This window comes from Lutjanus erythropterus, chromosome 3 (genome assembly GCF_056507025.1).
Source record: "Lutjanus erythropterus isolate fLutEry1 chromosome 3, fLutEry1.hap2, whole genome shotgun sequence".
NCBI classification, from domain to species: domain Eukaryota; kingdom Metazoa; phylum Chordata; class Actinopteri; order Lutjaniformes; family Lutjanidae; genus Lutjanus; species Lutjanus erythropterus.
In genome coordinates, this window is record NC_139319.1 from 48,068,491 (window position 1) to 48,354,489 (window position 285,999).

The following is a 285,999-nucleotide window of genomic DNA, read 5'->3' on the forward strand; positions in this document are numbered from 1 at the left end:
TATAAGTAGCTATGCCTAGCTTGTCCTCTGTTTTGGTAGCCAATCATGGCAACTAGCTACAGTGGCATTACCACTAATGATATGCATAGCCCTCGATTCATGGGATTGGTTCCTTAGGTTTATGACATCATATATTCAGCCTGACTAAATCCATTTTTTTTAGACTGCCCTTGCTCATTGCAGTTTCAAAGAGAGAAATACTCAGACAGAGTGTTTATTGCTTATTTTTGCTCCTGATACATCTTATAACACATGAAAGACATCACATGGACATTTTAAGAAGGTTAAAAATGCGATTTGCACAGGAGGTGGAAATAACCCTCACCGTTTCATGTAAGCGGAGTTAAGCCTATTTGTCACATATTTTATGGCAGCTTGTCTCCTCACTGGCACGTCTCTTAAATTCGTGCAAGAAAATCTGCAGCTGTACTGCAGGTGACCCTGGGCTCCACAGGCAAGAAGTTAATTTCCACAGCGGGTCAATAAAATATCACATCAACCATAAATACCACATCGACAACACCAGGATGACACAAGCACAAACGCACACCACACGGCGTGAACACACCTGTGCATACATAATGCTGCGCACATAAATATGTATCTGAGCTGTGTATAATGTGTTTGTTGAGCTGAGGGGCCGTGTTCAGAGGTTTTCAGGCACAATGTTAACAGACTTATCAGTGCAGCGTTATCAACTCAAACAAACAGGCCTCTCTCGTAAGCCCTCGAACGCAAGCACACACACACACGCCACGCACATGCCATGTACACACACATGCACGCACACAACCTTAAGTGATGCATTGGGGGTTACTGGCTTTTATTGGCTCCAAAGTTAAAACATTATTGCTTCTTCAAAGAAGGACACACACTAGCTGAAAAAGCGCTATAACTTTGTGTTACTTTGTTTATCTTCTTGCTATTCACCTGCTGTTCACAATCTCATCACTGCACGATTTCCATCTGAAACTATTTCCATCTGAAACTACTGTGTGGTCACTAGAAACACCATAATAATGTCCGTATGTGCCAAATGAAGCACATACCACTTGAATGTCTGAGAGCCCACATGCTTTAGACTTAAATCATACAATACATACAATCAATACTTTTTTATTGCTTGTTTCCTCTGCATGATTTGTGCTGGATAATTCTTGTTGTGTAATAGGTTACTGTTCAGTAAACCATTCTCCTTTCTCCCTCTTCAATATACATGACCTTGAACTTTAGACTGAAAAGATCCTCTCACACCTCTTTATTTTCTACATTCTGTGGTTGAGTTGCTGGTTCTACTTTTAGTTACAGTGTTAAAAATATTAAACATCCTATATGTCTTCCCCATGAAGCAGATTAGCACAATTAACACTCTGATGGTGTCACCTCCTCCAAGAGATGGGAAGTAACTAAGTACAAATGCTTTGCTACTGTACTTAAGTAGATTTTTCAGGTATCTGTACTTTACTTTATTTATTTTTCTGACTATCTTATACTTTTGCTCCCTACATTTTAACACAAATATCTGTACTTTCTACACCTTTTCACCACATTTTCAAAACAGGCTTGTTACTTTAGATTTAATGCAAGATGAAAACAACGTAAAAAGACGTAACCAAACTAAAACAGTGGAAGGCTAAAATGCCGTATCAAGATGAAAACAATGTAAAAGGTGTAAAAAGCTATAACAAGATGCAACAAGACGAAAACAGCATAATAAGACGAAAATGATGCAGCATAACAAGTGGAAAATCACATAAAAGGCATAACAAGATGAAAATGATGTAAGAGACAAGACAAAAACAAGATGAAAACAAGATAAAAGATGTAACAAGATGAAACAGACAGACAGACAGGGAGACTTGATGACAGAGAAAAGGTGAGGTTATGTTAGTTATGTGCAGAAACAGCCAGTAAAAATGTCCTTCAGAGGGCAACTTTTGTACTTTGAGTACATTTCAGAACCTGCACTTTTTCACTTTTACTTGAATAAAGAAATTGAATCAGTACTTGCACTTCTTTTACACAAGTATCTGTACTTCTACTTGAGTAAAAGGTTTGTGTACTTTTGCTGCAGTTCAAGACACAGAACATGGACTTCCGTTTGTTGATTTTTGGAGAAAGGAGGCAAAGAGGCACACCCCCATCTGAATCAGTGGAGCTGAGGTGGAGCAGGTGAGCAATTTTAGGTTCCCTGGGAATCAACATCTGAGACGTCACACATCTCCACCGTAGTAAAGAAGGCTCAGAAATAGCTTTTGTCAAGGAAACTTGAGCAATTCCTGTGTCATGTTCTTGTCAGGTTCTTCAGAGGAGCAATAGAAAGCATCTTAACTGGAAACAGCTGGCCTGGATGCACACAGCCCAGGACAGGAAAACGCTACAGCAGGTCAATAAAACCGGCCAAAACATCACTGGTTCACTTCAACTGAGCATCAGTGACATTGGGGAGGTGACGTGCCTACACAAAGCCCAGATGATAATAAAAGACAACAACCACCCAAGTCACAGTCTGTTCACTGTGTAGCAATACAGACGTATGCACCGTCATACCACCAGGCTACAGAGCAGCATCTCCCCTCAGCTTTCCAACATGGAAAAGAGTTTTACATTATGACTTATTATTTATTCATCCATTTATTGTATATATTTTTTGTTTTTGTGATAGCATGAAGGAGACTCTGTTGTAAAATGCTAAATAAATGAATGACAAATAAATGAGTCTTGCTAGGGGAAGATAATGAAATAGGAACATATTTTTAAAACTGATTTGTAATACTACAATAAATTAATAAGTAAAAAAGAATGGTCAGGAAATTTCACATGCTCTATCTGACTGCAGATTAGTTTTTATCAATATAAAGACTGTATTCCGAGAAAACCTTTTGGACAAAAACATGACTGCTGCTTGACATTTGTTCCCTGTTTGGAGGTGGGTTTTCCATCTGTCTTTTACTGCAAGATAAAGAATTACAACCGATTTTCCACCACCCCAAATACTATCAGAGCTCTTTTACAGGCAATACATTTTTTTTTTAAATAGTCTCAATTTAAACTGTGAAACAACAAGTAGAGTCATCTCTCTGGCATTTGTATTTTGGAAATGGTAAAGAACAACTGGCTTTTTTGAGTAATTAAAGTTTTACTTCCTTATTTCATGTGTCTACATGGCAACATATTAATACTATAATAGTGTGATGTCATATTGCACTACTTCACTGCTCTAGGCCAAACTAAAATGATTAAAGACAGTTATATCAAATTAACTGGTTAAAATAGTTTAAAAGGTAGTCAATAGACCAGAGTTCAGCTGATGATCACACACCCACTGATTGTCTGTGATGAGACATTAAATTAAATGGGAAATACTAGAATCTAAATCTAAAGTTCAGTAAACTTCAGTAAATGTCATGGCAGGACACCTCTGCGTCTAGCCTGTTGGTTGGCAGTGAAATTAATAATGTTCACAAGCCCAATTGGTTGACTCAGTGGTGCTGGTTGAGTGTGAAGGGGGTGATTGTAATTTACGGACAGTAAACATCAGTAGTGAAGGTTAAACAAGCGAAAGGACTGTTGCGACGGTTGTTCACATGTGACATGAACGCAGCAGAGCTCCACTCTGGATGCTCACTCACCAACATCTGTCGAGTTAGACGCACACAACCAGGGAGGTACCCGCAGCTCACAGTCTGCCTTCAAATTAAAGGCGCCAAATTCTTTGTATTTTACTTGACACCAGTTTGTTGTAGCTCACCTTTGGACTCAACGTTAATTTGGAAAAGGTACAACGTATCGTGCTAGTAAAATTAAGCTGGTAATTACTGAACGTTAGCTGAGCTTAAAATTACTGAAAATAGCTATCTTAGCAAAATAATGGTCTGGCTGGGTGGACACCTTTCCTCAGTAAAAACTACACACTAAACAGCTATTTGGTTATAAAAAGGGTTTTCTACCAGCTAGTCAGCTAACTAAGTACACAGCTGTCTTACCATCATCCCAGAAATACACAGCTAATAGCCATTAGCTAGTATCATTGTTTAACTAACTTAGTTTAGCCTCAACTTACACAACTAAGCATTAAATCATTCTGAAATCTGATGTAAATAAAATTAAAAATGTCCAACTGTAGTTAGTTAGCTATTAATATATGTGTAATGTTAAACTAATAAAATTCAATTAATTTGAATAACACTGTGAACAGCATGTCTCAACTCTGCTATAGGTCTAAAGGATACACTTTTTTCACGGCAGTCATTTTGACAAGAAATAGTTATAGTAGGGTAAACACACACAGGTGTTACTAATAACACAAATTAATCAAATAAAGTCAGTGCCATACATACATACAAACACACACACATACATTTATGCTGCACATTTAGTTGTATCTTTGCATTTAATGGTGCTTCCTTAACCCACCAAATATATTAATAGCTCATTCTTAATACTCCTATCAAAACTGTCCTGTGACGTCGTGTCACCAATTACCGTCCCACTGTCTTGCTAAAGCCAATGTAAGTAGATTTCTATTATTAATGTTCCACAGTCTTATTTGGCCGTCTTGAAATGCGAGACCGGAAACGGTGTTTTTTAAAACTGTGGTATGCTTGACAGGCTGGTCCCACCAACCCGCACCGCCACAACAGCTGGGGGAGGATTTCCGACCCAGTCACAGCGAAGATGGTGGCAGCTACAGGAGTGGAGATATTACGTTCGCCCGGATAAGACGGAAAACCAGCCGCAAACCTGTAGCGGTAGCTCTGTTTTTATTTACCCCCCCCCCCCCCCCCCCCTCACACACACACACACACACACACACACACACACACACACACACACACACACACACACCCAACTCCAGCAGAGAGCTATATCGGGGGGGAAAGGGAGGCAACCAGCGGCGGACGGAAGAGGACGCACCACAGCCAGAGCGCACAGTGTTGTGTTTGTTGGACACATGCATGCCAGCGAAAACTAGTGCTATCCAGACCTAAGGAATTAGTTTAGATAAAGTGAGAGAGAGCCGTTTGTGGGGTGGTTTTTGATAATCCCACCGAAGAGTCATCCAAGGGGTTTCCTTTATTGCTCTGGGGATTTTCTACTTCTTTGCTCTGAGGGGAATGCGAGGGGAGGAAATCCAGCCTCAGCTCCAAATAACCAGAGACTCCTAACTGGGTCTTCTCTCCAAACGCAGGAAATACGGCCTGGGAAAAAAAGTTTGGAAGCTTTTGGAAACGAGAGGGGGCCTATCGCTGACGTTTTGCACGCGCTTTACGACGTGATTTTTAAGTACTGCGTTTTTTTGTATTTAGTGCTCTTGTTATTCCACAGAATAAGTTGAAGAAAAGTATTCAAATGTTACACGCCGTTGGTGTTGTTATTGCAAGAGTTTTGATCATCACTATTTATAGACCAGCCTGTTCCGACCGAGGCTGTTCCTCATAGCTGTATATTTTGCCAACTGCGCGCAACAAGTTGCAGACACTCCCAGTAGAGGCAAACCTACACTAATTCGGGCCAGTGGATGGTATTTTCTGCGCTTCTCTTTTCGGATTACGCGTCTTTGAATAGCACATACCCCTCCCCGACCCCCTCTTTGAAAGGCGGAGGGGGAATAAACGGTGGAGATCCGGAGAGGGAGTTCAGGAAAGGACGGGGCTGGATCCGTGGGAACAGGCCTGCCTGTCAGGCCTCTTATGATCTGGATCTTGGACTGGACAGGACTCCAAAATAACTCAGTCTGGAATATTTTCAAGGGCCCGCTGGAATAAAGATGGAAGGAGAGTGTATGGGAATAAGGAATGCAGATCCTTAGCAAACTGAGCCATGCATGAGAAAGGATGTAGAGGAAAAAAAACCGCCTTAATTACAGATCACCTACTCTTTTAATTAGCGGAATTAACAATTTGTTCACATTTTAGGCCGATATTCATTTTTATGTAAATCATTCAACCTTATGTAAAACGAGAAAAAATATATTTTAAGTGAGGAGTGATAAATTATTGCTTATTGGAAATATTTTTGTTATAGTTTTGATGCTTTATGATTGAATTCCCTAAATCCAGACATTTTTATTTCAGCCCTACTAGCTGTTCATGAAGTCAATATTTTTTTGTCGCGCATGTTGTGGAGATAAGAGGGACAGTGTAACTTTTGTAGCCACTTGCTGTGCACAACGCCAACTGTTGACAGCCTCTGTGTCTGCTCATGTAATGAAGCCCTGGACCTGATCGCTGTTTTTTCCACGCAAACCACGTTATTTCGGATTCGACGCTGTCTGACTTTGTAATGTCAGCAGTATCGAAATATTGCGCACATCCAGAGGAGGTAATTTCCAGTCATGTAACGTCAGGACTGACTTGATGAAGGCATAAAAAACCGTTGCATCACTAACCAGTCCTTTTCCGAGAAGGATGTTCAATTCAGGAGGCAGAAAGAGTGATGACAGTGTTTTTACCGCAGCTGGAGAGAAAGCCGGGCTCAAACCCAGAGCCTCTTTGGAGAAGGATACATGTAATGTGAGTACTGACGCAAACCCGGGGTCGGATAATGAACTGCTCAAGGAACTGGAACGGCGCGTCTTGTGTGAGTGAGTGTGCAGGCTGCCGTGTACGTAGCAAAGACGTCTGTGCCGTGCTCACCATTCATGCAGTGTGATTATTCCAACAAACACCTTTGCTCTCTCTCTCCCTCTCTGTCTGCCTGCCACTCTCTCGCCTCCTCCTCTTCCCTCCTCCTCTCCGTGCCACATGTGCACACACGGCGCCCACGCACCGCGTCTAATTGCTTGGGCGCCATCAGAAGATATTATTAATATTTAACACCTCTCCCGCACCCCCCTTCCTCTGTTTCCTCGTCACACTAGTCAATATGGCCACTCTGCATCACCACCGGCAGCTTCTCATGCATGGCACGGAAGTGAGCTGCGACTCTAGCGGGGATGGCGCCGTGACCGTGCGGATTACCAACAGCGCGCCACACGTGCATCAACATGAGCCACAGAGAGCTGCCAACAGTGGAGCAGGAGGAGCTGTGGGCTATGGGGCTGTGAGTAAAATGAACCCTAACCTCCACAAATACAGCATCTCCTCCAGCTGCAGCTCAGCAGACTCAAGACCGGCTGCGACCTCCACGGTTAGGGTGCAAAGGAAGGCACCACCGCTGTTTGAACGCTCTGCCGCTCAGTGCTGGGACCCCAAGTTTGACTCCCCCATCCTGGAAGAGGCGTGCCAAGAGAGGTGCTTTCCTCAGACACAGCGCCGCTTCCGTTATGTTCTCTTCTACCTGGCAGTGGCAGCAGTGCTGTGGGGGGTGTACTTTGGGGTCAACAGTGACCGCTGCAACCCCATGACCTTCCTAGCCCCCACAGCCTCCTTTTTAGTCGTCCTAGTGCTCCTCTTTTTGTTCACTTTAACTCAGCCCTACACGTGGCTGTACAATCAAACCTCCTTGCTCCTGATCGCGGTCACCTTCGCCATCACCTTAGCTCCACAGATACAGACTGCTGGCTACATTGAGCTGGAGTGGGCTGGTGGGGGGAATGCCTCATATCTCTCACCAGACAAAGTAGCACCACCTCCAACCCCTTGCATCTCCCCTGTAGGCACCTTTTCCTTGTGCATGGAGGTTCTGTTATTGTTATACAGTGTCCTCCATGTCCGTCTATATGCCTCGGTGATGCTGGGCCTCCTGTATTCTATATTATTTGAGGCATTAGAATGGCTACCATTACTTCAAAGGAGTTATGACACTACTCGGTGGGGGACTGGGTTGGTGGGTTCAGGTTCAGATTGGGAAGGAGACACCCTCCGCTGGCTGGGCCCAGCCAAAGCTCTGCTCCACTTGTGCGCCCATGTCATTGGCATCCACCTATTCATCATGTCGGAGGTGCGTTCACGCAGCACGTTCCTTAAGGTAGGCCAGGCTATTATGCATGGCAAAGACTTAGAAGTGGAGAAAGCCTTGAAGGAGCGTATGATCCACTCAGTCATGCCACGGCGAGTCGCAGATGAGCTGATGAAGCAAGGTGATGATGAGGGCAGCGGTGAGAACTCTGGCAAGCGTTATTCTTCTGGTGCCTGCTCTGCTTCCGCCATCTCAGTGGGTGGCGGAGGAGGCGGAGGAGCTTCACAAGCCCAAAGTGCCACAAACCCCAAGAACCACCCTCACAACAATCACAAACGCAAGAAGACCTCCATCCCCCGTGGACAGATAATCTTCCGGCCCTTCAATATGAAACGGATGGAGCCTGTCAGCATCCTGTTTGCGGACATTGTGGGTTTCACCAAAATGTCTGCCAATAAATCAGCACCAGCCTTGGTGGGCCTTCTCAATGATCTGTTTGGACGTTTTGACCGGCTCTGTGAACTAACCTGTTGTGAGAAGATCAGCACTCTGGGAGATTGCTACTACTGCGTAGCTGGCTGCCCCGAGCCTAGACCGGATCACGCCTACTGCTGTGTAGAGATGGGCCTGGGCATGATACAGGCCATTGAGCAGTTCTGCCAGGAGACAAATGAGACTGTCAGCATGCGCGTCGGCGTCCATACGGGCACCGTCCTGTGTGGGATCCTGGGAATGAAGCGCTTCAAGTTCGATGTATGGTCAAATGATGTCAATCTGGCAAACTTGATGGAGCAACTGGGCGTGGCGGGAAAGGTCCACCTGTCAGAAGCTACAGCCTGTTTCCTGGATGACCATTACCAGCGGGAAGATGGGCGGGTAGCGGAGAGAGCCGGGCAGAGTGTAGTGGAGAAACTAAAGGGTAAGTGGATGTTCCCCTCTGACTTCTTCTGACTTCTCTATATAAACAGTGTGCAGAAGTTGAATATTTAGTCATAGAAATTCAACACAATCCTAAAGAGAAAGAATCACTGATCTTGAACACAGACTCTACTGATTAATGGTTATTACTTTAAAATATACATTTGCAATATAAAACATGCCTATGTTAATCCAAAATGGCCATTGAACTTGTGGCAAAGAACTTAACAATGCAGCAGTCTAAAAATACAGAAAATGATAACAAGAACCGGAGGGCATTGCATTTGAGTGAAGTCACACATGTAGAGGATAAAGGTTGAAAGCCTACATTGTCTGAACATGTGCACGTTAGCACATGGTCATCAGGGTTGAGTGGGGTCACTGCATGCCTAGACAGCACTAAAATATGTTATCTGACCAGTTAGTCCTGTTGAAACAGCCTGCTGACAGAAGCAGGAGATCAGGCTACAAGATTAAGAGATTAGAGCACCAGGAAGAGATGCATGTTTTGGTTCATATCAAGAGGATATCATTCAAGATCCAGTAACAGTTAATTAATACCAAATGCCACTGTCAGTACCTGCAGAATTGTTTTCAGAAATCAACCAATTTTAAGTAATTGAAAAGCATCAAGTCGATACATTTAATACCATTTTGCTGCTCAAGGACATACTGTATCACATTTTCTGTGATGACCTCAATTACCTTATGCTATCAGTGGTTTTGTACAAATTTGTATTAATGATAAATTTGTTAGTTGAAAGCAGCACTCTGCAGATTTATTTTGGAGCTGCATATTTGAATGACTGAGGCTTGTGTCATTGAGATTAGAATGTTTAATCTCTGTATAAAACAAATGGATTTAAAATCCTTGCTACAGACAAATGTTTCCAACTTGCACAGTGACACTATTAATGGATACTTACAACACAAGGATGATAGGACAAGTATACATTTGGTATACAACAGAGAATATATGAGACCGTGACTCACACATTAGGCTGATATGTTTGTTAAATAGAGCAGGCTTTCTCTTGGATTGAATACAGTTTTTAACCATACAAAAATCAGTGTCTAACCTCCATGGGATGCTCCTCTGTTTGAGCTAACGATCAGTACAACATCATCAGTAAAGTTTTTTATGCAGATATGCTCCTGGCTTTCTATTGGATTAAACAGGTGTTCATTGGGTTATATTTTGACCACCACATATCGGATGGGACCAGACAGACATCAGACAGAGAGTAAAAGATATGGAAAGAAATTTGACTGCTGATTTGCTGAAACTTGTCCAGCATCCACACACACACACACACACACACACACACACACACACACACGTGTGCACACACACACACACAAACACAGTCTGTCTCAATATTCTGTGGAAAGCAGCATCGATGGAACTAATCTCTCCAGCAGGGAATTCCTCTTGGGCCATCTAATCTTAGGTCTCTTGCAAACAGAGACTGTCTGTTCTATTGTCAGGCCTTATGTCAGAGTGTATTCACACTTGGCTCTACATGGTGCCATCACTCTCTGTTTCCAGACTGGCGAACAGTGACAGAGTGAGATGTTGACATGCAGCTTTTGTTGAGGGAGAGGAAAGGAGAGAATGGCATCTACTTTTCCCGCTGAAACAGTGTCCCACAGTTTCCTGCTCAGAGAATAAGAAGACCTTAACAGTTTGCTTCTTTAGCAGAGAGATGGTTTTATTTTTGCGGAGTAATTGACATAGCCTTATTTAGAGCGAAATCGTCATGCCTCTAGTTGAGAGAGATAAATAGTCAGAATGGCATACTGAGTGATGTAATTCTGTGTATGCGAGTTTGGGAGAATGGTCAGACTCAGTGAATAATCATTTTTCGTAGGTGCTGATGATGTTAGTTTGCTCATCTTGAATTTTCCATTTGGCTGAGCTGGGTAATATGGCTTATGAATAATGTCTCAATATTTTAGGCTATGTCATGATATGAGATATATCTCAACATACACATTTTCACTAAAATAACAGACAGCAATATGGACAAATCAAATAACACAACATTTTTGACCAAATACCTTGAAATTACAACAATATTGTAGAGTTAACTATTGATAGTTTCCACTCACTCACACTTTTGCGGACTTGAGACTTGCTTGACCTGAGCAAAAATAAAAGACTCAGTTTGACTTTGACTTGGTATTCATGACTTGAGACTTGACATAGACTTGAGACAGAGGACTCCAAAAGACATGATTTTTTTAATGAAATGTTTGCATTTGTCTTGGCAGGCATCGCAATTCATATGACTAAACTTGTGACTTGCTTGACCTGAGGAATGACTTGACATAATTTGACTTGTATCATTCTTGCCACAGTAACTTGGGACTTGCTTGATGAGATTTTTGATGAATAATCATCAGTAACGTGGATAAAACGACTAGATGTGTAAAGGCAAATAATAGACCAGCTAGAACAGTCTGGTAAATTCAGAAAATTACAGTACTTTACTGTAATTCAGCCACAAACAGACAAAACTTATGATGTATCATGATATAATGATTTCCAAAACCTGAGACGATATCTAGTCTCATATCAGGATATCTAAATAATATCGATATTTTGCCTACCTCTACATCAGACCAACAAAATACCTAGTTTTTTAAGACATCAAAACACACAAACAGTTAATACCTAGTTAGTTGGGTTGAAAACAGGTTATTCAGTGGTCGAAATCTCCAGGACAATAAAGTAACATTTGTGATGTGGAGGTTTTATAAATCACAGTGATTCTTTCTGTTGTCTGGCTCATTTAGTATCTTCCTACCTTTTTCATTATTTACAGCTAGGGATGCACTGAAATCCCTGGACTAAGACTGATATTTAAAATGTAAATTTAGCTGATGCACATGTTTTTTTTTGATTGTTTATTTTCTTTTTGTTGTTATTATTTCCCCTTGGGTGTCAGGGAGACAGAGAAAGTTATGTCCAACCAGTGGTTTCTGCTCAGAAACAGCAGCTGGGTATGCTAGCTACTGTTGTACCAGTCCGACAGCAAATAACCAACACAACATTTAGTGAGCGCAAAATTGATGTGACTTGACAGGTGAATGTCGGCCGCTGCCACGTGTGAATAGGCTGATCTTAGTCAACTGATCCTGATAAATCCCTGATAAATCGATGTGTCCCTATTTGCAGCCTCTTTTGTGCTTATATCTTATCAAGTTAGTCTGTTCGCTCCTCTATCATTCTGTCCTTTGCTTCACCCTCTTTTATGTCTCCTTCCCTTTCACAATCCACATCTCTCCCAGTGCTTTTCCTTATCCTTGTTGTGTTATCACATTCATCGCCTCAGTCTCTCACCTGTCACCCGGGCCTGTACATGGTCTGTTGTGTAACACTGCTTTAGTGCTGTCTGCCTGTCTTTAGTCAAGGCTTTGCCATAGATCCCCCAGCAGGCTGAATGATAGCGTGCTTTCAACCATTCTCTCTCTGTTAGTTCCTACCCATCACCCCCGCTCTCCTTTAAACAGCAACAACTAAGCAAACCACACTTTGTTTGACCATGAAAGCAGCCAGTTGGTAAGACACTGTAGTTTGTCAGTAGATGTACCAGAAATGGACTATATCTAAGTGGTCTGTGTAATGGATTGTGAGGGATGATGCAGAGACAAACAATCTCTCATCACAGCGCTGTACATGGACCTTGTCAACACTATTTTAATGCACACATCTGCTTTTTGTATTTGTGAAAGATGCAGGGCTGAGTCATACCTCTACTGACAAATGCATTAACTTTGCAGGTATGCAGCGAAGGATTTAAATACTCGACAAAATAAGCAATATTTTCATGCTTCACAGTACTTCAAAGGAAGATAAGAAATTTAGGCTAGTTAAAGTTTGAACTGTGCAAACTTACGAAAAGTACAAAAGTACACTGACTATATTTGTATATTATATCCACTTTAATAGTGCAAAGCCTGCAATTGCTAGTGTAAAAATGGAAAATAAAAATGGAAAATTACAGTGGATCATTAAAAAATAAAAATTAAAACTGAACTCTTTAGGCTGTACTCATGCTCTCAAACAAGCACAGTTTCATCATCTGCAAAAATGTCTTCATCATAACACATTCACAATACATGTTTGGTCAGCATTGAATGAATGAATTCTTGACTTATTAGTAAAACCAGCAGCCATGGAGCCAGTAGAGGCGATATATATACCGTAGGTGGCAGCAGCTAGGAAGGATATCACGAGGAAGCCATGGCAGATATTCTGTATTTCACAGATGATGTATGGGGCTGGACAGTATAAACAGTATAGAAAGTACAATGGTATAAATTTACCCTGAGATATGAATTTTGATTGTATCATTACTGACCATACTGACCAGTAGAGCCCTCACTTTGCCGGAGGAAAAAAACCTGTCAACAAGACCACAAGTAGAAAATTAAAAATCCCCACATTATGTCAGACGAAAGTGGTTATAAGGGGTGGTAATACTTGATATACTTGACAAAGTGTTTTGTATTTTTATTTTTTGTCTTACAATTTATTATTCCAGTTTTGCACAATAAATGTAATTGAAATATATCTGAAATGTTTCCTAGCAATAGGAGTACAGTAATAACTGCCATACCAGTTTTTTTATTGAAATTTTAATAAAAACATATATTCCATGTTATGTGCCAGTGGCTCAAACATGTCTGAATGTTTCCAGTAAAGCTGCTAGACAGAACATCCATGTTTCTGGTTGTTTTCAGGTTGTAGTGGTGTTTGACACTGAGACAGCAGAGTGGAAATACTCCCAGCATTTCAGAGCAGAGAAATCTGCTCATTTTTTCATGATTTTGAAACCTAATTATATTTACTTAGCATTTTTTTTAATCACTCAAATTTGGCTGGGTGGTAAAAAACATGTTTCTGTGATGGACAAACCCAGAACACACACACTTGTTGTTGCTTTTACAGTATCTTTATATATATACTTGATGTAATTTTTTTTTTTTATTTCATAAAAGGACTCCTACTGACTGATTGATTGTTTTTGTTTTGCTACCATACATAATTCAAACATTTATTACCAAGCATAATTTGTGCTATTTTTTTTTCTACATGCTTAGGTCATGGCTGGCTACTTTTATTTTATCATATTTCAAAAAGTTAAAAAGTACAAATTAATTTTATACAAACGAAAATGCTGTACACATCAGATTTTTAATTTTAAAATGTTTTTTAAATAATTTTGTGTTTAATTTAAATTTTTTTTATTTCAGAATTTTTTCAAGTTGTAATCTTTCTTTCGTCTTTAATACTATGCTAAAATAATATAATGGGCTTTTTTTGTGGTATTATCGTATCTTGACTTTTAGGTATTGCCACATTCCTAGTTATCACCAGTCGTTCTGGAACTTTAAATAAAGACCTTTGAGTAATACGTTTCACTTTCGATTATTAAATTAATCACCAGCTGTTTTGACAATCAATTAATCGTTCTGAGTAGTTTTTAAAGAAAAAAATTGTTGGGTAGTGGGCTTACTTTTGTCATCAGTCCTGCTCGACTTTTCAAATCACTGTCTGTTTCTAACACACTAAAACCCTTGTATTTCACTGCAGCTGGTGAGGACTGCAGTTTTTCTGGCCTGGGTTTTTGTTTAGCTGGATTTTATTATCCTGACTGTATCTGCTGTGTTAATGTCTTTTTAGGCTCCCCTTGCTGAGGGCTGTGGCCTGGGAGAAATGAGGTTGTTGGGAGTTTTCGGGCGTGTTTCTGTGTGTGCGTGTGCATTAGACCGTGTAGAATTTTAGTTTACCGTGCAGTATAGCAGCATGTTATATATCTGCAGACTCAAAGTTTGGACCTTGAACTGTTGCAGAGGTATCATAGGGTGACACCTTGTCAGTTTCAATCTGTGTGAGTCTGGAGGTACTGTCCATCTGTGCATGTGCATATTTTTGCATTTGCAAATCGGTGCTTGCTTGCATGTGTCCTTTTCTTTTTGTGTGTGCACATATACACTCAAGCACACAAAAAAGCCCATCCTCCCAGTGCAGCGTGTTGCAGTGGGAAGTCCATGCCCTCAGGCTGGTTAGTCTGTGCTAAATCAAACGTGTCACCTAAATATGCACCGGCAAATGGCAGATCCTTAACCATAACCAGGCCAGCCCCAGTGGGTCACGGGCTTTGCTTTTCCACACTCTATGTTTGGCTTTATCCACTTTTTCCAGTAAAGGTAACATTTGAGCCATCTCACAGGGAAGTGTCACTTCCATACTATCTCTAGTTGAATATATTTGTTGTGAAATGTGTTTCTTTCCATTACAAGTGACTATATGCTTTTTCATGAACTTGTCATAAGTTCTTTTGAATGACAATTTCTTTTCTGCAGATTTAGGTTGGTGAAATCCCCTTTTTCCTCTTGTTTTCTCCTGTGGAGTCATGGATAGATCACCATAATACACCATGAGTAGTTCATTGACCCAAAGCTGATACTAAGTGCCAAAGTGCATGGAAATACATTCATGAGTTTGTGTGAAATTCAGAGGTTGCGCTAGACTTTTTCATTGTCTGTCATTTTGACTGACAGGGTCATAAAAATCCCGACATAATCTATTTTTACCCGTCACTTTAATTTTTAAAATGATAATAATTACATATTCAATAGCATTTAATTTTGATTCATTTTTTATTAATATTCAGTCCAAACAAGCTGAACAGAGAATCCACACCGTACCTCTTTTATCAACACCATCATCGTTATTGGGCTTTTTGAAGAAACTTCAGCTGCTGACACTCAGCTGCCGTGACACTAGGTGCGTTCGAGATGAGCCAGGCCTGCGCAGAATTGATCAGCGGTGATCGCCGCATAGTGCATGCCGGTTAGATTTGTGTCCCGACTTGATCCCGACTTGCACATGTGGGCAACAATAACCTCGAGATCAAGGCGGCCGCAGTTTGTAGAGCCAGATGCTGCAGCTGCTCTCCACCGACTGCAAACGCCTGGCTGTCACCTGATTGACAAGCTGACAGGCTCTGATTGTCTCATAATTTTGACAACAAACACCACGTGTTGTATAAAATACTAATTTTCTGTGTAATTGTAATATTTAATGCTGGACATATCAGTCTTCTGTTGTGCAATGAAGTTTTAATCTGTCAGCAAGCAGATATTTTGTGTCTGATAATAATAAAGGTTATATATATGATTTATCAAAAGAACAGTTTAGTGCTTTACAAGGCAGATAAAAGAACAGATGTTACATGCGTCAAAAGGAGGATCTCTTCTATTTTAACTTCAATCAACGATCAAGAACACACTTTATTTCTTCAGCTATGATCATGATCTGCAGACTACAGGTAACCTACAGGTGATCTAACAGGATGTTCGTGTCTCTTCCTCTACTCTCTCGTAAGTCTGTTGAAAACTGTCCGACTTGACTGCAGCTTTTTGTCTCCACCTCCTGCTGCGGCCGCCTGATCTCGTCTACTCTCCAGGCAAGGCACAGTTCATCTCGAACGAACCTAATAGCTAATTAATATGCTCACTCGCCACCAAGTGGTCAGGAGTGTGAATTGCAACCTGTCAAAATGACAGATGACCTTCAGCTTTTTCCGTCACCGTTTTAAAAAACCGGTCAACGACGGAAAATATTTGGTTAACGCGACCCCTGGTGAAATTCTACTGAGACTGGAACTTTCAAACTAATAGGTGAAGACAAACAGTAACTTCTGTGGTGGTTTCCTGACTCACTGATGTCATGTAATGTTTAGGGTTTTTATTCAGGCTGTCTAGGGAAGGTTTGCTTTGTAGATTTTCGTCAGCACTGCCCCACTTTGCTCATACCAAGTCTTTTTCACAGAGGTAATTTTATTTGTAGTACCTTTACACAATGAAGAATTTTAAGTGCTTTACACCAGACATAAAAGCAGACAACATATAAAAGAAACACAGGTCCATACTAAAAATCAGCAAAAGTGCAGGTGTAAATAATTATGTATTATAGCTGAATTCCATTTAGCAGCTTTAGCTTCAGCATCCTGGAATTGTTCATGCTGAGTCACTGTCACACTGCCATGGCTTGCTGGGATACTTGAATAAACCAGAGCCATTGTTAATGTTATTAATGACAACTGTGCTTTTCCTGCTATAATAAGTCAAAATGTTAGCAGCGCAATCTACATGCTAAAAAACACACTGTGTTAAAAATTCACTCAGTGTGGGTGACACAACATAACACTGACACCAAACTGTGTTAACTTTACCCATTACCAGTGGGATGTTTTGACCCAGTGTCACTGTTCTTGTTATATTACTGTTGGGTTACTGGATCAGAAACACTCTCACAGATCTCACAACAAACATGGGCAGCTGCTGTCAGAACTCGCAGGAGCTCTGACAGTTATCATCAAGCACATTTGTGGCCCTTTTTATAAACGTTTCTGTGTTATGCCTGCCTTGTAGCTAGCTGAGCTAAAGCTAGTGACTCAGAGAGGCTGAGAGACTGTGGTGTTTGTGTCTGCAGGGGAGTGTCAATACTGTACATAACCTTAGACCATAGAAGTAGAGGGTTTTCAAAAAATATTGTGACCTCCTCCCAATTCTGAATAGAGGGCATTCATTTTCCTTTTTGTTTAAATATAAATTTCAAAACGTAGGCTAGTCTCAAACAGTTGACTCTACGTCAGCATTGGCCTTGCAAGATTCAGGATGATTTAAAACAGTGGGTGGTGTTTCGAGCCATTTTCAACCCACAAAATTCTGATTTATATAAATTTAAGAAATGTCAATATTCACACCAGCATTGATGTGTTTTGTCATTGAAATTTTTGAAATTTTTAGACTATGCTGGAATAACTGTTTTTTCTTTCTTTTGCCTGTTTCACAGTAATTAGTGTTCAAATTCTTGCCAATAGTTCACAGAATGAGCAAGTGTCTGTTTATGAGTTGTAAGGAATCATTAATAACCTTGCAGAAGGAGTAGTTGTTTATAACAGTTAAATGAAGCAATTTATTAATGGTGTTTGGCAGGCAGTGAGACAGACAATCACTGAACTCCAACTTCAAGTTGCGTATTTTCAGAGCAGTGGGCTTTTGTTTTCACGATAACAGGCTTAACTTTACACTGACAGACAATTTACAGTTATAAACAGCCAGTCAACTTACAGTGTAGGACCATCACTTGTTATTGTCAAATTACAATGTTGCGTGTGTCTTGCATTCCCCAGGCCTGGGATGGCGTGGGTGGGGGGTCTCTCTTTAACCATAGATTGTATATTTAACAGGGATACAACCTAACAAATATTGGCTGGTTCCACTTTCCTTTTTGCAAATATTCTATAAATAAAAACAATGATAAATAACTTTGTGATAATGATAAAATACTAAATGTGTGAATCACATAATACATTACCATAATCTGACAGATTTCTTTACCTCTGAAAATCTCCTTTGATAGAGTTTGAAAGAGCACCTTGACAGCAGTAAAGGAGAAAGAAAGAAGTTTTTCGTGTTTACTTTCTGCAGCCAAAGTTTCTCAGCCATTTGCAGTAGAATCAAATTTTATTACGGTGCATGGGAAGAAGAAGAAGAAGAGGTGAGCAGTACAAAGTTGCAGCAGAGACAGACAGCAGTAAGTTTGATCTCTCTGCTCCATCATAGTTGCCTTTTCCTCCTCAGATCTTTGGCTTTTGATGATCCCAAAACAGAACAAACAGAGTGTGTGTGTGTTTTATAATAAAGATAAGACATCCAGGGCAAAATGACTGATCAGAGTCTTTGTACCTTAGATACACAGACACACATGTATGTATACTGAGATTTATCAGTTCACAGAGGATAGAAACTAATTTAGCAGTGCCCCCCTCCTCCAACCATCAGTATGAACTCTCTGCTTCATCTTTCCTGCCCCGTGTCTGTGTTATATGTGTGTTTGTATCAGAGCAATGCTCTGTATAAAGCTGAGAGGAGACAGTTGCCCTGAGGCCTGTGACCCAACATGGTGTTGTTTCATGTGGTTACACTATTCGTACCTCACTGGTTTTCAGCAATGTTGTCACTGCAAGGTTTTAAGATCATCTGTAATCTGTAATTTTTTTTTTCAAAAAATACTATTTTTAATGCTATTTTTCTTAGCTTCCTCTCTCCTCCTGTCTCTTCAAAACAAATGAAAACTAGCAAATGTGAATCATTTTGATATTTTAGATTTTGTTTTGGATTTGGATTTGATTCAGATTTATATTTTTTAGTCATCCAAACAATTATACATATTACAGCATTGATTAACTAGTGTTTATTGTTCTAAAGAGAACACACATAACTGCCAACTATTTTCTAATCTCATATCATATGCATTGGCCTGCTTGGAAATATCTTGATTTTACTTTCCAGCAGGATGCAACTTCTTTTGTTCACCAGCCAAATGTTTAATGCATCTTCAAAATTCATCACCCACTCATTAGATTACCATTATGTATTTCAATCAGGAGAAACTAAGAGTAAAAGAAAATGGTTTATTGGCACATGCATGAGATATGAAACATGAAAAGTCTTTGGCGGTTAGACCCCATTGACCCCATCTTGTGGCTCCGGACTCCTGCTGCCTGGACCTGAAGACTGGAGGAGAGGGCGTCGAGGAGGATCGAGGTGAACATCTTGTGGCTCCGGACTCCTGCCTGGGTCCGATGACTGGAGGAGAGAGGGGTGGAGGAGGGTCGTGTGACTGGCTGAATGACAACTGATGGAGCAAAGACAGAGGCAATTTAAAGTTTGGCAGCAGCAAATTGACTGGCTACTGCGACCGTGGCAAAATCTGATTGGATAGTAGAGAGGAAGGTGAATGCCCACAAACAGCTGATTAGAGTGAATAGGAGAAGACAGACGGAGTAAAGGAAAGTTGTGAATGAAGGCAGCGTAATAGAAAGTCTTCCTGATTGAACTTACACTGAGCTTCATTTTGACTGGTGAGTGAGGCAAAACTACTAGCTTCCTGCAGATTTTACCAGCATTTTGTTGGTGGCTCTTCTTCATTTTCCAAGCTTTCAAGGCTGGGTATTTTTCTGTCAATAATGATTCCATTAACATACACAAAATATTCTGCTTTTTGCTTTTATTTTGAAAAGACAGTATTCCTACTAAGCTGTTTACATGGATAAAGAAATGAATATTCCTGTTTACATACAGCTGTGCATACAAAATTGCGTTTCTCAGGATTTCATTATAATGACCTGCTCACTGTACATTATCGTGCCAGTTACTTACAAGCTAATATTAATAATAATGATAATAATTTGACACAAAATTTTAATTTGAAGTTGTTTTTATAGCTTTTTTTCCACAACAGTGACCTGTTCACTGTACATTATCCTGCTTGTTAGATGGTGATGTGCCAAAAATGATTTTTTAATAATTTTTAAATAATTATTAATTATTTTAGTGACTGAACAATGATTTTATTGCTCCTCCAGAGTCTGTTCTTCATAACAGCAGTCTGTCACACATAGCAACGGTCTGCTAAACAAAAATAACAGCGCTTAGAATGCTATCAGTGACCAACAAAAAATATTATATTAGGTACATCCTTATTCCATTATCATTAATGCAGTGTGTGTGTTCCAGGAGATCTGACACTAAATCATAATTTAACAGTGACAGCCAGCAGCTAATGAACCAGCAGACTACAAGCAGAGGCCAGATGCACTGATATCAGGAGCTTTCTACAGATAGCCTTCTTCCTTTATCTCTCACATTCTGTCCTAATAGACGTGTAATAACCCTCTCTCCACATCTCTCTCTCTCTCCTAATGGATCTGCTGTGTCACTCACTCATTCCCTCTCCCACACGGTTGTCTAATCTACTTTCTTTTATTCATCCACCCAATATATTTCACTAGAAGTTTGTCATTCCTGTTGCTCAAGAATGTGTTGAGTCAAATGTTTTTGTGTGTGTGTGTGTGTGTGTGTGTGTGTGTGTGTGTGTGTGTGTGTGTGTGTTCAGTGTTGATAAGCGTGCCCAACCCTGTCCTAGCCCAATTGCATGTGTAGTGTGCAGACGCGCACAGAAACACACACACACACCTTATCTTTCTCTAGTCTTTCCTGGCAGTTTGCTGTTCATGTAATCCACCTTTCTATTTTTGGTTTACAAGTCTGAGTTAATTTCTGCAATTAAATAAATCCCAAGCAGATGAGTCACCAGCACTTATTGTATTTCATCTTTTTGACAGGTCCATCCAGTCTTTCCAGCATGTGTCTGTATGTGTGTTTGTGTGATAGACACCAGCGATAGAACATGTCCATGTTTGTATGTGAGTTGTCATTCAAAGAATTACATCACAGTGTCGACATAACAATGTCTTTGCACGTGTGTATTTTACTGTCGGGCACTAAAGTATTATCTCACAGGAGTGGGCACTATAGGCCCTAAAATAATATCACAATGTTTCAGCATTATTTATGCAATAACAATACTCTTGACAAAATGCTGAAAAATATTTTTGAATTAGAACTCACAACAGCTGTTGAGCTCTCCTTGTAGGATTTTTAGCTGTCCTGGCACTCAATCGGTTGCTTCTGCTTGAAGTGGTGAAATTAGTTTGTTGTATTGCCCTTTGTTGTTACACTTTTCTTGAACTTCTTGCATGTTACCGTGATTTATTATATTGCCAATAATACACACAAGGTGACTTTTATTGTCTCTACTGGCATTAGTCCACCATCTGTTTTGCCCTGGCAGAGAAAAGTGTTGCTTAAAATACCCAGCAAATATTTCAACATTTGGTAGATATTGATAAAGCTGGCTTACATGAACACACACGTCATGTTAATATACAATAAAAATCCAGTCCTCTATCAGAGTTGGATATTGGACTCTGCCTTGTCATGCACATTGCTGGATAGTCCTGATAATTCTCTTCCTGTGGCCCCAAGGCCAGTCTGACACGTCTGTCGAACTGTTACTAATTGACCAGCTCATACAGATTGTATGACTGTTAGAATAACAGGGATCAACAACTGTGTGTGTGCGTGTCTGTGTGTCAAGGCTAAGTCAGGGGTTTCTGAAAAACTTCATTTTGGGTTTGCACACATGGGGCCACGTGTTCCTGTAGCTAGATTAAACGATACAAAAATTTCATATCAGTATTATAGTAACCAAAACTATCATGGTTTTGTTCAAATTTGAAAAAAAGTACTGACACACAAAAAATAATTTTATCAACTTTTATATTAAAACATGTCAATAATTTGAATTTACATTGTGTGTTTTGCGATGTCAGTGTTTTGTTAATGCTGCGTCTGGAGACTTTTTAACTTTTGTTAATGCTGGACAGTATTTACTGTGGGTTTTTCAAATGGTAATCAAACACAGTCTTAATGATCAGATTTTTTTGTGGTTTAGTAAATCCTGGAATTTTTTTCATCCCTGTCTGTAGCACATTAATATCCTCCATTTACCTGTTAATTATTCTGTATTTCCTGTGTAATATGACAACTGTTTAAAATTCCACTTTTGAGACAGCTGTATGTGTGCCAGTGTGGCAACAGCAGCTGGTTGTTGTGTGTGTGTGTGTTTGTGTGTGTGTGTGTCTGCCAACCACAGTACTCTGGAGTGGTGCTGTGTTAAACGGCTGTTCTGAATAATAGATGCAGAGCATGGCCTCAAGCCTGTTAAAAAATCTATGAGCTTCCTTTGCACTGGTTTATATAGCTGAAGTGCTTATAAGAGAGGGAAAGAGAGTTTATAGTCTATGTGTGGAAATTAGGGACGAGATTTGGGCAATCACAAACCTGATATGTCAAGGCGTACGTGGAGAAAGCAAGACAAATGACACTGCAATGAATTACTTTGCTCAAATCTTTGACTGGCTCATGACAAGACAGGGTATCAGACAAATGTGTATTTTTTGTGTTGATATTGTCCCTATTTTAAGTTACAATGAAGTAAAAAAAAATTTGCACAGATTACATTGTGTATTTGTTTACTTACTCAGTTGTGTCCGAATCGATTGTCGCTTTAAGGGACAAGTTACCCCAAAATCAAAGATACATATTTTTCCTTTGGCCTGTAGTGCTATTTATCCATCTATACTGTGTTGGTGTGAGTTGCTTTTGGACATATTGGCTGTAGCGATTTTTGCCTTCTGTCTAATATAATGGAGCTAGACAGCACAAGTCCTGGAAAAAAAGAAAGAAAGTCCTGGAAATTTTTTGAAACAGACACAGCGGAGTGCCATTTAGTTCCATTATATTGGACAGAAGGCCAACATCTCTATGGCTAATATCTCCAAAACTGTACAATTCACACAAAAAATCAAAACAGGAAAAAAAATTTTTTTTTTTGGGGGGGGGGGGTCAACTGTCCCTTTAAAACAGGGGAGTCCCTAACAGACGGGCCGCGGTCGAAGTCCGGACCCACACGCCGTCCTATACGGACCCGGACCTATAACCAGTACATTTTGATTTTAAATTTTGACGGGACGCTTCTATTTTAACTGGCACAACTTTTCTAGTCTTTCCGCCGCTGGTTTATCTGATCAGGAGACGCACAGACCAACTGCAGACAAGCTGCGTGTGGAGGAGACTGTTGTTAATGACGGAGTTTATTACAACAGAAACTAACGTGATGGTTAATGACATCATCACCAACCAGATGCACTTATAAAATTAAACAACTGTATAAGGAGGCCTGTATGTAAAACAGGAGAGTCTGTGTTTCTCTGTGAGAAACTTTCAGATCTTCTCACAGCAGAGTGAACAGGTGAGGAAGGAGAGGAGGACAGACTGATCACTAATCAATCACTGATACCGTCGTCCTCTCGGACTGATTAAAAAATAAAAATGACAAAATTGGTGACAAACCAAACCTGGGTGTTCACACAAATAAAGTCTGTGTGTGAAACACTGCAGAGTTTAACATCGTGCGCAGCTCCAAAAATAGAAAATCATATCGTGGTGTCGATGTTTTTAATGTGGCGGGCCGCCATAAATAAAACACTATTCACTGATCCACAGAGAGTCACTGAAACACTGATCACTGACCTGCTGTGATGGAAAAAATACTCACATTCTTTACTTAGATATTTCTACATTGTGGTATTAGTGTTTTTGCTTAATTATAATTTAAAAAAAATTGCATGTTATTGTTTCCTTTTTTGAAAAATCAACATTTTTATTGCTGTTGTTGTAACTTTAATGGTATTCTTGTCGTTATTTTTGATGACTAAATACAGACCTGCAAACTCATAAGAGGAGAAAAAGGTGACATGTTGGTAAACTAGTCCCCTGTCCTCTGGGGGTCTGGGAGCGTCTGTCCTGCTCCAGAAGAAAAATGTTGTGATTTTAACATGTGAACAAAACATTCTGGTGACTGTTTCAGTTAAAAGAGTTAGTTCCATCTTCTGTTTATGGTTTCTGCAGACATTACTACCTTTACTTTGACCTTTGTACTTGAAAAAAAAGTAGAAAGTAAAGTAAAAGTAAATCTACAGTAAAAATAAAGTTACTTTACTGAGAATTTTTACTTTAGTAATTTATAGTTGTTCATTTGATAGACCTGTCTTATCTTCTCTTTTGTATATTACCATTGTTCTTAAATAAAGCAAAAGTAATGTAATAGAAAAAATTTTACTGGTTCGGCCCACTTGAGATCAAATTGGTCTGTATGTGGCTCCTGAACCAAAATGAGTTTGACACCCCTGATGTAGACGTTGATACAACTACGACACTACTTCAGTATATATCACTCTAAATCATAACACAAATTAGACATTCTGATGTTCTGGACCTTTGCTTTAGGAAATTTTCTCTAACTGGACCTCAGTTGTTTAGTTGAATACCCCTGCTTTAAAGTGCCCCACAAAAATCAGGTTGTTGAATGTTTGATTAATTTTTATGTAAAAAGTGGGTTTGGTGATAGTCGAGTGCTTCTTATGGCGACAGTACCAGTTTTCTCTCATCACTTCATTAGAAGTCGCACTCAGCAAGTTGTGCTAACTTGCCCTCACCCAGCCTTCTTCAGTCAATAATTTCCCAGTTAGTTTCCCAGCATGCCCTTTGGTCTCACTGTACTAACATGACGCTGTTTTCTTTAGTATTTGTAGGCGGAGAATGATTGCAGGGGAATAGTCAGGACTAGACAGTTGCACACCAAACTTGCATCACTACTCACAGCATTTTGTGGGATTTCATTGCTTGCTGGTTAATCGAGGCTACTCTCAGTGGATAAATCAACATCTCTTTTCTTTACTGTGTATTTATCCTTGAATAAGTGTTGAATGTTGATGCAAAGTAGTGAAACTAAAAATAATCTTGAAGGTCTTAATATTTTGTTGTTTGCTATTCAGATGCTACATTTTGGCACAAAATATCTGAGATATCTGTCAAAATGTAACTACTGGTCTTTAAAAACCTGTATCAGTCAAGTCTTACCATAAACAGCATGTAAAGCTCAGTTCCCTGGTGGTCTGTGGGTGGAGAGAGTTGTGTGACTTTAGAGGGAAGAACAGAAGAGAGAGGGAGAGAGAGAAAAAGAAGAAGGCAGAAGGAGCATATTTTCTGGTCATGACCCTTTCCCAAGGATTTCCCACAGTCTAGTTTAGGGCAGCGGAGGAGGTGTGTGTGTGTGTGTGTGTGTGTGTGTGTGTGTGTGTGTGTGTGTGTGTGTGTGTGTGTGTGTGTGGGTGGTTGATGAGGGGCATTGTGAATCCATGGCATACACTGGAATGAATCACCCCATACAATGACTATATGACCCAAATGAGACCATGCAATTCAAGTGCATTTATGCACCCATAAAAATATGTTCTGTGAAGAGAAGGCCTTATAAGGATGTCTGTCATCTGTCACCCTGCTGCATTTTAATACCATACACTGTTAGCCTGCAATGGATGTATAACTGGAAATGTTGGAGGAGGGGCTCTGTTCTTTGGTATGGAAAGTCAAAAAAGCCAAAATTACCTGGACAAAATGCTCTTTTGGTTGCAGCAGCTCACAGTGCAGGGGTTCTTAACATTTTGTCTACTTCTGATTGTTAAAAAAAAGTTCAAAAAGGACCACCTTCCCAAATAAACTAGAAAAACAATATAATATGACAAAAATTATAAATTCAAATTTAATGTATTCACAGTCATATTTCCTCACCTCACGCTTTGGAGTTTTTATTGGCACATCACTATTAAATTTCAAAAACTGATCCATTTTCTGTCAATGCATCCATGGGAATGTTAGCTAGCTAACCATGGCAAAACACATTGTGTCTAACTAACGATGTGTCACGATTGCCATGGTGATATTCAAATGTAACTGACTGATACTATGCATTTCAATATGACCTTTTTTATTTAATTGAATTCTTGAGCACATTTAGATCTAAAAATATCTAGCTTTATTTAAAAAAATAAATAAATAAATAACAATTTGGCAGTACCAGTCTCCACTGGTTGAGAATGGCTGCCATAAGCATGTTGACGAGAGACTTCCACTGGCTGACTTCCAGTTAGCTCTTTGCTATGGAGGCCCGTATCTGCCACTGAAAAAAAAATATCCACAAGGTAAGTCAAATGATGAGATAAAAAGTCAAAATTATGAGATAAAAGTCGAAATTGTGACATAAATAAAGTTGAAATTATGAGATTAAAGTCGTAATTATGATATTTAAAAAAAGTTGAAATTATGAGATAAAAAGTAATGATTATGAGATAAAAAGTCATAATTATGAGATAAAAAAAAGTAGAAATTATGAGATAAAAAAGTAAATTAATCAAGAAAATGATTGACCGTTTAATTGACTGTAAATAATTATTTGCCTCCCTACTTGAGTCAGACACACCTAATTGTACCATAAAATATTAATGCAAGCCACATCAAATAAACAATATATGGTTCTTTCACAGTCAAAAGATATGATCACAACTACAAAGAAGTGTTGATTAAAAGACTTATATAATTATACCAAACGCCTAACATTTACAAAAGTCACCTGTAATAGTTCCCTTATTTAGTGCATTTAACATATCACTAGCACGCCATGCATGCCATGGATGTGCCTGAAAGGTGATGGAGGCTCCTTTGAAGACAGCACCACTGCAGCATGTGCACAGTTTGTATCTCATAATTTCGATTTTTTTATCTCATAATCTTGACTTTTTATCTCATAATTATGACTTGGGGATATTTTTTTCTTTCAGTAAGAAATGGAAGAAATGGAGAAACTAAGCGTATGGGAAAAAGTCGCTGTGTGCATCACATGATTTGTAATGATCAAATTGAGCTCTATGTCAAATAGGGGTTTCAAAAACCTCCAAATTCAAGATTTGATGGGTTTTTTTAGTACTAATGTCCATGCTGTTATTAAATTAGTGAGTCTTGATTTGTAAAGATGAACAGGACCCTTGGTTTTATACTCTGAAAACTGCCATTTACATTTTCAAACTAAGCGGGGGTGGAGAAAAAAAATACTCTGAGTGATTCCTAATTTCTACTCGTATTTTCAATTGATTTTTGATTTAATATTGAAATAGTGGTGCCCTTAATGTCAAACTGGGTTCAAAGCCAGGAAGGAGCAGTCCCCTGGGGGCTTTGAGTCTACCTGCATGGTTAGAGTTAATCATTGGCCAAGTGTGTGCACAAGCATGAAACAAAGTGACACCCCAGTCGTTACTGGCGTTCCCTTTGCAGGTTGGTCATTTCTTGCTCAAGGACTGTCGTCTGCCGCTGAGCGACAGCCTCCCTGAGAGAAACTGTGAGCCTTTGTGAAGTGAGACACTGAAATGTCTTTTAACAGCTGTGTGTGTGTGCGTGTGTGTTTATCAGAGTGACGCAGTGACAGTTGGAGTGCGTCACTGTTCCTGTCAGCCCAGTGTACTACATGGCACACACGCAAAGACACACACATTTTGGATGTTCAGAGGGAAGTAGCCATTGATAAACAGATGGTGATGAAAAAGGGATATACATACTCTGAACCATTTTGTCTTGATTAGACAGATGAAATGTTGGAACAGTGGAAAACAACAAGAAGAGAGGGGAGGGGGGTGACTAGGGTTTGGGTATCACTTGGATTTTGTCAATTCTGATTCCAATTATGTTGTTTTTCAATCCTCATTCCAGTTCATGTCATGTTATTTGAGTGCAAAAGGGAAAAAAACACCTTTACTTTCACCAGATTTTTGGCAGCATAAATCTGCACATGGTATTCTTTCTCATTGCGTTCTAGGCTCAAAACTTTCGTATCTGGTTCCAGTTAGAACCAGTTCTCGATACCCTACCCTACCCTGGGGATGCTGTGATAAAGGTCATGTGTTTGACTCAAACCTAAGAAGTCATAGCCATGCAGACTGTGATCCATGCCGCTTATAGATGCTTTATTAAATCCCAAGAGTCTGATTCTAAAAAAGAGATAAAGGAGGAGGAGAGAAAAAAAGGAACTCCCTGGACCAAAATGATGGCACAAAAGAGGGAAGGGAGGGAGGGATGGATGGACGGGAGGGAGGAATGGGAGGGTATTTGAAGGAGGATCGTGTGAGAGCCTCATCCCTTAGTTCCATCAGCGTGTCCAAATATGGAGGCATCTGCTATTGCATGAGGCCTGTTCTCAAGACCCGCCACTGACCAGGGAGAAAACTGGAGGGTAGGGAAGGGAGGGGGTAAAAAAAAAAAGAAAGAAAGACCGGTGAGAGAAAGTTTAAGTGAAAGGAAGATGGCTAAAAAATGAGAGAACGAGACAGCTGAGACAAGACAGTGTAGCTAGATAGAAAGATAGGTAGCGAGAGGCGGCGAGAGATGTAAGGTTTGGCAGGACAAAAGAGAAAAAGTTGAAGGCGATGGTTAGCGTGATAGTTGAGTAGAAGTTGGACAGTCGGAAGGTCAAGTCTGCGAAAAGGGAAAACAAGTTGAAGTCTATTTTTAGTGTTTGGAGTTGTTTATTTTCTGACTGTTCCAAGCAGCAAGATGAAAGTGAAGAATGAGAGAAAAGGTTAGATGAAGCTCAAGGAGAGAAGGGGACATAAAGTCATGGCCTGCCTTCATTTGTCTCTTTCTGCTTCAGTTTTTAGGTCAATTCTAAGTTGTTTTGGTGCTTAATTGGCTTGAGTAAATGTTGTGTGTCTTCCTTTGTCTCCCTCTGTCTTTCACATTCATACACATGCTCATTTTTCTGTGTGTGGGACCGGACGGGGAGCCGGCGACCTTTGGGTCAGTGGGGATGGTTTTGATCATGTGGTTGGAAGCTGCCATAAGGTCAAAGGTCATTCTTCAGGAAGTGCAGAGTCCACATTGGGACAGCCCTCTGGGGATTGTCTAAAACGTCAGTTTTAGTCTAAAAGGTTCACCCAGACACTCTCACAGGAGGGCCTGTGTGTGTGTGTTTGTGTGTGTGTGTGTGTGTGTGCGCGCGTTTTTACACATTTTTGAGAGGGTATGTGTGTTAATTCATGTGTGAGTTTGCACACAAGCCTTTCAGATGAATTATCTGTCTGGAGTTTGTGTGTGTGTGTGTTTTCATTTACCTGAACGTGTGTGTATGTGAACAGCTATGTTTGTAAGCACAGATGTGCAATGTAGGGCTGCAATTAGTGATATTTTCATCATTAGTGTTGATTATTTAATCGATTAATCGATCAGCTGTTTGATCTATGAAAAGTCAGAAAATAAATATAAAATATTGACATTTAGGAAGGAGGAATCAGAGACTTTTGACTCTTTTTGTTTTTAAAAAAATGCTCAAATGGATTAATGAATTCATTATTAAAATAGTTGGCCATTAATTTAATAATTGATTATAAATTGATTATTCAATTATTTTCATTAGGGGTGCAACAGATCACAAAACTCAGTTTCAGGTCATGGATTGGATCACTTTTCGGATCAGCAAAAGGGAAAAAAATTGCATTATGGTCTAATAATACACTTGGCTTTGATGTAGCAGTCATAGTTATGGTAAATACTATTACCATTACTAATAATATACTATACAATAATGATAATAATGATTCTGATATTGTACTGTGTTATAGTATACTATCATACATAATAGATAATTATACACTGTACAATGTAATCTTACTACACTGACTGTAGTCTCTTTCAGTGCTTCATCCACAGCACTATCTGGTTGGTTAAAAGTCATAAGTAATAGCCAATCAACATAGACGCACTGTAGCACAGACAGGCAGAGAAACAGAGCTGCTGAGCAGAGCTCTGTGTCAGAGCCAAGCAGCAGATATCACTGAAGTTTCAGTAAACACCACAATCTTATGATCTATTTTTATGATGACAGCATGCCCAGTTTCCCAGTCACTCTGGTGAAAATGGCAGAAGTCATGGTCAGACTTTCACTTGTGGAGGTGAGGTGAGGTCCTCCTGTTTTTCAGACTCCAATGCCACACAGAGCGCTTCAGAGTAAAATGTCTTTTCACAGCAACTCTGCGTTGGGATTTAGAGAATTATGATTTTAAAAAGTAACAGTGACAGTAAAACTGTATTTCTGACTCTGATGGCTTCGTTTAGATCACAGATTACATGCAGGCCAGGTGATCCATACGGACCAATGACGATCTGCGCCCCAACAAATGTAACTAATGTGTTTGTATCAGTATGCATGGCTGTGTTGGTGAGTTGGGCTGTGTTCCTAGGAAAATCTTTTACTGTGTGTGTCAGTGTGTGTGTGTGTGTGTGTGTGTGTGTGTGTGTGTGTCTATGGTGTGTATGGTCTTAGGGTGTACATGTGGAATGTGACGACTCAGCTACGCTTCCTCTCCATTCATTCTTCTGTTCATTCATTCATTCATGCATTCATGTGTATACACCTACTGTGCATGTGGTGTGTGTGTGTGTGTGTGTGTGTGTGTGTGTGTGTGTGTGTGTGTGTGTGTATGTGTGTGCGTGTGTGTGTGTGTGTGTGTGTGTGTGTGTGTGTGTGTGTGTGTGTGTGTCGTCTATCCAGTATGTCTCAGACAGACAGATGCTGCATATTTCCTGGAAAGGGTGTCTTGTGTGTAAAGAACTTTGCCTTCATGGGGGATTTGGTTTGTGTGGTGTTTCTACATACCTGCTCACACACAACCAAATGAAACATTTATATGAGCTGTTTGGTGCAGAGTTTTTGCAGGGCGATACATGGCATAGATGTGTCTATTTTTAGAAGCGGAGGCAACTTTAGATGCATAGAAATTTTGTTTGGCGTATTTTGTATTTACTTTGATTTTGTTGGTCTGTCCTGTGCACACTATATCTATTGCATTTCTATCTGTTGCATGTCTCTACCTGAGGTCTCTTTTTTTATCTGTTAGAGGATTTGTTGCAGGAGTTTTATCTTATCTAAACAGGACAGAGGAGGGCATACATTGTACAGATTGTAAAACTTCTGAGACAAATTGTGATTTGTGATTTTGAGCTGTATAAATAAAATTTGACTGGTCTTTACAAATAAATTAGTAAAGAGAGAATACGAATAGAAACATTGTTTGTTATACTACAGATTACTGTAGTTGTTACCCAGTGAATTTATTGAAAGAGGGACAAATTAAAGGAAAAACCTGTTAAAACTAGATCTAAATCCAGTACTCAATTATTAATTGACTGTTAAATTAATCACCGGCTAATCTGATAATTGATTAATTGTTTTGGCTACACTTGTTGATAAAAATGTCTTCTTTAGACTGTCAGTATTTTCTGTTTTTTTAGTCCTGTATGACAGGAAAACTTAATATCTTTGAGTTGTGAACAAAAGAAGATATTTGAGGAAGTTATCTTTGGCTTTAGGAAACACTGATAGACATTTTTCACCATTTTCTGACATTTAATGGACATTAATCGAGAAAATAAACAACAGTCACTTTTATGTTCTTGTTATGTTCATGGTGTGGGGGTATTTCTGTCTTTGTGTGTGTTTTTGTGTCTCATTGTAGTGGCAGTAGCTGTCCTCAGCTGAACTGTATCTGCTCCAGCCAGCTGGTCTGAATAAATCAATAAAAACCATTGAGCTGCATTGAGACTTTAGAGTGCCGGTTTCTTTCCCAGAGTGCTGCATTAACAGAGCCTGGAAAAAGATCGATACACAAGACACACACACACATGCAGGATACACAAACAAAAACAGCTCTACAGTGTGTTTCAGTGACTTTGGCAGCACAAACTGAGTAGCAAAGGATAAGCTTTGTTATGCCTTAGAGCTCATATAAATGCACAGAAGATACAGTACATGTGGCACTTTGCTGTATATCTGAAAATTAGTCGACACTCAAGCACACACACATTAACCTACTGTGCACTTGATGGTCGGAAAACTACAATTTTTCAGTGTCTGTTATGCCAAGCCTTTAAATGCCCTCACAACTCAAGGCCTGTTTTAGAGTTTAGAGCAGACTGTTGATAAAGTTATGAAGCTGAAATGGAAGTAGACAAGGAATGTGGGTTATGTGAGGCATGCTAAACTCAGTGACCTTCAAAGTACTCTCGCCCCTTTCCTCCCCCTCACCATTTCTTCGGCGTTCGGAGGCTATCTCCTCTGAATCTCTAATTCATCAATTTCAAATCATTTGTGGTTCTTCTGTCACCTCAGTGGCTAATCAGACAGCTACAAACTGGAAGTAAGTAACTGTAACTGTTTGTAAATGTCTTTTAAACTTGACAGGTCACAGAGAGAGATTTTATGCACTATGACTATGAAAGCTCTTGTTGTCAGTGGACTATGCTTGATAAATTTTGTACTTTAACATCTACAGGAGCCGTTACTTTTATGTAAGTTCTAAAGCAGCAATAGGTAGCACTTTTGCGTGCAAAAATTAGTACTTCAGTTCAAATTGCAACTTGGAGCCATAAATAGACATATTAAATAAGTTAAATTGTTCATGTCAATGTAAAGCATAGCCTGTTATACTTATTTTTAGCTCCGTGCCACATTATACAGGCCCACATGAATGTGTTTTACCAGTTAAAACGTGTATTTTAAAGCCTTGCTTAAGCATCTGACATGAAAACATCAGATTTCCACAAGTTTCTGTTCAGGTAGGCCTGTAAAATCCAAGCAGGCAACGGAGCATCTCTCCTGCCAGCCTGCTGCAGTGTGCCACCTGCCCTGCACACTCCACAGTGTGCTGGGGTGGCTTATCGTATGTTCACATTACTGGCGACGCAGCCACAAAACGACCGAATGTGAACAGCTACACTGTCGCCGAGTCGCCAGTGAAGTGCTGCTTAGCGCTTGTTGATGTCAATGATTACTTGTGTGCAGAGTCAGCGAACATGAATCGTCAAGCTGCATTTTATTAAGGTAAGAGCAAGGGGGTTAAATAAAAATGGAGACTATACAAATCAAGAATATGTTTCTTCCATTGTTTACACGATGCGGGAATTGTGAGGAGACGGGATATGGAAGTGGTGAAACAGAGACGTGACTGGTTCATGCGTCACTGATGCATCATGATTAGAGCGCTGAAAAAAGTTAAGGCCAGCTCAACATGCTGTGCATGTCTGGCCTGTAGTGACAAGTGTAGGACATCAGTTTCTGGCTTCACATCACTGGCTTTCAGTGAAAATGACTTGTAACCTGATGCTTTGTCGCTGGTAGTCTGTACGTACCATTAGGGTTTGTCACCTATGCTCAGTTTCTGTCACCTCTCTTCACTTTCATCACACTTAGTTTTGTGGTTTGTGGTGATTTTTAGGCTCAGATTTTGAAGGTTTTTGGTTTTTTTTGCTAGCTTCCATTTTTATTGGAATTATCAGTTAAACAACGTGTAACTAGCAGATAGTTACATGTCTGGGTTCAGGCTTTTACTGGAACAGAATGATGAGAAGAACAAAAATGACATTGTTATATGTGTATCTTTATGTTTTAATATATCTTTCTGTCAGAAGGCAAACACTGTATTCTGTGTATTAAAAGAACTGATAGCAATATAAAAGAGCAACTTTCTTTACCTGTGAACCTTTCTCTCTAGAAAAGGTCCGCTCTTACACGAGCCCACATTAACTTGCTCAAACTGTTTCTCACAACACGTTGACCTTCTGTCTGTGACGGTGACCTGCTCTATGTGTGTGTGTGTGTGTGTGTGTGTGTGTGACAGACAGCGAGTGATTGGAGATCAAGAGCAAAATAGAAAGATTCACATGAGACATCATTAGGCGGGGTTTGGAGGGTTACTTAAAAAATGTAATCCAGTACGTCTACTAATAACATGTTAAAAAATGTAGTCATTCATGTAATGTAAGTATCAAAATATTACAGAAATGTAACTTGATTACTTTGTTACTGTTACCAAAATATAAAATATGGTGAAAATGTTTAGCCTAATATAGTGTTTTGGGGCTGTAACAACAATTATTTTTATCATTTATCATCATCATCATCGTCATCGTCATCATCATAATCATCATCATCATCATCATCATCATCATCATGGATTAAGCAATTAAAGTTTTGGTCCATAAAATGTCAGAAAAATTGTGAAAATGTTATTCACTGTTTCCCAAAGCGACATCCTCGAATGTCTTGTTTTGTCCAGAACTTAAAAATATTAATTTTACTGTCATAGAGGAGTAAAGAAAATCAGAAAATATTGTAAGTAGCTAGAATTATAGAATCTGGCCTCTTTTTTTTTTTATTAAAAAGTGATCCAAAATAATTAATCGATTATCAAAGTAGATGGAGATTTAATTTAATAGTTGATCGATTTCAAGAAAAAAATGGAGAAATTTCCACCCAGTGAAGCATTTTTCACTCGAGGCCATGATGATGAAGAATCAACTGTGTGTGCACTGTGCATGATAGGATATAGTTCATTATTTTAAAATTGTAATCCTATCAGTAATCCCCATTTTTACTAAATGTATCTGATTATGGGGCAATTAACAGCTGTATGCTTTGCTTGCTGCACAGGAGACCCCTGTTAACATCCATTAAAAAGGCTGATAGAGTGCGCAAGTCTTGCCAAAGAGCTAATGGACAGCAGAGAAGAGCGGTGAACCTTTGGAGGACAGTGTATGTGCGTGTGTGTCTGTTTGAATGCGTCGAGGTCCCATGAATGGCCTTTGTCGCCTGCTTGGCAAAGGACTCAAACCCCTAAGTAAGGGCTGTTGTTGGTCTAAAGGCCGAGGATGCATGCCAGGTCTACACTGTCCCAGGACCCGGAACAAGACACACAGTGCTCCCAGACTCCAAAGACTCCCAAGTTCTAGTTAGTTACACATTCATAACTAATTTTTTTACGCAGACAGGGAAGCAGGACAAAATTACTGTGGTGAAACTCAGTCATGCACATTGATTCCAAAATGGCCAACTTGAACTCTGGTGCATCTTATGGCAGATCAACCCTTTATCAAATTATAGAAATTGAATTTAATTAAAGTGAAAACCAGGGGGGCAGCAGTAGTGCCACTGCAGCTATGACGAAGTATTGAAGTAGTAACTCTGTAATTACATTAGATTTCCTCTACACTGACTCACTAAAAAGTGTCAAAGGTGGAGAGTAGAATTAAAGGAGTAACTTGTACAGAAAGGGAGTATGAGAAGAGATGGAGAGATTAAAACTTTAGATGAGGGGAGTCAGGGCTATGTGTGTGTGTGTGTGTGTGTGTGTGTGTGTGTGTGTGTGTGTGTGTGTGTGTGTGTGTGTGTGGTTGATAGACTCGCTAGAAATGTTGCAAATATACTGCAGCACACAAACCAGATCATGAACACACCCACTCAGCATCAGACTGACGCACATGCCTTCACATATGGGTCGGATGCTCATCAGTCACACTTACACAGACTGACACATCGTCACATATCTTTCCCTTTTTCTGTTGAATAAAAAAACTACATGTCGGTTGACCAGCATATCGTCGGGTCATGAGGAGTCTCACTGGATGGATCATTCTCAGAATAGTCAATACGTTTTCCAACTGTTTTGCCTCGAAGAGAGAGCAGTCCAATAAAGCCATGACAGGTCCTGTCAGTATAAATAAATATGTATTTAAAAATGTTGCTGAAGTTTAATGCTATTGTGTGTGAGAGGGCCAGCATCAACTTTTTTTAAAGAATAGTTCCAGTGAATTTATCTTATTTTGTGTTCTTACCTTTCCCTGTCTTGGGCTCATTCACTCCACAGATGAATTACAAACTAAACGGAAAACACCCCAAACGTGTTTGTTTGGTATGGATCACAACAAATGTCACATAATCACAAGTTTAATAGTTTTTATTTTTAATAAAAAATGAAAATTGTGATGCAACTTTCTTCTATACTATGAGTAACACATTATATTTACAGCAGGGCTGTCCAGAATACCTTGTCTTGGGCTTTGAAGCTTTGCCTGCAATTATTCAATTGTTTTCAAAGCTTTGCTACAATCTGCTGGCCACCTTGGTGTCACTTGTGCTGCTTGGTCTGTTTCCAGCTTGCGCCAAAGTTGCTGTCTCTCTGTTAGATGTCTGAGAGATGACAGAGGCAGTGGGGGCGAAATAAGTCCACTGCATGTGTTACTGTGTGACTTCAGATTTTTAAAAGGATAATTTGGATTCACTGAAATCACACCAACAAAGTAACAGATCAAAGCAGCGGTAGACCAGCAACTCCCATATTTTGCGAGGTAAAATTCTTGTCAAAAATCTTCAAAAATCTTAGCCATAGCTGAGCTAGGCAGGCATTATTACAGTACATTGTCCGGGAATCTCTTATCTCGCATGCTTGAAAAGTCGCTGATGAAGGAATGGGATTCCAAAACTTAGAAGCATTGAAAATTGGCTTCAGTCTGTGTTGTTGGGACAACTCGTGCCAGTGGAGCAGGAATGCCAAATGAGGGGTTCCTTCTTAGAGTAAATACTGCACATACCAATGAAATGTAACATCAGCAATCAGTTAGTGGCAGGGAGCCTGTAAAGACTCCTGGACCAGGTCCCTGCATGGCCTGCACTTGCTCCTCCAGTCATCACCACGTTAACAAGGTTAGCACCTTTTGCTGTTTGAACAAAGAGGCCAGCTAGTCAGGTTACTGTGTGTTTGGACAGACTGATAGCGGGCTGGCTCCAGGCCACCACTCTAATCCACTGTTTGTATATTTCCTTGTTGGCACTACACCAGTGTGAACATGGCCAGAGCTCTGGGCTGATGTGCAAACATAGTTGGTGAAACTCCCAGTATTGCATTACCACCTGTTTGTCAGTGTGTGTGCATCAACAGAGAGAGGCTGGTGATTGGCTGATGAAGGCATGTCTGCACTCAGCCACTGTTTTCACAAGTGAAAGGTTTGTTCGCAAAGTGTCAAAGAATTTTGACAGCTCATTGCTCAGTTGTTACGACATCCAGAAGGATTGAGATTTCATATCAGATTTTGTCTGATCATCATCCAAGAAAAGCAAGCTTATTGTAACATCTTTGAGACTATAAACAGCAAATGTCTGCTCTCTTGACAATCAGTTATCAAAGTAATGATGACTAATTGTCCTGTCAAATATTTCAGCACTAGATTAGAGTCTGCAGATGTCCTCACATTGGAGGATTTGTTGCTCAGTGACGGTTTGGCATAAACAAGTTGCTCATGACTTTGTGGTGTTCCAGCCTCTTGTGTTGTTAAAAAGATTGTGCTGTCAGCATCACCATCAACAGTGGTAGTGACTCCATAATTCCACTGGGCACATCGTGTCTGCACTGCGGTTTTGATCCGTCCTCCACTGGGCCTCCTGACCCACCAGCAGTGAGTTTTGCCCGCCTACTTATGTTGACTTGCTTAGATTTTTGTTGATTTTGTCAGTCTTCATTGCCTTTTGTGCCTCTACCATGGATAGATAAGCTAAGTAGTTGGAATTTTTTTTTTCTGTTTTTATGATCACGAGTCTACATGGGGTCTTTTATTTTGAAAACTGACCAGACCAGAGAGACATCTGAGATGGACTGCTAAAGGGCCAGTGTGTAGGATTAAGTGGCATCTAGTGGGGTTTGTCTGTTGGGCTACTGTAAAAACATGTCAGTTCAATATGGCAGCCTCCATGGAGGATCAACCACATCCTCTGTAGATACAAACAGCTCATGAACGAAAACTCAATGTTTCTGATTTTCAGGTGATTATACACTAGTAATGCCTTACTGACTATTTTTAGATATAAAAATATACCATTGTTATTACTGTCATTAGTAGTTTTATTGGTGTAGATTCATTGATTGGTTATTGTAGTTTTTCTTGTTGTTTTGTCTCCTTTTGTCTTGGATTTTTTAGTTGTTTTTACAGTTTGAATGTTTTACGTTTACTTGTGTGGACTCCAGGAAGAGTAGTCGCTATGGTAGTGACTAATGTGGATCCAGAAAAACAATTTTGATTACTGTGAATGACAACAAAACACTTGAGTGCTGAAGTGGGACCCCTCTTTTGGAAATAATTTCTCTTTTGTGTGCTGTCCTCTTTTAAATTCTTAAAAACATGCTTAAAAACTTTTAAGTCAAAGCAAGAAAATTATGAAAGTCGTGATTTTCTGTTTGTGTTCCTTCTTAGGGCTGAAGACCTACCTGATCTCGGGAAGGAAGTTTGAGCACGATGTGCAGTGTGGCTGTTCTCAGGTGGGACTGTCAGGGGTCGGGGTCAACCTGTCCTGTCCTCAGCCCCGCACGCCGGACCTCATTCCTGGGGGGGCTCAGGCTGCTGAGTCCCTGCTGTCCCGCCAGCCACCAGACAGAATCGGGGTAAGTCAGAGGAAACTAAAAGCTGAGGGTGGATACCTATGCTACATTATTTTACATTTAACATGTGACTGAAATCTGTTGTGATGTTGTAACAACAGTATTTAAATAATATCTCAACATTTTTAGGCTATTCTGCAATTTCCGATACATATCTTGATATACACATTTTCTCTAATAGATATTGAGTAAATTCTCAAATAGTACAAACATATGATCTTCTAGAATATGATGCAGAATTTGTTGTAGATTAAACTTCTAAACAGTATATAAAGTAGCTAAAATGAGTACAACCTTCAACATCTATAGCAGTGAAATGCATCGTACGCATTAATGCAGCAGTAATATTAAACCAAATACATCTGTAAATTTTGCTGTAATAATGACATACTTTTACCTCAGTAAAGTTTAGAGAGCAGAACTTTTACTTGTAGTGAAGTATTTTCAACGTGGCGTATTAGTAGTTTTGTTTAAGTAATGGACTTGAATTACATACCCACTGCACCTGTGCTACAGGCTGAGCAGGTGGGCATGTGGGTAACCTGTGTGATGGAGATCTAGAGGGTTTTGTTGTGAAAATGAGCTAGCTCATTAGCTGCTATCAGTCAGGCTAAAGACAACTAAAATGTCCTAAAACTGAAGGTTTCAGGTACTTTTTAGAGAAGCAAATGCGATCAGATGATCAATTGTGTTTTCTCATGAGATTTTTTTTCCTGCCACAGCATAAAGAATTCACAATTACTCATACCTGTATTTAGCTAAGTTAGCTTTTCATGGCCCAGCTCTGCTGTGAAGAGCACAGGAAGATGCTGTACTAACATTACATAAACAGGGACTTCTTATTTCTCTTCTATGGCAGCAAACACAGTACATAGCCTGTCAGTAACTATTATACTGTGTTCTGCCCCTCAGCAATGGCCAGTGGAAACAGTGAAAATGTGCATGTGGCGATATGACCATCTGCTATATTGCTATATACATCCATATACGTAAATATAATGAATATAATTGATATATTGCCCAACCCTGTTTGTTCCATCAAACAGCTTCTATGTGTCATGTTTGTCAGTATCTCTCTCCACTTTGCTTTTGTCTTCCTCTAGCCTCCCTGTGTGTCCCGTAGCGTGGTCCTGTCTACGGGGACAGAACAGGGTGATGATGTGGCTGTGCTGAATGGCTGCCAGGAGGAGCACAAGACCAGCAGTGCCAAGGTACAACACATGCATAAACAGTGCCAGCACTGGCGCTTGTGTCAAGCAGCCCTTCAGGCATTTGTCGCTTAAGCTACTCAACAAGCATCCTCCTCCAACTTCTGAATCTTCTCCCTCTCCTCTTCTTCGTCCTCTTCATCCCCTCCTCACCATCCAGTTCATCCCAGGTCACAGCCCCAGGGCAGCCAACGGTCTCCTGAGTCCTCCGCTGGAGGACCCGGTGCGAGCCAGTCAGAGCTCCCTGTGCGACATGCTCCAGGAGAAAGAAAAGAAGACGAGCACCAGCACGGGGACTGGCACCAGTCTAGGCACGGCTGGAGGCACAGGGGCAGCGGGCACAGGCATGGATCACTCTGCCCTGATCCAACTGCGTGCCAAGAACTTCAGAGAAAAGAGCGACGCCCATTTTGTGGATGTTATCAGGGAGGACAGGTGAGCAAAGAGGTTAAAGGTAGAATTTATGAACTGATAACACCACTCAAGTGTGACTGATTATGTCTGATTAGGGTGATGGACTAAGTCACCCTTGGAGGGTTTGTATCCCAACTATCCCAACCTGTTCTGTTGTTCCGTTTTTTGTCACTGCCCTTTGGTGTCTCATACTTAAGTACAAGGTACACTTTGTTTCTGTCAGACACTGCCAGAAAGCTGTTTATAACATGTGGTTTGTTCAGTTCAGTTCAGTTTTATTTGTACAGACTGTGACGTGGAAAAACCTCTTTTTAATAGGCAGAAATGTAGAGCTGATCTGGGCTCTTTATTAAGGATGGGACCATCAGCCAGAAATGTTGTGAAATGGTCACAGTTTGGATAGGTGTAGACACAAAAATTCAGTTTCATTAAGACCATGTTTAAAGTTTGAATAAAAATGTTACACGCATCACAACGCCATGTGATATCATTGAAGCGTCACACAAGATTAAAATCACATACCTTAAAACATCACATGGACCACTAACCTCGGTCTTTGGGGCGAAAGTCCCATGTTTGTTTGAGCCATCCACCCCCTCACCTCCTCCACATACTGACGTTCTCCCTGTTTATACTATGTCAAAAGCCCAGTGCGTATCATACAGCAGCTAACCGGTACCATGCTCCTCTATATGAGTCACAGAGGGATGGTGGCAAAATGATGAAATCGGGCTGCCTGTGTACATCAGATGTCAGATGTCAAACTTCACATAAAAAGGCCTCATGGTGATCTAAAGGACTGAATACAAATATTGGTCACACTGATTTTCATATGACAATGATGGCAATAGAATTGAAAAATCTAAGAGCAAGTGATGATAACGATAAATTGATGATCAATCGGCCCTGCCAAAGAATATGCAACATGTTGCTGTGAAAATAAAGCTTTCATTGAGGGGGGAACAACACATTTGGTATTGTTTGGTATAAGCAAAATTATCATGTTTAAGTTTAATCGATTGACTTATTAATAATGTTACCAATGATCAATTAAGGTAAGCGATTACAATTTGCAATGAGCGGTTTCAAACCTACAGTACAGCTTATTTGCTGTGGTCTAAATTTTTGCATGAGTTGCTAAACTTTTCCCTTGGTTCAGTTTCTTTTCACACAGAAGACATATTTTGTTGCTTGTCCACATCAGGCCTTAATTCATTCTCCTGCTAGCTGCTAGCAACCCTTTGAATATGCTCATCTGCATCCCAGCATGCAAAATGCACCTAACTAAGACAAATAGACAACAAACAGTTATGAAGAATACACAGTTCAGGATTAAAAACACACTAAAGACAAGTCTAGGTTGAAAAAGGTTGAAAAATCCCTGATGTAGAGGATCCGGGTTACAAAATGTTAACATCCAAGAATCAAGAGTAAATACATATCAAGCGTAGTTTCGCTATTTTGCTAGTGAAAAGTTTAATTTTCAGTAATATTTGATTTCCAAAGGAAAATCATGTCACCTTCAATTTGTTCTTGTTTCTCTGTGTTTCAGTCTGATGAAGGACTACTTTTTCAAGCCACCCATCAACAAGATCAGCCTCAATTTCCTAGAGAGACCTCTGGAAAAGGCCTATCGCAGCAGCTACAAGGAAGAGGTACATACATACACACACACACACACACACACACACAGACACGGTACATGGTACCTGGATGGGAAAATACCATCAACACAAAAACATTTCTCTTGTAAAAAAAAACAACAAAAAGACTGCAGACAAACATTTAGCTTATAATCAATCTAGGGGTCTTGGATAACTTATTTTGTGTCTGCATTTTTGTTTGTGCATGTGTTTGTGACTGAAGAGGACAAGGGTTGTTGTTGCGACGTTTTCCTTGTGTCCCCCATTTCCCAAATTCTATGCCACATTAGTGCTGACACACACTCTCACACACCTAGGACCAGTTCCAGTTGGCCTGCACTGACCCCACAGCCTTGCAGCCCCCTGCTGTTGCGCCAGTGTTACTACAACGCTAAAAACATATTTCATGCAAATTCATAGTGATACACAGTGATGGTCAGTTTCTGTGTTCAGCTGTGACTCTTGAGTCACTTTTTTTAAACATTCAAGTTTAGATAAAGATAGCTTTATAGTGTGTTTACTTATGGATGTTTTTAATTTTATATTTGATAATGAGTTTGTTTTACTTAAGGTTTTAATTACAGTTTTAGTAGTTGTGTTAAAATATATTTAATTTATTTTAAAGAACTAATGATGAAGGTAAAATGTAAGGGGTAAGGTAAAAAATTGCAGAGGAGTGAAAGAGTGAAAACAATGGGCCCCATCCAAGTTGTGCATACGAGTGATTTGAGAGAACTTGTTGCATTCTCCAATTTTCCTGTATTTTGAATTTTTTTCAGATATGAACACAATTTCCAAGTGGTCAAGACCTGTACATTCTTTACCAGACTCAGTAGAATAGATACTTACAGACTTACTTACTCAATGATTTGTAAGGCAGGGGATAAGTTCTCATACAGTTCTCAGTTCTCATTACTTCAGGGGTGTGACTGTATAGGTAAGTAGAAGAATTTCTTTATGTACTAGTTGTTTGAATCATAAAGAAGTAAAACAATTTATTAATGATCAGTTTTAAAATACATAACTTTCTGTGCATTTGTAGATCCATTGTAATGTGTGTATTGTAATACACATGACAGTAGATGGACTGAATCTGGAAAAACACATACATAAGTAACACATATACACATACATTAGACATCTCAAACTGTTCATGATCTACTCTGTTAATCTGCTCATTAATTGTGAAAGGCAAACAAACAAAAATCATTTAAAAAGCATTTAAAATATTAATGTTTTTCTTTAAATTTTAGTTTGACCAGCTGACCAGCTTAGCTTTGACCACCTGATACCTACTGGGTCTTTTCCAGCGTCACTTGGCCTCGCTGATTTGCATTTCAATAACCACTTACCTTGGTATTAATGACTTGAGACCTGACTTCACTTCAGTTAAGTGTTTGCATTTTTCTAGGCAGACCAGCAGAGGCCAATGCACAGGGCATTTGTCATAAAGTGGGCTACTCCAAAAATAATAATATGTGGATGCAAGTATTATGTTGTCGATTGTCAATGTGTTAATAAGCCAAAGAGAGATGGTGGGATCCTCCTGCAGGGGAGTCAGGGCAGAAGGATTAACATGATGGTAATTTTTTATTGTACTTTTGTTTTCATTTTAGAGCCCTTCAGAGCTGTAATGCTATATTCTAATTTCAGAGCTTCACTCTCATATTGTTATTCATTTAGGAGGCTTGTTATTGAGGCTGCAAAATGTCAAATGAAATGAATGAACATGACATCCCTCCCTCTTCCCCTCTAGGTGAAGAATCAGGTTCAGGTGCAGACATTTGCGAGCTCCACCTTCAGCTCCTTCCTGGATGTTCTCCTCAGCTGTTTTGTCTTCCTGGCCCTGACGCTGGCCTGCTTCCTTCCACCTCTGGTGAGCCCAGCCACCGTGGGCCCTCCAGCTCCCGCTGCTCTGGCCCTGGCTCCCCTGGCCGGCCTGTTGGAGCTGGCCTCCCTGGTGCTGTCCATACGGTAAGGAGGCTTCTGTAGAGGACATGTGCAAACTTCATATCAAACAGGTTGTCTGATGTGAGTTTTTTTTTTCTTTTGACCGTTTTTGTGAAACAAAATGACAAGAGCTCCATGTTTTCCCAAGACTGTATTTTTTCCTGGATCTAAAAGCCCAGGACCCAAGAATATGGAAGTGTTTCCAGCATTTCCAAGCTGACTGCTGCAGTGCCTGGTTGGTATAAAAGCCTGTATCTCTTGGGCCTCAATGGTACAGGATTGAAAACCACTGATAGACCATCATGTAGCACTACAACTCTCCACTGAAACCAAAAATAATTACTTTATGTGGTGGTTGGCTCCCACACCACAATGAATTAACTTCTCTGGTCAGATACGACTGGCTCATGTTCAGTGTTTTTTGTGAAAGACCAGTATTGGCTCAGAAATTGGCGAAATGATCTGGTCCTGGTACCAGGTAGAGTTCCAAACATTTAAAAAAAACTTCCTAATTGGAGTTTCCAGTACTCAAAATGCTTGAGATGTGCTTTATTTTGTGGTTTTATGGATGTGCATGCAGCTCAGTGAAGAGTGCTTAGAAATGAATTAATTTCCACTTGTTGCCATGTGAAAATGGACAATAAATCCTTATTTCCTAACTGGATTTGGACAGCGTAGTTCTCTTTTAATAATGTGTCTTAATTAAAGACCAATGAGAATCTGCTGCAGTTTTCCCTGCTTGAGCAGGAAGAGGGCTGATGTTTTCTGTGTGATTTTGAATTTTTTCAGTCATTATGCAAGTTTTTGTTTCTGATGTTGGTCTCATTTAGGGCTGCAACTAACTATTTTTCTGATCAGTTAATCTGTCAATTATTTTCTCCATTAACTGATTAGTTGCTTGGTCTATGAAATGTCAGAAAGTAGTGAAAATGTCAATAAGTGTTTCCAAAAGCTGCAAAGTGACATCTTCAAATCTATTGTTTTGCCCACAACCCAGAGATATTTGCTTTATGGTCATAAATTAGTAAAGAAACCAGAAAATATTCACATTCAAGAAGCTGGAACAAAAAAAATACCTTTTTTTCTTAAAATGTTACTCAAACCGATTATCAGAATAGTTGTCAATTAATTTAATAATAGATTCATAATTGATTAATCATTACAGCTGTAGTCTCATTCAGACAAAACTGATAATGCTTGGGAAACTCATCCTGGATCGTCCTCTTCTAACACTTTGTCCTCTTCTCCTCTGCTCTCCTGCAGTATGGCCTTCTACCTGGAGGAGGTGATGAACTGTACCCGCTCCCTGCTCCTGGTGGTCTCTGGATGGGTCCCCCGTCACGTTGTTGGGGCTGTGCTGGTCTCCCTCCCTGCCATCTCTGTCCTGTCCCACCTCACCTGCAGTGTCCACTTGCCGCTACAGGTGAGTGAAAGGGAAGACACTGTGCTCTAAGTGGGAGATTCAATGTGTCCAGTGTAGGGTTGAAAAGATTCCTCAAGAAACTTGATTTACAAAAAATGCTAATTCTGCGCATCAAGACTTTGTTTAATCCATATAACTATAAATGGTGCAGTAGTGGTGCGAAGGAGCATAGTTGGCTGCCACAGTGCGGCACCAAGGACTAAATTAAACCATCATAGTGGGACACTGCTGCTGTTACTTTTTAAAGTCATTAGTGAAAAGACGAGACAGATGTGTGATGTGTTTTACTTTGTACCACAACACTGTTTGGCACTAGAGTCTTAAAAAAAGAGAAATAACAAAGAGAAAAAAGGAAAAAAGGCAGAGCGACCAATTTAAAAGCTGTCGCTGTGACTTTGCTGTGGCTGATTTCCCGTGGTGAAATGGGGCCTGCTTGTCCTCAGAAATAGATCATAACACTGTGATATTTATTGTAACTTCAGCAATATATACAGCAGAGATACTCAGCTTGCTTTGCCCGGGGGCCATTGCTGCAAACTGACAGGAGGCCAGGGGCCAGTTGATAATAATATTATTTATCAGATAAAATCAATAAACATTAAAAGGCCCAAAGCTCATCTTTTTTTGAAATTATTTTATAATAAGATATTTTACTGCATTTAATAACTTAATGTAATAATAACTTCATTTTAGTTGTAAATGCTTTTGAAATAGTTCATACAACATTAAACAGCTGGAAACGCTTCCATCATGCAATCAAATCAAATCTTTGAGTGATTCATAAACATGAGCCATAAACATAAACTGCTCCTAAATGATGAGCATATTTAAGCTCTTTTAATATGAAATACACATTTATGGGATTAGAATTATCCTCATTTCTGTGTAACTTTTGCTTCTTCGGCTAGTAGTCGGCTTCCTCTCCATTTGAAAACTAAGTAAGCTCTTTCAGGAAATTATGATTCAGCTACTCAAAATAATCCACAGGCCTTGTTGTGAGCAGTTTTATGGAGGAACTCCTTTCTTTCTACAATAGAATCTACTAATGGATCTAAGTTAGAATCTACCGGAGAAATCATCCTCTGGACTAACAGGCTTCCTTTCGCACTGTTTCCAGCTTGGTTGAAGACCACTTTAGTCCCTTTTGTAGTCCTGAAACAGTGAGCTGAATTATGGATGACTCAATTAAGAAATTTAACAATAATTATTTAACGTTGCTGCTGCAGCCACTGTAAGGCTGCCATCACAGTCACCGTTAGCACTAGTACCACAGCGACCCCTGTAACAGCAGACACAGGGGTCGCTGCTAATTGTGGCAGTGGTACTATGTGTGATTTCCAAGCTATAATGGCTTGCCCAAACTGATATCTCTATGCCAAAGTAAGCAGAGAGGAGTCGGGCAGTTTGAAACCTTGCCTGTGGTGGTCTGAAGCCAGAGATCCTTGGAGACCAGCAGAGCTGTTAGCTGGCATTAGCAGTGATAGGAACTGTAGAAGGAAAACAGCTAGCTTCAGGAGGCTTCGCATGTGGACCTTGGCACCAGTGTTGACATTTCTTCTTCTCTGAGTCCTGCATGTGAGAAGATTGAGAGCAACCGTACTTTGCAGTGTTTTTGTGCTGTTTTGAGTCAAGGCCACATCCAGCTTTGAGCCAGTGGCTGCATGCAAGATGTTTGGTGTTTTGATATCTTGTTTTTCAAGGATTTTCAACACCACATTTCTCTATCCATTCCTCTCCCACCCTGCCCTGTCTCCCTCCTTCCACTCTTTTCCATCTCTTCGGGGCTTGCAGATCAAAGCGGATTGTTAATTAGACATGCAGTTTTCTGGACTTTAATGTCTTTGAAGATATAAAACCCAATAACAGTGCTAGAGGGAGGGCATGACTGGGAGAGAGGTAGGACGTGTGTAGGGATGAGAGGAGAGATGTTATCCTGTCAATATAACCATTTCCAACCTGTGAATGTCCCCAAAGTACAACCACTGTCTTCACATATGTTTCCCTGAATAGATCCATGCGTATCTATGTATCCATCAAATACATCATAAAAAACAGATACTTCTGACCTTGAAAGGCCTTTCCTTGAATTTGATTTAAACTGTGGTTTATATGGCATTTGACATCTAAATTTTAGTTACCAGTTAAATTACATGACAATTCAAAATACACTGGGTTAGAAAGAACTAATACCAGATATTTATCTCACTTGTAACTAGCGTTAATATCATTAAGGTGTAAACACACCCCAGGTTTGAGCCCAACTCCACCCACTGCATTGTTTTAAAAAATGCTAAAAAAAGAGGGCAGGACACTGAAGAGGGGTGCAGGTTGGGGTGCACAGGACGACAGAGAGATAGACTGAACACCAAGGCCCAGTCTCAATGTAAACCCTCGTAGACATTGTTCCTGGTAAGTCTGCGAGGGTTTAGGGCTGTCCCACTGTCAAATCAATGAGGGCTCTCTCATAGACCTTTGAGCCCTTAATGCACACTTTCAAGTCCGCACTTCTGCCTGTGGTAATTTCCCACAGTTCAAAGCGTAACGTTAAACATGAAGAAGTGTTAAAAAACATGGTAAACAAATGTGGGAGGAGCAACTATTGTATGATATATTATGATATATTATTATATTAAATTGATTATTTGAGTGTTTTGCATGGTTGACTGGGATCAAAACATTTCAGGTCTGAGGCAAATAAATCAGACAATTAAAATAATACAGACATAAAATGAAAGAAAACTTCAAACAATAAGTATAAATACTAAAAATAAAACAGATGCTGAAACATGTTGACATGACATGGCTTCCTTGAGATATGTTTTCAGAAGTGTTTTACAATATGTTTCTGGTCTGTAGAAAAGGGCTGTCCCATTCCTATACTTATACTTTCTTTCTGCAGTAGAATTTACCAGAACAAATTCCTTACAACTAGAAAGTAGTTCCTACATGAAACTGCCCACAACAGTGCCTGTGGATTATTTTGACTTACGGTGTCTTGATATCTGGAAAGAGACATTGCTGTTGAGTTTTCAAATGTATTTTTGGTACTATCACAGGATGGGTGCTATTTAGTATACACTGTATATAATATGTATTTTTGTTTGAAGGGTGAACTGTATTTTTAAATATTGTCGCACTGCAGAGATGTCCTGGCCTACACATCATATGTTTTAGACAGCAAATTTTGTGTTCATGCTGCCTAAAGTTTTAAAAATGTACCACTGTTACTTTACTCACACTATATGGTGTTTTTGATTCCTGCAGTTGGATAGCAAATACAACAAAGAAGCTCTGCTTTTTTCTTTAATTCAGGTGAAAAACACACAGAACTGAGTTTAACTTTAATCACCTTTCCTACTCAACACACACATACACAACTCAGTTGAGTCTCACAAGCAGAACTGCTTTTTTTTCTGTTCTGCTCACACAGCAAAGTCCTTAGTTGCTTTGTTAAGTCACTTTAATGATTCTCATCTTTTCTCCAGGTGACCATGTTCTTGTGCTGTGCCACCATCCTGGCCATCATCCAGTATTGTAACTTCTGTCAGCTCAGTTTTTGGATGCGCTCAGTCCTGGCCACTGCTACAGGGGTCGCCCTGCTGCTGCTGCTTTACAGTCCCTTGCACAGGTACAGGTGAGCACTTTTCACACACACAAATACCAAATGCAAAATAATGACACACACATAAGTGAACTGATACACATGAAGAAGCGCCTGTAGTTGTTCCTGCAACAAGTTACCTTTAGTTGGAGAAACAGCAAAATCAGGAGTAAAACAAATGATCATCTGCATAAATTAAAAGCGGCTGGACTTAAGGACAGGAATCAGGTTTCCTGAAATTTATATGGACCTGATTTGATGAGTGGACGCTTGTTTGTAACATTGCTTCAAGGCTGAATCTTTTGAAAGTGACAAGGACCTCAAAGGACATTCTGGCTGTATGTAGACAGCCTGTCAGAATTTTTTATTTTTTGCCACTTGCAGCAGCGTTGAGGATGCATGATGGATTGTGGAATTGTTGTAGAGAATATGAATGAAAGATGATAAATATTGAATTTCTAAGTAACTTTAGTCAAAATATAACTTAAGGTATGATTTTACCTAAAAATCCAACATACCAGTCAAAATTGCAACTGCAGATGCGATTTCATCGCCTGAATTCCAGTTGTTTCTGTGCGTTGCAGCACTCCATTTGCCTCTCTTTTCTTTAGCTTGTGGAAGTCTGTAAAAAGATTGCTTCGATTTCTCGTTGAATCTCTTTGTTGAGTCAGTCACACAACAGCTCTTTCTCATTTTGGATGTGTTTTTGTAATTTCATGACACTGAAGCTGAGACCTAATGCTGCCACTCACATATCTTTCTGCATCTCAGTGGGTGTAACCATAGAGACTCCACCTACTGTGACATCACGCACTCATCACCAACATCCTCCAGTGCTTTTCTTTGAAATGTCTGTCTCATAAATGTATTTTTGCCCTTAAACTGTGTAACTCTCTCTGTATATTTAAATAACTCTTTTTTTGTTATAACCTTAGATTTTAGATTCAGTCAATGGTTTTTCCATTAATTTTTTTTCTCTGGTGTGTCTTTTACTTCATTCTACTTTTATTTATTGATTTTTTTTAAATGTGTTTTATTACTATATTTTTAAATGAACTTTTTTGTTGCTGTTTCTTGTCTGTGTTGTTTTAATTTTGCTCTGTCAAGCACTTTGGGCTGCATGTGAGCATGAAAGGTGCTATAGAAAAAAAGCTGAGTTGAGTTGCAGTACTAGAAAATCCTCAGGTGGAGGCCAAAGTAGTTATTTATAAGCAGTGTTTAGAAATTAAGAACACAATGTGAAAACAAAAAATTACAGCTTTGTGTTCAGCATGTAGGATTTAGCTTTGATAGCCATAAGTTTAGGCTTCAAAAATCAATTTATCAGTACATTACATGGGATTATTTTCATTATTGATTAATCTGCCTGTTACTTTCCAGATTGATGATTAGTTATTTGGTCTAAAAAATGTCGGTCAGAGTTTCTGAAAGCTCAAGATGACGTACTCAAACGTCTTGTTTTGTCCACACAACCTAAAGATATTCAGTTTACTGTTGTAAAAGAGTAAAGAAACCAGAAAATATTTGCATTTATGAACCTAGGCCATAAAGATTTTTTCATATAAAATTAACTGAATAATTATCAAACTAGTTTGCGATTAATTTAATTAAAAATTCATAATCAATTAATTAAACAATCAATTCATCACTGCACTCTACATTTATACATTCACTCATTATTGTCAGACCCAGTTGGTTTGGTACTGCATACCTCTGTCTACCTGTTTTTCAGCCAGTAAAGAGGATTTAATCTTTAATCTGTCTTATATATATGTTCCTTCATGTGTGTGTGCCTGTGCATGTGTGACCCTTCCTTTGTCCTGACTGACACCACTCCCGTCGTCTTTCAGCTCCGGTAATAACAGCTTACCAGTTCATCGGTGAGTGTCTCCGTGGAAACAGAGGGGTTTGATGGATGAGTGACATTTGAAGGGTCAACAGGAGCAACAGCTCTCTTTTATATTTCCTCATAACTACAGCTCTCTCCGGCTTTTACTCATCCTCATGCTTTCCTGCTCTTTACTCCCCTATCCTTCTCTCTGTCTCCTCGTCTGTGTGCACCAGCAGTAATGGCTGCTAAATGTCACTAGCGGTGGAAATGACTCATACAGCCCATGCTGCCTTGAATTTTGTATCAGAGTCAAGAGTTAACGAACTGCACCACTGAGGAGGAGAGAGGGCTGGGAAAGACTTCTCTACTTTATCACCTTGCATTTTGATTGGCAGCCACTTCTCAAAACATACAGGATACAAAATCAACTTGAATCATACTCACTTCTAACTGAGTCATTGTTTCATTCAGAGGGCTTTCCAGTGTTCCTAAGTTTTCATTAGTTTCTAAATCAACAGGGAAAATGAAGTTTCTGTGATGAGTCTTGAAAAACTCATATTAAACTCTCAAACATTCTCTTTTATTGTGTTTCTTATACTGTACGTGCATCTCTGTTGATTGCAAGTGTTGAAGTAATTGGCTTAAAGGGACAGTTCACCTCAGAATCAAAAATACATATTTTTTCTCTAGTCTGTAGTGCTGTTTATCTATCTATACTGTTTGGTGTGAGTTCCCTAGTTTTGGAGAGACTGGCTGCAGAAATTTCTGCCTTCTCTCCAATATAATGAAATTAGAATGTACTAGTGCTTTGGTGTGAAAAGCACCAAAAAATACTTTTGAATCAGTCAACAACAAAGTCTCTTTCCAGAAACTTTTGTTTCTATTAGAAATAACTTTTTTAAAATTTAGTTAGTGTTAGTTTTTTAATTGTTTTTTAAGTTGTAGTTTTATTTGTGCTATTAGAAGCTTAGCTAGATTACAAATATGGTTAGAATGGATGTCTGTGGGACATAAGAGACATGGTTAGTTAGGGCTGGCCGATGCAGACAAAATCAAAGATCACAATATTTTTTACCTCAATATGGATATTATGACAATACTGTAGGGATGACTGTTGGTGCTTTCTTAAAATATGCCATAATGTAGAGCTGCAACTATTAAGCAACTATTAATCTATTATTAAATTAATTGAATAAACTATTTGGATGATTGATTAATCCATTTGAGTAATTTACATAAATAAATTGTTTGATTCCAGATTCTTCAATATGAATATTTTCTGGTTTCTATAGAAACTGAATATCTTTGGGTTGTAGGCAAAGCAAGATATTTTAGGATGTCATCTCTGGGTTTTGGAAACAGTGATCGACATTTTTCACCATTTTCTGACATTTTATAGACAAAAGAACTAATCGATTAATCAAGAAAATAATTGACAGATTAATGGACAATGAAAAAAATCATTAGTTGCAACCCTAATACCAAGAAATCTCAGGAAGGCATGGAGGTAGGAAAAAGAAGATGCCGTCCAAGCCTCACTCACTGTAAGGTAACAAAAACACAATGACTCTTACTTTCAGGTGATTATGACGCATGAAAACATATTTATTGAATATTAGATTTCTCTTCTGACATATTCGCCAAATAAATTCCTTTAAAGTTATCATACTGGGTCTTCCAGACATTATTGTGGTTAAGTACCTTGTCTTTTGTGCTCTTTTGAGTTAAGATTGAATTAGTTTTCTGCGTTCCAAGATTTTTTCCTGGATGGAATATCAGGATTTTATCCCTCATCTGCATCAGTTAATGATTCCCCACAACCCCAGAATAGCAGGATAAACATGATGTTTTAAGTCCCAGATGGACATACGAGCGTCTAAGTGTAGCAAGGTAGGCAGCTAGTTGTGAGCTTTGGGTGTGACTTTTTGAGGTCAGTGGAAAAATAAGTATATGTTCCTCCTCTAGGATGCATTTGAACACTGGTGTAAAGCTGTGAGTCTACAATTACACAGAAGCAAATCGATTTTGAGGGACTGACTCCAAAAAACTTTAACAAACTTTATTAAAGCTGCACTGGAAATATGATTTCATGTCATCTACGTGTAGCTCACACAAACACCATGCAACAAATTGGAGGCAGGATATGTAAGGTAACTGAAAAGATTGGTTACGTGGTGGAATCTCGGCCTCCCTTTCCTCTCTCCTCTTTATCCTCTTAATCTTTTTCCTATTCTGTAGCGTCTTTGTCCTCATGTCCAGCTTTACCTACTCTCACTTCTCGTCTGTTCTCTCCATCTTCTCGTGCAGACTGAACATCTCCACGTCTGGTGATGGTGGTTCAGCATTAGTCACTCCTGGTCCTGATCCTCCTCCAAGACCTCTTGACCTTCTGGTCCCCGAGGCTGTCCTCGCCTTCTTCCTGCTTCTTCTCCTGGTCTGGTTCCTCAACCGTGAGTTCGAGGTCAGCTACCGTCTCCATTACCATGGCAACGTAGAGGCTGACAAACATCGCTTCAAGATCCAGACACTGCGAGACCAGGCGGAGTGGTTACTGGGCAACATCATCCCCATCCATGTCGCTGAGCAACTCAAGGTTTTTGTAGTTGTTGAAACAAAACTATGTTAATTATGAAGGTTATCAGAGCAATGGTTAATTCTTATTTTGTGATGCAGAACAAACAATTTATTTAATCCAATTTTTTTTCATCAAGGGGATGAAAGATTATAATCTTGACCACTGCTTCATTAATTTTTTCATGAATATAAATACATTTTAGTGTTCAGAATATTTGAAAGCATTTCTCTCTTAAAGGGGTTGTTCAGATTATTTGAAATTGGGTTGTATGAAGTACTTATCCATAGTCAGTGTATTACCTACTGTGGATGCTTGTCTACAGGACCCCTAGTTGGGAAAAGCAGAGAGGAATATCAGTGACATGCTGTGGACATGGTCTGCAGCAAAAAAGTATTTTAGCCACCTAATAATGTTCTACCTTAAAATATTCAGTCCACTTAAAAAAATGAATCCACCTTAAAAAAAAGTCTAAACTTATGCTGTATTTGGAATATTTTCACCATTTTATTTTACTGTTGGACAACCCTTTCAGACAGAAAAGACTGTCTGACAGCTGTTGTATAAGCTAAATATCGCTCTCGCCAAACCAGCCAAACTCCAAAGGTGAACCTCACAGAATAAAGTAGTTGCTGGTCTATCACTGTCTCCATCTGTTAGTTTGTGTGTGTTATTATGTGACTTCAGTGATTAAAAACATTTTAAAACACCAAAGACACACAAGAATATAAACTCTGGCAGTTTGGAGAGAGCGACATTTGTCTTGAAGAAAAGGCTTTTTAAATTCTAAATACAGCATACATGTACAACCCTACATCAAATAAACTACCCCTTTAATATGAGCTCATTGTAATGCAGCCATTCTTAATTTTATTCCTCAGGTGACACAGAGCTACTCCAAGAACCACGACAGTGTGGGTGTGATCTTCGCCAGTATCGTAAACTTCAGTGAGTTTTATGAAGAGAGTTATGAGGGTGGAAAAGAGTGCTACCGTGTCCTCAATGAGCTGATAGGAGACTTCGACGAGCTCCTTCGCAAACCCGAATTCAAAAGTGTGGAGAAAATCAAGACAATCGGCGCCACCTACATGGCTGCGTCCGGACTGAATGTCCGGCAGTTGGCTGAGAATGAAGACGACTCTCCACATGCTCACCTGAGGGCGCTTTTCAACTTCGCCCTGGAGATGATGGGCGTCCTGGACGACTTCAACAAGAACATGCTGGGTTTTGGCTTCAAGCTCCGTATTGGATTTAACCACGGACCGCTGACGGCGGGGGTCATCGGCACCACTAAACTGCTCTATGACATCTGGGGAGACACGGTCAACATTGCCAGCCGCATGGACTCCACTGGTGTGGAGTGTCGGGTGCAGGTGAGCGAGGAGAGCCATGCTGTGCTCAGCGCCATGGGCTTAGAGTTTGACTATAGAGGTACAGTGAATGTTAAGGGCAAAGGTCAAATGAGGACCTTTCTGTATCCCAGAAGTGGGGAAAGTATATATCAAGACCGAATGGAGCTGGGCGCCAGCGTCGGACCCTTTGCCGTGGCACAGACAGCCAATAAGACTTCAGGATCTGTTGCCCAGGCAGCAGCTCTTCCCCCATCTTCTTCCTTTTCTCCCACACCTCATCCTCCTTCCTCCTCCTCTTTTTCCACACTCCTTCCTCAGCTGCAAAGCGCTGTGAGGTGGCCTGAGCCTGTCCAAGTGAAGTCCACAGAGGTGAGGGAGGAAGGATACAGGGACGCTCCACACCTCCCAGGGCAGCCCCCTGCCACAGACCCTCACCTCCCTCTCCACTCTGAACTAGGCCCAGCGCCTTGCGCTGCGCAAGTGCCCTCCCAGGTGCAGCCTGCTCCCCTCGCACTTCAGGAGGAGGGGGATGAAGAGGAGGAGGCCGACGAGCTAACGAAACTCAACGAGGAGTTTTACGCTCGTCTCTGATCCCTCCTCTCCTCTTCCCTTGTCTTCTGCCCCTCTGCCACGCCACCCCCACCCCCACCCTCACCCTCACCCTTCCCACCCAGCCTCTGTCTCTCCAGGACTAATCGCGGGTGTAGGCAGAATGTCCCTTCCTTTCAGTGTTGGGCGAAGTGTCAGCACAGATGAAGAAGAGGGAGGTTTTCACTCCGACACGAGTGGGGGGGGGGGTTAGCCCTGTGTTGAGCACAGACAGCAGTGTAAAGGGGAGAAGGCTTCAGAGAAAAGGAAGTGTTGTTGGTGTTCATGATGTTTTTTCTTATTCGTTTTTGTTATCAAGTGCCTTCAGGACTAGAACAGTGAACGAACAAATATGAATACTGAACAAAGTTTTAACAATCTTAGACTACAGAACATGCTGTGGTTTCTTACTCCATGCTTTTATTTTCAATGCAAGTATTTCTTTTAAAAAAATCATTATTGTTGTGCCATATCATTTGTTTTAACTTGATCAAAGTCTTGACCTTACTTAAGGGAAAATCATTTTAGATTCTATCTAAGTGCCAGTGCAGCATGATGGGCTGAGCAGGGAACTAACCTATGGGAAGAATGAGGGAATCACATGAAGCAGTGTTAATTTATGTATTCTGCTTTGACATGAGGGCTTAATACAGTATTCATTTGTGCTAGAGTCCCAGTAAAAGGGGACATGCTACAAATCAGGCTGCATAGATTTTAGTTTGTGTAGCAGCTAAATGCACATTTTAAGCACAGGTCTTGCACAGTGTTTTCTCAACCACTTGTATTTGGTAGTAATTACCTTGATATAGTTTTTAAGAAAGTTTAAGCAGAGCTCTTGTCTGTCACAGCAAGTACAATCAAAAGCACAAATCAAACCAGATAAGGGAATATAGATTTGGAAGAAAAGTGAGATAATCAAAAAAGCAGGAAGCACATTAAATGCACTTAAAGTGATACTCCACCCAAGGTGGTACTGCTAAATATGAAACACTCCCTGTAGAACTGAAAGACGGGGTGTAAAAGAGCTTGTAGTCTGGTCCTGAGTGGAGGACAGGGAAATGGATCAGACTGAACCGATGCTGGATTCCACAGAAATTTCTCAACCAATCCACTAGCACAGTCAACTTCTCTGCTGTCCATCTGTATGCTCAGTGGACTCCAGTCTTATTTCCACAGTATGACTGATCTGCATTTTCATTGGTCAGAACCACTCCATTAAAAGAGCAAACTACAAACTTACACTATATTATAATTGCTAATGAATCCTGTGAAAAGACCAAAAACCTACAGTTTGTTAGTGTGTTTTTATGTGTTTTTCATTATAGAAGACAGAAGCGTAATGACAGCAGGTTCAGCATTAATGCTTTTTTCAGTTGCCCGGTTGGGCAAAGGGGTGAGGAATCAATTTGCCCAAAGTCAGTTTTTACTTGCCCCTGCACAAGGTCTTTTATTATCGGTTATTCAATAATAGGACTGAACAATTGCGATTATTTTGACTGATATTGCAACTGTGATATTTTTGTGATATTAGAGGTAATGATAGTTTTTACATCATTATGTTGATTGAAAACCATGGGGAAATGACTATGGTGTTTTTGCAGGAATCTGTACCAAATGAAGATGTTTTGTAAGTCAGTAGAATCTTATTTGTAGGACAGTACATGTCGGCCTCACGATATTCATTAATTTAAATTAATTAATTTTCTTAATTAATGTTCTTTAACAAATATTGTACCTCCTGCAACTTGGAAATTGCAGAAAGCATATTGTGTTTTCAATAAAATTCATTTTAATTGTGCAGCCCTGTTCAGTAACAGCACAGACTAAAGTTAATTGTCATGTTCAATCTAGAGCTGCAATATCTATAAAATGTCAGAAAATAGTGAAAACTGTCTATCCCCGTTTTTTGAAGTCCAAGGTGATGTCTTTAAATGTCTTGTTTGGTCAGTCTAAACGCAAAATTATTCAGTTTAATATGATATTATTTAAAAGAAAAGCAGGTCATCTACGTATTTGAGAGCCTGAAAACAGCATTTTTTGCCATTTTGTATGAAAAATCATTTTAATGATTGGTTGATTATCAAAATAGTTTAATTCTTGTTTTAACACTTGTGATTTACTTGCCCAGCAAGGTATTTTACTTGCCCCAACAAGCAGGCGATTGTTATAACTGAGTGCTGGACAGGAAACAAGGGTTGAGAGAGATGGGTAATGACAAGGGCTGTGACCATTCCAGTATTTAATCGAAGATCGATCGAAATGAGCCATCGGTTACAACAATCAAAATGAAAGGCAGAACCTGAAATTTCATTTTTCGCTCTACTCCCGCCCACTTGTGGTGCCCATTGCATGGCCAAAGAAAAAAAAAAAACCTCTTCAAAGAGCGCACTGTAGCTAACCTAATCGTTTTGAACAAGGATTAGAATAACAATCAAAGGTGGCATTACCATCCGTGCAAAACAAACAAACAAACAAAAAGTCTAAATAGAAAAATTCAATTGAATTGTGACCTAAAAAGTCAATATTCACACTGAATCGTGACACCCCTATTCTTTACAAATTAGGACTCCATAGTCTAACAATGGCACAGCTGTCAAAAAAAAAACAAAAAACTGAAAAATCTGATGGCTGATTTAGTGCACTTGTGAGTAATTCCAGCATCAGGACAGCGTACATGGGATTGGGTCAAAATAAAACTACAGATCCCATGTTCATTATAATGATAGCCAGTACAACAACTAGTCCTCGTTGGTTTTGGTCTTTTTAATGGATTTGTTAACAATAAAAAGATACAACAGACTTTCAAGCGTGCAGCGAGTTAAGTAAGAATGTGTGACTAAAGATTTTGAGTGGTGTATTACTTGAAGTGGGACTGTGAGGGACAATCACTGAGGAGTTCTTGACAGGGTGGTCCACAATGCTGTTGGTTGAAAGCGCCAAAGCACAAATCAACTACACTTTCTACAGTGCTGTGTGTCAAACCTCAGACTCTAATTTTGTGACTTTCCATCTGTTGCCTTCATTGTCAGGAGAAAAAAAAACAAAAACAAACATTGGTCAGTCCATCACTATAGATTTATTCATTAGTCAAGTATTGTCTGCCTTTAAGCTGTGTGATTTGCTGTTGAAGGGGTGGGATTTTTAACTTTATCCTGTCACAGTCTTTATACGGAGGGGGCCCTCTACTGTATCAATATACTTAAATTGTGCCACTTTAATTGAGTGATCTATAGGTGCAGTGCAACCTAAACTAGCTGATTGTTTTGTTGTGCCTAAAAAGTATGACTGTATGTTTTGAGTATTTTGTTTTTCAGAAAGTTTTTTTATCATGCTGTTTCCATAATGAGGATAGATTATGATTGTATGTTTGAGGAAATTATGTTAGTTGTGCAGGTTTTGCTGCGATTGTTTGTGACAAATTCCATCTATTTTTGCTCCTTTTTTTCCCCAGTTCTTTCATTCTGTCATTAACCTGGGACGGTATGGTGGTGTTCCCATCGAATAGCTGGCACCTCCATAGTTGTCTTTGCTCTTTGCTCACTTCATGCTTTGTCTTCACTTCCTGAAAGCACTTGTTTCCCCCTTGTACTCTGCGCGCATGTGTGTATGTGTGTGAGAAAGATATTTAATTTTTACTCCAAGTCTATAACATGGAAAAGATCACTGTAACATGATGCAAAAGGAAATCAGTCAACTACATGGCCACTGTTTGAGCTGTTGCTGCCTCAGCTGTAGAGGAATTGCACGCACAAAGCTACATCCTGGAAACAAATTCTTGGAGGAAAAAAGTCCCAAAGTTTAGGGCTGTAACTAACAATTATTTTCATTATCAATTAATCTGCTGATTATTTTCATGATTAATTGTTTAGCCTATAAAGTGTCAAAAAATGTGAAATATGGTCATCACAACTGTCCAAAGTGACGTCTTCAGGTTGCTTGTTTTGTCCAACAAACAGCCCAAAGCCTCATTTACAATCATAGTGACAAAGAAAAGCAGCAAATCCTCACATTTAAGAAGCTCAAACCAGCAAATGCTAGAGATGCACGATAAATATCGGGGCCAATAAATTATCGACTGATATTGCCCTATCAAGCTATATTGGTTTATAGTGGTATTGACATATATTAGCCAATAAATATCAGCTATACTCATATCTGTCAAAGTATTTAAAGGAGCAATATGTAGCATGGTGGAAAAATGAGTACAGCAGAGAGTTGGAGCCATAAATGCTATATTAGATAGATTGAGATCCTATTTAATATACAGTCTATGGTTGAAGTGGGTTATTTCCTCTTGCCCCCTCCTCCCCTGACTCGAGGAAGCTCAGGCAGGCTGCAGGAACACTGCAGTAAATCAGCGTTGATAGTGCTGTAAGTTGATTAGTTGTCTGTCAATGTAAAGTTAAGCTTATTATCCTGAAAACAAAAGCCCCCTGCTCTCAAAATAAAATACACACTTTGGACTTAGAGTTAAGCGGCTGCCTGTCTCACAATTTAACCATTATAAACAACTACTCCTTCTAATAGATTGCTAATGATTTCTTACAACTCATAAACAGAAACTAACTCATTTGACAAACATTTGGCCTTAATTTGAACCCATATTAATGTGAAACGGGCAAAGAAAAGTTATTCTGGCCCAGAATGGAAATTTTAAAGAGGGACATTGCAGCTGTAGCGTTGTAGTCAGAGTAGCGATTATGTCACCGTAACATGTTTCCTTGATCTCTGATCATCACGGTCCTTTTACTAGTTATTATAGTAAATACTTTACATATTTCTCCTTTAATTTAAATTCTTGGGCAAACTGTTCTATTAAAGCAAAAGTATATGTCTTTACTAGAAGAGTCAGAACTATTCTTTGTGATGTCAGTTAGATTTGGTTCAATCAGAGCTGGAATATTAAAATCATCCATCTTTGCTCACTACATCTGAACCTTCCTAAAATGTGAAAATATCAGTATCGGCCACGCAAAGCACATCATTATCGATTATTGGTATTGTTTGGAAAAATCCATATGTGCATCCCTAATTTTTGTTTGAAAAATGACTGAAACAATTAATCAATTATCAAAACAGTTGGCAGCTAATTTTCTTTTGATCGACTAATCAATTAATTGATTAATTGTTGTAGCTCTGCTGAAGTTTGAAATCTGTGCAATGATCCTGAAAACAAACATCACTGTTAGATCTTTAAGAGATATAAAAAAAAGGAGGAACAGTCTCTGTTTATGTCTGTTACTGCCTGTAACATAAAGAGCATCTTTGTTTACCTCTGATGAACAAACACAAGCAGTGCCTTTTGAATTAGGAATATGTTTAATAATCAGCCTGTGTGATTATTTGCATCAAATAATCATCATAATGCCTGAAAATCCAAAGATGTTTCTCATTGAGACAAAAGTAGCAACATGAGGTCTGCTTTGTTGGTAAAAAGTTCTTCTAAAAGTCACATCTCTCATGCTGTACTCTTGTAACTCATATGTGCCTGTAGCACATTAAGTTATGAAGACAGATTAGTGTATCAGGTACCAATTTTTAAAGAAAATTCTCCTTCCACCCCCCCAGATTCTAGAGTATCCTCATGTTGTCATATAATCTTCTGTGATTTCCAGGTGGTGCCGCTGTAGCCCCAGCATGCACAGCAGCGAAAGAAACTAGCCAAAGCAAATTTGAGGTGTGAGACTCCACAGGTTGATGGGCACACCACCTCTCCAGCAGCACACATCTGTACACAAACGTAAATAAAATATGAAAGTGAACTCTGCTGGCTCTGTGATCTGTGAGAAGTGTGTGTGATCTTGTTTGCATGGGATCGAATGAGCAACCTTCTTCTTCATTCATCTTTTTTTTTTAAGTTAAGACTCTGCACCATACTACCATCCTTGTATTTCATTTCAATACCATTCTTTCTGCAGTTATGCTGAAAATGAAGCATGAGTTTTGCCAACACGCAGGATTCTTCAAATCACCAGGTTTTGCTCATTTAAGGTCACTTGGATTTTGTTGTCTGACAGTGTATTGATGGATGATGTGTGTGTGAGAAGACTTGTCTTTGATTTGGCTGAGCGTCCAGAGAAGTCAGCGCTCCCATTAAACTATGCTATCAAGTTGAGGTGAAGTTTGAGGCTGAAGAAGTGTGATTCTGCTTTGTGATAGAAAAATAAGGGAGAGTCATGAAAGTGTGGAGTTTTTTTTATTAGCACTTGTTAAAATCATCACAGCAAAACAGCATCACCTATTCACACATTTAAATGGTGACAGCTCCACATCTTTTCATCATAAAGTTTCTAGTAAATTCAACCCGGATGTGTTTTTTTTTTTTTTTTTTTTTTATTACACTGGGACAAAAATTAGACAGAGCTGTTTGATTTAAAATCTTTGTGTATTCGTTTTATGTTCATGAATGAGATGTATTATGTACGTTTTGTGCACATTACCCATGTATCATTTATCAACACATGATCGTAATCTGTACACATTTGCACAAAGCACTCAGTGTTTGTACATATGCAGTTATTTTATGTCACATATGATTTTTTTATACATGTGCATGTGTCAGATTTTGCCAGAAAACAATGAAAAATTGACACGTATTATCAAATTGATTCAATGTGTGTCTATTTGAGTAAGCGTGAGTGTTATGATTTCATTACTTCTTTTTTTTTTTTTCAGTGAGAGAAATAAATCTCCAAGCAGAAAACAGGTTGAGTGCACTGTGACATATGAAGTGAAGATGGGTTCATGGCAAATCATATACATATACATATTAGAGCGATTTAAATGGCTGAATAAATCAGATGCGATTTGGAACCAGGCTATTTGCACATTGCAGGGTGGCCAGGTTTTAGGAAGGCATCTAGATAGTCTCAGTATTTTAAATAAAGTGGAGGTCTAAAATGCAGTGTATACAGTGGGTATTTCCAGAATATTCTACCGAATATTCACTGCCACAATTTATGTAACATAATGACTGCAGATGTATTTGTACAGCTGCAGTTATTCACTTTCAGCAGCAAAGCAAAAAGAAAGCAAGAGTAGACATCTAAAATCCAGCCATGAAGAGGGAAAACAGAGAAGATTTAATCAAAAGAAACTATTTTAACTATTTTTGTTGTGGCTGTGCTCCTCTGCAGGGAGAACTGAAATGCACAAACCTCTGCTGTATTTGTGTGATGCTGAAAATCATATCATTATCTAAATAATAATTAAATAAAAAATCAGATCCTGTTAAACGTGTACCTCAGACTGTATGGTATAGAATATGAGTATACATTATACTATAAATTTCTTATTATCATCATTATCATTATTACCACTACTACTAGGACTAGTAATAATCATTATAACTATAGCACAGCATAACAATAGAACATAATCATCATGAATTTAACATCTAACTGATGTTCTGAAGAATTACAATTTTAGGTTGTTTATGTAATAAAATATCAAAACACAGCTATAATTGATGTGCAAAATTATTGTTAAATATTTTATTCAACATTTAATATTGACAGCATTTTCATACATTATTTAACAATAATGTACTAGTAAAAATGAGTGGCTGAACTGACTTGTAAATTGCTTGGATGTATCTCCTGCGGTGCTGTAGCGCCCCCAGCGGTTGCCAGGAGCGGTGTTTTCACGTAGGGCGTGATTGCGCGGCCCCTCCCCCTCCACAGCCGATCTGGAAAAGAAAAAAAAACTTTTTTTGTATCGAAGGAATCAACAGCCGCCATCTTGTCGTGGCTCGAAATTAGGATTTCGGTCCAACACTGGTTTTTACGTAGAAATCGAGTATCCTTACCGCGATATGACAGCGTTCTCCTCCCGAAAACGACATCTTAACATCGCCTCGGAGATATTTTGTGCGAAAAAACGGGAATTGGATCAGCCGTCGTCGGGCAAAAAGGCTCCGCATATCTGATTTCCCCTTCAAGAGTGCGGCGATTCAGCCCTTGTCGCCGTTCGGGAGCAGCACTGTTAACCGTGGGCAAGCGGAGACCAGAGCGTGACTTTCGAAGTGATTTGCAAAAATACGACATTTTTATGCAATTGTGCATTTTTGTGGAGCTTCGCGCGATTTTTGCATGAAGAAATTTGACGTCACGCAAAATGGGTACTTGGACCATCTAGAAATTACGACCTCTCCCCAGGATTGCAGCAGTCCACCTGATTTTACTGGATTGTCATTCCGAAGATCGATTTTTACATGGGGAATATTTTATTTGGGGTTATTTAACGATAATAATGTGGGTGTTGGGTGTTGGATTATCATGGGGTGAATGGCGGTGGCGAAGCGGGGCGCTGTTGCATCTCTTTTGAAAGACACTGACTCTCACAGCGAGGAGTAGCTAACGCTAACAGTTAACTTAGCTGGTAGCAGGCAATTAGCTAGCTATTAGCCAGTTAGCTAACGTTAGCAGGCTTCCAGCTTGCTAATGCGCTAACCGGGAAGGTTCTGGTTCATAGAACAACTTCCCTGTCATAAGGTAATCATAGTTATCAACTTAAAGTAACCTGCCGGACAAGACTACAACTATGGCTGAAAACCTGCTGGACGTCGGACCTCCCAACTCTAAGCGGCCGAAGCTGAATTCACCTGCCCTGTCAGCGTCTGATGGACCAGGTAAAGGCCTCACAATGTCTGCACATGTAAACACCAACATCATAGAGGTTTTCACTTAACATTCTCGTCTGATATTGTTGATTTAGATTTACTAACCCATGCAGCACAATTTAAAGCCGTCAGATCAGCCAGGTGTGCTGAGATATTTGCTGATAGTAGTTGCCGTGGTTGTACTGCAGTGTTGTGGTTTCGTTCTGTGGTGACTGTGTAATTGTCCAACTCAAATTCCTGTTTATTAGGCACATTTGCCTTGTGTTGATGCAGTCGCAATTGAAGTCGTGGGATAGATCCTGTTTCTGTGAGATATAACGCAACAGAGTTCAACAGCACTGCTCATTGCAATCTCCAAAATGATCACGCCACGGTTGCAAAATGTAAGGACTTTCCTCAATTGATCATTGGTAAAATCACGAATCATTTAATTGATTACTCATTAATACAAAAGAACATAAAAAATTGCTTATACCAAACAATATCAAATCGTTTTATCCTCCTCAATTACAGTTTTTTTCCACAGCAACATATTGCATATTCTTAGCATTGCATAGCCTATGAAACACAAATAGAGCTAAAGACCTACATATTAAACTTAAATACTTGTACCAGGTAACATGCGTAACACCCTTATAAAAATAATGTCTGTTGTATGGCAGATCTGTATTTGATAAGAGATCGATCAAATTCTTAATGACTGATTAATCAATCGTAGGTTAATCATTATCATCCCTAGATCATTCAGTTAAAGCAATACCTCCAAATACCATTTCAAGCAAAACTGAACATTGTTGCACATTATAAAGTGTCGCATTAGACTGCTCAAGTTGCAACTAAGCATATGTATTTGGTAGGAAAGAGCATTTCTCAAATATGCTTGCTTGACTCCAAACAGTTGTGTGTAAGAAGATTTAATGATAGAGAGATCAGAGATCTAATGGCATGGAGACTAGGGCTGTCACAATGTCAGACTTTAATCAAGTAATTATCATGATCAGAAGAATTCATAATGATATTATTGCAATGTTCATAGAAAATTAGACAAAAGAAATAGTATCAGTCATATTAATCTTTAACTTTGTTTATTGTGCATGTTGCATGGCAAATATGTTCTTCAAGAAATATGAGTGCAGGGAGGTGGAGAGTTTGTAACCATTACTGTAACTGATTTAGTAACATACTGTGTGTTTAAGAGGCAGTGGATCATTTACACCATACTATCATGTTATTCACATGATCTTACTGTTTCATTTTTTTTAAAGATCATGGTTATTGTCAATACCAGTATGTCACAACAACCTTAATGGAGAACCAGTGATATTGTTGATTGTTTATTGTGATTAGGATCCCCATTAGCTGCAACCAGGGTAGCAACTGTTCTTCCTGGGGTTCACATACAGACCATGACAAAGACATTAGGGCTGCAAAATTAGTTGAAATCAAACTGCGTAATTTGGCAGAGCCAATTCTCAATTTTTTGAAGAAGGAAAAGTGTGTGGGTGAAAACAGCGTCATAATGAAGTACCGTAGAGCTGCTGTGCTAGGTACAGACCCCAACACATCATCATTATTTTAATAGCTTTTTTTCAGTAAAAATGAAAATTGTGGTGCAAAAATTATCATTCCCACTAATAATATCACAATTTCAGTAAAACGATCACAGTTTCACTTTTTTTTTAACCATATCATGCAGCCAAAAAAGACATACAGCATAATGTAAACCTCCTACCACTACCCAAATCCCCCCCCAATTCTCACCCTATCACATCACCACCTCATACAATGTCATAAGAGAAGAGTCTAGTCATGTATTAGTAAGCTGCATAACAAAAAAGAAAGATGCCCATTCAATTTACGGAAAATATACCAACAATAATGATAATGATTTAAAACAAGCAACAAAATAACAAACAAACACAATATAATAAAATAATAATAATAATAATAATAATAATAATAATAATAATAATTCAAGAAAATAAAACGACCAACTCCTTTTCAGTGGTGATGTTTCACTCAATAGAAGGTGGGGAAAAAATGGCAGCATAACATTACAGGATCTCTGGGAAGGTTCACATAACAATGAACACAGCATTGACGTACATTTAGAGATGCATTAATTAATCGACTACTGAAAGAATAGCCAATTATTTTGACAATCAATCAGCTTCTCAAATCCCATCACTATGTTTTCCCAACTTCTCGTGTACTCTTGATTGTGATTACATACTCAATGCAAAGTCTGCTAAAGAAACAAAAAAAACAATCACGCCTGTTCTAAAATTAGATGCACTTCAATTTTGGGCATACTGTGTACAAGAAATCAGTGTCTAATATAGCCAGTCAAATTTCCGTGACTGGCATTTGAACAGTGATTTCACTTTATTACATTCAGTGTTCAGGTCTGTATAGAGAGATCGTCAGGTGTACCAACAAGAGGAAGAAAAACAGGTGAGTGACATTGTGACATTGGTGCTCAATTCGGCATTGAGTGCAAAATTAATCAAAATATTACCAAAGTTGCCAAAATATAATATCAAAATTGTAGAAGCTGCAAATTTTTGATGAAGGTAAAGTGTTCAACAGACAGCATTATAATGGAAGTGCTGTAGTGCTGCAGAGAAGCCGTGGCCCACAAATCTTGTTCTCTAGATGTAAGAAAACCTGTTTGTTCGGAACACGCTGCAATTAATGGCACTTTGTCATCACTTGAATTTCTTTTCTGAAGTAAAAATAAAACTTGTGATGCAAAAAGGATCATTTTCCACTAATCATCTGCATGTATGCTGTGTGAAAGTATTTTGGGTTTAGGAATGTGTTTCTGTTTGGTTTCTCGTGTGCAATAGTTTTAGATTGAAGAGATATTGGGGTGAGGGGGAAAAAATGAAAAAGTGTTTAATTGCAATTATTTTGACTGATATTGCTCTTGCAGTGTGATCTGTGATATTAGTGGGAATGATAATTTTTATATCATTATTTTAATTTTCATTGAAACTCATATTAAGATAATTATGCTGTGTAGGGCTTCCCAAAGATAAAGCCTTTCCTAGTTGGCTAGTAGTGGTTACTTCATGCCATTGGTCAAGTAGTCATTGCACATTTATGATATTATTTTAATTATTCAAATATATATTTATGAGGCACAAATTGAGCTGTCTGTTAAATGCGAACAGAAAAAGTGGTAATGATGCTGAATGTGTTGGAACAACCAGCAAGGAGACTGAACATTCAATTGATATAGCTCAACACAATATAAATTGTAGTGCAAAAACATGAACTGACTTCAAGTTTCGCAAAAACAAATAATCACCAACCTATCAACATATGATGGATTATCTATAACTATAAATTAACTTGCTTCAAACTCACTCCTCAACCACTTCTTGCTTCTGAACCTGCCGTGTCTTCATCATCAATAGAGTTAAGAGTCCTGGTCAGGGCAGCTGTAAATCACATTGGGACTCTGTTATTCCCAGACACCAGACTGATCTCTGTTGGTCTCAGAGGCTGGATTCTAGTCTAATAGACTGCTTACTTGGCTAACTAGGTAATGGTAGTCACAGCATGGTTAGCAGCAGTGCGCTGGTGACTTCAGCGTCACAAGAGAAATGTCCTTGTTGTGACAATTCCCTGGCCGTAATGGTGAGGCGTCGTTCCAGTGAGGAGTTCTAGGTAGACTTGCACCGATTTCAACTTTCTTAGCCGATTCCGATTTCCGATTTTTGAGGGGTCTGACCTACCGATTCCGATTTTGGCCGGTTCCGAGCATTCACATTTCACATAACATTTTTGCAACTTTTCTTGTAAATATGTTCATAATAAGACACTTACTATTAAATATTCATCTAATACTTTCTCCAAAATCATCCAGGTTACAACCAGGCCTTATTATAATTTTATATTAAAATTATGAATTGGGTGAACGTGATCTCGCGAGATCATCTCGTGGGATTTCGTGGGACGCGATTTCACGTGATCTTTTGTGGAAGCGGATGTAAACAAACCGGAGACTAACGCGGTGCAACAGTTTGAAGTAAAACTTTGCCGTGAGAAAAACAAACACAGAAGTTAAAGGTGTCTGGATGAGAAAATGTTTGAGGAGACACATCAACACAGGTTGTTTATTCCTCAGCCAGAACAGGAGGTGAGATTTTAACTGTCCCTCTGTGAACAGCAGTCTGCTGCTAGCTTGCTAGCATTAGCCTGAAGTGCGAGAGAGTTTACGGCTGTTTTGCGACATTGTCAGCTGCTCTGTCTCGTTGTAGACTGTCTGTCTCCTTGGAATCTGTCGCTGACACCATTTTCAAGCAGATGTGTCAGAGTGTGTAGCTGTTATCAGCGCTGTGTTGACGTCAAGGTCAGTTTGTCTGATGCGCGCATGACGTGACCATCGTGCAGAACATGTGTTTGACAATGACGGGCACAGAACCGGATTTGTGACGCTGACCGGCCGGTCACCGGTCAAGGCCAGTCACGTGAAAACCGGCCCAATTCCGAGCATTGCCGATTAATCGGTGCAAGTCTAGTTCTAGGTGGTTTTTTTTGTCTGCGACTAACAAATAAATAATGTGGTCAACTAGGACTCTTCTCACTGATACCAGTGGTTTAGGGACAGCCCTAATGCTGTGATTTTTTTCACTGTTTTCTTAAGTTATTGAATTTCTTAATTTAAATGAGTATTTTGACTAGGGATGTTCCTGGCAAGTAATTTCTCTGTCAATTAATCGCTAATTTTAATTTAGACTAGTCTAATAGTAAGAAAACACTCAGAAAGCAGTTAAAATTTATTAATTGATAATGTTAAGCATTGTCTGAAAAAAATCCATGTGTATTAAGAGCCATTTGAAGCTGTTAATCACAGTCTACAAAATTGTATTTTCAAGGCTGCTGAAATGTGTGGCACTTGTGCAATAGGACCTTTGCATGTTTACCAACAGAACATTTTAACAAGTTACTAAATAAATTCTTTACTTTTTTGGAATGAAATGGATCACACAGTCTGTGGGTAAACAGCATTGTTTACCTGGAGCTTACGTTAGCTGCCAGCCTCCCACACAGTGAGGCTAATGTTAGCAGAATTAGCAGCAGCAGCCTGCTCTGCTTGCAGGTTAGTGTCCGTGTCTGTGCTGAATGTGGTCACACAGTGTTCTAGTTGAGTGGTTATATATCAGTTCAGGGCTGTACGCTTACTTTTTTAGGTGGTAGCACTGGTGCTAGCAAGTTAAAAATTTTAGTAGCACAAAGAAAAATTTAGTAGCACACACAGTTGGACAGTTAGTTAACGTGTTTATTGGCTAAATTCGATACTGATCAGAAATTCTAACAATGTTAACCCCCTGGCTTCGTCTTAATTTCCATCCTAATTGGTTGTTAAGGACAAAAATGTCCACCTCCATAAAAACTACATTAAAAAAGTACAGATTCATATTTTTTCTACTTTTTTCTGCATTAATCTCTCAAACAACTTCAGTCCTGCCCCCAAAACTAAACATTCAATCATTTTGAGAAGTTTAACCCTTTAAATGCCTGTTTGATTACTCGATATCGCTGTTATTATTTATGAAAAAAAGCAAAGAAATTTAGATATTTTCCATACAACAAATGTTGGGTGGCTGGGGCATTTTTTTTATCAGTCTTGGATATGTCAAGGATTAACCAAAATATTGACTTTGATGCATTATTAGTTTTTGTGTAGCATCAGATTTAGACGTTAAGTACAATTAACTCCCATTCAAACCACATTTTTTTTATCTCAAAGTTGCTGATTATAATCATGCATTCTGTAATGTTAGGGTTTCATCTTTGAGAAAAATAGTAAAATTAGTCATTTTTACTGTTCAACACTAAAATCTGCCATTTACTCATCATAGGCCTATGCATACAAATCTTGTTATTTCTTAGTGATAAAATACTGCAGTAACACTATTTCCACTTTTTTTCCACATTTCCACTGAAATTATTTTTAAATCAGCAGCAGATCTTTCAATTCTTATTTATTTTACGTACTTGAACATTCAAATTGAACACTCAAAACAGAACAATATGTTACAAAAAAACTTGACTTGAGGCGAGGTGAGCATCTCTACAGGCGATGTGTCGCTTTGTAATTAGGGGTGGGGATCGAGACCCGGTTCTATATAGAACCGGTTCCCAATTTCTCAAAACCCGAAAATCAATAACATCTGAGCTTATCGATACTCCTATCGATTACAATGCCTGGAGAGAATTCGCCAGGCGCCAACGCTGCCAAACAATTAAATGTGCTGTCGCGTAACTCAGGCGCTCATTCTCAAAGCAAACATGGCAGAGCAAGTCAAACGGTCCGCTGTGTGGTTACATTTCACGAAAGTGAAAGACAAAGAACACGCAAAATGCAACATCTGCTCGAAAATCATCTTGTGCAAGGGTGGAAACACAACCTCGATGCATAAGCATCTTGTTGTTATCCACCAGTTGAAGCCCAAATGCAGCACATTTGGTCGTCTTAAAACACGCTCACCTGTAACTGCAGGACCTGGCCAGTCCTCCACGCAGGGTAACTTGTCCATGCTGCCGGATGCACCCCAAACCTAGTAGCAAGTCCCGCTTGTAATAATCCAAGTGATAATCCAACAAGCACAACTAGTCCACATTATCCACCGTGTCAGCCTTCTAGCTAGAATAAGATAGTTGGCTCGTTCATGGAAGTTCTCATGTTGTGTGTCATGTCCAGTGAAACATCCTCTCGTCTTAGTTGCCAGTTTAGCGCTAGCTTATTTAGCTTAACCTGGCTCTATCCCGTTTTTTTAATCAACGAAGTAGTGCGAACAAACGAAAACTTTGCGGGGTAGTTTCTTTAAATTCAAAGCATTCAGCCATGCCCGTGAGTCCAAATCCGTATTCGGCTTGCGGAAAAAGTTAACATAGGAGGGTATGGACATTAACGGCACCTCTTCGTGGCTGTTTTGTGGTCGTAGCACTCTCAATCTAACCATTCGTTTGGGTGCTTTCTTGAATTCCTTCCACCAATTAACGTTACAGCACAAGTAGTTCCCGAACGAAATAATAGCCTAAGTATCGATAGTGGTATCGATAAGGACCTGAATCGTTAAGCAGACTCGAAAATGGTATCGACATCAATAAAAATTAACGATCCCCATCCCTATTTGTAATACTGTGTTTATAAACGTTGTCACGTTTAAAGATTGTACTCCCTGTGATGTATGGCGTATTCCCTGCCATCAGTTCACCTGCCGCCACACAATATTTACAAAACAGTGCTTTTTTGGTTTGTTTACCCGGAAATGTAGTTCTTTTGTATTCGGATTGAGAAGGACAGTACACACTTAGAACTACAACTCCCGTGAAGCATTGCTACAACAACTGACGTATAGGACAAGAGACAGCCTATAGCAGGGGTGTCAAACTCAAACACAGAAAGGGCCAAAATTTAAAACACAGTCTAAGTCGCGGGCCAAAATTAAGGATTAACATTTATTAAACTGTCTAAAACTGACTATGTTTTATTCAGAAATATGAATTTGAACAGCCAGACTGCAACAACTTTTTCCTCAATAAAATAAATAAGATTTAAAATATTTTTTTTCTTCAACAATAACAAAAGAAAACGAGAATATTTCAGCTCAGAATATTTCAGCTCACATATCCAGGTGGGGGTTACATTTGAAAATGCTTGCTTTTTGTCTGCACACAAGATATCGCACATTTTAATCATGCAAACCCTCAATGGCACTGCATTTGGCATAAAAATCTGCTCATATAATAATAGTACAAACCTATCAGCCCATCAGGTACAGATGAACATATTGACCTGCTCAATTTAACATTAAGGCCAAAATGCACTGAGAACTTCAACAGAAAAGTCAACTGTAGCTTCTATGGTGCACTGCAGGCTTCAGATTTAAAATGTAACACCACAGAACCAGCAGTATTTTAGGAAAAGGTTAAACTGCACACTGACACACACTGAGGAGATGAAGAGGAGAGACGGAGTCTGGACTCTTCATCATGACTTACAATAACGTAACAATTAAGTATTTAAAAGTACACAAATCAGACTTGGAGTAAAAAAAAAATCGTGCACCACATAAGTGTACATTAATATTATGATTCATGATCATAAAAAGTTTTTATATCAAGTCGACACATCTGTCCATATTCTCTCTCTCTCTCTCTCTCTCTGCTGTGGGTCAGTCTTATTTTTATTTTTACCTGGTTTCAGGTGGAGCTGCAGTTCATCTCCCTCCTCATATACTTGTGTTTCTTTGCACTGAGTCAGTTGCCTAAACAGACAAACCTGTTTACATTGTCGTTTGACAGAAGCTCGCGTCTTCGCGACTGCGAGCTGATTTATTTCTCGAGTTGCGCGGCAGCTGACGCAGTGCATTGTGGGACTTGTAGTATGAGTGGTGGGAGTGCCATTTACCGACGGGCCATTCATAACAGACACGTGAAATTACCCGCGGGCTTTAAGTTTGACACGTGGCCTATAGCCTTGTTTTCCCTACTATTTTTTTTAGACATGATACCGGCGCAACTCCTTCGCACTTGTGCGAGTGGACACGTATTTCTCTTCGCACAGAATGATTTTTAGTAGCAAATGCGACGAAAATTGTCGCACTGTACAGCCCTGCAGTTTTCTCTGAGACAGCCTGCATTCAACCTTTTTTCCATTTTTTATGTCTGAACACTGCCAAACAGCGCTGGATTTACGAGCTGCTGCCTGTCTGACTTTGCTGATAAAAACATTAGAGATGCACCGATTGCAATTTTCTTAGCCAATTCTGTTTTCCGGTTTTTATAAGGGTCTGACCTGCCGATTCCGATTTTCAGTCTTTCTAAGAACTGGAATTGACAGCATTCACAAACATTTTTGCAACTTTTCTTGTAAAAATTAAATTAGATGTTCATATTATGACACTGACTATTAAATATTCATTAAATACTATTTAAATCTTCTCCAAAACCCTCCAGGTTACAGCCAGGGCTTATTATAGGTTTACATTAAGATTATGAATCAGCTGAATGTGAGCTCGTGAGACCATGGAATCTCGCGAGATTTTGTGGGACGCGATTTCACGTGATCGCCTGTGGAAGCAGATGTAAACAAACCGGAGACGGACGCGATGCAACAGTTTGCAAACTTTGCCGTGAGAAAAACAGAAGCAGAAGTTAAACGAGTCTGGATGAGAAAATGTTTGAGGAGACACATCAACACAGGTTGTTTATTCTTCATCCAGAACAGGAGGTGAGATTTTAACTGTCCCTCTGTGAACAGCAGTCTGCTGCTGGCTTACATTAGCATGAAGAGCTATATAGTTTACGGCTGTTTTGCGACATTGTCAGCTGCTCTGTCTCGTTGTAGACTGTCTGTCTTCTCTTTATCTTGTTCTTGGAATCTGTCACTGACACCAGCTTCAAGTGGACATGTGTCAGAGTGTGTAGCTGTTATCAGCGCTATGTTGACGTCACGGTCAGTTTGTCTGCTGCGCGCATGACGCGACCATCATGCAGAACACGTGTGTGACAATGACGGGCACAGAATCGGATATGTGACGCTGACCGGCCGGTCACTGGTCAGGGCCGGTCACGCTGAAAACCTGGCGGTTCCGGTCTCTGGCCAGTCGATCGGTGCATCTCTAAAAAACATCCAGGGATGAGTGGGCCATTGGGGCATGTGTTGTGGGTGAGCGGGCCTACTGTCTGACGGTGCCACTGCCCCAAAAGTGACAGGCAGCTGCATAACACCTTAGAGACAACTGTTAAGTGGCACTGAGAATGAATAAAATATTGATAAATAGTTTAACTGACCAGTATTTCTGCTGCCGACTAGTGATGGTGTAGGGGTGTCACGGTTACCGGTGTAGCGGTAAACCCCGGTAAAAATGTTGACTATAACAATTACCGTTTTAATTTTAAAAATATATATTATCTCGCTGGATTACCGTGCCCGCGGTGTAGGCACCATGAGCCTTTCCAGCGTCTCATCTGAGTCTGCTGAAGTTGCTGCGCAGGCGCACTTTGTAGCCTACATCCCCTAACAACCTTCAGATGAGGCAGTGAAATGAAGACATGGCGTTATTTAGCGCTAGTTGAAGGCACAATGTCATACACTTCGTTTGTTTTAACCATTTTAGTTGACAGTCACTACGTGTGTATTACTATATAACAGGGGTCCCTAACTGGTGGACCGTGGTCCGAGTCCGGACCCACACGCTGTCCTATACGGAGCCGGACCTATAACCAATAAATTATTAAGAGATTTAAATTTTGACGGGACGCTTCTATTTTAACTGGCGCAACTTTTCTAGTCTTTCCGCCGCTGGTTTATCTGATCAGGAAACACACAGACCAACTGCAGAGAAGCTGCGTGTGAAGGAGACTGTTGTTAATGACGGAGTTTATTATAACGTGATGGTTAGTGACATCGACACCAACCAGATGCACTTATAAAATTAAACAACTGTATAAGGAGGCCTATACGTAAAACAGGAGAGTGATCTGTGAGAAACTTTCAGACCTTCTGACAGCAGAGTGAACAGGTGAGGGAGGAAAGGAGGGCAGACTGATCACTAATCAATCACGGATGCCGTCGTCCTCTCAGAGTAATTAAAAAAATAAAAATGCTAAAATTGGTGACAAACCAAACCTGGGTGTCCACACAAATAAAGTCTTTTATTTGTGTGGCCAAGTCTTTTTATTGCAGGACTATCAATTCCTTCTGAACATATTCAAGGATTTATTTGTCACATGCTTGTAATACTAATGCAAGACATGTAGTGAAATGCAGTTGATCGCTCAGCTTATAGTGTGCAGGGATGTATGTGTGAATAAATGAGGTGTGTGTGGCCGGGGGGGGATATATGGAATATGTGTAAGGAGAAGGGAAGGGTGCATGATAGGGCTCGAATGGACGAAGGGGGCCTGTCTTCAGATAGGCCTGTTAATTGTTGTTGCTGATCAGGCCTAACACAACTGTGTCATCAACAAACTTGACAATGGAAGTATTGCTGTTGTTTGCTGAACAGTCATGTATTCAATACACTTTTTAAAAAATACCGCAGTAATACCAAAAACCGTGATAATTTTGGTCACAATAACCGTGAGGTTAAAATTTCATACCGTGACACCCCTATGAGGGTGGCAAAGTTAATTGTGTAGTTGACTAATAGTGCACAAATTTCACACGCATCTGGTCAGTACACCTACTCCCCAGTGCAACTGTATATTATCGCTGAACCTTCCCTTCCACGAAGGTAGGCTTCTGGGTTATCTATGTGTGTGAAATAGTTTAGAGGGGTTTCTTGTGAAAGTGAACTAGTTTAGTTAGCAGCTACCATTCAGGTTAAAAACTATTACAGTAGCCTTGAACTGGAGGTCTTCCAGATTCGTTTCAGAGCTGGAAGCAGCAGGTAGAGTAATAAGCACATTCAAATGACTCATGACATTTTTTCATGATTTTTCCCCCACTGCAGTGAAAAAAATCAGTGACTTGTATGTAATAACTAGCTAGCTTTTCAGTCTGCATCGTCTGCTGTGGAGACAACAAAGAGACGCCGTACTAGAAACCAGTGACTAGAACAAGGGACACTGTTACACTGTACTGAATACATGTTACACCTTTGTTCCATTTAGAGTGTAAACAAAAACACTTAAACATACTCACACACAGTATTGACATGCTCTTGGAAGCGGTTGGTTTTAATATGATTTATATGTGACAGTGTGTCTTTTGGCTGCCTGACAGATGAATTTCTGATTGGTTGTGAAGTTAAGAGGTTGTTTGGAATGTATTTCCTCAGCAGCAGCAAAACATGTACCACTAACTGGTAAACAACTCCTGCTGGCTGAACTGTGTTTACTATACATCCTTAGGGACTGACTTATAAGAGCAGACATGGGTATTTGACAGATGCTACCCAAGCAAAATTGAGGCATAAACAACCCACAAGACAGCACTCTGTTGAACCATGAATCAATGCTTTGGACTTCAGAATGGATTGAAATAATAATCATCATCATAATCATGTAAACTTAACTTTTAGCCTCTTGTAGCTCATTGTTTTTGTTTTTATTTCTTACACACACTTACTTTATGGTTGAGTGTGAGTTAGTCTCTATCAATCCCAGTAGGCAGCTGTCTCCACCAAAAAGCTGGAAATTCTAAGGCTGACTTCTTAAAGCTGAGTTGGATCATCACTTAGAAACTCCTCAAGCTGCGCTTACATGGGGCCTTATATACCACAAATAATCAGAATATAACTGCCTCATGGAAAAGTGCCTTAATCGGAACAGACTGACCTGATCCAGCCACATTGGAATGAATTTTTAATCGGGTTGAAGCTTTAGTGTGAACCTTTTGACAGCACAATCAATAGGGAAATAATAACCATACAAGTGTTTATTCCAATTGTTACTCTCTGGTTGGAATAAATAGTTTTTGTACATTTCTCCCCCAGGTGTGAGTTAGGTGAGGTGTCATGAACAAGTTTTTGGGAGGGACACAAATATGATGGTAACTAAACAGAACTGGTAAATAGCAGATAGGGATTGCCACAATTTCAACACAATTTCAAATTGAAAATTGATCTAAATGAGCTAAAATGCAGTAATTTTTTTCTCTCTACCCCATGCCTTGCGACTTTAAAATTGAAAGTTAAATCAAATCGTGGATTTGGATAATCTTAATGTGGGTGGTGCCAGTTTCTGTATGTCTGAAAAGTTCTGATTAATGCTTTGGGTCATGTAAACACATTTTATCAGATCACTTTATTAAGCATCCATGAAAACAGTTTATTTGTAATTTCTCATCAGAAAAATTTCAATCATATTGATAGGGGTGGTTAATCTGTCTGATTTCCCGATCCTATTCGATTACGATTATTGAGGTCCCGATTCGATTATCAACCGATTTTCAATTATTAACGATTCTTGGTTCTCGATTAGCGATTATTGATTTTCCATTTGACAACAGTAATCCAAAATACACCACAAAGTTATTGCACGTAGTACAGGGTTCGTACGTTTTGAAAAAACCTGGAAAAGTCATGGGATTTGAAAATGTCATTTTCCAGGCCTGGAAAGGTTTTGGAAACACAAGTTCACCCCAAAAGTTTTGGAAAAGTCATGGATTTTTTCTCATTTAATGATAACATTTAGTAATAACAGTCTGTAAGGTTGATTTTTAAAATTGATCAATAAATATTTCCTATCGAAAAGTCTCGGCATAAATTAGGAAGGCTGCACTCAGAGAAGTATAAATCATGGCTGGAGAAGACGGAGGACAAAGGCAAGGCTAAATGTGTCATATGCAATAAGATGTTTGATATCTCTAATATGGGGGAAGCAGCATTGACTAGCTATGCTAAAGGAGCAAAGCACCACGCTGCTGTGACTGCCCGCGAAGCTAGCGCCCTCACAAGCTTTTTCCGACCACAGACAACCCCCAAGAGGGCCACTGTGACACCGGCTGTTTGCAGCAGCAGTACTGCCACCTCCTCATTGAAACAAGGGACTCTCTCAAATGTCACCAGAAATGAAGTGCTAACTTCAGAAGTTTTATGGGCGCTTAAGGTAGCTAATGCTCACTTTTCATACAAGTCATGTGAAGACATAAGCCAGCTTTTCCAGGCTGTTTCCAGATAGCCAAATAGCAACAAAATTTGCTTGTGGCTAACGCAAATGCGCATATCTGTGTACATTTGGATTGGCGCCCTACTTTAAAGGACTCACTTTACGTTGAGTGTCAAAGCAAAGATATGTCATGTTATTTGACGAAAGCCTGAATCACTACTTGCAGTCTAAACAGGTAGACATGCACGTGAGAAAAAAAGGTTGTCTGTTACCTCCAGTGTTTACTGGATAATGTTTTATTATTAAAGTATTATTGGGTACCTTCATTTGCTTATTCATTTTTCAGACCCTGTTACCTCCGAAACATGTATGCCTCGTGAAATTATTCCAGAACACAATAACACATACCTTATGTAAACTGGTGTATCAGTGTTAGTTTAAACAAATATTTATTTTGTATAAAACTACAATTGTCATTAGATCTATTTTTTGACATTTCCACTGTGATAATTTTTTTTTTGCATAGTTTTATTCCTATATTTCATGCATACATTGATGTTTTAGAGGTCATGTATTGTCATGGAAATTTGCTACGAAGTCATGGGAAAGTCATGGAAAAGTCATGGAAATTTGTTGGTTAAAATGTGTATGAACCCTGGTAGTATGACACCAGACAGCAGCTGACGGTGCTGCAACAAGCCAGGGGAGACACTCAGTGGTGTGTTGCAATTTATACCTGAACTATGAGCAGGAGGATGCATGTGTTTACTTTCTGACTATGGAAATGTGATGTTTTCACCTCACAGATGATGAAGAAAAGAATTAAAACCTGAATAAAACATTCTCATGGTGTGTAGGAGTCAAGTCTAGGGCTGAATTGGAAAAAAGGAACCATTGAATCTTTGTATTGAATGTTCATATCTGATTGGACAAAATTTTGAGGTGAGTGCAGCCCTGTTCACACTTTCTCAAGCCCTAAACCAGGGGTCCCCAAATGGCGGACCGCGGTCCGAGTCCGGACCCACACGCCGTCCTATACGGACCCGGACCTATAACCAATAAATTATTAAGAGATTTAAATTTTGACGGGACGCTTCTATTGTAACTGGTGCAACTTTTCTAGTCTTTCCACCGCTGGTTTATCTGATCAGGAAACACACAGACCAACTGCAGAGAAGCTGCGTGTGGAGGAGACTGTTGTTAATGACGGAGTTTATTATAACGTGATGGTTAATGACATCGACACCAACCAGATGCACTTATAAAATTAAACAACTGTATAAGGAGGCCTGTAAGTAAAACAGGAGAGTCTGTGTTTCTCTGTGAGAAACTTTCAGATCTTCTCACAGCAGAGTGAACAGGTGAGGGAGGAGAGGAGGGCAGACTGATCACTAATCAATCACTGATACCGTCGTCCTCTCGGACTGATTAAAAAATAGAAATGACAAAATTGGTGACAAACCAAACCTGGATGTCCACACAAATAAAGTCTTTGTGTAAAACACTGCAGAGTTTAACATCATGCTGTTTACAGACAGTCTGCTGTCTGTAGTTTGACAGAGAGACAGAGAGGGTCGTGTCTAGAAGGGAACCCTAGACCCGCGAAAGATCGCGTGAGTTTGATTATTTTAGTAGAAATGACGAACACAAATCTCGCGAGAGTTGTGCAAATAAAGCGTTACCTTCTAGACACGACTGAAAAAGGTGCGCAGCTCCAAAAATAGAAAATCATGTCGTGGTGTCGATGTTTTTAATGTGGCGGGCCGCCATAAATAAAACACTATTCACTGATCCACAGAGAGTCACTGAAACACTGATCACTGACCTGCTGTGATGAAAAAATACTCAGATTCTTTATTTAGGTATTTTTACATTGTGGTATTAGTGTTTTTACTTAATTACAATTTAAAAATTGTGCATGTTATTGTTTCCTTTTTTGAAAAATCAACATTTTTATTGCTGTTGTTGTACTTAAATGGTATTCTTGTCGTTATTTTTTGATTACTAAATACAGACGTGCAAACTCATAAGAGGAGAAAAAGATGACATGTTGGTAAACTAGTCCCCTGTCCCCTGTCCTCTGGGGGTCTGGGAGCGTCTGTCTTGCTCAGAAGAAAAATGTTGTGATTTTAACATGTGAACAAAACATTCTGGTGACTGTTTCAGTTAAAAGAGTTAGTTCACTCTTCTGTTTGTGGTTTCTGCAGACATTACTACCTTTACTTTTACCTTTGTGCTAAAATAAAGTAAATACAGTAAAAGTAAATCTACATTAAAAGTAAAGTTACTTTGCTGAGTATTTTTACCTTAGCAATTTATAGTTGTTCATTTAATAGACCTGTCTTTTCTTTTGTATATTACCATTGTTCTTAAAGCAAAAGTAATGTAATAGAAAAAAATGCAGAACAATATTTCTTGTTTGATTACTCGATTAACTGGCAGAATAATCGGTAGATTATACTTAAATTTTACTGGTTCGGCCCACTCGAGAAAGTTAGACATTATGATGTTCCGGACATTTGCTTTAGGAAATTTTCTCTAACTGGACCTCTTTGAATTTTAATTGAATACCCCTGCCCTAAACAAAGTTACCAAATGCCTGGCAAGGAAAGCCATACATCTATGAAAGTAAGGTTTTTCAGGAGCTGGTAAAAAACTAAGAGAGCTGTGAGGCCAACATGAGTACAAATAATGGATGTTTAAGTTGTCAGTTGTTTGCTAATCATAAAAAGTGCTGCATGAGATAAGGTAAAGAAAATCATATTGCATATCATCAGGATTAGTGGGAATGATCATTTTTGGCAACACAACTTTTATTTCTGCTGAAAAAATGTACTCCATAGTAAGGCTGTTTTGTGACACATTTTTCCTTCATTAAAGAATTGCAACTTCTGTGTTTTGGATGTTACACTTGGCCATATTGCAGCTTTGATAAAGAAGTTTCTATTAATTGTGTAGAACAAAGCATAAAAATGTATTATACCAGTAATATGTAATGGCCGTCTATTGTTCAACTTGGTTTGACCCCATAGTGGTCAAATGTTGATGAATGCTTAATTTGTACTTAATCAGTGTGCTATTGTGAATTCCTGACGTTATTTTATGCAAATGAAACAGGAACCTCACTGTTCAGACATGGTTTTTCATTGGAAAAGTTCTTAGATTTGGGCCAATAAAAAGTCATATGTATGTGAAGTTGTAGGAAATTTGATGGCCTTGAACAACCATGTCTATCAAATGGCACGTGTTCTTCATTGAGTTTGATTTTTGTCTAGCCTGCAAGAAAAGTAAGTTTGACAGCCTTTCAACAAAAGCAGCTGTCACAACAACAATGAATTACAATGGCCATCACACAGGGCAGAGGCACCACATGTCTGCAGTGATCAATCATTAAACTGGCCCCACCTATTCTTTATAGGTTTTGCCAGTTACAATTGGGACCCTACGGACCCCTTGGACAGCACTAGGAAAATCAGCTGGAAATTATTGCGGATAAAGAGTCAGCTTTCACTCTTGAATGACTGTCGTGCCTGGAGCTTTGTGAGGACCCTTCTGCCCTGACATTTAGCATTTGCCATTTACAGTAGAGCCTTGTTTGAGTTACACATCCCATTATGGGGTGCAGTGTAGACCATGGAAACTATTTGCATAATTACATGTGTGGTTAAGGGTATATGCTTGCAGCGTATGTGTACTTGTGTTGTTTTTATACAGTCAAATTTTGTGTGCGTTTGGGGAGGTTCTGATTTATTGTGGTGGCAGAGTCTCTCTATTCAGGCCATATGTTGCTTAACAGAGTCCCTGGGTTCCCCCTGCCCCTCTGTTCACAAAAAATCCATTTGTAGCGCATGTTGGTTTTATTAAGATGTCTTAGTGACATATTTCAATTTGGGACAGTGGCTGTTTAAAACAACTTGTTAAGGCACGTCCACAGCTGCTGTTTTTTGATGAATTGCATTTTAATCAGAGCCTGTAAATAGCTGATGGTCTTTAGCTAATAGTCCTCTTTTCTTAAGTTAACATGTGTATGAGTTAGGGCTGAACGATATGGACAAAATTTCATATCTCGATATTCATGCCAGATATCTAGATATCTATATGATACGATATGACTACGGGTTCGGTGAAAACCAAGCATTTTTCAGAAAAATAAAAGCGTAATACAAAAGAATGTGGAAAGTGCAGTTTTATTTATAAGAACTCACTGCCAGTCATCAACATTAACATAAAGTACGAAAAAATAAATTACAAATCAAACATTTTACTGCAGCGCTGCTTTAACAATAAATAACAAATATATGCAGCAGCTGGTGGAAGGTGAAACATTGAAAGTACATTGAAGTGCAACATCTTATATTCTTCTAAAGACAACATAACTGTATGCAGAAAATGCATTTACTACTCACAGAACAGAGTTAGTTACAGCACAACTTCTACAGATTCTTTGCCAGGAACACTAGCTTGTTAACCATGTCTGGCTTCAGACAGGACCTCTCACAACTCACAATGTTGCCTGATGCACTAAAGATTCTCTCTGAGGGAGAGCTGGTGGCCTGCATGCACAAGTATTTTCTTGCCATGTTGCTGTTGCATGAGCAGGGGAAAGCTGACTTTGTGAGTTATCCACCACAGAAGGGGGTCCTCTTCGTTGTCAGTTGTGGAGGACTGCATGTAGGCGCTCAGCTCAGCTTCTATGGCAGCAGTGGGATCGATTGGTACTGTGGCATCTGCAGTGGATCTTTTGAAGAAGCTTGACAACGACTTCTTAGCCTTTTTGGTGGGTTGGGGTGAAACCTCTTCCACTCTGGTGCACTCAACAGAATGCTAGAAAATAGTTAAAAAAAAAAATAAAATAATTAGTTTTATATTATAATACAGTATCATAATGAATCATCATCACTGTATGAATAACACAATTCAGCTAAATTTAAACTTAAACATTTACTAAAATGTAAGATAATGCATTTAAATGGAAGGAACTGTTCTCATTTAATCCATTCTAACCATTAGGCGCGTCCAGCCATTGACCAGCAGAGCCTTGATCATGTTTGATGCGTTATCAGTCGTCACGCAAACCTGCTGGTCCTCCCTCAGGTCCCACTCTGCTAACGCACCTCTCATCTCCTGTGCTATATTGTCCCCTGTATGCTCCCCGGGGAAGAACGACGTCTGAAGACAGCGGGTCTTCAGGTCGAAGTTTTTTGTAATAAAATGGACAGTTAAACTGATATAGGGTTCAGTTGTCCGGCTCGACCACAGGTCCGTGGTTGTGGCGAAATGATCGATTTCACGTAGCTCGGATTCAACATTCATTTTACACTCATTATAGAGTTTTGGAATGGCCACTTGATTAAAATATGTTCGGGATGGTATTTTATAACGCTTGTGCAGCATCTGAACCATTTTTTTAAAGCCCTCTTTCGAGACTGTGTACACGGGTACCATGTCTTTTGCAGTGTGGTATGTTATAGTTTCTGTAATGTCCTTATGTCTAGCGGACGTCGACTCGTACAGTGTAACGCTACTGAACGCATCAGCAATCAAACTTTGCTTTGGCTTCTTTTGGGATGACTGAGAAGTCCCCGGTGTTTCTCTCATTGCCATACACTCTTCGTGCAGCACGTGATGGTGTTGTTTCAGGTGGTGAAGCATGTTTGTTGTGCTACCTTGCTTTGTTGCAATTTTCGCCGAGCACGACTTGCACAACACCTGGCTCTGGTTCACATAATCCTTTTAAAATCCAAAATACCTCCAAATAATGAAGGATGATTTATGTTTTGGCACCAAATCAGATTCTGCACTGCCACCGGCCGCATTGTCTTCCGCACTCATGTCACTTTTCTTTCTTACTCTTTAATTTCCCCGCTGTGGATGTAGTGCGTGTGTGTGCGTCAGTCTCCGTCTCCCTCACTCCCGCCCTCATATGTTTGTCATTTGATGGCTTCAGCTGTCGATCCACAGCAAGCATCAAATAAGGTTTGTGGTTGGCTGGCCTTAGCGGTGCATTCAATGGCAATTGTAAAAATGAAATTTGTTATGACTTCCAGAGCTGTACATGCAGGGCGAGCGCGGGGGAAATCTATATCATTTATATTGTTGCTTTTTCGATATTAATATCTTGAATGTTCATATCTAGATATAGATACAATAACGATATATCGTTCAGCCCTAGTATGAGTAGGATGAGTCTCAGGATACTCTGACTTCTTGTGGATCAGAGCCACAAGTGTGCTGAAACCCAACTAGTGAGTATTTAATACATGCCTTACTGAGATCTTATTTTAGCTCCATGTGCCAGTCATGGCCATGTCAGTGAACCCATCCTGAAACACCCCAGTGTTGACTTGCCACTGAGCAAATGGCACCTTTAATGCTCAGCAGGCAGACAGTAAGCTCATGACGCAGCCGCTAATGGAGCCATTTATGCATCTGCCTGCAGGCAACCAGAAAAACCCTGAGAAAAAGAAGGGGGTTAGTGGAGCGAAAAAGGGGAGATGGAGGGTGGTGTGTCACCACCTACTTACTCCTTTCACATAAAGCAGTTATGACAATGTCATATTTTTTTAAGTTTATGCCAGCTTAGCTGGTTTGCAGCATAGGCTAATTGATAATTTTAGAAATAATGCTGCTGCTTGTCACTTCTCTTTGCATTTGTTTAAGCATGTTTCCCTTGTTATCATGCATTATGTTTCCTTTAGCCATTATTGGTAGTTTTGCTGATTCTGCTTGCAGCTGTTTGTATCTGTCTGTGGGGCAGAGAAAAGTGGGAGCAATGCTGGAAAAAGTGCATTTTGTGTTTGTAGGAAAACTAGAAAATTGTGATGCTTGTTTGTGCAAACAGTTACATGAAAAAAACCTCTAAAAACAAACAAACAAACAAAAACTGATCTCCTTCTCTGGGTGTGACACAGTGTTTTTCCTGCCTGCCTTTATGAGGTGTAATGCTAGATAGTCAATCACCAGCATTATCAGAGCTTGGTACAAGCACGCTGTGTGCTTAATGGTTCACTGATGTTGATGAGATTTTCTCCCTAGGTATCAAAATTTGGTACTAACTGACTTTTTCAAGGCTCCATAGTAGGCTTGGGTTGTATCTATTTTTTACATGCTTTCCTGACATTTTATCAGTGTATATGGTATTTTTTGGCATTTTTTGTTAAACTTGTGTAAAGTGGCACATAGCGATTCATAGTGATGCTTTTCCGGACATCACTAGTGTTGTAGTCACAACAAAAACAAGAAAAGTTATGACTAAAAAAAAAACATTTATTATTGCTTTACTCAGCTGCATCAGTCAATAAAAAAGATTTTACAGAACAAAAACAAGTACAATAAAGTACATGACTGTCCATAGAAAAGATCTACAGAATGAAAACTGCAAAAATAAAGTGCATCCTGTCCATACAAAAATAAAGGCTTCTAACAAAAGCCTTGTGTTCCTTGAGAACAAAACAAAATCATTTTTCATTTAACCCAAATAAAGAAGGTTTCCCTAATCCCCAACAAGCCTGATTGGGTCTGCATTCCCTCATAGAAGAACCTTTACAAAGTACATTTTCAAATAGTTTTTCTCTTAACTTTAGATTAGTTCCTACACAAGGATCTATCCTAGGCCCGTGTGGTATACCGGTTCGTACTGAAAACCTGTCTTTATTATCGTTATGATATCAATTTTTCATATACTGCCATACCGGTGAATAGCCCAAACAACGTCCGGAACGTGCGCAGCGGGAAAGTGTTTCAGCAGGGACCCATTTCACTGCTGCACACCAACACCACAGGAGTGTTTGCTTGAGCGTGTGTACTAGGGATGTTCCTGGCAACTACTTTCTCTGTTGATTAGACGCAAAATTTAATTTAGAATGCAAGGCAGAATTTATTTATTTATAATGTTAAACACTGTCCGAAAAAAAAATACTGTGTGTATTAAGAGCCATTTGAAGACGTTAATCACAGTCTACAATCGCCAAATCGTATTGAAATGCCACTGAAATGCGCGCTACTTCGCGCTGTGCAATACAAACCTTACATGCTTATGCTTCACCTTTTCAGACTGAAGAGGGTCACAGTGTCTGCAGGTAAATGACCCAGAGCTAACATTAGCTGCCAGCCTGACACACTGTGTGGCTAACGTTAGCAGCTAGTAGTAGCAGCAGCATCTCCGCCTACAGGTTTATGTCTGTGTATGTGCTTAATGTGGTCACATTTCTTCAGTCGAGTGAATATATATCTGCTTATTCTGTCACAGTCTACATTCATCTGTCCGACTTTGCTGATGTAAACATCCGGTGTTGCCACGACAATCGATTCATACGCGCTGGGTGAGATGGGCTGCCGTCTGACAGAGCCGCAGCCCTGACTAGTGCCGTGTGCAACAGATAACTGGCATCATGCATGAATGAAATATTAACAAATATTTCATTTTTAAATATTTTAAACGACTAGTATTTCTGGTGCCGACTAGCGTGGGTGGGAACGTTTTGTATAGACATCCATGTGATGGTAACCATACTGTGAAGGGGTCATGCTTCTGCCTGTGTCTGGACATGAAAAAACATGATACAATCCTTATGACAGTAAAATTGGCTATTTAAAGCCAATCAACTGCAGTAATTCTGTTCTCAGTAGAAGAAAATGTGGGTAAGACCACTGTTGCATGAAAAAATGAAAATGCCGTCAATTACCGTGAAACCGATATGATTTTTAAAAATACCGTGATATGGAAATTTTGTCATACCGCCCAGCCCTAATCTATCCCTCTACTGTCTTTTCTTTCTTAATTGTGGGCGGAGCAAGGGAGATTTTTCTTGACAAAAAGCAGCATCTCTGCCTTATCACATCCAATTCGGTTTCTTTTATCATCAATTATGTGTGCAGCTGCAGAAAACAAACGCTCACTGTCAATGCTAGTGCAAGGGGCTGACAGGTATTTACGTGCAAGTTGGGCCAGGCTTGGGAAACGGGACTTGTTAGTTCTCCAGTATTCCAATGGTGTCTTGGGGGAATTCTCTGGCTTCCTGGGAAGTGTGGGCTCTGACAGATATCCTCGTATCTAACAGAAGAACAAAATAACATTATTAAGATGTTCTGTGCTATTTTTTATTTTTATCAGAAATTGAAAGCTTGTTCATCCAACATTTTAAAAAATAACTTCCCTCCACTTCCACTTGGCTGATTCCGTTGTTCACTGTCAGCAGTGTTTTCTTCAAGGATTTCAGCATACATGTCTAGGGCTGGGTATCGTTTAAAAATTTTCGATACCGATACCTTCACTTCGATACTGGTTCCTGAACGATACTTTTTTCGATACCGATTTTATAAAATCCATTGTAACAAAAAGAAATTACATTTCACATTACGGTACAAATGTTGAATTTTATTTTTCAGCTTTGGCATTTTCCACTCAAAGCAGTTTTCTAACATAAAAAATAAATAATTTTCAGTGCAAAAGAACAGTTACAAATAAGTGACAAGTCGGTGTCTAGTGCTCACTGCTGCATACTAAGGACCTTTAAATCTTACGGTGGCTTCACTTAGCAGTTCTTCTTCAGAAAAATCAACATGTCTGCTTTCTCAGGTAACAGACAAGCCCGCTCTTGGCTGATGGTGTCCTCAGCAGTAGAAAATGTACGCTCTGAGGGTGTGGATGATGCTTGCACACAGAGATACCTGGTTGCCAAGTTTGATAGCATTGGCAGAGTGTCCCTCACATTCCACCACCAGGTTACTGGATTCACTGAGGTTAGGGTAGATGGCAGACCTCTGTACCGCTGTATCTCTCCCTGAACCTTCTCTGCAGTGCTGAGAGTGTTCTCTTGTCTTATTTCAACTGCCATGTCCTCATCCGCAAATAGCTCCTCAAGGGCGGAGAGCTTTGGCTTCTTCTGAAACATAAAAGACAAGGAAAAAAGAGAAGGGAAAAAAGACAATCAGGGTCGGTTCCAACAAGTTAATTTTCTTCTGAAAATGAAATAGGGGGAAAAAACAGGATGTCTATATATATTTTTTTTTACCAGTGTTGCTACTGCAGCTGTACAGTCTTCGTCAGACGAGTTGTCACGGTCACCAGCTCTCTCTTCAAGGTCCTGCTCCATCTGCTGGGCCTGGGTCATTACACCTTTATTCTGTATTCAATAGATTATGGGAGTCATATACACTGATCTACAGTGGAAGAGGAATAAAATATTACCAATAATAATAAACACCTGTTGTGAGGTCCTACTCATCAGCTCCTCCTCTAGTCTGGTCCACACTCCATCTGCTACTTTCGTCTTGAATCTTGGGTCTAAGGCTGTGCCCTCCTCCAAGAACTGCCTGATGCTCTCATCCTGCAAGACAAAAACATAAAAACATAGCATAGTAGTCATGTCTCTGAGTGTACCTAACAAAAACAACTGAGAAATCAGGATTATGCTACACACTTGGTATCGTTTTGAGAGGTCATCCCAGATCTTCTCCTTTATGGTCTGTGTAAAGGAGAAGTCCTCATCAGTAACTGAGAAGTGGTGCTGGAGTTTCCCCAAGATGGGTAGAATCTGGCCCAGAGTTGGACTCCTTTCAGCAGAGATACAGACAGTTGAAGTATAGAGGATCTTCAGAACTTTGACAAACTGCTCTGCTTTTCTGTAATCCTCATCAGAAAGCCTCCCCAGTCTGAAAAAATATACAAATTGTTTTATTAGCTAGACTACAGCCTTTTGAGCACATTAGTTCACATTGATAATGGAATATGGTAATATCAATGTCCATCCTTAGCTACAATACCTGTCCTTCTCCATTGATTTTTTTAACCGAGGGTCCATTGAGGCTGCCTGGATGACAGGGAACTGCTCCAGAAATCGCTCCACCATCAGGAACAGACTGTTCCACCTGTTCTTCACATCCAGAATGACAGCATGTTCTGGAAGACCTAGAGAGAGACAGTGGTGTGTGGTTGTCAAACTGGTTGTCTGTTTGTAGTAGTAGTTCAATAACTGATTTAGCCATGGAATTTTGCTCTAAGTTTAGTCTATTTTGATTTCTACTTACCGAGAAGACGCTGCTTCTCTTTTAGGACAGGTTTAGCCAAGCTACACCTCTTTAACCACACCACCATAGCTCTGATTCTTCCTGCCAACCTTGAGACTGCAGGTATAGTGTACAGCTTTTGAGCAGCAATGTTTAGAGTATGAGCAAAGCAGCTAATTTTTCTAATGCTCATCTTTTTCACTGCTACATCTATATTAGCTGCATTGCGTACAGTGATGGCAACAACTTTATCCTTTATATTGAATTCATCAAGGATATCCCCTATCTCCTCAGCTATTACAGGCCCTGTCTGTGATGTGTAGACTGCCCTGGTATGCAGGATGTTCTCCTTCATGGCACCCTCTCTCACAAAGTGGACTGAAACAGTCAAGTAGTGGTCCTGTGCCACACTGGTCCAGCCATCCGCAGTCACAGCCACATCCCTGACGTCTTGCAATTCTCTCTTGACATTTCCCTTCTCTATTGCATACCATGCAGGTATGAGTGTATTTGACAGCATGTCTCTACTGGGGGACTGATATCTGGGGTTTAGGGCTCTTATCATCTCCCTAATTGACAATGGAACAGAAAACATCAACAATAGCATGGTTGTATTATTATTGCTTACTGTGAAAGAGATAACTTTGGCTAAACTGGTTAACAATACCGTTTTACAGCTTGCTTACCTCCACCATGGAGCCTCCACTGTAGAAAAAGGCAGCAAACCTTTGACAACAAAGTTTGTGACTGCCCTGTGGCACTCATCTTGTTTCTCCTTTGGCATTTTTTCTTTTTCTGCCAGTGTGAACAGATTCACACTGACTGGTCTTGTCATCCTCACATCAGGATGGACAGGATCAGAGGCTACTGTGAGAAGATAAACATAACAGTGAACATTAGGTTGCAGTAATGTTAACTTAAGTAAACAAACGTATAAAGTTGGCTGGACTTTGCTAAACGTAAACTTACCTGTTGAAATCCCAGACACAGCGCCGTCCTCTGTACTCTCGGATGAAGCAGAGTCCGGCGGTGGAGATTTTGAAGAAGGCCGCTCTGGCTCTGTAACGTCCACAGGCGGACTTGAATGCTGAGAGGAAGATGGCTATTCTTGCAGTCAAACACGGAGCAACTTTCTGCTCTTAAATTGATGCCGTGCATGTTCAGGTGCTTCATCAAATTGGTCGTGTTGCTGGCCTTAGCAACGATGTCCTTTTTGCAAATATTGCATCGCGCACTATTGGCATTAATCTTCCTAAAATGGAGCCACACTTTTGACCTTGGTGGCATTTTTTAACTGCTTCGACGACGCATACACACACTGTAGTTCACAACAAAGATACACGTGAACCCCGTCTGTGGCTGTAACCACATAAGTGTTTTTCTTGCATGTCTCACACACGTGTAACGTTACAGCCAATCAACGGCAGCTTTATCATATTTTGATCTTGTGATTGACTCCAGGGTACCGAAACTTGGCCCCGAAAGACAAGGCATCTTTTGATACTGGGTAGTATCGAAGCATTTCGGTCGGTGCCATAAAAGAACCGAAGTTCAGTACCCAGCCCTATACATGTCCAGCAGAGAATTGTTCTGCCCATCTGCCCTGGACCTCTTTGCCTGTGGCTCATCTGTAGCACCAGACCAGTGTCAGAAATTAGCACGGTGAAAGGTTTTTAAATGCCACAACAAATCAATATCAGAATGTCCATAACAACTGTGATAAACTGTAAGTAAATCTTTCTACCAAGATTTAATTATTTTATTTTCATTCAGTTTATTTATCCAATTAATTTCCATTTTCCATCGCTAACACACATTTCACATTATTAACAGAAACGTAATGCATTAATTACATTTACATTCTTTTTTACCATCCTCAAAATTTAATAAATGGCCTAACTTTTTAGACTACCATTTTAGATTATTTAAAATCTCTTACCCTGTGCGTCATGGTCATCCCATCCTGGATGCTCTCCATCCATCTCCCGTAGCCGTTCCCTTGCTTCTTGTTTGGATGCAGGGGTGAAGTAATGGTCCTTATATCTCGGATCCAAGATTGTTGCAAGATAATACAGGAGCTCTTCATCGATGTGGCCAAAACGATTTTCAACTCCCTCTAACTGGGTGCTCTTTGAAGTTTTCACTCCGTGGTCTGTTGGAGCAGTCTTGTTTAACAGCCGCTTTAACGCTTGGATAGCGGGGATCACGTCTGCAGCTGTGGCTGTCGCTTTGCTTATATCTTTGGTCAGCTGTTACACGGATCGAGAATGGACAACACGTTTTCAATTAGGGTCCACTGGTTTGTGCTCAGACTTGCAAGCAATTCATATTCTGCTCCTTAAGCTGCAAGTGCTTGCTTTTGCTGCAGCAGACACGCCAGCATATAAAATGTACTATTCCATAGTGTTGGCACGTCATTGGAGCCGTGCAGGTTTCATACTTAGTCTTGTCTGTAACTCCGCCAGATGGGAGGTAGCTAGCTGAGACTGCTTGAAATGACGTACTATTCTACGCCCAATTGAAATACAGTCACTTACACTCCTTTGGCTTATCACAGCCTCGTGTACGGCGGGCTGTAATGTGTGCGCCATAGTCCACAATCATCCATAGCCTTGATAATGTTACATCTATTGTCCCTCAGGACAACGTGCACCATCTTCTTGGATATATTCCATTGTCGGTTCCATTGTCCAGACCCAGAAAACTCCTGCGAATGCAGTGTTTTTATCACGTCATAATCTCCGTCCAGCCACTGCGCTGTCAAACTTAACATGCTGACTGGACTTACGTCACTCGTCCAAATGTCGGTGGTTAGACTTATGTCCTGTACGTTGTTATGGATGAGCATTTGAATGTGTGTTGCGAGTACATTATATAGTTCTGGCAAGCATGTTTCTGAAAAGTAGCAGTGACTTGGAAGTTTGTAGCGCGGCTCCAAATGATTGAGAAGCTGGCAAAATCCTGGGTCTTCAACTACAGAGAATGGCTGGTCATCCAGCGCCATAAATTCAGTGATTTTCCCGTTAATTGCCTTGGCCCTTGGGTCGTCTCTCTCAAGTGGTTTTGTTTTTTCGAATGCCACATCAATAGGCAGAAAACCAGACGCTCCAGACTCCTTCTTGCTGGCTGGCGGTGCAGCACTAGCCGCAGCAGTCTTTCCATCCACATACTCTCTCCATATACTATTGTTTCGATGGTGAAACTTGAAGTGGCTAATAAGGTTGGATGTGTTGAAACTGGTAGACTTTTTACCCCCTCTCGACACTTCGGCTGAACATTTTTTGCAAACTGCAATCGTGTTGTCTTTTTCAGAAAAATGCCCACACTGGTGATGGAGGCACCATGTTTATGTTTGAGGTGGCGCATCAATATGACGACTAGCACGACAACAGCAGGTGGCAGCAGCAGCACAGGGCAAACAAACAGACTGAAAATGAGTTAAATCAAGGCAATGTTGGCTATTTATAATTTCGTACTGAAAACAAGTTTTAACATTAAATTTAACCTTGCAGTAGCTACTGGATTTAATGATATGATCTGTCATGATTACCCTGCAATGCACAGTACTGTTATTTCTCGTATAAAGTGCTCATCTGTGCTATATCACAACTTTGAGGCAACAAATATAAAAAAGTATCTAGTTTTGTGTCACTTTGTCAATATGATACTCATATATCTCTCCTTTGTAGCTCTAGGTGATTTCACTCACTAGGCAGGTGTTGTAACAGAGGAGGAGGAGAGACCTAGTTTTTTGTTTTTGTTGTTGGAATGGCCAACCGTTTGCAGGCTCTGGCTGGCATTTGTTTTTCCCAAATCTGTTATTTTTGTCAGGCTATTGTAATATTAGGTGCCCCTAACAGGTGAAGTCAGTGGGTGATACTGTGTTCCATATTGAATTGAAAATTATTTGAAATGTGCTTTAAATGTCAACAATTGAACTCAAAGTCACAATCGCCATTTATCCCTTCAGTTTTTTCTCTCCGCCTTTGCCTACTTGTGGAGTTTGGTGCATATCTGAAGAAAGAAACAGCGGTTCAAAAATGACACAGCATAGTTTACCGGCCATTATATTACACTTGATATCATATAGACTATTGTTCTAAAGAATGATGTGATATCCTCCCCTACAATATCATCCCAATATGGATATTAAGATATTTAGCCGAAAATCCAGTGATATTTGATGTCCATTTTGACCAGCCCTAACACTCCTACAGTTACCATAGTAACGTGCACAGTTGGCATAGTAACATGACATGTGGTGTGTCTAACCTATGTTGGTGATGATCAGCTCATGGGAATTTGATCATTAGTTTTTAGACAAAAGTGTAAACTCCAGCTCCCTTGTGGCACTAGCTAAAAGTCAATGCAGAGTCATCAGGATTGATCCCGTTAGTTGGCAATAGAGATGCACTGATTGCAATTTTCTTAGCTGATTCCGATTTCCGATTTTTATAAGGGTCTGACCTGCGGGTTTTTGCAACTTTTCTTGTAAAAATGAAATTAGATGTTCATAATAAGACACTGGCTATTAAATATTTATTAAATACGATTTAAATTTTCTCTAAAGTCCTCCAGGTACAGCCAGGGCTTATTATAGTTTTACATTAAGATTATGAATCAGCTGAATGTGATATCGCGAGATAATGGAATCTTCGTGAGATGCGATTTCATGTGATCTTTTGTGGAAACAGACTGATATGGTGCAACAGTTTGCTGCAGTAAATCTTTGCCGTGAGAAAAACAGAAGCAGAAGTTAAAGGAGTCTGGATGAGAAAATGTTCGAGGAGACACATTAACACAGGTTGTTTATTCTTCAGCCAGAACAGGAGGTTAGATTTTAACTGTCCCCAGCCTGCTGCTGCTGGCTAACATTAGCCTGAAGAGCTACAAAATTTACGGCTGTTTTGCAACATTATCAGCTGCCCTGTCTCGTTGTAGACTGTCTGTCTTCTCTTTATTCTGTTCTTGGAATCTGTCGCTGACACCATCTTCAAGCAAGCATGTGTCTAAGTGTGTGTAGCTGTCATCAGCCCTGTGTTGATATCACGGTCAGTTTGTCTGCTGCGCACGTGATGTGACCATCGTGCAGAACATATGTGTGACAATGACGGGCACAGAATCGGATATGTGATGCTGACCGGCTGGTTACCAGTCAGGGCCGATCGATTGGTGCATTTCTAGTTGGCAATCAAATTGAGATATGTCACTCTGCTCCAAAATGGTTGACCAGCCACTGAAAAGCATTTCCACTACTAGACCATGCTACTAGCATGACAAAACTCAAGAAAACAAACAAACCCAGCTAAATCTGCCCTCTCAGTTGTTGCCATTGGCAGCTGGTTTTCCGTTGGATATATTGCTGTTCAGGGAAAATTATCCCTAGAGTGATCATTTTGTTTTTTAAAAAGCCATAATACCTTAAGTATGAAGACAGATGCTACACACTGTCTGGATGTCAGAAACTTCCACTGTGCATAATTACTCTGTAACAGCAACACCCACTGCCATTTTTTTTTTTTTACAGAATTCTCAATTATATGTCTTTATAGTCAGCCACACAAGCACAAAAAAGAAATTAAGATTTATAACACAGCTTTAAAAAAAAATTGTTGATTAGTCCATAAAGCAAATAATCGACTAACAAGCCTTGTGGGTATTTGAGAACAAATTTCAGTCATTCAGGCACTTATGATTTGTTTTTTAACCTCTCTCTTTCATGAGACTTCTGTTCACGTGTCAGCATGTCGTACAGAATATTGTGATTCATAATTGCCATTGAGTTACTGCTTAGCTCTAAACTCAGCTGACACTGATTAATTTTTCATGTCTAGTGGTTTTGACTTGGCGAAGGCTTGCCAACTGGAACGTAAACAAAGCTGTTCTGGTTTTTGTGTTGCCTAACTGATATACTTAGGCTACCCACGGATGCATCGTCAAGCCCTGCATGAGGTACTGAAGCCTGATTTGTGTTAGATGCTTAAAGCTGAAGATTGATAACATGTAAGTAAAATTGAATAATTCATACTAACTCAATTTATTCAGTGAAATCCACCATGGCTCTGCCCAGAATGAATCCATAATGCCATACCTGAATAACCTTTAATCAGATCCTACCTGCTTCTAACTTCAGATATTATTACCCACTCCAAGGACCCTTTAAGTATTGTTGAAAAAACTGAGGATAGATTAGCTCCCCAGCGCCAAGTAGCTTTCTTGTTCTTCCTGCTGTGATACTAAACAGCAAGTGAAAGACCAGGCAGTCATGCTGCACCTGTCCCTCTAAGGCCAGACGCTCAGCCCTAGGGCAAGATGACAGACATCCCAGTCTGGACTGCTGCTAGGGCTGCTTTTGTGGGTATTTATAGCCACCAACTCGCAGACGGGAGCCACAGGGGACATAACATGAAAAAAAAAAGGAGAGAGCAGTGTGGCGATTAGTCAGTAAAAAAAAGGGGGAATAATTGAGTGAAAGAGCATAAGCAGGAAAGAGTAATGGGAAACAAACAAGCCACGAAAGTGAAAAAAGAAGGCAGCAAGAAGAGAAGAGTAGTGCTCTAAATCTGACTCCCCTCCTCCCGTGGTTGGGGCTCCCCTGCCACCATGTGGTGCTACCTAACCAAAACATTGCTTTGCATTTTTGGTCCCCAGCCAAGAAGCCTGGGGGTGAGGTCACACAGAGTGTGTGTGTGTGTGTGTGTGTGTGTGTGTGTGTGTGTGTGTGTGTGTGTGTGTGTGTGTGTGTGTGTCCATTCAGAAATGAATGCAGGGCCAGGCCTGAGCGCATGTGGTTGAATTGAATGCTGCTGCTCTGAGAGCATCCATGTGGCCGCTGGTTAGAGAGGAGGAGGGGCTGAGAGGAGCGAGGGAGAGAAAGACGGATGGTTCCTTCAGCCTTAAACAAGCTTCTTCCACATGGAGCACCTGCTTGCCTGATGTCAGGGACAGACAGCGGGCTAGCGTGGCAGATCTGGAAGGCTGTGTTTACTCAGGGAAGTACGTAGGCCAAGTGCCCTCAGTAATGGCTGTATTCTGACTGAATCTCAATTAAGACATCAGCAGATGGGAGGGTGACTGCCTCACTGTGTCTGTTCTGTTCTGTCCTCTAAGCCCTGTTCATCATATGTTAATCATGACTGATAATCTGGCTTTGATTTGGATGTATCTGAGGTAAAGTCACATTCCTCAGCTCTCAGTAGTTTAAGCTGTGGAGCTGCAGTAAAATGTTGTCTCTGTGAGCCATGCTAATATGGCTTCTTCTCTTTACTTGTTTTGCCTTTATTTCAAAGTAACAGTGTGCTGTTTTGCATGATACATTTGTCAATGATGAAATCACTTATTAAAAAACTGAGACTTCTGGATGAGAATTAAAATGAGCATTTTAGCACACTAAAATCCTGTAGGCTCAGTTTATTATTCAACTTAATGTCACTTAGCTGGCATTCAGACTGAAAATAGCTCTGCATTAAAACTGTGCAATAGGCAAGTTTAAGTTCACATGGTACTAATTAAACAAAAAAATATTTAAGTAGTTTTCCTGTTAAAAATGATGTAGAAGATTTGCTTAATGTCGGGGATGGGTATCATTTAACACAGTGCTCCCCAACCCTGGTCCTCAGGGCCCACTGTCCTGCATGTTTCCCTGCTTCAACACACCTGATTTAAATGATCAGGTTGTTGTCAGGCTTCTGCAGAGGCTTGATGACAAGCTGATCCCTGAGGACCAGGGTTGGGGAACACTGATTTAACAGATTGAAATACAGTACCAGCAGTAGCACTATTCTTTAGGGATGCACTGATCGACCGGCCAGAGACCGGAACCGCCAGGTTTTCAGCGTGACCAGCCCTGACCAGCGACCGACCGGTCAGCATCACATATCCGATTCTGTGCCCATCATTGTCACACACGCCTTCTGCACAATGGTCATGTCATGCACACAGCAGACAAACTGACTGTGATATCACACCCACCACAGCACTGATAACAGCTACACACACTCAGACACATGCTTACATGAAGTTGGTGTCAGTGACAGATTCCAAGAACAGGATGAAGAGAAGACAGTCAGTCTACAATGAGACAGAGCAGCTGACAGTGTCGCAGAACAGCCATAAACTTTGTAGCTCTTTAGGCTAATGTTAGCCAGCAGCAGACTGCTGTTCACAGAGGGACAGTTAAAATCTCACCTCCTGTTCTGGCTGAAGAATAAACAACCTGTGTTGATGTGTCTCCTCAGACATTTTCTCATCCAGACTCGTTTAACTTCTGCGTCTGTTTTTGTCATGGCAAAGTTTTACTGCAGCAAACTGTTGTACTGCGTCTGTCTCCAGTTTGTTTACATCTGCTTCCACGGGAGATCATGTGAAATCACGTCCTGTGAAATCCTGTGAGATTCCATGACCTCATGAGATCATGTTCCCCTTATTCATAATCTTAATTAAAACTATAATAAGGCCTTGCTGTAACCTGGAGGACTTTGGAGAAAATTTGAATAGTATTTAATGAATATTTAATAGTCAGTGTTTTATTATTAACATCCAATTTAATCTTTACAAGAAAAGTTGTGAAAATGTTTGTTAATGCTGTCAATTATAGTTCTTAGTGAGGCTGAAAATTGGAATTGGACAAAATTGGAATCAGCAGGTCATACCCATAAAAAAATGGAATCAGCCAAGGAAAATGAAATTGGTGCATTTCTAGTATTCTTAAAGTGATTTCAATACCAAAAGAGTGCTTCATGTGATACCTTTTATTACTGCTTCATTTGATGCCCATCATGTGAATGGAGCATTTCTCAAATTATCACATTTATCACATTGCACATTAACCTACAAATAGGGGTGTGCGATATGACGATATTAGATCGTGAAGGATTAGAACGTGTAGACGATCTGCCAAAGTGAGGAGATCGTATGGATCGTTCAGGGGTCCCTAACAGGCGGACCCACACGCCGTCCTATACGGACCCGGACCTATAACCGATAAACTATTAAGAGATTTAAATTTTGACGGGACGCTTCTATTTTAAATGGCGCAACTTTTCTAGTCTTTCCGGCGCTGGTTTATCTGATCAGGAAACGCACAGACCAACTGCAGAGAAGCTGCGTGTGGAGGAGACTGTTGTTAATGACAGAGTTTATTACAACAGAAACTAACGTGATGGTTAATGACATCGACACCAACCAGATGCTCTTATAAAATTAAACAACTGTCTATACGTAAAACAGGAGAGTCTGTGTTTCTCTGTGAGAAACTTTCAGATCTTCTCACAGCAGAGTGAACAGGTGAGGGAGGAGAGGAGGGCAGACTGATCACTAATCAATCGCGGATGCCGTCGTCCTCTCGGACTGATTAAAAAACATAAAAATGTCAAAGTTGGTGACAAACCAAACCTGGGTGTCCACACAAATAAAGTCTTTGTGTGAAACACTGCAGAGTGTAACACCGTGCTGTTTAAAGACAGTCTGCTGTCATTAGTTTGACAGAGACAGAGGGTTGTGTCTAGAAGGGAACCCTAGACCTGCGAAAGATCACGCGAGTTTGATCATTTTAGTAGAAATAACGGACACAAATCTCGCGAGAGTTGCGCAAATAAAGAGTTACCTTCTAGACATGAGCGAAAAAGGTGCGCAGCTCCAAAAATAGAAAATCATGTCATGGTGCAGATGTTTTTAATGTGGCGGCCGCCATAAATAAAACTATTCACTGATCCACAGAGAGTCACTGAAACACTGATCACTGACCTGCTGTGATGAAAAAAATACTCACATTCTTTACTTAGGTATTTTTACATTGTGGTATTAGTGTTTTTACTTAATTACAATTTAAAAACCTTGCATGTTATTGTTTCCTTTTTTGAAAAATCAACATTTTTATTGCTGTTGTTGTACTTTAATGGTATTCTTGTTGGGTTTTTTTGATGACTAAATACAGACTTGCAAACTCATAAGAGGAGAAAAAGGTGTCATGTTGGTAAACCAGTCCCCTGTTGGGGGTCTGGGTGTGTCTGTCCTGCTCCAGAAGAAAAATGTTATGAAAACATTCTGGTGACTGTTACAGTTAAAAGAGTTAGTAACATCTTCTGTTTGTGGTTTTTGCAGACATTACTACCTTTACTTTTACCTTTGTGCTTGAAAAAAAAGTAGAAAGTAAAGTAAAAACAGTAAATGTAAATCTAAATACATAGTATAATACATAAAATAAATACATGTAAGATCGTGATAAAATTGAAATCGTAATTTTCTGATAAAAAAATCGTGATATGATATTTTTGCCATATCGCCCACCCCTACACTACTGTTCAAAAGTTTGGGGTCACCCAGACAATTTTGTGTTTTCCATGAAAAGTCACACTTTTATTTACCACCATGAGTTGTAAAATGAATAGAAAATATAGTCAAGACATTGACAAGGTTAGAAATAATGATTTGTTTTTTAAATAATTTTTTCCTTCAAACTTTGCTTTCGTCAAAGAATCCTCCATTTGCAGCAATTACAGCATTGCAGACCTTAGGCATTCTAGCTGTTAATTTGTTGAGGTAATCTGGAGAAATTTCACCCCACGCTTCTAGAAGCCTCTCCCACAAGTTGGATTGGCTGGATGGGCACTTCTTGCGTACCATACGGTCAAGCTGCTCCCACAACAGCTCAATGGGGTTTAGATCTGGTGACTGCGCTGGCCACTCCATTACAGATAGAATACCAGCTGCCTGCTTCTTCTCTAAATAGTTCTTGCACAATTTGGAGGTGTGCTTTGGGTCATTGTCCTTTTGTAGGATGAAATTGGCTCCAATCAAGCACTGTCCACAGGGTATGGCATGGCGTTGCAAAATGGAGTGATAGCCTTCCTTATTCAAAATCCCTTTTACCCTGAACAAATCTCCCACCTTACCAGCACCAAAGCAACCCCAGACCATCACGTTACCCCCACCATGCTTGACAGATGGCGTCAGGCACTCTTCCAGCATCTTTTCAGTTGTTCTGTGTCTCACAAATGTTCTTCTGTGTGATCCAAACACCTCAAACTTCAATTCGTCCATCCATAACACTTTTTTCAATCTTCCTCTGTCCAATGTCTGTGTTCTTTTGCCCATATTAATCTTTTTCTTTTATTGGCCAGTCTCAGATATGGCTTTTTCTTTGCCACTCTGCCCTGAAGGCCAGCATCCCGGAGTCGCCTCTTCACTGTAGATGTTGACACTGGCGTTTTGCGGGTACTATTTAATGAAGCTGCCAGTTGAGGACCTGTGAGCCGTCTATTTCTCAAACTAGAGACTCTCATGTACTTATCTTCTTGCTCAGTTGTGCAGCGGAGCTTCCCACTTCTTTTTCTAGTCTGGTTAGAGCCTGTTTGTGCTGTTCTCTGAAGGGAGTAGTACACACCGTTGTAGGAAATCTTCAGGTTCTTGGCAATTTCTCGCATGGAATAGCCTTCATTTCTAAGAACAAGAATAGACTGTCGAGTTTCACATGAAAGTTCTCTTTTTCTGGCCATTTTGAGCTTTTAATCGACCCCACAAATGTGATTCTCCAGATACTCACTCACCCTGCTCAAAGGAAGGTCAGTTTTATAGCTTCTCTAACCGGCTAAACTGTTTTCAGCTATGCTAACATGATTGCACAAGGGTTTTCTAATCATCCATTAGCCTTCTGACGCAATGAGCAAACACATTGTACCATTAGAACACTGGAGTGATAGTTGCTGGAAATGGGCCTCTATACACCTATGTAGGTATTGCACCAAAAACCAGACATTTGCAGCTAGAATAGTCATTTACCACATTAGCAATGTATACAGTATATTTCTGATTAGTTTAAAGTTATCTTCATTGAAAAAAACAGTGCTTTTCTTTCAAAAATAAGGAAATTTCTAAGTGACCCCAAACTTTTGAACGGTAGTGTACCTACAAAACATGACAGCATGCTTCATGTTTTCAAACTGAATAGGATCACAGTGACTGGATGTAAACGAGTTTACCCAAAGCTGATGTTAGCTGCCACACAGTGTGGCTAACGTTAGCAGGGTTAGCAGCAGCCTTCTCTGCTTGCAGGTTGATGCCTGTGTCTGCTGTCACTATGGTTACACACGGCTCCAGTTGAGTGGTTATATGCCAGTTTACTCTGACACAGCCTATATTCAACCTTATTTTCAAGCTGTCATCTGTCTGACTTTGCTGGTAACAACATCTGGGGTTAGATGGGCCATTGGGGCATACAGCTGGGTGAGATGGACTGCCATCTGATGGGGCCGCAGCACAGCTAGTGGCAGGTGGCTGCATAACACTATAGAGGCAACAGTTAATTGGCATTGTACATGACTGAAATATTGACAAAAAGTTTAACCGACTAGTATTAGTGGGACTGACTTACGAGTATGGCAACTTTTAATCGTATAATTGACTAATCGCACACATCCCTACTGGCCACCCCATTTTGGTGGCATCTCAGCATGCTGAACTACCAGCTCGCCACACCACTGCAGTAGTGGACAATCACACATAACCATTTTTTCTGTGGTTATGAAAAATGCAGGTATTGTTTGACTAGGGAAGTGTCAGCATTACTTCATATTAGGTTATTTCATTCGATACCTTCAAAGTATTTGGTTACCAGTATTCAGCCGCAGGTGTGTTCCCAAATCTCTGACACGTCATGAAGGAAAGCCCTGACAGCATCTTTTCTATTGTGATTTCTTTATTATATTGAAAACCACTTGTGCCTCACTTGCTTCACAGTTTGTGATCACAGGTGCCTGCAGTACACACATTGCTGTTCAGTTTTGAAAGTAGCACTGGCACTCCAGAGAAATGCATTAGGTTATGCTCAGCAGCCGTAACATACTTCATACACAGAGTACACCACTAAGATGGTAATGTGGAACCAGCAGTCGGGGCAGTGTGGAGGACATTAAATCATTTTCCACACCAAACACAAACAATGACTTTCTTTGTCTCACTAATTGATTAGTTGGAGCTGTCATCAACCAAGGAAACCACCTTCCTGACACACACACACCTCCCATCTTTACTCGCTGTCTCAGCATTATGCTCACACCTCTGGATGGTGTGACACAAATATTCCTCCATTGCCAAGCAGGAACCCTGAGTGCTGCTGGATTCCCTCTCTTGTCACGCTGTGTTTGTCAGCCAGTAGCGATGCTCTTATTATCACGCTACGTCTTGTTCTGTGGGGACATGGCCATAGTGCAGCATCAATTAGCAAGCTGGCTCATTACTATCCCATAACTGGGAATGTTTGTGAACATTTTGAACTGAGAGGGTCAGCAGGGAGTAAGAGGTGATTTTTGACACCTGCTGTTTTATGTGTCGAATTGTGGGTTGAGGGGTTTTGATTAATTCTGTATACTGTATTTTCAATATCAAATTCTACTAAACTTTGTAATTAGAAACCTCCCAGTGAGTTCATTTTTATGAAATAGCATTTTTGTTGCAACTGAGGACTTGGATTTTGTTGTTAGATACACAAAAAGTCAAAGCATTATAATCTAAAGCACATAGGAAATATTTCATGTTGTACTTTGAAATTTCATGTTGACGTAAACTCATCTTATAAATCTCTATGGACACGTATGTAATGGATATAACAGAAAAAAAGGTCTCTTTAACTTCTGAATGACTGAGTTGACAACCAACTGATGGAGATGACATTATATACAGGGGTGTGTTTTGACTGGGTGGCCCAAGTGGGGCACTGACTTATTTTTCATGTATTTATTTAGATGTGATTCAATTATTAAAGAGAACCAGTGTTTCCCTTAGCCTTTTTGCTTTGGGAGGCGGGGCGTCCGGACTGGAATGAGCGTGGTCTGTCATTGGGGTCCTTGAAGGACCCTCTCACCAAAGGACCCCATTACCATGATTACAGAGCATTTGGACCTGAATAAACAGTTAACACTGATTTGTGTTCACATTAGGGGTGGGCGATAGGGCAAAAATATCATATCACGATTTTTTTATTAGAAAATCACGATTTCGATTTTATCACAATCTTACATGTATTTATATAATGTATTATGCTATGTATTTAGATTTACATTTACTGTTTTTACTTTACTTTCTACTTTTTTTTTCAAGTAATGTCTGCAAAAACCACAAACAGAAGATGTTACTAACTCTTTTAACTGAAACAGTCACCAGAATGTTTTGTTAACATGTTAAAATCACAACATTTTTCTTCTGGAGCAGGACAGATGCTCCCAGACCCCCAACAGGGGACTGGTTTACCAACATGCCACCTTTTTCTCCTCTTATGAGTTCTGGTCTGTATTTAGTAATCAAAAAATACCAACAAGAATACCGTTAAAGTACAACAACAGCAATAGAAATGTTGATTTTTCTTAAAAGGAAATAATAACATGCAAGGTTTTTAAATTGTAATTAAGTAAAAACACTAATACCGCAATGTAAAAATACCTAAGTAAAGAATGTGAGTATTTTTTTCATCACAGCAGGTCAGTGATCAGTGTTTCAGTGACTCTCTGTGGATCAGTGAATAGTGTTTTATTTATGGCGGCCCGCCACATTAAAAACATCTGCACCATGACATGATTTTCTATTTTTGGAGCTGCGCACCTTTTTCACTCGTGTCTAGAAGGTAACTCTTTATTTGCGCAACTCCCACGAGATTTGTGTCCGTTATTTCTACTAAAATATCAAACTCGCGCGATCTTTCGCAGGTCTAGGGTTCCCTTCTAGACACGACCCTCTGTCTCTGTCAAACTAATGACAGCAGACTGTCTTTAAACAGCACGATGTTACACTCTGCAGTGTTTCACACAAAGACTTTATTTGTGTGGACATCCAGGATTGGTTTGTCACCAACTTTGACATTTTTATGTTTTTTAATCAGTCCGAGAGGACGACGGTATCAGTGATTGATTAGTGATCAGTCTGCCCTCCTCTCCTCCCTCACCTGTTCACTCTGCTGTGAGAAGATCTGAAAGTTTCTCACAGAGAAACACAGACTCTCCTGTTTTACGTATAGACAATTGTTTAATTTTATAAGAGCACCTGGTTGATGTTGAGGTCATTAACCATCATGTTATTTTCTGTTGTAATAAACTCCGTCATTAACAACAGTTAACGCAACTGCTCTGCAGTTGGTCATAATAGGAATAAAATGACAGTTTTCTTAATGAATTGATGTACTGATCTACTGGTTTCATAGAGAAAACATAGATAAGGAGATATTCTGTGCCATTTGAAATAAATATAAACTGCAGATTGAAACTGCTAAAAAGATTTTAAAAGTGTCAGAATCAACTGGAAGTGCTGGTCGCCATCCACAGTATGATACCAGTGATTTTTGTTAAAGTGAGATTACCAGTTGGAAACAGTGTTAACTTTTGTAATTAACAGGCCCACCTGAAGTTACTGTGGCCCACCCAGAATTAAAATCCTGGCGCCGTGCCATCCATCCATCCATATCTTCATCTTCATCAGTTCACTCACCAAGTTCGCTCTTGTATAGCCATGCAGAGTATCTACAGTCTGACAGCCATGCTGGATCAAAGCCAGACTGATGGTGGTGACTCTGCAGCTTTTTACTGTGTGCTTCAGTGGGAGGGCTGGAACAGGTGTGTTTGGGTCTAGTTGTGGCGATGTTAACAGGGGCAGGAGATCGGCAAGCGCTGTGGTCGGGGCTGAGAGAGATGCTCTCATTTTGGCTAACACTGGCCGCTGAGCTACCTGTGCTTTCCACCTCGCCACATATAGTTCGTTTAAAAAACGCTGATAATTTTGCTTGGCGGGGCGAACAGCTGGGGAGCCTCCATTTACAATTTTTCTTTGTTTGTTGTTGTTTTTTACCATAACAGTCTGAAACTCTCTCTCCTCCGCTCTCTGAGTGTGGGTGGGGGTGTCTGTACCGGTGCATGGGTGTGTGCTTTGAGAGAGGAGCGAGGGGGGAGACCTGCCCATCACAGAGGAGAGGAGAAATGCATTGTAATGAATGTAATGAAACAATACCAACGCATCCGACTCTTAAATCGCACAAATTAGAGTTAGCTTTTTTTATTTGATAAAAAGAACATGTTAAAGGCCCTTTTACACCAAATACACTGAGAACTGAGAGTTGCTAAGCGTTCTAATGTTCAACAAAACACACATTTGAAATCATCATTCTTCTTTAGCTTTGATTTGGAAGGACTACAGAGTTATGGTTGGATGGTTAGTTTGGTTAGTTAACCAGTGCTTGAGCAGTATGCCTTTTTTTTTTTTTTTTACTTTAAAGGGCAAACATTTTCATAAAAAATAGTTAAAAAAAAAAAATTTTAATAGCACATTTTAACACATGTTTTTTTGTTTATTTATCTTTATTTAACCAGGCAAGTCATTTTTATTTGTGGCCTGGCAACATAACACGTTATCAGTATGTTTTGTTTTTCTTTTTTTTCTGGCACAGGGCAAAGTTTAGAAATTAAAACATTTAAATCAGACCAAAACATTTTAATTACTTCATACGTATAAATACTTAGATATATTTTCACCAAAAAAGCTATTATTGTATTAGCAGTAATAATTTTCAAAGTTTGTTTTGGGTAGTACTTGGTTTGTCCTACTTCTGAAGAAAGGATGAAATGATGATGAACCTCAAAAGCTTCAGAAAGTAAATATTTCTTACTGCCTTCTTGTTATCTGCATGCATTGTTGAAATGACTATACGCAACATGTTTAAGCCAATGCACCACACTTGAAAATGTTAAACTTTCCAAAATCTGATCAAATTAGTCTTATTTTTTCTTTCTCTCTCCCTCCTAGATCTGGGGTCACTATCCTGGGATGATTTGGAGAATGACCTTCCAGATGAGTTAATCCCTAATGGTGGAGATCTGAGCCTGATGGGTGGGATGCCATCAAACGGCGGAGCAGCACCTGGGGCTGGTGGGCCAGGTGGCAACCCTGCGGGCCTTGGCGGTGGCGGCGGTGTCCCGGATGCAGCTGCCAAGCACAAGCAGCTCTCAGAGCTTCTGCGAGCAGGTAGCACTTCAAGTATCACAGGCACAGGGCTGAACTCAGCTAGCCCTCAACCTGGCGGTATGGGGCCTCAGCTGGGCACACCGTTGGGAAAGAGCCCCCTTGGCCAGGGCTCTCCCAACAACCACCCATCCCCCCAGGCCCAAAAAGCTGGAACACCAACTGGGGTAGCGGGACAGAACAACAACAATAATTCTGCAACAATGGGCTTGAACACAACAGGCTTCAACCAGGCCATGATTAACAACAACCAGGGCCATGCTGGGCTTCTGGCCCAGGGAGGGCAGCCCCAACCCGGACAGGTGATGAATGGTGGTCTCGGACCAGACGCAGGGAGAGGACGAGGAGCTGGCGTGGCAGGAATGCAATACCAAGGACCGTCAATGCAGGGAGCTGCACCAGGACCAGGAGGGACAGGGAGTGCGTTGGCAGAGACACTCACCCAGGGAGGGCAGCAGATGGGGGCACACGCCACCCTCAGTGCAGCCCAGCAAGCAGGCAACATGAACAAGGTGAGTCATACATCCATTCTCCATCGCCGCTGTTTTAGTCAAGTCATTTTGAAAATGGATTTAACCATTCCTGGGACATGTCACCCATTCTGCTTCATTATTTGCACAGAAATATTTATTTGTCATTCATGGCACGTGGGTTGGCGGCTTAGGGGGAATCATTTAAACGTCATCCACCGATGAATGTGATCACCTCAGAGTTGCAGACTACTGACTGATAAACTTAATAAGCTTGATGAAGTGTGTTTCTGTGTTGGTGCTCTGTGCCCCTGATCCAGACTAACGTGTTAGACAGTGAAAATGAGCATTTTCTATCTCGTGCAACAACTTTAAACTCAAGTGGAGCATAAATATGTCAATCCTGGATGGCATGCTCTTATTTTGGAATGAAAACAACAGCAGTGGACAATGGAACACCATGATCTGCTCTTATGTAATAGAGTGTCAAAGTCACACCGCAGTATTTCCCCTATAGTGCATTTGGGAAGGTGCCCTGCCCCCCCAACAGACGCCCCTGCCCTGCCCACAGGACCTCCACCCAGAAATTCAAGTTGTAGATTTTTTTTTATTCTATTATTTAATTTAAATTAAAATTTTATTTTAATCAATAGGGCCTATAACGTGTTCTTTTTATCAAATAAAAAAGCTAACTCTAATTTGTGCAATTTCAGAGTTGGATGTGTTGCTATCGTTTCATTACATTCATTACAATGCATTTCTCCTCTCCTTTGTGACGGGCGGGTTTCCCCCCTCGCTCCTCTCTCACCCATGAACCGGTACAGACACCCCCACCCACACTCAGAGAGCGGAGGAGAGAGAGTTTCAGACTGTTATGGTAAAAAATAACAACAAACAAAGAAAAATTGTAAATGGACGACCAGAGGTTTCCCAACTGTTCGCCCCGCCAAGCAAAAATATCTGCGTTTTTATAAACAAACCGCATGTGGCGAGGCGGGAAGCACAGGTAGCTCAGTGGCCAGTGTTAGCCTAAATGAGAGCATCTCTCTCAGGCCCAACCACAGCGCTTACCAATCTCCTGCCCCTGTTAAAGTCGCCACAACTAGACCCCAAACACACCTGTTCCAGCCCTCCCACCGAAGCACGCAGTAAAAAGCTGCAGATGGGTCACCACCATCAGTCCGGCTTTGATCCAGCATGGCTGTACAAGACCCAACTTGGTGAGTGAATTGATTAATGAAGATGGATGGATGGATGGATGGCAGGCACAGCGCCAGGATTTTAATTTTGGGTGGGCCATGGTAACTTCGGTTGGGCCTTTTAATAACAAAAGTTAACACTGTTTCCAACTGGTAATCTCACTTAAACAAAAATCACTGGTATCATACTGTGGATGGCGACCAGCACTTCCAGTTGATTCTGACACTTTTAAAATCTTTTGAACAGTTTCAGCCTGCAGTTTACCGTATTTTCCGGACTATAAGTCGCACTTTTTTTCATAGTTTGGCTGGTCCTGTGACTTATACTCAGGTGTGACTTGTATAAATTAAAATATATAATTTCACATGTTCTTAAATGTTATTTCACACTGACCGACATGACCAAGGAGTAAACATTACCTACAGCAGCAAGAGGGGACTCTAGGCTTGTGACAACTTGGTCCAAAGATCAGTTCTGACCCTTCAAATATTCCTTTAGTTTCTTCTTTGCTGTAGAAAATAACGGTACTTGGAGACGTAATGCAGTGACCAGCAGCAACGGCTTCATTTTATTTTCTCTCAGATATGTTTAGGGCTGCATCTAACAATTCTTTTCATAGTTGATCAAACGGTTGATTATTTTCTCGGTTAATAGTTTGGAAAATGGTAAAAAAAAAATGTCACTTGGACTAAAATAACTTCCTCAAATTTCTTGTTTTAATTGCAACCCAAAAATATTCAGATTACTGTCAGAGAGGACTAAAGAAAGTGAAAATCACATTTAAGAAACTGAAATGAGAGAATTTTGACTTTTTTTCCTAAAAAAAAAATTCACAACAATTAATCAATTATCAGAATAGTTTGCAATGAATTTGATCATTTATTAATTGTAGCAGCTCTAGACATGTTAAAAACAGAACTTGAGCAACAACTGCTGCCTTGTCTGTAAAATTGCGATGTAACAGTGGTAGCGGCCTCAGTGGTCAGTGACTGTCAGCCATCAGCGATGGATGACTGGCCAACTGTAATTGTCCTGCCTCTGACAAACAGCTTCAGTTATATGGCAAACTAACGAATCCAGGCTCATGCAGATTCATCAACAATCAATCAAGCGAGCAACATCACTTACCCTCGTATTAAATGTGAGGCCATGGTCTGCATACAGTGGCTCATTTTTGAAACGTATTTGTGAGTATGTTATAATTTCTAGTACTCAGCTTTATGTACCTCTTAATTGGCTGCTTAATGATGGTGGAGGGATTCCATTGCTGACCATAACAGCACTTACGCATTATCTGAAATGGCTTAGTACACTCACTAAAGCCTTTGAGATAATTGATGAACTTCATTGAAACCTCCCACGCTCCACATTGCTCCTTTTTTTATGTGTGCTGTATGCATCTGTAAATATACACTCTTCTGGGCACTCTGTTGGTTCATCTGCACAGTCTTTTCTCCCCTTCAGCTCATTTTCAGTGCTCTGATTGTTCAGAAATGAAATGTACACTCCACACTTGGCAGCTCTACTCTCATTTTTGGCAAGGAGCAAATATTGATACTGCTGTCAACTGCTCAGTCATTGTTAAGATCAGTCTTGGGACTCTTAAGTGTTTGTGTGTGAGTTCATTGTCTGCTTATATGTAAGCTTGCGACCAAGAGTGGTTTCACAGCAAATCAGTAGGAAGCCATCTATTTTACTGGCTGTGTGTCAGAACCAATACGCTGAAGCGGCACATAATCACAACACACTGCTACTGAAAGAGACTTGGAGAGATGGTGTATGTGTGTGTTGAGATTCCATACACATACACATGCTTTCACCACATGATCACACAAGATTAAAAGCTGATGTAGAACTATCTGTGAGGGAACTGTCAGCATTTGCAGGAAAAGGCGCGTGTGTATGTGTGTTGTAAGCCTAGCCAGGCTCCAGTGATTATCATGTCACCAACACCTCTAGAGAAAAAAACCCCACTAGAATCAGTCTTTGTGTGGGGCTTCCACTATTGTGCTTTAATCGCTGGGTGTAAAGCACATTCTGGGCATTTGTGTTGGTTAGAGACTGCTGTCACTCCTTCCCGCCCCATGCTCCTTTGTTATTGTGTACGCATGAACACTCCCCTCGCTTTCTCTGGCTTATTGGATGGTTGCTTGCCCTGTCAGTCATGCAGGGAAAGATGGGTATTGTAAACCACTTAATAAGTTACAATGACAGAGGGCAAGTGCAATGAGGAAGAGGGAGGAAGGGTAACTCAGCTGAATAGTCTGTCCTGGCAGCAGAGTGGTGAGATGATCATTGGCAACTGTCCTGCCTGCCGATGTGTGGAGCGTGTCACAGAGGAGGGGACTGAATGGGAAGAGTGAAGCGGAGGGGGTGTGTGTTTGTGTGTGCGCAACTATGTGTGTCCGCCCGCTCAGCTGTGTTGAAAGACTGCCAGTGTCTGGTCGTCTCAGCTGGGTCTTTTTTATCTGGTCTGTTGGAGCGGTGTCAACAGCCTGAGGGGATACAGCCTGGCCTGGCATGGTGGAGTCTGCTCTGGTCTACCAGCAGCTCTGTGGATGAGGGAGCTGCCGCAAGTTGATCAGTGTGTAAAGCATGGCACTAACACAGATTTTATTCACGCTGGTGCTTCACATCTTGATGTATGCAGTCATGGTTCATGTTGGAGGTGGCTGATGTGGGTCAACTCTTCTATCACTGTATGTGAAACTTATATTGTGACGCAAAATTTTATGTAAATTCAACTGAGAAACCATAGATATAGATGAAATAAATAGGGCTGTTACAAGAGAAAAGGTTTGTGTTGCAATCATCCTTTTACTTATTTTTGTCTGGGCCGAATGACACGGCAAAATTTTTGAATGGAGTTTGAGGTACTAAATTGAGGTGATAAATGAAAACTTGGTCAATGAATACTGTTTTCAGCAAGTACCTTCTACACTGTTATGGTTATTACCTGTCAAGATGGCAAATAAGAAGAAACACTTTGCCAAGATAGAACAGCATTTACCTGGCGTTTCCCCAGCCCACCCACTGCAGTGTTTTTAACTGTGTTGTCTCTAGTGGTTCTACTGGTTGCCATCTCTACAATTAATTAACTTGAGAAGAGAGAGGGGGGTTGTTTGGAGGAGGAGTCCAGTTCAGAAATGTTTCAAATGGTGAAGGGCTGGAAAAGTCCTTCCTGCCAATAGCCGGTGTCATGCTGAGCTGTCATGTTGCCAGAACATGGGCTGGCTTAGACTGAACCAGGCGCAGTCATCCTGGCACAGCTATCATAAGGCCTGCATTGGCAGAGGGGGTCGTGTAATGACAAATTGGCATTGAAAAGAAGACAGAACCTTTGTTGGCATGTCGGTGCTGTTTTGACAAATATAGTTGAATAATTAACACCAAGTGAATCATAATCCATCATAACATGTACACTTCTAACTGTTGATGAGCAGTGTAGGGTTCTTACGGGTACTGGAAATCCTTGAAAATGCTTGACTTTTAATGCAATGTTTTAAGGTTTGAAAAGTGCTTGGGTTGTGCATAATTAAATTTTTCATGATAGATTTATTTGTTGGTCATTTTCCTGGTTAATTGATTAGTTGTTTGTAGGGATGCACTGATCGACCAGCCAGAGACCAGAACCGGCCGGTCTTCGGCATGACCGGCCCTGACTGGTGATTGGCCGGTCAGTGTCACATATCCAATTCTGTGCCTGTCATTGTCACACACGAGTTCTGCACGATGGTCACATCATGTACGCAGCAGACAAACTGACCTGGATATCACACCCACCACAGCGCTGATAATTAGCTACACACATGCTAGCATGAAGATGGTGTCAGCGACAGATTTCAAGAACAGGATAAAGAGAACACAAGATGGTCTACAACGAGACAGAGCAGCTGACAGTGTTGCAGAACAGCTGTAAACTCTCTAGTTCTTCAGGCTAATGTTAGCCAGCAGCAGGCTGCTGTTCATAGAGGGACAGTTAAAATTTCACCTCCTGTTCTGGCTGAAGAATAAACAACCTGTGTTGATGTGACTCCTCAAACATTTTCTCATCCAGACTTTTTTAACTTCGGCATCTGTTTTTCTCACAGCAAAGTTTTACTGCAGCAAACTGTTGCACTGTGTCTGTCTCCAGTTTGTTTACATCTGCTTTCACAGATCACATGAAATCGCGTCTCACAAAATCCCACGAGATCACATTCAGCTGATTCATAATCTTAATATAAAACTATAATAAGGCCTGGCTGTAACCTGGAGGACTTTGGAGAAATTTTAAATAGTATTTAATGAATATTTTATAGTCAGTGTCTTATTATGAACATCCAATTTAATTTTTGAAAAAAAAAGTTGCTAAAATGTTTGTGAATGCTGTCAATTACAGTTCTTAGACTGAAAATCGGAATTGGCCAAAATCGGCAGGTCAGACCCTTCAAAAAATCGGAAATCTCAGTCAGCCAAGAAAATTGAAATTGGTGCAACTCTAGTTGTTTGATCCTTAAAATGTTTTTTTTTAAAAAAAGGGGGCGTTTTCCCAAAGCCCAAGGTAACATCCTCAAATGTCTTGTTTTGTCCACAACCCGAAGATATTGAGTTTACTGTCACAAAGGACTAAAGAAAACAGAAAATATTCATATTTGAGGAACTGAATTCATAAATTTTGGGCATTTTACCTTTAAAAGATGACTCAAAATTACTAATCAACAATCAGAGTACTTGGCAATTAATGTAATAATTGATACCTGATTGATCAGACAACTCAAAGTCCACTTACAAACAGATGACACATTTTGAAACAAGGAACTTTGTTGTGTTTTCCATTCATTTGTAACCCTTCTGTCTATCATGAAACGTAATTTTGGTTGTTTATAGCCCAATAAAATCTGATTTAACGTGATGAGGATGTGAATTGATCTTTTTGAGTATATTTATATAAATCTGTAACTTACCACAACTATAAATTAGGGGTGGTTAATCTGTCTGATTTCCCGATCCGATTATTGAGGTCCCAATTCGATTACCAACCGATTATTGATTTTCCATTTGACAACAGTAACCCAAAATACACCAGAAAGTTAGTGCACCATAAAAAAAAACAGTCAGTTGCTGAATTACTTAACTCTTTTATTGAGTAACAACTCAAAGCGCTTCCTGTGTAGTGCAAAAAAGAAAAAAGTGGTGGGATGAGCGTTAAATTATTTTAAAAATGCACTTGTCTTTGATCTTTGTCTGTCTGTAATTATCACCATAGTTATGTAATGTAATAATAATGATAATAGTAATGATAATGGTAATAATATTAAAAACTTCAAACTTATACAGTGCTGTACTATGTATATACTATACATATATTAGATCATTATACACTGTACAGTATAATACACAACTACGCTCTATAGTCTGGCTCAATGTCCCACCTACAGCATCACATCTGATTGGTTAGAAGTCATGATCAATCAGCAGACACACTGTGTCACAGACGGGGCGAGACAGAGCTGCACCGGTGAGCAGAGGAGCTGTGTAGAAGTTAAGACAGCTGATATCACCAAAGTTTCAATAAACATCACAGTTTTATGATTCGTTTCTTTGGTGATAGCATAGTTATATCAGTGAAAAAAGTTATGGTCTGGATTTCACTCAAGGCGATGTGACATTTGAATCAGTCGCTCTTCACAGAGATGCGCTGCACACAGCAGCATCTGTTTGCATTGAGATTTCAGGTATTATAACTTATACAAAACTAACAGTGACAGTAAAACTATGATGATCACATGTGGTCCGCGGATCACATGCGTGCCAAACCGTAGAGGGTGATCCGTACGGGACACGGATCAACTGCGATCCGTTGCAGCCCTAGTTGGTTGCTCATTGCTGGTTGTTCCTCGTCCATTTTACACACCTGCTTGTACAGCTCACTCGCTCTTGCCGCTGCATGCACTTGCGAATTGGAACTGGGCACACTCGCGTGACATTCAACTTCTGTTGACCACAGGATAACATTTTTGCAAAATAAATTAATGCAAAAAAATAATCGATTTTTGAAAATTTTATATTCTGTTCATACTTGTCCGTAACATAAAAATCGTTTTTCACCACCCCTTCTATAAATTGCCTGAAAAGCTTAAAAATGCACCTTGAAAATCTTTAAAAAGTGCTCTTAGGAAAAGGTGTAGGAACCCTGACAGTGCTGTTTAGAATCAATATGCCTAATGGTGCCACATCATGTTCAGACAGATGTTAGCTGCTAGTTGGGTGTAGTAGTAGGATGCAAATTGGTAGGACAGTTACAAACATATCCCATTAATATTTTGAACTGAACTCTTCAACCAAGCTCTTAATCAGGCCTTACAGGGCTTTAAAGCCAACTGTACTGTCATTCTGTGAAACTACGGCTGCTGAATTTATTGTATTAACTTTTCTGTCATCTGTCTGTCTTTCCAGATGGGCCTGGGCAGCACTGGGGGTCCATTTGGTGCCCAGCCGTACGGTCAGGGTGCCACAGGGCCCGGCCAGCAGCTCAACCCTCAGCAGCAGCTCCAGAACAAGGCCGCTCTTGCCAACAGCCTGCCACCCTTCCCCAGTGAGCTCAAAGGGGCCGCTGTCACTAGCGTGCCAAACATGGTTAGTGCTTGTTACACATATTCTGACATTACCATACAGATAATAACAGGAATGTTATTAGACACACATTCACACACGAATGTCACTCAATAAGGCAGTGTCACTCATGGAGCTATGACTAATATATTGTACTTTTTGACTATCATATTTCAAAGTTATCTGTTTTTTATTTATCCCCTGCTCTGTGTTGAGCCAGCTCCTGCACACACACACACACACACACACACACACACACACACACACACACACACACACACACACACACACACACACACACAGACAGACACACAGACACACACACACACACACACACACACACAGTGAAGTCAGCAAAGACTGCTGTGCAGACAGTGAACCAACTCAAGGATAAAAGAAAGCTAAGGAAATATTTAAATCTGCTCTGTCTGCAGCCACTCATCCACTGCTGCTATGTTTTACACAAGCACAGCACACTAGCTTGACTGTGCAGCACTTCATTTCAAAACAGAGCAGCATGAGTTCTTGTGATTTTCAGACATTTAGCTGGCACAGGCTGATGACGACAAATCACTGGAGGAATTTAAGGTGACTGTTTTTTTGTTTTTTATTTGGTTGTTTTGGTAGCTTTGATTGATGATAACCGATTTGTGATAATTGCTTATGGACAGACAATTGCCAAGAACTTCAAAAAACCCTTTTAAATCCTATTGAAATTAAACTGCCAGCTACGGAAGATAATGCATCTGCTCAGCAAATGACTTGTATGACCTATATTCTCATTTGCAAAAAAAAGACAGAAACCATGGGGGAGAAATTTAAATGTTATATTTTTTGGTTTTGTGATGGTACCCCCTAGTTTTGTGTTCATTCAAAAGAGCAGTGTTAGATTAATGTCCATGTAGATGGAGACCTTACTTCAATACAGACAAGCAAATCTTGCATTAAGCAGTGATGTCAGTGTCTTTTTGTAGGCAGAGCAGATGGTTACACTGAGCCAGACAGTTGCTTTAAATGCCTTTCAAACAATGTGACAATGGCACCGCTGGGCCCTGAAACCCATGATTTTCAATGGCTTGCAACTAGAAATGGGTACCGAGCAGTGTTGGGGGTAACGAGTTACAAAGTAACGGATTACAGTAACAATATTACTTTTTTGGGTAACGAAGTAAAGTAACGCATTACACTTAAAATATCGGTAACGAAACTACTTTACTAAGCTATAGGAAGGCGCTTTCCTGCGTTTCCCAAGCCGTGTTTGCCTGTGTGTAAAGTTCTGATCTGTTAAGTGGTGTGTGCATGCCTGCTGCCTGTGTGTGTGCTTGCCTGGGCACATTGCCATAGAGATCGAATTGAGTGACGTAGCTGCTCGTGTGAAGGAAGGAGAGAGGGAAATGGAGATGGCGACGGAGACGGGGGGTTTCAGTCAGTTGCAATATTCTTATTACTTTCAGTTTATTGCTTGAAAGGACAAAAATATTCGTATGAAATGTGCTCTATGCGCAGGCGACAGGTGTCTTTCAACTAGTGCCAAGTCAATGAGCAACCTGTCTAAGCATTTGTCAGCACAGCATGGCAATACCAAACTTATATGATACGGCTATGATGTTTGTCCATGTATCTACATAGTAAATTAAGAAACGGGAAAGTAAAGTAATGAGTAGTGAAGTTACTTTTCAAATGCAGTAACTAGTAAAGTAATCTCATTACAATTTACAGAAGTAACAAGTAACTAGTAACTAATTAGTTTTTTTGAGTAACTACCCCAACACTGGTACTGAGGAGCAGTACTAAATTGGTAAATCGGTTTCTGATTCGTCTGTACTGAAATATTGATTAGGGGTGTCCAGATCCGATACTGATATCGGATATCAGTCTGATATCAGCCAAAAAACGAATATCGGATTTTATCGGACTGCATCTAAAATCTCAGATATAAGTGCTCCGATAAGCAGTCCATTTTCCACTCCAGCACTTCTATCCATAGGTGACTCTGGTTGCTGACTATTGTTCTCTGTTTGAGTAACATCATTTGATCAAGCCTTTTCTAACATTCCACACTACAAAATAAGTAATAAAAATATGCATGATTCGTGCTGACATCGGATCGATATCGGTATTGGCCAGTACTCAAAGCTACAATATCGGTATCGTATCGGAAGTGAAAAAGTTGTATCGGGACATCCCTAATATTGATAAGCTCCTGGACAAACAGTACTGCTATCAGTATATGTTATGTTAATTCACTCCAAAGACCACATGCAGACAGAATCAGTCACAGGCCTGTGGGGAGTGTGGTTGTGCTTAGAACATACCTCTGAAACTGTCAGAAAATAACATTTTATTTCTCTGATTTTGCAGACTCCCCATTTAGTCTGTGCTCTGCATGACTCTGCATACACAAGTTTCTGTTCCTTTGCTTAGGAGAAGACCAAAGGCCTTAGCCACAATTACCAGTTACACCAGCTTAGCTTTTCCTCACATATTTGTATAACATGTCTTTATTTTTTCATCAAATTATGGAAAGTTGTAGCGATAAGCATATCGATAAGTACTGGCATCGATAAAATCCCAATGATACTCATCCCTACTACCGATGCACTGCGGTGGTTTGCTGCTGCACCAAGCAAAGCAGTTTGCTGTTTGGCATGCTAGCATGCATTGAAGTCAGCAGCGAGTGTAGCTTAAATTGCATAGTGTCTGAAAGGGCTTCTGAGCTCTGAACAACAAATTTCTAATCTAACTTGAACACACATCATGTCCTGCACCTGAGCTTGTTCAAATGAACAGTTACTACACCATGCTGCCTGCCCGTGATTTCAAGGCTACAGCACAAGATAACTTTGTCTCTTGTTTCCTGTACTATTCATTGGCAGCCTGCCAGCTATTGTCAATCAAGCAGACACGCCCCTTCAGTGGCCTAAGATGAAAAGGAGCATTTCTGATGTTTCCCCAAAGACTTTTCTTTATTTGCCCTCAATTATTTAAAAAAAAAAAGGTAACAATACATTTAAGAAACAAATAACTATTATTTCTGATAAAAAGGGATGACTAAATGTGAATTCACTTTGACAGTGGCAGGAGCAGCCTTAAAGGCCACTGAACAAATACAAAGACTGATGAGCCACATCTTATAAAGAAAAGGTGGCTAGAATTAATACAGGCATAGCTCATGTCTCACTTCAGATAAAATGATAGTTAGTGCGGCTCCTGATGTTAAACACGTTAGTAATGGCATTTTTTGGGGGGTTGGGGAAAGTGTTTGCTTTGCTTTGTTTTGTACTTTTCCATAAAGGTCAAACCTATTTTGTACTGAATGACTTTCTTAATATTTGTTTCTGATTAACAAAAAAAGTGAAATCCTTAAGTTCCAGAGGCTGTAACAGCAAATGTTTGATCTATTATTAGCATATATTTTATGCTGCTAATGGACTAATTGTTTTAGCGCCACCTCTACATATAGAGAATCATCTCACCTTAAGTGACTTAGAATTTGTATCTCTACCACTGTGCAAAAAGAGATTGAACACATTATTTTAACCCTTTTTTACCTTTGACATTTATTTGCCTTTTTCTTTGTCAACCATGCAGCAGCCTCAGCAGCAGGCGGCGATGCTCCCACTTGCCAGTGGCGGAGGCGTGGCAGTCCCTTCGGCAGGCCCCACAGCTGACCCAGAGAAGCGCAAGCTGATCCAGCAGCAGCTGGTCCTGCTGCTTCACGCACACAAGTGCCAGCGACGGGAGCAGGCCAATGGGGAGGTGAGGGCCTGCGCCCTGCCTCACTGCCGCACCATGAAGAACGTCCTCAACCACATGACCCACTGTCAGGCCGGCAAATCCTGCCAGGGTGAGTTAAAACATATGAAAAAAATTGGATAATTAAGTCAAATTGATAATTTCCTGGTGTTTAACAGTGATTGATTGAGACTTTGCTACATTATTAAAGGGTTTGGACACCATCAACATCGTTAATTTACTAAACTATTTGATTTTCTTGTGTAAAATCCCCAGTATTGTTACAAACTAGTTGTTGAAGATTCATGAAGACATTTTGGAATGTAGCATAAATCACTCAACCATCTCTCCTGGATTTGTGAAAATGAACACAGAGTACACAAGCTACTGATTAAAATGTTGCTGCTTCATGCTTGGGGCAGAAGATGCAGAAAAAAAATCCTTTCCCTGTGATATCAGATATGGCAATATTTTGCTTTCCTGACTACATATGATTCCCCAGAAGTATATAGCTCTGATGAAGAATGTGGTGGTTTGCAGTGTTGTAGAACAGTCGCCTCCAGCTGCAGCACGGCCCCTGGAGCTGATTGTGGTGCTTCTTGATGCTTGCACTTCTATCAGAAGTGTCCCAGTGGCAGCTCTTCACCTTATTTCTCAAATGCACCTTTTTGTGGAAGCTGCAACATGCTGCACAGAGCAGACTGAGCCAGACAGGAAGTCAGACAGTGGGACGACATAGAGTATTCAGTCAGTTTTCAAAATAAAACACCTTGTGCAGCCATCAGAGCATAAAAACAAACAAAAAAGAAACTGTTTGACTAGCTTACCTACCCATGGCAGAAGGACATAAATTAAGGAAGAAGGACCAAACCGTTAATTAAATTGGGCAGACAAAAATGCTACCCCTCTGCCTCTTGGTGGGGCATGAAGCCAAGTGGAGGACACAAAAGAAAATGTGCTGCAGATGCAGCATCATAGAGCCGTGCTTGATGGAATCAAGGCAAAATGTTCATAGATCTCTTAGTCTGGATGGGTTTACACCGACCACATTTAAAAACAATTTGTGAAAATAATGTTACATAAAATAGCAGGTAATGAAAAACTCATATCTTTAGGGAAGATGGTACTTGAAAATGGCATCAAAGGTAGATGGGGAAATTTGAAATATATTCTGTGTTTAGATTGGGCAGTTGGATTAAAATTTTATAAACTGATAACAATGTAACAGAATTATTATTTTTTTAATCTTAAATCAACATAGACATTATTACCAGTAGATGGGGAAGATTTGTTTGATAACACTACATAATAATGCATTTTGCGTCATAATGTGACCAAGATTTGTATTCTCACGTTTGTGCATTAACACTTTTTAAGGATGACATTTCTTTGGAGATCATTTTAGTGAGATGACAGAAAAAGAGAAACTCTCCTGCTCCCACCAATGATCTGCTTAAATCAATTAAATTATTTTTATGTCCTGACTTCTTTTTTAAGCGTTGTTTATTTCAGGTGTGTTTTTTCTGGCCACTTTTCCAACTTGAAGTAATAAAAATACAACGAGGGACTGCATACAAAGTTTATTTTTGTGATACTCAGTTTGACCCCGTTATTTGTGTAGCCAGCTCTTTTTTTTTTTTTTTTTTTTTTTTTTTTTTACATCCACTCCTTGTCTCCATGGGGGAGGTCAGCAGTCCAGCCATGAGCAGGCAAGTATTTCCCTTGACTCCTTGTAGGTCAAACCTCATGTCATCAATTTGGTAACAAAGCATTGATTCTTGTGACATCCCTAGCGATATTGTCCACTGCCATCTGCTCTGGAACCTCCTGTGTCGGCACCAACATTGCTGCAATGAAAAAATCCTCTCAAGCCCCCCTCATATAAATTTGGCTCTGCGTCTGTGCTCTGCCCTTGGACTTGAATGCTTAAGTTAAATTTCAAGCCAAACATACTCAGAGGCCAAGGTGTGTTAAGTGTGAAGGGGTCTGTGTCTCCACTCCCTGCATGCCAGCTCATTTCCTCTCACTCAGGATCGCTGCTGCTCGGTGCCACTGAAATAACTGTTGAGAGAGATTTAGTTCTCCAACACGCAGTTATCATCTCTAAGATTTTAGTTTTATCTGATGTCTGTTGGCTTAGTTCATTTTCACCTGAGGGCCTCTGAAGTCTGTGGTATGACTAATGTTTGGATTGGCTTCAGACCTCAATATAAGGCTTTTTTCTTTGTTCATCACTGCATACAGAATCTACAAAAAAACCACTGACATCATAGCCCTGCTTTGTTTGAGTCTTTGCCAGTAGTACTGGTTACAAAGATAATAAAGTTTGTGTTTATTTGTGCATAGCCGTGGGTGCTTTAAGCCCTGTTGTAAATGTATACGGGGCAGTACTTACAAGTGGCAGTCAGCAAGCAAGGCTGATTTTAGTCTGCTTGTGATTTCTTGTGAGATTAGTTGCTAGCACATTAGCCTGGCCACAGATGAAATGAAGTGCCTCAATTTGTTCGGCCACGGAGCAGGAAATACGGTTTAGGTTCCTTTTGCCTCTGGTCCAAACCAACCACCTTCCAAGAGTGGAAATTAGTGCAGTGCACTGAAACTGAGATCTTTGAATTTTGGGCAGACACACTCCTTTTTCTAGTTTCTTGTATTGGCTCTGACTAGCTCTCCATTAGAATCAATTCCTATACATTTTGTTTTTTAAAAAAGGGATGGACCCTAGTCATGTTTTTCTTTCTTAGTTTTGAACTTAAAGCAAATTGACATTTTGAGTGTTTTGTATGCAGCTGTAATGTGACGCAACCATGCCTGGTGTACGGTGGCCGACAAGTGCAAACGCGCTGCATATACAGACAGGTGCTGCAAATACAGAAACGCGCTGCATATAAGAAAACAGATGCAAAAGGAAAACGCTGCAAATACAGAAACGCGCTGCATAAACAGAAACATGCTGCAAATACAGAAACGCGCTGCATATAGGAAAACAGATGCAAAACGAAATCGCTGCAAATACAGAAACGCGCTGCATTAACAGAAACGTGCTGCAAATACAGAAACGCGCTGCATAAACAGAAATGTGCTGCAAATACAGAAACGCGCTGCATATAGGAAAACAGATGCAAAACGAAAACGCTGCAAATACAGAAACGCGCTGCAAATGAGAAAACAAATGCAAAAAGAAAACACCGCATATACAGAAACGCGCTGCAAATGAGGAAACAAATGCAAAACGAAAACGCCGCATATACAGTCACACAACGGAAGTGCTCCAGGCCTCTAGGGGCAGTGCTGAGCTTTCCCCCGAGAGACAGACAACGGACGAATCAACCTGCGGAGGAGAGGAATAGGCCTACGTGAGAAGTAGAAAGTTATTGGTGAGAGGAAAATTGGAGGCGGGAGAGGCAAAAAATCAGAAAATGTAAATCCGACAAACAAACAAAAATGTAAAAATGTAAATCAGCTGCACTTTCATAATACAGTAAAAGATGAGGGCCACATGTGGAAAAAAGAAAGAAAGAAAGAAAAAGAAAAAAGAATACATACTTTTTCATGTAGCCTCTCCCGCCTCCAATTTTCCTCTCACCAATAACTTTCTACTTCTCACATAGGCCTATTCCTTTTTTTTTTTTTTTTTGTTTAAAAAACAGTTACGGCATGTTTATTCTTCATAATTACGTTTCCCCTTTCGGGATTTATTTTATTTTATTTATTTATTTTTTTAAACAAACTTTATTGTCATGTTGAAGACATACAAGGAAACATGACATTATATAAGCAACATGACAACACTCATACATAAAACAACAGTAAAGTACAGGGAGTGCATAATACATAACAGACAGTAAGGATTTTATCTAGTAATATGTGCCATAATATTTTCACGTAGGCCTATTCCTCTCCTCCGCAGGTTGATTCGTCTGTTGTCTGTCTCTCGGGGGAAAGCTCAGCACTGCCCCTAGAGGCCTGGAGCACTTCCGTTGTGTGACTGTATATGCGGCGTTTTCGTTTTGCATTTGTTTTCTCATTTGCAGCGCGTTTCTGTATATGCGGCGTTTTCTTTTTGCATTTGTTTTCTCATTTGCAGCGCGTTTCTGTATTTGCAGTGTTTTCGTTTTGCATCTGTTTTCCTATATGCAGCGCGTTTCTGTATTTGCAGCACGTTTCTGTTTATGCAGCGCGTTTCTGTATTTGCAGCGATTTCGTTTTGCATCTGTTTTCCTATATGCAGCGCGTTTCTGTATTTGCAGCACGTTTCTGTTTATGCAGCGCGTTTCTGTATTTGCAGCGTTTTCCTTTTGCATCTGTTTTCTTATATGCAGCGCATTTCTGTATTTGCAGCACCTGTCTGTATATGCAGCGCGTTTGCACTTGTCGGCCACCATACTGGTGGAATCCAGCTGTAATTCACAGTAACAGCTCACTGCCCATCAGCATCATCCTTTTTGTGAGTTCTTGAGAAATTAGTGTCTAAATGTATCAACCTGACAGTTTAAAGTATATTCATTAAAATATTATCAAAGTTGGTTAGGGTTAGGGTTAGTCCCACACGTCATATTACACAGACTTATACAGATATATATGTATATGTATATATATATATATGTGTGTGTATATGTATATACTTATATATATGTGTGTGTGTGTGTCCATGGTCTTATCAAGGTTTTTGATTTTTGTGTGACAGATTTACACACAGCTTGTATCTTGTCCAATTCGTTCTTCCCAGCAAATTTGTAAAATCTGAAATATGCCCAGAGGTCTGCTTTTAAAATAATAGGTGTGTTTTTTTAGCACTTGCTCTTGAGTTTCACCTCTCTCCGCCATATTGTGCTTGCTATGGCATTGGTTACTACCAGGAAGTTATTTTGAATTTCAGAACTTAATTGTCCAGCTGCGGCCAGAAAATCAAAACGGAACCTCTCTATGCTATAATCGATTATGGTCTGCATTGATGCAGAATCCACGTCCGCATCGCAGTGCATCTTAAAAACGATTAATTTCGACACCCCTACTTATGCATATGTTTATAAAGTCTGATAACTTGCCTCAAGTGATGTCACTTGAGTCAGCATCAGTTGGAACAGCAAGTCTGAAAATGAAAAAATTAGTTACCAGACCTCTGTAACCCCTTCTTCATCTCTGCTTGAGGCTAATGGCTCAAGTCTAGCCTCATAGCCTTAACCCTAAAAAAAAACATTTTAAGAAGAAGAAGGTAAATTCAGCATATTCCCTTCCGTTAGTATCTAAATATTTTCTTTTTGTTGTGAATTCTTTATGTTGAGATATTCATGTTGCAAGAGACCTTTGAAATTTAATTTCATCTAACCCTCTCTTAGGTGTTCATGATGTTGCCCTGTGTCTAATCAATTTTGTGTGTTCACTGTACTGCTGTATTGTCTGTAAAGACTTGTTTGATTATCCTCACTAAGAGTCTAGCTAGCTTGCCCTGTATTATTGTGAACACAGTTATCAGGGTTTCACTGTGATGTTATTGCAGTAGTAGTTACTGTGACTGTTGATGTTGAGTATTCACACAGTCATGGAGAGTATGCCGATCTCATTTTACAGTCCTTAGTTTAAATGGTTTTAGTTAACCCTGTTATCAACTGGCTCTCCAACACGCCACCCTCCCCCTCACAGCCCCTCACAATCCACTTGAAACATCTTCTCGAGAAGAGACAGCACAGCTCAGCTACTCCTGGTCTACTGATATTACAGAAAATGACTATTGAAAGTGTTTCAAATATTTAGAGTTCATGATCTAATATGTATTGAACCGGACCCAAATGTCAGAGTGACTGCAGCTGGGATTGTTGGTACAGATGAAGAGCTGGTACAGAAAAAAGTCATGTTGGTCAGTGAACACAATACAACAGTACAAGAATGTAAACATAAAACTTTTCAGAAAATGGCTGTTTCAACTCTCATTAACAGAATAAATGTGATATTGCCCACTGCTGGTGTTGAGTACTTTGTGGTGACCGATCAGGACAAACTGTGAGCTTCGAGAATCTAAACCCTGTTGCTCTCTCCCCATCTTTCCATCTCTTTTCCTCCGCAGTGGCTCATTGTGCGTCGTCCAGACAGATCATCTCCCACTGGAAAAATTGCACACGACACGACTGTCCCGTCTGCCTGCCGCTGAAGAATGCCAGCGACAAGCGCACCCAGCAGCGTAAGTACAAGTAGTAGGATTCGGTCTGTTATCGCTTAACCAGAGACACCAAACACAAGGCTGAATTCCTTCTATTTTAATGCTCTGAACAACCAGGACATCTAGACATGGAAAGCTCTTGGTATGGGAGATTATATTTTTTTTTATTGAGCTCTAATAGTCCACAGTGATGGTCTTAGAAAGAATCAGACCTGCTTGTGGCTTTTCCTGAAACCAGCCAGTGATGTTTGTGTGTAGAATGTGTGCATGTTTTACCATTCATCAACGTGAGGCAGATTATTTTGAGGTTTGTGCTCCCGTACAATGACTAAAAGCACTCGCTGAGTAAGAGTGTGGTCCTGCTGGGCTTGTAATCTGACACACAGGAGTAATAGGAGTGTGATGGAGGGAGAACGGGAGGAAGCTGAGAGCGTGTGCGAGAGGTGTCCCGCTGAGCCATTGGCTGTTGGGCTGTTTACCGCCACTCCCCACCAGAACAGAGCTACATACTAAAACTGCTTTTCTTTCTGTTTTTGTTTTTCGTTCTCTCCATGTAAATGTTGTCAGAGGTTCACAGTCTGTTTTCTTCTTGTTGATCCTTGAATTTGTTTCTGTTATCTCTCTGGATGACTTACATTAGTCACTTTTAAATGTTCTCTCCCATTTTTGCTCCCCGTCAGTTGTTTTTCTTCACTTCACCTCTCCGCTCAGCATTTTTAATCACTTGCAGCATTCCAGTGTTGGTCTGTCCCTGTTTGGCTTGCATGTTAAAGAACATGATGCTGGGGCTTGTGTCTCTCCTGCCAACACAAACAGAGCGCAGTATTTCTTTGTTCTGCCTTCTCTGATTTTTGTCTAAGAGCTTTTTTAGTTCGACCAAAGCCTGAACCCAGAAAAATATGCTAATGCTCTGTCCCCTGAAGGAATTTATGCATTTATTCAGTGCACTGTTGTTTAGAACGTTTAGCCTTAAATTAATGTTCTCACTGTATTGTGCTGCTATGTGACTGCATCTTGCCAGAGGTCAAAGTGTGTCTGCATGTGTATTTGGTACTACCTGTTTTTTATGTATTCTGCGACTCTACTGCGTTTTCACCAAAATAGACTCTCTTAGTGTTTATTTGGCACACAGTGTAAACATTTGCATTTCTGTCTGGTGCAGCAGTAGAGTAAGCAAGACAGTCAACATTGCAGACTGCTAGCGGTATATTTAGCATGATTGTATTTGAGTGGTTTGGAATGATTGCTCCGTCTCTCTCCCCAGCCAAGCTGAGCTCCCCCAATACGGGCCTCCAGAACCCCATGTCCTCGGTTGGTGTGGGCCAGCCCAGTGCTCCCACCATCAATACCTCAACACCCATAGACCCCAGCTCCATGCAGAGAGCCTATGCGGCACTTGGGCTGCCCTACAGCAGCCAGGCCACTGGACAGGCCCAGACCCAGCAGGCCCCAGGCCCAGGACAGCCAGCAGGCGCACAGAACGCACAGTCCCAGCAACAACAGCAGCTTCCGCAGCAGATGAGATCCATCAATACACTTGGTAAAGCAGGCTGATATTATTCCTCTGTTTTCCATGAGCACATTTAGAAACAAAGATAGACAGTTCACCACAAAATCAAAAATACATGTTGTTCCCCTGGCCTGTAGTGCTATTTATCCATCTAGAATTTTTTTTGCCGTGAATTGCAGAGTTTTAAAGATTTCAGCCGTAGAGCTGTCTGCCTTCTATCTGCTATAATGGGGCTAATTGGCACTCGGCTTGTGGTGCTCAAAGCACCAGAAAAATACATTTGAATTCAAAACCAGTGTCTCCTTCCAAACATCATGACCTCGTTACTCAAGATAATCCACAGACCTTGTTGTGAGCAGTTACTCGCAGTAACTCGCTTTTTCTTAACATTCTTTTTACTAGAAAGGAAGTAGTTCCAGTAGATTATGAAGTAGTCCTGGTAGATTCTCTGGCAGAAAGAAAGGAGTTCCTAAATGAAACATCTCTTGAGTAACCTGGTCATGCCTTTGGAAAGAGACACTGGTTTTGAATTTTTGAAAAGTATTATTTATGGTGCTTTGAACAGCACGAGCCGAGTGCCATTTAGTCCCATTACATTGGAGAAAAGTCAGCCATCGATATGGCCGATATTTCCATATGATATGTAGCATTCTAGGGGGGAAATATGTGTTTTTGATCTTGGGGTGAACTGTCCCTTGAAGTTACTGTAAATGCACAGCACTCTCAACTGGCTCTCAATGATGTTGATAGCAGACAATTGGACTCGAGTCATAGTCATAGGCAAATTTGACGACTTGCAACTCGACTCGGACTTGGAGGGTCAGAGACTCGAGACTTGACTCGACTTGAGACAAGATGACTGCTGCCCCCAACCCCCGCTCCGCAACGGGGAAACGACAAACGAGCCCCTCCAGCATCACTCTTTCACCTGACTGCTCCTCTCCTCCTCTCTCTGCCTCCTCTCTGACAGTCAGTCAGCTGTTCCTGTCAAAAACATGATGTGTCGTGGCTTTTATACCTGTGGATGTTAACATTAGAGCTGGACAGTATTACGTTACAAGGCTGGTAAACATATAGCTTCGCTGTTTGTTTTTGTTTTTTAGTTTTTTTTTACCCTGCGCTACGTTGACTTTGCTCGTCTCAGCCATAGACTGTAAAGGTCTCAGCTTTATGGTCATCACCATTTTAAAAAATATTTAATAAATCTCTAAAGCCTCTATTTTCTTCTTCTCTTCTTCTCTTTAATTTTCTTCTCTGTGCATCGGACTTCTACCGACCGCACATAGAGCATACTGAACAAAAAAAAGACAACGTCAAAGTTTGATGGGCAAATAATTTGTGTGTGTTTTGGGGGGGGCAGGGTTCTTCACTATATTATCACTATATTATCACTTCACTATATTAAGGACAACTAGGGGGGGGGGCAAGCTATTATGATAACTCAAATATTAGATTTTTTTCCACAAATAGGCCTGTTTTGAAATATTTTAAATAATTACTCCATAATTTAATGAGGTCCCACCCATAGATATAGAAATAGAAGTATGTAGTTTCTTTATCTATGGTCCTGGCACCCCCTGCACCCTCCAACCTGGGCCAGGAATGTAGCCTTTCCCCATCTACCTTGGTCTAAATGATCAAACATGTAATGTAAGAATAGATCAAATTAACAGCTTTATGCTTTTATCCATGCAGACTAGACTGCATGCTCTTTTTTGGATGAGGAACAATAGTGAGAGACTTGACTTGACATAATCTGCGACTTGACTTGACTCGACAACCTTGTGACTTGACTCGACTTGACTCGACATAACCTTGTGACTTGACTTGACTCGACATAACCTTGTGACTTGATTTGACTTGACTTGCCCATGACAAAAAAACTTGGGACTTGGTTGAGACTTGGACCGAATTACTTGATACTTGCTTGGGACTCGGATTGGAGGGACTTGTGCAATTGTCTGGTTGATAGACTTTCAGGGACCCATGGGTGGTCATTTGAGTGGGTTCCTGATAAAATTTGTACTTTTTATTTTACATATTGTAGTGCTAAACTCATATTTGATGGTATATGGTTATAATACTTTACTTTCTACTACAATACTTTTATGTTTGTAAGGTGTAGAGCACAACACTTTGACTTGTCGTAAGTAATTTTCTCAGTGGGGGGTTGGTATTAGTACTATTGCTTCAGTGATGGACCTGAATATCCACAGCTGATGTGCACCTGAACTGCACATTTGTGTGGCTGCTCCTCCCCTTCAGGGAGGTAGCTTTGTCGGTAACCTGTGTGTGTGACGGAGTCTATTGGGTTTGCTGTGAAAAAGTGAGCTTGCTAGCAGCTGTGAGTCAGTCATCACAAGAGAAGTCAGTGGTTGAGAAGCAAAACGCAATCTGATGATTGATCCAGTTGTTTCAGGATCCGTGGCCTCCAGCTCCGAATCATATATTGGAAAGGCTATTAGGCTATTTTAAATGTGTTTAGCCTGGCTTGTGGCAGCTAAGTAGCTAGCTATTCACACTTAATCATGACAAACTCTGCTGCAAAGAGTAGAAGCAGATTCAATAGTAACATTATACAACAGGGACTTTTTAATTTATTTTCTGGCAGCAGACACATAACCTTTATATTGCAACCTGAACTTTACTACACCCTTTATGGCTGACTGAAGTAACGTAACTACTTCTCAGCATTGACCAGCATAAATACAGAAAACTCAGATATGACAATATAGTCATCTGCTGTATCACATGTTAAGTAATTTTTTGAACATGAATGAATTCATTTATATTCTGTTTTGATTTTAATTCATCAGAGATGCAGGACACGTACCTAGCAACATTTGTTTGCTCTTAAATGGTTCTAAGAATGTATGTAAAACAAATCTGAGTTTAACTAACTGAGTTTTTAAATTATAAAGGAATAAACTATCTGGAAAAATAATAGAAAAATTATGATTGAGAGAGATTATTTTTGTATGAGTCTATCCATTGTTCTTTGGGAAAATCACATAATTTTCCTTTAAGTACTTAGTGAAGCTGCTATTTTAGTCTGTTCTTCGTTGTATAGAGTACTCATCAGTTTCAGACATGGTGGCCATTCAGACCTTGATTTTGAAATCGAGGCGGTGCTGTTTGCTCACAGCTTTCTGTATTTGCAGGTAACCAGATGGCTCTTGGAGGTGCGACAATGGGCGTGACCACTTCAGACCAGACAAACCTGCACACAGACTCCCTTCCTAACGCACTCAACACTAACAAGTCAGTCCCCACCAGTGACAACATTGCATTTTTTGACCCTAAATATTTTTTGAATTGCAAGGAACTACTTAAACAAGTTTACTAGATCTGATGCTATTATGACAGTGCTATTTTTAAAAAAAAAAGCAGTGTATAAAAACATGGAAATCAAAGCTGTAATTTCTAACCTTCATCCTGTTCCACCTCCAGTCAGCTGCTGTCAGATGGGTCAGCTGTGGGCTCAATGGGCAACTTACCCACAGCAGCACCCATCTCTGCCACAGGCACCAGGAAAGCGTGGCATGAGCATGTCACTCAGGACCTGCGCAATCACCTTGTACACAAATTGTAAGTGCATACCACTACTGGAGACATGTAACACCGACAATTTTTCAAGGTCTTATTTAAAAGCAAAGTTTTGAAGCTCACTAGTAGGAATTTCCAGAGATATTCATTGGTGCAAATTCTTTTTTTTCTGTGGCAGAGTACAAGCCATATTCCCTACCCCTGACCCAGCAGCTTTGAAGGACAGACGGATGGAGAACCTGGTGGCCTATGCCAGAAAGGTGGAGGGGGACATGTACGAGTCAGCTAACAGTAGGGTAGGTTTTCTGAAATGGCCCTCTGTGAGGACATAACTTGGAGTTGCTCACCTTATCAAGGCCACACGCAAAGTCTTCTAGCATAGCCACAAAATAAACAATCTGCTTCAGCGAATTTAGTCTCTGCTCTTCCCTGTCTCTCCAGGATGAGTACTACCACTTCCTGGCTGAGAAAATCTATAAAATCCAAAAGGAACTGGAGGAGAAGAGGCGATCAAGGCTACAGAAGCAAATCCTCAATCAGGCACCTTTGGCTGCCCAGGGGACCCAACAACCCAGCCTGGCACAGCCCAATACATTTGGCCCAAGGCCTCAGAGTGAGTACAGTGTTTAAAAGACTTACAGTAGCACAGGTAAATAATTTACACTGTGTCTTTGAAATTGTTTTGGATACCATTTATATCCTCGATGTGCACAGTTTCAAAGAGTTCTCCTTTGATGTAAAGCTAATCGGCCAAGTTGATATATGGGTCATACTGATTCTGGTATATGTAAATTATGACAGATATGTCAGCCTGAAGATATCTCAAAACTGTGATAGATGGACCTTTTAATATCTCTAGTTATATTAGATGCCGATTAGACAGTGCTTTTTGCAGGTCACAAATCATGAGGTGAACTGCACTGCCTTTTTTGTTTTTTCAAAGAGCAGTGCTATGCTATGCCACAGAATCAGCGGTCCGTAGTTAAATTAATGAAAGCAGCTTATCCAAAATCTCAAGTACCTGCCTTCAGGCTGTCATTTTCTATTCAGACCCTGGTAACCACAGCTGGTAAAATCACATAGCGCTGGGTATCCAGCAACAGCCACCAGTAATTTGTCCTCTGTGACTGTTATGTCTAAGCACCTGTAAACTTACCACCACAGAAGGCTTGTCTCTCAATTAATATTCTGATTGGACAATAGGGGAAAAATGCCGTTGGTTGCTTTTTAACTTGAGATGTTCATAAAAAACGAGGTGCTCTGATCATCCAAAATGTATGGTGCCTGGAGCGTATTAGCAGCGCACAAAACACTGTGCAAAATGTCACATATCATTGTAAACAAGTTTCTTGATTTGTTAGATACTTGACAAAATGACAATGACAAAAAACATATATATATATATACATATATATATATATATATATATACATATATATATATATATATATATATATATATATATATATATATATATATATATATATATCATATAAAGATGATGTATATGTTTTTTAATTGAATTTCCAGAAAGCAATTACAATAGCAAATTACTTGTATAAAGAAGACTTTTAAATCAACTTTTTTAAAATCAAGTTGCAGTGGGGGTCATGGGTGACCATATGGCTTTTTTCATTACAGCTGGTTATGTCATTCCATGTTCTTTGTTTTTGCCTTACAGATGGACCTGTTCCTCTGCCCAACATGCCAAATCAGATCATGAATCGCATGCAGGTTTCACAAGGTACATCTTGCATGTTGTCATTTTCAGATTGAGATTACATAGTCAATCAAAAAAACTGAAAGAATGCTGAGCAAAAACTGCATATTATAGTAGATAAAATGTTTCTAAGAAAGACACAGCAAAGAAAGACACCCAATGACTCGCAAATCTTTAAAGAAACAAGAAAAAGAATAAAGGAGATTGTTGAGAACAATAATACCTATAAAGAGGAACAGAAAATATAATTAAACTAAAAAGAAGAAATACTAAGTTAAATTAAAGCTGCAAGCAGCTGTGAATGGGCCCTCGCACCCCCACGCCACTCGGGGGGGTGGCCACCACCGCCCGCTGGCCAGACCCGCCCCGGGCAGAGAGGCTCCGCGTCGTCGTGACCGTCAGACGGCGCCTCGAAGCCACAGTCCGCCCCGAAAACCAAATGGTGCTCGACACCCACTTACCCCCGCACTGATGCGAGGACGGGTGAGGACCTCAAGTGCTCAATACACTACCAAAGCTTTGGGAAAAACCAAGTGCACAGCCAAATCCAGTACATGTAAAAAAAAAAAAAAGAACCCAAATAACCCACAAAATGTCTCCCTACCGCTCGTGTCTGTAAGAGGTGACAGTAAAATGTAACCTCGAAAGACACCATTTACACCATGTTTTCAGCCTAATTGTCAACTGTAACCTCTCAGACTGGAAGCACGTGCAGCACAGTTGAAGTGGGTACACAAGCTGTAGCCCAAATGGCACAGCAAAGAAATGATGTTCCTCTTCTATGTCGAAGTCCTCTGACATTTCTTTTTGTAGTTTTTCTTAATGTAGTTTCCTGCTCCCGGTATTATGTAGGTGTGTTCAGGGCATGCCTATTATCACACATGTTAAGTTTGATGCAGATTGGACAATTTACACTAAAGTTATAGCAATTTCCTGTTTCATGGCGAAACGCCATAATTCGCTGCCACGCTACAGCCACAGCGTTTAACTCTGACCAAATCTTTTAATAAGTTTTAATCACACACTTGTCTAGATGCTCCACGCCAGTGTTGAAGTCAATTGAAACATTTTTGTCGGAGGAATTAGTTAAAATAGGTCATGTGGAAAATGCCAAAATTGAGCACACAATTCAAAATGGCCGACTTCCTGTTGACTTTAGCCTATGGGTCCAAGAGACTTTTTTGTTCATCTCCATGTGATACATATGTGTACCAATTTTTGTAAACATCGGCGAAACTCACTATTTGCGGCACCACACGTCAAAGGGTGTGGTCAAGCCATTTGACCACGCCCATGGACAAAACTCATATCACATGTTCAGACTGAGGCTGTTAATGAACGTGTAAAGTTTCAGGCAGTTTTGACCAAGTACAGGGAGGTTAAAGCCACTTCCTGTGTTTTGGCAAAACGTGTTAATGGGTGTGACCAAGCCATTTGGCCATGGACGTCAACGAAACTCATACCATATGTTCAGACCGGGACTGTTAATAAACTGAAGTTTCAGGCAGATCCAACCACGTATAGTCCAGGTATAGCAACTTCCTGTGTGTTGGCGAAACATGGACCTTCGCCACGCCGCCAGGGCAATGCCATTTAACAAGACGTCCTGATCTTCATGATATAGCATCATCAAGGTCTTAAGGCTTTTCAGACCAGATTGGAGTTTGATATGGTCAACGTGGTGGGAGCAGGACCTCAAACTGTAAAACATGAAATTTCCTGTCGCCAACAGGGGGCGCTATGAGAATTATGGAATATTTTCATATAGGTGTGTTCAGGGCCAGACTTTTATCAGACATGTGAAGTTTGGTACAAATTGGACCATTTATACAGAAGTTGTAGCAATTTAAAATTCCATGGCGAAACATCAAAATTCGCCGCCAGACTATGGCCACACCCTTCAAAGTGAGCGAAACATTTCAATAACTTTTGATGAGAGTGTAGTCCAGAAGGTAGCCAGCGAATTTGAAGCTGTTCTGATTCTTCCTCCAGGAGGAGTTCGTTAAAATGCAAGACAAGTGAAACACCAAAAAGGACCAGGAAATTCAAAATGGCGGACTTCCTGTGGGGTTTGGCCTATGGGTCCAGGAGACTTTTTTGTGTGTCTGGGTGTGATACACGTGTGTACCAAGTTTCGTGCATGTCGGCGAAACATGGCGGGGGGGGCTGCTGTTTAAAGGATGTGGTCAAGCCGTTTGGCCACGCCCATAGACGAAATTAATATCATACGTTCAGGCCGGGACCTGTCACGCACATGTGAAATTTCATGCTGATGCCAACTTGTACACAAAAGTTAATGTTAAATATGTCGTTTTTTCGGGCCGTACTCCTTCGCCGGACTCTAGCGTCGAGACCCTTCGCCAGACCGTCACAACCTTCAAAATGTAGCATCACCCACTTGTTAAGGTCTTCTTGGCCAAATTTGAGCTAGAAATAATCAACGCAGTTGGAGCAGCAGGTCAAAACCTAAAAAAAGTCATTTCCTGTCACCAGCAGGGGGCGCTATGGTTGCCGTGATAGCTTGTCACATAGACACGTTCAAACCAGTACACTGATCATACACATGAAGTTTAGAGCAGATCTGACCATGTACCCCAAAATTAGAGCAATTTCCTGTTTCATGGTGAAACATTAAAATTCGCCGCCACCTTACGTGCACGCCCTTTAACATACAGACAATCTTTCAATAACTTTTGATCATAAAGTTGTCTAGATGGTACACAGCGATTTTGAAGTCGTTACAACGAATCGTGTTGGACGAGTTCGTTCAAATAAGACGTGCGAAACACCAAAATCGGCTGCGAAATCCAAAATGGCCGACTTCCTGTAGGGTTTAGCCCATGGCTCCAAGAGGATTTTTTGTACGTCCTGGTGTGTTCTATCTGCGTACCAAGTTTCATGCATGTCAAAGAAACATGCCGTCGGGGCTCGTCTTTAGATGGCGCTATTGAGCCATTTCGCCCCGCCCATTTCCGAGACCCTTAAAATGTCCTCACACCGGTCGTTGCTCGGGCCCTAATTATCTGGAAGTCTGAATAAAGAGGCATGTCAGTGAAGCAGAACATGTTCACATGAAGACACTTAAGATGACATGAAAGGCAAACAAGAAAGAGAGAACTTTTTGCCCCGCTAAGAGATGCCATCTACTGCATCTTGGCTGTTTAAGTACTTAAAAATGAACAGGTACAGAGGATGAACTTAAACTTTAAGTGAGTCAACCCATGTGTTTCTTGTGTCAGTATTCATTCAAAGAACAAAAACATTTCAGCGCTATCTTGACATTGTTCACTCCACTCCATGACTTCTGCACTCCATGTTGAAGTGTGTGTGTGTGTGTGTTTGTCTGTCCATCCATGTCCATTGCTGAGCATTGTGGTCTGCTCTCCTTCACAGGAATCAACCAGTTCAACCACATGGCTCTGCCCAATGCCCAGATATCCCAGGCACCAATAGGAGCCCGAGCTGCCTCACCCATGAACCACCCACAGCAAATGAACATGAGCTCCGTCCCACCGGTGAGGAGGGCAGAGAGGAACTTAAATCACAGTGCACACACAGACATACAGGCATATACGTAACATGAGCTAACACCCAGTTGCTGGTAAATTCACACTCACACGCTGGTTCCTCAAGCTCCTGCAGGATTATTAAACATGGTGTCAACTTGTCAGGTCATGAGTTGCTGGTGAACTTTTGAGATGTTAACAAAAAAGCAGAAGACTTACTTTTAGTTAAAGCAGGTGACTTGAAAAGAACAGACTGTGCCAAGCAGAGCTTAGTGTGGAATAGAGGCATTGACCTTTTAGTACAAACTAAGGTGCCCCATTTTCACAGGTCTTGTTAAAGAACAGAACAGCAGTGAATACAAGATGTGTGTGATAGCCACATTTGATTAATATTTGATAAAAAACCTGTGCTGATGTATCAGTTGCCCTCGAGTGGGGGATGCATATGTATTTAATCATTCATCACACCCCTATTATAATGTATTACTTACTAAAAGACTATGAAATGCAAATTTTCCAACAAGTGACACTGTCAATGGAATTGTATATGAAATAAAACAAAAAACTTGTCAGTCAGGATTTTACAGTTTTTCTGAAGGAGATGAAGTAAATTAGATGTGATGCAGGCCACTTATAGAAAGCACTAATGTTCTTGTTTCACAACAGAAACAATAATCGAGTAGTCTAATATTTATTTCAGTACTATAGAGTGTTTGTACCTGCGTAATGGATTGGTCAATAACCTGGATGGCCACTTTGGGGATAATATAGACTGGTATGTGAACAACACACTGAATATTGAATTTAAGCCAATATTAGGATGTCTAAACCACAGTTAAGTTCAGGGAAGCATGTGGAAGCTGCTAAAACTTACAAAGAAAGGTCAATTTGGTCAGTTGGAAAAATCCAAAACTAAAGTTAATAGATGGTGAAGATCTGTATGAGCTGGTTCCTTCGTCTTGGGATGACCTGACATAGTAAATTGCCTTGTTTTGTTTTTTTCGCCAAGCTCACACACAGCTGAAGACCTTATATGTTGCAAAGGTTTGGAAGCCTACAACCAAATGGTGTGGGGAGGAGTGACATGGTTATTGTGAAAACCATGGTAGGTGATCAACTGTTCTTTGCGTTTTGGGAAGACTTTTAGGATTTCAAATCTCAGTAGTCTACTAGCACAACTTTTTGCATCAAAATTTGCATCTGTCATAAACATAAAAACAATTAATATGTCCCTCTTTAACCTAAGCAATTTATCAGGAGTTTGGTTGTGTTGTTTACAACAGCCTCCAAAATGATAGATGATGAACAGGTAATGCATCATGAAAACACTCTATAGACAATATAACAACATCAGCAGGAAGACTGTGAAAGAAAGGGGAAATCTAGAACTGATCCAGCCCTTTATTCACAGTAACACTCACAAACACACTTGTAGAGCCTTATTGTAGATGCCAAGAAATTCATCGGATCCCATCGCTGTTTCATCACTGAGCTGGAATGCCGGTTATGTGATTGATCTTTGCCATGGCTTTGCGCTTCTGGTCTGGACAGTGGAAACTCCTGTCACTCTGCTCATAACATCCTCTTTTCCTGCCTTGTAGATGGGCTTGTCTCCTTCCAGGATGCCCCAGGCCCAGGGCATGATGGCCGGACATGGTGGTGGTAACATGGTAGGCCAGACGGCCAGCCAGGGACAGTTTCTGCCTCAGACCCAGTTTCCCCCAGGATCTGCTGCAGTCGCTGCAACAGGTGCAATGAATGTCACCGTGGGGCCGGGCATGGGCCAGCCACCTGCACAGGCTCCCGTCACCCAGGTGAGACATGAAGATATAGACATTAGGAGCTGTGGAATGACTGATTTCAGTAATGTTATTGCTACAAAGTTGTGCTAATTCCAACTAGCTCCCTGGGAACTAAATCCAAACTACTTTCACCAATCATACTACACACTAATTGCTCTTAAATTGTTTTTCATACCAATCACGTGGTGCTCTCTAAAGCTTAATTTGTGTTTTGTTGTGTTTGTCTGCTTATCGTGTGTGTGTGTGTGTGTGTGTGTGTGTGTGTGTGTGTGTGTGTGTGTCTGTCTGTCTGTCTGTCTGTCTGTCTGTCTGTCTGTCTGTCTGCCTGCCCCTCTGTGTGTGTCCTTCTCTCCAGCAGCAGCAGCAGCAGCAGAGCGCTAACCTCCCCATGAATGCACTTGGCCCCTCGCTGGGCTCTCAGCTAGCCTCCTCCCAAACCCCCTTGCACTCTACGCCTCCGCCTGCTGCCGCCTCCTCTGCCTCCACGGCTGGGGGGGTCACTAACCTGCCGCACCCTCAGCCCTCCAGCCGCAGCTCCACCCCCACCCTCCCTGGCCCTGGCCCTGTCCCAGCCCCGGGCGCCACCCCACCCCGTCCCTCTCAACCCCAACCCCAGGCGGAACTCCCTGCAGCGGCGCAGACGCAGACCCTGCCCCAACCCCCTACCACGCCGGTGAGACTGAGAGCCCTTCGCATGCCCTCCACTCTGACTCCCCTGCAAAACTCCCATCCCTCTGCCTGCTGTTCACCAACCTGTCCCATCCACCTCCACCTTTCTGTCTGATAACTGCATCTTCACCACTGTAACATCCATCACAAAGAGAATGTTGCATAATTGTGCCTAAGGGAGCAGTGGGAGCATTGAAATCAATATGGGAGGTGTTCATCTGTGCCCTGGCTTCAGCTCTGCATGCAAAAAGGGAAAAAAAAATTAAGCTGCTTCCAGTACCTCAAATGTCTCTTTTTTTTTTCTCCCTCCCCCTTTCCCCTGTGTTTGTTTCAGCTGTCTCAGTCAGGGGCCAGTCTGGATAATCGGGTGCCTACGCCAGCCTCAGCCGCCAGCGCAGACCTGCACTCACAACACGTTGGAGCAGACCTGCCTGTCCAGGAGGTCAAAGCAGAGGCACACCATGACCAGCAGGAGTTTGAGGCCAATGGTGGCAAAACTGAGCCCAAGATGGAGGTGGGTTAAAGCAAGATGTGCTCAAAAATGCATTAACTGGTTCATCCCTCCATTCGTTGAATTGGGCTGCTCATTTGTGCATTCTCTCTCCAATGAGCCAAATTCAGGATGTGTTCGGTTTATTTGGCGCAGACCAAAATGAAAAAGTGATATATTCATAGCTTGAAATTAACTTTTTTCTTCAGTGTACTGTAATTGTTCTGAATACTACTAATTTCATAGTTGATTAATCTTTCAGTTAACTTTTAATCTTTCGATTAATCGGTTAGTTGTTTGGTTTATAATATACCAGAAAATGATGAAAAAAGAACTCAAGGCGAGGTCCTCAAATATCATGTTTTGTCCATGACTCAAAGACATTAAATTCAGTAGATTTAAGCTTCTCAAATGTGAATATTTTCGGATTTGCTCACTTTTCTTTGACAGTATGGCTGAATGTTTTTGGGTTGTGGATAACAACAGCATTTGAGGATGTCACCTTGGGATCAACAACATTTTATGGATGCTAGGATAATCACAATAAACCCTGATTAAATTTCATACAATCAGTGTTACCTTTTTGAATTTTGATTATTGTGATATCTGTGCTTCATAACCGTGCTTTGAAAAACTCAGTTTTACTCCGCAAATACTGTTCAGCATCGACTAAGGTTAACAGCAGTCTTCCAGACTCAGCCCTGCAGTAACCTTTGTTTGCGTCACTGAAAACATTGACTTTGACTTTGATTCAATGAAAACTTGGATGGATTTATTAGTAGTTTGACTTTTGAAATCATTCTAAAGTCACATATCTGTGTCTTATCATTTGTTTTCACACCACAAATGAACTGCATTAGAGTCGGATTGGAACTGGATAGAGATCCACCTTTTCAAGCGGTCTCAGTCCAGTTGTTTGGTCCTCACCAGAGTTGATTTGACAGCTTTGGCACTAGCACAAATAAACTGTGCTAACCAGGAAAAGGGACCATGGCCTGTTAAAACCAAACCAAACCAAACAGGTTTGAAAGCACCCCTAAAATAAAAAAAATAGTATAATTAAATAAGTATAAATAAAACTTATGTGGCCAGATTACATTAGATTAGCCTTGGTCATATCATTGTCAGTGATGATGATAATTCTCAGTCCTACACTTATTTCTCCTTCACCAAATACTTGAATGAATCAAAATAATTAGTAAACGTGTTAAATCAGACAAAATATTAAGGAGCAAAGGATGAGCCACATCCAATATTTACCATATCACAGTGGGAAAATAGGGAAAAATACTTTTGTATTGTCTTTGGTTTAAACGCAAATAAATATTGTCATTCTGAGTGTGTACACTCTGATTGATCAGATGGGTATCAGCCCTGGTACAGACCTTATTCCGCATTTTGGGTATCAGCCGTGATGTGACTGATCAACAAGAAGAAGTACAGTCTTCACAAAGATCTGTGTTCACATTATCGGTTATAGTCATTCAGTCAGAGTTGGATCCTGCAGTTAGTAGTTAGCACATAAGGGCTGCTGTCATCATATTACTTAATATAAAAATTATTAAATGCAGATATCCTGAATTGAGGTTCTTTGCTCAGTATAGGAGAGAAAAAGTTGAATCTATACATCCTTAATTTTATTTTATTGTAATGCCTGCACACTGACTCAAAGCTACAGCTTTTATTTAAAGTAGTTTTGATCCAAGTTGTTTCTTGCTCAGAAAGATTCAACTTAGATTGAAAGGCTGTCCATTTCAATAAATTTTATTGAACGGTCATCGAAATGGTTGACGGTTAATCTTCTCTTGATGAGCTGATGAATATATTGACTAATCGTTGCTGTTCTGATGCCATGGTTCATCATGTCAGGGTTCGAGGATGGGGGCGGAGTTGGTTTGAGAGAAGAAAACAAAGGAAACAAGAGGGCAAAGAAACTGTTCTGTTACATTCTGCCTTTTGTGACTGTGATTTTGCCACCCAAACCTCTATATAAATTTAGAGAAATGTCACCAAAAGTACATTTACGGTGTTGATGCTGCTTTTCAAATAGCATCATACCTTTGTGAAATACATATACACTCTTTATCTCTAGTCAAGACAACATTCAACACTTAGCTTACCATATTATCAAGAGAATGATCATTTGAAGGGACAAACAAACTCAGACTAATGAGTCATTTGCCCTTTTGTCTTTAGACTGAGGAAGACTCTGTTTCCACGCTGGTGAAGAAGGAGGAGCCAGAGGAGAAGCCGGAGCCAATGGAAGTGGAGGAGAAAAGGCCGGAAATGAAGACAGAACCCAAAGAAGAGGACGAAGGTGGAGGCAACAGTACAACCTCCTCATCGCCCTCTCAGTCACGGAGGAAAAGTGAGTCTAATGCCAAGTGATGAATAAAATCTGTAGAGTGTGATTGATTGAACTGCTCAGTAAACAGAGAGGGTTTCCGTCATTGGCAGGAATGTTAATATGCCCACTCTGTGCCAACTGTGAGTCAGTCATGACTTCTTTAGAGTTTCATTTAAACTTATAATTACAACATTATTAGTCTGGCACTGACTGTGGACAAAGGACCAAACCTCTGCGAACTTGCCAGCATTTTACACAAATAATAAATGGACTGTGTGTCTGCTGGTAGAATGAACTCAACAAATCATGAAGGCCAATTAATGTATGTTTTAAGTTACAACTGATTTGCAGGCAAGGAGCAGTGTGCGTTAAAATTGAAAAATCATCAAAACTCTTGCACAGGAATGGAGCGAGCAATTTAACTTGTGGATAGTCATGTAATATGGTGTTGATGTCCTGTTAGGTTTCAGGCATGAGAATACCTGATGTAAAACTAATCACAAAATCAGAACAAAAGCAAGCATGTTTCTGTGTGAAGCTCATTTGAATTTTGTCTTTAAAAATATATGAGCAAGGTCTAGCATAGAAAAAGTATGACAGTAACCCTCTTTATTTTCTGTATTTTCCTGTATAGTAAAGGTTTTACTCAAATTCAAAATTACTTAAACTTTAACTAATTTTAATTTTTCAGTCTTTAAGCCTGAGGAGTTGCGCCAGGCTCTGATGCCGACTCTGGAATCCCTCTACAGGCAGGACCCTGAGTCACTGCCTTTCAGACAGCCAGTTGACCCCATGCTTCTGGGTATCCCGGTATGTACCACACATGGACCTGCCACACAACTTTTTTACATACAACCCTGGCTCCACAAAAGTCGGGATGCTGTGTAAAACCTAAATAGAGAATGCAGTGATTTGCAGATCAATTTCAACTTGTATTCAACTGAATACAGTGCAAAGACAAGATTGTTAATGTTAAAACTAAATAACTTAATTGTTTTTGTAAATATACACTCATTCTGAATTTGATGCCTTTAACACATTTCACGAAAGTTGGGACAGGGGAAACAAAAGACTGGGAAAGTTGTGGAATGCTGAAAAACACCTGTTTGGAACATTCAACAGGTAAACAGGTTAACTGGTAACAGGTGACAGTATGATATTTGGGTATTAAAGGGGAATCCTTGAGGTTAACCACTTTGTGAAAAACTGCATGGACAACATCTCTCAGCACAAAACTGAAGGAATTTAGGGATTTCACCATCTGCAATCCATTATAAATAAAACATTGAATGCCTGTGACCCCTCAGATGGCATTAATAACTGCATTAAAAACCCACATTATTGTATAAAGGATACTACTTTGGCTCAGGATTACATAGGAAAACCATTATCAATAAACACTGAAGAGAAAGAGAAAGCCATATATCAACAACATCCAGAAATGCTGCCAACTTTACTGGACCGGAGCTCATCTGAGATGGAAAAGTGTGCTGTGGCTTGACGAGTCCACATTTCAGATTGTTTTCAGAAATCACAAAGGTCATGTCTGCTGGGCTAAGGATAAAAAGAGACATCTAGATTGTTACAAATGCAAACTTCAAAAGCCAGCAACTGGCATGGTATGGGTGTGTGTTAGTGCTCATGGCATTATGGGTAACTGTCACATCTGCAAAGACTTCATTAAAGCTGAAAGGTGCACACCGGTTTTGAAGCTACATATGCTGCCATCCAGATGACGTCTTTTTTAGAGACGTCCTTTCTTATTTTAACAAGATGATGTCACGACACATTCTACACGTTAAAACAGCGTGGCTTCATAGTAAAAGAGTCCAGGCAGTAGACTGACCTGCCTGCAGTCCAGACCTGTCTCCCATTAAAATTGTGTGGTCCGTTATGAAGCATAAACTGGCATCTCAAACAGAGATCCCGGACTGTTGCGCACCTGAAGCTAGAATGAGAAAGAATTTCACTTAAAAAACTTAAAGGATTAGTGTCCTCAGTTCCCAAACACATCCTGAGTGTTACTAAAACAAATTGTGATACATCACAGTGGTAAACATGCTTCTGTCCGAACTTTTGTGGACATCAAATTCGAAATGAGTGTATATTTAGAAAGAAAACAATAAAATTCATCTATTTGAACACTAAATATCTCATCTTTGTGCTGTATTCAATTTATTATAGGTAGAAAAGGTTCTGAATTTCATTGTTTTTATTTACGTTTTACACAACATCCCAACTTTTGAATTTGGGTTGTGAAACAAAACCTTTTAAATGTAGACAAGTGTGGCTCATGGGATATTGTTAAATGTGGTGGCCAATTTTGGTGGATGCTCAAAATTCGGCTGCTCTCTTGGTCTGTAACACAATTTGTTTTTTATTTGTCCTTCTCTCTTTAGGATTACTTCGATATTGTTAAGAACCCAATAGACCTGTCCACAATAAAGCGCAAGCTCGACACGGGCCAGTACCAAGAGCCCTGGCAGTATGTGGATGATGTCTGGCTGATGTTCAACAACGCTTGGCTCTACAACCGCAAGACTTCCCGTGTCTACAAGTACTGCTCCAAGTTGGCTGAGGTGTTCGAGTCGGAGATCGACCCTGTCATGCAGGGCCTGGGATACTGCTGCGGGAGGAAGGTGAGATCAAGGGGGTGGACAGCAGGGAAGTTAATGATACAGTAAGTCGAGTATGAATGAAAGAATGAAAAAGCAATTGTGTGAGAGATTCTGTTAAGCCATATAAATGACAGTTAGAAAACTCGTTTTGGTGACCTGGCTGCCAAGTTACTAAAAATCTGAGTGTTAACTTCTTTGACTTAATAGGATGACTGTAATCACTATGTTATTGTGAATAGTTAGGGCCCAAGCACCGCGGTGCAAGGCCCTATTGAAACTGCTCGGATTATTCAACATTATTAACATTATAACATTATTATTCAACATTGGCGTGGAGCATCTAGACAAGTGTGTGATTAAAACTTATTAAAAGATTTGGTCAGCGTTAAACGCTGTGGCTGTAGCGTGGCGGCAAATTTTGGCATTTCGCCATGAAACAGGAAATTGCTATAACTTTAATGTAAATTGTCCAATCTGCATCAAACTTAACATGTGTGATAATAGGCATGCCCTGAACTAGGGCTGAACGATTTTAGGAAAAGATCTAATTGCGATTTTTCTGGCAGATATTGCGATTTCAATTCGATTTCGCGATTTTTTTCTTCAAATCAAGCTTCAGTGCAATATTCACAATGTATAGCAACATTTACAACCATTATTAATTATTCAAACTAGGTATTTGTGAGGGCTTCAAAGAAACATAACATTAAGAGAAAAACTACTGACTATACTGAAGACAATTTGCACACATCATCACATTAAATCTGTATAAATAAATAAATTAATAAACAAACACACACACACACACACACACACACACACACACGTCTGGTCCATTCATTAAGTTCCATATGACATTTGCGGCATTGTCGGTTGTGATGCACGTCAGAGGAGTGTAACTACGAAGCGAGATAAATGTGTTAGCGAGCTATGTTGAGTCTAAATCCAGGGTTTTCAGTGTCACGAAAGTGGCTCTCTTTAAACCTGCTAGATCACCATGGTAACTTATTCTAAACTCATAACCTGGTCGGGAGCAGGTTATGTTAAGAGTTTCAGATTAAATCGTCTGTAAAAAGCGCTGTTCTTTAACTTATAATTGTCCTAACAAGGTTGTTTATGAGCGATATAGCTTTTAAACTGAGGGAAGACATTAAAAATGAAAAGCTGCTGAGCTGTATATTCATAATATCACCGAATGAATCCATATAATGTAAAAATGAAACAGCAGCACAAACGGTATACATCGCGCTGTCATGATGGTAACCTCCGTTTGGTGATGCAGAGTCATTTTTCCCGTTTGCTCCAGATCATATCACACTTTAAATTTACATCCACACACTAAAATAATGATGAAGCAACTACAGACACTTTGAATACTTTTTACTGTTATCTGTTTTGTTTTGGTGATACTGCAGCTCAGATCACTGATTAGAAAATTCATCATCATTTATCACAGACAATCTTAAAGCAGTAACACTCATTTTACATTGGTTTGGCCAAAAACTTAAGTGATCTCCACGTCTCTGTCATCATAGGACAGTGTCAGACAGACTTCATCATGTTTAAATCTGCTGTATGGAGTTTTATTGTTTAATGTGCAGTTTTCATGTTAGAATAAACGGCATTTAGTCCATCAGTCATTTTCTGATATTCTTCTTCTCCTGCTTTATTTGCAGCAACAATGCTGCTTTTTGCTGTAATGTATTTAGTATACTTTCCACAGCTCATAATTATAACAACTTGATGATTTTGACTTAAGTGGCTTGCAATCGCTTCATTACATGCAGAAGAAGAGTGAAATGACGCAACAAACGCCCCTTTTATGTGGGCGCGCACAGAGTCTGAAGACGAAAGCCTGGATTAACAAAGTGAGTTGATAACCACCGTCGTGATACCCGTTATCTCTGATTGCGGTTTTAGGCTTTGTCGATCCAGATCATGCAAAGAAAGCCTGGCTGTGTTGAGCTTGCTTCGTAGTACAGCCCTCAGGAGCACTGCAAAAAACCGCAGCTTTGGTGATCACGTGATCGCATTGTCTGAAATCGCAATTTCGATCCGAAAACGATAAATCGTTCAGCCCTACCCTGAACACATCTACATAATACTGGGAGCAGGAAACAACATGGAATTCTTTAAAAAAGTAGTTCACCCAAAAATGAAATTGCACTAAATATCTACTCTCTCCTGTGCTGATGTGAGGATGGATGAAGATCTCCAGTACACAAAATACTCCAAGAATTTCAACAGAAAACAAAACCATATTGACATCCAGTGCAATTGAAGTTTAGAGTGATCAGTTTTACAATGTAAAAATGAACACAAAAAGCCCACAAAATGTCTCCATGCTGCACGAATGATTTAACCCTGGAAACCACTCAGACAACAGACAGAAATTTTCTCAGAAACAGTGACCTGTTATGCATAGAGTTTCCTTAGCAAACTTTCAAAAAAGAAGGAAATGTCTGAGGACTTGGACATGGAAGAGAAACATCTTTTGTTTGCTGCAGCCGTGCCGCTTGGGATACAGCTTGTGTCCCAGCTTGTGTCCCAGCTTCAGCCCTGTGCATGCATTTCCAGTCTCTGAGGCTACAGGTGACAATGAGGCTGAAAACACGGTGTAAATGGTGTCTTTTTAGGTTACATTTTTCTGTCACTTTTTACAGACACTTAAATCACAGCACACAAGCGGTATGGAGACATTTTGTGGGTTGAGTTCTTTTTTTTTTTACATGTACCGGATTTGGCTGCGCAGCTGGTTTTTGCCAAAGTTCAGGTAGTATAATGTGCACTTGAGGTCTTCACCCGTCCTCGCGTCAGCACAGGGGCGAGCGGGTGTCGAGCGCCGTTTGGTTTTCGGGGCGGACAGTGGCTTCAGGGCGACGTCTGACGGTCGCTGCGACACGGAGCCTCTCCGCCCGGGACGGGTTCAGCCGGCAGGCGGCGGTGGCTGACCCCCCCGAGTGTCGCGGGGGTGCGAGGGACCGTTCATCGCTGCTTGCAGCTTTAATTTATATTGTGATTTGTTGACATGATCCAGCACTAGAGCTGTGTGATTGGACAAAATCCCATATCACAGTATTTTAACCAAATACCAGTACTGCAATGATAATTGTTAATCGATTATTAATTTACTATTAAAGTAATCAGTAACTATTTTGATAATCATTTTGAGTAATTTTTAAATAAAAAATGTCCAAATACTCAGTAACAACAAAAAAAAAGGGTCCATTATTTAACACTAGTTAATACTTAATAAGCAAGTTAACTGCGGCATTATGTCATACGTTAGTTAATAGTTTATAAAGATGCTCTTAATATTAGTTACAACCATAATATGCATTAACTAACAGTTAATTCTGTAGTAAGCATCATATACTGTTAACGAATGTCTCTTATTAATATTTATTTAAGACTTGCATCTTAATTAGAGTACTAACTATTAGTTGGTTGATTAAAGGTTGATTAACATGCATATTATGAAGATCACAGCCTTTATTTTCATGTAGATGTTTATTAACTTATAGCCTAGCCAGTAATTAATTGTGCGTGTTATTGGAGTTACACCTAATGCATATTAAGCATTAACTAATGTTAATTAATGGAAACTTATTGTAAAATGATACCAAATACTCTTAGTTCAGCTTCTTAATTGTGAATATTTTCAGATTTCTTTACTCCTGTCTGCCAGTTAACTGAATATGTCAGGGTTGTGGACAAAACAAGACATTTGAGGACGTCATCATGGTCTTTGGGAAAAACTAACCAACATTTTTCACCATTTTCTGACATTTTATAGACCAAACAACTAAATGATTAATGGAGAAAATAATCAATTGATTAATCAGTAATGAAAATAAAGGTTACTTGCAGCACTATCAAATACCTTGATCAATATTTATTGATACTGTGACGGTGTTGAAGGAACGACTGTTGGATCTTTCACAAAATATTAACACAGTGAGATTTTTAATAATTACTAATCAATAATGTGGATATAATGACTAACTGTATAAAGGCAAGAACACTACATTTAATTGTAATGCACCCTTTAAGACCAGGAAAAGACCACACGTAGGCCACATAACAAAGATGTATCTACTCTCATATAGGGGTGTCACGGTATGAAATTTTAACCTCACGGTTATTGTGACCAAAATTATCACGGTTTTCGGTATTACCGCGGTATTTTTTAAAAAGTGTGTTAAATACATGACTGTTCAGCAAACAACAGCAATACTTCCATTGTCAAGTTTGTTGATGACACAGTTGTGTTAGGCCTGATCAGCAACAACAATTAACAGGCCTATCTGAAGACAGGCCCCCTTCGTCCATTCGAGCCCTATCATGCACCCTTCCCTTCTCCTTACACATATTCCATGTATATATCCCCCCCGCCACACACACCTCATTTATTCACACATACATCCCTGCACACTATAAGCTGAGCGATCAACTGCATTTCACTACATGTCTTGCATTAGTATTACAAGCATGTGACAAATAAATCCTTGAATATGTTCAGAAGGAATTGATAGTCCTGCAATAACATGCAAAATATTTAAATTGTAATTAGGTAAAAACACTAATACCACAATGTAAAAATACCTAAGTAAAGAATCTGAGTATTTTTTCCATCACAGCAGGTCAGTGATCAGTGTTCCAGTGACACTCTGTGGATCAGTGAATAGTGTTTTCTTTATGGCGGCCCGCCACATTAAGAACATCGGCACCGCGACATGATTTTCTATTTTTGGAGCTGCGCACCTTTTTCGGTCGTGTCTAGAAGGTAACTCTTTATTTGCATAACTCTCACGAGATTTGTGTTCGTTATTTCTACTAAAATAATCAAACTCGCGCGATCTTTCGCAGGTCTAGGGTTCCCTTCTAAACACGACCGTCAAACTACAGACAGCAGACTGTCTGTAAACAGCATGATGTTAAACTCTGCAGTGTTTCACACAAAGACTTTATTTGTGTGGACACCCAGGTTTGGTTTGTCACCAATTTCAGCATTTTTATTTTTTTAATTACTCCGAGAGGACGACGGCATCCGCGATTGATTAGTGATCAGTCTGCCCTCCTTTCCTCCCTCACCTGTTCACTCTGCTCTGAGGAGGTCTGAAAGTTTCTCACAGAGAAACACAGACTCTCCTGTTTTACTTACAGGCCTCCTTATACAGTTGTTTAATTTTATAAGTGCATCTGGTTGGTGTCGATGTCATTAACCATCACGTTAGTTTCTGTTGTAATAAACTCCATCATTAACAACAGTCTCCTCCACACGCAGCTTCTCTGCAGTTGGTCTGTGTGTTTCCTGATCAGATAAACCAGCGGCGGAAAGACGAGAAAAGTTGCACCAGTTAAAATAGAAGCGTCCCGTCAAAATTTAAAATCTCTTAATAATTTATTGGTTATAGGTCCGGCTCCGTATAGGACAGCGTGTGGGTCCGGACTCGGACCACGGTCCGCCAGTTAGGGACCCCTGTTATATAGTAATACACACGTAGTGACTGTCAACTAAAATGGTTAAAACAAACAAAGTGTATGGCATTGTTGTGCCTTCAACTAGCGATCAATAATACCATGTCTTCATTTCACTGCCTCATCTGAAGTTTGTTAGGGGATGTAGGCTACAAAGTGCGCCTGCGCAGCAACTTCAGCAGACTCAGATGAGACGCTGGAAAGGCTCATGGTGCCTACACCGCGGGCGCGGTAATCCGGCGAGATAATATATATTTTTAAAATTAAAACGGTGATTGTTATAGTCAACATTTTTACCGGGGTTTACCACTACACTGGTAACCGCGGCACCCCTAGTCTCATATCATGATACCAATGTAATATTGACATTTTGCCCAGCCCTACAACAACACAGAGAGATTAACTTTAAATAACTGATTAATTGTCCTTCTCCTGATTGAAAGAAATTATTGTATGACTGTGAAATATTTTAACCGCCTTTGTCATCTCTTGTGTTTGTGCAGTACGAGTTCTCCCCTCAAACCCTCTGTTGCTATGGCAAGCAGCTGTGCACCATACCTACTGGAGGCACATACTACAGTTACCAGAACAGGTACCCATGTGTGCGCGTGTGCGTGCGTGTATCAATGTATATGTTTGCAGTCATGACTGTGAACTCAGCTATGTATTGGCTATAAATTAATGTTGTACTAGCTGAAATGTTCATCTCGCTGAATGGTTTCCTACACATCACACATATTTGCATGTACAGTTGTTTATTGATGGGCAATAAATGCAGCCATTGGCGCTGTATTACCCACCCCCTGCAGCCTGGGATCTGTTCCTCTGTGGCTCTGAAGGGACCCGAGTGTCATCCTGACAGCTTCAATTATAATGGCTCTGCCTCTGGGTCCTGACGCTGCATGGGACTACGAAATGGTTTTGCTCACAACATTTATTAAACGCCACGTTCCAGTGTTGCACATAACGGGAAACACTTTGAAGGCCCTAAACCCAAAAGAGCTGATACACTGAGAGTAACAAAAATGTGTGTTGATTGTTTTTTGCTCAGCACTTAAAAAGGGAATGAGCGAATTCAGTGTTGCTGCCCCTCTCTCTTGTACACCAGATGAACATATAATGCTTTGGTTGAGGCCATAAGCAGTGTTGCCTATCATTGCCTTTTCCTCTCAGTTGAAAGCCAGCAGATGACTGCTTACATCATGTTCTCTTGCCCCCTCTGTTGTATAAACTCTGTAACTGCAGCTGAATTTTTACACACAAACTGGGCACTTTGAGAGCAGAGCAGCACAGCAGCAGTGGTGATACAGCACAGCCTGACAGACAGCACAAGGCTCCTGCAGCGCAGTCCATTTACACTCTCAATGGGAGCTCGGGGATTCCCCTGCTCTATGTTATTAAACATCAAAGACAAGTGATATTTGTACTGGATGCACATAATGAAGTAGTCGAATACTAAACATTGCTGTGTTACACATTTTGAAAAAGCGCGAGGAGCTGTGTTTAACTGTTTTTCATGTATATTCTTGAGTGTTCTAAATGTTGACTGCGTGTTTTTGCAGGTATCATTTCTGTGAGAAGTGCTTCAATGAGATCCAAGGGGAGAGTGTGACTTTAGGAGATGATCCTGCACAGCCACAAACGTAAGTAAACTGTCTAATCAAAAACCCACTATTAAAAAAATATATATAGTTGTAGTTGTACATGTACACATATTGAGGCAAGACTACTGCCTTTGTTTTGAAGAGCAAATGAAAACATCCATCTCACTTAACCCTGTTCAGGTCAGAGCACCAGCTCAGCCTTAAAGCCATGGAGATCATAAAAGTTTTAGCAGTATCACAGTTTCTAATGCATTTCATTATTTAGCTTCTTTACTTGATTTTTTTTTGTATTTCTTAAATAGTGTCTTGATGTCTTTTGAATGCTTATTTAAACATTATTGAAACATTATTGAAATTATTTTGCCTCTTGCACAGATTCAGCTAGCAATGAGAAATGCACAGAGCCCAAGAGTGAAGATAGGAAAATACTTGGGATGCATGATATGATGAACACTTTAAAATTAAAAATCGGCATCGGCTTGAAATGCCGATATGTCTGCCAATGTGACATTCCAATAAGATGACGCTTTAGTTATGTGCATGTGGCCCAAATATGTCTGCATGTTGAGTCCCTGAGCCACATAACAGAGTTGCTATTTGCAAAGACTGGTCAGTGTCGGTCAAGTGAGGGCAAGCCACATCACATTCCTTCAATGCTACAGGGTTAATTGTTATCTTAATAGTGTCATCCTGATCATTATGATGAATTTGTGAAGAAGAAATGAAATTTTGTCCTGGGAATGCTTGCATTTTAAAAAGCATTTTCAGACTGTTTTATGTCTACATCTGCCAGTGGGTCATCACAATATGAGTTGGCAGAAATGTATTTCAATCCCACAGACAGTCAAGCCTCTACCAAGAGAGGCTTGACTGTGTCTGCAGTTATGCGGGAAATATGTGCATATGTATCAGCATTGGCTGTTGGCCAAAATGAGTTGGAAAGTATAAACATATTGGTTATTAGCAAAAATCCCATATCATGCATCCCCAAAAATACAATTGTTTTTGTGTGTGTCTTTTCTTAATCATTTCTTTCCCCTCCTTCTTTTCTCTTGACACCTCAGGATGATATCAAAAGACCAGTTTGAAAGGAAGAAGAATGATGTACTCGACCCTGAACCGTAAGTAGATACAACCCCTGATGCATCATTTCTTTGAGAAGGACTGATACTAACAGAGAAGTGTGTCCTTTCTGTGCTTCTTTTTCCGAAGTTTGTCTCATATGTGTTGAATAATCACTTTACTGCTTTTTCCTACTTCCTTGTTTCTGATCACATCTTAAAAAGTTATTTTCTGCCACCCACATCTGGCTTTGTTTGTGTGCTTTTGGTGCACAGCATGCATATTTTCTCTGGTGCTCTCTGATCAATCACATTGGAGGTTCAGGGAGGCCCGCAGGGCAACTCAGCAGCGCCACCTGCTGAATGGAACTCTGTGTCCAATGAGATTTTTTCCATTGGAGAACACAGGGCCTTATTTCGTTGATAGCAGCGACTGCCTTTCACATTGTCTGTGGGACATAGTGTTTAACAAGATGCACAACATTTATCAATCCTCCCACAAAGGCGCACTTGCGTTGGCTTGCTTGGAATGGCATAATGACTGGAGGAACATAAACTTGAATAGAGGACACTTTACCAACTAAAACCATCAGTATTTGACATCCTGGGGCCTCACTACAAAAACCTCAAGTCTGAAATCTTATCTCAGTTTATAATGACATTTAGGATTTTTGGTATTACAGAAAGCTGTTTCCTAACTGCATCGGAAAACATCCTTTCTTATCTTAGGACAGGAATTTAGCTATTACAGAAATGTCTTAACTAAAGAATTTCCTAAGTTAGGAATCCTACATTAAGAAAGCATAGACTCTGGCCTAAATTCAAATTAAAAAAATAAATGGCAGCACTGTGGTTGGTAGGTTGTTAGGAAACAACATGAACACAAAATGTTATGATGAAAAGGCTACTCAAACATTGTGATGATGCTTTAAATTTCCCGGACCACACATTAATGGGTGCCAAGACTGTTAATTTTGAATTTGATTGACATGTGCCATCCATTCAGTTCCTTATCATGGGTTGATAATTGCCCCCCAAAAAACCCACAATTAATTCCTCTGCAACAAAGCTAAATTGATCGACCATTATTTCTTGTTCATTCACAAGTTCTAGCCTGTGACAAATGAAGTGAGACAACTGTTGTCATGGATACAGGCTGTACATTTTAAACACAGACACAGGCATGGCAGGATGAGTACTAATTAAAGAATCAAGTTCACAGCTCTAGTTAGAATTTCCAAATATGAGAGAGGACAGGACACAGCCATGAGTTTAATAATTGCTTCTCTAATAAGAAAGTAGGAGTTTTCCTATCTTGGACACTGCAGTTAAGATAGGACAAGCACTTAGGAAATGTTTCTGTAATGAGACCCTGGGTATCTTTCTGTTGCATTTACAAACAGCTCAGACAAATCCCACGGGTTCTACCTTTAAAATGTGGAACTGTCTCACTGTCTGTTTTCTTTAGGTTTGTTGAATGTAAAGACTGTGGACGGAAGATGCACCAGATTTGCGTCTTACACTACGAGGTCATTTGGCCATCTGGGTAAGATGTCGACGTCTCTTTTTAGATTTGTGTAGTTGTTTTTGCATATTTTGTGTGTTAGTTGTAACAGCAAGTCTAACTTCTCTCCGCTTCTCTTTCCAGATTCATCTGTGACAACTGTTTAAAGAAGAGTGGAAAAACACGGAAGGAAAACAAGTTCTCTGCGAAACGTTAGTTCACTTATTTACATTTGAATTTTAAATATCAGGGCCTTTGTGATGTTTTGTGCAGTATTTAAAATGTCAACAGATTATTGCAGTTTTGTCTCACAAGCGCTGAAGACACAAGATAATGTAAACCACCAACACCTGCACAGGGGCTGCATATGTCTCTCTCAGTGGTGGCTTTGTTTTTTGATGTTGGCATTGTGGTTTCACTGGTATTCTTCTTCTGTGGCGTTTGTAGCCCTTGAGAACGTATGACCTTTATGGCATATGGTGCTAACAGATCCGAGCTGTCACGGTTTCACACAAACAAGTTCTTATCCTTTTCTTGTTTGCTTAAAGTGCAGGCTACTGTGGGTTGTTTCAAACCCAATATAACCTTTGATCTTCTTTTATCCTGGAAAATGGAAGTCATTTTAGAAGAAGTCATTGGTCTAAAACTTTCTCCTGTCTGTGTGTTTGTACACTGCAGGGTTGCAGTCGACACGATTGGGAATGTATATAGAGGACCGTGTGAATAAATACTTGAAGAGACAGAACCACCCAGAGGCCGGAGAGGTGTTTGTGCGAGTGGTGGCGAGCTCCGACAAAACAGTGGAAGTTAAACCAGGCATGAAAACCAGGTGAGAACTGGCTGACAGGAGGACTGTGTGAAAATGAGATTTGATGAGTTTTGAAGCAAAGACCAATAGTAGTGTTGTCATGATATCAAAATTTTGACTTCCATACCGATACCAAGTTCAGTATCATGAGTCTTGATACAAGGGCTGCACTGTAATTGCAATATGTAATATGCAATAAAATTAGTGGGAATGATCATTTTTGCATTACATTTTTAATTTTTACAGGGGAAAAAACTATTAAAATCCTGATGATGTGATATTTGTTGGGGTTTGAACTAAACAAACATCTGGAGAATGAGATTTTTAGGCTAGGGCATTTATGCAGAACTACAGTAATTCATTATAATGCTTTTTTCTCACACATTTTTCAAGTACTTGCAATTTAGTTTTTTCGTTCTGCGATTTGGATATTGCGCTTTATTGCACCACCCAATACTGAAACGATACTTGAAACTGAATTGATGCTTGTTCAATACCTAATCAATAAGTGTGAAAAATACTTACACACTTAAAATGAAATTTTAACAGTTTAATTTTAATTTCATACATTTGATGTCGAATAGCTAAGCCGTTGTTATATTTATTGGGTCAAATGTTATGTACTTTAGACCTGCCCTGCTCAATGTGTGAAAAAAAAAATAAAAAATACAACTAAAAGCTCATAAAAAGAGAATGCACATCATCTCAGTATACACATTCATTGTGTATGCTGAGATAATAACTATAAACCATCAGTCAACCAGCTGGCCATTTATACTTAGAAGTTACTCTAACAATCAGTTGTTTTTTTTTATTCTGGCGCATCATTCTGTTCACACTCTGCACTGTTATGAAATGTTAAATCTTTTAGTGTGACTGTGCCTTTTTTTTCCTGGCTGTTCTCTCTGACACTATAGAGCCACCATAGTTTAAAAGTGATACATAGATAGTGCAGTACCTGATGCCTTTTAACCACTTTAAAAAGCCCCAAAACAATACCCTCAAAATAATTGTAGTTTAATACAATGTCCCTCAGCAACACTGGGAAAAGCATGAGTTAGAAATATTCAATTTGAGCAAAAAATTTTCAGATATATCGCAGGACTTTGTAACGTGTTGTGTGGGGAGGCCCAGAGGGACAGAGCTGCCACTTGCCCACAGACAGCTGCTGAGCATCGGTGACCTCTTGGGGAGAGAGCCGAGGGTAGAGATGAAGCTTCTGGAGGAATAATTACCGCTAGTCACATCGGATTCTGTTCTGATCCAGTGTACTTTACTTCATAAACATACGGAGTGCGGAGGGGAAAAGAGGAGAGACCAGAGGAAAATGACAGAAGAGTCTGAGTGTGCAGTTTATTCAGATGTTAAATTGAACTCAAACACACACCCTCTGTGACTGTGTGAGGTGAAAATTCACTTCACTTTATGCTGGAAAACACCACTATTGACACACAAGAATTACAGAATGTTTAAAAATTTTAATATCAAACCATCTTCATCAAAAAAGTTTTATGAATTTTTTTTATCAATTTCTCCAGAACAGGCTCATAATTTTAAATATATGTTGATGTGTTTATTGATTATAATTTCTAGTCAAAGAAATCAGCAACCAGTCAAGATGAGGAAGAAAATAACATTGCAGACACCACATACCTATGTCTTGCCTTTGATTTGTTGATGCACTGGTGCAGCTCGAATTTGTCCTGAGCTTACTTTTATTGTCCCTGCCACACAAAGCCGAATGCCTTCTATAAAGCTTTTATACCCGCTCAGAGTGATTGTGGAACCTGCATGTTTGACAAGATGGAGTACACACCCTCCCTGAGCAGTTCAGAGGGCTGTTCACTGTTTCATCACACGAGATCAAAGTCTGTGATGCTCATTCCATCCTTGCAGGGAGGAGGCCATCATCCAGGAACCTGTTATCTTCAGGTGGACCCATTTAAGGCTTTTTATTGAGTCAAGGCCACTTGACTTGAATTGTTCCATTATATTCGTGAGTGTTGCGAACACTCAAGGCAGCTCACGGCTCTTGTTTTCAAGAAGCCTTTATTGTCACAATAAAATTCAAAAGCTTTTAAAACTGTTTTATGAAACATAGATGTACTGTATTATATACTTATCAAGCTGTGGAATACTTTTAGAATTTGGATGCTTTCATGGAAACACACCATACACTCTGCCCAAATAAAGTAAGATAAAGAAACCTTTCAACCCTTCACTTCCTTCAAATTTTTCAACATTGATCTTTCAGCTGGCACTAATTCAAGCTCGTATATCACAGATTGTTCTGTCTTCTCTAATGTTTGATTTGTCTTCATCCCTGCAGGTTTGTGGACACAGGTGAAATGCCTGAGACCTTTCCCTACAGAACCAAAGCACTTTTTGCCTTTGAGGAGATTGACGGTGTGGATGTGTGCTTCTTTGGCATGCACGTGCAGGAGTACGGCTCTGAGTGCCCTTTCCCCAACACTAGGTCTGTACATCCTAGTACTTTATGTAGTACATGGCAGTGAAGAAATGACACTTGAGATGCTTTTTTCAATCTGTGAAAATTAACCATACTGTCTCACTCTCTCTTCAGACGGGTCTACATATCATACCTTGACAGTATTCACTTCTTTAGACCTCGGATTCTACGAACAGCAGTGTACCATGAGATCCTCATCGGCTACCTGGAATATGTCAAGAAACTCGGGTAAGCCTTAAGCCGTTTTCACATATACACTCTGAACTATACCCTTAGAATCAGGTCGGTGTTCATCTGAACATTTCTTTTCACACATGCAGCATGCATTTAGGAGATTGCCTGTGTCAGTTGTGTTGACACATGTTGGAAACTTTGGTATGATTCAGGTGAGAGCATGCAGCAGGACGAGGTGGACTCATCTATAATGATGGCTGTTAATGCATTTATCAATACAGAGTCTCCAAATGACCTAACTGTGATTCAAGAGAAGAAGAGTGATAGATGTGGACATCAGCTGGCTGACTGCAGGAGAGACACTTGTTCTAGAGATGCACCACTCAACCTCAAAAACAAGTCACTCTCTGAAGGAGTGAACTTAATGATGAGATTGAGAGGAAGGACAGCAGATGTCCTAATGTCCTAAATTCTTTCACAAATGCAGTCTATCTCTTACATGTTCAGCAACATTTCCTACTTGGGGCATTGTGTGAATGGGAGCTGGGATCAATATTCAGGGAAATCTTTACCTCCACTTTCCTACCTCAACAACTAGTAACTTTGAATAGTAACTTGTAATTGCCTGCACGATGCGTTTCATGTAAAGCGTTAAATCTGTGGATCAGTGGATCCCGTAATGAAACAGAGCTGATTTTCATAGAAAAATTCCATGAGCTGGAAGGTTGTGAAGCTGTAGTAATTCCTGAGCAGAACTTGCCAAAAACGGCATCTATTGCACTCATTCAACTGCTGCACGCTCTCACAGCTGAGCCTTGTCACATCATCAACAGCTACAGTGGATCGGCTGGCACCTCACTGTGACACCTTTCAACAACACACAGATTAACTACACCTCATTACTATCTCTCAGTGAAAAGTATTTGGGAAAAGAAAAAAGAGGAAATACATCTCCCCCGTCACTTTTCACAGTAAGCACAGAAGACAATGAAAAAGTAATATTTTATATCCAACAGTGCAATATAAACTGAGCTTTATAGTGAAAGAGATGCTCATTTGTCATGATTGAAAGCCCTGTATTGTAGGAAAGGGCACTTTCAGATGTAAATTCAAAATTTCCTAGCAGACTAATAATAATCTGACCCCCAATTTTAGCCACGATTACTGTCATCTACTGGGCTGTACCTTGCTTCATCTATTCCAGCGTTTCTATGGCCTGTGTAGAAAGGAGCAAGACTGAAATGTTTCAGAATGAAGCTGCATGTATGAATAGTGAAAATCACAAGCAGGTCGTGAAAGGTTATTCCAGTAATTTACTGGGAACTAGTGAAAAGTGAACAGTGAAAAAGGCTGCTGTCTCTCTGGTCTAAAGTTTGGTTTGCGTCTGCCCACAGGTATACCCAAGGTCACATCTGGGCGTGTCCGCCCAGTGAAGGAGACGACTACATCTTCCACTGCCACCCTCCTGACCAGAAGATCCCCAAGCCGAAGAGACTGCAGGAATGGTACAGGAAGATGTTGGACAAGGCCTTTGCAGAGAGGATTCTTCATGACTACAAGGTAAGGAGGAGAAATTTTCTTGTAGACGCAGACACAAGACTTGTGTCTGAATATGTGAATATTTAGAACAAAGGATAGCTTTATATTTGCATGCTAAACAACAACAACAACAACAACAGTGTTTTCTTGTCAAGCTTTAATTTACTGCATCTCTCCTCACATTTTCTAGTAGAATTCTGAGCAAATAGTCTGAACTAGAGCTAGACAAGAGATACTGGTTGGCTACTATTATAACAACAATTCATTGGTAGCAGCATGTATGTTATCCGATGTGCGCTGATGGGAAACTTTTTTTTTTTACAAAATGTAATGCAGATCCATATTTACTTTACTACTTACTTACTACTTTACTTTTTACTTTTTGCTTTTTTTTAAAGCACCACTATATGCATATTTGATTATTTTTATTAAGTTGTATTTATATTTTTTCTGTTTGTTTTTTAATTATAGTTATTTGAAATTATTGAAAACACCAGTTAAAGTTTAGTATTTCAGGCTCTGATTTTCCCATTAACAGGTATGTGAGTAAAATAAACAGTTTTGTTTTATGTAAATGAATGACAACATTTCTCCCAGACACATAATTCAAAAGACACTGAAGTAGAATGGTTGCCGTACACGTAGAGATGCTGATTTGAGAAAATAATCATAGTGGTCTCTTAATTCTTTCCATAGTTGTGCATAAAGGTTGGTTGATATATCAATATTGGAATTTTTTTCCAACCAGTTGGGTATGAACAGATAAACAGATGAAACACGTACATGCTCAGTGAGTTGGATTACTGAAAACAAGTAAAATGCATCTTAAATAGCTTGATTCATCCATGTCTTTGGTCTTCATCTCAGGACATCTTCAAGCAGGCGACAGAGGACCGTCTGACCAGCGCTAATGAGCTGCCGTACTTTGAAGGCGACTTCTGGCCCAATGTGCTGGAGGAGAGCATCAAGGAGCTGGAGCAGGAGGAAGAGGAGAGGAAGAAGGAGGAGAATACAGCTGCCTCTGAAACTCCTGAGGTGCGAACAGAGTGTCATGGTTTGATGACAGTATACTAGCATAGATGTACATTCACTATTTCACTGTTGTGTCACATTTTATTGTCTTTGACAGCCATTTTGTACCTAAAAGCTTCTGTAGATTAAATATTCTTTCCTACATCACTCATTGTTAAGCTGTCAGTTATCAACAGAATGAGAATGTGATCATTTTCTGTAATAAGATTTTTTCTTTAATATTTCTCATTGTATATCTCCTACAGGGTACACCAGGTGACAGCAAAAATGCTAAGAAGAAGAACAACAAGAAGACAAATAAAAACAAGAGCAGCGTGAGCCGAGCCAATAAAAAGAAACCTGGGATGCCGAATGTAGCCAATGATCTGTCCCAGAAGCTATACGCCACCATGGAGAAACACAAGGAGGTCAGACTTATTTTATTTTTACTGTGTTTACAATAAATATTGAAGGCGGCTCTGAAGATAAAGGAGCATTTCATATACATTTGTGTATTTGATGGTGAATAAAATGCAGTCATCTCCCTTGTGCATCTCTAACTTTCATTTTCTGTTTTTCTCGGTCTGCTGAAGGTGTTCTTTGTGATCCACCTCCACTCGGGCCCCATGGCCAACACCCTGCCGCCCATCGTCGACCCCGACCCTTTGCTCTCTTGTGACCTGATGGACGGCCGTGACGCCTTCCTGACCCTGGCCAGGGACAAACACTGGGAGTTCAGCTCTCTTAGGAGGTGCAAGTGGAGCACCATGTGCATGCTGGTGGAGCTACACAACCAGGGACAGGACCGCTTTGTCTACACCTGCAACGAGTGCAAGCACCATGTGGAGACGCGCTGGCACTGCACTGTGTGCGAGGTGAGTTACTACTGTTACTGAAAAGTGTAAAGCTTAATAATCAGAATTTTAGACCTTAAAATGTTGTGATTTTGACTTGTCTGAAAAGTTGATTGAATTATGAAGTTAATGTAATACTTCAGTCTCACTTTTAAATGTTTTTTGGGGAAAAAATAATAATATAATATTCTTAAAAAGTCTTAAATTTCACTAGCTGAAACCTGCAGAAACTGTATTGTCACTGTGCTGAAATAGCTCGTGTCACTGTCCCAAACAGTTCAATCCCAAGTGTCAGGCTAGGTCAGACAAAAATAATCAGGGTATTTATGAACTGAAGAGTACCTTTCTAAAAATTGAGCCAAATCTATTTATCAAACTTAATTAGACTAATTTTGATTGCTGTTTCCCTGTCTGCTCTTTCCTCCAGGACTTTGATCTGTGCATTAGTTGTTACAACATAAAGGGACACGAGCACCAGATGGTGAAGTGGGGCCTTGGCCTGGACGACGACAGCAACAGCCAGAGTGGAGAGGCCTCCAAGAGTCCGCAGGAGAGCCGGCGCTTAAGTATCCAACGCTGCATCCAATCTCTGGTCCATGCTTGTCAGTGTCGCAATGCCAACTGTTCTCTGCCGTCCTGCCAGAAGATGAAGCGAGTGGTTCAGCACACCAAGGGCTGCAAGCGCAAAACCAACGGCGGCTGCCCAGTGTGCAAGCAACTCATTGCTTTGTGCTGTTACCATGCAAAGCACTGTCAGGAGAACAAGTGTCCCGTCCCATTCTGCCTGAACATCAAGCACAAGCTTCGCCAGCAGCAGCTGCAGCACCGGCTCCAGCAGGCCCAACTGATGAGGAGAAGAATGGCTACCATGCAATGCAGAACCATGCCGCTACCGTCCCCTCCGGCCTCGGCCGCCCCCAGCACTCCCACTTCCCACGCCCAGCCCAACACTCCCCAGACGCCCCAGCAGCCACTCTCCAACCAGCCGCAGACGCCCAACTCGGCAGGCATCATGTCCCCATCTTTCCCCAACACACCTCGCAATGGCCAGCCTCAAGCACCGGTGTCTCAGGGCAAGCCTGGGCCCCAGGCCTCCCCTCTACACCAGCAGCAGTCCCCACTCCCCCAACCACCCCAGCCACCTCAGCAGCTACAGCAGCAGCCGCCCCTTGCTGCGGTCAAGATGGCACGACACATCGAGATGATGGCGCAGGCCCAGCAGAACTATCGTGTCAACATGAACGGCTTGCCCATGAACCCCCAGCAGCAACAGCAGCGCATGACTGGACCAATGCAGCCACCCATGCAGATGGTGCCAGGGCCCCGAGGGCCACAGGTCATGCAGCCTGGCATGGCACCAGGACAGTGGCCCGGAACTGCAGGGCCCATGCAGGCAACTCAGACTCAACAACCAGGCCTCGTCCCAGGTCAGACCCCTCCACAGGCCATGAACATGCAGCGAGCCATGATGCCTCCAGGGCAGCAGCCTCAGCCAGGCCAAAGGATGCTGATTCCACAGCAACCTGGTGCCCGGCCACAAACGCCCCAGAGACCTGGCGCTATTGCGCCCAACGCCCTGCAGGACCTCCTGCGCACCCTGAAGTCTCCCAGCTCACCGCAGCAGCAGCAACAAGTGCTCAACATCCTCAAGTCAAACCCTCAGCTGATGGCTGCTTTCATCAAACAGCGAACAGCCAAGTACCATGCCAACCAGCCGCAGCAGCAGCAAGCAGCTCAGCAGCAGCAGCAGCAGCCCGGCATGACACCAATGCAGGCCATGGCCATGCCAGGAGGTGCAGTGCAGAGGCCGGGGATGCCCCCTCAGCAGCCTCAGCAGCCTGCTACGCAGGGCATGGCCGCGTTAGGAGCTCAGGGGCAGCTGATAAACACAGCACACAACACCAACCCCCAGATCCAGGAGCTCTACCGTCGGCAGCTCTTAAGACAGCAGCAGCAGCAGCAGCAGCAGCAGCAGCAGCAGGGCCACCCCGGCCAGTTCCCTGCCCAGGCACAGGGCACGGCAGCTACGTACTCACAACTCCGCATGCAGCAACAGCAGCAGCAGCAGCAGATAGCCATGCAAGCAGGCACAGGAGCGGCTGGGGGGCCCATGGGCCAGCTCCCACCCATGGCTCAGATGACCCAGCCGGGCATGGGGATGGACTCCACCCAGAACTTACTGCATCAGCGAATGCTGCAGCAGCAGCAGCAGCAGCAGCAGCAGCTCCCCCAGCAGCAGCAGGCCGTCCTCAAGCAGCAGATGGGCTCTCCCGCCCAGCCCAGCCCCATGAGCCCCCAGACCCATCTGCTGGCCGGCCAGCCCCAGGGCGGAGGCCACCTCCCTGGCCAGCCCACCCTAGCCAATGTCCTCAACAACCAGGTCCGCTCCCCTGCGCCAGTCCAGTCCCCCTGTCCGCCTTCACAACAGCAGCCCCAGCAGCAGCGCCCACATTCCAGTCCCTCGCCGCAGGTCCAGACCCAGCCCTCGCCACAGCACCCGCACCCGCCCCACTCGGCTTCCCCCCACCCGGGACTCGGGGGCCCGCTGTCGGGGCCCATAGAGCAGGGACACTTGGGGACACCAGAACAGAGCGCCATGCTACCGCAGCTTAACACGCCCAATAGAGGGGGACTGAACAGTGACTTGGGGATGGTGGGAGATGCTACAGGGGACACTCTGGAGAAGTTTGTGGAGGGATTGTAGCATTTCTGCTGGGAAGTAAAGAACACAACCTTGCTCCCAGGGACCCATCCTCCCGCTCCTCTTCCTCTTAGGTTTCCCCTCGGACTCTTGTTTGTTCTTTCTAAGGTTGAGAACATTTTTTTTGTACTGACATGTAAAAAGTTTCAACTGTTGTAAAAAGAAAAAAGAAAATTTGGTCAAGGAAAAAAAAAAGTCAACACTTCTAGGAAATGTAATTGTTTCCTAAACCCAAGTGATGGGTGTTTCTTCCTTAAGATGTTGAGGGATTTGCAAGTTGCTTCTTAAATGAAATTGAAATCACAAAGAATATATTTTTTGGTTGAGACCAAATGTGTTCAATACTCAATTTATTTTTGGTTTGTTTTTGGTATGGTTTCATGCCTTACTTGTTTCTTTTTTCTTTGTTTGTTTCTTTTTCTTTTTCTTTTTTTTTTTAAAGAAAATGTAAAATTGCATTATATTATTCATATCTTTTTATTTTGTACCTTTGGAAAAGAACCTTAAAGCATTTTCTGTTGAAACTGTAAAATAATTTGTCTGGGAATTGGGCCAGGTTTTCGTTCTCTTCTCAAGCTGTCATTCCTGGCAATTGTAATCTAGTGTTGTACCATTACTCCAAGACGATGCGTTCAGGGACCGTTCCCCTCCTCTTTGTGTGTATGAAGAGCACTCAGTTGTATTAAAATAGGAAATAGACTGCGGCAGGTTGTGTATACACAGGCATGTATACAGGCGCACATGAAGACACTGACACACAAATCCTCACAGTCACTAAAATAACTACAGCTCTCCGACTGGTTTCACACACATACAGACAACAAGGACTACAACCTACATCTCAGTGGCCTGGAATTTGGAAAAAAAAATCTTGTCTTGCGGGTGTAGAAAATTGTTGCTTTGACATTAAAAAGAATTTGTCATACTTTTTTGTCATACAGATGTTGTAAAGTGTAAAGAGAGTGTGAGAAAGAGACCAGCCCCCTAAGCTGAGGTGGAATGATCACCGGTTGTTTTGTAGGCCACATCTTGGATGACCCCCCATCCTCTAAATTTTACACTAAGCTGTGTGCAATCTAGAGACAACGGGCACATTTGAGATTCATCCTGAGGAAAACCTAGATGTTATCAACCCTCATTCCTCTCTCACAAAAACTTGAATTGGGGGGATTTACTTTTTCTCCTATTGTAAATCAAGTTATTAAGCAAAATACTATAAATATAAGGAAGAGAGAATGAAATCACTGTATAAACTGGTAAAAGACTCATTTCTTACTTATATACCATATTGTTAAATAAACTGTGTGCAACAGAAGAACTCCAGTCCTCTGTTGACTAAATAATGAGACATCACTCCTGTTGCTTTGTGTCCATTTGTTTCAGTTCAGCAGTGTTTTGGTATCTGGTCGCCAGCAACATCAGGTGGAACAACACAAGAAAAATCGGTTGGCAAAAATTCCCCTCAGCTGTAGAGCTGTGGGTGAAACCCTGTGTCTGCACTGTTAAGCTCAAAAATAACATTTATTTATTATCATTATGAAACTTCTTTCTCCACCTGAAGTTGTGAAGATCGAAAAAGTGGGTGATTTTGAAGTTAAAGCTACTACAAGGAGTTTATAACTGGTTATGAAACATTCTCTGTTATCGTTGCATCTGTGTGAGCTACACAAGTTGATGAGAACATACTCACCCTCATGCCCATTGAGGGTCGGGTTTATTTTGTTAGTCCACAAAATGCTGCTGGAGTTTCACAGGAAAACTGTTGTAGAATCTGCCAAACAATAGAAGTGAATTGTGACCAGTTTTCAAATGTATAAAAATAACAGAATAAAAACATAAAATTCCTTCATACTGCCTGTATGGTGTAATCAAAGTCACCTAAAGCCCCAACATGCCAAGTTGACTTAAAAAAATGTTATTAACACCATGTTTTTAGCCTGACTCTTCACTGTAGATCCCCGGCTTGGAGCCACATTCATGTGCACATGAACACTGTCTGAACTGTGTGTGTGTGGTGTGATGGTGTGCAAACAACATGTCAGGACATTAGGAGACTTTGATTATTCCAGATGAGCAGTACAGAGGGATTTTGATTTCTTTCCAGTTGTTTTTTATGTTTGAAAATTTACATTGTTTAGGAGATTCTGCAGCACTGTTTTCCTGTGAAACAAATAAAACCCAACCCTCAACTGGCATGAGGGTGAGTAGGTAATTACTGAATTTTCATTTTTCAGTGAACTATCCCTTTACGACCACGTCTGATTCTTTTTGAAATCAGATACAGTTAGCCTTGTTTATATTTTCCCAGCCAAAGTTACAGTGAGTAGTACCTGAAGCAATTAAAAATAAGCAGGAGGAGATTTTTATTTAGATAATTTTATTTTCGATGTAATATTTAGTGGTTATTATGGTGCAAACTTCACTTCTGTCCACAAGGGCTAAAAAAATATGTTCTAAGTTCCTTGTAGTTGCTCTCATTTTAGGTACCCAATACATAGTTATTTTCATTATCCATTAGTGTGCTGAATATTTTCACCATTTTCAAAAAATGTCTAACCCTTTGTCCAAACCCAAAGACTTAAAAAAAAAAAAATAAAATAAAAAAAAAAATATATATATATATATATATATATATATATATATATATATATATATGAAAGCAGCAGATGCATAAACATTTGCCAGTTCCAGCTTCTTAAATTAGATATTTTTCCTTTTATAATGCCTATAATGATTCATTGATTATCAAAATAGTTTGTGATTAATTTTCTTTCAATCAGCTAATCTGTTGACTAATTGCTGCAGCTCTAGTCACATTACATTTCAAACACCAAAAAGGTAACTAAAGAAGGGTTTTTATCAGTTAATAGCAGGATTTGTTACAGGGTGAACACAGCTTTTCCCTCATCTCAGTTTGATAAGAGTTCAAGCCAAGTCAGGTGTGCTTGAGTCTGAAGTTTGTAAGTGAAGTTAGAACAAATGTACAAATGCTCCAGTGCCAATGGGAAATCTGAAGTAATGATCCCTGAATTGTTAATTGAATTAATTCATAATACATTCAGAATATTTATACATTTTCAAAGTCTGAAGGAAGTCTTAAGTGAATTCAAGTCATATGCTTCTTTCCCTACTTCTAATTTAAGTCTCACACTTTGCTGCAGAGAGCTTTTAAGTGATATGTCCCTAAATAGTTCTGTTTTTATGAAATATGTGAATCAGTGTGAAGTCCTGTCTGCATTCCAGGCCTGTAAATACATTTGGACCACAGTAGTTAAGGATGGAAGAACGGCTTATGTATGTGGGTGTCTGTATCCTGTTTTTCAACAAAACGCTTCTGGCTGGTGATTTTTTTCATTAGCAAAGTCAGTTTAGTCACAGACGGTGTCAATAACACAGAAAATAGGAGATGTTTGAAATAGGGTAAGGGCTCTAAGTAACGTTATTTAAAAAGAAAGATTTTGGTCATATAAATTAAGCACATGCTACAGACGACAATCATTTTTAACAGAGTGTAGATCTGTCAGATTTAAAATATGATATGGATCATTTGGGATGAATACATATGTGTACACACTTTACCTCAGTCATTAGCATTTCTCTATTTGCTTTTCACCTCTTCCTATAGATTCCCCTGTTTTCTATGGAAGAGTATTAGGTCCTGGTACGAGGGGAATAAATGAGAGAAGAAAGAAGACTTTTTTTTTTTTTTTAATGTTGAGGGTGGGGGAAGGGGAGAAATATTTTTTAATTGGCATTTTGAGATATAAGTTAAAATTGTACTGACTAGATTAGACTTTATTCATGACATTTCAATCTTATTCTTGAAATGCAAAAAAAATAAATCTTTAATGTTGCCCTAAGGAAACTAAAAACCCTTTTAGGTAGTGTGGCTCTAATAATACTCCATCATAGTTTTGTAATTTTAGGGTATTTTGCAATAAATGTTACTGCTTGTTATTTAATCACAGCTACTAAAAATATAAATGTAATTACTTAAGTGGAAACATATCAAGTGTGAATATTTTGGCAATTATAAATGCTATTTTTTTTCTTCATTAATCATTGTTATAGCACAAATAAAAAAAAGGGACATGTCATATTAAAGATATTACAGTTCACAACAGAACAACTAAGCAAGTGACGAAAATGTCAAACAAAAAGGAAAGTTACAGGACAATATTTAAAAAAATAACTGAATAGATAAAGCGCACATTTATGAAAGAAAAAAACAGCACAAGTATGAAATACAAAAGCCTACACTTCGGAGCATCCCAAAGGTATTAGTTCATTTACATGAGTCAAAAAAGACGTTCTCTGGTTTTGATGTTTACTTGCAAATCTGTTGGTGTCACGTGGCCTGGATGGCGCGAAATTGTTGGTTAAGATGCCGTCACGTGACCGGAAGCTCAACATAGAGCGGCTGAGTTCTTTTGAACATAAACCCCATTGGCTTCTCGCCTGTTTAGTAGACATATAGTGTATACATAACGCTACATATAGTTTACAAGACATGGGAATAAGTACTGCGACAGATTCCTGAGTGAGCAGCGATGAGGCGGAAAAATAAGGGAGAAATTCATCAAACCTGGGTGAGGGTAAAGTGTTAGCATCAATAGCTAGCTGGCTAACAGATGTTTTCACTACAAACTTAACCTACGCTTTCAAACATTAACATCTATTTGTTAAGAAATTGTCCCAGATATAACATCATTTTGTAGATGTGTGTTTGCATTAACAAATAGTGTAGCTAGTATTTGCTAGCATTATGAAATTGCTGCTTGAGTAGGTGACCTTTGTTGGTCTCGACATTAACTACAAAACTGCTGCGAAATACTCATCCTGTGGATGAAATATTGTTTGCACATCTGTATGTCTATAATCTCACAGTTTCTGCTATTTGCACAAGATTTATTCACTGCAGTTTGAAAATTAAATTAATTAACTGGTTTAGATACCGGCTTAATCGGTTTGATTGGGGTTTTTTTTTTGTAAAAGATAAAAAGTCATTCTCAGATTCTAGTTCCTTAAATGTGAATATTGTCTAGTTTCTGTAATCCTCTATGACAGTAAACAATATTTTTGTCTGGTGAACAAAACAAGATACTTGAGGACATTATCTTTGGCTTTTTCCCTGTTTTCTGACATTTTATAGACCAAACAACTAATCGGTTATTCAAGAAAATAATTTCCAGTTACTTGCAATTAATATTATCCATTGCAGTTCTTGTTCTTTATCTGTGCCCTGTCATGTTTATAATTTGTTTAATTTTTTATCTGTAATAAGTCTTGTAGTCTTGTTATTAACCCCTTGCTTGACTTAACCATTGTTGTTTGAGTACTTACATGTTTATACTGGGAGTCTGAGAAAAATGGCATTTGTGGGAATCTGCAGACACCTCACAATTTGATTCAATTCAGAGGACTGTGATCAATGCATCTTGTGGCATCAATTTGTTTTATTTCTGTACGTGACAGGGGACAGCAATAAGGATTGCCCACTTCCCCAGCCAGGCAAGTGGAAAAAAGTAATCAAATCATGAAACTATTTTGATAGTCAAATCATCGTTCAAGTAAATTTTCATATAAAATGTCAGTTTTCAGCCTCCCAAATATGGAGATTTTCCAGTTTTCTTCATTTATTATCATATTAAACTAAATGTCTTGGTTTTGGACTGATGAAACGAGACATTTAAAGACATCACCTTGGACTTTTAAAAAGTGACATTTTTCTCAATTTTCTGATGTTTTATAGACATTGCAGCCCTAGATTAAATATGGCAATTAACTTTAGTCTCTTGTGCTATTTAATAACCACTAATAAATAAAATAATTTGTACAGGGGCAAGTAGAAATTCACTTTAAGCAAGTATTCACGTGTGAAAAAAGGGATTAATGTTGAACTCTGCAAGACTGTGTGACTACTTGCTTCCACTAAAAACATGGCATATTTGTAATGATTGATAATTATTTCATTTAGGCACCTTTCATACAGTGTAGATTTTGCCCAGGCCCCTTTTTCCTCAACTTCATAGAAGCCAAAATGCTTCTATATGCCAGCTTTTAAACCAGACAGTGTTGGTCGGAGTGTATCCTTTTGCAATTGCTCATGCTCAACCATCCTCACCAAAGCTCAAGAAGTCAACTTTAAACATGACACACATGTTAACGTTTGTTACATTTAGGGTTGCAATTTATGATTATTTTCATCATCAATTAATCTGTCCAGTTTGAATCAATGTTGTTGTTTGGTCCACAAAGGACAAACAATGGTGAAAAATTTTGATCAGTGTTTCCCAAAGGCGAAGATGACATCCTCAAATGTCTTTGTTTGTCCACAACCCAAAGAAATTCAGTTTACTGCCACAAAAAATTGAAGAAACCAGAAAATATTCATATATAAGAAGCAGAAATAAAAGAATTTGGACTTTTTTTCCCTTAAAAAATGACTCAAAATGATTAACCGATTAATTTGGGTTTAAATTTCCGATTATTGACTTTTCTGCATTTATAATGTTTCAAGAGAGAATTGTGACGCATCCAATAATTGATTTTTTTTTTAATTGACAAAGTTTATGTTGATGTTGAACCTCTTTGCTGTTTGATGGTTACAGCTTGAGACATGCAGACATGGCCGTTTAATGTGAGACAAAGGACACCATCATGGATGACTCAGACCAGGATTTCGTGGATCTCTGTGCAAAGCTGCTGAAACGAGTCCACAAGAAACCAGGTGAGCCTAGACCGGCGAGGAAAGTGGAGCACCAGCCCTCCAGTCAGGCAAATGATGGAGACAAGAGGAGGAGAAATAACAAAAGAGATGGTGACTCTGGGTCTAAGTTTGCTGGTTCCCAGACGGTTTGTACAGGTGCAGAAGAGCATGCCATCCGTGGAGGGTCTGGATATGACTCAGGTGATGCTGGGCCCACAGCTCTGCCTGCACCAGCAACACCAAGAGCTAAAGACAAAGTCCTCCAAAGAATGCAACAGTTCAAAAGAGCCAGTCCTCAGAGGATTGTGCACAGGGACAAGAGCCAGACAACAAACCACGTGAACGGTTGTGTTCCTTCTCCCCCGCTGGTGCAAAGACGAGGTGAGATGACAGGATGTTCTTAGCACAGATAGTTTGCATTGTTGAACAGGTGGAATACAGCTGTGGTTTTCTCTCTGTGGGGATTATTGTTCCTTTTTCTTCATGATGTCATACAGCAGAGCTGGCTGGTATGGAAACTCAATATTTATGACCATGTATCAAGAGTTGTTCCAATACCAGCACTGAAAATGCCTCTGATACAGCCTAAAATATTGATATGATTACTTGCTTCTCATGGCTGATACTGATGATGTAATAGATAATTTCACATTTTTGTTTTTTAAAAAGAAGTTTACAAACTTAAAGTTTCTGCAGACTAAGATGTAGAGAGCAGAGATGGATGATTTAATATTCCAGCTTTGGCCAAACCAATTCTAACTGACATCACTTTTAAATAATAATAATAATAATAATAATAATAATAATAATAATAATAATAATAATAATAATAACTTTATTTATATAGCACCTTTAAAAACAGAGATTACAAAGTGCTTTGACAGACAAAGTAAAAGAGCACAAGAGCAGCATACCAAGGAAGCAAAATAACAACAGAGGGCCAAACAGGAGTAAACTAAGACTGAAGTAAAACAAGACACAAGCAAAAGCACTAAAACAGAAAAACAATGACACTAAGTACAGATAAAAGATTAAAATTAAATATTTTTTTTTTAAAAAGAGAGACGATGACATCACATAAAAGTCCATATAAATGGGTTTTAAGAAGTGATTTAAAAGATGTCACTGACTCTGCAAGCCTTATCTCCTCAGGCAGGTCGTTCCAAAGTCGAGGGGCCCTGATGGAGAAAGCCCTGTCACCTTTAGATTTAAGCCTCGACTTTGGAACAGCTAGGAGACCCCCGCCTGAGGATATAAGGCTGCGTACTGGCTCATTTTGACAACAAAAACAAAGAACAGTTCTGACTCCTCATACGTTCATTTAGTTTTTCTCATGAAGTTCATCAAAAAACACAAACATATTTTGCTTGAGAATTCAGATTTAATGCTTTGACATAATGTGTCAAATCAGACAATAAAGCCAATATTCATTGGCTAATTATCGCTGATGTAGACGTAAATAGCTGTGATACGTTAATATTGATGCCAATATTTATTGTGCACCCTCGATTATTAGCCCTGAAACTGGGACCCTGCTATTTCCTGCCAGTCCTCAATAGTTTGACCTTATTCTCGAAGTGAAAATTAAAATAATTAAATAAGAAAGCATAAAATTAATAAATTATGTCAAAATAAAGTTTGAATGAATGTTTTTCATGTTTTGGTTTGGTTTTGGATTGACAAAACAAGACATTTAAAGACGTCCCCTTGGACTTTTTCTATTTCATGCAATCATGACAATATTTCTATATAACTTTATCTTGAGATGACTTCTTCCTACTATAAAAACTGTTTATTAGCCACATGATTTTATTCAATTGCCAGTCTGCCACCATCACCTCCATATAATATATTTTTAGCCTACTGGTGTGTCACTCTTTATTCTATGGGCCATAAGTGTTTTAACCCTAAAAAACACGTTGTCTAAGTAGGCTAAATACACATTAGACATTTGTATCTACAATGACTTCTATCACCAGCAGCTCAGTATTTACTTTTTTTTTTTTTTTCCATAAATACTGTCATATACTGTAAACCCCAGTGAAATGTCAGAAAGGTGTGAAGGTGCTGCCATCAGTGTGCGAGCGAGAGGCTTTAGATAACAGCATATAAATCTTCTTACACCCTTTACTTGTATCTGTATGTGCCCCCACACCCCAACCCTGTCCTGTATACAGATACTGCAGAATCCTTCAGCTCAGGTCTCCACCCAGAGCCTCGGGACAGTGATGAGGCTCTGGCCTTGCGGCTGCAGGAGGAGCTGGACAGGGAGGCAGCAGAAGCCCAGACAGTGGACCTGGAGGATGGAGGTCTCTTCTTCTGTCAGATCTGCCAGAGAGACCTGACACACATGACCCCCAAGGGCCGAACACAGCACCTCAACAGGTCCAAATATTGACATTTACGTTATAGGCATTTGAGTGATTTGCAACAGTAAATCAAACTTGAGACAGGCACTGGACTGGTGGATGTACTGTGAATAATCCTTCTTCACAGGTGTTTAGATGAGAGTGAAAAGAGTGGCCCAGCCCCTCCTCCTCCTCCTCCTCCTCCTCCTCCTGCTGCTGCTCCTGGTGACCCTGACTGTCCCATCTGTGGTAAGAAGTTCAAGTCCCAGAAGAGTCGCTCAGCCCACCTGAAGCGCTGCTCCTCAGACATGGGCATCTCCCCGGCTGTGCTGCTTCAGGCTCTGCAGAGACAAGCTGAGGAGACCCAGAATGTCTATGCTGCTAATACACTGTGAGTCAGCATTGGTACCAAAAAAGTACCAAAACACACCTCTGAGATCACCATCAGTCACAAAAAAATTGATGCGCCTCCTGATTTTTAAAATTAAAACTGTTAATGATGATTGTCAACATCAACAGATTTCTCTTAACTTTCTCTTTCTCCACTGGTCATGTCTCATTGCTTGGCAGTAGGGCTGGGCGGTATGACCCAAAATTCATATCACGGTATAAATTGAATCCCTTCACGGTAACAGTATTTATCGCGGTATAAATGTTGCGGTGTAAAACTTATAATGGAAGTGTTTCTGAATGGGTTTTGTAGTACCTTAGCAAAACTAAATTGATTTAAAAAACAATAACAACAAAAAAAGCAAAGATATAATGTAATTTTTTTGAGCATTTATTGTGCAGAAGAACAACAGAAGTAAGGATAGTGCCTCAGAAGTACAAAAATTCTTACAAAAATAAAGTGGATATTGTAAACAGTACTTCAAGTAAGAGAGGTTTTCTATAAGGCAAATGGCAAAAACAGTGAAAAGGTTCTGTAATCCTGTAAAAATCTGTAAAAAAAAAAAATACCAAAGTAAAGAATGTGAGTATTTTTCCATCACAGCAGGTCAGTGATCAGTGTTTCAGTGACTCTCTGTGGATCAGTGAATAGTGTTTTATTTTTGTCGGCCCGCCACATTAAAAACATCGACACCATGACTTGATTTTCCATTTTTGGAGCTGCGCACCTTTTTCGGTCGTGTCTAAAAGGTAACGCTTTATTTGCATAACTCTCGCGAGATTTGTTTCCGTTATTTCAACTAAAATAATCAAACTCGCGCGATCTTATGCGGGTCTAGGGTTCCCTTCTAAACATGACCCTCTCTGTGTCTCTGTCAAACTACAGACAGCAGACTGTCTGTAAACAGCACGATGTTAAACTCTGCAGTGTTTTACACAAAGACTTTATTTGTGTGGACACCCAGGTTTGGTTTGTCACCAATTTTGTCATTTTTATTTTTTAATCAGTCCGAGAGGACGACGTTATCAGTGATTGATTAGTGATCAGTCTGTCCTCCTCTCCTCCCTCACCTGTTCACTCTGCTGTGAGAAGGTCTGAAAGTTTCTCACAGAGAAACACAGACTCTCCTGTTTTACGTATAGGCCTCCTTATACAGTTGTTTAATTTTATAAGTGCATCTGGTTGGTGATGATGTCATTAACCATCACGTTAGTTTCTGTTGTAATAAACTCCGTCATTAACAACAGTCTCCTCCACACGCAGCTTGTCTGCAGTTGGTCTGTGTGTTTCCTGATCAGATAAACCAGCGGCGGAAAGACTAGAAAAGTTGTGCCAGTTAAAATAGAAGCGTCCCGTTAAAATTTAAAATCTCTTAATAATTTATTGGTTATAGGTCCGGGTCCGTATAGGACGGCGTCTGGGTCAGGACTCGGACACACATCTTGCAGATGACATTTTTCTGCTCAACATCCGACTTTTTAAACCCGAACCACATCCAAATCACGGATGTAGCACCGTTTTTTTACCAGCCCCTCCTTCTCCGCCGTTACTGTGCTTGCAGCCATTTTCACACTGAGGCAGGTGCAATGACGTCATCGACGGTATGACGGCAGAGCACAAATCTCTACCGTGGCCAAATTTATATCGTTTCTACCGTCATACCGTGTATACTGCACAGCCCTACTTGGCAGTCATTTTCTCCACAACAGGAACAGCTTCTCTATCACCTGTCATCAGTATATGAGTACTTACAAAGCTGAGTCAAACCTCTCTACATTTTTTCTCTTCAGCACAGAAACTGGAGGCACCAAAAGAAAAGGTCCGCCCAAGCCAGGCCTCCCTGCAAATAAGAAGTCCAGGAAGAACAATGAACCCCTGGACGAAGACACCATGGTGGCCCTGACTCTGTCCTCCTCCCTGCTGGAACAGGAGAGGAAGTCAGAGAGAGAGTTAGAACCAGGGACCGTCTCCATGACTGCAGCATTGAAATGGAGACCAGATGCAGGTACAGTAATATTACAATATCATCTGTCTCACAACACAGGGAGTGTTATATCTCACATTCCAGCACAAACTCATGTAAGTTATTGGTTTTATGAAGCATTTTGACATTGTTAATTTAATTATACAAGAGCAGAAGCTTTAGTTTTGGTTCTTTGCATCCACATAAAGGTTGAAGATGAGCCAAACTTAACTACATGATATACTACAAAGCATGTTCGTCAGGCTTTCTTGCCTCGACTTGCTCGACAAAACTTAAAACCTAACCTTTCTTTTTTGAACCCAGCTTTTCTTCTTTTGGCTCTGTGTGGGTTTTGTTGCATCATTTGACTTTTTCCACAGAAAATGGGCTGATTGCGTCCTGCCCAACTTGCTTCAGGCAAGAAGAGCAGGTTGTTATCATGAAGAGCTAAAATATGGCAAAAATGAACACTGTTGCTGTGTAATATATGTACAAAACCACTTCTAATAAAACAGTTGAAACACTGTAAAACATAAATGAAAACAGAATGCAATGATTTGCTAATACTTTTCGAAAGCTTGAAACTAGAAAGAAAGTAGTTCATAGGCACCACAGACCAGGAAAAAATATGTATTATTGATTTGGGGGTGAACTGTCCCTTTATTATGGCTGGCAGAAATACACTGATTGACGTGAGTATGAAGGAATTTGCAGTTACATTTATAGTAACAGTTTAGATGTGATGATGAAAGCTTCAATAGTCTGCAGATTTTTGGTTTAGGTTCCTTTAAAGTGCTTGAAAAAGTTGTTGATTACTACACTGAAACATCAAACTGTTATTTATTCTGGTCTTAAATTATTTCATGTATATATTTAGTAGACATATTTTGCTTCCTGACCTTCAGATACATCCCACCTTCTCTCCACGCCCCTCTTCTTTGTGCAGGTAGGGGGCATGTGAAAAGGAAAAAGGGCACCCACCCTCGTCCTCCTCCGCTCCTGCTCGTTCAGGACTCCGAGGCAGCTCTGACAAGGCTGCAGGAACGTGTGTCTGCTCTCCTCCTACGCACTCGGGCCCCGTCTCCCCCGACCCCAACCCTCTGCCCCAGCAGTCTGCCCGGCTGGAGTGGTGCTGCCCCCCTCTGGCAGAAGAGCGCACTGCTGGATGGAGACTCCACCTGCGTGTCTGACTTCTACACCCCAGAGCTCAGGGAGTTCATCACACCTTGGGAATCAGCAACAGTGAGAGACCCCAAAAATGTGTCAGCATACTTAGTTGTATTATTTGTCCTCTGAAGTGCTGAGCTTCTGTTTGTTTGTTTTTTTAATTAATGAAACACCACTTGATGTAGAGAATCATACAGACTGTGTGTATGTGTTTGTATATATGAATATTAATTTAATCCTTTTTTGCAGGGTTCAGAATTTAGCCGAAACATGGCTAGAATCTAAACTTTGTGTTGAATATTTGACCAGAGGCTTGAAATCAAATTAAAATGATACTGCTCTCCTCCACTTGTAGGCTGATGCAGCCTCCTCCAGCACCGGCAACAAGCCTGAGTCTTCTGTTCAACCTGTGAGTGAAGGAACTCCTCTCACAGGAACCAGGCCCTCTGTCCCACCATCCTCCCCCCAGGCCACTGCCTCCCCAGCTCCCTCCACCCCAGGGACTGGGCAGCTCCCAGTGGGCAGCCAAACACTGCGAGACCTGATGGAGCTTGCTGAAGATGGCATGACCCTCACCCAATGTGGTTACACAGCCACAGGCCCTGACAAAGGTGACACACACTATACTACACTACAAAATAGTGCAAGGGTCAAACATCTGTTGCATCTAAGAGAGCCCAAACATGTAATTTGCATTCTAATTAAGCAAATGACGAACATTAGTTAGAACATTAGTTGAGTAGGTGGTCTTTCATTCTGGTCCAGGACATATTTTGTTCATGTGGTCACCACCTCTGAATGAGGTCTGAGCGATGAGATCAGATCATGCGTCAAGAGTGTTCACACCTGCACTAACTGTCTGAACAGACACACACAATACTCGTGTTCTTCAGCAACTTCACTAGCTCCTTGTCAAATTCCTTATCAATTTCAGGATTTAATACATTTATTGGTGTTTATTTTGAGGATCTAATGCACAACACTAAAACACAAAAATCTTTTAGAAGTGTGGAGGACAGTGACATTTTTGGTAAAACAAAAAAAAATAGAAGAGAGAAAACAAGCCTTATTATATGATAATACATTACTTCTAAAAATGTATTATATTTTAACCTTGAATTCATACATGATGCTGCATTATTGTAACCCAAGGGAGCAGCTTGCCCACCCACAGTGTTAAGTAGTGACTTAATTGGTCATCAGTTTGCGTCCTGATTGTCTTTGTTCCCACAGAGAAAGGTGCCGGTGTGATCACAAACGTTCATCTGAGCGGCTTTGTCCTGGAGGAGTCAGAGGAGCAGGCAGACCTCTGTGTGAGCGGCTTCCTACCAGAAACAACACACACATGCTCAGATGACACACACAGCCAAGCAAAAAGGACAACTGATCAGCCAGGAGCAGATATACAGAGAGGCCCCCACCAATCAGTAAGACAAGTCGACATCACACTAATTCTGATAATAACATGGATTTCTGCAGTTACTCCTCCTCTTTAACATATAAATTGGTTTCAACTTGTGATATACTGTATTTTAGTTAAAACATTTTTAATGAAGCAAAACATCAGAAATGACAGGTTTTCTTCACATATGCCTTATTGAATACTACATATACTGTATATTATAAAATAATAAGCCCAAATATTGAAACTAATTATGATATCATATTGTTTAATACATAATACACAGTGCGTTTTGTATGACTTTTTCTCAGGACTGAGATAATCCATTCAGGATCATCAGTGTCTTGTCTGTTGTGCCCACTATGTGCCTTCATGTCAGTGCCGTAACATAGTTATAACAGACCCCAGTGCATGCTAGTTACTAGACACACCCCAATAGGCATTTATGTATCTCGTACCAAAAACGTGTTAGATTACTGCACTGGGTCCAGTTTTGCAAAGCCGCCCTTATCCACATCCACAGAGCTGAGAATGAGAACCGACACGTTATCTGCAAATTATTACTATGATAATAAGCCCTGAGACTTGACCTACACAGGTGATTATACACATAACACTCGATAAAGTCAATTACTTGTTACTCACCTGTGTTCTTAACTGGTGCAGCACCTCAGTCCCCACGCTCTGGGAACTCTGCCTTTGATTGCCTAGATATGAAGACAAGTATGCCTTGAGATTTTTGCTGTTTATGTGGGCAGAAAAAATTTGAAAACAGCTGACTTAGGCTCTATTGGGAAATTAGAGAGATCAAAGAGAAAGCGATCAAATCATGGATAGCACTATATTGATCAAAGTTTTCATATGACTAAATAGAGACTTGACATTGGACAACATACATATATACTGGATATTATGCACCAATCATCAGTGCATATTTCTATATGAGAGAAATACCACAGAAAATAAGAAATTATTCATTATATTGAATAGTTTTATGTGACATGCGTTGGCTCCACTGCAACCCCTGTCGTCCCACGCTGTCTTCAGTGCCCCTGCTTCATGCATTTCTTCTGCTGTGTTTTGAGTGTTTCCTGCTGGTGTTTCTCCTGTAGGTGGCGCTGTCCAGACTGGCATCAGACCTCAGCAGCATGGTGAACAACCCTCAGCTCAGTGATGTGCAGCTCCAGGTGGACAGTGGAGAGGTCTACTTTGCTCATTCCCTCATGGTGTATGCTCGCTGCCCCTTGCTGGCAGAAATGGTAAAATCAGCCCTGCCAATATAAGAATAATTATGTGTAATCTATGTTCTGTTTTCACTTTTAAATGATAACTGTTGTATAATTGAAAGAGGACTTGCTAAAGTGATATAAATGCACTCTTTATATTTGCACTTTTTCCTACTTTTCACTGCAGCTGTTGCAAACAGTTTCCCTCCGGATAAATAAAATTTTAAGACTAAAATCTGTCACAATAGTGGACATTTACCAGCCAAGAGTTTCAGCTCCTCTAATTAAGCTGAGTAGAGGCTTTCCAGTGGATTTTAGTGATTAGCAGTGATTTGTGAACCTGAGTCAGTCCAAAACTTTATTTAGAAAAAAGATGAGGGATTCTGTACTGCAGGGAAATGTGTGTTTTGTGTTTTACCTATGAGGTCTGTCAAAAGCAATCATTATTTTCTCTATCCATTCAGTCAGTCTAAATAACATTTTTACAGGGTCTTCATTTGAACAACTTTAATCAGAAACAAAAACATCAGACCAGAGACATCAGTGCTTTTCCTCTTGGTCATTTTCTCCTTTCTGTGTTCTCCTCACAGGTACATGAAAGTGGTTTTGGGGTGCAGGAGGAGGGAGTGCCTGCAGCCCAGAGGGTGTTGATGAGTGGTGTGCCAGGACAGGCGGTGTTTGCTTTGCTGCAGTACCTCTACACAGCCAAGTGTTCCATCCCAGCATCGCTGCAGCCTCATGTACTGGAGCTTGCATCCAGGTGAGTATACCTTATACAAGCCAGCCCTACGATTTCAAAAAAAAAAAAAGGTCCACCTCTAGTCCAGCTAATTTGGTGACCTTTGTTCTGGTGTGTTGTAATGTGTGGTAAGTCTGCATAAACTTTCAGGCTTGGTAAGGGGGAGGAACACACACTAATACTGGAGAGGTGCAGACTATGTAAAAGCATAAGTTAACCCAAAACACAGTATTCTCTATTTTACCAGTGTTTCAACATGACAGTCTGGTTCAGGGTGTTGTCTGTGTTCTCAGTTTGTCACCCCACAGAAATGTGTTATTAACCATCCAGCCAAATGTGACTGATTTTTTTTTTTTAATTGGAAAATATATAGAGATTAGGCTTCCAAATTGAAAAAAATAAGCAGCATTCTCACATTCTCTGCTCTGAAACGCTGGGTTGTGCCCACTGAAGGCGCTGGGGGATAATGAGCTCACAAGGCAATTTAGATTGATCATAAATCCCAGATGTCTCTGATAAAGGTTTTTAAAACTACCCAGTGTAAAATGTTCACTGCAGAGCTGGTTGTTGGTAGGTTTGAGTATTGTTTTTCCCAATACTGATACAAAACAATAGGCAATGGTGCCTTAATCAATACTTTTTAAAAGAGTAGTATAAAATAATGGTCACTAACATGAAAGAACAGCTTTTTTTCATCATTAAGACAAATCTGACCTTGAAATTGAACAATATGCAAACTGTTAATGGTATAAAGTATACTTGAATACATAAGTACACAGTATATACATACTCAACACATAACAAATTCACATAATAGATAGCCCAGCTACAATAACTGAACAGTTACAGTACTAATAACCGAAAAATCATTAAAAACTACAGCTTCAGTCCTTGCTTGGAAGTATGATCATATTGTCTAACCTGAGGAAATGCTGCTGCTGCAATCATCATAGATAAAAATGTCAAGTCATTATGAAATGTCTCATTTTGTGTTTTATACCTATGATCTTCATATCAGGGCCATTTCTCTGCAGAGGAGGCATTGGAAGGAAAAAAATGCATCCTGTGCATCGTCAAATGCTTCCCTCGTTTACATACAATTACTTTAAACATTTATTGGACTTTCTGTCTGCTCTTTGAATCATTCTGAGGGAAAGACAGCCACACGTCAGATTGTTTAGCTCAGCATTTTAATCATTTTTAAGGCAGCTACTTGATAGTGGAAGCCACCTGCTGACACTGAAGGCTGCTGTAATCTTAATTAGTGGGTTGGTGGCGGTTTGCATCTGTAATGTCCGCACCAGAGGGAAACTATTTCAATCAACAGCTCAGGCATGTGACTCAGAAATGAGGCACCGTAATCTGTTTTGTGATACGGTCTGGTAGGTACTGGTCTTATGAGAACTGGTGCGATATTGGCATGGTATTTTGGTACTCAACTCTCGGTGCTGGTGGTGATCTCAGTCTCATCAGAAATTAAAGTAAGGAGGCAGAGGTGTTTTGTAAATTCTGGCATCCAGGGAAGATGCATTTGCGGGAAGGAGGCATAGCTAGCTAGCTAAGAAACTGTGGGCTGTAGTGTGCAGTAACTAGTGATTGAGTGGATAAACCACCACCACTATAGGAGTGAGGTCATGATATGTATGGCTCCACTGTGTCATAGAGCCATGATTCCAAGCCTGCCCCAAAAAACAAAAAAAAAAAACAAAAAAACAAAAAACAAAGCCCATGAGTCCTATTTGAAGCCAGCACTAGTTGCTCAAAGTTGCTCAATAAACTAGATTCTCATCAGTTGACTTTTTGAAGGAGGCTCAACAAGGCCCCCTTGCCCAGGGCATATGAAATGCCATGTTGGGCAAGTAAATCTGGTAACTTCCTTGTCTAACTGGGCAAGTGGTAAAAAAAAGCATTAAATTATAAACTATTTTGATTATTGGCAAAAAAAAAAAAAGAATTTGGGAAATAGAAGACATCTCACCACCCATTAACCTCAGTTTCCCAAAATATTGGCATCTTGTGTGTCTTCCTCCTGTAAGTTTTAGCAGCTTTCACACGTTTTCATGAACTTGTCCACAGTTTAGACATCCTACCTACATCTTTTCTGTTGTTTACATCCCAATATCTCAGAATATGGCTGCACATCCAGGTTACTGACCAGTGTGACATTAGTGCAAACTTTCCAGGCATTATGAAATAGGAAGTAGAAGTAAATTGTATCCTGTGGTAACATTTGTTATCCATAAACACTGAAATTTAGTTTTTTATAAAGTAATGGCTTATGTTCAAGAAATGCTTGTATGAAAATTGTTCTTACCTTCTTAAATTTCTCCCCAGTGAGAATGAATACAGCTATGAAGGCACCTCTCTTATCTTTTTTGTCTGTTAAAGGTTTGACTTGCAGGAGCTACAGCAGCTTTGCAAGTTCTGTCAAGAAGATGCAGCAACTCAGGGAGAGGAGGACGACTACATGAATGTCAACAACCACACAGATCAGGCCTTCGTGGATCTGCTCCACTCCATGTGGAACGAGCAGGATGAAGACGAGGGTGTGGATATGGGCAGAGGAAGCGATGAAGAGAGAGGACCAGAAGGAGCTCATCAAACTGGCGACCTCACAGCAGACGACAGAGAGATTGGCGAGGAGAAAGTGAATGAGGAAGAGTTGGAGGAGATCTACGAGTTTGCTGCCACGCAGAGAAAGATGGTGGAAGAGAAGGACAGTGTGGAGGAGGAGGATGAGGAGGAGGAAGAAGAAGAATATGGAGAAGAAGTGTTCACAAACCTGAAAGAACCTAGGAAAAGCTTAACAGGCTGCAGCATAAAAAACCTGCAGCTGGACCACAGCCTCAATCGCAGCTACAACCGCCTCTTCTCAGACTCTTTGGGTGTCTATGAGGAAGGAGATCCTTCCACCTTACCCTCTACGTCTGCTCCAGCTAAGACACACACTCTTCAATTCCAACAACACCACCCTCATAAACCCTCATCTGAACTGTCAAGCAGAACTTTGCTTCAGTCTTCAGCAAGTGTAGTCAGTGGCATTTCCCCCAGCCCTCCACCCACTACATCCAACCTGCCTGTCCCAGGGCAGTACCTTGGTCAGGTGGGCGACCGTGGGACAACTGTTGATGATCCAGATGTCCCTTTGAAGAGAGAAAGCCAAGGTCTTCGTAGTATCTGTCCTCCTGCCTTGCCCCCGGAAAAGAAGCAACCAGAGCTCATAGTTTTGTCTGACTCAAGCGAGGAGATGGAAGTCGTTCTTAGTTCCTGCAGTCCTTCACCACATTTTCCTTGCGAGGGCTACACCCAGGTCAAACCTCAGCCAGCCCTGAAACCTAATGGACCCACCCCAGAGATTAAAAAGTCCAGCAGTTTACAGTTTAGTCCTGATGATCCACCTGCAGCGCTGGCGCAAAGTCCAGTGGACTGGTCTCCTGAAGTGTCATGGCTGCTCCTGTCCACGCCCCTCCAGTCCGGACGAAGCAACATGACCACCAGCTCCACTCAGACCAGAAGCAGCATGTGCAGGACGCAGCTGTTCTCTAAAGGTGACACTTCCTTATCCTTATCCAACAGACCTCAGCGCTCCAACAGTCCAGCTGGAGTTTCTACCCACGTCGGCCCAGCAGAGGGCAGCATTCTAGAGAAGGTTCTCCACAGCTTCAGCTCTGATCTCAATGCCAGTCCTAAAAAAAAAAGCAGATGTGAACCATTTGCGGTTCCCTCAAGCCAATCTAAGTGCTCACACCCTTCAGACACACTCCTCCACCTCCAGCCCCAGCCTTACAGCAGCACTCCCCTGCACACTGAGCTCCACCAGCCCCCAGCCCTTCCTGCCTCCTCCCCACTCCACAGCAGACTCGATAAGCAGAGGTCAGTGATTCAAGGAGGGGACAGGGCGCCACCTGACAGCCCAGAGAGGACAGACTTGGGGAGCTTTCACCTCTCTCTGCTATCCGACCCTTCAGATCCACCATCTTCTTCCTCTCACAGAGGTCTCACACAGAGACATAATGACTCCTCTCGTCAAATCCGACAATCTGTTGAGTCAAGCAACATTACAGGAGATGAGGAAAGTGAGATAGAGTGTGAAATTAATGACAAACATGATGAAGGAGAGCAGGAAGAAGCAGAAACGGGAGCAACAGATGTTGCTGAGTCCAGCTTCCATCAAAGCTTCATGGCCATGGACGAGCCCCCCATAGCTTTCAATGACTCGTGGGGCCTCGATGCCTGTGTAGATGCCAACCCGGGCTGCTTCAGTCTGAGGCTGGAGGACAGCAGAGGATCCAGCAGGCAGGAACGCAGCCTGGGGCAGCGAGAAACAGCAGGGTCATCTTCCTCTACCAATTGTCACCCATCACTGTCCAGTCCCAGCATCAGTTTACTTAACGGCCATGGCAGTGTGACCACCTCAGCTCCATCCAGAGCCCAACCTTCACAACCGTCCACCAGTGCAAAGGCTCGTACAGAACTTTCATTCACCCCGTCACCACCTGACCCCACCACCCGGACCACGCCAGAGATCAACAACAGCCTCCTGGACTCCAAAATATGGGACAGCTGGGAGGAGGAAGTGGAGGAGATGAACCCCTCTGTCCAGCCTAAAACACCAGGTACAGAGTGTTACTCTCACTGCACTATTTGTGATTTGGTACAATGCAGTTTTTCTGTACTTTACTAAAATTCCTTCCACCAATTCCCACCAATTATTTTTTAAATCATGCAGACATACGTGCTAACTAATGTCAGCATGCCTTCCCAAGAGACTGGTAATGATTTCTATATCTTGAGGCATTAAGGAGTAAAACTGTAGATGACTTAATAGTCACATTTCCTCCATTAATGTGTACAGGTTGTGTTGTGTTCTACTTTGAGTCTCAAGACATATATACAGAAAAAGTTGTTTATTAACCTCATCTTTGCCTTAACCCCAACATCAACCATGTTGGATTTGCGAAGATGAACTTAATTTGGCTTATTTTGGCTCCTTGTACTGCTGGCACAGCTGCAACTGCAATTAGACTTCCCCCGCAGATTTTCAAATGACTTTTCCCTGACTGCAGACGAGTTCTTACATTGACCATCACAGCTAAATCAGGGATGTTGTGGGAAATAAAAGTAAATAATACTAGTTGCCCCTAAATTATCGCTTGCAAATTGCAAACACCCTGTCTCATTCTTTCCTCCAGGTGTGTAGAAGAAACTATGGTGACCCCTCTAAACTCACAAAAATGCAAAAGGCAGAATCTAGAACCTGTTTTTGGTTTGTCTTTTCTGTAGAAACAGCATGGCGGCTCCCTCTGTACATATAAAGGGCTCATTCTAAGTTAATGAACACGCATCATTGTTAATTTCAGGTGATTATACACTAATGAAAACATATTGATGAATATTATATTCTATTTCTGACACCTGCCAGTAATCCCTGTAAATCTGACACAGTGGATGTTTTATAGTTTTGCTCTGAAGGCATTCTGGGAATGTAGTTAATTACTAACTACAGTAGGTGAGGCAAGCTGAAGGAAAACCAAAATCAAATTTCAGACACATCACTGATAACATCATAATGCTTTCAGCGTCATGTATGTGTATGAGTCTTTAATTTCTGGTTTTAAGGAGTTTGGATTAATTTTAAAAAAGTTGTCTTTTAATTACCAAGTTCTGGTGCAGAAATCAGACCTCAGTCTCAAAAATGTCTTTTGGTTTCTGTGTCATCAGTATCATACCACAATAAAAGGCGTCACACCTTGGTGCCCATCACTCCCATGCCCCACTACTCTGACATGGACACACCAGAGCTCAAGAACAAACTCAACAGGTCAGTTGGTTCACTCTCATCCCTGCCCCAATGTTAGAGAAAGGGTGAAGAGGGGCCATGCTTTTTTCCCTCGTTTACACACAATTACTTTAAACATTTATTGGACGTTCTGTCTGCTGTTGGAATCATTTTGAGGGAAAGACAGCCACGCGTCAGATTGTTTAGCTCAGCATTTTAATCATTTTTAAGGCAGCAACTTGATAGTGGAAGCCACCTGCTGACACTGAAGGCTTTTTTTTCTCTAATCAGTGCTATTAAGTGAGGAGCCTATCGGATTACCTCCCGCAGTGTCACTGTCATCTTAGTCTGTCTGGCTCGACTCTCTGTCTGTTTTCCTCCTGTCCATCTGTTTGTGCGTCTGTCCATCACAAATCCACTTAGTTTCTCCTCTGTGCAGGTTTGGTGTTCGGCCTTTACCCAAGCGCCAGATGATCCTCAAACTGAAGGAGATCCACCAGTACACCCACCAGCTCGTCAGCTCAGACTCTGAGGACGAAGCGTCCTCTGCGGGCGGTGCAGCCCAGATGAAGCCCCTGCCCGGCAGCTCAGCGGCTGCTGGCAACCGGCCGCTCTCCTGCGCCCAGACAGTGAAGTTTAAAGAGCCCCAAGCGCCCGCTGCCACCTCCCCTCTGAAACACAACAGAGAGGAGGAGGCTGAACCACTGTCTGCCTCACAGGGATCCAGCACCTCCTCAACTGCTGCCAGTGAAGAATTTGAAAGGTACCGTGTGGATTTAAGTGTCACACTGCAGTCACCGCACATCTGCAGAAAATGTGCTCAGGCTACTGACATGGTATTTGATACTTAAAGGAGACATAATGCAAAACTCACTTTTCCATTGCTTTAGCACCTATATTTGGGAATCTTGAGTGTCTACCAACGCACAAAATGTAAACTCAAACAACCCAATCATTTTTTTGTGGTCTGCTTAGATCTGAATACATGGGATACAACATGCTGTTCAGGATTTGCTCGGCTTGTTACGTAACTTGCCGGCTCAGAACACTCCTAATTTGAATATCTCCACCCACGCTTGACAACCATCTTCACGAACGTCCACCATTCTTTTTCGCCGCAAGCATCAGGTAACCAGACCAGAGGGCACAAGTTATGTCTAGGCGAAATACGCACGGAAACTGCTGTTGTTGGCTGCACCAAGCAGCACAACACGCTACATTTGCTTCCAGCCTCGGCGGATAGAAGAGTTGAGTGGATACATTTGGCTCATTAACACCTCAGAAAACACACTTAATTCAAACTCAACAGAAAAACATGTAAACCCACCAAAACCATCTTTGTTAGTCTGTCGACTCTTCCAACAATCACCAACTCTGCTTTGGTCAAAATAAATCCTCACTTTACCACGTGGAGAGGGTTTAAAGAGTCTGACTCTGCAGGATGTTTTCCTCTCACTCCTCACCCAGCTCAGATCACTCATGGCCAGCTGAGTAGGTGTGAACTTTGCCACTGGATGCTAGGCTGTCAATCTGCAGACTATTACATTAGCAAAATAAAATGACAAATATCACCCTAAAAATCGAGCAAAAAAAGCAATCAGCAATGGATTCAGCTCATTGATAGACGATATAGTTGTCCAATCGCCCAACCCTAATCTTATCAACACTCTAAAATAACGTGAGAGTATGGATGTCCATAGTCTTTGGAGAGATTTGCATGAAAAATATGATTTGCCATTAAGCCATTTCCCCCGCCTCCCCTCTCTTTTTTAGTTTTACTGTTGTAACATAAACAGATTCATGACGTGAATGTTACTTGCATTTATTTGCCATTTGCCAAAAGCATAGTTTTAGATTACCAGTACATCAGTAACGCAGTACACACTCGAGTCACTTGTAGTAGGTTGTGAGCAATTTTACCACCACAACTAAAGACTGTATAACAGAGTCTGACTCTTGTTCAAACATGTATGGTTGAACTGATGTCTCCGGCAGTCATGTTTTGCCCAGGGCCGATGCTCTAAGGTGAGAGGGGCTCTGGTGCCTGATCCCTGAGGTACTTTGACCAAAGCTGATGCCGGAGCCATTATGATTTTGATTTTACGTAGGTACATATGTCGGTCCATCCATCCTGTTCCTGTGAATGCAACATCTCCAGAGCACCTATAGAGAATTTCTAGCATGAATTTAGGTTTCCAAACAGTGGAATCAACAATCACAGTATGTGAATCTTAACACTTTCCTCTCTTGGCAGGTCCAACCCAGAGCTGTGCCCCTCCTCTGATTCAGACAGTGATGGCGCCATGTCCGCCTCCCAGGCAGATCTTAAGATTCAGGATCGCCTCCGGGCGGTGCGCTCCTTCATCCTGTCTGACTCCAGACTTTACACCCAGATCCTCCAGTATCAGCCTCTGGTCCTGTCCCAGCTGCAGGAGCGACTCAAGGCGGCTGGGATCCGCTTGGGCGCTGCCAAGCTGGTGGACTACCTGGACTCCCAGTGCATCACCTTCACCACAGCCAAGCCGGGCCACCTAGCCCCGAGCCGCAGGCGGGGCAAGAGGACAGGCAAGGGGACAAAGACAGCAGGTGAAAGTGGAGCAAGCAGGAAAAGAGCTGTCACAGCCATGTAATAAAACTCTGACTGCAAGAAAGGTTTGTGAAAATATCTGAAAGGCTGCAGGTTTTACTTTTATCTGAAAATAACTTTGAAAATTAAATTATGACCTTTTATAGACTTTGTTTTTGCTCCTAGACAGTTCAGGTTTTACAATCTTGTTAAAAACTATGTAAACAAACATATTTCTTCAGTTTTCGTGTCTTCAGGTTTTGTATTCAAGTATTTTGTTTCAAATGTTACATTTATTGTTAACTCTCACTGTGAAAATAAAAAACAGTAAGTGTTTCTGAGACAGGGTAGTGACTTGATGTATATAAAAGATTTTATACACTCAGCACTTAGGCTAAAGTTTACCTTAAAATTTTCAACTAAGGTTGCCATAGGAAAAAAATGAGTTGCATAGATTTACCCTATGGTTTTCTTTAGGATGATTTAAGGGGAAACCCTTTAATTTAAAAAGTAAAAGTATTTTCCCTCAGCTATGTAAGTATTCCCTTGTGTTGTCCTATGTTTTGCTAGAAGGTCCTCACCCATAAAAGTCCCTTAATAGTGAAATAATTTGTCAAACATAAGATAATAGTTTAATTTCTGATCATTGTACAAGAGGAGAAGATAACAAGATGCATTTTTCAGGACTGAAAACCTGCTGGATACTGAGACAAGAGACTTTGTCGAAATACCTACAAAGTTGCTAGCACTAACGTTAACACAACTCTGAAACTCAGTTTTTGCCCATGTTTGGCTGTCTGCTTTTTTGCTGTCACAGTAATATTTTGATATTTCTTCATAATTTTATGAACGGTTTTGTCAGTTACATCTTGCCACATCTTGTGGTTGTATGTATTTGTCACAGCAAGGTTTAATTTACTTTGGATTGTGTATTTGTTCTTTCCATATTTTTCAAGGACACATTATCATCTTTTTGTTTCTCTTTCGTTGTATGTTTTGGGTAGCTAGCTAACAGGGACTAAAGGCCAAAACACACTAAAAGCGTCTGACGCTTGCGTTTTGAAGGGCACCTATTGTTCTAAATGGCAGAACACGCACTGAAAGCATCTTGACGCACGTCAAACTGACTTGACGCTCACTCTTCGAACTTTTTTCGATTTTGGAGCGTCAAATGAGGACCAGAGCTTTTTCATCTGCAGCTGCAGTTCGTGTTTTGGGAGAGTTAAATGGAATAAAAAAGACATGAGGAGCAAGTGCTGATCGGGCTTTAGCTCCACCTGAAAGCAGATTTGAAAAAATCTACTCACAGCAGAGAGCGAGGGAGGGAGAGAGTGTGTGAATATGTACAGATGCACCGACTTGATATAAAAAAAAACTTTTTTTTTTTTGCTCCAATCCCATTTGTGTTCTTTTAAATATTTAATTACTCCCCATCGATTAATCATAACTATGAAGATCTAGAGAGGGACAGCAGAGAGGAGGGAGGGATGGGGATCGTGTGTGAAGTGCCGACTGATAGAAAACTTTTGATGATAAATCCTGATGGTACTGAACAGTTATCTGATTAAAATATCTATCTGAAACAGACAGATGCTCGGCTACTCTATGAAACATTTGTCACTTTGCTGCATTATTCTGAAGCCTGCAGTGCGACTATAGAAGCTTCATTTGACACGCGCCAATAGACGTTTGGGCCTTAACTGCCGCGAAAGCCTTAGGTTGTCTGCTCGCCTAAGTGTTTAAAACTAAGAGGCTTTATGCTGCACTCATTGGCTTAGAGGACAAACTTGGAGGTGGTTTATGAAGTCTTGTTGTTTGTACATGAGCTTTGGGTTTTCAGAATAATCTGTAGAGTTCCAGTTTTTGTGTGTATGCAATGGAGAAAAACTAACACTAAATGTGTGTCATCAGATCAAGACTAGGGGAATTAAGTTCACAGAAATGATTCATCACACAGGAGGTTTTTGAAAAACATTTTACTTGTTTTGGTCTTCAATAGATTTATATTAAAAGATCAGCCATGGCGAACATACAGCTGAGCACACTTGAGAAAGGAGGCAGGTTCTTAAAGAAGAAGAAAAATCTCACAACTTCTATCCGATTCGTCATTCAAGTAGAGACAGGTGGGTCCTTTGTAGCAGCACAACATCAAGTCACTGCTGTGAGTTCAGTCAGGTTGCTGTTGTTGCATCAGGGAGTGGGGTGGGGGTTGTGTTGTGCACCCAGGTTTCTCTACAGCAGAGCATCAAATCAGATTCCAAATTATGTAACAACCGTTTTGCACCACGGCTCCCAGAGACCACCCTTGTGATGCTGTCACCTATGGAGCATCAACATGGGGCTTCTTGTCCTGGCTCAAAGCCTCGCCCTGTCATGACAGGTTGGCAATGTTGGCGAGGAAGCGCTGAGCCCACCACTCCTCCAGGTCTATGGGCACAAAGTCTGCACACAAAGACAACAGAATTAAAGCCAAGAATAAATCAATGTTGTACAATTCATTCATGTCATTCACTAATTATTCTTTTTGCATCAGGGAAACCAAGGGTGTGTCACAAGTGTCAGAACTATTGAAAGACTTGTGTCTTGTGAAAAATTGGCACCAATATTTACTTCTGTGACAATGGAATGCAAGAATCAGTCATAATCTGTGTTCACGTTCACTTTTCCCATGGAACTGAATAAACTCAGGATCTGCTGCTCATCTCCTAAAGGGGTGTGGTAGTGTCAAAACCCATGACACAAATACAAGAATTGACTCTAAAGGGCACCATTTAGTGTAGCAGAGCCCTTCCAGTGAGGCAACATAAACAATAGCACCCTGACTCTGTTTGACCTGAGCATGAACATTTCAAAAAAGTTGGAACAGAAGCAACAAAAGGCAGAGAAAGTTGTGGAAATTCTCAAAAACACGTTTGGAACATTCAAGAGGTAAACAGGTGAGGTTCACAGTTTTTCAAAAAGCTGTGAGAACACATAGTCTTAAGAGTTAAAGGACAATGTTTCTCAACACGAAATGACCGAAATTAGGGATTTCAACATCTGCAATCTATGATATAATCAAAACCTTTAGAGAATCCAGAGAAATCTCACTTCATAAGGGGCAAGGCTGAAAACCAACATTGAATGCCTGTGACCTTTGACCTGTCAAAGGCAGCACTGCATTTAAAACCCACATGACTGTTCACTGATAATTTTTCCAAAGCTAGAGTCTATGCTGTATCCCTTTTACAGTTCATCGATCTTGGCTAAGCTCAGGTCCAGAGAAGTCTACAGTGTTAATAACAGACATAAAGTGGAAAAGTATCCTGTGGCCTGACGAGTCCACATTTCAGATCAGAAAATTCAGGGGAATCATGAACGTTGCATTCTCTGTGGTGAAGGAGGAAAAGGACCATTCAATTTGGTCCAGTGCAAAAGTTCAAAAGCCAACATTTGTGATGGTATGGGGGTGTCACATCTGTGAAGGCCCCATTAAAGCTGAAAGGTACATAGAGGTTTTGGAGCAACATATGCTACCATCCAGACATGTCTTTTTCAGAGACACCCCTGCATTTTTCAGGCTATGCCAAGACACATTCTGCACGTTACAACAGTGCAGCTTATTCCACTGAAAATGTGACGCTTATTTTAAAGAAAACACAAAGCTGATCAGTTTGAACTTTAAATATCTTATATTTATACTGTACTGAACTGAATATAGGTCAAAAAGGAACCGGTGCAGACAGGTGTGTGCGAGGGAAGATGAGACACGCTCCAACCAGCAGTCAGGGCTGGTTTATCTGGAACAACCAGGTTCTCATAAACTACAGAGGAGTTAAAAATTAAAGCATACTATTACAACAGCTCCCCTCTGGCTGCAGATAAAGCTGAGCCAAAAAGCACTTGGCATGTGATTCCGACGGAGTGATGAGAGCAGCCATTCAACTTTCCTGTGGTGTTTATTAAGTAACCAGGAATGATAAAAACATGGCAAGATTACTAACTCAAAGTTCAGGGGGTTACGAAGCGGGAAAAAGGTTATCTGTTAGGATGTCGTAAAACCGAGTAACAAGATATGAGGCTGGATTTTCATTGGTTTGGTGATTCTTTGTAGAACTTTAGCAGGTGAATGAATGAGAATTGTAGACAAATCAAAATGATGTAGATGCAGTATCTTACTCTTCATCGCAGCACTGGGGGTCTTCTCAGTGTACTGAATGGGCCCGTGGCTGTCAGTTGACTCCCCACTGTCCCCCAGCTTCTGCTCGACCTCCTGCCATGCTGCAAGCAAACAAACACATATAGTGTGTGTTTAATTCATTTGATTGTATACTTTATTAACAGGAATCTGATCTGAAGTGACCCATCCAAAGTCCCACCCCTTCTGGGACTTCTGTCAACTTTCTCTTTTCCTGTTTCTTGTACTTAGGTATGTTATTTCCTCGGCTCATAGAAAAGAAAAGCTAATTTTTAAGACAGTTAAAAAATGTTAGCTAATGTTAGCAAAACTCTAACTAGATAGCTAATCTACATCAATCTATAGCTTGCTAGTTACAGCTGATAACGAATGTTAGCAAAATGCTAGGTAACTGCCAGGTCTGGGTTGCCAGGTCTGAGTGACAAAACCACCCCAATTGCCAATAAAACAGCCGCCAGCAGACAGAGAGCATAAACAAGTCATATTTGTGTGTGTGGGCTTATCTGGAGTCAGTTTGGTAGGATTTAGGTATAAATAAATAATTTCATTTAAAATACAGATGTATATTTATAGATATTAATGTAAATACCATGCAAAATATTTTAACCCAACCAGGGGACGGAAAAAAATTGTAGTAACACTTCAAACGTAGCCCAGTTCTGTCGGAAAAACACAAGCCTGGCAACCCTGTAGCTAACTAACATACATCATTCATTAGCTAGCTAAGACCGTCTGAACACTGTCTGAACACTTTTTAACACAACTTGACGGACTGAGCTGGAGGCTTTACTTCAGGTGCGAGCAGCAGAGAAGAGTGAAGCCCTCTGCACCCGTCTGAACTTTACTGTCACAAAAGGACACCACCAAGCGGTCTTCACTGGCAGCCATCCAAGAGTAACACAGATAAGATGGTTCATGCCGATTCAGCTCATTCATTTCCACCAGGGCATGAAGTATTGGCCAGCAATGAGTTATGCTGAGTAAACTTCAAGACAGGTTAAACGGTGCACAGTCCTGATTTTTAATCATTTAGGAGTTTTACTGACTGTTGAATTCTTGTGAAAGTGTCACATTAAATGTGATTTGTGAGGCTGCAGGTGAATGTTGTGTCTGTGTAACTGCACACACATGACTGCAGTTCTGAACAAAACATGCTTACAAAGTATCAAAATGTGCAAGACTGTGGTTTCTGTAATTGTGAATATAATCATGATATGAAATTTTCATGTTTCATTGCAGTTATGAGTATTCAAGAAAGTTCTGATACACACACAGAGGTTTGAGTCAATATAAAACTTGCTGTGCCTGCAATTGTTACTAACTTTGATTGATGCTAGAGTATATTTATTACGAGTCTGTGTCTAAATGACTAATGGTGGCAACACTTCTTGTTGACCGAGAGTTTTTCAGCCTTCAGTTGGGGAAATGGGCTGCAATGTAATCCTTATGGGCAACTGCACCTGTCGAATTACATCCACTAAAAATGACTGTTTTTGTCACTGACAGGCTCACATTGTTTATGGAAAGAATCCCTGCAGAGAGAGACTATTTTGAAAGAGTAAAACATGTTTTGTTTAACTAGAAACATTTGTTTTATTGCTCTCACCAAACCCACCAAACTCCATCTACAGAAATGGTAATTTTTGTCAGTGTAAACCACACTTCATTCAAACCCAACAGAAACAAAATTAAACTTGTGTTTCATCTGCTCCAACAATCACCAACTCTGGTTCGGTCAAAATAAATCCTTAATTCACTGCGTTAGATGCAAGAATATCAGGAGAGGAGCAAGAATGAGGTCAGACATCAGAGAAGCAGCCAGGAGAAACAGTAGCCAGAACTATATAACATGTAAGGCCATAAATTAAAAGTTTATGTCAGCCCAACAATCAGAGTTGGTGATGGCTGGAGCAGAGGAAAGACAAGGCAAGATATTTTCAGGGAGTTCAGTGGTGACTTTTATTTTGTTTCTCTTGAGTTTGAATGAACTGTGCTTTACAATGACAAAATTATAGTCTCTGTAAATGGAGTTTGGTGAGATCAATAAAACAGACACTTCTGGTTAAACACAACAAATCTTATTCTTTTAAAACAGATCCATCTCTGTAGGGATCCTTTCCATAAAGCTGTCAGACACTTAGAATAACAATCTGAGCCACTGGCAAACAATTGCCTTTAGTGGACATAACTTTGATCATGCACAGTTGCCCGTAAGGAATGTATTGCGGCTCATTTTCCTGGCTACAGCAGTCTCACTCGATATTGAACAAATTTGTTCAGAGTCGTCCCCATTAGTTGCTTAGAGACACAAACATGGGAAAAATAGGGTCCCAGTTGAAAAACACACACTTTAAGAGCACACATAGATTGGTTGATAATGAACGTGATCAGTAGCTGCAGCCCTGATGACTATTTCCTTGATAACTGATTAATATTTAGTCTGTAAACTGTCAGAAGATTATGAAAAATACCCATCTCAATTTCCTTTAGCCCAAATTGATGTTTATAAATTGCTTATTTTGTCCAGCTAACACTAAGAAACTCAAAATATTCAGGTAACCATTAAATGTGATAAATAACAGCAGCAAATCATCACATTTGAACAGATGAAACCAGGATATGTTTCTCATTTGCCTTGAAAAATGACTGTTACAGTCAGTTACAAAAATAGTTGATTGATCATTTTGTGTTTATCAACTTATAATATCAGCTCTAACTGAAAATAAAAAGCACATTGTCAGTCTGGCAGTTTTGAGAATGAGTCAAATTGTCAACCCAGGGCAACCAATCACCTGTAGTGCAGCTGCTCAGTCAAGAAGAAATGTGTTGTTAAGGAGAGAAAGGAAGAGATTATCTAGCCATCACAATGTCCCAGTTTCTCAGAACCTCCATCTTACCACCAAGCTTACCACCACCTTGTAAGCTTGACAGAAACATCTACATCCTCTAATGGCGTCAGGATTGGTCCCGGAGGTCTGACCTCAGTACTTATCAATCCGGCCGTCACCCTCACCTTCGTACACGAATCTGACGTTCTCTTCATGTGCAGGAGTGAATCCCTCTGTTGGGCTGGCACTTTTCTGTGTGGCTGCACCATGGTAGCGCTTCCCATTCAGGCGGTTGAAGACGATCTTTGGGGGTGGAGAGCTGGAGAGATCAGAGTAATCAAAGAATGTTAGCATGAGGAGAATGAAGCAGCCTGCAACAAAACACCACTGAGTTAAATCTCACAGTGATGGTAAAAATTATGTTGGTTGCCAGTCAAAACCTGGAAACTTAAGGCATGTAAATGTTCTGTGTTGGATAACTAAGATGACTGAATGTTGCTTTTTTCTTTATTCCTGACTTCTTTTGAACAACTCCCAGGAAAAGGGCAATGTTGCCACTTTATAAGGTACACCTGGCAAACACAAATACACTCTGATCATAGACAGCTCCCTAAAAATTAAACCAAAACATCTTGATTACCCCCTGGTGGCTGGCTGCAGTATCCTGCTCCCTCCATTTTAGTAGATAGGACATGGGCCAAACTAAAAGTCTTTTTTACTGATCAGTTTGGTTCTAATCAGTCGTTTGAAGCTATAAAAAGGGGGTTTCATGTTATGATTAACAGCTGAGCTCTGATTGCAAATTTGTATCTGTCTGTAAAGGAGGGAACTCCAAAGTGTGGCTCAGTGCTCGGTGTCGCAGCCCCCACAAAATAACTTGTTTCACTGTCATTATTTGATCCATGCCATCCACTGTGATTTGGAAAGAGCATTCAGGTTAGTGAGGGGTAAACGGGAGGTTAGCTGCTCAGCCAAAGAAGTCATTGCTGCACTTGTTATGTGGGCCACACAATGCAAAAGCATATGCAGAAGTTGTCTACTGTGCAACTGAGCAGCTCTGACTGGAAGGAACAGTGGCCTGCCTCTAACGCTGTATCCAAGGCCACATTCAGCCTGGACAAAAACATAGCAAAATGTGTTTTTACACTGAAACGGTGGTATGTTTAACACCTTGTTGTGTACGTAATCGCACTGCAACGCCTTTTTAATACAGTGGTGTTTATAGATACTGCTGATTGGGTAACACCTGTAGCGCTCCCTCCAAATGAGAGAAAACACATCTCAAAGCGTTTTGCACAGCGTTGCAAACCATTTTGTGGGAATGTGGAGTTCAATACAGTAACCATAGCAAATCAGTGCACAATGTTTTGATACAGTCCTGCAAGACATCGTACTTTCATCAGTGTTAATGTTTCTGTTAAAACTATGTTAGGAAGGGTTTTGATGACTGTAGGGCCATTTAGTAGGCTGCAGTGTGTAGTGCTATTGGATTGACCCTTCATGACACCTGCTCCTTTTTTGATTATAGATTTTTTTTATTATCATCAGTGTTGGGCACGTTACTTTAAAAAAGTAATTAGTTATAGTTACTCACTACTTCTTCCAAAAAGTAACTGAGTTAGTAACTGAATTACTCTATAGTAAAAGTAACTAGTTACCAGGGAAAGTAACTATTTCCGTTACTTTAAAAAGAAGTTGTTGTATGTCAAAGAATTTGAAAAATGCTCTGCCATCATATCCCTCTGCATCTGTTTTGCGTGTGTGTGTTTGCCGCACGCGCTGTTCCGGTTTGTGTGTGAAAACACCGGCTCTGATTGGCTTACCATGACACATGACTCTAACCCTCAGCCAATCGCAATCACTTCTATCGCATCTATCCAGGGGGTGCATTCAGGTAGCCTCGTCCCCCTCCTCCTCCTGTCAGCCTCAAAGCGTCTGCCGTCCTCAAGATGGAAGCAGCATTCTTGCTGGCTGACAGTGGGGGATGGGAACGAGGCTAGCATTCAGGTGTAGCAAACACAGAAACGTTAGCAAGCTTTGGAAAGCATTGTCTAATTGAATGAGCAGGGACAAACAGCCTGGAGTCATAAGAAGTACGTGCGCTATTCTCGAACCTGAACGCACCCCAAGTCTTGGATGACAAATAAACAGAGCAGAGTAGACTCGCTACGGCTGGTAGTTTCTTCAATTTATTCAGAGTAAGTAACGCACCGCTTTTGACCGTCAGTAACGGTAACGGCGTTGTAACGGCGGAAAAAATAATTAGTTAGATTACCCCGTTAGTGAAAAAATAACGCCATTACGTAACGGCGTTATTTATAACGGCGTTATTCCCAACACTGATTATCATATTGTTGCTGATATCCATCAGTTATGTTCAGTTTCATTTTCTTGCTTTGATCTCTAATGTTAGTGTAATATTATGTTTTATTGCTGGTGATGTTTTATTTTGTACAATATTCTTTGGCAATACTGTATTTTATTACGGTCATGCCAATAAAGCTTCTTTGAATTGGACTGCAGTAATTTTAGGTTGGTGTGGCTACAAACTAGCAACTGAGTATATGGGTCATTCCTAGCATTGAGTGCCATTTGAGTCCCCATGCCATAATATGGTATATTTTGTGTAAAAATGGGCTAATATTTATTTTTAATATCTCATCTTATATGGTTAACTCCCCTCTACCATAAAACACAACCATATGTACGCAGGATAAATTTATTTAAAATAATTAATCTTATTTTAATTGCAAGTATGGTTTACTGCCATGTCCCCACTCATGTTTGCTCAAATTAAGTTACAATTATAAGTAATAAAAATCAAATAGTCTATTTTTTCATTATTTGGCCTCATTTATAAACGGTACCCAACCAGTGTTTTTGTTTTGTTGTCAAAACATTTTTAATGTTTAAATTCTTAAAAATAAGTTGTGTCCCTGACTGTCCACCCTCTTACTCTGACAATATCCCCCTCTCCCTCCCTCCTGACCATTGATCTAGTCACGTGACTCACAGAAAGTAGCAGACATTCTTGAAGGGAAAACATCCACATGAAGCAGGGTGAGTATCACTCTTTAATTAATCAATTTTTCCAGTGTTTTAGAATGGTTCACTGATGTGGTAAAGCATAACATGTCCACTCTCTTACCTTGTATATATTGAAAACTGATATATTTAAAAAATATTGTTAGTAAATACATTAAAAATCCTTATCTGTGCTATCTTGTTGTTCATCACAGGACTGGTAATATCTGATGTTAGCTTAAAATGTCTCCCTGTTACTGTTTTGCATGGTAACAGGGTGGACATAAGAGGGCTAGATGAATTAGTGTTTCCACCATTAATTCTTCTTTACTATTGATTTATTATGGATTTGTTTGTCATTTATGCTTTTAAAAAAAGACTGACTGATATGAATCTATTTGTCAGGGAATGGTGTTGTCTGCTGCAGAAAAAAGGCCTGAAGTCATCACAAAAGAAAACATTGGGCAGTGGTGCCTTGTCAGTTATGATGGTGAGCCACACCCAGGAATCATCCTGGAGGTTGAAGAGGATGTTAAGGTGAAATGCATGCATAGGAATGGGACCAACAAGTTTTTCTGGCCAAGTCCACGAGAGGACATTAGCTGGTACAGGAATGACCAGATTGTGTGCCTAATGAGAGAGCCACAACCCCTAAACAAGAGGTCTGTCCAGCTGGGAAAAAAAACGTGTGGAATTTCTTAGAAAAACATCTGGGTTGCTGGTTTGCATAAATTCATAAATCTCTGAGATCAGAGATTGAAAAATGTTTGTGATGTTTATTTTGGGGGTCCAGGACATTTGATGGTGAAGTTTGATGTGGACATGTTTCTGTTGTTGTTGTGATGGTTGTTTGGAGGTTGTAAGGTAAATGAACTGCCTTACTTTAATGAAATGCATTGCTGTTCACTGGTATGATGTCCACCCTGTTACGTCCTGTCGCCCTTGTTTCTCCTTTGTCCACCCTGTTACCTGTGTGTTTTTGATATTAATTGAATAAAAACACTGAGTATTAGGCTTGTCTTTGTGAATACTGACAGTGAATAAATTTAATAAACCAATCAATTAAAAATGGGACAAAGTTTCATTGAAATTGCTTTTTATTCTTAAATGTGTTGAAATCACATTGTGCCTTAATATAGAACATGTCTCTTTTCAAGAAAATGCTTGTTTATTAATACTTTCTTAAAAATATACTTAAAGGGCAAAGTAAGGGACATTTCAACTCTTAGGATAAATAATAAAAAGGTAAATAATTGTCCTTTCAAAAAACTTACGAATAGCGATAAGAATATCCTGTAACAGGGTGGACATTTGCCCCATGTCTTGTGCCGGGACTTTGATCAAAATCATTATAATATGATATCCTGACCTTGACCAATATATTTTTCTTATAATTTAACGAGCCCTCCTTCAGTTGAAATGATAAAATCATGCAAAATTTTTACATTTTTTAATATAAAGTTACCGTGGTTAAATGGCACCGAATAGTAGGAATGACAAATATCTTTAAGAGTTAAAGGCATTTCCCAGCAGCACCTGAAGGAGGCACAGAATCCCCCTGCTGTTTATAAAGCCACATCAGGGCAGGTGGGGTTCAAGGTAATGAGGAAACCGACGTCACTGACCGTTAACATGCGGCCACACGTAGTAGAGCCGTCGGCTATCTCACGCAAGCTCACGCCGGGCCGGGGCGAGAAACTGGGGGGAAGTTGTGTCCGATAATGGATGCATCGGCGTTGCTCAGGTCACCCCGATATGTTACATGATCGCACTCACGGCGCACGTGCAGAATATTTTGGGCCCATGCTGCTGAAAAGAGCCCACATGAATGACGTTACAACAAACACATCAAAACAAGACTTACTTTGATGAGAGCCAAGACGTCGGTTTGAGCTTCAAGTCGTTGAATTTGCTTTCGATTTGCTGCGTGGGACCTTTAAAACAAAATCCAGGGTTAAAAGTTGTCAGACGCAGCGCAGTTTTGCTTTTAAATGCATACAAATACTGAGCCATTTAAGCCAAAACTTTCCCTGGGCTCACATATAATCTGATGTTACATTGCATCATGCTTCAGACAGCAGATCTATTCACTGACCTGTCCTCCGTTGTGTAACAAGTTTGCTGGGACCTCTGGTGATTGTGTACATCATGTGAACGCCAATAACCTCCACAGATTCTTTCGTGTCTTTAAGACCCTATGCCTTGCTAATGATCAGGTGCAATCACTGACTGTCAACTCTGCTATTTCCACTCCTGTGCCCGCTTCTCTTGACGCAGCCACGGTGCAGGAAAAAATAACACCGTCACTGTCGTATTTTGTTGCCCAGGTCAGGTGCTCCGGACTCGGCCTAAAGCCTACAGGAGAGTCGCTTTGACTTGTTGCCCGCAGCGCTGTGCGTGAATCCCGCTGCTCCTCTTCACCAGCAGGTGTTCAGTTGTTACGAACCGTCCGCTACTCCCAAAAGAGGTGGAGTGGAGGTCATCCAAGGAGAAAGCGGCTCTACATGCCGGGGACTCAATCAGTCAGAGGAAAGGGGACAGTGACACTCAGGCCGGACACTCTGTCCTCTCTACTCCGCTGATGCTCCGTTACTAGCTGCAGGACCTCCGCTCACTGACAGAATACAAGGACACGGCACACTTTCATATTTTCATCAAGACGGAAAGCTACCATGCTTGGGAAGTTAATGAAATCAGACAGGAGATTGAACAGAACATCCTGTCCGAAATTTCAAAATAAAAGCATTGTTGTAAACATCCTAGTGACTAAAGAAATGTGATAACAGATGCCACATCAAATCACCAGGGGTGGAAGTAACTAATTACATTTCTCAGTTTTCTGTAATTAGGTAATTTTTTAAATTAATTTCATGTACTTGTATGAGTACTTTTCAAGTCTGTAGATTTACTTGCACTTAAGGAAGCATTCAGTATATAATCTACTTCGTTACTCCTAAACGAATAGTTGGATATTAATTTAAATTATACTCTAACTACCCACCTGCAGTTTTGTAGCCAGTAAGTCTATCCAATCCAAACACAAATGGGACAATTAAACAAAATGAGAGTAATTTAGTAATTTGGGGAGTAATTTAGACTGAAAATTTGGAGACAAAGAAACCTCTTTAGATTGAATGCCTGCCTGATTATGCATTTAACAGCGATGGTTTAAAGTGAACAAATACTCTGAATAGTTCATCAGAAGAACACTTTCTACTTGAGTATATTTTTAACATCAGTAGATTTACTTATGATTGAGTAATATTTCAGTAATGTAACAGTAGTTTTACTTGAGTACAGATTTTGAGAACTCTTGCTGCAAATCACAAGGTTGTGATGTAATGTAATACATGATTATGCTATCTGACAAACTGTAAATGACAATACAGTGCACATTTTCTGTAAAATGGTAGGGGAAGGGAAGGACACATATTCTTAAACACTGGGCTCACAGGGCCAACCACATCCACAATTTAGGACATTTTTGGTGGCCCCAACGTAAGCTTGTATAAAAACAATTAAGAAAAGGCCACTGAATGCAACTTCACACAGCTTTCCTTAACTGTGACCACTTCTCCTATGAAGTGATGTGATGTTTCCTGAAAGCATTGTTTCTATTCAAAAACAGGAGACTTCTCATCTAGTTGAGGAAACCGGCGACACACCGCAGTACATTGTGTCCTTAGATGTGTCAGATTCTACATACTTTTTTCATAGCCTGCTTTTGTGTTTCTGATTCTTCTGTAAGGAGTGCTTTAGCAGTATGAGTAGACTGAATCAGCCACAGAGATGCCTTCTGCCCAGTACAACGGGACTAAATTGCACACATCTTGTGGTGCTCAAAGAACCAAAAAAAAAAAAAAAAAACATATGAAAAAAAAAAAAATCAAAACCAGTGTCTCTTTCTGGAAATGATGACCTTGTTACTCAAGATAAACCACAGACTTTATTGTGAGCAATTGCATGTAGGAACTACTTTCTTTCTAATAGTAAGAAAAACCTCCTGCAGATTCTCCTGCTTGTAATTCCCACACAAAACTATTCCCAAAAAAACTTTACAACTCACGCCAAAAAAACCTAGATGGATAAATAGTACTACAGGCCAGGGGAAAAATATGTATTTTGGATTTTGGGGTGAACTGTCCCTTTAGTTGCTCCTACATATCAGTAGCTACTAGCCATAGTGAGTACTTTTCAGTGGTTGTGAAAGTGTAATCTTGTAAACTTGTGAAGGTATGGGGTAAAACCTAGTGGTCCATCACAGGGGGCCAGGGAATTTGGTGGCCACAGAGTAACTTTTTTTGGCCACAGACAATGGTTAATGTCAAACCCAGGGCAGTAGGATAAAGAGTGTGTTTGAGTGCCATACTGTTCCATATTTATTTTTTGCATTGTTTCTGCTTTCAGTCTGGAAGTTTGATTGTTTGCTAGTTTTTGTTTTGCAGTTGTACGTACACAATCCAAACATTCATTGCTAAGGATAATTCATGCCATTCTTTGCACATATGTAGGTCATGGCTTGCTAGTTTTAATTTCTTTTATAAAAGAAGGAAAGCAAAAGCACTCAAGGTTTAAATGAATAACAAATCAGATTTCTTATTTGATAAAGGACATTTTTCATGTTGTAATTTTTATTTGTTTCGCCAATATCTTAATAAATATCATGAAGTTTTTAATTGTGGTGTTACTGTACATTGAGCTTTTGGTATCGTTGCATCCTGAGTGCCTTAAAGATGTAGTGTGGACATTACCTATAATAAGACTGCCTCAAATGTACTTAGTTATTTTTAAGTTGGAGTCATTATTTAACCATGGAAAAGTGGAAACCACCATTACCTCTTTTTTCAGTTTTTTTTTCTAAATTTGAATTGAGGCTTTACTGAGCATTTCACTTGGATCATAAAGCTCTGTACAATCTCGTGCGTTGTGTGGCTTTTACTTTGAAGTCTGTGTTTCTGTATTTCCGGCCTCGTTGTTTCTGTTTATTTGTGGTCGCGCTCCTTTACGGAGCTGGGCAACCCCCCTCAGTGACGTCACTGCACGCCCCTCACACGAGGTGCCGCAGGAACGATCACCTTTCACCCATTAAACCAAAGGCGCAGAGAGATAAACATGCAGACAATGATGAAGAAAACTGAAATAAAAGTGCGCAGGTTGTAGAACTGCTTTTAAAGTAATTGCATATTAAATAATAACTAAGAAAGTCTGATGAAAAGTTACCGTTTACCGTAACTGATGTTTAAAGGGCTTGCATGTTGTCAGTACCACTTTAAAACAAAACTAACCTTTAATGATTTATAAATTGTTTATAATAAGGTTATTAATTAGGTTGTAAACATTAATAAGCTGGCTTTGGCAATATTGTTTACCTTGACATTTTGGGATGCACCATTTCACACCTAACAATAAGGCTCAAATTGCATGTTATAAATGTTAGTAAGATTAATTAGTAGTTTTATAAAGTGTTTACAATTAATTAATAACTTTTATAAATAATTTATAAGGGTAGTCTTATTATAAAGTGATACCATCTTGGATAAACTACAGTTATCACAGGTAAAAATCAGGAGAAAATCACCTGAGTGGCTCTGCACAGTGTGAGTCTGTGTTTAGTAACTGAAGATCGGAGGGGGCAAGAAGCGGCTCAGACAGGCTTATCCAGGGTGATATCTAACACTAGACCCCGACCCCATTCATCTCTACTATGTGGGTCAATCACCTGAGACTGCAGGCCAAGAGGCTAATCATCAATTGTCCAAACTACACAGGATTAGCAGCAGAGGCCAAACCCCGGTCAAATGATGCTCACAGAGTTGAAGATGATACAGTACATTTATCAGCTGTTCTTTCCTACAGCCAATAGATGTTCAGAACATTGTGGGCTGATGTTCAGTATTAAACAAGGTAGCTAACAGCTAATTTTCCAAGGCAGCATAGTTCACAGTTTTTTTAGCTGTGACCAGCAGCCCTATAGGTCGCTCCGTCAGTTGACATAATTCCCCACCCTTTGGCAGCCAAAGCTGTCACCCTAGGAAATGTGGCATGGAAGTCAAGTGTGTGTGTGTGTGTGTGTGTGTGTGTGTGTAAAGGTGTGTATTTGTGTTCATGCCGATGGATGAGCACAGCCAGATGTCATGTCCCACGACCATGCTCCCCCCTTTGGGCAAAAACATGCACAGTAAAAGTGGCCAGTCAGTATGTGTGCCTGTCAAACACTTCATCAGGTTAGTTAATGATGTTACTGAGTAAATGAAATCTGTGCAGATGGTGCCTGTAGTAAAGAATCTTAAGTGATGGTGTAAATGGAATTTCTGCTGTGAAGAAATATGGCCTTACTATTAAACACCTGCTGGGTGCTGAATGGGGTTTGGTTCAACAGCACCAAAACAGCAAAATGAAGTGTCTTAATGAAATAAAAAGTGACAGATGACTGAAATACATGACCTGAAGGTTCAATAAGGTACTTGTATGTCAGGTTTGTGCACTTTGATGGAGGCAGACTAAACGGAGCTCTATTTCTTGCATGCAGATTGCTGATCAGTAAAGACATTGCATTATTGTTCACCTGACTGCCCATAACATTTGGGCTCTTCATAGCTTAACAGCAATACAAGTTTTCTTATTTTATGTTTAAACAGGCAAAGACATCAGAATTTGTTTTGACCACTAGTCAGAGCGGTTGTTTTTACCCAAAAAGGGGCCGGGGGGAAGAGCAAAGTACCTGGATGGGTTGCTCTCATCAATTGGGTCAAAGGGGGTGTGGTAATGGGAGTGGCCTAACTAAAAAAAGCTAACAAAAAAAAAAAAAAAAAAAAAAAAAAAAGCAAATTACTTCACAGATTCATACAGGCTTTTATGTACAGGTTGGTCACGAGCCAAAGGACAGCTGATTATTTGTTTTATATCAATGAACAAAAAGGGGGTGTGGTAGTGGGAGTGGCCTTTAACAAAATGGCAAATAACTTATAAACAGATTCATATACCATGACCAAGCTCAAGAACTGTTTGTCATACATACTTGTAGGAGCCATTATGGACTAGCAGAGTTCATTTTTCATTGGCAGCTGTTTACCTGCACCTCTATATTTAAACCACACCCTGTTTCATAACTCATGAACCGTTTGTCACAGACTCTTGTGGCAGGTGTCATTGGACTTGGCAGAGAGTTCCCTTTTCCACTGGTATGACCTAATCCCACTTCTCACACTGAAGCTATGGAGGTCAAGTGGTTGTGTGTTTGTGTGCGAATGCTTTTACAAATTTGTGTTTGTTTTCCTTTTCTTTTCCCTAGTTGTGATCCAATACAAAAGCATATGGCCAGAAACATTGTTCGAGACAGTGTGTTAATGAGCGCCCTTAACACTGTTAGTTTTAGTGTTGGTGTTGCATGGAGCCTGGCTGCAGAATGTGAGCTGAAACAGCTGATCTTTAAGGATCTGTTTGGTGTCCCCAGGTCTCATCTAATGACAAGCAACAATTTGACACATCCAGCATCCACACACACAGCATCTCCAGGAAAACATATTCAGTCATATGAAATCAAATCGCCATGATTTATTTCTTCTGATTTTAAGACCAACAGAGTGAATAAGTCTTTCACTTTTTCATTCATTGAATCATGAATCATTTTTAATTATTTTTAAACGGTCCATTCAGCTTGGATTAAATTAAACATAGATCAATTGCAGATGAGGTTGATTAATGGGTCATACAAATAGAAGACATCCAGCTTTATTATTTTCTTACTTCAGAGCACTGTTGAGCCTGAAAACCTCTCTTCTAGTGAATTTAACCTGTCAAACACAGACAGAATATTGACACTAATGATGGCTACATCCCATTTAGGGTTTCTAGTTCTTGGGCCCTGATATTTCAGATGCTGGTCAATGGCACAGCTTACTTTCCCACCTAAGTGCAACAGAGATGTTATTAATGTTATTAGTTACACCTTTGCTTCTGCTGCTATTGCACACATGTACAGAGAGAATGGTCTGTATGGTCTATCGTCTTGTGGACGTTATACCTTTGCACCACATGCAAGTTGCTGCTTTTATGTATCAGAGTCAGTATGCCATACAGCAGATCTATTTCACTTTTAAAGCCGCAAATCACACATTTATTCCTGAATTCATTATTCTTTTATACTTCATTGCTGCTGCATTGTCCTACTGTTTCCATGTACAGTACTAGGTTATTGAATCGTATGAGAGAGTAATTCTAATTCCTCATCCTGTTGCTAAACAGGAGTATATACAGTAAGCTTGTGATCATATGAGACAGATTTAACAAAAGTAGGCAGAGATGGTAGTGGAGTCATTGGTATCTGCTCTACAGATACAGTTGGGTCCAGATGTCTGAGTCCCCTACCATGTAGCAAATGTTTCTTAAGCAATGATCACATATTTAAAAATAATTATTGTAATTTTAAAATGTATTATAATGATACGGTACGGTGTATGCACAGTATAAACCTGCTGTGGACTGTACTAAAACTATCTGTATGTCAGTTTTGCTCTATTCTACAATTCAGTTGCATATGCGGATTTGTCAAAGATATAAAATGTTTATATTACTTCTAAACAAGTATTAGTTTTTAATGAGTGATACGAATCATTCCTAGTTGGTTTACTTCAGAGTAATGGTCATTACCAAGTACAAAGTACAGACAGTGCAGGATATTATAGGTCTTCAAAGACAAGATAAAAAAAAAAAAAATCACCATTTCATTCCTGAGTTGTTGAATACAGTACGTTTGATTAAGGTCTGTTACAGACACTTATCACCAGAATGTTGATAAATGCATGTCATGTGCCTCAACATGTCTGTTACTTGGCCTTTTGTATGGCACCCAGTCTGGCCAGTCTGATTGCCTCACATCAACATACACACTTATACACATGCTCACATTAATGGAAGTGTGTGTGGGAATAAAAGAGTGGCATGTTCTCGTACCTGATGCCACATTATGGGTGATGAGCAGACAGTGAAATGGATTTGATCTTTTTAATGCGTGTGTGTGTGTGAGAGAGAGAGAGAACACACTGTGTGCTGGGTTCATATGTGTCTCAGTAATGGGGTTCACAGTCTTCCACAAGGCTGTCAGTGATGTAGTTGACTTGCAGCAGCTCCTGGTAATACTCTTTCTCCACATTTGTGTTGACTGTCCAGACTACCACCTCCACCCCCCTCTGGGCCCAGTACTGGACGTAGTCCCTGCAGACGAAGAATCACATTACTCATAACACATCATTCTACGGTGGGTACAACGTGATTAAAACCAGTGTTGGATGAGTTACTTTTAAAATGTACTATTTTAAATATTAATAAGTTGATACCATTTAAAAGTAATCAGAGGTGGTAAAAGTACACACATTCTTTACTCAAGTAGAAGTACAGATACTAAAACAAGAAGTACACATTCAACTTTTTTACTCAAGAAAAAGTGAGAAAGTACAGGCTCTGAAAGGTACTCAAAGCATAAAAGTAAAAAGTAGCCCTCTGAGGGCTATTTCTATTAGTGTTTCTGTGCAAAGCTAACTGAACCTGACATTTTCTCTGGGACTGAGTCTCACTCGTTTGCCTGGTTTATTGTTTTCGTTTTATTACATCTGCCGTGTGTCATACAGTATGCACTGATGAATACACCAAAAAATATTTTTTTTTAGATGTGTTACTGTCCCATTAATTTGCTGAAATTGGTCTTGATGTTGGACAAATGATAAATAATTTCCCTCAAATGCATTAAAACTAAAGCAATGAGCTTTTGAAAATGTAAAGAGTAGAAAGTACAGATATTTGTGTTAAAATGTAGGGAGTAAAAATAAAAAGCTGACAGAAAAATAAGTCAAGCACAGATACCTGAACAATCTACTTAAGTATAGTACTGCATTACACTACTTTTGTGTTACTTTCACCAAAATAACGTAGAATAGGTATTATAAAAAAGGAAGATGGTAATGCTGTTTCATAGCAGTGTCCTCACAATTGCCCCTATATTGCAACACTTATGGTAAAAAGATGGTTCAGTCATTTCTTGTCCTCCCCGTGTCTACACTTGCCCTATGCAGGCTCACGTCTCAGCTGTGTCCCACTGTATCTTAACGAGATCTGAAGCTTTTAATTTAGCCTAAAGTCTACTTTTTCAGCAACATGTGCATAAAAAAACACTGACAGCCAATAAAAAGGCTCTGAATAAATATATTTATCTTCATTTTACAACCTAGGGGGAGCAGAGTGTGCTGCTCTCTGTTCAAGTGTGTAATGTAGATTAATATATTGTACACGGGCCACATTTCCCATTAGACCTTGTACTGAATAGTTAATAGTAGATAATAATAGATTTTCTTTTGTTATGTTCCAAAAAAGATTTCTCGGTTGGCCAATATTATCAGCCCAATATCAGCCTATCATAGATAGTCATCAGTCTGTATTGATATTGGCAAATTTGTTGTCCGATATGCACTGCTATTAAAAACTTTTTTCTTTACAGACCATAATGCAGATTGGTTTTTAGTTTTATAGCCACCATTTTATGTATATATTCATCCTTTTTCTTTATTTGAGTTTTGGACTGTTATGATAGAAACTTCCTGATATCTGTATTGAAATTGGCCCCAAAAATCAAGCACCAGTCAGCCCCTAGTTTGTAAGCTCTTTTTTCATAACATGGTGGTTAATGTTGGCAGTCAGCATTTTGTGCTCATTTATAGTTTTAACCATTAGTGAGGTTACATTTCTTGACACTAGTTGTACTTTTCAACAGGTTGTTTTTCCATTTCAGGTTCAATTCTAGTGGTCTTAGTAATGCATTACATGATGTAATAAATGTAACAATATTATCAAAATCATATTAGGAATGTGTTATATTGCTTTGTTACTGCTAAAAGTAATATACTTCCCCAACTATTTTTACTAATTAATAATTATTACTATTTAAAACCTTTCACACTGACTAGATTTAATTTTTACACTGGTTGTTCTTGGCTTTTAATAGCTCTGACATTAAATAAAGAATTATACACTATACGTACAGTGTAGTGCAGGATTTTGTGTTTGGTCTGTGGTGCAGAAACTCACTGTGAGACAAAGTTCTTCTGAATGAGAAAGGCTGAGATGCCACAGAGCCTCCATAGCACATGATGGTGCGCCCAGTCCAACACCATGTCCATCAGCGTTAGCCAGTGGTGTTTCCATAGTGATAAGAAACGAGGGGCACCGTCTCCAAGCCGGCTCAGGCTCCACGGCCGGTGGGTCAGTGCTGTGACCACCTCTGGGTCGCTCTGTCTCATCTGGGGCGGAGTGGAGCACAGACAGAGATGAAGTAATGGTGAATGTCAGCAATATGATAGATACGACAGCAATGCAACACATGACAAGAATGTGAGCAAAGAATTCAGTTTATTCAATCAGTACCAGTATGTGAACTATGAGATATTGGTGGTAGAAAGGTGAGACAAAAAGTGAGCCTGTTCTGTTGTCTCTTTTCTCTAATGTGGTTCTAACAATCTTTACATGTATGAATACCAGACTGTTCAGTACAGGACTCTCAGCTAAAAATGGCCCAGGAACCAAACTGTAATTCTCGCATGAGCAGAAAATAAATTTAAAGGTATTACTTTCATACAGAAAGTCTGTCATTTGTTGTCTGCTGGGTCACTCATACTAGTGAGGATATCCCAGCTTGTATAGTCAGCATTGCTGGTGTTCTCCAACAGGAGATTATGAGCCAAAGCCTACAGTGTGTATACACTGACATTTTTCAGTCAAACTCAGGTAAAAGTCTCAGGTTCTAACTCTGGAAATATGGCAAACATGCAAACTCATTTGTTCCTAGGGCTGTTCCAGTAGCACTACCAGTATTGGCAAGTATGCAAGTCTGTGCACGAATCTGATACCATGTAGTTTATTAATTTCAAAACAGGATGCTGCTACTTCCAAGCAGCTATTTCCAACATAGTGCTGTTTTTTCTTTACTCCTGCCCAGGAGAAAGCACCAACTCAGTATATATATAGTAATATATATATATATATATATATATATATATGTGTGTGTGTATCATATATACACCACAAACCAACAGCATCCTTAGTTCCAGGGATGCTGCACGCCACATTATGGGCACCACATGGTGGGCACCCAGTAAAACAAATACCTGAGAGGGCTGCTCCACTTCAGACAGATGAACTTTGAATTCACACTGCGGCAGATGTCAGCTTTGCCGATATCAGTGCTTTCACTGACACTAAATAAACCCATGTTGCCTGCTGTGCCTGTGCATGGTAGACTGTTGCTACCTTTGGTTGATGCTGGACAGTCTACCATGAGGTTTTCAGGTTTCAGGTCTCATTTATTGACTGTCCCATTTTGTCCCAGTTTGACAGTCAAACACAACAACTCTAACGCCCTGAAAAACTTAAGAGTCCTCTCACCCTGTAGATGACTTTGGGTTCGAAGGAGCAGACGATGCTGCTGTTGTAGAGGACTGGATGTTTTTTATACAGTTCTTTAAGGGCTACAGCTGCCTGGGAGGGGAGGAGAAAACACATGGTTATTGAAGGACAGTGAGTTTTTCAGAGTTGTGTGTGTCTGAGACTTTCTATCACTGTGTATGTTCCTGTCCAACCACTTGGTGGTAACTAGCAGCTGTGTATGTGTAAAGACACACACTGCTATGGGCCCTGAACTCAGGAATGTCAATGCCTGAAACAACAACCACAACCGCAGCATTCCTTACTCATCTAAAAATGTGCTGAGTAAGAAAGGAACCACTTGTCAAGTGATCAAACCTTTAGTTTTACTTTGTAATATGCAGAATTAAATGGTACAAAGTATAAGTAGTAGAGTGTTCTGGCTCAGTTTCCATTTCACTGGCATAAACAAGATCTATTCCAAGTTGTTTTAGCACAAATCCACATGAAACATCAGTGATGATGTAATATGTTACCATGCAAACAAATCATGTTCCAGAGGACATTACAAACTGGAACCAGTGTTCTCGATGTCTTACAGTACATCTTAGTGTTTGTCAACGTTATTGTGACCTAGTAGTAATAATTCAGCATTTATCTATTGATTATATAACTATTAATTAATCTCACAGTTTTATGTGTTTTATCTATTGGGAATTACTTGTTGTTGAGCTGACAGTTTTTACATATCACCAAACCCTGGTTACATGAACCTAAATCTTACATCTTATAATGTTTTACCAGTCGGATCAGCAACCAGAATTCAAAGAAGTGTTGGGCATTAACTGCAATCACATTTCATTTTTCAGTAGTGTAAAACACGATGATTTGAATTACACATGACAGGGGTAACACAAGGAGAAAAAAGGTGATTTGTGTGAGACTACAGGGTGGAGGAAATCCTGCCTATATCAATAGTATGACCTTCAGAAAGTCAATAAAACTTAAGAAATACTTAAGCAATGACTGAAATCATTAGTAGCTGCTCGATTAATTAATTATTTGACTAGTTGTTTCAGCCCTACAAATCTATCAAATGCTTACAGATATTTTATGATCATTTTGTACTGGGGCAATTTATAATCACAACATGTTCCCATTTTTATGCAATGTTGACTGAGTGCAGATCAATTAAATCAACAAGTACGACAGACAGATTGCATGTAATCAAATCTGGTTTTGTTTGTTTTGTTGGCTGCACCTCGTCTGGATGACCTTTGACATCGAAGTAGATAGTGAGCTGCAGTTTGATGCATTCCTCCACCGCATCCCCCAGGGTTGGGATCTTCTCTCCAGCAAACTTGTCCCTGGTGACGAACAACACAAATGTTTACTCTTTACCTGGGAAACATTTAACTTAACTTTGATCAGAGATTCAGCACAATTTGCTGAGCTTGGATTATGATGAAATGCACCTGATACAGTCTCTGTACTGTAAATAAAGGCACTCAGCATCTGTCTGACATCTAGACTGGGCACCTTGGGCAAGGGCAACAGTGAAGGTACAGCATGGCCAATATGCAGACTAACCCTAGCACAAATGTCTGCATTTTTTGGCCCTGTCTGAACCCTGCTAGCTCCCTAGTGCTAAGTCCAGGTGAGCCTCATGTGTGAATAGAACAGGGTCGTGTCCGGAGCAAGCGAGTAGACATGTTGATGATGCTGCACAGTGTGCAGTTCCTCACCTGTGAAGCAACATATTTAGTTTCATTTTCATACAGACTATCTGTCGATCAGTATTAACCTACAAAAGTCTAATAGAGGGACTAACAATTATTTTTATAAAGAGTAAAGAAACCAGAAAATATTCACATTTAAGAAGCTGGAATTAGAGAATTTTGAGTTTTTGTTTTCTTACAAAATTATTCAAAATCATTGATCGACTATCAAAATAGTTGACAATTAATTAATAATTGATTAATCTTCATTGTTCACTTGTTACATGTCATTAGTCTGGGTTTTAATGCAAAATGCTGCTATTTCAGATGTTTTTCATCCTGACAATAATAACAAACATGTAAAAGGGAGGAATTATGTCTTAGCTGTAACCTTCAGCGTAAGCATGATTTGCATCAGCCTGTAAAAACCTGTATCATCCTAAATCTAAGGCAACAACTGCAATAAAGTCACAGATCTGTCTGTATGCATTCCAAGCTATGTCATTCATTCATACTTGAGTTGATGTTTAGCAGCTGCGTCCAGTTTCCTCAACTCAGACAGTTTCATCTGGCTGAGTGGCCCTGACCCATTGGTGGTCCGGTCCACAGTATCATCGTGCATCAGTATTGGGACACCATCTGATGAGAACTCCAGGTCCAACTCCACACCTGTCGCCCCATTCTTTTTGGCCTAGAAAGGACAGACAAATAACAAGGTTGGAAATCTTTCAGCGGGTCTTGTTTCTGGTAATGGCCAGAAATCTGTCAATCCTAATTTCCGTCACTCAAAATCAGTTTGAACGCTGGCTTTAACCTCATCAGATACAGTTATCAAACTGCAAAGATTAATCACTTTATCAATTAATTGTCAACTATTAAATTAATTGCCAACAATTTTGATAACCAATTAAACACTTTGAATATATTTCTGTAATAATTCTCAGATTCCAACTCAAATGGAATATTTTCTGGTTTCTTTACTCCTCTGTGACAGTAAACTGAAAACCCAATTCAAAGCAAGTCTTTTGAGGTCATCACCTTGTGCTTAAAGAAAGATATCAATATTTTCACCAAGTTCTGATCAAAGAACTGAGGCTGCACAATTAGTTTATATTATCAAATCTGCATTTTTTGATAAAGGACAAATGTAGTACAAAATAGCATTATAAAGAAGTAGTGTAGTGCTGCAGAGATGCCCTGATCTATTAATGTTGTTTGTAAAACATGTTTGTTTGGTACAGACCCCAACAAATGTCACATCACCATGATTTTGATTGAGTGTTTTTTTTTAAGTGAAAATGAAACTTGTGATGCAAAAATGATCATTCCCTCTAATCATCAATCATGATTAATTTTTACCATATCATGCAGCCCTACTAACAACTAACGATTAATCGAGGCAATAATTGACAGATCAATCGATAGTTGCAGCCGTAGACAATGACTTCATTTAAAGAGATTAGGGTTGCAAATTTTGTGCAGTTTCCCTACTCGACAGTTTGTTGTGTGTTTCAGTAACCAATTGATCATTTTGTCCCTCTTTTTGCACATGGAGAATGTGATTGGTTGTGGACAGACAACCAATCCCTTTTTCAGATGACTTTTCATGGACAAAAACTGTTTGGCTAATGAAGGTCTAGTGCTGCACATAAATGATACATTGCAAGTTAGACAATGTGTGGAAGTCCTTTTGCAACTTTGTGGTCTACTCGCCTCTATGCAGCACTCCTCTCTCATTTTATAGATGTGCCCTACTCGACAGCTGAAAACTTTAATCGATTGATCAATTAATCATTAGTAATTAATAAGGTACAAAACGCACATGTTCTTCTCATTTGAAGGTTTATTTAAACAATCCCAGTAGCACAATAGTCATGTTAAACATTGATTCATGAAGCATATATTATCAGTTCATTAATTTTGAAAACAGTTAACTTTTTAATGGCAGGTAATCAATAAATGATTTATCATTAACAACCCTGAAAGACATATAGATATCCTGGGCTTATATATCAGCCAATATGATCTTTCTGAAGACACACTGGACCTGGTGTATGTTGCTCAATAAGAAATAAGAAAATACAACACAGAAATGGCTCAGAAACGTAAGACAATTTAAATACAGTGTCTCTGTTATTCGGGTTTATTTAATTCAAAATGCCTTGCTCAGGACACGTTTTTAAAAAACAATTTTAAGGATCTCTCATCAAAATGTAAGATTTTTTGAACTATCAAATATCAGTATCAGTATCTGTCTTAAACATTAAGTATCTGTCCAGCTATATAAGGCTATGTGTGGTGTGATGTGTTGTGTTGTGGTGCTGGGAGTTAATGATCACCAATGGTTCAAAGGAACATGTTGACTTGATGAATAAATTAAAGCCTGGTACCTGATAGTTTTTTCTGCATATATACTGCAAATTGAACTTCCTGCTATCTTACAGAACTAGGTCAATATTTTCCAGTGTTGTCAGGGATGAGGATGTGACATATGTTGCCCCCATGCAACCACTGATAACACACACTGTGGGATGCTGTGACTGAGGAGAACCATCCCAACTCATGTGCAGGAAAAAAGACCCCTGCACCCTCCTCTCACCTCTCGGATGGCTGCCAGCGTGTTCTCCGGTGCGTCGTGTCCACCGCCCCGGTGAGCGACCACTGACACCTTGCCGGAGCCTGCCGTGCCCTTGGCCGGGTGCAGCACCTGCCGAGCCCGGCTGATAGGTACCTGAGGGAACCGGAACATAACCATGAAGAGGTAGAGGGAGGCGGTGACGGCGGCTGTCCACAGCGGACTCCGTGTTCCGAGCAGGACGACCATGAAGACGACAGAGTACAACATGACTTCATCTCCTAGCTGCAGCATTTTGTCCCCTTCTCTGCCTCTCTGGCAGCGCTGCCTGTCAGTGTAACGTTAGCTACCGTTAGCTACCACTCCCGCTAAGTTTAAAGTTCCTTTCTTCAGTCGCCGTAACTCAGATAAGGTCATGCCCCGCCTAGCCAAGTGATAAATTTAATAACTGAATGATAAGTTAAACACAGAAGAAAACCTGCAAGTGGTCTAACATTTAACAGGAGAAATAGGAGGAACTGTTTTTCTGTTAGCTTCTGTCTGTGGCGGATGTGACAGCGCTGCCTCAAGTTACGTGTGGTTTCCGCAAGCCAAAATGCTGTCACAACTAAAATTTCAGGCTTAGGTTGAGATGAGATTTTTAAAATATTAGTTGTTTATTTAATGTGATAGTTCAGAACTTTCCCGCAAGGGGGCACACAAGCAAACAAAACATTTAAAAAAGGAAAATATTATTTACATCCGGGTCATCCTGCGTTTTTGCTTTGTGTCGTGTCCACAGGGGAACCCTTGATTTGCAGAACTCTCGCAAGATTTGTACGCGCTGCTTCTTCATTGTGCACCTTGTACGTACTGGTTATGTTTTCTAATGTAACAACACCATGGTTAAGAGCTGGGTAGAATTATGTACAGAAAATGCTTACATTTAAGGTTATGGAAAAAGTATGGTTTGAGTTTGGATGATCACTCTCGCGAGATCTTTCGCGGGTCTGGGGTTCCCATATTTTTCTTCCCCCAGGATAGTGAAGGAATGACCCGCCCTACTCTGCCTCTGATTGGCTTATGTTTTTAGTCCTACCAATCGTCACTCCTCATGTCTGACATCTAACTAATCCAACCAACGAAACCAACGACTATAAGCCAATCATGGGTAGAGTAGGGCGGGTCACTTCGTCTGGCTGCGTGGTTCATGGTAGCTTACATCCATGAATGTTGCCTTTGGTATGTCTTTCTGAAGAGAACATTCATGTGTCTGTGTTCTCCTACTATTTAGCCTGTGATCGACCATGGTGAGCCTCCTTCTCTCTAAAACCCTTTTATAGCTTTCACTGTTTTGAAATATATCAGGAAATATGTGTTGAGTTCAGTTATTAGCCACATATTAGTCACAGGCTAAGTGCTACTTTGCCTGGGATGTGTGACAGCTCAGACCAGGAGCTGTGTATCTATAACTTGTTTCACACTGATTAATGTGTAATTACACAATAGCTATTACATGATTATTGCTAATTCGGTTTGCCTCATTTCTAATGAAGAACTTAATTCACACAAAACATGTGCACATGCTTTATACTTTTATCCAGCTGGCTGCAAAGAGGATTTCTCCTTAGTGAGTGAACCTGAATTGAAAAACTATAACAGAACTACATCATACAAAGTGCAGCTGCAGTTATGATGATACTTATTATACATGGAGTGGCCAAAACAACAGGACAATGATTATTTTCCTTATGAATTAATCTGTTGATTATTTTCTTGCTTAATTGGTCTATAAAATGTCAGAAAATAGTAAAAAGAATTACCATTCCCACTTATTTTGGCTCCAGTGAAGTGTCAAATTTATCTGTTGTTTGTCCACAGATCAGGTCAGTGCTTCTGCAAAGGTTAACCACCCACATCCTGTCTTGTACCAGAGGATCATGTCTTCTCAAAGGTCAGATACATTATGGGGTGCAGCCTCACTCGCCAGGTCATATGCCCATCCAGCAGAGCTACCATGGACCCCTTATACCTAAAATCACAGCCGTGGGCAGGTACTCGGACTTGTCCACAGCAAAATACACTATGATTTACACTCTGCCGCACATTAAGCTCCTCAGAGCTGTGTCCAGACTCAAACTGCTCCAAACTGCGATCACAGTGGTCATCTTGCCCCCAGTCTTCTTCCTCTACCATCAGGGAGATGTCCCCTTCTTTCTCGTCGGCTACACAATGGGCATAGCGCTGTTCGCTGGTGTCATGCTGTACACTGCCAGTCACTTCTTCAGGAGAGTGGTTGGGATGATGTACCTGGACCCGTCCCAGACCACACTCAAAGTGTCCCACCTCACCTTCTGGGGCAGACGCCATGACATCTACCTGCCTGTGTCAGACATTATGACCATCGGGGATACAGGGGACTCCATAAACGAGACAATATTGAAACTGAAGAGGTACAGCAGTCCACAGACGTTGTATTTCTCAATGCATTTTGGACAGGTGGTGGACAGTAATGGTTTTGAGAAGGTGTTTGGAACTTTAAAATAATTTGTTAAAAACCATGGAAAATTATGTAATGTGAAGCACTGGCTGTCCATGAAAAATAGTTAATCAAAAGTCTAAGTTTATACAGTGGAATACTGGTATTAATTTGTGACTTGAGATATGTCAACTGGTGTTTCTACAGTGAGCAACTAGTCAACGAATTTGTACATGTAGCATGTAATTTAAATGTTAGGATGCATATTTGCAGGCCTCAGCAGGACTGTGACCTTTAGAGTGGAACGACATGTGAAGTGACCAGTGTTGGCAGTAATATGTAAGAGTGCTCAGATTACTTTTGCAAATAAAATCAGTCTCCTTGGTACAAATGAGGTTGTCCTAATGTTTTTCAAGTGTTGCATATTAAAACTACAATATTTACTTAATACTTCCACATTAAAATTTCTAAATAGGCCAGATCTATGTTTTGTTACGTTACTATATTTTGTTGAGTTACTGAAATGGCATGTAAGAGACAGTGAGATCTTCACTGGCGCTGACAGCTTGTGGCACTCTGTAGTAGCTAGTGCCACAAGTTGCCACAGGGTGGCACTAGCTGCCCCAGACTTTCACAGAGTGCCACAAGCTGCCACAGACTGCCACAGGGTGCCACAGATCTCCACCAGGAATCACAGACTGCTACTAGCTTCAACAGGGAGCCACAAGATGCCACAGGCTACCACAGCTGGGTATGACCTGACTGCACCTGCTGCAACCCCAACAGAGAAATCTCCAATGATGCTCCAATGCACTCATCCATGTCTGTTAAAATTGTTTGTTTTTCTTTGCTGTCCTTTGGTGGCATTTCCTGTCCTTTTCATTTCTTTTTTTCCTTTTGTCAGAATTAAACATGACCTGTCAAGTGTCAGTGGCATTTTCATATGCTAATAGCAAATTTATTTTCCTGTTACTGCTGTGTTTGACATTCACACCCTAGCTTTCAGGACAACATGGATAAGTTGATTAAGTGCTCAAAAAAATGGAAATTTGAATTTCAAAGGTCCATGACAACTGGGCAGTCACTTTATCTGCTGATTAAGATTACATGAAGTGACTGAAAGCTAAATTAAATGGACCTTATGGTGAAATTGTTTTCCTAATGAAATAATCATTGAGACATTAATATCAAAGCTGCAGCTTCTTTTTTACCTGAACAGGTGAGTCTATAGGTGTACAAATAAAATGTATAATTACCTCATGCATCGTTTTTCCTCCTGTGTTTATGCATGGAGGCTGCACTGCTGAGGGTTCATATGGGTGTACACTTGCTGATGAAACTCAGGGTCAGCACTGCTAGCTGTTATGACCTCTGGGAAAACTTACTCTTCTTACTTCTTACTAGCTTCTTGTCACCAGGCAAACATCTCATCTCTACTTCTCTAAGGAGTATCTAAACTAACTACCCCTTTAATATGTCACAGAGAGGCTCCATTTCATTATATGGATTGCATGTCAAACGAGTCAATACAAAATGGGCTACTACTAGTGAAGATACCAAATACCCTTTACATGACAAATAAGTTAAAGAAAAACTATATTACTACATTTCAGATCATCATGAATTACAGGTCAATGAGACATCAACACAACGTATGATTGTTTTTGGCTTTCTCACTAATATGACAGCTTCAGTTGGGCGATCAAAGGTTAAAATGACAAATTGACATCTTAAGCTCCAATACTGCACAATGTTATTAAAGTTATCTAAGATTTTTGTATATGTGCATGTGGATGCTGAGTGACGCTTATCTTAGTTCTTGATGTTAATATCAATTAAATAGTAGATTGCATTGGGTAATAAACCTGTTTTGTAAAAGGGTAGGCGAAATAAGCTATGCTTCAGCCTACACTTTTTCGGTCTTGAATATCTATTAAGTGCTCTTTTTAGTTACTTATTTATTTGTTTATTTTGATTTGCTTATTCTTGTTTTGTTTGTTGTTTTCTTGGACCTTGTCTAGCTGCTGTATTTATGTTGAGATGTTATTTCTATTGCGCAATGAGGTGTTGTGTCAAACCAAAGACTGAAATAAACAAACCAAACCAAAACTAAAAACCAAGTAACTTGCGTGGTTTGGTTAAGGTGATGCACCTCTGCAGTGTAGAGTGATGCAAGCTATTGACTTAGTCACACCCATCACGTACTGCTACTGCTTCTGCTAACCTGTGTGCAGATACAACATAACCCCTGATGGTAACACTTTATATTGCTTTATTATGTTGCTTGTAATAAGTGTTAGTTCATACATAATAAGGCCCTTATAAGATGTGTTAACAAGTATATAGTCATTCATTCACTTTCTGTAATCATTTATCCTTGAAGGGTGGTGTTGCGGGGGTGGAGCCTATTCCACCTGACAGAGAGTGAGACAAAACAAGTATATAATAAAGGATTAATTACATTTCACACCCATACTGAGACTCCCTTAACATTTCTGCTATTTTATAATGTATTTAAACACTTTTGATGAACAGGTATTTGTAATTTGCTACATGGTACTTTTTTTTAATGTATTTGGACCATATGCCTGAATAAAACTCCCAGCAGGGTTACTAAGCACTTGTGACTTTAGACTTTTATTGTGACACCACAGGAATCAGAAAATACACTGTAGTTACGTCAGCTGACCAACACCTGAGGGCTGTACTACGAAGGAAGCTCAACACAGCCAGGCTTTCTTTGCATGATCTGGATCGACAAAGCCTAAATCCGCAATCAGAGATAACGGGTATCACGACGGTGGTTATCAACTCACTTTGTTGATCCAGGCTTTCATCTTCAGACTCTGTGCAGCTCACATAAAACATGCGTGTTGCATCATTTGACTCTTCTTCCACATGAAATGAAGCAATCGCGAGCAGGGGCACAACTACCTACTTTCTGAGGGGTATGCAGACACATTACAGCCCCCCCCCCCCCTTTTTTTTCCCCCTTTTCTTCGATGTTTACGTGTATAAATCTTGTTGCCTCACTAGTTTAATTATTCCTACCTGATGTCATCACTGGTCTCGTCTATAGCAGATGCCATCACTGACCTCATATCTGTCTCCTTCACCCCTTGCCTGTGTTTTTCTCCACTAGTTCAAATGGTCAAACAAGCATTGTTTAATAGCTTTGAATAAATTACACATCTTGCTAATGCAATTTTCAATATAAATAATATTTAGAAATTAATCAAGTGACTGTTCCTACACTTCCACCTAATATTAGACCAACCTGTTGTCTTCCCCTGTCTCTCCTGATTCTCTCTCTCTTTTCTTCTCTTCTTTCTCTCCATTCTCACACCTGAATCACATGAACTTTGTGTTAAGGAGGTTTAAAAAATACAGCAGTCAAACCACATGAAATTTTAATTTTAAATTATATTCATATTGGTTTAGTTTGGAAATCCTTTGGAGAAATCATTTTTTAAATAAACTCAATAACATCTCATTGGAAACATACTAAAACGTCACTAAATGAAATCATATTCCTGACATCTAAATACTAAGTGACATTTTGAAAGAATGAAGAACGTGTTTCAGTATCAGATCCTTCCTCCCACAGTTGCAAGACCTGTCATTTTACTAGTCGTAACTTACCCACTGTCTTTCAACCACTTTGAAAAGCTTTTTTTCATCCCTTCGAAAGATTTCTCCTTCTCACTCTTCCGTTTTCTATTTTGTGCCCCCGAGAGCTTTCTTTTCTGCCTCTCCATCTTTAGCTCCCTGTCATTTGATGTGACAACACGAAGCAAATGAGAAAAAAAAAAAACAGCACATGCTCGAGGGGGCGTGCACTGGAACGCCTATAGTGTGTGTGGGAGGGGGTGAGAGGAGGGGAGCGGAGGGGCGCCTAATTAGTGACATGCCCCTCTGTTATTGATCATATCATTTACACGTGCATAAACAGCTGTTAAATACAGAAATGCCGACTCGAAATAATTTTTCCCCCATCGCTTTGGCGCCCCCTCTAGCGTGGCGCCCCTATACGCCACATATAGTGCATACCCACTTTTTGCGCCACTGATCGCAAGCCACTTACTTAAGTCAAAATCATCAAGTTCTGGGGACGTGGCTTGGCCGCAATGGAGTAAGCTGTGCTTAGTACAAGTTCCCGCTGAACCTCAATTTTTAGTGATATTTGTAAAGTGTATCCCTTCTTGTGCAACAGCTAACTCCTAAATATATCCTTAAAGTGGAAGTGCACAGATGACAACGAATTTGCAGAAATATAAGTATACCGGACGCTCCAACCCAAGGCCCAATGCCTCCTCGGACCAGAGTATTGCCAGGAACCCAGGTGAGAGGACCCCACCCCCAGCAGATGCAGGAGAGATGAACATTGCAGGTTCATTCATTCATTCATTCATTCATTTTCTGTAACCGCTTAGTCCGTGAGGGTCGCGGGGCTGCTGGAGCCTATCCTAGCTGACATTGGGCGAGAGGCGGGGTACATCCTGGACAAGTCGCCAGTTTATTGCAGGACTGACACATAGACAGACAACCACTCACACTCACATTCACACCTATGGGCAATTTAGAGTCACCAATCAACCTAGCATGCATGTCCTTGGACTGTGGGAGGAAGCCGGAGAGAACCCACACAGACACGGGGAACATGCAAACTTCACAAACTCCACTCCTGACCCAGCCGGGGAGCTGGGGGATTGAACTCAGGACCTTCTTGCTGTGAGGCGGCAGTGCTAACCACTGCACCACCGTGCCGCCCCACATTGCAGCTTTGAAGTCAGAAATCCTTCTTTCACTCAAAGCTGACATTTCAGCTGTGATAAAGTCAGAGCTGAAAAGTTCCCTCGCCGAAGATTTCGACTTTCTCAAGAACGAGCTGAAAGCGCTGAAGACGGAGATAATAAATAATACCGCACCGCTGAACTCCGAGATCCACAAAGTGAAGGCTAACATCAGAGAGTTGGAGGGAGGGCTGTCAGCATGGTCGGATGAAGTGGCTACCCTACAAAACACAGTGAGTGAAATGAAGGCAGAAATGGCAAAACTAAAAGAGAAGTGTGAGGATATGGAAGGAAGAATGAGGAGGTGTAACATAAGAATCCTTGGCATCCCCGAAACACCTGACTCCAGTACCACAACGGCTGTGTCAAAACTGCTAACTGAGGTACTACAGTTGGATAAAGAGCCGCTTGTTGACCGCTCACATCAGACCCTGGGACCGAAAAGGCCGGATGGAAAACCTTGCACCATCGTTGCCAAACTCCACTACTATCAAGACTGTGTCGAGGTACTGCGCCGCGCCTGCACTCGAGGCCCACTTCGTTTCAACGGAAAACCGGCTACCATCTTCCCTGACTACATTGTGACTGTGGCCAAGGCTCGGGCTGCGTTCATGGAGGTGAGGAAGCTTCTTCGTGACCGACAGGGAGTCTGGTACGGAATATTGTTTCCAGCTCGGCTCAGGGTCACATACAAAGGAGAGGATATGGAGTTTACTGACTCGGACAAAGCCATGGCCTATGTCAAGAAGAACATTATTCCACCCACGGAGGTCGGACAGTGATGGTGAGATTGAAAATCTCTGAATTTGTTAGCCGACGTTGTAGTACACGGACATGTTTATTTTTCTGTGAGTAGCTGACTGGGGTGAACTGTTTACCTATAAGATGACACTTAATTCCATGTTCCACATTCCCTTTGATGGGCTGGTGTTACTGTTTAACTTTAATCCTATTCTCATGCCCACTTAAGAATATCCTGATTTAAATACCCTTAAAAAGTTAGTCCAGTCCCTGATTATTGCTACAGGTTACACAGGTCAGAAACAGTTGATTGTCTGTAAGTGGATATTCCATCATATGGCATACACATAGTCTAAAATGTTCATCAAGGGATGTAAAATCACTTGTTATTTAGTCTAGCTGCTCAAAATAAGTTAGATTCTCTCTCCATCTCCAATATCCTATAACTTTATCCTACCGTGCAATATAGTTGTGTTATAGTGCATTATACAGCACTTTGCAGTTACTATTTCTCTTCGCATTAGAGGTTCGGTGGGAACCAGAGTGGCTGGCTTTGTTGTTCCCCACCACAAACACTAAATGTGTGGATTTCTTTTTGAGGGATGTTGTAATCACCTTGTTCACATAGGTGATGGGGGATGGGAGTTTACCGGACCAATCTACCAATTGAAATTACTCTACCAGACGTTTGAGTATATCTGTTATTGTGTTTTGGTGTCCTTGGGTTTCATGTATGGTGCACATTTTTTGCACATATGTAATGGTCAATATGGATAACTTGAGAGGTTGTAGTGGTTGCACAGTTAACTTCATAAGTTGGAATGTGAAATCACTTAATCACCCAGTGAATAGTGATGTGTCATGCGCAAAAGATGCGGCTATGAGAGCCGATGCTTTGTAGTGAATCAGAAGGCTCCCAGTTTTTTTCCTTTCGCTGCTTACCTCAGTGCTCAGCCTGAGCTCTGCTCAAGGCAAAACTTTGTTTTGATTGGTCACCATTGCGGCCAATCAAATGTGAGGATATAGGATCATACCATTATGTGAAAACAGAGGGGGCGCTCCACCTCTCTGTCTGTCTGTCTGAGCGCCCCCCTCTCTCTAAAATGTTTGATTAAAATGTTAAACAAAAGAATGGTTTTGTAACAGAATAAATGCACAAAAGGAGGCAATTATAAGGCTTCTCATAAAAACACTGAACATGAAAGGGTTTTCAACACACAAACCATTAATTTTTGTAAAGTTATGGTAAAATAAAGGACTACAAAAAAGTCCTAAATTTAGAGCCGTTCAGGAGTCGAAAGAGCCGGCTCTTCTTTGGGAGCTGAGCCAAAAGAGCGCCGGCTCTCTGAAAAGAGCCGAACTTCCCATCACTATCGGTGAAGTTTAAAAAGTTTTTTTCACATCTAAAACAGCTTAATACAGACATAGCTTTTTTACAAGAGATTAGTAAAACTATTTCATTCACGGTATCAAATGTGCAAATTGATTCCTCTGGGCAATATGTCATTGAGGGGGGTAAACTATACACACTCCCAGTTATTTTAGCCTGTATTTACGCCCCAAATTGGGATGATCCTACATTCTTTACTAATCTTTTTTCTTGTTTACCAGACATGACAACACATTACCTTATACTCGGTGGCAACACCAATTGCACACTTTCTTCCTTTTTGGATCAGAGTATCTCTAAGAGGATATCCCTGTCCAAATCACCTCACTCTATTCAGCTCCTCCTTAAGACCTATGGTGTAGCTGATGTGTGGCGGTTTCGTAATCCCACCTCCAGAGCATACTCCTACTTTCCCCCGGTTCATAAGACGTATTCACGTATTGACTATTTTCTCCTTGACAAAAGAATTCTACATTTTATAAAAGAATGTGAATATGGAGCCATAGTTATCTTGGACTATGGTCCCATGAAAATGAAAATGTAATAAAATTTGCACTTAACTCAATCGAAAATGTAATAAAACTCAATAAAGTAATAACTTGACCAAAAATGTAATAAAATATTCTGACTGATATTGTAATAACATTTTTACCGATAATGTAATACCTTATTACATTATTGGAGATTTATTACATTTTCAGGTGAGTCTTTTTTTAAAAAAAAAAAAGATAATATAAAACTTGACAGATAATGTAATATAGAGGTCTATATTTTGTGTTTTGAGAATCTAAGACTGTTAAATACACTGACTTTGAAACAACAGAATAACTATTGCTTCCCTAAACATACTTCGCTCTCCACAGTTTTCTAACGAATCACTACCTCGTGAAAACAACCACAAACTAACAAAACAAATTTAAGTAACACTTAATTTGACGAGGGTATGCATAAGTATTCATAACACCAACACATTATTTAAAATTTGACAGAAATATATCCTCTCATAAATGGTTATTATATCACTTTGAATGATGGGGTGGAATGGCTCAGTGGTTACAGTGGCCGTCTTGTAACCGTTGCTGGTTCAATCCTGGCCTGCAGAGCTCATGTTGAGGTGTCCCTGAGCAAGACACCGAACCCCTAACCGCTCCTGATGGGTCGTGGTTAACGTCTTGCATGGCAGCTCTTCCGCCATCAGTGTGTGACTGGGTGAATGTGATGTATAATGTAAAGCACTTTGGGTATCGTTTCAGGTATAGTAAAGCACTATATAAATACGGACCATTTACCATCTTCCTCTAGCCTATGTCAAGTGATAGTGGTCAGCTGACATACTGTGAGATTTACCTCTATAAGTACAGGTTTAATAAAAATGTCAGCATAAAAATGACAAAACATAATGACAACTGACTTGGTTATTTTTTAACTTTTGGGGTTTATATATATTTTTGGGGTTTACATATATATACATATATAGTGAATCAGAAGGCTCCCAGTATATGTACATATATGTACACAATATATATATATATACGATTTGCCATTATACAGTCACTATGTTGTATAAATGATGCTTTTGATGTATTAATTCATCTTGGACGCCGTCATCCTGGCCACTAGAGGGCCTGCAAGGGAGAACACGATCAGGTCAGGTGGTGGCTAGCCAAGAGAGACATTTCTCCCTTTATGTGACCACTTGGTAAGTGAGTATGCAATGTCTCAGCATCAATACCTTCAGATTTCTGTGATAATGTTTGATAATAGTTGGGTAATGGTAGGCTTTAGACATTTTTTCAATTTTCAATTGAAATAAAATTGAAAAATTATAAATTTTATTGACCATGTGACTGCATATTAGCCTAGTTCTTGATGCTAACTTCTTGACACTTTAGCCAAGGCTTGGCTACTTCTATAAATAGCTTAAGACAGGGGTTCCCAACCTTTTTGTCACTGTGGTCTGTTCACAGGTGGTTCACAGGTGCACGGACCATGAGTTTTATTAATTAATTTATTTTTTCAATCATTATTAATTTTCGAACTTTATAGGCCTAATGGTTTAGGTTAGTTAGCCTATTGTTTCCCACAGGTTTTTTAAGCATCTGTGGTGGTGGGTATTGTCCGACCGGGGGGTTGGGTGGGGGGTTCTTTGTTTATTTAATCATTAATTTGGCTCTGCTGAGACAAATAGGGAGACGAGGCTGTAGTGCCTCTTTTCCACTGAGCTCCAGTGCTTAAGTTGAACCGCCACGGGGACACCCATCTATTCCGACCCCCCCCCATCATACATCAAACATATAGGCCTATTAGTGATCAGTGGGTCGGCTTTTTTATATAGACTATTATATTCACTGTTGTTTACATCATTAACGTGTTTGTTAATAAATGGAGATTGCCTGAAAAAAGATATCTTGGTTCGATTTTTTTAATTTTATACTATGGGTCTGTGAGCAGGGCACTTAAGAAATCTATTCACCTTAGTATGTTACTGGACTATTTCTATAATTGTTTGTCCTGTGCAATCACCTGTTGACTTTACACTTAATATAGCAGTGCCCGCTCAGTTTTCAAGATAATTTAATCTTTATTTAAAGCCTACAGGTAAATCTCATAATATACTTTATGACTGACCACTTTGTCACTTGACATCTTACTGATTAAAAGTGAGACCATTCATGAGACCATTAATGAGTGAGGCCTATATCACGTAAGGTGTATGTGGGTGTTAGGAATGCTTATGTTATATCTTTACAAATGAAGCGTCACTGACTTGTTTTCATGAGGTAATGATATGTTGGAAAACTGTGAATAGGTACATTTAGGGAAGTTACCTGGGGTCTCCAGTGCTGCTCAAAAACTATACCAGAGCTGGAATTCTGGTCACCAAAGGAGGTAAGTCCATCACACACTCAGCAGGACCAGGATGTCCCTGACTATCTGCATGTGCATATAGCTGTATGGTATATGTCTGCAATTCAGTCATTCTGTTGTTTCAAATCCAGTGTAGGCTATATAACAGTCTTGGATTCTCAAAACACAAAATACAGACCTCTATATTACATTATCTGTCAAGTTTTACATTATCATTTTTATTTTTAAAAAGACCCACCTGAAAATGTAATAAATCTCCAATAATGTAATAAGGTATTACATTATCAGTAAAAATGTTATTACAATATCAGTCAGAATATTTTATTACATTATTGGTCAAGTTATTGCATTATTGGGTTTTATTACATTTTCGATTGAGTTAAGTGCAAATTTTATTACATTTTCAGGCATTATTACATTTTCAGTAAATTATTACATTATTGGGTGCTACAATCCCTTCTACACAATCCACATACCGTCCATGGCGATTTAACCCTTTGCTTCTTTCAGAAGAAGAGTTCATCAATTTTATATCATCGGAAATTAAAGTGTTTCTCAACATCAATCAAACGCCTGGAATGTTACCATCTATTGTATGGGAGTCATTAAAGGCATACTTAAGGGGCCAAATAATTTCATACTGTGCAAATAAAAAAAAGGCTAGTACTGAACATCTTAAAAAATTGACAGATGAGATATTAGAATTGGATAGGCTGTATGGTCTCTTCCCCACCACAGATATGATTAAAAAATGTCTATCATTACAAACAGTTTGATCTCTTGTCTACTCGACAGGCTGAATACCTTATTTCCAAAGCAAAACATGCCCACTATGAACACGGGGAAAAGGTATTTGAACGTATTTGAAGTCACCTTGAAAGGGTTATCCCCTCTATTATTGCATCTGATCAGACAGGATTTATAAAAAATTGTTACTCTTTTTTCAACATTAGGTGATTATTTAATATTCTTTATGATCCCACTCCTCCCGATCCTGGGAACATTGAGGGTGATACTTTCACTTGATGCTGAAAAAGCGTTTGATCGAGTAGAGTGGGACTACCTTTTCAAGACCTTAGAAGTTTTTCATTTCGGCCCTAAATCCATATCCTGCATTAAAATTATATATACTCTATCAATGGCTGCAGTGCGCACCAACAAAAACCTATCCACCTAATTAAATGGGGTACGAGGCAGGGATGTCCTCTTTCGCCGCTCCTGTTCGCTGTTGCACTTGAGCCGCCTGCGCTGGCTCTGAGACAGAGCTCCTCTATCAAGGGCGTTCACCGGGCAGGTACAGAGCATAAAGTTTCACTTTATGCAGATGATATGTTATTGTTTGTAACGGACCCCCTATCAAGTTTTCCTGAATTACTAGCTTTACTTGCAAAGTTTGGGAAAAAATCTGGTTATAAAATTAACCTTCATAAAAGTGAACTTATGCCTATTACCTCGGTGGATGAGATGCGTTTTGGATCAGCTCCCTTTAAAATCAGCCCTACAAAATTCAGATACCTAGGTATATGGGTTACACATGACTACAAAGATCTCTAACCCCTGTTATCTAATCTGAAACAAGACCTTGAACTCTGGGACCCCCTGCCCCTCTCTCTAGGGGGCAGAATCAATACAGTTAAGATGAATGTACTTCCAAAATTTCTTTATTTATTCCAATGTCTTCCCATCTTTCTGACAAAATCTTTTTTCCACAACCTGAACAGTCAGATATCATCCTTTATATGGCATAAAAAAAACACCTAGGATTAACCAAAACATATTGCAGAGGCCTCGTACTTAAGGCCTTGGTGGTATGGCACTTCCAAACTTTATGTACTATCACTGGGCTGCCAATATAAGAGCATTGTTGGATGAAGAATGATGTCACTAGCCCTGAATAGACAATGTTGGAGAGGGCATCCATTGGGTCTACTTCACCTATGGCTTTATTATGTTCCAAATTACCATTAAATCAGCCCATTTCAGTTTTCATGTCTAATCCAGTTGTTATCCACTCACTTAAAACGCGGTACCGGTTTAGACGGTCCTTTGATCTCACTGACCTTTCTTGTGCTGCACCAGTAACAAGAAATCATATGTTCGCCCCATCAATGATGGACAAGGCCTTTGATATCTGGTCAAGGAGTGCAATAGGTGCATTATCTGACCTCTACATTAACAACAGATTTGCCTCCTTTGTACAGTTACCACAGAAATTTAATCTTCATTAGTCCCATTTTTACAGATATTTACAAATCAGAGGTTTTGTGACCTCTAACTCTGCCTGCTTCCCATTATGTCCTCCTGAAACTCTGCTAGAAACATTTTTTAAATATAATGTTGACACCAAACAAATTATAAGCAGAATTCATACACTACTTAACACACATAATGCAAATAATCTGGATCTTCTACGAAATAAATGGGAAGCAGACCTAGAAAAAATTTCAGAAGTAATTTGGCAAAAAATTATACAGAGAATTTACTCCTCAGTATGCCTTAGGCACACTGTGATTCAGTTTAAAATAGTGCACCGTCTTCACTGGACCAAAAACAGGTTATCTAAGATTAAGAGGGATATTGATCCTACATGTGACCAATGCAAACAAGTCCCTGCTACATTACTACACATGTTTTGGTCATGTCCCAAGCTGTATAATTTTTGGCAATCTATCTTCAAGACATTCTCTAGAATATGTGGAAAGACAGTAGAACCTTCCCCACTGATTTCACTGTTCGGTGTGACTCCAGTGGATGCTTCTCTCCCTGGGCGTTATATAAATATGATGGCTTTTTGCTCTCTGCTGGCCAGAAGGCTTATTTTGTTCAGATGGAAAGATGCTCTCCCTCCATCATATGACCAATGGATTAGAGAGATTATGTGTCATATCCATCTTGAAAAAATTAGATATATTATTAGGGGGTCTACCAGAAAATTTTATGTTACCTGGCGGCCATTTATTTCCTTTGTAGAAGATATGGCAGCTGCCAATATCTCCATGTAACCCAGGTGTATGTGTACCTGTTATCTTTATTTATTAATTAATTTCACTTCTTTTCCTCCTTTGACAGTTGGTCTTTATTTATGCGTATTTGAAACTATAAACACGTATGTTCACTTCATTTCCATTATTTTATTTTGTTCATTTATTTTGTCTATTGATTTATTTATTTTTGTCTTTGAATGTGTGCTGTATGTATGTATCTATGTATGATGGTCCAGCTCTGGGGGTGGGGGTGGGGGTGGGTGGGTGCTAGGAACTTGTTTAATTGTTCTGTATTCAAATTTTTTTCTTATACATTTGAAAATAAAAAAAAAACCTTGATCAAAGTGCACAATACGCTACTGGAGCTTTAGTGGAAAACAGCTGCGCAGCCAAATCCAGTACATTCGAAGTGAACGGTGGGTAGTTTTTAAAATTAAAAAAAAGAACACAGAAAACTCAGAAGATGTCTCCGTACCTCTTGTGTGGTGTGATTCAAGTGTCTGTAAGAGGTAAAAGTAAAATGTAACTCAAAAAGATGCCATTTACACCATTTTTTCAGCCTAATTGTCACCTGTGAGACCTCCTCTGAGACTGGAAATGCGTGCACATGGCTGAAGCGGGTACACAAGTTGTAGCCCAAGTGGCACAGCAAAGAAATGATGTTTCTCTTCTATGTCGAAGCCCTCAGTCATTTTCTTCTTTGTTGAAAGTTTGCTAAGTAAACTGTACGCGTGTCACTATTTCTGACAGAACGTCTGTCTGTTGTCTGAGCTGCTTCCAGGATTACGGCCTTCATGCAGCATGGAAACATTTTGTGGGTTTATTTGTGTTCATTTTTTTCATTTTAAAACTGATCACTCTTCACTTCAATTGTACTGGATTTGACTACAGATCTGTTTTCTGTTGAAAATCAGGGAGTGTCTTTTGAACTGGAGATCTTAATCCATCACCATAGGAATGAGTAGATATTGAGTGCAATTTCATTTTTGGGTGAACTACTATTTAAAGGAATTAAATGTTTTTTCCAAAATCAAACCAGCATGTGGACATTTCTTTGGGGTTTGGGGTGTTGTTGGTATTAATTATTCTTAGGTATTGAAGATTTTTGGTAGTTGGGTTTATTTTGGGTTTATATGGTATGGATTGAAAAGAGTTATATGTGAGGCTTAAAGAGCGTTATGGGAAGTGGGTTCAACCAAGAGATAAAACTGTAAATGACATTGGTGAAATCATTGTTCTTGAGCTATATTTAAGAATGCTGTCTCCTGAGCTGCATGTTTGGATCAAAGACCATGACCCACAGACTGCAGCAGAAGCTGTTTCACTGGTGGAGGTGTTTGTAGTTGCTTGGCATAAAAATTCTTCCTGGCTCTACAAGTCCTGTAAGGTATCAAAGGATGGTCAGAAACCTGTCCCTACTCAGCCAAGATCTTCTATGACTGTGAGTAAATATCCAGTGAAGGAGAATCAATCACATGCCAGTGGTCCTAGTAAAACATCTACCAAAGTTGTGATCTGTTATTTATGTGGGCAGGAGGGGCACACAAAACCAATGTGCCCCCAAAACCCAGTGAAACCGATGCAAATGTGCTTTGTACCCCGAAAGACTTGTGAGCCTGAGCTGAGGTGGAGACAGCCACTTAAAGAGACATGAGTTGAAATTAATGGGCAGGACCTGAGAGCACTCACTGACACTGGAAGCAATCAAACTCTATTGCACAGAGAGTATGTTTCTCCTCAGGCTATCTGTAACACTGAGACTGTCCCCATTTGTTGTGAAAGAGTATGAGTATGAAAAGCCCTATCCAACAGCTGATGTTTATGTCAAAGTACAAGGATAGACGTACCTGTGGTGTTACTGACAATTTGCCATTCCCAGTGGTATTAGGTCATGATTTACCAGTTCTCCTTGACCTAATCCATCCGAGCCAGACCTGCAATGTAGCTCTGACCTGGGCTCAGGCAAAGACATCAACATCAAGTTCAGGTGAGACAGATTGCACTCTACATTCCCTGCCATTTTATGATGCAGAGGTTGAGACAGAGCCAGGAAAATCGCGTAGTCTCATAGGCAGCGACGTCAGGAAAAACTTCACCTTACAGTGGTATCCCCCATGAAGGAGGCAACTCCTGAGTTGCCCATGGGTTTCCAGTTACCAAAAACCTACCCCAACTGCAGCAAGAGGATGCTAGTCTAGCTGATTGCTTCCAGAGAGCAAAGGAGGGTGAAGGGCGGGCTGACCATGAGCAGGGATTTGAAGAGGGTCATGTACTACAGAATGGTATCCTTTACCGTCAACACAGGTCAGGCAAGCAACTGATAGTTCCTAAGGTAGCCCGAGAGACAGTGCTTGCTTTAGTGCTTTTCTGAAGCAGATGCTGTGTAAGTTTATTAATGACACTGGCTCTGATTGGGACCAGTGGCTCCCTTATTTGCTGTTTGCATACAGAGAAGTGCCACAAGCCTCCACTGGTTTTTCACCTGTTGAGTTGCTCTATGGTCATTTGGTACGGGGACCGCTGAACCTCCTGAAAGAGATGTGGGAGGGAAACCAGGGCAGTAAAGAACCCATTAATGTTGTTTGTTATGTCCTTCAGATGCGGGAGAAGCTGGAGAAAATGGCTGAGCTTGCACAGGAACATATGGCAGCTGCCCAGCTCAAGCAAAAGGCTTGGTATGACCAGTCTGCAAGAGAGAGAGGTTTCGAGCCTGGCCAGAAAGTGCTGGTGATGCTGCCTACAGAGGACAGCAAGCTGTTGGCTAAGTGGCAAGGACATTTTCAGGTAAATAGGAAAATAGGCTCAACCACATATGAAATCTCCACTCCAGGTCAGAGTCGCCCAGTTAGGATCCTACATGTGAACCTGCTTAAAGAGTGGATTCCAAGGCATGTGGAGAAGCCTGTGGAGAAACCGTGTGTGCTACTCATCCGGAGTGTGGAGAATGAGGAGGTGGAAGAGCAGTATTTGCCAGTGCCTACCCCGTCAGTGCCAAACATGGATCACCTCTCGGAGACTCAGCGGTCACAGGTGAGGTCTCTCTGTACGCCATATGTCTTTCAGGAAAACCCCAGTTGTACAACACTGGTACAGCATGACATTGTCTTGAAGAAAGATGCCACTGTTAGACGTATGAGCTATCAGATTCCTGAGCATCTTCTTGGCCCCTTAAAAAAAGAAGTTGATCTTATGTTGTCCCTTGGCATCAATGAGACATCTAATAGTGAGAGGTGTAACCCTGTGGTATTAGTCCCTAAAGAAAATGGCACAATCAGATTTTGTATTGATTTCCAATATCTAAATGCAATTTCCAAATTTGATTCTTACCCAACACCATGCATCGATGATCTAATTGACCATCTGGGCAGGGCTAAGTACCTCACTACCACTGATTTGTGTAAAGGATATTGGCAGGTCCCTTTAGTGCAGTCATGCAGGAGTTGACAGCCTTCAAGACTCCCTGGGGACTTTATCAGTTCACGGTTATTTATACCTTCCAGAGGCTTATGGATAGGATCTTGAAAGGTCTCATAGATTTTGCCTTGGCCTATCTGGATGATATTGTTGTTTACAGCGACACTTGGGATGAAAACCTGAAACACCTTAAAGTGGTCTCCATTCTGCAGGGCTGACTGCCAATGCCACCAAGTGTACTTTCGCCAAGACTGAGATAGAATATTTGGGCTACTCCATCAGACGGGGGTTCATTAAGCCACAGATTCAAAAGGTTCAGTCTAACCAGTCCTGCCCACTTCCAAGAACAAGGACCCAGCTCAAATCCTTCCTCGGCATGGCAGGTTGGTACCACAAATTCATATCTAACTACTCTGCCCAAGCTGTTGTCCTTACAGACATGACAAGTCCCAAAAGGTCCAGTCAGCTGTGTTAGACTGAAGAGTCAATAAGAGCCTTCAAGGACATCCAGCAGGCACTGAGCAAGGATCCTGTGTTGTACTGCCTTGACTTCCAGCAACCCTTCATCCTGCAGACGGATGCCTCAGACTGTGGGCTGTTCTCCTTCAAGGCCCAGAGGATGATCGTCATCCAGTGTGTTTTGTGAGTAGAAAACTGTATCCACGGGAAGTGCGCTATTCAACAGTGGAGGAGTGCCTTGCAATTAAATGGGCTTTGGACTCCCTCAAGTATTACCTCTTGGGGAGGGAATTTACCCTAGAAGTGGACCACAAGGCAGTGAAGTGGCTGTGGGGGGTTTTTGGGGTTTTGGGTGTTATTGGTATTAATTATTCTTAAGTATTGAAGATTTTTGGTCTTTGTTGGTAGTTGGGTTTATTTTGGGTTTATATTGTATGGATTTAAGCCCCACCCCCCACCCCCACCCCTCTTTTCTATGTAGGCTAGCCCATGTGTATATATACCCCTTCTTTTGTGTCATTCAGGAGGTCAAGTTTGTTCAGTTCAGACCTTTGTTGCTGTATTGTTTTGTTGACCTCCATTTTGTTAAAGGGCCCTGAGTTATACTTTTGTTGATATGTCCCATTTGCTTATGCATTTTAAACATTAAGATTTTATTGATATGTGGATTGATTTGGCTAAACAAAGCCTTAAAATTCTAAAATAAAGCTTGTGTCCCTGTCCTTACTGCTTGGTCCCTGACAGAGACAGAGAGGGTCATGTCTAGAAGGGAACCCTAGACCTGCGAAAGATCGCGCAAGTTTGATTATTTTAGTAGAAGCAATGGACGGAAATCTCGCGAGAGTTGTGGTAATAAAGAGTTATCTTCTAGACATGACCGAAAAAGATGTGCAGCTCAAAAAATAGAAAATTATGTCGTGATGTTGATGTTTTTAATGTGGCGGCCACCATAAATAAAACACTATTCACTGAACCACAGAGAGTCACTGAAACACTGATCACTGACCTGCTATGATGGAAAAAATACTCATATTTTTACATTGTGGTTTACATGCTGTATTGTTTTCATGATGCATTTACAGAAGCTTGTAACTCTCTGAAACCATCTAATGATGCACTGACTTGCTTGTGGAACCACTCTGCTACACAAAGCCTGTAGAAACACCTATAAAAACAGCTATGGTCATTTTCTGATGTAATTGTATTAAAATCACTGCATAAAAGCAGATTGAAGCTAACTGTAAGAAGTTCTCCAAGTCTGTTAAATAACTGAGATTTCTTTCTGGCTTCAGAGGCAGTATATACGTGAATTATGATGTATTTTTCACCCCGATAAAAACAATCCAACTTTAAAAGCTACCTGGAATAATTAATAATTATAATAACAACTTGAGATTTAATTTTGTCTTTCTCCTGCCGTCACCATTACCGCTTTTTGTTTGAATTAAAGAGGGAAAGCTTGCTTGTGCTTGTTAGTGCGCCTGGACGTATTTCTACTTTTACATCAGTCCCATTTGAGAGGATGGTTTTTACTGCGATTGGTTTCTTTCTGTGAGGAACACAGCATGTAACCAATTGCATTTTAGAAAAGAAAAAACAGCAACAGCTGACTTCAAAGCTTAGTCAAAAAGTAACAACAACCTTCCTAGAAATGTAGTGGAGTCAAAAGTACAATATTTGTCTTTGAAATGTAGTGGAGTGAAAGTCAGAAGTTTCCAAAAAAAAAAACAAATACTCAAGTAAAGTACAGATACTCAAAAAATGTACTTAAGTACAGTACTCAAGTAAATGTACTTCGTTACTGTCCACCACTGATTAATCGGCAGAATAATCAATAGATTATGCTCTAATTTTACTGGTCTGGGCCACTTGAGATCAAATTGGGCTGTATGTGGCCCCTGAACCAAAATGAGTTTGACACCCCTGGTTTAGACTTTGATCTGTTGGACCAAGTAAAGATTCTGTCATATGGATATTTGTCTCTCCTGACATCTATTAAATCAAACCTTTGCATTAACAATTTTAAATTTGTGTTGGCTCTTGTTGGGGGTCTTGATGGCCATCTGTCAATTGTGTTTGTCCAATGTAATATTAAAGTCTCCTCCTATAAGTAGACAAGCATTTGGAAATCTGGCCAGCCAGTAGAGAATTCTTTTTTCCACATCATTAATCAGAGTATTGTTATCTGAGATTGTGTTATATATCCGTAAATGTTAATAATTATTAAATTGGTGCTACATGTGTCAACAACCTGACAGATATAATGACCATTCTTATCGCAGTCTGTATGTAATATAGTCCCTGTAAAATTATTTTTTAGAGTACAAACCCCAGCAGAACGTTGCGAAGTGTGTGAGAAAAAAAAAATAATTTCTCCACTGAGACTTCCAAAAATGTATGTCATCATTAATAGTGTGTCTCCTGAAAAAAACATAAATCAGTTTTGCATTGTTTCACAAATAAAAATAAAGCCTTTTGCTTCAAATTATCCCTTAAACCCGTGGCATTGAGAGAAAGTAAAGATAACGACATACTTGTATCAAGGAATGAACTTGAAAATGACAACCACACAGATTTTCCTTTAAAACTATATGGTGGAATGATACGAGAACAGCATCATATTAAGGCATAGAAAAAACTGCAAAAACAGCTTAGGCACAGCCGTCAAACTCTTATACATATAGAACAAATGTCAGGGGCAACATCGTGCACATAACTAAGATAAACCAGTCATGCACCTTAATTTAGACTGGGGGAGGAATCTCTTTTTTTTATCAATGAAAGCACGACCACCTACAAAGTAGGCAGCCTTCCCTGCTTTGTTGCTCACGAGTGGCCACAGCTTCATCCTAGACTCTCTGTCGGCTTTGCAGAGATCCTCTGCGAAATGCAGGCCGTTGTCTTGAAGGTAGGATGAGTTCTTAGCTGCAGCCCAAACAGCAGCTGTGTATACAGGAGGAAAACTGCAGGATGATGCCTCTGGCATCATCTCAGTTGGACTTCTGTTTACTAGCGGTTGCTAGTTGTGGTTCACAATGAATGTTGATTTTTCTTGTATTTCCTTGAATGCTAGGGGCTTAAGAGATATCACTAAGAGAAGATCTATTTTTTTATTTTGTAAGGGCAAGAAAGCAAACTTTATTTTGTTACAGGAAACGCAGTCAAAACCAGATGATGAAAAATTCTGGATTAACCAATAGGGGGATAAAATTATTTTTGACCATGGCACCACGAAATCAGCTGGGCTGGCTATTCTGTTCTACAACTCTCCTTTGGTGGCCTCTAAATCCAGTAACAATGGTCACTGGCTTATTTGTGTTTTGAATATTGATGATCAGTATATTATTCTTGTTAATATCTATGGCTTCAACAACCCAGCTCAAAACAAACTATTACTTACAGAGCTGTCTGATAATATTGAAAATTTTAAAATGACCTATCCATTTGCAAATGTAATTACAGGAGGAGATTATAATATGGTTTATGATGAATATAGGGTTGCCAACTTTTTCACTACTAAATAAGGGACAGGTACACAGTGCCATGGTGGTGTGAGCACAATGTATAGTATATAGTGTGAATACAGTGTATATTCATATTCTGATTCAACTGGAAATGCAGAAAATGTGCATATTCCCTTTAATCTTTACTGTATCATTATGTAACCTCATACGAATAAATACAATAAATTTGGCCCTGTACATCAAAAAACAGGCAAAAAAATTGAAGGCAAAAGAGGAGTATGACTCACCAAATTTACTTTTTCCATGGGTACTTTTTGCTGCTCTTGACTGACTCAAGCTGTCTTTTATCCTTTTGCACAGCCAAGTCCAACCAAGTCACAGTTCACAGATATTTGGAGTTAATTTTTTATCAGCTCTGTGCTGCATCTGTTTCTTGAGTCTGACCATTTACTGGTCATCAGAGAGAAAATCCTCTCCACAAAGGCATTTGAGCCTGGCACACTGAGGACAACTGAGACAATCCTGAACATGTTGATCAGGTTCGCTTTTCCAACTTTCTGGAAAACTGCAGCCCACTTCTCATCTGTAGATTTTGTGGTATCCTGCCTGTTTTTCTGTATTTCTTCCTGGCTTGCACAGAACTCTTCATAGAGTTGGTCCATATTGACTGTCTCTGTCAGTTTGAGGGCAGCCACCACATGCTCCAGGTCAGTAAAAGAGAGCTCCTCATAAAGGCCAATAGGTTTTAGTTTCACCATTACATTTTCTTGTGAGAAGTCAAACCACTTGTCAATGTATGCAATAACAGAGTCATAGAACTTCACAAAGTCCTCTTGCTGCTTGGACTTTTGTGCTGACACTTGTTTATCCATCAGCTGCTTGGTCTGGTATCCAAAAAAGCTGTCCTGTTTCCGCTGAAGCATCTTCATTTTGGACTTTAGAACTTCCTCGTACACATCTGTGATGCAGAGCTTTGTTTCCTCCAGTTTTTTAACAAGTTGGTCAAAAACACACCCCACGTTGTGAAAAAAGCACAGGTAAATCTCAACAGCTACATTTTTTTTCTTCATCCTCAAAAATCCTCCTCAGTGCTACAGGACAGGCCTCCCCAAGAGACCTGAAGTATGACATCAGAGCTGGCCAGCTCTGAAGGAGACGATCAACAGCTGGATGAAGGGAGAGCCAACGTGTGCAAACATGACGCAGAACCTCACGCCATTCAATGTCAACAAAAGCAAAAAATGCACGAAGTTCCTCTCTTCGGGAAGCGGATACTGAGAAGTGACTGTAGATCTTCATAACAATAGACTCAATATCCACTGACAGCTGATCGCAGGCGTGCTTGCAGGTGTTATGTGCTATGTACGCTGGGCAATTAGCTTTCAGAATGCGATTGTTTGCGCTGCTCAGTAACTGGTAAATGTAGTGATGTTTTCCGAAGTTGACATTGGCATTATCTGCTGCATAGGCTGTGATGTTTCTAATATCCAGCTCATGCTTTTCCAGACAGTTCATCAGAGCTTGATGTATGCCAGTTTAATCACTGTCTTCATAAAAGTCAAGTAACTTGCACTGCACACCCTTAGACACAGAGAAGTATCGAACACACACTGGAAACATTTTTCTGTTTCCCTTGTTTGAAGCATCTGTGGCCATGGAAAAATACACTGGCTCATCTTCGGTTGGGGACAGATCATCCAAAATATCCCGCACAGTCTTTGGTCCTAAAACATTCATTGTAATCATCTCTGCTTTTGTTCTTCTAAGTTGAATCTTCTTCACAACATTTGAGTCATGAAATAAAGCACCATTGAGCTTGACAAGACAGTCGGTGCTGTTGTAGCTGAGTCTGTGTTTTACCGTATGGTACACATATGAGGCCTCACTTGCTGCAATTTTATCATTTTCTGCAGTAGATAACGAAAAATGCACCAATATTGCTAGCGTCTTTAGCTAGCATGGCCTTCTTGTGCATTTCTGTCGAAGCATGCTGAGTTAGGTCATTTTCACTTCCGTGTCCAATTGAAAACTCCCAACAGCATAGAGTGCAGAAGGCTTTTGTCGAGTCACCACTGACAGGCTTAACCCAAGTCTTCTTTGCTTCCCATTGTTTGTTGTAACTGCACAGTCTTTTCTTTTTTGCAGGTTTATCCATATTTGCCATTGCCAAACTGACTGTACTACACTACACATTACCCAAACTTTTCTTTCTTTCTTTCTTTCTTTCTTTCTTTCTTTCTTTCTTTCTCTTGTTTTGTGCATTTGCGCTGTATATAACTGAGGCGTGTGAGGGGGCCAGTGATTGGCTGACAGGCGGTGTGATCGGCACATGATCTGCCACTGTCGTTTTATCTGATCTAGGATCTGTAGAGTGCAGTCTGCTGTATTTACAAGAGTTAACAGTCAATATACGGGACATTTGAGGTCCCGTATGAGACAAACCAATTTAGCCCAATTTACGGGATGTCCCGGCTAATACGGGACAGTTGGCAACCCTAGATGAATATCTGGACAGATACCCTTCTAAAAGTCAACACAGCTATCATAACCCTGTCTTATCTCATTTCTGTGGCAATCATGACTTAGTAGACCCCTGGCACTTGAAACATCCTGACACTAAACAATACTCTTGGTTCAAACCCAATAATGCATTAAAATCCAGACTCAACTTCTGGTTAATTTCTGCCTCAATGATGCATTCTGTTTCAGACTGTTGTATATCAGCAGCTCCTTTATTAGATCACTCTGTTATTAAGTTGAGTTTCAAACCCCGTGGTGGTAGCTGTAGAAACAAGGGCTACTGGAAATTCACTTCAACCTTATTAAATTGTCAAGCATACTGTGAAGGTATGAAATCTCTAATTTAATGGAGTGATGGCTGATAATGCTATAATATTGTATGTATCAAAGTGGGAATTTTGAAAATTTCAAATTCGAGAATTTTCCATTCATTTTGGGAAATTATTTAACAGAAATAATAAACTAGCAGAACTCAGTTTAATTAAAGAAATAAACACTTATTGTAAGAAAGCATCACCAACTGACAGTGATAAACAGAGATTACTAACGCTACAAACAAAACCATGAGATTTATCTCAAAAAATGCAGAAGGGGCCTACATAAGATCCAGAGCTAAATGGATAGAAGATGGTGAAAGAAGCACAGCTTATTTCTTTCGATTAGAAAAAAGAAGGCAAGAGAGAAATTCAGTTAAAACCTTAATGATTCAAAACCAACTATGTACAGATCCAAATTAGATTACTAAGGAAATAACCTCTTTTTACAGCAAATTATACTTGTCTGCCTTTTCTGCAACTGATGCTGACTATTTTCAACCATATCAAAGATCTTATCCCCTGTATAGTCAAGGAGTTTGTAAAGTTATGTGAAGCCGATATTACTATTTTTGGAATGGACAAAGCTGTAGACAGCCTATCTTTAAATAAATCTCCTGGCTGTGATGGCCTTACATCTAATTTCTACCGACACTTTTGAGACCTATTAAAAAATCCTTTCATTCTCATGTTGAAGGAAGCAACTACTAATCTGTCATTTCTTCCCACTATTTAATAACGTGATAGGTCTAAGGTTAGACCTATAGGTATAATTACTATAATTACTTTAATCACCGAACCGGGAAAAGACTCTAAAATATTGGATAACCTTAGACCTATCACGTTATTAAATACTGATTATAAGATTGTAATTGTTTATGCCAATAGATTAAAAAGTAATCTAGACAAAATTATAAATGACTCTCAATCTGGTTTTATGAAAGATAGATCTATTCACAACAACATTTATTTTGTTTCTTGACTTTTATAAAGCCAAGAGAGTTCAAATGAACATCCCTTTATTTTTCGATGCTTAAAACTTTTCGGCTTTGGGAATAAATTTCGTGCCACTATAGAGTGCCTTTATGACAATGCAAATAGCTCTATTTCATTACCAGGAGGTACATCACCAAGATTTGCTGTCAAACATGGAGTCAAACAAGGCTGCCCTATCTCTCCATTTCTTTTCATAATTGCCACAGAAATGCTTTCTATTCAGACATTGCTCCTTTAAATGTTATTGGGTTACCTGTTGTCATAAGCCATCTTGCAGACAATACAACCATTTTTATGAAACACCTAACTGAGGTCCCAAAGATAATACAAGCAATTAATACATTTTCCAATGCTTCGGGGCTTAAACTTAATTTGAACAAATGCGAGTTGATGCCAATTCATCAAAGTGATTTAACAGAAGCATACAACATTCCCATAAAATCAGCTGTCAAATACTTAGGAATACATACATCCAAACCCAACTAAAAGAGAAAATATGAATGTGTGGAGAGTAATAACTGAATGTCAAACTAAATTCAATTCCTCGTTATTGAGAGACATCAGTTTACTGGGTCGAGTCTTTATTACTAAAATGGAAAGCATATCGAGATGTATCTATCTAGCATATTCTTAAACCATTCCTAACAGAGCCATTAAAAAGGTCAACCAAATCAATTTTGATTATCTTTGGAAGAAAAAGATGCACTACATTAAGAGAACAGAAATGACCAAAGAATACAACGATGGGGGGCTATTTATTTTGATTTTATCAATGGAACACTGAAAATAAACTGGTTAAAATCCTTTCTTAACATTAAGAGCTTCTGGTATCATATCCCCAGAGAAATCTTTTTATTAAAATGTGATTTCAATATTCAGAAACTTCCTGTTAAATTATTCCTGTTTCACCAGCAAGTCCTTTTGTATTGGAAACTTCTGTATAATCACAATTTCACCCGGCACAACACACCGATATGGAACAATAGATACATTACAGTTAAAAACAAATCGTTGTATAACAAAGACTGGATGGATAAAAATATTTGGTCTTTATTTCATTTGACTCACAAAGATGGGTGTGTGTTGACATATGAAAATTTTTGCCTTAAATATGATATAGTAGTCGACCATAATTTCTTTGCATCCATAATGAAAGCCATCCCTAATCCTACTTTAAATTTAATTCAAGGGATTGTTTCGAATTCGACTCACATATTTTCTAATCTTCCACAACTCCTAGTTGGAAGTTGTGACTTTGAGAGTAGTAAAATTCCTAACAAAACAATTAGAAAGATGTTTGATGACATCACACACCCTTTATTGTCTTTTTGAAACTCCATTAAACAAATCTTCTCCAAAGATATTATATATTCTTTATGCTCTAAATACTTAAAATTTCCCATAAATCCAGACGCAAAAGAAATTCACTATTTCTGTTCACTATTCACTATTTTAAATGGTGTGTATCCATCTGGTGAACTATTATGACAGAGATTTGGTTTTGAAACAAATAAATGTGTATTTTGTGATGATATTGAAACCTCGGATCATATATTTTTTCAATGTATGTTTTCTGAAGCCCTCTGGACTGATATACATGACTGGATGCACAAAAAGATCCGACTCAAACCCTTTTCTCAAAAGGCCATTATGTCAGTTTGATTTGGTTCAGTCAGAACTCATCAGATCATTGATCTTTGCTCTCTACATCTTAGCCCTTAATTCCCTGAGCAGCCAGCAAACTACAGGTTATACTGTACTATGTGGAGATGGACCATATGATTTTTTTCAGCCAGTGTGATAATTACCTGCTTCACATGACCGACACCAATAAGATAAGCAATGATTTCACATTTGTAAAGAAGTTCATATAACCTGTAGTTTTTACTTCAATTTAAAAAGTAAAATTTAATACTCCACAGCTCTGATCAAACCAAATCTGACTGGCATCACTATTGCAACAAAAACAAAGAACAACTCTAACTCTTCAAATGTTCAGTTAATTTTCACCAAAAAACTTAACAAATATACTTTTACTTTTATAAAACATTTTGATGAAGAATTCAAATGAAATGTCTTGACATCATCTGTTAAATTAGACATTATCAGAGCCAGTATTTATCAGATAATATTTGCCGATACTGATATAGACTGATATACTGTGATAGGCCAATATTGGTCAATAATTTATCAGTATTGATATTTATTGTGCATCCATGGTTATTAGGAATGAAGTCATTGAAAATGCTAAAATGTGACATTGGTTATCTTATTAGTTCAATCAGGAAGACCTTCTATTACGCTGCCTTCATTCATAACTTTCCTTTACTCCGTCTCTCTCTTCTTATTCCCTCTAATCAGCTGTTGTGGGCGTTCACCTTCGTCTTTACTATCCAATCAGATTTTGCCACGGTCGCGATAGCCAGTCAATTTGCTGCTGCCAAACTTTAAATCGCCTCTGTCTTTGCTCCATCAGTTGTCATTCAATCAGTCGCATAACTGGCTCATGTTTTACTCACCATTTGCTCCCTGGTGCGCCTCAAGTGATTCCTACCACAACCTCGATTCCCTCGAGGGCTCCAGCCCCGACTTCCTCCCTCTCTTCTAATGGTCTCCAGACGTGGCTGAGCTTCTTATCCCATATTCGTGAACCAGCGTTTCTTCTGCAGCGGGCATGCACTCTCCCAAATCGTGAGTTGGCCGGACAAGTGCCGTGTTCATCAGAGTTTGCTCCCAGGGCAAGATTCAACGTCAGTCGGCCCCAGGCTTCCTCAGCGATGAGAGGAGGCCTTCACTGCACCTCGATCTCCGCTCCCTCCTCTCCTCTATCCCAGGCACCGTGGACAACTCCTTGCCCTCCTCCCTGCAGTCTACCGACTCTACTCATGCCACCAACGCACACCTCAGCGCCAGAGACCGCCTCAACCCGTCCGCTCCTCAGCGTCTCTGTGCCGCCAGGCCCCATGCTGCAGTCACCCTCCGCTACGGGAACCGGCTTCAGCCGTTCCAGACCCTCCTAGGTAGGCCGTATGCAACTCAAGCAGCAAATATATCCAGCACGTGATATCAGTTCTCCTAGGTAGTCAATAACTCGGGTAGCCTTTTCATGCACCCCCTGAGTGCGTTAAACATAGCCACAAGGAAGCATTACTGCTGTGTTCAAAACTGCTGATCCCAGCTGATCATAGATTATCTATTGGGCATTATTATTTTTCGGCCTTGCATATATCGCATGTATCTGTCAGTCTACACGGAGAGCAGGCAGAACTGATGCTATTTGGCCTAATCAGCGACCTCTATATCTGTATGGAAGGAACATTATTTATTAAGCCTTCTCAGTAAAGTATAGCACAAGAGATACTTAAGGAAGGATAATTATTATTCGGCCGTCCGCACCTCGCTCCGGCCCCGTCTCTTGCGACCAGCCCTTACATTTGAGCATTCTCTCTTCACTACACCATGTATAATGCCATCAAATGATAAGTTGATGGGCTCAGGTGCTAGTTTTCTAAGCAGGTATCATAGATGCATTCAAGCAGCCCATTCATTCGTTCTGTGGAATCTGTGGCATCAGGAGGGATTCCAATATTTGCCATGCGTCTTCTCGGCTGTTGCAGCCCAAGCAGACCTGTAACTCCGTGAGATGAAGTTCAAGTGTCTTTATTGTCCTTATGCTTACACATAAGTAAATTTCGTTTGGTAGTTCTCGGCACATAGTTACGATAAAAACACACAATACATGTAAAAATAATAATAATAATAATAATAAATAAACCTAGCAACATAATATGTGCAAGAGTCTGCAGCCATACAGGGAATGATATGTTGATAGGTAAGTGCAATCAGAGTGAGTCCAGTCCTCCCTTTAGAGAACTACAGTCATGATTTCCAAATTCCTTCTGTGCTGTCATACATAACAAATTGCAGTTCTCTCCCTCCATGAGCCTCTCAACTTCATCAGTGCGTCATCCTCAGAGTCACCTCTATTTTGCTCCTGGACATGGCGTCCTCTGTGCCAATCTGCAGGATTTACCTCTTAGATGAAGGCTGCGCTCCGACTGCATGGTGTCTTCCTGCTAGTTCACTGGATGGCGCTTCCTCTATACGAGCTGGCGCAGTCCTCTGATTCTTAGTCTTTGTGTTTTGTTTTTTTTCATGGAATGCGGGTCTATCCGTAGGTTCGGGGGTGTTTTCTTCAAGGCCAGTGGGCACAGCCACCGGCCTCCCTCCTCTGCCAGTTCGATCGCTCCTCTGTGCTATAAGAGATATATCTATTCAGTGTCATGCCAGGTTTAGGGGCCTGTAGGAAGTGCAACGCATTTCAGTGTTATGTGACAATCATGTCGGCATCATCAATATAGTGCGCTCTTCTTCAAGAGATCATGCCATCATGAGGCAAGGCAAGGGCAGCTTTATTAATATAGCACCATTCAGACTTGAGGCAATTAGGTGCTTTACAGATCTTAGAAATCTTTAAAAAAAAAAATTAAAGGAGCATAAAAATTGCATTTGAATTGACAAAGCAAGTATATTGCTAAAAATCATTATGGGAATTGCATTTAAAAGATTACATAAGTGAAGCAACAGCAAACAAACAAACAAAAAAATAATTATATTTAAAAAAAAAACATAGCTTCAGATTTTAATAAATAAATAAATAAATAATAATAATAATAAAAAAAATCATATTGACTTCACGGGTAAGCTGTAGTAGGTAATAGTGTTTAAGCCCTGTTTTAAATGAGCTGACAGTTCAGCTGACCTCAGGTATTCTGGAAATTGTTCCACAGGTGGGAGCATAGAAAGTAAGGCTGGTCACCTTGTTTGGTTCAGATCCTGGGAACACTGAATAACCTGTTCCTGATGATCTGAGGGGTCTGCTTCTTTCGTACCAGTAATCAGATGTATTTAGGCCTAGACCTTTTAGTGCTTGATAGACAAGTAATAAGAATTTAAGTCTTGAGAAGCATCACATCTTCATCTCAGCATCGACTCGACGCAGTATTCATTAACATTTTATAGCCTTCTTGGAACTAGAGAATTTTCTTCTCCTTCTCAATCATTTACCCTAATATAGTCATCACATTAGATCTGGCTTCATTTTATCACTACCGTCAAGTCTTGTTACTTGGGCAGCAGCGCATGCTTCGTGTTGTGTCGTTGGAAAAAAAATATAAAATAAAAATAAAATAAAATAAAATAAATAAATATAAAATTTGATCAATCACTAGCCTCACTCTCCTCTGTTCCTACTTAGGGAATTCCTATCAAACATGAGTCCACTATCTTTCAAGAAGGTTCTTGTTAATGTTTAATAATGGATTTTGTATCTGCAGCAATTCAGGACAGCCTCCTCAGCTGCCTCTTATGCAAATCAAGGCATCCTCCCTCATCCCTGCTACAACCGGGCTGCTGGTCATCTTCTGCTTTCACGTCCTACATTTATCCAGACATCAGTGCTGTGTGCTAATCAAAGACCTCTGAACTCTTATTTTCAGTTTAACCCTGTAAAACCCAAATATAGAAAAACACTAAAAAAATTTTTTTCAACCATTAAGATGTTGTTGTAGGAGGCCTTTGATGCTAAAAATTAGGTGTTTTTTTTTTTTAAAAAATGTTTTTGTAAGTTTTTACAGAAATGTTGTAATATTGCAACGTTGGGCTCAATGGGGAGCAGAATCTCCTGTATTTGTACTCATTGTCTGAACAACAATACAGAACTAAGGATTCATTTGCAGGGTTTTGCTTTTGTCCCAGAACAGTATAACATGAAAAATAATCTCAGTCATGTTGTTATGAACAGTCATTTATTGCAACAACTAGAACTTTGACATTTATTTACAGTGATAGTCCCAGAAACAGTTCTTGTCCTCTGAAAAACAGAGGCGAACATCACACTTGCTGCTCAGTATTGGGACTGATAAAATCCTTTTTTTGCCAGTGATATCCGTCACGGGGCTTGATGTGTTCATTTGATTGGGGCTCAATGTCCACATTGGCTGGGCAATCAGGTTCTTGGTTTTCTTTGTCCACACAGGCATCATTATCCGAGTCCTCGTCACTCGCATCAGTGTCGTCAAACTCTATGTCCACATCACTCTCTCCATTTTGGACAATCCCAATCACATCCTGCACATTGTACCGAAGATCTCTCCTTGCTGGTGGCATTCTGAAATGGAAAAAATAAGATTGAAACAAATGTATATATAAACAGCACACATTCTTATTAGATTCTAGATAACCTGCAGAAAAAGAGGGGATGGTGGGGATATTGATTTCAATATGAAGCGTTTACACATTGCACTGAAGTAACCTGTTCACACATTTAACTGGTCACACAATAGTGTATAGCTGACCAATTGTAAATTCTGATTATCATACTAATAGGTATGCAGGTAGCCTCCAATTTACAACAACACCTTACATTCCTGAACATCAACACCTGTTCCAGAACAATGGAAAAATGCCCTCCCCCAAGCATCCCCCACAACTGCTTTGACTATGAATTGATAGGAACATTTTCTTATCGATAGCCAAGACAAAGGGCAGACATGCACAAACAGAATTTCTTTGTTAGAAAGTCCTGCTTTCTGTGATAAGGGGAAAATACTGTGTTGAAGGTGGTTAGAAATCATTATAAGTAAAAGAAAATGATTAGATATGGAAATATATCTTTGCACACTAGTTTCTAATACAATAATATGTAATCTAATATCAGGCTAGAATGCGTAAATCATGTGTAGTTTAAAGTTATATTGGGAAAATTTAAATTGAAGTTCCTCTCAAAACAGGGTTGTTTTGACTACCACATTCACCCAAAGTTGTAATATTGCAACAATTACAAAACAAGCTCTAAATAAAATGTAAGGCACATTTTCCACAATGACTACATATGGACATGTTCTAGACACTGTAATAAACACAAAAAAAAAAAATTTAAAGCATTTTACTTACTTCAATCAGATAAATCCAGTCCAGTAAACCGAGGGGATGATGCTCTCTCAAAAATCTGGAGGTTGTGTGACTTCTTGACCTGATGGCAGGCCTTAGATACAAATGTATGACCCAATAGCATTCTGAGACCGATCAATAGGACCAAACGAGTATGTTAATGTGGTTGAACCAAAAAAAAAAAAAAAAAAAAAGGGGGTTTTGGGGGATAACAAAAATTGTTGTAATTCTGCAACAGTGGGTCTTACAGGGTTAAACAACATATAACTGGTGGTGGTGCATGATCCATGTATACATCTTTACTATTTCACTTCTGTGCAATTTCAGCATTCGTCTTGTTCTCTGTACCCTTCCATTCTCATCTATTCGATCAGGCGTCCAGCCAGCATTGCCTTCCTATCCTGTCTTTCTTCTAGATAAGTGAAAACTGGTCAGTGGACCTCATGCAAAAACCTCCATGCTGCAACTCTGTCTATTTCCAATGACCAGGCCAAATGTTGGCATTGCCTCCCCATCCTTTGTTTCCAAAAAAAAAAAAATCCTCTTTGCTGCAACTCTGTCTATTTCCAATGACCAGGCCAAATGCTGGCATTGCCTCCCTATCCTTTGTTTCCAAAAAAAAAAAAAAAAAAAAAAATCCTCTTTGCTGCGACTCTGTCTATTTCCAATGACCAGGCCAAATGCCAGCATTGCCTCCCTATCCTGTTTTTTTGGGCTACAAGCGTCGCCTATCTGAGCATCTCTGTCTATTTCTTTGGATCGTACCTTTATCTCTTTAGTTGATCTGCCCTTCTTCCAACCCTATCCAGATCACCCTTTATTCATTCTATCAGTATTTTCTAGTCCTCATCTCAGTGTTTTACTGCTCCTCACCTCAGGCATACTTTTCCTTTTACCAACCCTCTGGTCATTCAACCATTCTGTGGCTGCCTTCTTTTTTTTTGGGGGGGGGGGGTAGGCTTTTTCCTTCAGGCAACCCTACTTCCTTCGTCACATACAGCCTATTGCGGTAGACCCCACATTGGCTGTGCTCTCTCACCTCTGCTTGCACGATCCTAGTTATCTATTTCACCCAGTCCATTGTATTCTGATCGCATTTCTTTATTGCTAATTACCATCTCCTTTTCAGCTTGTTGTGCTTTGCATTTTTATTTTTGTGCCTAACTCTTATGGTTTATCTCATTAGAATCGTTCTGTCTGCTGAGGTAAGGATGCATGATTTAATCTGAGTATCCTCTCTTATTATTTTTTTTGGGGGGGGTTCTCTTCACTACAGCTTCATCACCCCCATTTATATATGTGCATATTGTTTCACCTCAATGGGGTCTAACCGCCAAAGACTTTTCATGTTTCATATCTCATGCATGTGCCAATAAACCATTTTCTTTACTCTTAGTCTCTCCTGATTGAAATCAATATCAGCTATGAGAAACAAGTATTTATCAGTTATCAGTACTGACTGAAAAGAAAAGAATAGTTTTGTATCCCCAATATTATTTATCTGCTGAACTGAAAATTCTGCTACCTCATGGCTCCACTTGTCTCACAACGGCTGCAGCCTTCAGCAGCGTCCCAGACCAAGCTGCCTGTCACACGTGTCTCATGCTTTGTACAGGATGTTTACATCAGCTGTCAAATTTCTGTCAAATGTGGCTGTAAAGTAGCTTTGTCATAAACATTTTTATATTATGTTATTAACTTATTGACACTAATGTTACAACAATGCTCCTGACATGAACAAAACATAACACACGTAACACATAAAGTTTTTGTGATTGGGCTCTTTTTAGCTTAACATTTATTTGAATAACAAACTTAGTGGGACGATTTCATTCAGAGACCTGATGAATATACTGACAGTTAACAACTGTTAGCTAACATTTTATATAATATATTTATATGATATGAAAGACAAACAAACAGATAAACTCTGAAATGACTTTAACGGTGAGCTACAATTGTGCGGGACCCTAATTTCGGTTTAAGTTGCGTGTGCGTGAGTGACAAGTGAGTACAACCATTGTGTGACCGGTGTTATATTTCTGTGTTGATGTGGTTATGCATAACCTTTATTGACTGATGTAGACAAGAGTTCGGAGCTAAGTCACTTTAATTACCTGCCGTGTCAGCCCTGTGTCCATGCCTGCTAGATAGCCACCTAGCTTACCTGTCCCAGCACTTTGGGTGTAAATATGTCATGTTTATTCATAATTATGCTTGCATGTTAATTATCTGGTTCAAGTACGGTTTAGGGGATGTTATCACTGCACTGACATGTGGCGTAGCTAGTTAAAGTAGCGATTATCGCTGATGTTCAGCGCTAATTTGTCACCGGAAGTAGCACACGTTGGACTTTCACAATAAGAGCGTCATGCCAGTTTGGTTACTGGAAGTGATATGTAAAAAATGACGTTAATTTGACAGAGTCTGAGAGATCTGTGTGTTGAGTATTTTAAAGTGTTTGTTGACCAGGGTAATGAGCCAGCACCCTACCACTCAGAATAATGTCCTCTCCACTACAGGCTCCAATGACAGCCTGCAGGGTGTTGTTTTTGATGAGGATGAATTTTGGCTCGATTGGAGCCGTTTTTGGGAAACTTGAATTTTGGCTCCGATGACAGTCCGCGGGGTGTCGTTTTTGATGAGGATGAAGTTTGGCTGCGAACGGAGCCGTTTCTGACGACTTTGAATTTTGGCTCCGACAACAGCCGGTGGGGTGTTGTTTTTGATGAGGATGAATTTTGGCTGCGATTTGAGCCGTTTTTTGGAAACTTGAATTTTGGGTCTGACAACAGCCCACAGGATGTCATTTTTGATGAGGACAAATTTTGGCTGTGATTGGAGCCGGTTTTGATTATATCGAATTTTTGCTCAGATGACGGCCTGCGTGATGTCATTGTTGATTGAGGATGAATTTTGGCTGCGATTAGAGCCATTTTTCGGAAACTTAAATTTTGGCTCAGACGACAGCCCACAGGGTGTGGTTTTTGATGAGGATGAAGTTTGGCTTCATTTGGAGCTGTTTTTGGGAAACTTGAATTTTGGCTCCAGTGACAGTCCGTGGGGTGTTGTTTTTGATGAGGATGAATTTTGGCTGCAGGAGACTGTTGAGAGAGCTGAAATTTGTGTAACTGATATTGATGTTCTGCCTCACTGACTTTAGCAGGTGGACAGCCTTAAATCTGGTCATGGGCTGATAGGGTCCAGATTCTGTTGAATTCCTGGATCTCTCCTACTAGAGAGGGAAAGGAATGGGATAAAAAAAAAAAAGGAAAAACATTCAGAAAAGACACATGCACAAAAAAATAAATTCATGTGGATTTCTCCATGGGTGCAGTCAATACAAGATGTCAGAACTAGAATAGCATCCTATTTCATGCACATCAAATTTTAAATATTCATTCAATCATTTCATTATATACTCATTTATACAATCATTTTAGGAAGCTTTTACACATCAGTATACTGACTGCTTTTGAAATGCTTGAAATGTTGAAATGTTTTTGGAAATGGTTGACCATAATTCTTACCTACTTGAGAGTGTTTTGGAAATGGATTCCATCAAGGTTGTTAGATAGGCAAAGGTAAAGGATATTTTGGTCTCAGATTTTAGATATAAAGCTTATATTTTACACTTTTAGAAATCTGCTTCTGACCTATATTCTAGGCAGCACCCTGTTACAGATATACATTCATTAGATATCAAACAAAACATCAAAAATTCTTAGTCACATAAACACCTAAACATATGCATACACACGCACGCACACATGCTCACACGCATGCACACACAGACTTCTGGTCATGACCTATTGGCCTACATATACACCATCCCATTTATTCTTAATACTCAAAATACAGTTAACTATTTTTATGAATCTTACTTCCCGAGATTGTGCAGACAGCTGAGCTTAACTTAACAACAAGTACGGTGTTAGATTTGAGGAAAGATGTGATTTTGTAAAATGTTAAATTTTACCATTGCTAGGATATGGGTGAGGTATTCTCTGCCATAGACAAGAGCTTGTGGTTAGAACTTCCTGCAAATGCAGAGCAGGTGGCTCACCTTGTACTGACGTGGGGTCAGATGAGCGTCATGAACTTATTTGAACTTTTGAACTGGTTTTGTCTGGTAGATGTGCTGCCACTGAATATCTGCCGAGGTGATGCGACGGAACCAGATATAAAAGTAAGTGTCTAGTAATTATTGGGGCTTTTGGGGGCTTTTTCATAAACTTCACACCAACAGAGATACAAACTGGGCTCTCGCACTTTCCTTTGACCTCGTGCACGGATAAGGGAATCGGAGCTCAAATTTTTTGGCTTCCTTTTAGAAACTGAAATGTTATAGTTATCTAAGGAGCACAATAACTCAGGCTTATATTGAGTTCTTTGTGTGATATAAATTCCAATTTGTGACTGTTCAATTCCTCTGCCAGGTGTTCGTGCTTGGTGGAGCTTTATAGTTGTTGGGCTCCTATAGGTTAAGGCAGGCCTATTCAACTAGTGGCCCCCGGGCCGGATACGGCCCTTTTGAATTTTTCTATGGCCCACAAGACTGCCGGTAAATCACGATTACATGTGTGTCATACATGTGATAAAATAAAATAAAGGTAGCCTACATCTCTGAGCTTACCCGAGCTGTTCATGCTCAACGGTTCTGATCTGACTTGGATAGCTCTACATCAATGTTATGTCACACCATGCACCTATATGCTGGACAGGGGTGTGCTGTAATTGGCTGCCACGCTCACTCTGCACTTGCACTCAGGGCTTGTGGATGAGAGAGGTAAAGTCTGGTTAGCTAAGCTAACATCGTGTTGCAACATGTCGCTCTCAAAACCCAAGAGACGGAAAGTTGATTTTGAAAATCGGCAGTTCCAGGGCGAGTGGACGGACAAATATTTATTTACTTTACCTGCTGCGACGAGTAATAAACCGGTCTGTTTACTGTGCAACGAATGTGTATCTGTCATGAAAGAATACAATGTGAAGAGGCACTACAAGACAAATCATGGCTTGTTTTATTTATAGAGGGTTAGGGACCTTGGTTAAAAAGCTCCAAATGTAAAAACATTAAAGTGAAAGAAAAGGAATATGTGTCACTAGTTTATTTCATGTATGTATTTACTAACATAAGAGTTATTTTTAACCATTAGTTGACAAATATTCTGTGTGGCCCACGAACCCCCAGTGATTTTCCTATTCAGCCCACTTGGTATTGAAGTTGAATAACCCTGGTCTACAACAATATGTCCACATATCAAAAAGTATACCCCTTAACCCAGCGCACTCCATCGTTAAACCTGACATAGATGCACAGCTGGGCTATGTCGGTACAATCAGTTGATTCATCCATAGCGATACCATAACATCAGCTTTTTTGAGGTTTTCCAAAAGCTTGCTTGAGACATCCTTTGCAAGTAATTCCACTCTGCGAAGAGTTGATGTGTCCGAAAGAGGCACCTTTTTGATGGATGAGGTGACACTTGCCTTTACTTTTTCATCAACAACCACTTCGTCAATGACAGCAAGCATGCGATCTTTAACAGTCTCCGCCTCGGTAAAAGGTCTCTTCTGTCTGGTTATTGTCCAGGCGACACAAAGGGATGCTATCATGGCCCTCTCTTGTTCCGTGCAAAAGTGGCTGAGGGCGACTTGACACTGTCGAAAAGATGCTAGCAGACCCTGTATTTTTCTTCTCCGTTCCTCCGAACCCTCTGGAAAACTGGCAGAAAACGAGCCATGATTTGTCTTGTAGTGCCTCTTCACATTGTATTCTTTCATGACAGATATACATTCGTTGCACAGTAAACAGACCGGTTTATTACTCGTCACAGCAGGTAAAGTAAATAAATATTTCTCCGTCCACTCGTCCTGGAACTGCCGATTTTCAAAATCAACTTTCCGTCTCTTGGGTTTTGAGAGCGACATGTTGCAACACGATGTTAGCTTAGCTAACCAGACTTTACCTCTCTCAGAGGCAGAGGCAGAGCGAGCGTGGCAGCCAATTATAGTACACCCCTGTCCAGCATATAGGTGCGTGGTGTGACGTAACATTGATGTAGAGCTGTCCAAGTCAGATCAGAACCGTTGAGCCTGAATGGCTCGGGTAAGCTCAGAGATGTAGGTTACCTTTATTTTATTTTATCACATGTATGACACACATGTAATCGTGATTTACCGGCAGTCTTGCGGGCCATAGAAAAATTCAAAAGGGCCGTATCCGGCCCGGGGGCCACTAGTTGAATAGGCCTGTTGTAGACCATGAATTATGGTTTATAAACAGTACAAGGCAAATGTGTCTCGTACAAGTTCTTGCATTGAAAGTGTTTTTGTTCACCACAGACCCGCTCAGATCACCAGTTTTATCTCTGTCACCAGCATGCGAAGCGTCTGTCTTACCCTTTACTTGCTCCGGGCTGTGTGTGACAAAATCTCACGGGATCTTTGCTTGTTACTGGAAAAAAACAGAGGAGCCATGACTTGTAAAAGTCAGTTTTGTCCCATAGTACAGGTGAGAGTTTACTAGGCCGATTGAAGTGTCATGGCTAAATATTTACCTGATTTGGAGAATGTAGATGAGACCTTTGATTTCAGTGGCTGCCAGTATTTATTTGAGCCCGAGTATACGGATGAGGAGTTTGAGTTCCTACAAACAAAGAGCGGATGAGGCTAGAGAGAGAGGGGCAACGGGCAGATGAGGGTGAAGCAGCTGCGGCATGTCTGTGAATCTGTGAAGACTGGTTGTGCTCCTGTGAATGCTGTGACTCTATGCCCACAGAGGAAGAATGTCTGTGTTGTAACGAGTGGGACCTGTTGCCCAGTATTTATGGTCTTGATGTGTCCAGGGATGATAGAGAAATTACCCAACGCTGTGTAACCACTGTGGTGGGAAAATTATATGCCAAACTGGTCACTTATGTTCCTCTTAGTTATTTCTCATGTTCTGTCAGGCACTAACTGGTTACTCGTCCTTGAACACACAGCTGTTTTCCCTTTGGAAGAACAACTTCTGATAACACAATCACATCCCAAATCTCCCGATAAGCAGTTCAGGTCCATCCTGACCCAACCTCCTTCATCTCCTAACCCTGTAAGACAGATTTACATTCTTGACTTGATTATCAGTTCCTTTTACACTTTGAGTGTGACTGTGTACTGATCCTTTGCAAAGCTTGATTAAAACACCATAAAGACAATCTTGGTCATGGGGTCATGGTCTTAATTTTCAGATTTTCAATTTACAATTTGGTGTCAGAAGTGGGATCGCTTGTGTGAGGGTTTCTGGACTCGGGGTCGACGGTGGTAGTGCACACCCCTGAGGAGATATTCCCTTCAACCTCAACCTCCCCACAAAGACGGGTGAGAAGGAGGGCCTTAGACCCGAGACCAGACTCACTCAGCGCTGCGATTCAACAATTCTGATTGGTGAGAATCTGAAAATTTATTTAATTGATTTTTAGAAAAATTAAAAATGGGGAAAAATCAGGTTACTAAAGATGTCAAGATATAAGAGTTGAGATGGGAAAGCGGTTTTGGTCTACCAGTTCGGGAAAGAGTCCCGACAGTTTTTAACCAAGGTTTAGTAGAAACCTGGAGGTACACTGACGAGTCCAACTTAAAAGAGTTTACTAAGACCACAATACTGTATGGGGAAAATTATCACTGGTTAATTGTTGTATTGTGCAAAGTAAGACTCAGAGTTTACTAAAACCACAATAGTGTATGGAAAAATCATTGCTGGGTAATAATTATATTGTGTGAAGTAAGACTCCAAAAAGCATGCGTAGAAGAGTAGAGAATTCCTCTGTACTAATCACTCTGATTTTTGATTATCTTGTGAGAAAAAAACGAAAAGGGGTGAGAGAATTTAATAAGAAACAGCAATGCATTGAAATCAATTATATTATTTTGAGCATACTAATATTGATCAGTTCTGATACTTTTGTATTGGATGGTGGAAAAAAGTTGAGGACACAACTATCTTCCAATTTTTTTGTCGTTATTCTTCAGTTTACCAAAAATGGGTATTTGTAACAGCAAAAATCAAACCAAAAAATAAATAAATAAATAAACAGGATAATGTGGATTTGTCTGCTCCAAACATAAATTACATTAACGTGAACTATGGTGATTCATTTGTGAAACAGATACATTTTTGGGTGACTGAATGTAACTTTTTGAGCACTGAAAGTTTTAGTATAAGACAGCTGAACAAACTGAGGGATTGCAAGAAAAAAGGTATATACTGAACATAAGAAAGGTAAGAGTAAGTTCACAGCAGATTGGAGAGCATTTAGTTTATGGAAGGACAAAGCACAAAGGAGGGACAGAAAAACTGGCAGGGACAGACAAAACCTCATCTGTGTCTCAATGTGTCAAAAATGCAGGATTCCAACCTCGACTGTGTGCCGCCGCCAAGGAGACACTATAACGTGCCACGAGAGACGGTTGGACCACACCCAAGGGCAACACCATCATAAAATACTGACCTCCCCTCATCTACTGGCCTCCCTCCATCTCCTGTTCCCCTCATCTAATCGGATACATCTGATCTATGTAACCGATGTATAATTGTAATAGCTACTCATTTCACCAAATCCATTGTTCCTGTTTGTACATGTTTTATTGTTGTTATTTCACGTGTTTATAGTTGTTTTTGTATTTATTTTAGGGAGCTTTTATTTTGGTAAATTGTGTTTTTGTTGTGTGACTTCCGGCCCTTCGGTGATGTCACTTCCTGTATATTCGCGCTATTCTCCTCACTCGTTTTCTGGACGCTGTGAGGAGAGGTAAGGATTAAGGGTGTTTCTGTTCATAAAGTGTTAAAATACGGAAAAACGCAGAGCAGAGGTATAAACCTCACATGATACAGGTCACACGTGTTACTTGTTACTGCACATTTATTTCGGCATTTGTATTTATTTATTTCTTTTATCAGTCCAGCACTTTTATGCACTTTTATGTAGCATGTCGAGTTACCGATCTCGAAGTTAAGCTAATGGAGCTAATGGAGCATGGCAGCAGTTTTTCACTCAGGTTGTTTTGCTGTTCCCTTGTTTTTTTTAAGGTGTGGCTGTGGAAAACTGGTCGTGACAAATTGCTGTACTGATTTTAATGTGTTTTACACAGGTATGTGAGCTCCCTTTATTTCATTTTTATGTAAATGTGTTTTCATGAAATATAAAAAAATTGTTGCCGTTGATGGGGTGGAAAGTCTCTTAAATTGCGCATTGTTATTGTAACGACATAATTTGAAAGATGTATTTTATTTTATTGAACAGTTTCGATGATTTTGTTGTTTTATTTACCCAGTAGAAAGTAATGTGGTAATTGTGACAACTCTCTCTCGTTTTCTGGACGCTGTGAGGAGAGGTGTGGCTGTGGAAAACTGGTCGTGACAAATTGCTGTACTGATTTTAATGTGTTTTACACAGATTAAATCCCCCCTGGTTCACGGCAGAAGTTGTCCTCGTCTCCTCCCTCCCTACACACAACGCAGAGCAAATAGAAGTGTTCAACCAGACCGTTTACATCTACAACAACTTCTGAATGGGGAAACAACAACAAAGTGTCTACAGGGCAACCCTGCCTCTCCTTCCCACACCAAGTCTGGTCTGAAGTTCAGAAAATCTTCAAATCATTCATCTCCCTATCACCAGTGAGATCCGACACAGGGGGAAACGTACACAAAGCCCTGAATCTCCCTGTGATGGAGAAAGCAGAGGCTGGTGGACATCTCATCTTGATCCGCAGACCATGGACTATGGGGGACATTAAACAGACATTAAACCCACCTCCCATCACTATCAGATTGAGGTGTAAAGGTTGTCACTGAACAGACTGTTTTGACATTTCACAAATGGTGAAACAGACATGTGTAACATGGGACTCAGGAAAATTAAGCCTGATAAAAGGACACGCTGTGCATGCTGAAGACTCCTCAAAGAGAGAGAGAGAAAAAGAGAGAAAGATCTAAACATGGCAGCATTGACTATGTTCCAAGGACGTTCTGTGGAGGTCTACGTACAGCTGATCCAGATGTTTGTTTCCATTGTGGCAAAAGAGGACATTGAGCCAAAAACTACCCAAAGACTGATCCAACTCAAAAGATGATTGACTCGGGACGGCAGCTCAGGAGGGGAGGAATCAGCATCTTTAACTTTGACCTCACTGACGCACGATGAGAGACAACCTACACATCAGACTGGTGATCACACACACACACACACATACACACACACACACACACACACACACATAAATGATGTGATAGCTCAATTAGAAGAGAAGGAGGAAACAGCAAATACACAAACAATAGACGTGCACTAAATATTTAGCTGATGCAAACATGCCAACTCACACACATCCCTTGTACATGGCAAAGATGTAACATTCCTTGTTGATTCTGATACAACACACTCAACACACTGTTATTTAATCCGACACTTTTCCAACATCTCCAAAGGTCAGCAAAAGATACAGGAAATTTATAAGGGCATCAGGTGACACACATCTGGAGAAATACAAAACTCTATTATCATGTACTGATAATGTCACAGGCGAATTTAAACATTTGTTTTTGCGGTTGAATTGTTGTTGTTGGTGATATACTGTGTATTTTGGGTATTTGTCTTATTTTCACACCAGAGGGGATTATTGTTACTCAAACAAGTGAACTGGGTCTCTCTGACAATTACATATTTGTGACATATCGCCCTGACACACTGCCTTATGTGTATGAATGGAAGCTCTGCACATCAGCTGTGACTCCTGTAACTACTGCTATCGCTGACAACGCACACACACACTCACACACAACACAGAGACAGATTACATGAAATCACATGCACTGCGCACACAAAGGGAAAGATGCAGAGTTTGAAAAATGATGGTTCAGAGAAGGTCGCCTGAGAGAAAAGCTAACGTTAAGTTGAATGTTTTGGAACAAACACAGATGTGCTGTCTCAGGAACTACCAAAATTGACAAAACCAAAGCCGAGTGATGAATTGTCACCATATTTCTCCTTCAGTGATTCAGATTCCAACTTTCTGTTTGATGGTCTTGGTTCATATCCACACGTGTCGCTTGCCAAATACAGAAAAGAAAGATGGCAAGATTTGGATCTGTGGGTAAGAAAATGTGTCAGTGCAGAATCATGGAAATCAACATCTGACCCTAATGTTAAAATATAATCCTGTTTTTTCAAGGTTTATCGACAAAAATTCACCTGTGTTGTCCACACATTCAGATCTGTTCAACCGATACCAGACACACAACACACATTTGCCTATTTGCGTAAAACATGTGACGTCACAAACACCCCAGCCTTTCAGAAGATCCCTAAAACTCTGTGGGCCCAAGGCAAACATGATATTGGTCTAATCAGAGGCATGCAACCAATTGTGATCACACCAAAATCTAATTAAAGGCCCTGTCAACCATAATATCCACTCTGACGGTATTACACCAGTCTTTATCACTTGATTAAAGGCAGGTGTAATCATTCCCACAAAACAAAACAAAAAATCAGGTATGAAATTCAAAACAAAGTTTGAGCTCATTAAATCTGTCACCAGGAAGTGCATGATTACAATGATTACAATGTTGATGATTTGTGTTCCAACTCAAGCTCAGTGTGAAAAAGACACATTTGAAACATTTGGATGAAGAAGGTCACAAAGCTAGCTCGTCAAAACTGCAGTTTGTCCAACAACAAGTGACATTTTTGGGTCATGTGATGACATGTGAGGGCAAATCCCTCTCCCAAAAAAGAGTAAAAGCATTTTAAAACATTTTCAAACCCAATCATAAAGAAACAAGTTATGCCTTTTGTGTTCCTGTTGCAGGCCCTTCATTCCCACTGGTGTTTTCACCGGTGTCCCCGAGGCCCCCCTGAGTGCAATCGCACCTGGGTGAGGCCTAGAAGCACATAGTAAAGTGACATGGACTGCTGATGCAGGGTAAACATGTGTTGACTTAAAACTTGTCCTTTGGAAGACTCTGACGATTCCAACTCTTGGGTTACCGACCTTTTGCTCAGACTGTAGACAAAGAGTGTTGAGTGCTACTCCAGGACCACGGAGACAGACAGAGACCTGTAGCCTACTTTTCAGCTAAACTTGACGCTTTAGCTACAGGAATTCCTACTTTTTAAGGTGACTGTAAACTAACTCTGCTCGTTCCAAATGTTGTTTCATTGATTTTGCTTTAGCAGAAAAAATCTTATCTTTCAGCAGCAAGATTGCTCCTTTATAACACTGTTCTATTTGAAATCCCTGATATCACTGTGAATAGATACAATGTCCTTAACCCTGCAACTCTTTTCCCCACAGAAGGTGATGGAGGAGAACACAACTATGTTGTTACAATAACTGAAGATTGTTCCCCAAGACCAGATTTGCAAGAAACACCATTGCAAAATCCAGATTTTGAACTGTTTGTTGATGTCTCAGCATCATGCAAACCTGACACAGGAAAAAATAAATCAAGCTGGTTTTGCTGTGGTAACCAGGGGTGGAAGTATCTAATTACAAATACTCAAATTACTGCAATTAAGTAGTTTTTTGGGGGGTAATTGTAATTTTATGAGTCGATTTTCAAGTCTGTACTTTTACATGTACTTAAGTATTGATTTCACCATGTAATCTACTTAGTTACTTTCAAAATCACAGTTGAGTACTGAGTACAATTTGAATTAATATCCAAAGCTTTCATCTGCATTTTTTTTTTTTTAAACACTTTATTTCTAAGGATTTTCCATTTAACATGTAACATTTAAAGCATTAACATATATTGTTATCTCCCGTTGCAATTATGTGCAAAAAAATAAAAAAATAAAGGATACTGGAAATTGCCAGCAACCAAGACAAGAAATTCACATTAGAGAAAAAAGAAAACAAACAAACAAACAAACAAACAAAAACAAATGACAACAAGCAACAAGAAGATAGACAGCAAATAAACCAACAAAAACAGAAACAAAACTAGTGCATCATAGTACATTTAAGCCTAGATTGGGCAGTCCAGAGTTCATTGTTCCAAGCCATGTAAGCTATTCACATAGTCTAACAATGGGTCCCAGGTTTTATAGAATCTTTTGGTCGAGCCGTTCAGGGTGCATCTCATTTTCTCCAACTTGATATACTGCATCACGTCTTTGATCCACTGATGGTGTGATGGTGGCGCAACATCCTTCCATTTAAACAAGATTAAACGTCTAGCCAATAGAGAAGTAAAAGCAATAACCTTCTGCAGGTACACAGGGAAACTGAAATCATTTGGAGCTACAAGTACACCAAAAATACCAATAATAGGAGAGGGCATAATATTATAGCTGTATGCTTTTGAGATAGTATCAAAAAAGGATGACCAGAAAGGGGCAAGTTTTGGGCAAGACCAAAGCATGTGACAAACAGTTGCCGGGGTCTGTTTGCACCTGTCACACATATCGCTTACATTCGAAAATATTTTAGCAAGTTTAGCTTTTGAAAAGTGCAGCCGGTGTAGAACTTTAAACTGTATTAAGGCATGTCTTGAACATAAAGAGGAGGAATGAACCTTAGAAAGTGCCATGTCCCATTCCTTGTCTGACAGTGGGACCCCTAAATCATTTTCCCATTGTTCACGAATATAGGATATAGAAGGATTATATCTGTCCATAATCTGAGCATATATAAATGAAACCTTGCCTTTGTTTGTCACATTGACCCCTAACAAAGAATCCAAGCAGGATAGTGGAGGGATATTCGGGAAGTTAGCAAATTTTTTGCGCACAAAGTCCCTGATTTGTAAATACCGAAAAAAGTGAACACCAGTCAGCCCAAATTTCCTGGTTAGTTGTTCAAAGCTAGCAAAAGTTTTATCAATATACATGTCCCCAATACTATGTATACCCTTATCATACCAGGTTTGAAATCCTTTGTTCATCTGCATTTTTGAGGCCAATCAGGTGATCTGATCACGGACGAGCCAGTGAAAAGACATGCAACTGAAAAACAAAACAAAATGGTGTGGCAGCAACTGATGATTAACCATTAGTCAGTTAATTGCCATTTAGAATTTACCCAATTAGAAATGTATTCATTGATGTTTAATCAATAGTTTTGGTAGTAACTGAACCTCATTTTATATTGTTTTGTCTGCAGAGCCATTTGTTGAATAAGGAAACTTAAACTTTGACTTAAAAAGAGGAAAAAAAAGAAAATAAGAAAAAAAAAAAAGGAAATAAATTGTGTTATATATCTTTACTAATAGTCTTATAATATTAATGATTAATCAGTTGTTAACATTTTCAACGATTGGTTCCAGAAAATGCACAAAATTTGCAACCCTAGTTTGGAGAGGTGACAGTGACATCAACGGTTGAAAGTAACTTATACTCTAGTAGTTTTTCAGACAAATACTTTGTACTTTTACTGAAGTACTTTTCTAACGCCAGTACTTTTACTTGTAATTGAGTAATGTTTTAGCAATGTAACAGTACTTGTACTTGAACACAGATTTCAAGTACCCTTTCCACATGATACAGTCAATGCCAAATCACTTCCTGCTTCACATCATCTAGCAAACCTATAGCACATCACACTCTTGTTTTACAACTGCTGGATGCTGTTCTGCTCCCAAAACAGGTTGCTGTGTGTAAATGTCATGCTCACACTAACAATGACCAAGTTTCACAGGAGAACACCAGCAGCGGCCAAGGCTGCAGCATGCCCAGAATTAACTGTGTCTGAATTCTTTCCATATGATGACCCTCAAACACCCTCCACTCTTACAGCTGTTTTATCTAACATTCACCACCAGGTGAAGGAAGCGCTACCAGCTCCAGCCACAGGACCTCTTCATGACCTGCTGCCTGGTGACTGGGTAGTGGTGAGAGACCTGAGGTGGAAGACTTGATGCTCTAAGTGGTGGACGGGTCCATTCCAGGTGCTGCTGACCACACAGACGAAAGAGTCACCTGAATCCATGCCAGCCACTGCAAAAGGGTCCCACTATGACAGAACAGGTCATCACATCGCGAGGACGAGAAGACGAGGTAACAGTATTGGCATACTGTCCAACGAGAACTTCCACAGCTCCAACTAAGTGGCGTGCTGAGTGAACCTCAGTGTCACCATAATGGGATCAGAGATGGAACTCCAACAACAGCCATGGCATGCATTCAGACACCCTGGATGGTGTGGCCTGCGAGGTTCAGTGTGTGCTTTCTTTTTGTGAGTTCATTCCCTACAGTTGAAAAAAAAAACTGTTTTCCATCAGATGACACAGTTAAGAACTCCTGATTGGCTCCCACCATGCAATGGTGAAAGCATTCCTGTTCCTGTTGACAATCTGGATTTTGACATTTATGTGTTCATATTAGGGGTGCAACGCATCAAAAAACCCACGCTTCAGATCGTATCACGGTTTTGAGTCACGGATCGGATCATTTTTCGGGTCAGCAAAAAAGATAAAAAGTGGTGGGATTAAAGTTAAATTATTTTAAAAATGCACTTGTCTTTGATCTTTGTCTGTCTGTAATTATCACCATAGTTATCCAATGTAATAATAATGATAATACTAATGATAATGATAATAACATTAAAAACTTCAAACTTATACAGTGCTGTACTATGTATATACTATACATATATTAGATCATTATATACTGTACAGTATAATACACAACTACGCTCTGTAGTCTGGCTCAATGTCCCACCTACAGCACAGCACATCTGATTGGTTAGAAGTCATGATCAATCAATCATCACCAGTGTGTAGAGAGGAGCTGTGTAGAAGTTAAGACAGCTGATATCACCACAGTTTCAATGAACATCACAGTTTTATGATCCGTTTCTTTGGTGATAGCATAGTTACATCAGTGAAAAAAAGTTACGGTCTGGATTTCACTCAAGGCGATGTGACGGCATTTAAATCAGTCACTCTTGGCAGAGATGCGCTGCACACAGCAGCATCTGTCCCGTCTTTTCACTGCAACTCTGCATTGAGATTTCAGTTATTATAACTTATACAAAAGTAACAGTGACAGTAAAACTATGATGCTCACCGTAGAGGGTGATCCGTACGGGACACGGGTCAACTGCGATCCATTGCACCCCTAGTTAATATATATGTAACTTTCCTACCTAAGTTGCTTGCATTTATTATATTTAATTCTCCCATCTGCAACAACAGCATCTTGCTTTTTCTAGGGGTAGTATTTTATGGAGTAATGTTTTAAAATCACTCTCTTATACGTTCCTATTATGTTACCATATGTAAGGATTATTATTTGCAGTGAAGGTGTGATCTTTTATAGTCTCTTATAATTTTCTTTTACATGTGATCACATATGATCAAAAGGGGGGATTATAGTGGGAAGATAATACACTGAACTGGTCACTGTTGTTCCTCATAGTTATTTCTCATGTTCTGTCAGGCACTAACTGGTTACTCGTCCAACACACAGTTGTTCTCTCTTTGGAAGAAGAGCTTCTGATAACATAATCACATCCCGATAAGCAGTTCAGGTCCATCCTGACCCAACCTCCTCCATCTCCTAACCCTGTAAGACAGATTTACATTCTTGACTCGTTATCAGTTCCTTTTACACTTTGTGTGTGACTGTGCACTGATCCTTCACAAAGCTCGATTAAAACACCACAAAGACAATCTTGGTCATGGGGTCATGGTCTTAATTTTCAGATTTTCCACCACACCATCTTACAGTATTCCCACCCTCTGATCAGCAGGGCAGTGCTGGATACCTTCTTTCATGTGCCCAAAATAAATTGGAGGAGGCAACCAAAACCACAGGGACAAATGGTCAACTATCCATTGAGTAAGTATAAATGTCTTCATGCATGTGATATCTGTATCTAGAATTGTCTGACAGATGCGCATTTACTGTTGCATATATTAGTTTGCCCTCAGACATTTCAAAATCATCTTGACCCTTTCCTCTCATCCAGCCAGCACAGACTTGCGACCCATCATGCGGTGCTGGAGTGGGCTGTCAGAGGAGAACATCTTGGTTGTGGTAACAGAAGAGTGCTGCCAAGCTGGATCATCACAGCTATCAGAAGCAAGGACCCATTATCCACTGGCACTTACAGCAGGTTCAAGGAGGCAGATGACATGTTCAGAACACACCTACCGATGAATTGTACTCTTGACTGCACTGCTGAGCAGTCTACAAACTGTTCCAGTCTTTAGAGACACTAGCAGAGGCTACATAAATCCTGCACACTGTAAATATTTACAGTACTTGAGTATTGCACTTAAGTACATTTTTTGAGTATCTGTATTTCACTTGAGTATTTGTTTTCTCAGAAACTTACGACTTACACTCCATTTACATTTCAAAGACAAATATTGTAGTCTTGACACCACTACATTTCTAGGAAGGTTGTCATTACCCGTTACTTTTAGTCTAAGCATAGCTTTGAAGTCAGCTGTTGCTGTTTCTTCTTTTCTAAAATACGACTGGCCACATGCTGTGATCCTTACAGAGGAAACCAATTACAGTACCCACTCTCAACTGGGATTGATGTAAAAGCAGAAGCACGTCATCCAGGCATGCTCTGTAACAAACACAAGCAAGCTCTCCCTCTTTCATTCAAACAAACTCGGTAATGGTGACGGCAAAAATCTCAAGATATTATTATCATTAGAAAAAGAGAAATAATTTCAGGTGGGCTTTTAATGTTGGATTGTTTTATTGGGGTGGAAAAAAACACATAATTAATGTGCCTCTAAGGCCAGAAAGAAATCAGTTATTTAACAGACTTGGAGAACTCCTTACAGTTGGTTTCAATCTAATTTTCTATACTTTTATTTAAATACAGTTATGTCAGAAAATGACAATAGCTGTCCTTTTTACTTTTGACTGTATTTCTATGCTGAAGTTTTTATTGGTATTTCTATAGGTGTTTCATCGTGGTTCTACAAGCAAGTCAGTGCGGTTACAAAGTTTCTGTAAATTCACAGTGAAAACGATACAACAATGTGTTTATTAGAAATGTACTTTGTAATCTGTACTTTTGAATACTTGAGTATTTTTAAAAGCGTGTACTTCTGAATACTTAAATATTTTTAAAAACAAGTACTCTAGTACTTTAACTTGAGTAAAATTTTGACTGAGCAACTTTCACTTGTAGTTGAGTAATATTTGACCAGGAGTATCTATGCTTTGACTCATGTACTGCGGTTGAGTACTTTGTCCACCACTGCATATACAGTGCTAAACAAATTTATTAGACCACCTGTTATAAAAACAAGAAAACATAAATATTTTAGAAGTCTTTCAAAAACTTGTTTAAAATGAAAAATGTTATTGTTTTTTATTTGGCAAATAACAAACTGAAACAACTAAATAGTCCCTTTCCACACATAATAATCAAAAAATGTAATATTTTGTATGGCCTCCTTTGGCCTTGATAACAGTGTGCATTCTTGTTGGCATTGTTTTTATGTAGTTTTCAACAGTCTCTTTTGTTATTGAGTTCCAAATAGTTTCTAGTAGAGTTGGGTGATATGCTAAAATTTTCCAAACGATCATCATCAGCTCATCCATCAGCGATTGGCGATACCATTGTCCCCCCACCCACTTTCTCCCGTCCTTTCGGGTCTCAGCTGGGAGATGTGCGCAAGCGGCAAATTCACAATGTTACGCATGCTGCGTACGTTCACTACGTCCAGTGGACAAAATAAACTTACAAAGTGTCTACAAATTACATGTTTTCACACTTATTTTCCATTTTAAATAGAGAAATACAACCATTCACCTTCTGAATTTCTGTAATTTCTTAAGTTTCTCTCTTTTACCGAACTAATACAAGCTTAATTGGCTTGTTAACGCCTCGGAAAACACACTTTGTTCAAACTTGCAGAAAAACACATAAAACTCACCAAAACCGTCTTTGTTAGTCTAACCACTCTTCCAACAATTACCAATTCGGGTTTGGTCAAAATAAATCCTCACTATACCGTGGGGAAAGAGTTTAAAGAGTCTGACTCTGCAGGCTGTTTTCTTCTCACTCGTCACCCAGCTCAGCGCACTCATGGTCAGCTGAGTGGATGTGTACTGTGCTGCTGGATGAGAGCGCGGTGTAGAGCAGAGGCTGTCACTCTGCAGACTATTACATTAGCAAAATAAAATGACAAATATCACCCTAAAAATCTGGCAGAAAAAGCAATCTGCTATGGATTCAGCCCATCGTCGATAGATGATATAGTCGTCCAATCGCCCAATCCTAGTTTCTAGCTGTTCCCACAGTCTTGCTTTAGATGAAAATGTTGTGCAATCAATCCTTACTAATCCTACTAAATCCCAAGTTTATTCAATAGGATTGAAATCTGGACTGTGACTTGGTTCCAGTCCATCAGTTCCAGTACTTCAGATTCCTTTTTCTTGGTCAAATTGTCTCTGCACAGCTTTGAAGTATGCTTGTGGTCATTGTCTTGTTGGTAATATGAACCCACGACCAATCAGATTCAGTCCAGAAGGGATTCCATGATGCACCAAGATCATGATACAGTCGATTTTCACTAATTTGCCCAAGCCGCTTCCACAAATGGAACCTCATACCATAATGGAATCTCCACCGTGTTTCACTGTGGGTGCAATGCATCTGGCATCAAAACGTTTTCCAGCTTTTCTGCGGACATGAACACGACGATGCTGACTGAAGAGTTAAAACTTGGACTTGGTCCATCCAAAGTACCTTCTTCCCATCATCAACAGTCCAGTGTTTGTGCTCCCTGGCAAATCTGAGGAGTTTCTGGATGTTTGCAGACTTCAATAATGTCTTCTTAGCAGCTAGTCTTCCCTTTAAACCTTGTTCCGTCAGCTTGTGGTCATTCTGGAGACTTTCTCTGACTCTGATCTAGAAGCATTTGTCTCTGCCTGAAGATCAGCAGTGGTTTTCCTTCTGTCTGTCTGCTTCAGTTAACTTTCATTTCCTGCCTCTTCGTTGGCGCATTTTGTAAGTACCAGACTCTGCAATTGACTCCATGTCTTTCCCTATTTGTCTGAGATCATCCAGCATCATGAAGTGTTTTAATGTGTGTATATATATGTATATATAATATTTCGGTTAAATTCCCTCTACATACTGGTGTATTAACCATTACAGAAACATAAAAAAATGATTTTGGTATTTACCAATGCTGTTAATTTAGGACACCTGTGGCATAAACCTTACATTCCATCCTTACCAGAACCTGTTTGCCATACATTTAAAATATTTTCACACTGCCACTCTAAAAACAAATCCAGCCCCCACACTGGGGTACATTAGGTTTGAGGAGGCAGAAGATAATCCTCTGAATTATGTTTTTATATTTGAATTCAATTTTAATTCAGAGGATGTTCTTGCCCTACTTGATTTTTGTTATTGTGCATTTTTATATATTGATACTGACATTCTAATATTCCATCATATACAGTAATAGAAATAGTCATATGATAATTGTGTTTCAAAAATTGTATTAAAAACTGAATCTAGTCCATTCGGCATCAGTGTGAATCTTGAGGAATGTCAAGCTAGTGACTCTTTCTCAGGCCTGGGTAAAGGAGCATTGTTGTACAATAGTCTTCTTCTATGTGGTTTACGATGGGGTAAAGGCGCTGAGAAACATCAGTTTGGTTTTAAGAACACAAATTCAGTTAGATCTTTTTTTAGATTTTTCCCCTCAGTCAATTATATTATACACTAAAAGATCAAAGTTTGTCGAATCTGCCTTTTTAAGGTCTTTCCCCAGATTCCAAACAAAGGCAAGAACAATGCTAAATATTTCTTCTGTATATTACAGATACTATACAGTGCTTTTACAAGTCATGACAGGTTTTACTGAGCTCTGTCCAGAGTAAATTACCTGCTAGTAACAAATAACTAGATCACATTACACTTTGGACTGTGCTTGATATATCAGTACACAATCCCAGCAATTTATTACATCTTTACCATCTTTAGTGGTTGCCTGAGGTCTGCCAACGTTGGCGTTATGGTCCCTGATAGCCAGCTGGGTATGAGCCCTCATAGAGTCGTATATGAAATGCAGCCTCTTCTCAGCATACTTCAGCATAGAAGAATGGAACACCTACAGAGATCCTGTGTTGATGCAAGTTTAAAAACCCCAGTTGTTGCTAAACCCAGATAAAAAAAAAAAATGATATGTTCAAGTTGTTCAAAACAAATGGTAAAACTATAAATACAGAGAGTGTGATTTTGCTCGGTGGGTGTAAAACTTGTGGCAGTGTTAGTAATATTACTGTACTGTAGTATTATTACTCCTCACTGCAATGGACATTTTTTTACTTGGCGTTGTACAAAACAGGTGTTATTGAATGAAAAACATGAGTCTAAAAAATGCATACCAGTGTGCTTGAAACGAGGCGTCTGCTTCAAGTTCTGAAGGAGGGTCTTGTCCATGACAATGGCCTTGAGAGCCCAAAAAGCAGGTGAATCTGCTTTGAGCCACCTCTTTCTTCTCTGCTGTTCCTCTGTCAAAGGCGGGTGATAACATGTTTACTCCACACTATTCACCTCCCATTGATGCATGTCACAAATATGATGTAGCAGAGACTTCCACTGACACACATTCCTGCAGAAATGAGAAGACAAAAACATTTATAAGTGAAACATTTATGCTTCAAGAACAAACATTAATTGAAAGACATCTTAAATGTAGAGTATACACTGGGGACAGCTGAATAGAAATTAGGTTTAACCTTTTGGATTATACCAGAGTGAAAACCGGTGAATACCATTCTTATCGTGTTACCTAAAAATTATTATTCTTTTAAAATTTGCAACATTGTCTCAGGTCAATTATTGTGTATTACGCTTACTAGATAATCTCTTTATTACCTCCTCATCACTTTTACATGACCAGTTCAGGTGGTGGTTAATTGCTTTCAGCCATGGTTGGAGATCTTTGTTGTCCCTCTTATTTGATGCAGCAACAAGCTTTTTCTTTACACCTGAGAAAAACGAAAGTAACAGATCCAAATTATCATGAAAGAAAAAAGAAAACATGAACAAGTATCTACCCTTATACATAAAACAAATAAACAAAACACATTTTACTTAATCTTGTTGACATGCTAGGAGTCAAATTCGTGGTGGAGGTTGGTGTACGTCTCTGTCATTATCTTTCAGATTGATGGTGATCTGTCAGTAGTCATGACACCTAAATCCACACCCATTTAGAGTAGGTGTTTCAACCCCCCCCCCCCCCGAAGCCCCATTGCCTCCATAGCCACAGAACTTAATGCTTTTGTAACTGTAATTGTGTGTAGTAAATGCAAATGTAGACATAAAAATAGTTACAATAGCTAAATATAGGAAATCATAAATTATTGTTTACACCTCACACACTTTGGAAACCTTATCATACTGATAACTGCATACTCATATCAATTATATTGTATGCAAATATATGACCTTTTTTCTTTAATTTCAGGCCATCAAGTGATGGGCACAGAGCAATGAACCAACCTGAAGTTTCTGATCCGGCTGAGGAAAAATCTGTCACAAACTGACACAACCCACTAATCCCTACCCGACTCATAGCTCACACAGCACACCAAGTCCTGTTACTTTTTGACACACCTCCTAAATAAGATACACATTAAACAATCTATGAACTTTGATAATCATATATTGTAAAATTGTATATATTGTAAAATCTCATGACAGCCAATAACAATATGGGGTCATTTTCAAACAACCAATCAGAATACAGGGGGATTTTGCAACAGCCAATCAGAATATAGGGGGATTTTACAACAGCCAATCACAATACAGGAAGATTTTCCAGTAACCAATCAGAATAAAGAGGTATTTCTCAATAGCCAATCACATTATAGTGAGATTTTACAACAGCCAATCACAATACAGGGGGATTTTCCAGTGTCTTCCAGTGATTATTACAAGCCTGACGGCACAAATTTCAGCCAACCATGCCGCCATCGCCAAACACGACCAGACACTCCAGGCCATTGAAACTTCAATGAAAGATTTCCACGGGAGGCTAACTACACTGGAATTGGCAGTCGGAAAACTTATGAAAGAAAACGAGCAGCTGCAATTAAAAGTGGATGACCTTGAGAACAGATCCAGGAGGTGCAATATTCGTATAACAGGCATACCAGAGGGAGCCGAAGCCAACCAACCGACCTCTTTCATTGAATCCTGCCTGGGAGAGATCCTTGGTCCCGACGCTTTTCCTCATCCTCTGACCATGGATAGAGACACAGGCTGGCCACCCAGAGAAGACAAGACGGCTGCCAGGGGAAGCAACGAATCATGCAGCTGGCACGAGAGAAAGGCCCCCTGTCCTACAGAGGCTCGGAGATTCACATTTACCCCCGACCACAGTGCTGAAGTCGCTAGGAAGAGAGCCGCCTTTGCCCCGGTCAAGACCCAGCTGAGAGTGGCGGGATACCAGTTCAGCCTACACTTCCCCGCTAAGCTTTGTGTGGTCACCGATGGATCCAGGCACGAGTTCAGCTCTCCGGCTGAAGTCGCTGCTTTTTTGGAGGACAAACGACCCGCCGGACAAAACCCCTGAGCAAGTGTAACACTATCATTGAAGAAAACAACCGGGGACATTGCTCTCTTCCAGCTCAGCTTTGTTGAACTGACTGGTGAGTGAATTAAATTGCCGACTTAGACTAACTAAGATGGTAGGCAATGGAAGACTGAATGATATACTCTACTATGCTATTAACCTTGATAATATATACGGCGGCATTTACTTTTGTTTACCGTGCCACTAATGGACACTATCTGACCAGTAAAGACACATATATCCCTCAGATACTATAAATTTATGTGGGGCTTAAAATACTTTATCTACTGTGTTATTACTATTTGTGTTAAGACACACTCAGAGGTTTGCTTCTGCCATGCTATCGCTGACATGCTGGGGCCATGACCCGGGCGCCTTTCCTTTTCTCCCCCTTTTTTTTTTCTCTCTGGTGTCATAACATTACACTGTAAATTTTAATAAGTTCACTTTACTTAAAAAAAGTCAGGAAACCGATTGCCTCAAAATTCCCAAGTAAAGTAGATAACTAATTTTAAGTTATTAAAACTGAAAATAACTCTGTTTAGACAACTTAGATAATGGCAGTCAACTTAAGTGAAGTTAACTCAAAATCATTAGTTAAGTTGACCATAAAATTTAAATTCAGACAACTCAGATAATGGCAGTAAACTTGAGTACATATAACTCAAAATTATAAGTTAGGTTGACTGTAAAATGTTAATTTTGACTACTTAAACTTGTGAGTTCTGCTATTTAAGCTGTACTCGTAAAAATAAGTTTTCCTTACAAGTTTAAGCATTCACATTACTAGAAAAATATCAGGAAACCGATTGCCTTGATATGTTCAAGTAAGCTGAACTTCAACTGATAAGCTATTGAAACAAAGACAGACAACATATTAAATGGAAAACAAAGTTTAATAATTTAACTTTTTGTTCAGAACACATGGAAAATAGAATCCGTGTTGAAAAGTAGTTTAGTTTAGCTTACATACAGGGATTCTTAAACCTTTCTGACCCACTGAGTAAAGGTGAGATGAAATGCAGTTTTTAATTAACAGTTAGAACAAACTTTTTTGGCTTTTAACCCCACTGGCAAAAGTTTCTCTTTATATTACATACAAAGGGAAAAAGGCCAAATCACAACATGAGGCAAAAATTGCACGTTGCCAAAAAGTCATAAAAACGTAAAATTACGAGAAATTTAAGTATGTAATATAAAAACTAACTTTTTCAGAAAAAAGTGACACATGACTTTTTTTGGGGCACCCTTCAATCTAATATTGAGTCCCTAAAACATCCCTCAGTCATTAAAACTCTGAGACTCCCTGCTTACATATCTCTGTTGACTATGGTGTGAACTATAACCTCAATAGTCAATTACAGGGCATAACATTTATCTTAACATCAATAGTGAACAGCAGATATAGCTCAACTCTGTTTCCAAGCCACTTATTGCATGACTGCAAAATAAAATCAATATTTTAACTGAATCCGCAACTGTAATTCTGATGTTTGAGACAGCTCCCACTAAAAACTGCTCAGAGCTTTCTGTTTTAAATTCTTAGTGGATGAGTTTAGAACTGCACTAGACATTGACCTTCAACAGATATTAAGTCAATAACCGGCTAAAGAACAATCATGTCACAAAAGGGAAAACAAAAGCAAAAAAAAAGGAAAGTAGTGTTCATGTTTCACAAAAAAGGATTTAACAAGAAAAAAATATCACCTTTCCAATAAGGGTAAAGGTTTCAATGTGACCCAAGATGTCACATCGCATTCACACTGTCATTACATTCACTGCATGAGAATATTTTTAAGTGATTGTATTTTTGGTTTAAGTGATTTATGTCCAAGTGAGAGAAGCACCCTTTGGATAAAGTCAAAGGTGTTCTTCAGTTGTTGAGGATACTCCAAATTCAGGGCGTAAGTGAGTCCAAAGAGCAAGCACATGGCATATGGAAGATTATCAAGGTCATCCATCACAACTCTTCCTTCCAAAATGATTGCGGTACCTGAAGACTGAAGGTGCAGTGCAGTTTTTTGGGATCATACGTAAATTGCAGTTTAACAAGTTAGATTCAAAAAAACTGAAAAAGTGCATTCCACAGTAACAAAAAAATAAATTAAATAATAAATATTTAGTATGTTTGAAATGAACAGATTGGTAGGCTGAAATATCTGTGAAAAAAAATCTGAAAAAAATATTAATCTGATAAATATTTAGAGCAGTTGTTTTGGGGGGACATTTATGTCCTTAAGGGTAAATTTGTAACTTTTTTGAGAGGGTACCAGAGTGGACATCCTGTGATGTGGAATAAAAACTCAGTAATAAAGGCGACTTACAAAGCACGTCTTGAAGAAGTCTCCGCTCTCATCTCGAAGGATGACAGGAAGGCCACGGAGGACTGCTGTTCGTTTTGCAGTAACATCTGTACTCTGAAAAATCACAAACACATATCACTCCTGTAGTAAAGGACAATCAATTAATAGCTCTGCATACACAATGGGGTTGCATTTTTTGTTTCCCACATGATAAAAACAACTAAAAAAAAAAACTTTGTATCTTAGAAACTTGCCTCTGGTGTGACTTGTTGCAGATACTTCTTAAGTTTCTGGCCAACACTTCCCCCCTTGGTCTTGAAAATCTCGAAGAAGCGAGGAGTGTATTTGTCAAGTTCTTTGAAGAATTCTGTATTCAAGTTTTTGCTTGACAAGCGACAGAACTCTGCCAGAATCTAAAGGAAAAGTATGACAAATTAGTATTCAAGATGTCATCATATTGGACCTACATAAAAGAATAACAAAAAAATCAGGAATCTGTATCTAATCTTTTGAGGCCAGTGCAATACTGTTTCCTCTCTCTGTTACTGTGCGTTCACACCAAAAGCGCCAAAGCTCTTCATGTGACTGACGTCAAAGTTGTCATTTAAAGGAGCCGCAAAGCGGACTTCTTGACAACAGCATAGCGCTGCTTGCTCGTTGGCTTCTGCAGGCGCTCTTTCTTTCTCTCTCTATGTGTGTGCACGTTTCTCTCTCTCTCTCTGTCTGTGTGTGTGTGTGTGTGTATCCACTATTTTTCTGTGTTTTTCGGTTGATGCTTTGGCTGCTCAGGACGCCGGGCTCTCATTGAAAATGAATTGACTTCCGGCATCTTTGCCTCTTTTGGTGTAAACGCACAGTTATTAAGTGTTTTGTTACTATTTGATGAGACACTTGGATTTACAAAGATCAATTTCTAAAATCATGAAGTCACCCTCCACTCAAAAATTTTTCTCTTATTGTTCCTGTTTGAGTTGAATGTTTGGGCTTCACTGTACAGAGTTTGACAATGAAAGGCAATTTTGCACATTCATCTGCAGAAAATATTGGGATTTCAATGAGAGGGAGTAGATATAATTTTAAGGATTTTTTCCACGATAATTGTCTGTTTACTTTGTGGAAAAAACAAATTATTATTCAAAGTAGATATTTTATATACATCCTAAAACATGTTTGGAGGGGATCTTTAAAATCTTAGGACTACTTTTCACTGGCAGGACGCTGAAGCAAATTCTGTAAGTTTATCAAAGATATGGCAAATAATGAATTAAAAGAGAACTACAATGGATAAAAGCTAGGGAGAGTTTTAAATTACCTGACCCTCTGTAAAGAGTGCTGGCCACCTTTCCATTATGTCTTTTACTGGAGGTTCCAAGTTCACCAACTCTTGTCTTCTCAAGGCAAAAGTAGTGTCCATGATTTTGGTCACCAGAGCAGCAGTTGGACGATGCTTCTTCATTTCCTCTACAAGTTCCTTTCGTTTGGACTCCATACTGGTCTCATCTTCACCATCAGGGAAGTTGGGTAGAAAATTGATTTCAAACCGTTTTGGTCTTTTGACGCTTCTCTGCGGAGCTTGGCCTTTTCTCTTCCCTTGATTTGCAGCCACATCTGTACATCCAGCTCGACACAGTTTGGTGCGGTAGTTTCCCATTTTAAATTTTAGGCTATTTTTCCAGCCGTTACATCCATTCACAGAGCCTGGTTCAGTGAGGCATGGATGTTTTTGAATCAGTGCAGTTGCAACATCATTGAATTCTTGATCAGAGGGATACGCCTTGAAGCTGTAAATTGCCTCTGCAAGTTTTTCAAGTATCTCATGCTTCATGTCCCTGGGTACTTGCAGGTATGTCTTGTCTCTCATATACAGAAGATTCCCCTGCCGTAGTCTGTACTCGATGTCCACAGGAAAATAAGGAATTTCAAAGGTGTCTGGCCATGGAGACCGAGCAAGGGATGACCGACTTTCAGAGGAGGAAACAGAGAGGATCTCTGTGTCAACTGTGCTGGCGGTGCTTGGTGTGGGGGTTGGAACCAGAGCAATTATCTTCAGCGTGGGTTTGTCAGGCAGGTCAGTAATGTCAGTGAGGTTGACGAGGGCATTATTAAAATCAGGATCCTCGTACTGCAGGGAGAATTTGTACTGAAGGGCCAGCTTCTCCTCAAGCTGTTCAACAAGTGAGTCAAGTGTCTGTGGTTTCCCAGCGAGTGTAATTTTCCTGACGTCACTGTCATGGACAATTATTCTTAGTGTAGTCCTCACCTCCATTGTTCGTTGTGATTCTACAGAGGATTAAAAAATACCATAAAAAATCAGTTTAGTTACTTCATGACACTTGACATCAAAATCTTCAGCATCCAATCAGCACAAAATATAATGTCTAAGGGTAACAAATGTTCTGCCCCTGATTCTGTAGCCTGCCAGAGGAAAAGGGTCATTCAGATCAGAGAGCATGTTGACAGACATTGGTGTCACATGACTGCATAGCTCATAAGAACGCAGATGCTCATTATACCATGATGTCATATGTTTGCACAGAAACAAAACGTCACTGTTAATGACAAGGATGTTGTGAATTTGCCTAAACTCAGGTAGGCATGAACAAGCACCAACAGACACAATCATATCTGGACTGTATTTGATGCCATCAACGCTCACAGATGAGGCTGCAAGGAAAGTGTTCTGAGATGCATACCTCTGTTTCAACAAGTTCTGAATATTCTCAGGTAAAGATGAAAACAAAGAAAGTGTCACCTTGTCCATTTGGATAGATGGCTTGAAAAATGAGGAGGAGTCTACATGGTATGCCATCATTCTCTGATGCCGGACAGCCAGAGTTTGTGGGACGTTTTTGAAGTTTTTTGTGTTGTGAATGACTTGTTTGAAGAATTTATGCTTTCCTTCAAAGCGCATTGTCCACATATCTCTGAGTGGCCCATACATCCTCATCAACTGTGGATAGTGTTCCACAAAATGGTGCTTTGGGCGCAATGTGAAGTGAGGAAATACTGTTAAAAGTAAACCTCTGTGCTCTGAAATCTTTGCATCAAGGAAGTCAAGAGAATCTTCTGTTAGTCTGAATGATGCTGACAGTTCTAAGATGTCCTTCAAAAGCATTAAAATTTCCCATGTTGGATCATTCTCTGGGACATCAAAACCAATCATGAGTGGAAGAAGTCTTGTGAGAGCCCAGTTTTCGTGGCCGTTACCGCCAATTGTACCTCTAGAAACAAATGTGGCTGGGATAATCTGAGGCTGATCAGTCCTGTCAGTGAATTTGTAGGGAAACTGTTTGATGACTTTGTTCAAGGACTCAAGGGTGATGTACTTCTTGGAGATCAAGTCATTTATGCACAAAGACATCTCAACAGGGATGATACCTTCCAAGAGGTCATGCATTATGTCAGGTGGAAACCCGGTGACAGTGTGGAAATGTTCCAAATTGTCGCTTAAAACACAAGGACCTTTCACACCATACTCTTTCACCAGATTGGGATTGTCTAAAACTTGAGAAACTTGCCTGTCATGCTCCTGGCAGGTTCTCCCCTCAAATCCTCCTGATCGGACCTCCCTTTGCTGGATGTCACTCCTCTTCACCATGCAAAATCGACAGGGGTGCTCCACCGTGAAACTCTCCTGAAAGCCAGCAAAAGAATGAGCACCTAGGTTATCGGCTGACACATAGAGCACAGTTCCCTTCACACACTCGCCTAACTGCTCAACATAGACACCATTTTTTTCAAGAGTCACCAGGTCTTGAAGAAGTGGGTGAAGGACAGCTGCATAGCCATGCTGTTTGATTGCACTTGCTCTGCATAATATTGCTAGCTGAATGGAGTGGAGACAGGAGCGATGTTTTGAGGGAAGACTGGCAAGAACCCAATAAATACCACACAGTTTGTGTTTCTTTTTGGAGGTGCCCAGAGGATTGGCTATCTCAAACTCATCAATGTAAAGGCCAAGCACAATCCTTAAGGTCTCAGTCTTAAAAAAATCATTCCCACGATAGTGTGTGCCATCTCTGTAAGTGCTGAATCCATCAACGGTGCACTCATGTGTGAGGATTTTATCCAGAACATCAGCTCTGTTTAATAGTTTTTGCAACATTTTCAGAATTGGCACATAAGAGAGTGACTGTAGGTCTTTTTCAAGCTTGTATTCAACTGGCATGACCATAGGAAATTCTCTCTGAAAATATGAGGCTCTTTTACTGGCTGTGGAGAGTGACTGGCCAGCATCAGTCATTTTCAAGAACAAGTTATTCTCTTTGACAGCATTCACAATCTTTCTCACTACTGAATTGTCACTGACACCATGTTCATTGAGAATTTGCTGAATGGCATTATGCAAAAGGGGCTCTGAGAGAAGAATAAGCTGATTTAGTTGTTGAATTACCTCCTGTACTGCCATATCAGATAAATGCAAGACTGCCTGCAGTTTCAGAAAGAGTGAGGCTAAATTATGCTCAAGTTGATGTTGTAAGTGATCCAAATTTTCGATTTGACCTTCTTCATTTTCTTCTTGGTCTGTAGGATCACTAGAAAAATCCTCAACTTCTTGTACATCTTGTGACACATCTGGATCTGAATCGTGAGGTGTGCTGCGCAAGGCAATGTCAGGCTTCAAATGACTCTGACTGGGAAGCCGATGCTCTTTGCTTTTATGAGCATTAAATGTTGAGTAGACATTGCTCTCAAAAATGCAGTTTTCATATGGACACTTCACAGTTTCCTTATTTTTAAGATGTTGGCGCAAATGGGAAAAGAAAATTTGTTCTGTGCAGGGTTCTTCAAAATTGCAAAGGGGACAATGGAATATCACAGGAATTTCATCAGCTCCACTCATCTGCCGATCATGTACTTCATAGGAGTGATTTCTTGTTAGATGCACTTTTAGGGCATTAAATGACTTGAATGAACACAGACAATCCGTGTGGAGGCATGGAATTGGAGTAGTTCTAGCATAACTTCCATGTTTTAAGCGGTAGTGCTTGAATAGTTGAGCCCTCTTTTCAGAAGAAAACATGCAGTACTTACACTTCCAATGCATAGCTAGGTGTCTGGCCTCAGAAACCTACAAAAGAAACAACAAAACGAATCAGTTAAACTGTTATTAACTCGTAGCACAAGCACAGATTAGGGCTGTACAGAATATAATTTTAAGAATGCCCCCCCCCCAAGTATCATAAATGTGAATATATATTATGGTTTCAGATGTGAGGACGTCATATTGGGCTTTTGGGAAGCAGTGAGTTTTTTTTCTCCAAACAATTTTCAGGAGAAAACAAACAATTGATTAATGCAGAAAATAAAATACTCAACAGATTAGTCTGTAATGAAAATAGTTGATAGTTGCATCTCTACACTCTTTCATTCAAAAGTTTTTGCTTTTTACCGTTATGAAAAATATGGACTCAGTTTCTTATGTTGCTTTTGCTTCTTATTCTGAGGATGACGATTGGTTATGGGGGCCACAACTGATAACGCCAATATGTGTGCTGTGATTCTGCGCAGGTTAACAGAGTTGGGTGAAGTATGACACTTGCCTTGATTACTATGTTTGGAATGGAAACTGTCCAAACTTCTCATTTAACCCTCTGGTACCCTTCGTGACATTTCTGCACGTGTAACGTTATCATTACGTGAAGGGCTGGTTGTTCACATGCTAACGTTAACTTTAGCTTTCACATGCTAACGTTGATCTTTACACGTTAGCTAAACATAAAGTTCACTTCCAAACTTGGACTAACGAATAAATTACACGACAGAAATACCGACTATACGTTTGCTACGTTTAAAACCAGTTAAACTTACCGTGACACTGTGCATCAACCGTCTCTCATGTTTCTTCCCGCTTACTGAGGGTTGGAGTGAGCAACTGTGTACGTGTATTCAACGAGAGAGTCCGAATACTGCCGGAAACTGCCGAGTCTCTCCGGGTTTTGCAGACGCTTCTTGCTCACTCATACTTCTAAGTAAAGGTAACTTGAAGCTGACAAGTTTGTTTACTTGCCTCAGTAGAAAGTTGTCTTTACTAAGTTTAAGTGAGGAGAGTCAACAGAGTAAGCTGAAATGAGTTAAGGGCACTTTTTATTCTAAGTAAGATATACAATTACATTTTACAGTGTAGCAGCGCCGGCTGGCTTTGCCCCTGCTGTCAGCTGTTAGCCCTAATGACATTAAAGGGGAGCTAGTTAATGTCATACTGTACTCAGCTGGGTGAAGAGAAATGCTCTTTTCTTCTTAACGCCGCCAGTCCTAAGTTAATTTAATACCAGTGATGCTGCATTAAGCTTGTCACCCGACAACTGGACCAAACATTGTGATTGTGAACCCAGTAATTTTGATCAGATAAATTAGAGCAAACGATCATTATGTCAGCTATTTGGATTTTTATAATCTTTTTCTTTTTATTTATTTATTTTTCTTTTTCTTTTATTTTTATTACCCAAGTTTTCTATTGCTCAAAAAATCATCCTTATAGACATCCAAGGGCTCAAATTGAATGTTTTAAGGGATTGACACTTTGATTTATAAAGAGCTGACTACCTTAGTTTGTAAGTTTAAGGGCTTCTCTAGTATCACAGTTCAACCTTTATTTTTTTATTATTATTTATTTATTTATTTTTAGTTTTTAGTATTTATTCATTTATTTCTTGTTGCTGGGCTACCTATAAAAATTTCAGTGTTTCAGTGTTTTGTTCACTGAAGATTTAAAAACAATTAACATAGCTAAAAATTATTGAAAGAGCTGTCATGACTATGCTTTCATGCCTTAATGATATTTGATGACACACACTATTATTATTATTGCTTGTTGATTGCTGTTCTTCCTCCAGCTGAGGCTGCTGACATGTAGAATCGTTGCTTACTGATGTGTGCACTGGCTAGGGAACTGTATTATATACCAAGGTTGGGATACTTGTGAAGTAAAGGTTCATCACGTTTAAATTCATTTTTCTCTGTATTTAAAAAAGAAAGATTTACATAACGACAGAGGTTGAAGTGCAGAGTAAAACAGAGCACAAACTTTGTAACGGCACAAGCCAAGAGATAAGTTTTGCAGGTTTATGTACATGTGATTGGAAGTATCTTTTTTTTTTTGTTACTTAATTTCTTTTTTATTTGTTTATTTTTTTCCTTTAGTATTAACTTTTCCCCCTCCCCCCCCCAGTGCTATCTGCTGTGGCACACTTTTCAGACAAGACACTATCTTGCCATCATTTAACTATCTTACCTTACCACCTGTTTACTCTCCTAAACCAGTATGGGTGGCAACCACAATAAGGTAACGAATAACTCCACGAAGTTCTTATCCTGGAATGTCAAAGGGGTTAATAACCCAGTTAAAAGGCAAAAAGTTATGTCTCACTTCCAACAACTGAAGGCAGATGTAGTATTTTTTACAAGAAACCCACCTATGTAATGCCAGTGTTGTCTGCCTCAACCGAAGCTGGGTTGGTCAAGTGTATCATTCCAATTTTTTTTTTAAGTGGAATTAGTGATCCTAACAGGCGATATGTCATTGTTGTTGGACAACTCTTTGCCAACCCTGTAATTATGGTGAACTTAGATGCACCAAACTGCGATGATAGCAAATTTTTTGAAAGACTATTTCTGACGATAACCAAGATTGATCATGGTTATCTCATAATAGGAAGAGACTTCAATCTTGTTTTGGACGTCACTTTGGACAGGTCCTCAACCAACCCTCCGACTCTTTCTAGGTCAGCAGGAGTCATGAATGATTTTATGTGTCAGTGTGGCCTTTCAGATATTTGGAGGTTTCAGTTTCCCCACACGAGAAACTATTCCTTTTTCCCAAATGTATATCATACTTATACTCGTATAGATCATTTTCTTCTTGATAACAGGGTCCTACCCAAGATTAATACTTGTTCATATACCAGTATTGTTATATCAGATCACAGTGCCATCCAATTTGACCTGGATCTTCCAAATCGCCCTCCCCCTAACAGAATCTGGAGACTCAACCCTTTTCTACTATCGGACGAGGAATTTGTAAAGTTTATTTCATCCCAAATTGAACTTTTCCTGGAGACAAACACCTCCCCCGAGATCTCATTCGCCACATTATGGGAGACTCTTAAAGTATACATTCGTGGACAAATCATAGATTACTCCTCTACACTTAAAAGAGAAAAAAAAATTAAAATTACATGAAATCTCCCACCGAATGCTAGACATTGACTCAAAATATGCTCAAAACCAGACTCCGGATCTTTACAAGGACCGCTTGAGACTACAAACCGAATTCGACCTTTTAACCACTGGTGAGGCAACACGCCTTATTATGAAAACCAGGCATAATGCCTACGAATTTGGAGATAAAGAGAGTAGTCTATTAGCTCTGCAAGCTCATCAGGCAGTGGCTGCTCGCTCCATTACAAAGATCCAATCACACACAGGAGAGATTTTAACAGATCATGACGACATAAATAAAGCTTTTTTTCAATTCTATTCTCGATCGATCGATCTCCCATGTAAATTTTTTGAAAACTTGACTATTCCAAGTGTGTCAGAGGACCAGAATACTAAATTGTGTGCAGACATTTCGGTTTCTGAAATTATCACAGTCGTCAAATCTATGCAAAATAATAAGTCACCCGGCCCTGACGGGTTCACCTGCGAATTCTATAAAAAGTTTGCCCATTTACTTGCACCTATTCTCCAAGCCATGTTTAAAGAGGCGCTCTTTCAAGGTATCCTTCCCACGACACTGAGACAGGCCTCAATCTCAGTATTGGCGAAGAAAGATAAAGATCCACTCTTTTGTACATCATATCGTCCCATTTCTTTGTTAGATGTGGACTTTAAAATATTATCAAAAGTGTTGACTAAGCGCCTAGAGAGTGTGATCCCCGATATTATTTCGCCCGATCAAACAGGTTTTATTCAAGGTCGACACTCTTATTCAAATTTGAGAAAGCTATTCAATGTTGTCCACTCAGCCCGGTCAACATGCCCTGAGGTAGTAATTTCACTCGACGCTGAAAAGGCCTTTGACCGGGTCGAGTGGGAACATTTATTCTTCACTCTTCAAAACTTTGGCTTTAAAGAAAGGTTCATAGCCTGGATCAAATTGCTTTACTCTTCCCCCCTGGCGTCTGTGATCTCCAATAATACCCAGTCTGGTTACTTCCCTCTCAGACGGGGGACAAGGCAGGGATGTCCTCTGTCCCCCCTCCTGTTTGCATTGGCCATTGAGCCCTTAGCTATTGCACTGCGACACTGCAAGGACTTTAAAGGTATACAGCGGGAGGACCTAGAGTTCAAAATATCTTTTTATGCAGATGATCTACTTTTATGTCTCCAACCCAACTTCATCAATTCCCTGCATTCTAGATATTCTGAATCAATTTGGGACAATTTCCAGATACTAGTTGAACTTGCAAAAAAGCGAGCTCCTTCCCCTAAACTCTAAGGCAGATGAAATTCCCTCTAATCTTTTCCCCTTTAAAATGGTCCAAAATGGCCTCAGGTATTTGGGAACTGAGGTTACTCGCTCTCTCCCTACTACTTTTAAGAAAAATTTTATGGCAGTCCTTAATAAATGTAAGCAGGATATGAACCGATGGGCCTCTCTACCACTGTCTGTAGCAGGACGTGTGAACCTTATTAAAATGATAGTATTGCCAAAATTTTTATACCTTTTCCAAAACATTCCAATTCTAATTGAAAAAACTTTCTTTAAAACACTCGATAAAACCATTATTTCTTTCATATGGGCGAACAAACAGTGCTCAGGAGGACTCGCGTTGCCAAATTTTATTTTTTATTACTGGGCATGCAATATCCAGAAATTAATTCACTGGTTTGAAGATAAACCAATCGTAGATAAAGCAGACTGGGTGCAATTGGAGCTTTCATCATGCCAACATCATCCAGGTTCAGTGATCTGTGCGGCCTTGCCCCTTGTTAGCAATAACCTGAGCTCAAATACAATAGTTAACTACACCATAAGAATTTGGACTCAGTTAGAAAACATTGTGGGCTACAGAGGCCTTCTATCCTTTCACCCGTTAAGTCAAACCACATGTTCACTCCCTCCTGTACAGACCCTGCATTCAGTCTGTGGTTCAATAATGGGTTCAAGTCAATGTCTAGACATATTTATGTCTTTCCCTCAATTATCCCAAACCTATGACTTGCCTAAGAACCATCTCTTCCGTTATTTACAAGTTAGGAGTTTCGTACAAAAACATTTAGTTAGTTTCCGAATAAGCCCATAAAATCACATATTGAAAATATTCTTGAACTGAAATCAGACCGGAGAGGGCTGGTAACTCATATATATACTCTCATCCAGAGCATTAACCTGCACTCTACTGGCGGTGCCCGAACCTTTCCACCTTTTGGGAAAGTATTTTCAAAGCTTTTAGTGAGATATCTGGAACCCAGTTGGATCCTGATCCGATCTGTGCCCTCTTTGGTTTAACACCAGAGGAAGCTTGAGCTGCCATACCAACTAAAGCCTACATCGTTATAGCCTTTACCGCACTCCTTGTGAGGCGTTTGATCCTTTTCAGATGGAAACAACAAGCTCCCCCATCCTTTTCTCACTGGGTCAACGATGTTATGTATTTCTTAAAACTAGAAAAAATTAAATACACACTCAAAGGATCGATTCAATCTTTTTCAAAGTGTGGAAGCCCTCTCTAGACTTTTATGACTCCTTGCAGGAGCCCCTTGACAATAAATAAGGTGGAACTCACATACAATCGATCACAGCAGTGAACCCCCAACCCCCCCCCCCCCCCCCCCCCCCCCCTTGTTTTTTTTTTATTTCTTTTTATTTAATTTATTTATTTATTTAATTAATTAATTAATTAATTTTTTAATGCATATCTTTATCAGTTACGTTGTTTTTGCTTTTGTTTGTTATTTTTGTTTTATTTTTCTCTTTTCTCTCAATTTATGTTCTCCTACTTCCCAAGTGTGCTTTATACCATGTAAACCTATGGGTGGGTGGGTGGGTGGGAGGGGATGGGAATGGTGAACTCACTGTGTCAACATATCTGCTGAACAATGCACTCCTACATTTTGGGGATGAATGCGTAAATTGAAGGGATATGCATTTGTTCTGTATTTTTCTTCTCTGTGGGATAATAATTGTAAAAAATCAATAAAACATATTTACAATGAAAATGACCCTGTATTGTGATTGGTCGTCATAAAAGACATATGTGCTGTGATTGGCTGTTGAGAAATAACTCTGCATTGTGATTGGCTGTTGTAAAATCCCCTTGTATTGTGATTGGCTGTTGTAAAATCCCACTGTAATGTGACTGGCTATTGAGAAATACCTCTTTATTCTGATTGGTTGCTGGAAAATCCCCTGTATTGTGACTGGCTGTTGTAAAATCCCCCTATATTCTGATTGGCTGTCATAAAAAACATCTGCATTCTGATTGGTTGTTTGAAAATGACCCCGTATTGTGATTGGCTGTCATGAAAAACATCTGTGCTGTGATTGGCTGTTGTAAAATCCCCCTGTATTCTGATTGGCTGTTTGAAAATCACCCTGTTTTGTGATTGGCTGTTGTAAAATCACCCTGCATTCTGATTGGTTACTGTAAAATCCCCCTTTATTGTGATTGGCTGTTGTAAAATCCCCCTATATTCTGATTGGATGCTGCAGAATTCCCCTGCATTCTGATTATTTGTTTGAAAATGACCCTGTATTGTGATTGGCTGTCATGAAAAACATCTGTGCTGTGATTGGCTGTTGTAAAATCCCTTTGCATTGTGATTGGCTGTTGTAAAATCCCACTGTAATGTGATTGGCTGTTGAGAAATGCCTCTTTATTCTGATTGGTTGCTGGAACATCCCCCTGTGTTGTGATTGGCTGTTGTAAAATCCCCTTGCATTGTGATTGGCTGTTGGAAAATACCTCTTTATTCTGATTGGTTGCTGGACAATCCCCCTGTACTGTGATTGGCTGTTGTAAAAACTCCCTTATATTTTGATTGGCTGTTGCAAAAAACCCCTACATTCTGATTGGTTGTTGGAAAATCCCACTGTAATGTGATTGGTTGTTGTAAAATCCCCTTGCATTGTGATTGGCTGTTGTAAAATCCCCTGTATTGTGATTGGCTGTTGGAAAAATCCCCTGTATTGTAATTTGCTGTTGGAAAATCCCACTGTAATGTGATTGGGTGTTGAGAAGTATCTCTTTATTCTGAATGGTTGCTGGAAAATCCCCATGTATTGTGATTGGCTGTTGTAAAATCCCCCTATATTCTGATTGGATGTTGTAAAATCCCCCTGTATTCTGATTGGCTGTTTGAAAATCCCCCTGTATTCTGATTGGCTGTTGTAAAATCACACTGCATTCTGATTGGCTGTTGTAAAATCCCACTGTAATGTGATTGGCTGTTGCAAAATCCCCCTATATTCTGATTGGCTGTCATAAAAAACATCTGTGCTTTGATTGGTTGTTGGAAAAATTACTTGTATTTCATTGGCTGTTACGTACTGTGACAGGCCTAATGAAAACCCATCATTTCATGTTCAGTAAGCCCTCTTATTATCCGTAACTCAACTTAAAACTTTTTTAAAAAATATGTTTTTCTCTGTCATACAATATTATTTATGTATAAAGGAAGAGTGCTGGGAAATGTACTCAAAAAAGTGAGGCAGTCAGTTTCGGTAATTTTTTTTTTTATCCTAAAAGAAAATTATAATTGCAGAGAAACACATTTGGCCATCTGTAAACCGTGCAGCAACTGAAAGCCTCTGGAAATCTGGTTTAAAATAAAGTATCTATCAACGTCATGTAACTAACAATATCAGGAAAGTGTGCAAAAACTATACCTTTAACTACAATATTTCATATTTGTATTAAAACTAATTTCTAACATTTTTCAGGTGTTTATAAAGAACCTAGGTTGTATGAGACACTTACTTACCTGCAGTAGATGGATGTTGACACGCCTCCAATTTTGTAGAAGCAAAGATGCGTACCAGCACAGAAGCGTAGCAATGCACTGTTGAGGAAAGGGTCAGCAACAACATATAACATATTTTAACCACTTACAAAAATTTGTATCAGTTTAAATGTACATTATATTTTGAAGATTTTCTCAGCTTCACCTTTCTACCAGGCAGCCTTTTCTCATGGTATACTGCTGTTATATAAGCTAAATATCGCTCTCTCCAAACCAACCATGTATTAAGTAATTAGTGCTTCTGCTAAGACTCAGGTGGCTTTGGAGATATGATATTTGGCTTGTATGAAGGCGAAATCCTGTTGGAAAGGCTGGCTGACAGGAAGGTAAAGCAGTGAAAATATTTGAAATATTGCATAAAGTTAAATACTTTTTTGTTGGGAAGAACACTTTCAAGTGGTTAAAATATTTTGCTGCTAACCCTGTCTAAAGCAGTACACTGTTTAGCTCATCTACATCGGTACTCCTGCTGCTTCTCCAAACCAGAAGCAGCCAACTAACATCTACTGTGGGCAATACACTGACTATGGATAAGTACCTTATACAAACACACTTCGAATGAACCATCCTCTTAACAGTTCTGAAGGTACTGTGTGGCATACTTCTGACCATTTAGTATAAACCTAGCAACTATAAAGGCACATTATGCAGTTTTGGAAAAGAAATCCAAACTCAGAAAAGTAATGATACAAACGCAAATATTGATATATTTTCATAACTGAATAAATAAGTGATCCTAAGAGGGAAATGAGGTCCCTAAAATACTGTCTGAAGCCAGAAAGTTGGGTCCCTGCAAAAAAAAAGAAACAATATGAAAATTATGCTATTTGAGGACAATTTGTTTATACTGTAATTAATTATTAATTCAGTCAGTCATGTATGTATCCGTGAATATTCTTTTTTGATTCAAAATTCTTTCCCAAAACTACAAGTGTACTTTTAAAAACAAGATCTTTAAAATTGTCACATAACAGCTTATGAACACTACGTATCTTTTTAACAATGGTTCAATGCAAATTTATTACATAAACAAGTTCAATGTGTACTGAAAGCCGGTAGACTACATTAGCAATCTGAACAAGATGAGCTAAACAGTTGTCAACATGGCATATTTATGTCAGACCATGCTGTAACTGAGTGAGCCACTAAAGTTCACTATTCCTTTTCAGAATCCACTAATCTTGTTTAGATCTTGAGTTCTGAAATTGTGTCCTCAAGTCATTCTTGAGTCTGCAGCTGTGGTTTGCAGCTCTAAGTGAATTTAAAAGTGTTGGTCAGTCTTTTGGGATGCATCAACAATCTGGTGAGGTTGATCACCACATCACCTTCTACAGTGACAGATCCTTATAGGCTGGTAGTGAACCAGAGTCCCAGTGATGCACCCCAAGATCTGGCTGTGGCTCAGAAAGGGAATGCACTAATCGCATCCAGTGAAAACAATGGAAACTAAGGTGAGCAAAGAATTTTGATCATGGTTGATTGTCATAAAAATGCTGTATACACAAGTCCGATAGATCTGTTTTCATTCTACTGTTTAGTGCTCTTGATTGCAGAGAAAGTAATTGTGCCACTCCTGGACTAATGACATTTATTTGATTTGTTTGGGGTGGTGCTGCTACTAACAATTATTTTTAATATTTCAGAATTTATTATTTCAGAATTAATGTATTGATTAATCAATCAGTTGGTTGGACTATAAAATGCCAAAAAAAAAGTGTGAAAATCACTTGATCAGCGTTTCTTGAAGCCCAAGATGACGTCCGCAAATGTCTTCTTTTGTCCACAAACTAGATATATTCAGTTTACTGTCACAGAGGACTAAAAAAAACAGAAAATATTCACATTTGAGGATCTAAAAACAGAGTATTGAGACTTTTTTCTTTAAAAAATGACTCAAAGTGATTAATCAATTATCAGAATTATTGGTGATTAATTTGATAGTTGATTAATTATCTATTAACCAATTACATGTTACAGCTCTAGTTTGGGGTGGCTGTCATATATATAATCAACACAGGCAAGGCAAGGCAAGGCAATTTTATTTATATA

General features: G+C 40.1%; 7 protein-coding genes and 1 long non-coding RNA gene across 18 annotated transcripts; 4 read left to right on the forward strand and 4 right to left on the reverse strand.

Moving 5' to 3' along the window:
* The first annotated feature begins 6,110 nt into the window (after window positions 1–6,110).
* On the forward strand, window positions 6,111–55,092 carry adcy9a (adenylate cyclase 9a). 3 transcript variants are annotated; one of them, XM_084711343.1, is made up of 11 exons: window positions 6,111–8,761; window positions 38,209–38,396; window positions 39,497–39,604; window positions 39,762–40,036; window positions 41,568–41,670; window positions 43,415–43,632; window positions 44,872–45,031; window positions 48,517–48,665; window positions 50,483–50,512; window positions 52,771–53,056; window positions 53,917–55,092. In XM_084711343.1, the coding sequence occupies exons 1-11, from the start codon at window positions 6,868–6,870 to the stop codon at window positions 54,976–54,978; spliced, it is 4,473 nt and encodes a 1,490-aa protein (XP_084567469.1). In that variant the 5' UTR covers window positions 6,111–6,867; the 3' UTR covers window positions 54,979–55,092. The 3 variants fall into 3 exon arrangements, with proteins under 3 accessions (XP_084567469.1, XP_084567454.1, XP_084567462.1); XM_084711328.1 differs by lacking the exon at window positions 50,483–50,512; XM_084711336.1 differs by lacking the exon at window positions 50,483–50,512 and having other exon boundaries at window positions 48,517–48,659.
* A 7,577-nt stretch (window positions 55,093–62,669) lies between these two features.
* crebbpa (CREB binding lysine acetyltransferase a) lies at window positions 62,670–160,826 on the forward strand. Of its 4 annotated transcripts, none has more exons than XM_084711357.1 (31): window positions 62,670–63,604; window positions 104,957–105,684; window positions 113,281–113,460; window positions 117,028–117,283; window positions 123,233–123,346; window positions 124,590–124,865; window positions 127,997–128,096; window positions 128,286–128,423; window positions 128,560–128,677; window positions 128,823–128,994; window positions 130,063–130,125; window positions 133,495–133,616; window positions 135,209–135,421; window positions 135,771–136,082; window positions 136,413–136,592; window positions 138,765–138,936; window positions 139,607–139,725; window positions 141,315–141,554; window positions 147,518–147,606; window positions 148,577–148,657; window positions 149,683–149,739; window positions 151,148–151,225; window positions 151,328–151,395; window positions 151,862–152,012; window positions 154,321–154,467; window positions 154,576–154,689; window positions 156,030–156,195; window positions 157,042–157,209; window positions 157,452–157,613; window positions 157,779–158,060; window positions 158,467–160,826. In XM_084711357.1, the coding sequence occupies exons 1-31, from the start codon at window positions 63,517–63,519 to the stop codon at window positions 160,741–160,743; spliced, it is 7,431 nt and encodes a 2,476-aa protein (XP_084567483.1). In that variant the 5' UTR covers window positions 62,670–63,516; the 3' UTR covers window positions 160,744–160,826. The 4 variants fall into 4 exon arrangements, with proteins under 4 accessions (XP_084567483.1, XP_084567491.1, XP_084567502.1 ...); XM_084711365.1 differs by having other exon boundaries at window positions 135,774–136,082; XM_084711376.1 differs by lacking the exon at window positions 135,771–136,082.
* LOC146330962 (uncharacterized) lies at window positions 86,447–88,064 on the reverse strand. Of its 2 annotated transcripts, XR_014769782.1 has the most exons (4): window positions 87,592–88,064; window positions 87,376–87,498; window positions 87,184–87,294; window positions 86,447–87,054 (listed from the first exon to the last, which is right to left on the reverse strand). XR_014769782.1 is itself a non-coding variant. In XM_084714398.1 (3 exons), the coding sequence occupies exons 1-3, from the start codon at window positions 87,535–87,537 to the stop codon at window positions 86,704–86,706; spliced, it is 624 nt and encodes a 207-aa protein (XP_084570524.1). In that variant the 5' UTR covers window positions 87,538–88,064; the 3' UTR covers window positions 86,447–86,703. The 2 variants fall into 2 exon arrangements, 1 of the variants encoding a protein (XP_084570524.1); XM_084714398.1 differs by having other exon boundaries at window positions 87,376–88,064.
* Window positions 160,827–167,322: 6,496 nt separating the features above from the next.
* Window positions 167,323–196,147, forward strand: slx4 (SLX4 structure-specific endonuclease subunit homolog (S. cerevisiae)). Of its 2 annotated transcripts, XM_084711407.1 has the most exons (15): window positions 167,323–167,830; window positions 169,627–169,834; window positions 169,946–170,188; window positions 171,979–172,193; window positions 173,098–173,393; window positions 173,674–173,929; window positions 174,552–174,745; window positions 175,833–175,979; window positions 176,537–176,706; window positions 179,074–181,301; window positions 182,407–182,506; window positions 182,904–183,227; window positions 184,719–185,050; window positions 195,036–195,095; window positions 195,465–196,147. In XM_084711407.1, exons 1-14 carry the CDS (start codon window positions 167,401–167,403, stop codon window positions 195,041–195,043), a joined length of 5,151 nt encoding a protein of 1,716 aa, XP_084567533.1. In that variant the 5' UTR covers window positions 167,323–167,400; the 3' UTR covers window positions 195,044–195,095; window positions 195,465–196,147. The 2 variants fall into 2 exon arrangements, with proteins under 2 accessions (XP_084567533.1, XP_084567525.1); XM_084711399.1 differs by lacking the exons at window positions 195,036–195,095; window positions 195,465–196,147 and having other exon boundaries at window positions 184,719–185,371.
* Window positions 174,504–175,822, reverse strand: LOC146330964 (uncharacterized). The gene is made up of 3 exons (XR_014769011.1): window positions 175,366–175,822; window positions 175,179–175,245; window positions 174,504–174,643 (listed from the first exon to the last, which is right to left on the reverse strand). It is a non-coding gene; the product is annotated as an uncharacterized LOC146330964 (long non-coding RNA).
* On the reverse strand, window positions 187,335–197,764 carry mcrip2 (MAPK regulated corepressor interacting protein 2). The gene is made up of 5 exons (XM_084711420.1): window positions 197,155–197,764; window positions 196,924–196,993; window positions 192,221–192,354; window positions 189,189–189,290; window positions 187,335–187,472 (listed from the first exon to the last, which is right to left on the reverse strand). The coding sequence occupies exons 1-5, from the start codon at window positions 197,207–197,209 to the stop codon at window positions 187,402–187,404; spliced, it is 432 nt and encodes a 143-aa protein (XP_084567546.1). The 5' UTR covers window positions 197,210–197,764; the 3' UTR covers window positions 187,335–187,401.
* A 5,905-nt stretch (window positions 197,765–203,669) lies between these two features.
* Window positions 203,670–212,054, reverse strand: gde1 (glycerophosphodiester phosphodiesterase 1). 2 transcript variants are annotated; one of them, XM_084711440.1, is made up of 6 exons: window positions 211,785–212,054; window positions 209,701–209,876; window positions 208,729–208,834; window positions 207,489–207,581; window positions 206,136–206,347; window positions 203,670–204,272 (listed from the first exon to the last, which is right to left on the reverse strand). In XM_084711440.1, the coding sequence occupies exons 1-6, from the start codon at window positions 212,052–212,054 to the stop codon at window positions 204,125–204,127; spliced, it is 1,005 nt and encodes a 334-aa protein (XP_084567566.1). In that variant the 3' UTR covers window positions 203,670–204,124. The 2 variants fall into 2 exon arrangements, with proteins under 2 accessions (XP_084567566.1, XP_084567574.1); XM_084711448.1 differs by lacking the exon at window positions 207,489–207,581.
* tmem186 (transmembrane protein 186) lies at window positions 211,954–214,612 on the forward strand. 3 transcript variants are annotated; one of them, XM_084711473.1, is made up of 2 exons: window positions 211,954–212,090; window positions 213,621–214,612. In XM_084711473.1, exon 2 carries the CDS (start codon window positions 213,735–213,737, stop codon window positions 214,284–214,286), a length of 552 nt encoding a protein of 183 aa, XP_084567599.1. In that variant the 5' UTR covers window positions 211,954–212,090; window positions 213,621–213,734; the 3' UTR covers window positions 214,287–214,612. The 3 variants fall into 3 exon arrangements, with proteins under 3 accessions (XP_084567599.1, XP_084567592.1, XP_084567585.1); XM_084711466.1 differs by lacking the exon at window positions 211,954–212,090 and adding an exon at window positions 212,473–212,605; XM_084711459.1 differs by lacking the exon at window positions 211,954–212,090 and adding an exon at window positions 212,645–213,049.
* Window positions 214,613–285,999: the final 71,387 nt, after the last annotated feature.

What these genes read in the sequence shown, in the direction of transcription:
- adcy9a (XM_084711343.1), top strand. Translation starts at nt 6,868, where the DNA reads ATGGCCACTCTGCATCACCACCGGCAGCTTCTCATGCATGGCACGGAA. An exon ending in TCCCTGGTGCTGTCCATACG is followed by an intron (nt 43,633 to 44,871) that starts GTAAGGAGGCTT and finishes GCTCTCCTGCAG; the next exon opens with TATGGCCTTCTACCTGGAGG. An exon ending in AACAGCTTACCAGTTCATCG is followed by an intron (nt 50,513 to 52,770) that starts GTGAGTGTCTCC and finishes CTTCTCGTGCAG; the next exon opens with ACTGAACATCTCCACGTCTG.
- crebbpa (XM_084711357.1), top strand. Translation starts at nt 63,517, where the DNA reads ATGGCTGAAAACCTGCTGGACGTCGGACCTCCCAACTCTAAGCGGCCG. An exon ending in AACGCACTCAACACTAACAA is followed by an intron (nt 128,097 to 128,285) that starts GTCAGTCCCCAC and finishes TTCCACCTCCAG; the next exon opens with TCAGCTGCTGTCAGATGGGT. An exon ending in GGATTCTTCATGACTACAAG is followed by an intron (nt 156,196 to 157,041) that starts GTAAGGAGGAGA and finishes TCTTCATCTCAG; the next exon opens with GACATCTTCAAGCAGGCGAC.
- LOC146330962 (XM_084714398.1), bottom strand. Translation starts at nt 87,537, where the DNA reads ATGACTACTATGCTATGTTTTTATGTTTTTGTCTTGCAGGATGAGAGC. An exon ending in TGAGTAGGACCTCACAACAG is followed by an intron (nt 87,295 to 87,375) that starts GTGTTTATTATT and finishes TATTGAATACAG; the next exon opens with AATAAAGGTGTAATGACCCA. An exon ending in CAGCTGCAGTAGCAACACTG is followed by an intron (nt 87,055 to 87,183) that starts GTAAAAAAAAAT and finishes TTTATGTTTCAG; the next exon opens with AAGAAGCCAAAGCTCTCCGC.
- slx4 (XM_084711399.1), top strand. Translation starts at nt 167,401, where the DNA reads ATGGATGACTCAGACCAGGATTTCGTGGATCTCTGTGCAAAGCTGCTG. An exon ending in CCCGCTGGTGCAAAGACGAG is followed by an intron (nt 167,831 to 169,626) that starts GTGAGATGACAG and finishes TCCTGTATACAG; the next exon opens with ATACTGCAGAATCCTTCAGC. An exon ending in GCCAGTGAAGAATTTGAAAG is followed by an intron (nt 183,228 to 184,718) that starts GTACCGTGTGGA and finishes CTCTCTTGGCAG; the next exon opens with GTCCAACCCAGAGCTGTGCC.
- mcrip2 (XM_084711420.1), bottom strand. Translation starts at nt 197,209, where the DNA reads ATGATGTACACAATCACCAGAGGTCCCAGCAAACTTGTTACACAACGG. An exon ending in TGTTACACAACGGAGGACAG is followed by an intron (nt 196,994 to 197,154) that starts GTCAGTGAATAG and finishes TTTGTTTTAAAG; the next exon opens with GTCCCACGCAGCAAATCGAA. An exon ending in CCCCAGTGCTGCGATGAAGA is followed by an intron (nt 187,473 to 189,188) that starts GTAAGATACTGC and finishes CTTTGTGTGCAG; the next exon opens with ACTTTGTGCCCATAGACCTG.
- gde1 (XM_084711440.1), bottom strand. Translation starts at nt 212,054, where the DNA reads ATGCTGCAGCTAGGAGATGAAGTCATGTTGTACTCTGTCGTCTTCATG. An exon ending in GCTGCTAAACATCAACTCAA is followed by an intron (nt 208,835 to 209,700) that starts GTATGAATGAAT and finishes GTTCGTCACCAG; the next exon opens with GGACAAGTTTGCTGGAGAGA. An exon ending in TCAAAGGTCATCCAGACGAG is followed by an intron (nt 207,582 to 208,728) that starts GTGCAGCCAACA and finishes CTCCCCTCCCAG; the next exon opens with GCAGCTGTAGCCCTTAAAGA.